This window comes from Barbus barbus (genome assembly GCF_936440315.1).
Source record: "Barbus barbus genome assembly, chromosome: 50".
In the NCBI taxonomy this organism is placed as follows: domain Eukaryota; kingdom Metazoa; phylum Chordata; class Actinopteri; order Cypriniformes; family Cyprinidae; genus Barbus; species Barbus barbus.
Window position 1 is genome coordinate 4964674 of NC_136728.1, and position 288358 is coordinate 5253031.

Here is a 288358-nt window from a genome sequence, read left to right on the forward strand (position 1 = left end):
ATGCCTTACCTACTATATAGCAGGCGAAAAATTGGTACGTGAGAGGAGTAGTACGTCCGAAACCACAGTAAGCGAGAGAGCCCCGGATGACCTACAGCGTCCCGCACAGACTCCGAAGTGCCGATCGAGAGATACTTTTCAATCCCAGAAGCCCACGCGAGAGGATACGTCTTCATCGAACGTGATGGAGAACAGCGACGCGAGTATTTTCAAATGAGAGTATTACAAAAATGTGTTTAAATTGCGTTTGTTAAGCTACTGATGAGTAAACCGTTACCTTGTCGAGCGAGTAAGACGCTAGACAGTAACATAACAGTAGCTATATTTCTGTAAAAATGTTTTTTTTATTATGTATAGCGAACGGGCGCGCCAGTAAAAACTGGTATATCTGCAAAGTGAATTTACATGAACCATTTACATATTAAAGACTATTACTAAATGTCTATTTAATATGTGACAGGAAAATGTTGAAAAAGAATTGCATATGAGCACATTACAACGTGAACCGATCTGAGTGAGAGATGTATGTGTGCTGTTATGTAGAATTCACTGTTGTCAACACTGCTTTATGAATGTAAGTAATGTAAATAAACACATACATAAAGTAACTAAACTAAGTTATCCGTTTTATTTGTCCATTAGTATTGTTGATAAATTGAGGAGCATTTGTGTTAGATAAATTAACATATCAGCAAATATCTGTGTTTATCCAGTAAAGAGTGACTGATGAATGAATGCTGCCATCAAAGGCTTTGAATGAGTACACTACAGAAATGAATAAAACATCTTTTAAATATTACGTTGTAGTTTATTTTAATTACTATCATTTTAAACCGAGTTATTACAGCACTTTTCTGATTCTTGATTTCTGTACATTTGCTGCAGAGCTTTGTGGTGGAGCAGGTGACATTTGTGGGGAAAAAAAGAAAAACCTGAAACAAAAATATAAAGTAAGATGATTTTGTTACTTCTAATACAGAAATCAAATGATATTGTGTTGTTAAAATGACTGCTTGTGTATTATATTTGTGCATTTTTGCAGGATCTGAAATGTCTGCAGACTGGTCCACAGCAGCATCCTGGAAATGGTCCAGTGCCATAGATGAGATGCTCCATCACTGCGCCTGACCTTACTGCCTCATCAGGACCGGATGTTGCTATGGTCCCTTCATCCTCAGTGACCCCAGAGCCAGCGAGAGCATCTAGAAAAAGACCAAAAGGTCTATGCATCCCTGCCTCTGCTGAATTATTTAAATGATTTGTGAAACGTCCTGTTCTGAATCAAATGATTTGCGATACACAATCCGATTGGAGCGCTTTGAAACAGTGAATCATTGGTTGGTTCATCAATGGTTTAACTGACTCAGAGTTTCAAAAAGCTCCATTGATAATGTTCTTTGTTCGCTTTCTCTATATAACTTATTCGTTGTTTGAATCACTGGGAAAATGAAATCATTACAATTAATAGGCCTAACTTACAATGTTTTTATTAAATTGTGATCACGTTAATTTCCGTCGTATTAAAAACATTTCATGACGTGACACATTTACTTGCCTAAAAAGACCCTGGAGAGAAAAAAGTTTTCAAAAGCACCCCCCCCCCCCCTCTACTTTTTTCACAAATCACACCATATATATATATATATATATATATATATATACACACACATACACTCATATAATTTGTGTTAATAGCTATTATTAACTTAACTATGAAAGTTACAATAAAGTTGTAGCCTATCGCTTTCTATACAAAACACAACGGATATTCAACTCTCAGACAAAAGAGTCTTATTTGTAGACATAATAGTAGGATAGTGCATTATTAGTGCATAGAGAACATGTAGCCTACTATTATTACAGTTACTCAATAAAGAACAAACAGACAACGAAAGATAAATGAAAGAATTTACCAGAAGAGTGTAGACGGGTGGGGCAGGTTTGTGCACAATGTCAACATTACATAATCTGTCAAGACAAACTTTATGTCATCCTGTACTGGAGGAGTGCAATTGTGCTCTCAGTAAAGCCTTGGGTGGAGGTTAATGAAAAAAAGAAGAAAAAAAAAAACTAAAATAATGACTCACAACACTTATGGCCATAACTTATAGCAAATGACTTTATATTATCTTTAAACATTATATTCAAAACGTCTTTCTGAATATGTCAGCTGCCAATCAAACAAACAGATTCTTAGTTTCTGTAAATATAAGTATAATTTATATATATAAAAAACATATATATATACACACACACATATTTAGAGATTTACAGTTTAACGTTATGGTACATTGTATATATATATATATATATATATATATATATATATATATATATATATATATATATATATATATATATATATATATATATATATATATATATATATATATAATTTATTTTTTTTCACACAAAAGACCCACTGATGGTAGTAAGGTAGAAAATGTCCTTTGATAAATAAATAAATACAGTTTGTATTTTATTTTTTAAATTATGCTTACAATCATATTAAACACATACAAACACAAAATATACAAACATTAAATATTTACAAATACTCCATTAAACATGATTATACTACACAAATGCTTTAAGCCGTTTGGCCCCAACTGCTTGTCTTTGATTTTGTTTGCCATACGCTCCTTTTTTGTGTAGGTGACCACCGGCCCACATCTGCAGGGTCCTGCTGAGGAAACAGACGTAATGATTTAATAATTTAATGAGTGATTCTTATAGAAAATCTAAAGACATATTGCTTCTACCATTTAAATATGGGAGGGGGTTATGAACTGAAAAGGTGTCCCAGATTAACTTACATTTTGAAATATAATACACACAGTTTTAAATAGAGTATACAGGAAACAGTAGATTTAGTGTTTTTAAATAAGTCTAAGCAAAACTGAGAGACAGAAGGGACTAAGCATCTTCTGTGTGAGCTGAGACCTGGGCTGAAGCCCCAACTAGAGTCCTCTAGTTCAGGTGTGAAGTGTTTATCTGAGGGGCTTGATGGTTCTGCCTCCACAGTTAGAGCTTCAGCTGCACCCTGTTGATTATTGTGTGGCGGTGGCCACACCCAGTATTTTTTCTGTGGAGGCAGGTCACACACATCTTGTCCTGTTGAAGTAACAGACATACTGTAATCATGTAATGCTGGGCAGGTTTAAGGAATCCTTCTTATCTAAAGATATATTTTTCTATCATTTTAAAATATAATGTAATAGGATTTTGGATGGACGACCTAGACAACATAGTAGCTTAGGTGAAGGTAGTGTCTTATGTTTAGTGTAAATCTGAAAATAAGTAAAAACAACAGATGGAAGGGACTTAATGATGCTTTCTTCCACCTCTGCTGTCTCTGATGCTGTCTCCACTGCTCCATCCGCTTCTGCCTCTGCTGCTCTGTGAATCTGGGATTTGCTCCCTGTTGTGGGGAACTTTTGGTCACATGTAGGGTCCCAGAATGCACAGGCACTACTGTTGAGGTCATAAAGGGCATGGGTGACCCCTGGGTGGCACTACAGGCATGCTCTGATGTTCAGTGAGCCTCCGTTTTCTTGTGTTCTTGTGGGAGCCATGGGTGGACACTGTACAGGAGAGGCTCGAGGAGATGCTGCTATTTTAAGTCTTTGCCTCTCTGGGGTCTTGTTGTGCACCTTGATGAGGACTGCACTGCACTCTCAGGAAAACTGGTCGGGATTGTTGACATACTCAGGTTGATGTTCGATGTGATTGTAAAAGATAATCCAAATAAGTGAACAATGCACAATACTGACTTTGTCTTTCTAGTCAAGTCAAGTCTGCTTTATTGTCAATTCTTCCACATGTACAGCACATACATACAGAGAATTGAAATTGCGTTACTCTCAGACCCTTGGTGCATACAGTTAACATTTAAGACACTGACAGACATTCAAATACAGATAAATACAGTTTAAACATATGTACATACAACTATACAGATATACAAATGAGGACATTGTAGAAAAATAAAGAAAGAGATAAATAAAGTGGCATAAGGCACATGGCAGAATAGATAGAGTGCAAATCAGTTAAACAAAACTGTGCAGATATATGTGTAGTGCAAGAAGAGCTTATCAGTCTGTTAAAGTGACAAAAGAATAGTCTTTTTATCAGACTATCCGAATAGGTAGTTTGCAGTCAATGCTGGATGAGGTGTGATCAGTCCAATGCTGCACAAGTGACAGGTGCTGGTCACAGTTTTTAAGTGGGTGGGGGTAGTGGAAGGTCCTGGGGATGTGGGGAGCTGGGGGGGGGGGGGGGGGGGGGGGGGGGGGTCGGGGGGGGGTTGTAGTATCAAAGTTCAGTGTTGCATGGGGTAAAAGAGGGGTGGGTGGGATCACCTGCAATGCGGTGGTCTTTGCGGGTGAGACGGGTGCTGTAGATGTCCTGGAGGGAGGGGAGAGAGACACCAACAATCTTCTCAGCTGCTCTCACTATGCGTTGAAGTGACTTGCGGCAGGATGCGTTGCATGCGCCATACCACACAGTGATGCAGCTAGTTAGGATGCTCTCGATGGTGCCTCTGTAGAAGGTGCACATGATGGGGGTCGGGGCTCTGGCTCTTCTAAGTTTGCGGAGGAAGTAGAGACGCTGCTGTGCTTTCTTGGCCAGTACAGTGTTGTTAGTCCAGGAGAGGTCCTCTGTGATGTGCACACTCAGGAACTTGGTGCTGCTCACTCTCTCCACAGTCGCACTGTTGATGGTCAGAGGGGCATGCTGAGTGTGTACTCTCCTGAAGTCAACAACAATCTCCTTCATCTTCTCCACATTCAGAGAGAGATTGTTGTCACTGCACCACCCGGCCAGGCGGCTCACCTCGCTCCTGTAGTTTGTCTCATCTCTGTTGCTAATGAGACCCACCACAGTCGTGTCATCCGCAAACTTAATGAAAAGGTTGGAGTTGTGTGACGGTGTGCAGTCGTGGGTCAGCAGAGTGAAGAGGAGGGGGCTCAGCACACATCCTTGGGGGGCCCCCAGTGTTCAGTGTGATGGTGCTGGATGTGTTAATGCCGACCCGTACTGCCTGAGTTCTCCCGGTCAGGAAGTCCAACAGCCAGTTGCACAGAGAGGTGTTGAGGTGTTCTATCTGTAAACACTGTGACAGAAACAGAAGGAGAAACAGTTGAGTTCAGTAAACATAAGAGCCTTGAAGTTTTTTGTTTTTTTTTACAGTGTATGCTGAGTGGAGGTCCATCAGCTGAGTTTTTTTTATTAATTTACCAACTAATGTGCATAACTCAGATGCTTACAATGTAAAAGTACAATATATACCATCTTCTACTAGGGGTGTCACAATATACCGGTATTGCCGATAATCGTGATATTCAAAGCATTGTTAATTTAGGGTATGACAATATACAGGTATTTGCGATCACCACAATATGAATAGGACTCTTATGATAACATGACACATAAATACTCCAGCGCCAGTTGCTGGTTGACCTCCCAGTTGTCAGTATTGCACCTTAACACTGACACACAAGAAGATGCAGCGCACGCAGCTACTCCGGCCCTGTCCCGAATCACACTTGTTAATGTTTCTTGGAAAAACAAATCTTTCTGTGCGATCATTACTTGTGTTGTGGATTTTGCTGAATTATTAAAATGTAGATATGGCCTAGTTATCGGCAGTATTATCGGTAATAATATCAGTATTATTAGTGTGAGCCACCAATAAAAAGATAGAATCATGCTATAGATCAGTGTGAACGAGCATTAGTCTTTTGTATTACTTAAAGGAGATTCACAATATTGAGATTGTCTGCACTGCTAAGAACTAGAGAATTAAGACCTACAGTAAGAATATACACCAATACTTGACCCGTAATCTCATATGCTGAATCATTACCTAAGGCCTATTTTTGGATCTATGAATCAGTTTGACTGTTCACATTGACTCATGTTCAGTCTTGTGTCGTGATTTAAAGTGTACTTAAGCTAAAAGAAGACTTTGCAGTAATATATATATATATATATATATATGAGCAGTGGATTTGCTATGACTTTTAAAGTGCAGCTTTCACTAGCTATGTTTCCATCACCCTGCTTTTATGCACATTTTGAAGTATCGAGTAACGAGTGATGGAAACGCTGAATTTCTTCAATTACTTGGACTCCCTCTAGTGTTTGAAAGCTGTAATGCAAAATTTTTAAAATACTTACGTTAAAATTTGGAAGCCGCAGAATTTTATCCAAAATGACGTAAATTGCACAGAATATGTAGTTCACCTATGACCTCATTGTTAAAGTGATGCTATGCCTGTTGAGCTAATAATAATAATAATAATAATAATAAATAAATCTAGTTTCTAAGGTCAAAAAGTGTAATAAAACAAACATGCTCGAGGTGCTTCAACTTTCAACTTTATTTTTCAGAAAAATGAACCCAAAAATGTTAAAATAAATTGCAAACATTCAGAAAAATTTCTACACAACAATTTCACAGAAATTACCTTGCAATGCAGATCCCTGTATTAGGCGTAATGTATTTGTGTCCTGTCTACGTTTTGTTTTAAATAGGCAGCCAGAAAGTACATCGAACCAGGAGAAGGAATAGAAGAAAGAAACATTTCAGTTTAGGCTACTCTTTTAAAAAGGTGAAGTTGTACGCATAAGTTGGACTTTATAACTCTCTGTATTTCTGATATGAAATAAAAGCACGTCAAAATTTTATGCCAGCTTGTAAACACGGTTGTTTGTATTTTATGGATGCTTGTAAGTTACAGTGACATAATGATACATAATTTCATACACTCCAGCTGCCCGTGTCAGTGTAAAACATTGTTTTCATCAAATATATGTAGTCAAACAAAATGCTGTCAAATATCACCAAAAATCATTTCGACTCCTCTAGTTTGTAAAAATCGCATTTACAGTAACGCACTTACAATGGAAGTATATGGATCAAGATATACCAGACTATGTTATATTTTGTTTTTAAACAATTTTCAAAGAAAAATAGGTGTTATTTTAGCTGTAAAGCTATCTAAACAACACTTTATCTATGGGGCTACAGTTTAAGGCCGATGAATACCAACAAAGGTGGATTTTCACGAATAGTTACATCACGTTCGTTTCCGGTATCTTTTGCGTAACTTGCCATCTTTACCGTCTTAATGTGGTTCGTACAGCACTTGAAATAATTTATTCTACCACATTTGTCTCATGTTAACATCTAGAATGTTATATTTAGTGCCCCATACACTTCTGTTTTATATCCTTTACTGTAAACACAACTTTTGTTCGTCTGAACAAACTGGGAAAGGAGTCAAACTTATTTTCTGTGGTAAAACATCTTTCAAGAGAGAAAAGAACCTGGAACATTTCTTTAAAAATGGAACAAACAATAGTGAAAACTTTGGACAAGTCCAAAATTCGATTAAGAAACATTTATTTTCTTTCTAAACATGTTCTACTATTCATTCATCTCCATAAAACAATGCTATTTAGGGACTTACAGAACTCAGCTAAACATCAGGACTCTTTCTTAACCCTGTATGGACTGCCATGTTAAATTACATCAAAGAAAGGCACACAGCTTCTGGAGAACATCTTTATCCCACGGTTAAACTCTGTAGAAATGAATACTGCATCAATGGGACAGAAATGACGTCTAGCCTAAAACCCAGACTAAAACAGCAGCCTGAAAGGTTTTTATGCATCTGTGAAACTAGCCAGTAAAGACTAAACCTCTTCTGAAATCAACCGGAAACGAGGAAAGGATGCAGCTCAGACACACAGACAAATGCAAAGATGAATAATTTTAACTTCATAGCTCAGCAGGTTGTTCTTGGTCCAGTCATGTCCAGAAGTTCAGCAGGACTTTAGAAAGGAGTCGCCACATATCAGATCATTTCTACAGTTCAAGTGTAAGAAGGCGTCACGTCTGAACAGGAAGTGACATTTACAGCTATATAAAAGCAGACGTCTAAGTACCAGCGCACATCTAAACCTTTAGACAATCATTTCAGCAGGTAATATCTTAAGTGCAAACCATATTTATGTGACCCAAAGTGCCTGAGCTGCTAGCTTGGAGTAAAATTGAAACAATTTCCATTTCCTTTAAATCTTCAGTAATCACTCAAGTTTCACTTCTGACCTAACAGACAGAGATACATACAAATACACACTCGGCGAATGAGTCTCTGTCTCTTTCGAGTGTCGAGTTTGGACAGCAGCTTGGCAGTGTCACGGGTCCTCCTATAAGGGTCCCAGAGACGCAACGGTTTGGTCCTTTAAGGTCCCGTTCTCGTGCCGAGTTAGTTTGAAGTCTCTCAGCGAGGTTCTGTTTATCCTTTAGGAGTTTTACTGGACTGCGAGTTCCACATGCCTCTTTTAGAGTGATAGTAGTGAAAGAAGTTTCTCAGTCTTAAACGCTCAACCTCCAGACCGTTTTGCAAAACTCTGAAAAAGAGAGAGATATTAATTTAATAATTAATGAATTTTTTTTTATATTTTTATTATTATTTATTAATTATTTTAATATCTAATTTCAATGATAATGCCAATGATACTAATAATATATTCAATTATTATTATTCAATATCAGAATTTAACTATGATTTATAATAACTTGTATTATTATTAATGCTAACAACATGTATTATTATTATTATTATCAGCAAAACTAATGTCAAAATTTCTTAATTCAATATAAGAATTTTATATAGTTAACAAAATCTTTTAATATTTTTATTTTAATTTTTTTTTACATTTATTAAAAATATTGGTATTAATAGTAAAAAATGACAACACCATCACTGTCAAAATCTCGTTCACTTCAATATAATTTTAATAATAATATTAATTAAAAACATATTTATGTAATATATAATAATAATGCCACTGTCAAAATCTCACAATTCACTATCATAATTTTAACAGTATTAATACAATTATATCGTGTATTATTATCATCAACAACAATAATATTGTCACAGTCCGAATATCTCGATTCAATATCATAATTGTTTTAGTAATATTAAGAATAAAATATGTATTTAATATGACTTATGATGATGATTATGATTACTATAATAATAACATCACTGTGAAAATCTCTTAATTCAGTATCATAATTGTAATAATAATATGCATATAATTATAGTAATCTAACACATTCCAACAACATTAATAATATTAATTATTATTAACAACAACAAAATAATTTTAATAATATTATTAATAACATGATATTTAAAATGTATTAATAATAGTAACACTAACAATAATCACTGTCAAAATCTGTTATCATAAATAATAGATAATAATAATTGTTATTATTAACAACAAAATATTTCAATATCATAATTTTAATAATGATATTAATAACATGATATTTAACATATTATTATTAGTAGTATTACTATTAATAATAACAAAAACGTAAAGTCTATAAATAATCATAGATAACTAATACCATTATAATAATAATTCCCAGTAATAATAATAACGTCTTAAATTGTGTTGCAAAAATAAATGAATACTATAAAATAAGCTTGTTTCCTGTAAAGCGCTTCTACCTGTCTAGTAATTCCCAGTCTTCTCCTCCCCAGCGGTCCTTAAACTCCTCCGTGTTCATCCCACCAATCTTGTCAAAATCTGATTTGTAGATCCCAAACAGGCCGAAGCCGTTCACCTCCCAGTAACCTACAGACACAGAGCCGTGGGTTTGATGAAGTCCAGTGTGACAGCGGCTGTGTTTGAGCGTGTGTGAGATGTGTCATACCGTCAGGCTCCCGCGGTGAGCTGCCGCAGCCCAGTCTCATGACTATCGGAGCGAAGGCCAGTTTGCCCTCCACACAGTGTTTCCTGATGTTCTCCAGGATGTTCAGAGGGAAATGAATGTGCAGGTCACACAGAAACACGATACTGTGACTGTCCTGCAAACACACATCGGTAAAAATCAGCCCACACTCCTGCAGTACTGAACTACACGACTGATTAAACACATCCTGCTCGTCATCTTTGTTTTCTAAGTTACATTATAGCAACAGCTGTGAATCACCAGCTACATTAATACACTCATTAACACGAGGAGAATTCCTAGAAACCGTTGTCTCTGCAAACAGTGAATCACTGATCATTTTTTTTAATCGCTGTATGGGAAACTGTGACAATGCTGCGTCGTGCGGGAATTACCGCAAGTGTGAGTCAACAACTTATTAAAAAAAATAAAAAAAATACATGCTTTTCTACGGAAGCGTATTGCATTCACTTGAGGAAAAAAAATCTACTCTGTTTTTCTGAATTAACGACTTAATTATCTCAGAATTACGAGATAATTAAGTCATTAATTCAGAAAAACAGAGCAAAAACTTGTTTTTTCATTAAAAATTATCTCGTAATTCTGAGATAATTAAGTCGTTAATTCAGAAAAACAGAGTAGATTTTTTTTCCTCAAGTGAATGCAATACGCTTCCGTACTTTTCAGACTCATTTTTGATTTTATGAGAGATGCATCTTTTGCCAATTGACTGTAAATTTAAGTTAAAAAACCAACAAAAAAAAATCATTTCACACTTTATCCAAAGCATTTTACATCAGTACATATGATTTCTGGGAATCGAACCCATGACCTTGGCATTCCTAGATCCAGCAGTTGAGCAGCAGGAACAATTTGTGTGAAGTTATGCACTTTACCACAGATATGAAACGTTACTGAGAATGTCTGAACATCTGCAATTATAATAAATCTGATTTGAAATCTTAAAGCTGTGAGTGTATGATTACCTCTATGGTGTCCACACCGATCTGTAACCCGGCAGAACGTTCAAAGTTTCCTTCCCTCCTCAGATACTCATATCTGTCCGGAAAAATTAAAATACAATAGTAATATGCCTCTGTTTATATGCTAAATACACAAATAGTATATAATTAGCTCTATTAACTATAAATCGTCTATTAACATATATTAAATATTTAAAAAAATATATTCAATTAATATATTTTTACTAATCAATATAAAATATAATCTTAATTAAATAATTTACATTTCTAAATATATAAATAAACACACACACACACACACACACACACTCACACACACTCACACACACACACACACACACACATTTGTTTCTGTGAATTGTGGGGACTTTCCATTCTTCTATTACCTTTATATTGACAAAACGATATTTTCTATCTCCCAACCCTAAACCTACCCCTTACAGAAAACCCATTTGCATTGTTACACTTTCAGATAAACATAATTTACTATTTTTAATACTTTTTTCACCCTCGTGGGGACCACAGGCCCCCACAATGTCAAAAATGTCAGGTTTTACTATCCTTGTGGGGACATTTGGTCACACACTCACACATGCATATATATATATATATATATATATATATATATATATATATATATATATATATATATATATATATATATATATGTTTTTTTTTTTTTTTTTTAAACATTTACATAATATTACGGTAAATTATATTAGTAAATTACTTTAACGTAAATTATAACGTAATAGATTAATATACATTGCCATATTAGATCACAGAATATCTAATATATAAATGTATATTAATTTAACATTTAAATGTTTATGCTGAATATGTATGTTTATATGTAGGGGAAGTTGGCATAATGTAATTAAGTTTTTTCCTGTTTTTAACAACAAAAAAAAAAAGGTATCTTGGGTTGAGAACATTTTAAAGCACCTCAACACTAGTTAATTTAAATACCACTCCAATGAGTCATATAATTTTATTTATTTATATATATATATATTGCAGTTTTTGAAGAAATTTAGCACGTCAGAATGCAAGATATCAACTACCTACATTTGCAAGTTTCTATATAATGAATATAATAACAAAGTGGCATGTAAACGTGTGTTGGCGTACCGTGGAACGGAGCTTTCTCTGAGAGCCTGTTCCACGTTCATGTCTTCACTCTGGAAGTCCACGATGATGATGTTGAAATTGTTGTCCTTGGTCTCACGGTGCAGGAGCTCCATGTCTGAAATGAACTGCTGAACCCAACGCGCCTGATTCTTCACTGTAGGAAACAAATCAAAAAATACATCACTTGGGCATAACTTGAAAAAAACTTGCAACTTGAATTTGTATTTATATTATTTGTGACCCTGGAGCACAAAACCAGTCTTAAGTCGCTGGGGTATATTTGTAGCAATAGCCAAAAATACATTGTATGGGTCAAAATTATCAATTTTTCTTTTATGCCAAAAAAATAAAAAATTGGATATTAAGTAAAGATCATGTTCCATGAAGATATTTTGTAAATTTCCTACCCTAAATAAATTAAAACTTCATTTTTGATTAGTAATATGCATTGCTAAGAACTTAATTTGATCAACTTTAAAGGCGATTTTCTCAGTATTTAGATTTTTTAGCACCCTCAGATTACAGATTTTCAAATAGTTGTATCTCGGCCAAACAATGGACAAACCAATACATCAATGGAAAGCTTATTTACTCAGCTTTCATGTGATATATATAAATCTCAATTTTGAAAAATTGACACTTATGGCATTTATTCAGGATTACCAGGTTTTGTGGTCCAGGGTCACATATAGTCTTTTTTATACTTTAGACAATGCTAAAATATATGATTCTGCTGTTATATAAATGTAATTTATTTTAAACATTTCATTTATAGTTCCATGGTATTGAGAGCTTCATTTCAGTTTATGAACATTATTACATCTGTGAACTTTTCCCAGTTGGCCTATTAAGCCAAATGTATTTTCTTTTTATAGAATTGTGTTAATGACATGAGAAACTTGTGTAAATTATAGTTATTGTGATGTATTTATCAGCTGCTTGGACTCTCATTCTGACGGCACCCATTCACATCCATTGGTGAGCAAGTCATGTAATGCTACATTTCTCCAAATCTGATGAAGAAACAAACTAATCTACATCTTGGATGGCCTGAGGGTGAGGACATTTAAATTTAAATTTTTGCGTGAACTATTCCTTTAATACAGTTCTATTAAACCAACCTTCTTTTTTTTTCTTCTACGAGTGAGTGTTATGTAAACTGGTTGCCTGTAGTTTGAGTTTCTGCTAAACAAATCCAAACTGTAATGTATTGTACTGCTAAGGCTAGTTGTGACAGATTCCACATACACGAATGGAATTTCTGATCAGGCAAGGGACACTTTTTCATCACATATCTGCCAATCAAAAGTAACGCACCATGCAAAACCTTTCAAATTCATTGCTACATAAAAAATAAATTGAAAACAGTGAGAAACAACCATAAAAAATAAACCAGCTCCCCAATTTGATTTGAATTTCAAAATATAGTGGCCCCAAGAGGTATTTAGACACTTAAGTTGCCCTTTAAAATTTATGAATGTCAATGTGTTACATAAAAAAAAAAACTCAAACAAGATGGCATTTAAACAAAGACAGCACAAGCACAGGATTTTTGGCAATATATTTAAGTTACATCAGGGATTCTCAACTCTGACCCACGAGGTCCACTTTCTTGCAGAGTTTAGCTGCAAACCTAATTAAACACACCTGAACAAACTAATTAAATTATTCAGGATTACCAGTAATTTCTAGTAAAGTTACAAGCAGGTGAATTTGAACAAGGTTAGAGCCAGGGTTGCCAGGTTTTCACAACAAAACCTGCCTAATTGCTACTCAAAAATTAGCCCAGTCGCATTTCAATGGGGGTCCCCCGGTAAAAATCGTGTTCCAGCTTGTAAAATGTATGTTTTTTGGCAGGGTTCCCCTGATGAAATTTGCATTTTTAGGGGCTAAATGTCACGTTATCGGGGTCGCTTCAACCCACGGACATGAAAAACAACCCGCGGCAACAGTGTTAAAGTAGCCTAATTTCACGGGAAAACCACAGACTTGGCAACACTGGTTAGAGCTAAACTGTGCAGGAAAGTGGACCATCTGGGTACATAGTTTCACAAAAATAGATAGATATTTATTACTTACCTGGTACCACAAAATGCACCATGACATTCTTTTTCCACTGCAGCATCACTGGCTGGCACAGCAGGGGTTTGGCATACACTGTACCCCACTGCGGGGTGCCGTGGGCCCCGCGGGTAGGTGTGCGTGAGGGTGGAGCAGGTGGGCTGGCGACAGGGGAAGAGGGGGATGATGCTGTGACCCCTTCCATATTCTCCAGACTGTCTTCTACCCGGCCTCGGTGCAACAGCATGTAGATGTACTCAGATAGACGGACCACTTTACGGCCTCTCTCCATTAGCTCCAGCTCTATTAGGTAGCGGTTACCGCGTGCAGAGTCACGCCGCTTTTCTACATTTATAATACGGAGGAGAGTGTAAATCCTGAGAAAGAGGGAGAAAAAAAAATATTACATGGTAACCAGTGCAATTTTAAATGTATATGAATGGTATGGTGCCCACTTACAACAATAATTACAGTAATTCTCGTTATTGCTAAATAGCTGTGCAGTTGGAGAGAGGAAAAAGAAACTGAAAACAAATATTTTACACATATTTTTCATATTTAAATTATTTGACATTTTTTCAGAAATTATTTTCAGCAGAACAACAACAAAAAAGAAACCTTGAGTACAAACTGGACACCGATATTTTACCAATATATTTAAAGTGAAATGTGTATGAATTTAGTTAATTATAATTTTTTGTCTTGCCAAATAGTTGTTCAGTAAGGAAAAAGACAGTATAAAGAGTTGTAACAATAAATGAAAAACAAAAATTTAATATAAATACACACTGTTGTGACTACTGGCATTTTACTTATATTTTCCAATTAAATGTGTATAAAAAATACATAAAATGTAAGGTGTCCACTTTCCAGTAATTATAGTAATTCTCTGTATCGCTAACTAGACAGAGAGGAAAAAGAAACCTCAAAGGAATGTAACAATGAATTTTTAAAAAAGATGCCAAATCACAAACAATGCTTGAAAACCGATATTTACCGATATATTGTGAATTAAATGTGTAAGTCTCTGTATCGCCAAATGGCTGTAGAGTTACACAGCAGAAAAGTTTTATTTTATATATATATTAGGGGTGTAACGGTACACAAATATGACGGTTCGGTACGTACCGCAGTTTAAACGTCACGGTTCATTATGATTTCTGTGCGATTTCTGCAGCGAGCGATAGCGGGCATTGGAGACCGGATGGGGCGTGTCCAGAGACGTGACAAAGTTCATAATCCTTCAACTTTGTGCAAATTAAGAGCGAATTTTGGAAGCGACAGCCAACAGGAAAAAAGACGGTAGAGCTCATATGATTGTTCTCCTCTCAGCCGTAGATAAACATACGCAATGGAAGAAAGTAGGCTCTGTTTCTCATTCATTTTTGTTTGTATGTCCAGATTTAATTTAGATTTAGATTACATTTAGTATTTTGCCTCCAAAATGTTTGTACTTAGAGGCAAGAAACCTGATTCGCTGTCAAGGCAACCAGTAGTGGGAACGCCCACTAGGGACCTCATCACCAGCCCCTGACGACATATCTGAACGGGGGCTTAATAAGTTAACCCAAACTTAAATTTAATTACTATTTATTTTTAGATAGACGATCAACACTCAACTTAAAAAATTGTATGGAAACATGTAAATTGCACATAATGCAGTTTTTAAATTAACTTATAAATAATAAAATTTCTAGGCTATTTTGTTAAAATATATTCAATTACACACTGGCTGTCAGAGCATGTTTCATAACAGATTAACTTAAACATATATTAAATAATTAAGACTAACAGGTGTAGTACAATATAATGAGTATATGGTGTAATATTTCGCAAAATGCTCCTCTTTAGACTTAATTTCTTTAGCGACCTAACGAGCTGTGGACACACTGATGACTTGCTGAGGTAAATTAAATGCTATGTGACATTTTATTTCCATGCTGTTTTGTTGATGTCTTTCCACGAGTGAAACACTGATTGAGCAATTACATGAGGCATGAGATGTTCAGTCATGTTTATTTGCGTTAAAACTAGTAGTACAGAGGAAGGAATGATTGCATTCTCTCTCGCTCCGCTCTGCATAAGTCTGCGGCACGTCACGAATCAAACACAGGAACCGGAGTAAATCGCGGCCGCGCGAGTCAATGCTTGTGTTGGGTTTACACCAGCATGTTTCTGAACCGTCCCAGAAGAAGCTCTCCAAGGCGTTTATACAGCGATCTCTCATGCCACATCAAAGACTGCCAAAACGCCATTTATTATTTGAATTTCCTGAAGAATTTTTTTACTGTATTCGTTCTGTACACATGCATACCAAACTGAAAGACCCGTACCGAAATGGTTCGGTACAAATAAGTGTACCGTTACACTCCTAATAAATACAGATATAAATACAAATATATAAAGGATAAATACTGATTTTATCAATATATTGGAAAGTAAAATATTGGTTTCTATATCAGCCTCACCCTCCATTGCGTTCATTGAGTTTCTCCATGTACTGCGCAAGAACGTCCACCACTTCGCTCTCAGATAGCTGCAGGTTTCCAGATATGTTGCACCGAAGATCATTCCAATCAGAGCGCAATGTCTCAAAGTCCATGCTATTAACGGAAAACGTCCTCTGCCAATTAATAGCCTCCTCCACCCACCCAGGACGAGGCTCCACATCCTCATAGCTATACTCCGAAAGGCCTCCTTCCTCCTCCAGTTCAGGGTCCTTGTCCGGGCGCTGCTGTTGGGACTCGGTAATCTCAGAGGTGTGCAAGTAGGAAGTGACACGGAGAGGCTTGGTCGGAAGCACGTTCTCAGAGGAGTTAGCGGACTGAGGGGTGGGCGCAGGAGGGGGTCGAGAGGTTGTGATGGGCCTCAAGGGATGCTGGTGTTTTTCCCAGACGCCTCGTATCCTTCTCTCATAGCGGCTTGGGATTACTGCTCTGTTTGGAGGCATGGGATTTTCAGCTGGCTTGCTGAAGTTGGGGCTCGCTGGAAAGACCTTGTTCTCTTGCAGAGGAGACCGTGCAAGTAACTGGGATGCACGCAAAGCTCCTTTGCTGAGTTTTGGTTTGGCACTGAGGTTCACCAGCTTTGTAGTTTTGCCATTCTGGTACAGGAAAACTCCAGGGAAGACCTCTCTGGGTTGGTGTGAAATGAGACTTTGCTTCTCCTTAGCAGGGCGAGGTCTTGTGACGTAGATTTTGTTGTCCTCCTTCTTGCGTTCCTTGTTGATGTGGCTGGTTCCAGGATTGTGGCTGTTGTCATGAGCGTGGTTGTTACCTGGGGAAGGAACGGTGTGGGCAGGACTGCTGAGGATTTGCTTGGCTCGACTGTTGAGGGCCACCAATGAGGATTTTGGCGGGAAAAGCAAAGCTGATCTGCTTATTTTCGGTGAACGATCTTCTGACCAACCCTCTCTGAGGTCTCGGCGGTCTCTTTGAACCCAAGTTAGAGAACGACCTCGCACCACACTCTCACTTTTTGGTAACCCTACCTCAGCCTGATGGTCCAGAGTGTCTTGGTCCATCTCTTGATGTTGAGACCCAACCACCTGGCTTGCTCTCGTAAAAAATCGTCTTTGCTCTCTGCTAAAAGCTGGCTTGTCTGGCTGTACCGCTTTTTTCTCCAGCATTGTGAAATCTGGTTTATCAGAAGGGCTTGAGGTGTGACTTGATTGGCTAGGTTGGACAGTCTTCTTTGCTGACTGGGTGCCAACAACTTGTGCATCATCCTCTGGATCCGCCCCCTCTTCTTCTTCAAGAAAATCTAAAGCAAAACACCAAAAACAAACACTATGTGAGTTACTCCACCACTTGAGGCCAAGCTCACAAAGACACTTTGAAAAATAATTTTCGGCAATTTGCAACTTATAGGCCTATTCATACCAAGACTAGCTGTAGTATGAAACTTCTACAAGTGGTACCTAGTGCAATTGCAATATGTTTGAGAGACCCTGCAATTGATGTTGTGAAATATATCACGACTGCACACTTGTTGCCTTTTGGCAAAACACACCATTCTGACAGGCCATTTACGTGATTTGTACAAATCTGAGGAGTTTATGTGGGTATATGAATGTATATCTTAAAGGAACCGACTGTCTTCTGAAATAAGTTTTTATGGCATTTTCTTTTCATTTTAACTCTGGTTTACATTTGTGTTTATAAGTGGAATGCTGCTTTTTGTACAAGGTAACTACAGTTGCTGCTGTATTTCTGCTTTACATAAGCGCCACCTACTGGAGAGTGAATTTGTATTTTTATTCAGCCAGTCTTCCATTCTTGTTCAGACTTGTTGTTTTTATCAAAATTGGCACTATTTGAACTGTAAAGTTGTTTAAATAATAGTTTTTACAGTTATTTTATAGTTTAGGATGTTACCAGGATTTTTGCGAGTTCGAGTCTCATGTCCGGCAGGGATTGTAGGTGGGGGGAGTGAATCTACAGCACTACAGCACTCTCTTCTACCTTCAATACCACGACTCTGAGGTGAGACCCTTGAGCAAGGCACCGAACCCCCAGCTGCTCCCCGAGCGCCGCAGCATAAATAGCCGCCCACTGCTCCGGGTGTGTGTTCACGGTGTGTGTGTTCACTGCTGTGTGTGTGCACTTAGAATGGGTTAAATGCAGAGCACAAATTCCTAGTATGGGTAACCATACTTGGTCATGTCACGTCACTTTCACTTTAGAATGTTGATACCAAAACAACGTGAATTTCGTCTTATCAAAACACCTTTCGTCAGCAATTTTCATGTTGTTGTCGATGTAACCAGCCCTTAACCCTTTGAAAATAAACAAAACTCCAGCAATTCATTTCTTTTATGGCTCAATCCCAAGGCCATTATCTCCTGATGAATATATCTGCCATGTTCTAATAAAGCAGCTTGTGACGGAACGATGCACTAATGAAGTGTTATTCCTCTTCTGGATCACTGATCACACACATGAAAACTCACCATCAGGATTAGGGAAGAAGAATGGCCTGTCATCTTCCTCCTCATCCATCTTCATGTATTTATAGAAGCCAAACCTGTTATAGAAAGAGATGGAGAGAAAAAGATCAAGTCCATGAAAGACAGAAATACAGAGTTTTAGAGAACTGTATTTAATCATCTCTGTTTCAGTGATCATAATGATTCAGAGTTCCAATTCATTTCAAGAAATCTTGAAGAAAAAAAAATACTTTCTTGATAAATGTCCCCAGTCTTACTGTACACATTATATTTCATAATATATTTCAATATATTTATTGCCATTACAATCTATATACAAGCTTACTTCTCCAAATAGATGGGTGACTCTCTATAGAAGCACTTGTTTTCTCTTTCCATGTGGGTGAGGCGGGTAAAGTCATTGGGATAGACAAAAGAAAGATAGACCTGCAGACAAAATACCAGATATGACAACCCAGATAATTAACTTGAAATGTCATTAGTTCAATACTGATCAGTAGAATATGTCTGTGAATACTGGATAAAAGCCTGTTGTCTAGCATATACTGTATTGCATGCTGGCTACAAATCTTTTGAAAATAACATGAAAGTATGCAACAATAAACATTTAAATATTTATTGCTTTTTATTTAGGCAAGTGGTATAGAGTTTTCTTCTCAGGAAACTGACTTTGTGCATAATATCTTTACCTTTAGTATTCAAATGACATATAATGAGTAAAAAAAATATATTTCTTCAAGGTAATGTCAAGCACATTGCATTGTAGGATATAGAAAAAAAATTGTGCTCTCTCTAAAATGTAGCATTGTGAAGTCTGATTTGTCAAAACAAATGTTTCTCTCTTCATTTGATGCAGAAAATTGAATGTTATTTTCAGCGATAAACAAAATACAAAATCTATAATGATGATAACTGATAATATTTTGTGTAAATTTACCTGTTTATTATTGCTCTCACCTGTTTTTGTGCTTTTGATCGGCTTTTATTGCATGCACAAAATTACTTTTGTAATCCAAAAGGGGGCAGTAATCACACAGGAAGTTTTAGTGCACTGCAGCAGCAAGTCAATACGGCAACAGGTGCAAGTGCATTGTAACTCAAAAGGCTGTTGTTCTATTTGGCAAAATGTGTGCAGAAATATATGTTTGTTAGACTCACGAACTGTAGGCCTTGATAGCGAGCGATAGGGAAGTCTTTGACCACATATGTTGGCGAGTAGAGACAAGCGGGCAACACATTTTCAAGATGAGAGGGGTCAATCATGGGAACTATGGAGAGTATTGTGAGAAAGACAGTTTAATATTACCAGAGGCAGATTATCAAATTCTCCTTTCAAACGTTATTTGTCAATCCGGAACACAAAATGAGGAAAAACTATTTCAGTGGATCCAATAGCAACAGAGAGATAGAAGAATCAAATAAAAAGTGACTAGAAAGTGGACCTGAACAGACAGATAGAGGCTTACTGTTGAAGAAGGTGTCGCGGGGGTCCGGTTGCAGCATATCGGCGCCGTGTTGGCTGCGGGTGTGGGTCTCTGTTGGGACAGGCCCATGGCTGGCCAGTGTCTGAGGAATGTGATCCACATGGTTCATCTTCAAACTGCTCTCATCTTTCACAAAGAAAGAAGGGAGAGTTATTCATGGAGATGGCAAGCCATTGTTTATGAACAGGCATTACATAGTAGGACTTTAAAAGGCAACATGAAGCAGAAACACAATTCATTTCTAATGAAACTGAAGTAGGGGACCAAGTTATATCTAGAAATCAGAATATTATAAAGAATCAGGGGAGGGCTTTTTGACTTGGGCCAGTAAACAATTCCCAAGAACACCCTGGCAACTGTTTAGCAACTCCCAGAAAACTCCCTATTGACTTCCGAACAATGCTTTAGCAACCACCCAAAACACCTTAGAAACCCCTCATAACTAGTGTTGTCAAAAGTACTGACTTCAATACCAGTCGGTAATGAAATTTTAGCATTTGAGCCAATTCTTAAACACTGCTGATTGGCCAATGTGTTCACGCGCTCAAAAGATTTGACAGCGGATATGTTTCTGTGCAGATATATTAGGGATACACTGATAGACGCGGCATTCAAACACACCCATGTGCTTCTGTGTCTAAAATTATATTCAAACATTTCGTACATGTTATTAGATAAACTGCTGTCAGTCATATTGTCATTTAAAATCCAGACAATGTTATTGGTAATGTTATTATTTTAGTGTTTATGCAAACAAAAAGTCATTTTATTTGTTGTTTGTAGATTTTAAATATCAAACTTGGTGAAACAATTTATGTGTCAGTAGTTTTTGAACATTCCCAGCACATTTGAACAATGCCGTGATAATTTTGGTCAATATAACCGTGATATGAAATTCAGAGTGTCTATTTACACTAAGTGCAAATAGCCCGCCTTGTTGGCAGATGCTATTTACACTAACGGTGCTGAGGAGATCGGGCAGCAGGAAGTAGCGGAGACCGCCGGTGGCTGCCCGAGGAAGCGGTGGTGCTGGAGCGATGGAAGAAGGAACCGGCAAACATTTAAAGATTTTAATAAATAAAATAAACAAACACCAAAGTTCAAACCTGCCTTTTTTTCCTCCCTTTTCAAATCTCATATCACATCAGAAAGGCATTTATTTTCAATAAAAATTAAGAAAATAATCAAAAAGCTGAAAATAAAGTATCGAGTAGGGTTAGGGTAGGTCTAGGGAGGGCTTTATTGTTCCAATTAGGTGGCATATCCATATAATAATTTGAATTAGAATTTATACTCAATATGTTATTATTGCATACTGTTTTATAATGTACAACAATACTGAGGTGCAGATAATTGCCACTATTTGCAATAAGTAGTATAAATAGCACTTAGTATAAATAGCATATTGTTAAAAATACTGATATTTTCACTTTTCAGTTTTCACTAAGTGTAAATAGCATCTATCGCTAAGAAAATATGCTATTTGCACTTAGTGTAAATAGCCGCTGCCTAAGGACTTTTCACTCCGTTACATCTCTACTAGCAGCCACCCAGAACACCTGAACAATCACTTAGTAATTTCCACGCAAAAACCCATAACACTCTAGCAACAACTTACCACCACCCTAGCAACTGCCTAACCATGCTCTAGTAAGAACCCAGAAACCCCTTGCAACTGCTTATCAACATCCTAGCGCCCTTGGAGAACACCCTAAAAATCACCTTGGCAACCATTCAGGACTCCTTTGACAGATTTGCCTATGCCTATGTGCAGGCTGTCTATCTGTTTAAGCTCGATGTCAATGTCTTGCTAAGATATGGGTCACTCCACATCAGATACACCAGAATGTCTGGGTGACAAATGAAGGTGCCACCCTTCAAACGACGAGGACCACCAGAGCCCCTCCACGCAGATGAGACAGGCTTTGATGTGTGCTTGAAACCCAAGAGAGAACAGAGGTGGCTGTTGTCACATACTCAGCATTTAATGTGTGTGAGACGAACACTGTGAAGTGCTCAAGCTCTGTGTTATGTTCAAAGGGAGTTCACAAGAAGGTCAAAGATACCAGCAGCTCAGCTCAAACAAGAACCAAAACGAAAGGGAACACACTAAAGTATTTAATATTACAATACCACTAACGTACTAAACAAGAAATTTCCATTCAGGCCCTGGGCTATTTTAGCACACCACAGCAGAAAAAGGTGTTCAAAATATAAATTTCTCACACATGCAAATGTGGCACTGACAATAACCAGTGGTGGCATGCTGTATTTTGCGGGTTGATTTAATTGTTCTTTTTCATGCATCAAAACGTCTCCTGGGTCTTACACCTACAACCCTTTGGTTATCACCCCCAGTCTACCCCCTAATCATATCAAACCCTGCTGTCATTGCAAACTATATGAATGGGGTTCTTCATTATGTTGCATATAATAAGCCTTGTCCACTGTACAATACAATCACAATTCTGAAGGGAATTCATTTCATAGTATTTGACACTTGATGCAAAAAAGCCCTTGTCAGAACTCAATTTTTCACACAAGGCATTCAAGCATAACTCTGACTCTTTTAGGAGGACTGATGGCTTTTACCAGACGTGTTGCCTAGAGACACATTCACCACAGCCCTTTGCTTCCAAAAGCGGTGTCTCTGAAGAACTAAATGTGTAAAAAGAAAAGAAACTGTTGCATTAATAGTTTATAGGAAGTTTTAACATTGAAGATAAAATGTTATTGCTCAGATGGTGCCTTTTATAGCTCACAAGCTTTCTTTTAAGCATCCTTCCTTTCTTGTAAAATTCCAAACCATAAACAAAAAGTGACACTAATGAGACAATTGTGTTTTAAGTTTAGAGTGCTGTGGCTAGCATAGCTCAGATAACTTAATTTTATGATAAACTAGTTCATATTGAACTGGCCAACCATCCGTTTCCATTCTTTTGGCCTGAGATGCTGGAATAGGCTCCAGCTTGACCTTACAATGGAGATCAAAATTAGAGTACAATATTGTTAATCTTCATCGCTCAAAATTGTAAGTAATATAGCTCTAGGTATACCACTGTTCTACTAACATGTTTGACAAAATAACCAAGCCATTTTAACAAAAACCTGTATTTTGAGGAAAACACAGGGATCAAAATTAGAGAACAGTAACCACTGTAGCACAAAAGAAGATTACAACTAAAATTTTGGAGAGTTACACCTGTCAGAAATTAGTAGGAACTGCTTTGAATAAATTCAGCACAACTGCGGCCACAGGACATCTCTTGTCTCTGTGCTGGTGTGATCTTGCTCCACTCTTCTTCCAGTCTCTTCCATAGTTTATTAGCTGTAATGGGTTTCTTAGGCATAACTTTGTTGCCAAGGATTTTCCAGAGATTTCCAGATCAGGTTTAGATCAGGACACTCATTGAGTGACTCAACATTATCCTGTCTTCTCGTGCATTTGTTTTACATGGACAGCCAGATATTTTGGGGGACTTGAATGAATTAGTGTCACTGTAAAACCTGCAATATTCGAGAAATCACAGATTTGGAATGACCGACTTCTCTTGCAATGGCTGAAAGGGTCATCCCTTTGGCTATCATCTGGACAACCTCCTGTCGAAGAGTTTCAGTCACCTCAGAGCAGCCATCTAGTGAAAATTGGAAGAATGCTTCCAGTTAAATAGGGTTTGTCATATAATTAATCAAATTAGCAGCAGGTGCCAGATTAACACCAATAATTTATATCTGTATGTGTTCTCTAATTTGGAAGTTTTTTATGCTGTGCTTCAGAATACAATACATTTTTGCTTCTACTCCTGTTAGGATAACTTCAAATAAGACTAAGCAGTAACCTTGAACTTTAGGAAACGATAGGTTGTTCTCTAATTTTGATTACCACCGTACATGGGACAAATGATTTGGAGCAGTTGTTCCCAACCACTTTCCTGGAGTTCCCCCCAGCACTGCACATTTTGCATGTCTCCTTCCTGATTCAACTCATCAGCTCATTAGCAGAAACTCCAAGACCTGAAATGGGTGCGTCAGATAAACAAGACATGCAAAATATGCAGAGTTAGGGTTCTCCAGGAAAGTGGTTGGGAACCACTGGTTTGGAGAATAGATGTATATTTCATATCGAGTTCTCTGACTTTTGATTGCAGACATTGGCAAAGTTTGAGACATTGGGGAGATATCTTAGCAAATGTGAGATTATTCAGGTCTTTTTTCTCAGGAGAACACTTAAAAGTAAGATACTTCTAGTTTGCTGTCTAGTTAATATCATTGCTTTCTAGAAGAAACAATTTCAATTTTATGGAGATTTAATTTGTAATTCTTGAATGTAAACTCTATGAGGCCAGAGTGTGTGTGCTGTGAAATGCTTGAAAACAGATAAGCGCCATCGTGTTACAAGATGGCATTTGTACAGAAGACACTTCCAAAAGGCTATCCGTGAAGGTCAGCATCATCACTAAGGCAACAGCTACGGATGTTAGCGCTCCATGCTTGATCCCCCTTTGAGAGTCTTTATAACCTTGTTCTTTTTCCTGTGTCCTTTCTCTCTTTATGTTACAACAGCTCTAAGCACATTTTCAGTTTTGTTTCACCTCAGGTCACTGGCACCAAAAAGTGTTGAAAGCAAATTATGTCCACTGAACTCATCAATTTTATAGCGAACTCTGTAGGACGCTATTAACAGTCTTTGCGCATATAACTTTAGGGCATGGAAAACAACTTTAAAGTGTAATGCGACTAATACATCTAGTCTTTTCAAGCCCAATGGGATACACTTTACCCTGCACAAAGACCAGCGATTGGAAACAGCCTCCGGCAGAAGGTGTCACTGTCATCAATCTCAATGATCCTGAAAAAGCCACTTTCTTCCTTCTTGGCAACTCTCGGAGGCAAGGTCTGTTTCATAAACAGTTCACACCGAAACCTCTCAAGCACCTCGGAGAATAACATCAAAAACTAAAGTTCAAACTGCCACGTCATCAAGCCACTCAAACCATGATGGCTAGTCAGTGCTGTTAGTTTTGAAACTGGTAGGGTTTGTAAGAGAGGACGGGTTACCTGTGTACAAGGAGATGTAGGCGGAATCAATGACCTCATATTTGAGTCCTGGCAGGAAAGGGCGCCACTGTAATAGAGACAAAGAGAGACATTTAGAGAGAAGCTAGTCTCAAGCCTCATACGGTATGGCCACGGTTGGCCAACAGACCATCCTTAGACTGCATGAAGCATATTGCACAGAAACCGGCACTATCCGGCTGAAATCGACAGTTCTAACAATTTCTGGGAATCGGGGCACATAGGTTTTCATCAGTCCACCAGTATAGTGTTGTGTTTGGGTACCAACTGAACTATGATTAGGTTTGAAGAGATGAAATGGCTTGTCGATTTATCACATTAATCCTATTTAGGACATGTTGAAAAGTTTTTTTTTTTTAGGAAAATATGAACCAAAAAGGCCCCCATGGAATCCTAGATTCCTGTATTGATTGTCGAGAAAATTTTTATTGATGACCAATGAATGGAACTACAGGAGATGGAGGGATATTCTGCATTGCTATATATTTGTGTACCTTTCAAGCAAGGTCACCCTCACTAAATAGATTCACCCATCCAATCACAACCCACCATGCAGCAGGAAATGAGAGACACATTCACATCAACGGTAGCTTCTTCAGCAGCACACTTACAAACCATCAGACAAGCTACAATTCTTTTAATGACGTTGTGCAATTACCATGTCACTTCTGCTTATGCTCGCTGTAATGAGGGGAGACAGGCCATTTTCCACAGCCACACACACACACACACACGTAGACACAACATTATTGAGGAACAACCAGTTCGAAGATATGTTATGTTTCACTTGAAGTGTGAAAGTATGATTTTTGTGTAAAGCAAGCATATGCAGGTATATTTCATGTCATATTTCCCTCCAATTTTTATTTATTCATTTATTTTTAAGAGGAATGGGGTGGGTGGGTGGGTCGGGTGGGATTAAGCTCATTTTACCCTAAAACTTTACCCTCAAATTCTCATTATTCTGATTTTCATTATTTTTCATTTTTAAGTCACCATTCAATTAAATGATCAAATTAAAAGCAGCTCAATAATAGTACGCCATTATATATGAATATATAATGACTACATTTAAATTTAATAAAAGAAAATTAATTAAATTAAAATATAGCAAAACATTTTGATCCTAAATGATAATAACAATAATATATAATTCTTCTTATGATTATTATTAATTTATAATAATAATAATAATAATAATAACAACAATTATTATTATTAATGTATTGTCTTAAATAAATAAAATATATTTTTTAAGAGATAATTTCTTTCTTCTCTTGACCCAGAAAAGACCTGGACATGTTCTCGGCTGATTTTGTGAGATTCACACATACATAAATTCAGAAACTAGGTCTAGAATTCAGAATGAAGATTAGAGGCACTCAAAGAGAGATTGAAACAGCACTCACTAATATCGCATGAAAGTATAATAAAACCCATTGGCAGTTATAAGCCTTTTCTTTGTGATAAATGTAGGTGCCTGGGTTTGTGGACACTATAATCATTCCAGCTTTTAGAAGAGACAGAAAGACAGAGTGCATGAGAAAAATATGTGTTGTGGCAGAGAAAAACAACAAAAGGCTTTGTACTTGTGTATGTGTCAGGTTTTGACCAAATGCCCTTAACAATGAAAGTAAAACCTGAAATTATCTACAACGTGAGAACCTCTCAATGGTTCCCAGGAGGATTGCAACTTAATGAAATGGATAAATGACGTGGTTATTAAAATATAAAAATGCCAAATGGTAAACAACAGCCATTCAAATAAAGTGAACTATACTTTTTTTAACAATAGGGGGAAGGAGTAGTGTATAGTGATCCATAAGGAGCATATTTTTAATGTCCTAACATTAAAGGAACAGTTCACCCAGGTGTAGATGAGTTTGTTTCTTCATCAGAACAGATTTGGAGAAATTTAGCACTTTATCACTTGCACACCAATGGATCCTCTGCCATCAGAATGAAAATAAACATCTTTTCACTTCACAAGATGTTAATTGATGGACTGTAGTCTGGATTACTTGTGATGTTTTTATCAGCTGTTTGGACTCTCATTCTGACGGCACCCATTCACTGCAGAGGTGAGCAAGTGATGCAATGCTACATTTCTCCAAATCTGATGAAGAAACAAACTCATCTACATCTTGGATGGACTGAGGGTGAGCACATTTTCAGTAAATTTTAATAACAGCTCTATTTTTTTTATTCAATGCATGTCTTCCAGCGACAACTGCTGGATGATATTACATTTACCTGCTATTAGAATAAATTCACAAAATGTTTTATTTTTCCATTTACAATATTTACCAAATAAATATTAGAATATTAAAAATATCAAGTACCACAGCCATGACCTTAATTGACATTAAGGGAGCACAGTGGAATGCATCTTCCCCAATAAATATGCTTTCATTGTCAGATTATTTATCAAATCAAAATATGTCTTACATTATATTATATTAATCAAAATATGTCTTACAGAATGTCTAAAAAAAATATATGAAAAAAACGTTAGTATGCTTCAGATTTACTTTGGCTTGCAACACAATACACATTGCAAAATTATCAATAATCGTTTTTCTTTTTCTTTTTGTCCCTGTTACGTTGTTTAAGCCTACTGCATTGCACCAAATTAATTATAAACAGTTTTGTGCTGCTGAGAACTATTTTTTTTATGGAAATATTTTTACAATGCTATTATGTTTGTTAAAAATGTATCACCGTTATTTTTTCCTCATAAACTCATAGAGCGGCTCAACTCAAGATGTTGTCGTGAGATCTTTTCTCAGAATCACCTCAGTCCAGAGCAGACGGTCAAAGTCAGGAAATACATTCTGAAAATTTCATTTGGAGGCCCTGTATTTGCTCAATGCTTTTAGTGAAATGAGGAGCAGCCAGCTGCAGCTAAATCAAACCTAAAGTAGTTTGAAGCACTCTCTGCATCTCCCTCTCTCCCGCAGAGCGTGTGCTACGGACTGATGCTTGCTGATGGCTTCACAAAAGGGGGCTGTAATTGTTATTTTTGGCATTTGTGATGATAATGTGATGACGTTCATTTAATTTACCATGTTTGTTCTGCTTCTTTCTAAAACAACAGAAGCACATCTTTTTTTATTAACTATTTATGTTCCACCTCACATACTTACAGCATTGTTTATATAATTAGTGGGGATAAATAGCTTTTTTTCCTTTTTGGTGCTCACTAATAACAGTATGCTGTAGCAGACGGTTTGTGTATTCATTGACAGGGTTTGTTTTTTGATTCATAAAACATAAAGGCGGTTATATATTGTCATGAACACCTATTTATATTGTTGGTCTCCCCTATGCAGTTGTAACAGATTCCACTATTCTGGGAAGACTTGCACGATATTTTGCAGTGGAATTTTTGCCCATTCATCCAGTACAGCATTTGAGAGGTCAGGCACTGATGTTGGATGAGAGGGCCTGACGTGTAGTCTTTGTTTCAGTTTATCCCAAAGGTGTTGGATGGGCTTGAGCTCAGGACTCTGTGCGAGCAAGTCAAGTTCTTCCACACCAAACTCATCCAACCATGTCACAGTCATGCTGGAATAGAAAAGGCCCTTCCACAAACTTTTCCCACAAAGTTGAAAGCATGGCATCGTCCAAAATGTCTCGGTGTGCTGAAGCATTAAGATGTCCCTTCACTGGAAGTAAGGGGCCCAGATAAACCCCTGAAAAACAACGCCATACCGTTATCCATGGCCTGATTTCCGCAATGCAGAAAGCATGGATGAAATCACAGAATTTTCTGTATAATGCCGAATGTCACGGAATTTGCCAAATTGTGGATGAATAAATCAGAAGTAGGTAAGTACACTTAAATTAAAACAATATGTAGACTAGTGTCTGTGAATATTAAGCCACAAAAATATTATTTAAATATGAATCCTGTATGTTCTGCGCATCTCTGAATGGGAATCTCTGATGTGCGCATCTGTGAATGAATGGTGCAGACGCGCAATTTTCGTTTACCACACACATACTGAATCATACATAAACACAAACAATATCTAGAACTGCTCTTTCCACTTCAAGAGCATTTCACCGTTTGAGTAAAACTATCATCATATCATATACAAACAGAAACATAAAGGTCTTCACAGCAACCCGTTAAAATAAAAGTTCAGTTTAACTTGAACAAACTGTGACAGAAATATAACTTATATAACTATAATATAACTACCAGGAATAATAATACACTGATAATTAAACCATTATTTTTTTTAAAGGAATGTTTACCAGAAAAAAAAAAAAAAAAAAAAATTATATATAGCACTAAGGGGCCTAAAGTGTGCCAAGAAAACATCCCCCACACATTACACCACCACCACCAGCCTGCACAGTGGTAACAAGGCATGATGGATCCATGTTCTCATTCTGTTTACGCCAAATTCTGACTCTACCATCTGAATGTCTCAACAGAAATCGAGACTCATCAGACCAGGCAACATTTTTCCAGTCTTCAACCGTCCAATTTTGGTGAGCCCGTGCAAATCGTAGCCTCTTTTTCCTATTTGTAGTGGAGATGAGTAGTATCCGGTAGGGTCTTCTGCTGTTGTAGCCCATCCGCCTCAAGGTTGTGCGTGTTGTGGCTTCACAAATGCGTTGCTGCATACCTCGGTTGTAACGAGTGGTTATTTCAGTCAAAGTTGCTCTTCTATCAGCTTGAATCAGTCGGCCCATTCTCCTCTGACCTCTAGCATCAACAAGGCATTTTCGCCCACAGGACTGCCGCATACTGGATGTTTTTCCCTTTTCACGCCATTCTTTGTAAACCCTAGAAATGGTTGTGCGTGAAAATCCCAGTAACTGAGCAGATTGTGAAATACTCAGACCGGCCCGTCTGGCACCAACAACCATGCCACGCTCAAAATTGCTTAAATCACCTTTCTTTCCCATTCTGACATTCAGTTTGGAGTTCAGGAGATTGTCTTGACCAGGACCACACCCCTAAATGCATTGAAGCAACTGCCATGTGATTGGTTGATTAGATAATTGCATTAATGAGAAATTGAACAGGTGTTCCTAATAATCCTTTAGGTGAGTGTATATATATATATATATATATATATATATATATATATATATTTACCAGAGTTTATTTAGCAGAAAGTAAAACGTATTTCATATGGCTTTAAAAATTTAATTTTTGTTAAACTTTTAATAAATTGTTTCTTTACAATACGATACGATACAATACACTTTATTGTCAGACGGAGTCTGAAATCTGTCTTGCGTTACAGCAGGTTTACTCAGAATTACAATACTTTATCACATAAACAAAGTAGACTAACAGATATTTCTCACACATAACAAAAAAAAAAAATTATTGATTCTCTGGAACAGTTTTGCTTTTTTATTAGGGCCGGGACTTTAACGCGTTAATTTAGATTAATTAATTACACAAAATTAACGCGTTAAATTTTTTTTAACGCATTTTAATCGCACTTATTTTTGCACCGCGGAACGTTTCTCACTGGATGAGTTTCGGCAGACCGATTATACTGGAGCACCAACTAGCGTTCAGACAAAGGACGGACTTGCGTTCTCGTGGAGACCGGTCTTGCCAAGCTTCCTTGGAAGAACGAACTCGGAAGGACGCGAGAACACAGAACGCACACTTATGAGAACTGAGATGTACTGCGTTCTTGCTTAACTGACCGCATAGTCTCAGCATAAGAAACGGCCAATGAACAATAAATATTACAAAATGTCATAACTTATTAAAACATTTCATACTATTATAGATATTACTTTCATATAATTGTATTGTTTTATTTTACAGCGTTATATGTTTTACTGTTAAGATTCATTTTAATATGCCAATAAAAATGCAGACTTTCTCCGGGTCTTATAACTTTATTAAAATTAACCAAAACAAAACGATAAATGTTTACTTTCAACTTGAAGAGCCGTTAAGTATTTGTGAGAGCGAGTTTAAAGCTTACAGGCTTCCGTACACCGGCCACCCACAGCGTTTTCTGGGATTTTTAACGGCTCGATTCTCTCAAGTCTGCACTCGATGCATCCTCAGTTTCAAGAACATATCCGGGCACTTTCATGCATCCTCTATACTTGCGTTCTTGAGAATTGGAATTGAACTTCGACGGTTAATGATGACGTAGAACGAGAACGCAAGGACGCAAGATCGCTGAAGAACGCATATTGAGAAACAGCCAAAAACAAACCACAGTGAACATGGACAAAGAAGCTGATGAGACCGCTTTGGTTGGCCCTGTGGATGGGAAATTTAAAAATCCATATAAAAAAAACTTACTTCTCACTGTTCTCAGGTCAAATATTTATATGCGATTAAAATGCGATTAATTTCGATTAATTAATTACAAAGCCTCTAATTAATTAGATTAATTTTTTTAATCGAGTCCCGGCCCTACTTTTTATATGAGTTGTTCAACACTAATACAGCTTGATGCACAAATTAATTCTTTAACTTAATTTGACTGTATCTTGGGACCTTATACCGTCGATTAGATGGCAACAGTACAAATTCATTATACAACACATGATTAGGTTCAGAAACAATATTGTTTGCTAGTCTCACAAGATTATTATGGTAGGATAGTTCATATGGTTTTTGAAGTGGCTGACCCACTATTTTGGAGCACATTTTTAGTAAGTTCATTAGCTTTGTTTTTAGACTAACAGATAAACTCATATACCAAACTGAATTACAGTACTGCAAGACACTCATGATTACAGATATAAAAAATAATAAAATAATCTGCCTTCTTGTTCCAAATGACCTCAATCTGTAGAGAAAGTACATTCTTTGCATTGATGTTTTACAGATACTATCTATATGATTTCTCCATGATAATGTTTTGTCTATCCATACTCCTAAATACCTATAAGCTTCTACTTGTTTGATGTTCTCCTCATGTATAACAACAGGTGTTGTATGAATGTCAACAACAGGCCCAAATACTATCTCCTCTGTTGTTTTTTTTATGCTAATACTGAGGGCATTATAGTCACACCACCAATTTATTTACCCCCTGTTGATGCTGTTCTAAACACTCCTGGTTGTTCAATAATGATATTAACACCGTATCATCAAAGTACTTTAAAATATATTCGTCGGTCCTGTTTGATCGACAATCATCTGTATACAGAGTAAATAACATAGCAGAGCTTACATAACCCTGAGGTACACCAACATTTGTTTTTACTTCTGTTGAGAGGACATTGTTCACTTTAACTCTTTGGGTTCTATTGGTAAGAAAAGAGAGGTACCATTTAATTAAGTATGGGTTCACGTCTAACTTCATTAGTTTAGACACAAGGGTGTTAACTTGAATTGTATCAAATGCAGATGAGAAGTCAAGAAATAATGCTGTAACATAAGAGTTGCATTGTTTAGTAATGATGTGCACTAAGGCAGCCACTGCATCCTTGGTACTGCTACCTTGTTTATATGCAAACTGATACTGATCAAGTTTCCCTTTGACATTATTAACCACATGTTTAAGTAGTATTCGTTCTAAACATTTGCCAATTACTGAAGTGAGGGCTATGGGTTTGTAGTCTTTGCATTCCTTTGGACAGAGTATTTTTGGTATCGGTTTTATGATTGAGGTTTTCCATATTGTCAGAATCATTTGTAAATCAATGGAAGCCTGAATGATTGGTTGCCACACTGGAGCTAGTTCACAGGCAAATCTTTTAAGGAGGCTAGGAGCACACCCATCTGGACCAACAGCTTTTCTGATATTAATAGAGTTCTGCAACATCGATAACTAGTTCATTGTTACTTGTGGGTTCAAATCTTGTAAAAAATGTGTTTAGTTAATTGGCAAAACTGGCTTCATCGTCTGTTATAATACATTTGTTGGGAGAGGATAAACCTGTCATCTTTTTCATGGTATCCCAGACTTTTTTAATTATTTTTGGCCCTGGAGGCTTCTTCTAGGTGCTGTCTATGAGCTTCTTTTGCTTTCCTCATTTTACTTTTTAATTCTTTTTCAGTCACTTTCAGTTCTTTAGGATCTTTATTTCTAAATGCTACATTCCTTCTATTTATAATTTCTTTAATATCCTTGGTAACATAAAATGTATTATTTGGATTTTAATTTTAATATCCTTTGTAGGTATTGCCAGATGCACACAAAAGTTAGTCATTAATTACTTCAGTTCTTTCATCTAATGTTCCATCATGGAAAATATCCCAGTTTGTACAATCAAAACAAACTCTTAAGTTCTCTCTACTTTCATTTTACCATACTCTGATTACTTTCCTTTCCAATTTTCCCCGTTTTAACTTTGTATACTGGAATCATGTACATCACGTTGTGATCAGAATTCAGTATTGGTGGGCTACATTTAGACACATTGGCATTCTTTACATTCACAAAGCACTTGTCCAAAATGTATTTTCTTGTTCCTAGCTTATCATGTTGTTCAAATCCTGGAAGCGCTTGTTCCAAGTTACACCAATTCAAATCTCCAAGCACTATGATGGGGGCTTCAGGGTAGCAGAGTTCCAGTTCATGTATCTTGTCTGCTATCAGCCTGGCAGCTTGTGATGGTTTGCCGCTGATTGGGACATGTACCAAAAATAGTAGAACACATCCGAATTCTCTTGGTAAGTAAAAAGGTCTTAAAGTCATGCCAAAGATTTCTACATTGTGATCACAGATCTTAAATTTGAATGAGTGTGCATGGCACCACATGTCATTTATGCACACACATGTCCCCCCTCCTCTACTTTTCCCAGAGTCTTTGTCCCTGTCTGCCCATACTAAGGTGGAGCCAGGAAGTTTAACATACAGTGTCAGGCATTGTAGGTTGTTGCCAACTTTCCGTAAAACATAGTAGAGATGCCTCGTGGTATTCATTACAATACTTTTTGTAAAATTTTAAGGTGTCCACTTCGTTGCTCAATGAACGCAGATTGTGGAAGATGATGGAGGGTAGCGGCGGCCGGTTAAATCTCCGACGAAGACGAGTCTGTATGCCACCACTCCTCCCACGTTTCTTGCGTTTTGGTCGGGTGTGCCTCATATGTCTTTAAAAGTGAAGCTGTGGGTTCTTTGATCGCCCCCTGGTGGCTGGCTGCAGTACAGGTCATAAACCCCACCCTCTCCATGTAAACGAATGGGACTTGAGTCAAAATTAAAAAATAAATTACACTTCCAATAAAATTTTCCAGAAATATGGTTTTGGTCATTTAAGGTAGTTGTTATCACGCTGATATATGTTCAACTGTTCAGTTTTGTGATAAATTTTAGCTAGTAATTTGATGCTATACAAATGGGGCGTATCGCTATGGTTGATTGGGTCTGTGGGAGTTTGGGCGGGAGTTTGATTCCGCGGCTCCACCTCACGACTTAACTGCGCAGACTCGGGCTCCAAATAACGTCATTTACTCACAAAACTTTTCTTCTGCTTTTACCGGAGTCAAAAATATACTTGTTACTTTACCACACAAGAGACATACTACGAAAAACAAACATAGCATATGAATTCTGAGACACAGTGCGCAGCTGAGCAGCACACCAGAAGTTGATAATTCAACAAGTTGATAATCCCTCCTCCACCAAACTTTTCAATCAGTACAATCTAGTTAGGCAGGCAACGTTCTCCAGCAAACCCACCAACTCATCAAACCCAGACTCGTGCATCAAACTGCTGAACATAGAAGTGAGATTCATCACTCCACAGAATAGGTTTCCACTGCTCCAGAGTCCAGTAACTGCTCCCACCACAGTTTTTGTGCTGATATTAATGCCAGTGAAAGTCTGGAGCTCTTCAGGTACTTTAAAGAGTTTCTGCTGTTTGTAAACGCTTCCACTTTCCAATAATACCATTTACAGTTGACCAAGTAATATCTAGCATCCTATCACAGTACCACGATTGAATTCATTGAGGTAGGAGGAGACATCTGGTCAAAAATAAATCTACAACGTGACGTCCTACATCCGCTGGAATGGCTTCCGTGTACGACAGACAGCGGAAGTGAGAGAAAAGTGTTTATTACGTTTGAAATATGGATATTTTTCTTACAAAAACGCATGGATTTGCTACAGGAGGCCTTTATTCACCCCCCGGAGCCATGTCAGGCACATTTTACTATGGATGCACGTGCTTTATTTGACATGTTTTGGACTGTGGAGCAGAAATACCCACCCACTGCAATGATAACGCTTAGAAGTGCAAGAACAATTTTTAATATAACTCCGATTGGATTCGTCTGAAAGAAGAAAGTCATATACACCTAGGATGGCTTGAGGGTGAGTAAATAACAGGATAATTTTCATTTTTGGGTGAACCATTTAAAAACCCAATCGCGAGGCTTTCAGAGGTTTTCGGCTCTCTCAGGCCGATTGAATGGACTGTTATCAAAGCTGTGAGTAAAAGCAGATATGACCATTCAGTTTCTTTAGCCTCTTTTCTCAATCGTCAGAATAGCCCGTGGACTGAAAGGACTGCTATAATAGCGCTTATCAAAATGGACAATAACAGCTGTTTTGGCGCTGCAGATAATCGATAGCAAAGGATTGGTGATTGTGCATGTTTAGATGGGATCAACAGAAGCAGAATTGGGACGCGCTGTGTGGTCTGAAGCACATTAAGAGTCATTATCGAATCTCTGAGCTTGAGATGAGCTGATTCAAACTCACCCCGACTTCCACGTGATCCGAGCCTTTGTCATCCTGCTTGTGGAGAATCTCGAAGTAGTATCGTCTGGAGGCCATGAGACTGGAGAAGACAGAACAGACATGAAATCTTAATGCCTTTCATTTGTAAGTCCTGTATTTTTATTACTGCATTATCATATCATATTGTATCTCATCATTCCCTATATTGTAACATCGTATCATATCTTATTAAAGCAATAAAGTGGATTATTACTTTCAGAAAATTGCAATAACAGCAATACGATAAAAAGGAAGAATGCTCAATAAAGTTACATTTATTAATACTAATAATTGGAAAATAGTTATTTTGCCAAGTGATATGTGTCTAACTGTGAACTGTTTATAATTGCCAAGCAACAAAAAAACTATTAAATAAGTGTAATATTTTGCATTGTTTTGTATATACAGTACATGTATATACATATTTGGTTGTTTGAAATGTTGTGCGATATGTTGTTGTTGTTGTTTTCTTTATAATAAATATTTGATCACATACACACATATATATATATATATATATATAGTTAGTATATGTTATGTCATAATGTATGATATGTCCGGTTCAGAAGGATATTGGAGTTTGAAGGCACTTGTTTTGGTGGTGTATGAGTGAATGTTTGCTCTCTGCAGTGACACTCATCTCCTCAAATGGGCCACATCTGCTGTTAGAGCAGCACAATTACAGCCCTGCTTGATTTCACACCTTATTACATCTCCAAATGTGACACATCACAGACATCACTCACTAATCGTGTCATTCACTCACAACTCCACAGTATTTAACACAGCACAGATCTTCAGGGTGATGCGCCACCTTATATCTACATGCACTTATTATTTGATATTTGTTTTTGTTCTTTTGGTGCCTGGTAATTTAAGAGATGATATTTGCAACATGAGGTTCCCGATGAGTATATTTTCTCATGCATATTCATGAGCGCTGCTAATGCATGAGACATAATTCAGCTCGATGCTCACACAAATGTCTTGTTTGCTCCAGTGGGCCAATGAAATACTGAGAGCAAATAGAAAGAGCCAACCTACACCAACATTATAATTCAAGAGAACATTATATTACTTCAATATAATATAAACACCTAAAACCCTCAGCTAGTTATATAAATATATGTTCAAAAAACTATTATTTATAATAAATAAATATGAAAAGTTAGCAAACTGTAGAGAGAACCCACTATATTGTTTAATAATATATACTATGTTTCTGGACTTGGGAACAGTACAGTTGCGTTGCTGTCTATGCAGGGTCAGAGATCTCTCTGATTTCATCAAAAATATCTAAATTTGTGTTCCGATAATGAATGAAGGTCTTACGGGTTTGGAACGACATGAGGGTGAGTAATTAATGACAGAATTTTCATTTTGGGCTCAACTAACACTTTGATATTTATCAAATAAATAAATAATAAATATAAAAACAAATACATGTACACAAACCTTACAACAACTTCACCTGATAACACACTGCAATGGCTCTCTGATTTGTGGTTGGTATGTTATGATGTTATGACCGCACTAGGGGGTCTCGTCCCCTCATACATCAACCACTGCAGTAATGTACCATCGTTTAAAACTTAGACAAAACAAAGAAACCGATAAAACGTGAGAGTGAGTGAAAGAGGCAAAACAGGAAGTGTGAGAGAGACTGCAGTAAAGGCCCGAGGCTCTCAGCAGAAGAGTGTGAGTGGGCCGAGAGCTCTCCGATTGAGAATTATGCTCAGAGAAGGGTGTCGGTGACAGTGCAATTTCCTTGACTTCACACCGACTGATTCGCTCTGCCCGTCTCGTATGCCACACTACAATCAATCACAGCAGGTGTGCGGGCATCCTGCCAAAACAACCAGGACCTTCAGAAGATCTGTGGACTTCTGCTCTCTTCTCATAGCAAGCTACACTGTAAAAAAAAAATAGTTGTTTCAACTTAAAATAATTTGTTACCCCGCTGACTTAAAATTTTAGTTTAGGCAACTTGAAATTTTAAGTTACTCAATGTTAATTTAAGGGACATTTGGAATATTTTAGTTGACTAAACAAAAAATGTTAAGGTAGCAGGGTAACTATTTTTTTTTTTTTTTTTTTACAGTGTACCCACCTAGGCTAATAAATACCTGATCATCCTCCATAACGCTGTTGCTATATAAATCTCAAACTGGATGTAAACATTTGTGTTACCAAGGCAAAAACATTCTGGATCTGCACAGAATGGAACGGTTAAGTAATAATAATGTTCTGATGTTGCAAAAGCAGCGTAATAGTGGTTGATTGAAATGCAAGCTTGGAGTTGAGTGTATGAAAGTGGTGATGCACTCTAAAAAAAATGGAGCTATGTAGCACTAAAAGTGGTTCTTGGCTCGTAATCATAGGGGAACCACTTTTGGTGCTATATAGCACCATATCTTTAAAGGTGCTATACAGCTCCTTTGTCAAATGGTGCTATGTAGAACCATAAGAGGTGCCATATTGCATTGTATTTCTTCAACAAAATTCGTGCTAAATAGCACCAACAGTGGTTCTTTGGTTCGTAAAGAACCTTTAAAGGGGCTTAACAGGTTCTTTGTATGGCAGTGGTGCTATATAGCACCTTAATCACCCCAAAGAACCACTGAAGAACTGCTGAAGAACCATACAGGAGCTTAACATGTTCTGTACATGGTAGCGGTGCTATATAGCCCCTCAGTCATGCCAAAGAACCGGTGAAGCACCAAGATTTGGACACCAAGATTCTTGACACTAGACACTCATACAGGTTTGGAATGAGAGAATGAACATGAGGATGAGTAAATGATGAGAGAATTGTCATTTTTAGGGGAATTATGCTATGTGAAATATGTTCTAAAAAGTGCAAATATTAGTATTAGTGCAAGTGTTTTTACCGCCATTTTTATCTGATTACGTCATTCACAATTCTTCATAGGATGGCAGTTCATTGGCTTATAAAAGAAAAGGGTTGTAGTTTTCTCTGAATCAGCGTGCAGGTCTGTCTCTCTCTCTGTGTGTGTGTGTGTGTGTGTGTGTTTGCTCATTCACACGTCCAGAGATGATGAATAGAACCACAGTCAGACTGAGAGCGAGCGATAGAGAGGACAAGCTCCTAATTGTCTGACTAATTGCAAACTCTGACTCAGTCTCTCAGTAACTGTCGAGTCGAGCCCAGACATGAAGATGAATGCGAGGAAGAATCTAACAACCTCATTACCGTCACACTCTGTGCCAACAAGATCTGTCACAAGCCATTTTACTTTATTTTGTCCAACAAAACATTTCAGCACAGAAACAAACAGCACAATGCTTATCTGGTTCCACAACAGCAGAAGCAATAGTGTCAAAAATTGAAAATATACGATACGGCACTTGAGCAAAACACTCAAACATCAGATTCTTCACAAATAGAGCGGGCCAGTGCCTTTGTCAATAATTCAGATGGTCTGATGGGCGCATCGCCTCCCTTTGCAGCATATAAAAAAAATGTGACAGCAGAGTCAGATGGAAATGCTTTACACTGAAGTCTGACTTCATCAGAGTAGACAGTGTTTTTAATTTAAAGTCAACCTAAAATAAAAAACATTTTACTTCTATAATACATTGCATGTAATACAATTTTAGAAAAGGTAGTATCATCACAACTATGTTCCTTCTTAGAGAAAAATGGTATCAGTGAGGATTTCCAGTTAGGATTTAGACCGTATCATAGTACCGAGACTGCTCTCATTAGAATTACAAACGACCTGCTCTTATCATTCGATCATGGTTATATCTATTTATTAGTGCTACTGGATCTTAGTCGACCACAACACACACACACGGCCAAAAGTATCGGCACCCTTGCAATTCTGTCAGAAAATGCAACCCTTCTCTCAGAAAATTGTTGCAGTTGCAAATGTTTTGGTACTCACGTTTATTTTATTTTTTTTTGCATTGGAACAACACAAAAAAACAGAGAAGAAAAATCAAATCTGATCCAATTCCACACAGAACCCAAAAAATGCACTGGACAAAATTATTGGCACCCTTAACTTAATATTTGGTGGACCCCCTTTGGAAAAAATAACTCAAAATCAATCGCTTCCTGTGTTTCTTACACCTCTCCACTGGAAATTTGGACCACTCTTCTTTTGCAAACTGCTCCAGGTCATTCAGATTTGAAGGATGCCTTCTCCCAACTGCTGTTTTGAGATCTCTCCACAGGTGTTCTATGGGATTCAGATCTGGACTCATTGCTGGCCATTTCAGAGCTCTCCAGCGCTTTGTTTGTAACCATTTCTGAGTGCTTTTTGAAGTGTGTTTCGGGACATTGTCCTGCTGGAAGACCCATGACCTCTGGTGGAGACGCAGCTTTCTGACACTGACCACTACGTTACGCCCCAAAATTCTTTGGTAATCATCAGATTTCATGATATCGTTCACATAGTCAAGGCATCCAGTGCCAGAAGCAGCAAAGCAACCCCAAAACATCTTTGAACCTCCACCATGTTTGACTGTAGGGAATGTGTTCTTTTCTTTGAAGGCCTCGTTTCTTTTTCTGTAAACAGTGCCATGATGTCCTTTACTAAAAAGCTATACTTTTGTCTCATCTGTCCACAGTACGTTCTCCCAGAAGGATTGTGGTTTTGTTACATAATTTTTGGCAAACTCCAGTCTTGCTTTTTTATGCCTTTGTGTCAGCAGTGATGTCCTCCTGGGTCTCCCTTTTCATTCAGATGGCGACGGATAGCGCGAGCTGACACTGTTGTACCCTGTGTCTGCTGATCAGCTTGAATTTGTTTAGAAGTTAATCAGGGTTCTTTATCCACCATTCGAACAATCCTTCATTGTAATTTTTCATTCATTTTGCTCTTCCGTCCACATCCAGGGAGGTTAGCTACAGTGCCATGGGCTGTAAACCTCTTGATGATATTGTACACAATGGACACAGGAACATTAAGATCTCTGGAGATGGACTTGTAGCCTTGAGATTGTCCATGTTTTTCCTCAGTTTTTTCTCTCAAATCCACAGACAGCTCTTTATACTTCTTTCCTTTCTCCATGCTCAGTGTGACACACAACACAAAGGTTGGGTCAACTTTTCTCCATTTTAACTGGTTGCAAGTTTGATTACTTTATTGCCCACAGCTGTTACTTGCCACAGGTGTGTCTAAATACAAATTACAGGAGCATCACATGCTGGTAAGGTGCCAATTATTTTGTTCAGTCCATTTTTGAGTTGTGTGTGAAATCACAGAAAAGTTTTACTTTTCTTCAGTTTTTTGTGTTGTTGCAGTGGAAACAAAAACAATACGCATGTGAATACCAAAACATTTGCAATTGGAACAATTTTCTGAGAGCAGTGTTGCATTTTCTGACAGAATTGCAAGGGTTCCGATATTTTTGGCCATGACTGTATGTATATATATATATATATATATATATATATGCACACACACACACACACACACGTTGGTTTTTGTGGTTTATGGGGACTCTCCATAGGCGTAATGGTTTTTCTACTGAACAAACTGTGTGTGCTATTGCCCTACACCAACCCTACACCTAAACTTAGCCCTCACAGGAGACTTTGTGCATTTTTAGATTTTCAAAAAAAACACCATTTAGTATGTTTTTTAAGCCTTTTGAATTACGGGGACATAGGCAGTGTCCTCATAAACCACATTCATATTGTAATACCTTTGTCATACCCATGGCATTATACAAATTTGTGTCCTCATAAACCACATAAACATGCACACACACACACACACACTAAAAATGTAATTTTAGTCAGTTTATTCTTTAAATTATGCATTTTGATCACCACTTAAATAAATCAGTTTTTTTGGTATGCAGTGAGAAAAATAATTAATACATTTCATTAGGTTTTTTATTTGAAGAGTCACAGCACATTGCACTTTAAAAAGTTTACTTTGCCTTAAAAAATGCTCAAATTATATCTGTCACACTTTACCAGGAGCACGGATTAAGGAACGTGGAGATGAGGAATTTAGCAAATCTAGAGTCTTTAATAGTCCAACGGGGAACATAGAGCACAGGGAAGACATTCAAGAACCGACAAAACCGGACTGAACGGACTGGGGCTTTTAAACACAGGGTAATCAGGGAGGAATACGAGACACACCTGGAATCAAATTAACACTCAACATGAGGGAGAAACTGCGTCACAGGGAACACATGGGGAGCAAAACACACACAAAACAGTCCACAATCCTGACAGTATCATATTTTGAGATTTTTTTTTCTGCATGTTGGTTGTATCACATGATTTTGACTTTGATTTTGCAGACAAACTGGAAGCATTGCTACGCAGTGGTTCATTTTATTATTATTATCATTTTTAAGAAATAATAATGAAAATTATGCCAAACTATATTGTATGTTTTTTTTTTTCAAGAATTTATTTATTTTAATTAAACTTTTTTTTCCCCCACAATATAATATCAGGACAATTGTATCATCCTCACATTTCTGGCTGTATGCCCTCTAAAAAATTTAAAATATATAATAATAATAATAATAATAATACATTTAATTTCAGATTTTTTTTCCCATAAATTAATAGATACAGACTGGTGACATCAGATCAAAGAAAGATTTTGACAAAAAAAAATGGGGAAATATTTACTTTTTTCAAAAAACAACGCATGTCAATGAATTAACATCACAAATAAATGGAATCCATTTTTATTTCACATTGACTTCAAAGAGAATGATAGTGAGGACATACTGAGTGGCAGCTTAATATTGGCTAAATTTGAGGCCCTGTTATTTGAAACAGCATTCCAAAAATGGTCAGTTTTTGATTCGTAAAGTGATCTGGCAGACCTGTACGACTACATTGTAGACCTATGTATGCTTCATCTGAAGATGGTCTGAAGATGAAGGAAAGATGAAGATGAAGGAAAATCGAACTTGAGTTGAATCCAGGCAATTTCATAGACTGACTTGCTTAGACTTGTAAACATGCGTCACTGCTGCAGTGTTGACACCCTTGACTTTGACTTCATCGCACTAATGAACTCAACAAACTCTCGGGCAGCGGTGGTATCATTAAGATTCACACAGTTTCAGCTCTGTGTGTTTGTAGCGTAGAGTATTAGTGTGAATTCCGAGGTTTCTGGCATCTCAGCCACTTCATAGCAGATGCCAGATGGATGTCTCCAGAGAGAGTATGAGTTTAGAATCCAACGAGCATCAGCTACTATCAATTAACTGCATTACTGTTTAATCTTAAAGAGAGATATGTGAAAGTTTAGGCTCTGTGATATTCTGGACTCTAGATATGGCTCAGATCCCTCTTTCATTGTAAGTCCATGGGTTTGTGTCTGTTTTATCATCCATATAAAGTATTAGGTCTCAGTAAAATTATCACATTTCGCAATTCATAGTTTTTTTATTTTATTTTAAGTGAATCAGAAACATACAGTTGGACCAGTGTAATCATCCTGTTTCACTAACAAATGACTCTTATGAAACGGCTCTTTTTAGTGAATCAGAACAAACAGTTGGTCTAGTGTAGTTCTGATTCACTAACAAATGACTCTTATGAAACGGCTCTTTTTAGTGAATCAGAACAAACAGTTGGTCTAGTGTAGTCCTGATTCACTAACAAATGATTCTTATGAAATGGTTCTTTTTAGTGAATCAGAACAAACATTTGGACTAGCGCAGTCCTGATTCACTAACAAATGACTCTTATGAAACGGCTCTTTTTAGTGAATCAGAACAAACAGTTGGTCTAGTGTAGTTCTGATTCACTAACAAATGACTCTTATGAAACGGTTCTTTTTAGTGAATCAGAACAAACAGTTGGTCTAGTTCAAGTTCAAGTTCAAGTTCAAGTTGAGCTTTATTGTCATTCCGCTACATGTGGGGACATGCAGTGGAACGAAATGTCGTGTCTCGCAGGACCACGGTGCTACATAAATACAGACATTGCAACAATGAAGTAAAAAAACACTATAAACCTATACACTACTAACAGATTTAACTATAAGTATACTATATATAAGTATTTACCCTATACAAACTAAAAGGATAAAAAATACAACTATACGAATGCTTCACATAAATATTACCCTATACAAACTAAAAAATAGAAGATAAAGAATACAAACTATACGAATGCTTCACAAATACTGTACATATGCAAAGAGAGACATTTGAGTCAGCAGCTGGTTGGGGAACAGTGCAGGATGATTTGTAGTGCATGAGCATGTAAACATACATATATTGCTGAGTTTTTTGTGAGATTGTGCACACGCAGCAGTGTGTGTAAGTGTCCATAGTGCACATAGTGTAAAGTGTAAGTGTCCATAGTGCACATAGTGTAGAGTGTGAGTGTCCATAGTGTAAAGTGTCCATAGTGCACATAGAGGAGAGTGTCCATAGTGTAAAGAAAAATAAGAATAAAATAAATAAAAAAAAATAAAAGATAATTAAAGTTCCATACAGTTTTTCTTTGGTGTGGTAAGGTTTGGGGTGGGGGGTGGTCCATGTTCAGGAGGTAGGCGTTTGCATGGGGTTTCAGAGGGGGCGGGGTGGTTTGAGTTCAGGGCTCTCACAGCCTGGGGGAAAAAGCTGTTGAGCAGTCTGGCGGAGCGGGCTCTGATGCTCCGGTACCGTCTTCCTGATGGTAGGAGCTGGAAGAGACTGTGGGAGGGATGGGTGGAGTCCTTCACGATGCTGTTGGTTTTGCTGGAGCATCGTGTAAGGAAGATGTCCAGGATGGAGGGGAGAGGGGCACCGATGATCTTTGCAGCTGTGTTCACTGTCCGCTGGAGGGTCTTGCGGTCAGCAGCACTGCAGTTCCCGTACCAGACAGTGATGCAGCTGGTCAGCACACTCTCAATGGTGCCTCTGTAGAATGTGGTGAGGATGGGTGGAGGGAGACTTGCTCTTTTCAGCCGGCGGAGAAAGTGTAGGCGCTGTTGTGCCTTTTTGGAGAGTGACATGGTGTTGGTGGTCCAGGTGAGATCCTCTGTGATGTGCACCCCCAGGAATTTAGTGCTGCTGACTCTCTCCACAGTCGAGCTGTCGATGGTCAGTGGGGGGTGGTCAACCGAGTTTCTCCTGAAGTCCATCACAACCTCCTTTGTCTTCTCCACATTGAGGGACAGATTGTTTGTGCCACACCATTCAGCCAGCTGTGCCACTTCCTCTCTGTAGTGCGTTTCATCGTTGTTGCTGATGAGACCTACCACTGTTGTGTCATCAGCAAACTTGATGATGTGGTTGGAGCTGAACTTGGCAGTGCAGTCGTGGGTCAGCAGTGTGAAGAGCAGCGGGCTGAGCACACAGCCTTGTGGGGCACCTGTGCTCAGTGTTGTAGTGCTCGAGGTGTTGTTGCCGACACGGACTGACTGAGGTCTTCCAGTTAGAAAGTCCAGGATCCAGTTACAGAGGGAATTGTTAAGGCCCAAAAGGTTTAGCTTATTTATGAGCTGTTGTGGGATTATTGTGTTGAATGCCGAGCTGAAGTCAATGAACAGCATTCTAACATAGGAGTCTTTATTTTCTAGGTGGGTAAGAGCCAGGTGGAGGGTGGAGGAAATTGCATCGTCCGTAGAGCGGTTTGGACGGTATGCAAACTGGAGCGGGTCGAGTGTGTTGGGGAGGCTGGTTTTGATGTTATGCATGACTAGCCTCTCAAAGCACTTCATCATGATTGGAGTCAGTGCTATGGGACGGTAGTCATTGAGACAGGACACAGGTGATTTCTTTGGTACCGGTATGATTGTTGTGGATTTGAAACACGTGGGGACGACTGCCTGACTCAGCGAGGTGTTGAAGATATCTGTTAGGACATCTGTCAGCTGTGCAGCACAGTCTCTCAGAACACGGCCAGGTATGTTGTCAGGACCCGCAGCCTTGCGTGGGTTAATCCTAGATAGGGTCTTCCTTACGTCGGCTGGAGACAGACAGAGCGCCCGGTCGTTGGGAGGTGTGGGCAGTTTTTGTGCAGGTGTGTCATTCTGCATTTCAAACCGTGAATAAAAGTGGTTGAGTGCATCGGGGAGGGATGTGTCCTCATCAAAGGCCTGTGGCGGGGGCTTGTAGTCAGTTATGGTCTGAATGGCTTGCCACAGGCTCCGTGTGTCTCTGCTGTCTGTGAAGTGGTTGTTGATTTTTTGGGCATATGACCGTTTTGCTTTTTTGATGCCACAGGACAGATTGGCTCTTGCTGTTTTGAGGGCTGCTTTATCTCCTGATCTGAATGCTTCATCTCTGGTCTTTAGCAGCCCACGAACCTCTGCTGTCATCCATGGCTTCTGGTTTGCACGTGTGGTGATGGTCTTGGTGACTGTCACATCATCAGTGCAATTTTTGATGTAAGCAGTCACAGTTTCAGTGTACTCATTCAGGTCTGTGTGGTTGTTGTAGGTGGCTGCCTCTTTAAACATATTCCAGTCTGTGTCCTGGAAGCAGTCCTGCAGTGCTGAGGTGGCATTGTCTGGCCATACTGTGATCTGCTTTTCAACCGGTTTGGTGAGTTTGAGAAGTGGTCTATATGCTGGGATTAGCATAACAGTGATGTGGTCGGAGTACCCGAGGTGGGGGCGGGGTTCAGCCTTGTAAGAGTTCTTAACTGTTGTGTAAACAAAGTCCAGTGTGTTGTTTTCCCTTGTTGCAAAGTTCACATGTTGGTAGAACTTTGGCAAAACTGTCTTTAAGTTTGCGTGGTTGAAGTCACCGGCTATGATGAAAAAGGCGTCGGGGTTTTTTGTTTGTTGTTCACTGATGGCGCTATACAGTTCATGAAGCGCGTCCTTAGCGTTTGCACACGGGGGGATGTAAACCGCAACGATAACAATGGCCGTGAACTCCCGCGGCAGATAGAACGGTCGACACTTCACAACCATAAACTCCACCAGCGATGAACAGTGTTTTGATAATACCGCAGCATTGTTACACCAGTCTTTGTTGATATAAACACACAAGCCACCTCCGCGTGTCTTACCAGACAGTGATGAATCTCTGTCCGCTCGGAAGTGGGATAGCCCGTGCAGTTGAATGGCGGAGTCCGGGATGTTGTCGTTAAGCCATGTTTCGGTGAAAACAAACACGCAACAGTCCCTTGCCTCATGCTGTGTAGATCGACTGAGTTGAATTAAGTCCAGTTTGTTTTCCAGAGAGCGGACGTTTGAGAGCATGAGTGTTGGAAGAGCCGGTCTTGAGGGGTTAGCTCTTAGCCTAGCTCGTATACCTCCGCGCTTACCGCGCTTCCGTCCTCTCTCACACCGCTTGCGACGCTGCCTTGTGCGGGTAGCGTCAGTAGGCGAGGCCGCGGTCTCGAGGTCCGGCTCCAGCAGTAAACAAAGGCCTCGTAGCTTCTCAGTAGCCGCCGGCGAGAGTTGGTGTACGTAAGCGTTGCTGATATCCAAAAGACTTTGGCGATCATAGCTGAATTCTGGGGTGATTTCCTTAAGAGTTAGCGGTAAACTGACACTATTTGGAGACGAACAGACGACATTAAACGACATAAAAGCACCGTCTTTGGGACCCGGAGCAGCCGCAGCGATCGATCGCGCCGCCATCTTCCTTCCATCTTCCTAGTCTAGTGTAGTCCTGATTCAATAACAAATGACTCTTATGAAACGGTTCTTTTTAGTGAATCAGAGACATACAGTTGGACCAGTGTAGTCCTGATTCACAAATATATGACTCTTGTGAAATGGTTCTTTATAGTAAATCAGAAACAAATAGAACAAACAGTGGGACTAGTGTAGTCCTGATTCACTACCAAATGACTCTTATGAAACAGTTCTTTTTAGTGAATCAGAAACAAACAGTTGGACCAGTGTAGTCCCGATTCACAAATAAATGACTCTTGTGAAATGGTTCTTTTTAGAAACAAACAGAAGAAACAATGGGACTAGCGTAGTCCTGATTCACTAACAAATGACTCTTAAGAAACAGTTATTTTTAGTGAATCAGAGACATACAGTGGGACTAGTGTAGTACTGATTAAAAAAAAAATGTTTTACTCTTATGAAACAGTTCTTTTTAATGAATTAGAAACATACGATGGGACTAGTGTAGTCCTGAATCACTAAGAAATGACTCTTAAGAAACTGTTCTTTTTAGTGAATCAGGAATATACAGTTGGACCAGTGTAGTCCTGATTCACAAATAAATGACTCTTGTGAAATGTTTCTTTATAGTAAATCAGAAACAAACAGTGGGACTAGTGTAGCCCTGATACACTGGCAAATGACTCTTGTGAAATGGTTCTTTTTAGAAACAAACAGAAGAAACAATGACTCTTATGAAACGGTTCTTTTTAGTGAATCAGAGACATACAGTTGGACCAGTGTAGTCCTGATTCACACAAATAATAATCATAATAATAATAATGATTCAGATACATAAACTGCAATCAGTGTAGCCTGGATTCACTAACAAATGACTCTTATGGGCCGGTCTTTTTTAGTGAATCCGAAATATACAGTTGGGACCATCAATTTCGCAATTCATATATATATATATATATATATATATATATATATATATATATAAACATACAATTGGACCACTGTAATCCTGATTCACTAACAAATAACTCTTAACGGTTGATTTTAGTGAACCAGAACCAAACAATTGGGACCAGTGTAGTCCTGATTCACTAATAAATCAGTCTTATAGTTTTTTTTTGTGAATCAGAAACATGCAGCATGACCAGTGTAGTCCTGATTCACTAACAAATTACTTGGTTCTTTTTAGTGAATCAAAAACATGCAGCATAGCCAGAGAAGTGTGATTCACGTAAAAACGACTCTTGTATGTCAGTTCTTTAGTGAATTTATTTTAAAAATACAGTGGAAGCAGTGTAGACTGATTCCTGAATGATTCTCATTAGCCGGTTCTTCAAAAAAATAGTTTAAAAATAACCAAAATACTGTATACAGTGCATAACTCAATGACCATTTTACTCAATGATCATTTTAATCTAACTGAGATCTTATGAATCAGATTCAAATTAAATCTGAAAGTCTGTATTGATACACATCACTACAAGTCATAATCTGAAGCGGCAGGATTTCCAGGTGCAAATGACACAGCACTTTTGTGGAAATGCCAGAAGCTGCATTAAAATCCCCTGGATATGCCGAGCTCTCTATCTCTCTGCTGTTAAAGGGCAGAAACAGATCTGTTGTATCAAGGGGTGAGTCACATCCAGTGGAATCCATCTCTATATCCTCCCTCCGGTCTTTGCCTTTCCACAGACATTAGGGCCACCTCGTCTTCCCACATACCATTTGTCCTCCAATCACATCATTATCCAATCACATAAGTAGCACTAATCTAATGCAAAGCCCATCAGAGACTTCATGATTCAGATCTCATGTTCGTCAGCCATTTGATGAAAGTGTATACATTTCCCACAAAAGTACTTTGAGAGCTGATCCACTTTCTAAAAAGATGAGGACACAGAGGAAAAAATGAGTTCTTCTCTGTGAGAAAAAAAAGGTTGCCAGGTATTCTATACATATACTGTGTATATTAGTGCTATCACTCGATTAAAAAAATTAACTAATTAATCACATTTTATTTCTGAAATTAATTGCAATTAATCCCACCTAACATTACAGCTTCTTAAAGCTGCAGTTCGTACATTTTGCCTCTTTGTCGCCATCAGTTTGAAAACCTGCAATTGCAGTTATTTGCGCAATTATCTTTATTACGTGGGATGAAACATAGCTTCAGCGCGGATGAATCTAATGTTTTGAGGAGTATGTGTGGCTGTCAGTCACCACACCGGTGTGGATACTGTACTTAGGAATAACAGATTCTAGCCTACTTGGAAGTATGACCCAAATAAGAATTTTTACCTGATATTTTCATCTGAACAAGTAAGTAACAAGTCTGCCACGTTTGTTCTGACCAACTGAGGAAAAAGCATTACAATAAATCACGCTACCAATGGTGATTAAATCTAACAATCGGTTAGCTCATATAACATCAAACCGTGCAAATTATTATTATTGTTATATTTTGTTCTCAAATTGTTAACGTTAACAACATCAGCATTGCGTGACTATGTGTATATAGTGTGTATTAGCATTTGAATTTCAATTTCTGTATAGTCTAATCTCTAACTGTCATAACATTTGAATTTCATAAAAAATTATTTTGACCCAAAAATAACTGTTTTTCTTTAAAATACAAATCTTGTGTAATCCCAGGCTATCTGTAATCAGATGCACATTTAAAACTGGAATATAATTTAATTTCAGTCACATGTTTCATAAACTCATAATCCTTTCTAGATTACAATCGCCATCAAAATGATAAATTTAATTATTCTGGCTGCTGTGAGAAAAGGCTATAAACATGCCACCACCTGTAGGATTCTCACAAGCGATATAGCCTACTAGCCGGGACAACGTCTTTGTTTACAGACGTGACATAATGACTTGAATTTCCCGCAAATTTCTACCAGTAAGTACCACTTCAATTAGAAAACAATATTGTAAGCTTACCGTTGTGAATCCGGCTAAAGTAACGCAGTACTTTTTGAACACTGGCTGGTTATGTACTTGCTCAAATATTGATTTCGGATCATTTTTAACCAAAAAAAGTTACAGATTGCAGCTTTAAAGCGATTTTCACATAAACCCATTATCATAACTGCCATATTTACTTGTGCCCTTTAGCATGTAGGACATATACAGAAATTGACTAAAGTTATCAAACACTAACTTCTAAATTAAAAACAGAAGAATCTTTAAAGCTACAAAAGTTATTGAGTTTCTATTTTTTTCTTTTGTTCTTTGATTAACAGACATCACAGCAGCTGGGTTATAAGCTGTTTTTTTTTTGGCTGCTATTATTTTAAGAGCTGCTGCTGCTGAACATGAAACGGATCAGACTTGCATCCTATTTCCTCACTCTTTACCTTTTCTGACCCACTTCAGGTATTTAAGTCTCTACTAATGAGCTGACGAGTTGAATCAGGTATGTTAGATGAGGGAGACAGTGCTGGGCTGCTCCAGGACAGTTCTGAAAACCACTGCATTTAAGAGACATGTTCTTATTTTTGACTCATATATAACAAATACTTTTTTAGGCAGTTTTAAGGCAGCTTTATTGGGCTTCATAACTTAACTGATGATATAACTATGACATTGCATGCTCGTAGTTTCTTTTCGCATTTATATGAAATGATATACAGCTCGCCGGCACATTCATGCAGCCTATCTCCGCCACTGAGTTAACTGCATTAAATATTTTTAATGCCGTTAAACTGGAAAAAATTATCGACTGCGTTAACGTTAATTTTGAAAGCACTTCAGTTTCAGATTTGCAAAAAATTACATTTAACTGTTTTATAAAATTATAAAACAGAAACAAATGACTTTATGAACAAAGGATTCTTGTTGACATTTTTTAATCAAAAACATACAGTACAGCATACAGCATGTAGTTTGATTCACTAAATTACTTTTATGAACTGGTTCTTTTTAGTGAATCAGAAACATACAGTGGAACTAGTGTAGTCTTAAATAACTAAGAATTCTTATGAAATACTTTTTTATTGATTTAGAAACAAATTACTTTTATGAGCTTGTTCTATCTGTGAATAAAAAACATACATCATGATCATACAGACAAATGACTCGAATGAACCTGTTCTTTTGGTGAATTAAAACAAAATCAGCATTTTGCTGATTTTGTTTTGATTCAAAAACAAATGACTCTTATGAACCTGCTCTTTTAATGAATCAAAAACGCACAAAACAACCATTGTAGCCTGAGTCTCAAATGACTCCTATGACATTTTTAGACTTTCTTTGAGACAGTTCAAAGATGAGTCACCGTTTAAATGTACGTTTCTCCATGTTGTAATAACCAAATTTGTAGTACGAACACAGACTAAGTAAATAGATTTTTCTCATCAAATAAACATGTTTCAGTAAACGCGTCTTGATTCACATGCAGGTTGGAGCTCTTCAGCATAAAAGCAGGTCCTCAGCTCAACTCAATATAAGCAGGCGAGTGCACTCTGAATGGGTGACAGCGGAGAAGTCTGTCTTTTCTTGTGTCGGCTAGATGTGCTCTTAGATAAGATACCTTATCTAATCAATGCTTTGTAAGGGTGGAAAAAACTCATGCCTGCTTCTACAGGATGAACTACGCTGCTTAAAAGCAAAGTGCTTAACCTCCGAACAATACCCATCATTCCCTTACTCTTTCTCTATTCCTCAAACTCAATAACGGGATTGATTTATGATCACGGTAATCATGATAAACGGCATTGCGAAAAGTCTTAACTATGCCTACACATTTGTCTTTTGTTACTGACGTTGCTTGATTCAATCTCTGCGCTTTAGGACAGGATTGTGTTATTGAAATACTGGCTGTGTTACAAAAAACGACTGAGATTTTGTGTCTCGATAAGACATGAAGGTTTGCCTAAAGAGTGTACTTATAGTGACCTGAGAAACCTTCTTCTCTCTAAGTTTTAAGGCAGTATTGCATGGATCATTTACAGAAAATGCAGTCCCAGAATGCACTGCGCTGAGCTCGGTAGAAAAGTCTATTGAAAATTAATACATTTTATTCAAATGCTGTTGAAAAAATAATGACTTATTTTTTATCAGTATTTGTGTACCATGTATTTTTGTTTATAGAGTGTCACGTTATTAGCTCAGCAAAATGCTAAAGACAAGCTCAACTGGATTTAATTGTGCTTCAAGTTTATTTCGCTAGCAAAATACTTTTGTGAATGCGAGTATGTGGTTGTTAGCTTAGCAATGCTAAAAATAAACTCAAGTGGAATCAATCGTGGTTTGGATTTACCATGAACTTCACAAACGAAACACCTCCCAGATAGCACACGTACGTCTGCAAGATGTCTGTTAAAGATCTCTTGATCTGGAAAGCATCTTCTGTCTACAAACGTCTGACAGACGTCTTTCAGATGTCAGTTCTACATACATTCTAAATCATAAACATCTTAAAGACATCTAATAGATGTCTATTTGACATCTAAAAGGAAATGTCCTACCCTGATAGCACACGTACATCTCTGAGACGTCTATTTGATGTCTGCATTTACAATGAAAGACATATTTTTTAGGGTGTTTGCTCATCTGCAATCCGTCTATAGGACGTTCCCTCTCTCCTGCACCCCCTCTGCCCGCCTCGGGGAACCAGACACTCGGTCAGAGGGGGCCCTCTCTCCTGCACCCCCTCTGCCCACCTCGGGGAACCAGACCATCGGTCAGAGGGGGCCCTCTCTCCTGCACCCCCTCTGCCCACCTCGGGGAACCAGACCATCGGTCAGAGGGGGCCCTCTCTCCTGCACCCCCTCTGCCCGCCTCGGGGAACCAGACCCTCGGTCAGAGGGGGCCCTCTCTCCTGCACCCCCTCTGCCCGCCTCAGGGAACCAGACGCTGGGCCAGAGGGGGCCCTCTCTCCAGCACCCCCACTGCCCGCCTCACACAGATATACAAGTGCATATACGCCACTTGTAACCCTTTACAAGCTCAAGTGTTAGCTTAGCAACATGCTAACGGCAAACTCTATTGGAATTCATTGTAGGTCTAGACTAGGGTGAGGAGTAATTTCAGTTGCTCCCTAATATGTTAATATTTTAAATCAATCACTATTAAGGCTTCATTCCATTTAGGATGCTGTCTTCGATATAGGCTGCCTATGCAGGCAGTAGACAGCATGGCAGCTCACTATAAAGCTTTTGAACTTCAGAAAAGTTTTATCTTCGTGCGACTTCACCTAAACGGTTTCATTCATTTTAGGGCGAAACATGCTAAAATGAGTCATTGCCAGAAGTGGGAAGTAGTTTTGAATGCTTGTTTTTATATCAATGGATGGTAAATGGCTGTTCAACAGCATTGAAGAAGCAGTTCCTCAAGACATTCTGAATGAAGATGAAACTATAAGAAAACAACAGCATTTTTCTTTGATATTGTTGTGAACCTTTGTGGATGGCAGTGAAAATATGGACAAAGCAATGCAGTTAATATTATTATACTGGCTGATATTCATCATATAAAGTGGCTTGTTCTTGGATATCTAATCTAAGGCTAATTATGGATCTCCTTGATTAAAAAATAAAGTAATTAAGACATTATTAGCATCCACCAGTAATGGATAAGCCTTCTAATTCATAGCACATCACAAGAGATGAACAAAGAATCCCTGGACTTATGGCAAACATTAGCAGCGAGTTTATTATAATAAAAGCTTTCATGTTGGCAAATTTGCTTTTAATCATCTCAAAATGGGTTTAGTGCTTTGGTCTGTTTTCTTGTCCTCTCTGTAGACTTTCCTAAACATCTCCATTCAGTGGTTTTTATAAAAAAAAAAAAAAAAAAAAAACATCAGATGGTGTAGAAGGAGGGTTAAATGCTGTTTCTATTCAGGTCTGGGATCATAGTGTCATTCCCGAGGGGCCATTTCCTCCATCCAGCCCCACGTCAAGGGCAGTAATAGGTGAAACACTTGCATGCAGTACACTGGATGAATAATGCAGACAAATCAAATGGTCTTTAGTGACTCACAGCCAACAGTCAAGAGCAGGTGAGTGTGCTGTGTGTCAGAAAATGGCGTTCTAATTTTGTTCTGTTTTTAATTTTGTAAACCCATAATACAGATACAGATCTACTACTTTTCTGTTGTGTCACCTTGACAAATGTGGGATGAAATTAATTATTTAAGATTTATTTGTGCTCATTTATATCTGATTAATTAATTTCTTAGAATGCACATTCAAAATTGATTATAATAGCTCTATTGAGTTATGCAGATATTGTGTTTTTTTTATCAAATATGATCAAGTGTAGCTTAAGTGTCAAAATACCTTACATATAATTAAAAAATAATAATTTGCATATATCTAATTTTCATAAAAAATACTGATAACATATTTAAGTAATATTTAAATACAGTACTGTTCAAAATTTGTGGTCAGTACAATTTTTTTTTATACTTTTGAAATCATTTTCACCACGACTGCATTTACGAGATCAAAAATACTCAGTAATCAGTAATATTGGAAAAATATGTTTACAATTCAAAATAACATCTTTATATTTAAATATATTTTAAAATGTAATTTATTCCAGTGATGCAAAGCTTCAGCATCATTACTCCAGTTTTCAGTGTCACATGATCCTTCAGAAAACATTCTAATCTGCTGATCAAGAAACATTTCTGATTATTATCAATGCTGAAAACAATTGCGCTGCTTAATATTTTTTGGAAATTATGCATTTTTTAAACATTTATTTATTTTAGTGCTGTCATAGCGATTAATCGCGATTAATCTTATCCAAAATAAAAATATTTCTTTGCATAATATATGAGTGTGTACTGTGTATATTTATTAAGTATATATAAATACAAGCACATGCATGCATAGATTTAAGAAAAATATGCTATGTTTATATATTAAATATATATAATATAATAATATAAATGTATATACATGTAAATATTTTCAAAGTATATACTGTATGTGCGTGTATTTATATATACATAATAAATAAACACACTACACATACATATATTATGTAAACAAAAACTTTTATTTTGGATGCGATTGATTTTGGATGTGATGAATCATTTGACATCACTAATTTATTTATTTAACTTTTTTCAGGATTATTTGACAAGTTGTATGTTTTAAAAAAACTGCATTTATTTCAAATAAATATTTATAGTATATTTTATAATATATATCTTTACTATCAATTTTGATCAATTTAACACATCCTTGCTGAATAAAATGATTCAAAAATCTTATTAACCCCAAACTTTTGAATACTAGTGTACATTTATAAGCTTCATATATGAGAATATGAGACATTTACATTATCCATATAATCACAGAATCATAAAATAAGTACCAACAAGGAAGATTGTCCAATTACACACAGCCTCAATCTGGCACCCCAGATGCCTACAATCCTGTACTTTTACAAATGGAAATGGAATTCCTAAATATAAAGGCTTAAATCATCTAGGCAGCGCATTGAGTACAAATCTAAAAAGGTGCCTCGGTGGTTACTATCTATACACTCAGGTTCATGAAATGAGGTCGGATTAGTTTATGCATTATTAAATACACTCAAGATAAAGGCCAGGCTATGGATCACTTTACAGCCACACATATGGAAACAAACCCACTGCTAATTCCAGCAGATCCATTTGAAGCCATTATTAATGGAGAATTAGTGCAGAGTGCTGAATTAAAAAGGGTTGCTGGCTGAAACAGGCTTTTTATGGAAAGACTAGAAATACGATATGCTAATTGACTGTTCGTATGCTGCTTTTTTGAAGCGGAAAAGGTGTTACTATCTTTGACGTGACACTGCTCTTTCTTCGATGTGATATTTAAATCACAGCAGTCGTACGGCTGTAAATGATGCAAGCGCTTTGTGCCGAGGGGAGAAAGGCGATCATTAAATGCCCGATCAGATAAAGGCCAGCAATTTCCTCCAATTACCAACCCAATCAACACCATCAGGGGTAAAATAACTGCATCAATAGACATAAGTGTGGGCGGTTTGTTTACAAAGGAGGAATTGAGGCCCTTGATTGGACAATACAAGAGGAAATGATGCACACAAACATACACAGCATGCACATTTCTGTATTAATGATCTCAATCTGCACAATACAATTTCCCACAGCGCGATAAATTCGCTCAAGGCATCCTAAGATGTGATCGTGTGTATACAGTATGTACTTACTGCACAGACTTGGACACCTGAGACCTGAACTTGGTAAATTCTCCCGGTGCGGTCCATTCAGATCCCAGCTGAAACACAGAACAAACCAAAGGATTCAATGATGTAGTAATGTAATCAATGTGTAATTTGGTTTACATAAAATGATCTGCTAAATGAGACTTCACTTACTTAAAGGAATAGTTAAGGAATCTGCTGTAAATCTACTAACCCTCAGGCCATCCAAGATTTTAAAGAACAGTTTGTTTGTTCACGGGAATAGATTTGGAGAAATGTAGCATTGCATCACGTGTTCACCCAAGGATGCTCTGCAGTGAATGGGTGCCATCAGAATGAGAGTCACAATAATCCACAAGTAATCCACACCACTCCAGTCCATCAATTAACATCTTTTGAAACAAGAAGCTGTGTGTTAGCAAAAAACAAATCCATCATTAAAGCATTTTAAATTTAAACCATTGCCTCCAGATAAAATATGAGTCCTTCAATTCCTATTGATTAGTGAAAAAAATCATCTCATCCGAATTAGGAGGGAATATGTGGGTGGATTTTGATGTGAGAGACAAAAGGGGATGAAGTTTTTCACTGGAGGGAAGCGTTATTATGGACTCATACTTTGGCTGGAATTAATGGTTTAAAGTTAAAACGTCTTGATGGATTCGATTCTTACAAACACAGCTTTTCATTTAGCAAGATGTTAATTGATAGACTGGAGACATGTGCATTACTTGTGGATTATTGTGATGTTTTATCAACTGTTTGGACTCTCATTCTGACGGCACCCATTCACTGCAGAGGATGTAATGCTACACTCAATCTACATCTTGGAATTTCAGCTAATTTTCATTTTTGGGTAACTATTCCTTTCATATTATCCTTTTTTTCTTTACTCGTAATAATTGTTCTTGTATTTTTATTTTTTATTTCTCATTATCTGACCATGACTGTACAGGTGAGGCTTCTGAACAACAAATAGTTGTGTACATGTGGGTGGTATATAAATCTGGGTCAATGGCAAAAGAGTCTGTTTTTCAAACAGCCCTGGTCAAAATTGATTGGTACCCTTGATACATATGATCAAAGAAAGCTGTGAAAATAAATCTGCATTGTTAATCAATTTGATCTTTCACATTATGAATTAAATGATTTTCTCTAATAATGGCCACAATTACTGGTACCCCTAGAAAATCTTATGAGTAAAGCATCTCTAAAGTACAGGTCCTTTTCAAAAAATTAGCATATTGTGATAAAGTTCATTATTTTCTGTAATGTACTGATAAACATTAGACTTTCATATATTTTAGATGCATTACAACACAACTGAAGTAGTTCAAGCCTTTTATTGTTTTAATATTGATGATTTTGGCATACAGCTCATGAAAACCCAAAATTCCTATCTCAAAAAATTTGCATATCATGAAAAGGTTCTCTAAACGAGCTATTAACCTAATCATCTGAATCAACTAATTAACTCTAAACACCTGCAAAAGATTCCTGAGGCTTTTAAAAACTCCCAGCCTGGTTCATTACTCAAAACCGCAATCATGGGTAAGACTGCCGACCTGACTGCTGTCCAGAAGGCCATCATTGACACCCTCAAGCAAGAGGGTAAGACACAGAAAGAAATTTCTGAACGAATAGGCTGTTCCCAGAGTGCTGTATCAAGGCACCTCAGTGGGAAGTCTGTGGGAAGGAAAAAGTGTGGCAGAAAACGCAGCACAACGAGAAGAGGTGACCGGACCCTGAGGAAGATTGTGGAGAAGGACCGATTCCAGACCTTGGGGGACCTGCGGAAGCAGTGGACTGAGTCTGGAGTAGAAACATCCAGAGCCACCGTGTATAGGCGTGTGCAGGAAATGGGCTACAGGTGCCGCATTCCCCAGGTCAAGCCACTTTTGAACCAGAAACAGCGGCAGAAGCGCCTGACCTGGGCTACAGAGAAGCAGCACTGGACTGTTGCTCAGTGGTCCAAAGTACTTTTTTCGGATGAAAGCAAATTTTGCATGTCATTCGGAAATCAAGGTGCCAGAGTCTGGAGGAAGACTGGGGAGAGGGAAATGCCAAAATGCCTGAAGTCCAGTGTCAAGTACCCACAGTCAGTGATGCTGGTGTTGGTCCACTGTGTTTTATCAAGGGCAGGGTCAATGCAGCTAGCTATCAGGAGATTTTGGAGCACTTGCTTCCATCTGCTGAAAAGCTTTATGGAGATGAAGATTTCATTTTTCAGCACGACCTGGCACCTGCTCACAGTGCCAAAACCACTGGTAAATGGTTTACTGACCATGGTATTACTGTGCTCAATTGGCCTGCCAACTCTCCTGACCTGAACCCCATAGAAAATCTGTGGGATATTGTGAAGAGAAAGTTGAGAGACGCAAGACCCAACACTCTGGATGAGTTTAAGGCCGCTATCGAAGCATCCTGGGCCTCCATAACACCTCAGCAGTGCCACAGGCTGATTGCCTCCATGCCACGCCGCATTGAAGCAGTCATTTCTGCAAAAGGATTCCCGACCAAGTATTGAGTGCATAACTGAACATAATTATTTGAAGGTTGACTTTTTTTTGTATTAAAAACACTTTTCTTTTATTGGTCGGATGAAATATGCTAATTTTTTGAGATAGGAATTTTGGGTTTTCATCAGCTGTATGCCAAAATCATCAATATTAAAACAATAAAAGGCTTGAACTACTTCAGTTGTGTTGTAATGAATCTAAAATATATGAAAGTCTAATGTTTATCAGTACATTACAGAAAATAATGAACTTTATCACAATATGCTAATTTTTTGAAAAGGACCTGTATATTAACATTCATGTTTACAATTTTCAGCACACCAGAGTGACTGCAAACATGAAGTTATGCAGCCATGCCTTTCTGTTTCACAGGACTATAAATATGATAAACACAGAGGCCAAATTCCCTTAATCCTCCATCACAAGTAGTAAATCCAAAGAATATATTTCTGATGTGCAGCAAATGATTATTCAGCTTCACAAATTAGTGAAGTGGCTGTAAGAAAATATCTAAAGCATTGAAAATGACCATTTCCACTATCGGGGAAATAATTGAAAAGTTCCTATCAACAAAAATGTTACAAATATGCCTGGAAGCGGAAAAATATTTTCATATTTAGAAAAAAAATATATATATATTTATATACAGTATATATATACACACACACACACACAAATATATATATAGTGGAGTGGAGGTACACATCATTCTTTCAATAAATGCTCTCTCTTGTGGAAGAAGTTTTGCACTCAGTTTTTTTAGTACAATGAAGCCCTGTAAGGGCAAACTGACTTCTCATGATGTGCCCCTTTAAAACATTCAGAAAGGTTTTGTTCCCTCCAATAAACCTTAATAATAACACTTCTTACAATCAAATCTTTTTATATATATACAATCCAAAACATCCCGTCCTTGACCCGTAGGGCGAGCACAACGATTTCTCCAACAAACCTCGGTAACTAGCGCGTGCTTTTGAAGCAGTGATCCAGAATGAAATCTCCAGTGCTCATCCCTGCATGCCTCTCTTTAATTGTCATGTGTGGCATCTCTCTCGCTCTCAATGCTTCTCTTCACATCACACATCGATGTATTGAATCATAATGCCTCCTGGATCATCCACGATCCCCGCTGCCCTCAAAGACTCCTTTCATTCATCTCCCTCACACACACACAGAGACCAACAAAGTCCCGCAGAACTCCAGATTCCCCACACTTGCCCCTCTTTTCACAAAAAGGAGCGTGTTTACTGTCACACACACCTTCAGCATCAACACACGTGTGACTCGGCCAATGCTAATCACCTCCGCTGCCAAACACAACTTGCCTCTCGCAGGAATTAGAGGACAAAGATGTGTTGTGTGTGTGTGTGTGTGTGTGCGTGTTTGCGCATCTGCCTCTAGAGGCCAAAGCTACAGTATATTTCCACTTGAACGTGACTACAGGAAAATGTAAGGGTAAGAGAAAACATTAGGTGGAAACTTCTTGCTAGAGCACTTGTTAGAGTCAATGTGTTTAAGTTCAATACAGCTTTCATTGTGAAGAAGGCAATTTAGGGTACTTTTAAAAGAGTAGGGTACAACGGGGCTAAAGGCACACCCTAAGAAAAAATGTGCTTTTCACTGCGCCCAAAGTGAATGATTGCAGAAAAAAAAAAAAAAATGTTTGTACTGAACATTTATGGAGCAACAGATTTTTGTGAAAATAAATCAAACAAGTCGTTTATTTCTTAAATCTTATAAATGTATGAGGCTTTTTACCCAACAAACGTTTGTTTTTAAATATGTTGGTTTCATTCTAAACATGGTGATTACAGTGGGGTGAATTATTTATTTTTTTTGATCCCCTGCTGATTTTGTATGTTTATCCACTGACAAATAAATTATCAGTCTATAATTTTAATGGTAGGTTTATCTGAACAGTGAAATAACAACAACAAAAAATCCAGAAAAACACATTTCAAAAAAAGTTCTAAATTGATTTGCATTTTAATACATACGTAAACAACAGTGAACTATCCCTTTAGCATGTCAAAATAGTTATACTTTTTTCAAGTACAACAAAAATGATTAAAACATGATTTAAAATGTTCTTTACAGTAAAATGTTTAATTTGACTATTACAACATGCTCTTTTTCAAAATCTACTCAAGTGGGTTAAGAAACTGTTAAAAAAATTAACTATAAGTACACTTACATGGCCTTTTTCATTAAAAAGTAGTAGTTTCTTGAAAACAGACTTTTAGGATCTGAAGTACACTACAAGTGCACATTCAATACAATTTAGCACACTTCTTTTCACAAATGTTTTGCAAATGAAAAGATGCATCAAAGGAGACATAAGAACATTAAAAATGAGATGGACACATGATTATTCCACTCTAGTACCGTTTCCCTCCAAAATAGTGGGAGGGATACCCATAATGCTTTACAGCTAGAAGATTTCTATTTACACAGATGACTAATTTTTCTGCATGAGTTCCACAGAACATCCTCCCGCTAAAGGAAAAATTTGAATGGTGCTTATGGAAATTTTTTGGCTACAGGGTGTTGTTGTGTAGTTTATAAGCGGATATTCAGGGTGTTTTTATGTGTTTGCTTGCTGGTCTGAGTCAAAAGAGTCCACTCATAGTCTCCAGACATGGAAGGAGTCATACTTTGTGTATGGGAGACAAGTAACTTATCATGAAATGTTCGTAAAGATTAGTAGTTTTACACCGTATCCTAACCGATGTGATACGATGCGATGCAACTCTGGTGACTATCAATATGTCTCTTCACACCAGAGGCAACAGGTACAAAACACAACAAAATCAATCACAAATCACAGCCAAATCACGGTACATAATACCGAATTAATTGTTCCAAACATCGAATCAACTGTTTCTTGTTGCGTTTCGTCATCACGGCTAATCCGTATATAACATGCAATGAACGTACCTTTTTCATGTTAATCCATGTTTTCTATGCTAAAAGGACAAATACTTGTTAAAATGTTTATATATTCAAATATGGCACATCAAGCAACACTCAATCACAAGACAGAGGAGAACCAATGCTGTTGTTGTCGTTGACTTGCCATTAGTGTTGGGTGTAATGCATTACAAGTAACGTAATCAGATTACTTTTTTTCAAGTAACTAGTAAAGTAACTCATTACTTTAAAATTTACATCAAAATATCTAAATGACTTTTTCAAACGAGTAACTATTAGTTACTAACGCAAAACAATTACTTTTTTATGGAGTAATGCAATATTGTAATGCATCACTTTTAAAAGTAACTTCCCCCAACACTGCTTGCCGTGGTGCATTATATTCAATTGTTTGCAAAGATGTAGAGTTTTATCATGTTTCCTAACCAGACACAATGTAATATGACTCTAGAAAAGCAATTAGTCTGTTCCAAAAAGAGTCAACTGTTGCTTTTTGCGCTTTCGTCATCGCGGCTGGTTCGAAAAATCTTCCCCACGCTAAGACGTGCCCTAACAAGACATGTCGCGACACACAATAAACATATCTTTTCCATGTTAAGAGGACAAAACTTGTGGAAAACATACCATTTATTACCATTTATTGTATGTTGCGGCGTGACATGGCCTTAGCGAGTAACTAATTATTCAACCGTCAGTCTCTTTTTCACACAAAACTTTTGTTCACTTTTAGAAGACTTGGAATATATTGAATAGTGGCACTTTTGGAGCCGTTTTTGACATTTCTGGAGATTGACAGCGCCCCTCTGTATCGTTTTCATTGTAAGATATTTATCATCTAGACACGGTATATTTTTTGTACCGTTGAAAGAAATGAATGTCATACAGGATTGGAACAACAAAGTGTAAATGATGGCAAAATTTCATTTTTGAGTGAACTATCCCTTGAACTACTTTGTAACACAACTTGTCAGGACAATGGAAGTGCAGTGGATAACCTGGCAGCTGTATTTTTCATCTTTCAGAGGCATCTGAGGTATTTCTGTTGCCGTTACCCCACTCTCTCCTTTATGCTATTCTGTCTATTTTTGAGACGTGAACTTTCCTCAAACACAGAATTACATTGAAGAAACTCATTTAGTCTATCTGCGACCCTGGAGTCTTGAATAAATGGAAAGGGGACAAAGAGAAAACACGAGAGCAATAGAGTCACACCTCTATTATACTAAAGCGAGATATTGCTCGTTCTTCTTCATGTCTTTCTTCCCTCTCAGCTCTTTTGTTTCCACTTCATTCTCTATTTGTCAAGTCGTCGCCTCAAAATTGAAATGAATCTTCGCTATATGAACCTTCAGATGAATCTCGAAACATTTGAGCGTCTATATTTACGCCCACAGATACAATGAGTTTCTCGGTCTCTCCAGCTTGGATGGATTTCCCCATCTATAGGTGACTGGAAAAGGTCTGTCGCTTCCTTAAGGAGTTGCTCGGAATTCCGGACAGGCTGCGATTCTTTTCTTAGACAAAGAGACGCCTCCGAGCCTCGGCGTTTCAATCGATCACACGTCTCTGTGACAGGGTATCGAGTCCTTGGCTGGTGAGCGTGAGTGCCAAGCTCCATCTGAGCCAGACGTAATCGATACACCAGTATACCGCACTTTCCCTGTACACTCACACAGGCTTCTGGCTGCGGCGCTAATTGTGTTTTACAAAGCCAATGCTCCCTCACATCATACAAATCTACACTTCTAAGTACTGAGACCTCTGGGGAATAAATCTAAATGAAATCCACCATGCAGTAACAGCAAGGTCCTCCGTTTGAGGAAATAACCGCCACTGCCCACATTGACTCTGGAATCTGTTATTCAGTGACTAATGAAAGGAGTGCTGAATGACATTTATTCTTTAAAACCTATAGAATTTAATACAGGTTCATGGGTAACATAAACTACATACTATTCAAAATATATTTGGGTATTTTACTTTATATATACAGTATATATATATATATATATATATATATATATATATATATATATATATATATATATATATATATATATATAGTATTGATGTTACATGAATAATTCATTACTTATTTTGTATATTTTATTATTGTTATTTGCTACACTTTATATTAATGTTTATTAGTTATTATATTTAAAAATGTACATATACATATATACTAATATAAAAAAGGTTTTATATATATATATATATATATATATATACATACACATATTTATATGTATATAATGTATAGTGAAATCTAGGGTTATTAAGATGGTCTTTTAACTATATTAGTATATTTGTCCGTCTTTTAACTATACTTGTATTAACTATATTAATGGATATATAGCAGGGTTTGCAAAATAGCTAGTCCGATATCCCGGGGCTATTGTGTTTTCCAGTCGGGCTACCAAAATGTATCACCGCTCTGCCCGATGGGCTGTCTTAAAATACAGGGCTCCCGCAGGTCCTTAAAAACTCCACAATTTAGTTCATTCTAGTATCTAGTATTCTTAGTATCAAATCTAAGGCCGTAAGGAACCTGTGCATTAAACGGTAAACGGCATAACTACCAGCCTTATACATAACTACCTTTATATATATATATATAAGTAAATTTGATTCATTGTATTAATTTTGTTAACTAATATAATGATAATATTAAATCACTTACCTTTCCCACGTAAGCCAGAAGACGAGCGTTGAGAGGACTGTCATCTGAACTCAACCAGAACTCTGAGTTATCATCGGAAGAAACCGCAAACTGAAAATCACCTGCATATAGAATACACTTTCTTATTCTTGGATAACATGTATGTATGTGATTGTGAGGGTATACCCCATTTGCACCTTAATATAAGCAAGCATTTACCATCTTTGTAAGGTAAAATGTATCCAAATATTCTCAGGCCATAGTTCTTCCATTTTGGAGCCACAGCCAACTTCTTCACAGCAGTTCTCGTCTGGAAAGATAAAATGCATGATTATGAAATTAGTTATGTGGTGGGATGAGCAAAGACAGACATGGTAGGTGTGCTAAAATAAAGTACTTTTTTTTTTTTTAAACATCTCTGGAATAAAATGTCCGTCTCGTCTAGCCTTGCTAAAGCTCATTTCAAAGCTTATATTTTGTGTTCTTTCACACACATTTAGCATAATTTGACAAAATCACAGCTTGGTTGGAAGTGACACAAAATATTTTGTTTGGAAATGATATTTACTTTATTTTCTTCACACATCACATATTTTCAGATTTAATATTTTATCACAAGCTCTTTGCTGACACTGTTGCCACCTTATTAAACATGTTCATTAACATTTAAAAAATCATTAATAGGCATAAAATTGTTGGTTGTGTTGGAGATTATGCCAGAGAGACAATTATAATGTGTAAAATAAAAATAATAATTTCACACACGCACACACACACGCACAATAAATAAATTAATTCATTAAAAATATTACATTTATTTATGTATATCCCACTGGATGCTTAAATTTTCACAATTTTAGAATAAAAAAACAACTATGAATAATGACGACAAAAAGTTTTCAAGTCAGTTTTAATGTGATTGTCATTAAAACTGAGTTAAATTGTTCATAAAATTGCTATAAAAGTCTTATATGTGTCATAAAAATCAATCACTGAGACATAATGGGGCTCATTTTATTTCAAATAAAACACCTCTGTGAGTTCTGAAGCTGTTCCCGCTCTGTCTGTCCAGTCTCACCATGCCATAAATGCTAAATAGACACACATAACAATGTGTGTGAGACCAGAATCTCAGATATCTGTCATCTGTTTACAACAATCACAGAGACAGACAGACGGAGATAAAGAAGCGTAGGAACAGAGAGAAGGATCTGGAGTATTTTCACAGTATTGGCTGTACGTGCTTTTAATAATCAAGATGTCTGTCAGTCGTCTGATCTATAAAAACAGGCCTGCCAAAAAAGAAACAAAAATGAAATATATAAATAAATGACAAAGTAAAGTTGAGAAGGTGGGAGGACTGTGTAGGTGGTCTGAACTAAACAGAATTCACAAAGACGGATCAGGAGACGCCAACTGTATAATTCCACCCATTACAACCTGTAGGGGCTTTCAATTCAATTCAACCACCCACAGAAGGAGAGAACGCTGGGGGTTTGCAGACACACCTTCCAAAACCCTGTAATAATCGACAAAAACTGCAGTTTGCCATAAATCAAAGGAATACTTCACCGAAAAATGACAACAGAATTGTGCTATTTCTACTTAAAGACCATAGGAAATGGTTCAACAAGTACAATTTCATTTCTTTCCCCCCTTTGTTTATTTATTTTTTTATTTACTAGGTTTCATTTTTACTTCTTATGAAACAGGAAGTGTTGGGTTGAGCATATTGAAGGGCTCATTCCATTTTTAATAACAGCCACCAGACTTCCATCGCATCCCAGCCATGTAACCTGATTTACAACTTGCTAATGCTAGTAAAAAGTAGTCGGTATAAGGAGGAGGGGTGTTATTTTTTTAGAGAGAATGGGACTGGATCAAATTTGGACACGCCGGTGCAGGATGAAATGCTGGATTTAAAATGTTCATTTTAAGCACATATATGCACAATAAAATATTTGCATCAGATGATGTTTTAGACTGAATTCCATGAAACAAAATCTAAAAACACTGAAGTTCTTCTTCCACGATAGAGAAATGGATTTTCTAAAGAGCAACCCAGCCAACATGTCCATGTGGGCCCCACATGGGATTTATCTGGGCTATATGGGTGTCAACTGGGCATGGGCTCAGAGTGGGCACTTTGATGGGCTGAATGTGGGCCCCAGTTAGGTTGTCCATTATTGTTTATTTGTGGGTCCCATACGGGCCACATTTTGGCTATATTAGGCTATATTTATAGTTACAAAACTTTAGTTTGCAGTTGATTTATTTTTATGCAATTATGGGTAACTATGTTACCCTAACAATCGAATAAATTGATTCAATTTGAAGTATTTCATGTGTTTATATCATAGGATTATATCTTAATGTACTGTATATAGGCTACAACAATCCAAGACCATTTACTTTAGGAGTAATTTCTTTTTATTTCTTTTTATGACCTGTGTGTCAATGGATAAACTCTAGGCCTAATCTATCAAGGCAATCAAGGACACGTCTGGCGGAGCGGCGGTGCCGGGGAGACTCGTCGTGAAGGCGAAAGTCCTAAGAGTTTGTTAAATGGGTAGGTATACATTAAAATGCATGTATACACTTTTCTTCATTGTCTTGTATGTATTATTTTAATGTAACTTGCTCACTTTCCCAGTAAAGCTGTGATAACTAGTATTTTTCTCCCGCAGCGGTGCTGGCAGAGCGGCCGGACCACCGGGAGACAGGTGGCCATAAAGAAGACCGGTTTAAACATTTTGAGATGGTATGTGTCCTCTGTTTATTGTTGTATACTCTTACTAATTAAGTACTTTAACTCTTCAAACTTGTATTTTTATATTTAATACAGTCATTTTCCACTGACAAAATGTGTTGTTAACTGTGATTTTACTTTTAGGCTATACACTACCAGTCAAAAGTTTTTAAAGAATTATCTTCTGCTCACCAAGCCTGCATTTATTTGATCCAAAATACAGCAAAAGCAGTAATATTGTGATTTTTTTTGTCTTTTACTATTTAAAATAACTGCTTTATATTTGAACGTATTTTTAAATCTAATTTATTCCTGTGATTTCAAAGCTGTATTTTCAGCAGCCAATCACTCCAGTCTTCAGTGTCACATGATCCTTCAGAAATCATTCTAATATGCTGATTTGCTGCTCAAAAATCGCAATATTACTGATTTTGCTGTATTTTGGATCAAATGAGCAGAAGATAATTCTTAAAAAAAAATAGAAATCTTACTGTTCAAAAACTTTTGACTGGTATGTTCACGGATGAAATATGGTTAATATGCTGGTAATTCTGTGTGATTGAAGTTCAGCTATGAAATATAAAAGATGAATCATGAATAAAGCTGTTGGTGTGAAGCAATAACTTGTGTTATTGAATATATAACAAAATAAAATTAAATAATTAATAGTATAACTCTGTACTTAATTTTATAGTCTGCTTAAAACTACTGTACTTAGTTTTACACCAATTTTACAGTGGTATGAAATACAGCAACTACTGGATAATGGTTGCCAGTAAGTTACTTTTAATTTGACAAACATTTTACGGTTATACACTCTTTTGAAATCAAACTGTCTTGCATTATCATGTAGGCTATTTTACAACAAAAATAGCTTCTAGCACATAATTACATTTCTTAACTGAATAGTGTCACCTTTAACTTGATCCTATTACCTTTAGTAATAACTATCCCTTTAAGTGACAGTTTTGTCACTAAAGGCTAGTTCACACTACAGGATTTTAAGCCCGATTTAAGCCCGATTTGCAAGTTAACGAGCTCGCCGACAGGTCGGGCTGTAATCGGGGGAATTGGCGCTTCGCGATCTTTATGTGTGAACTACACAACGATGCATCAAAGACGCTCGCTGACACGTCGCCGACACCTCGCCGACGCCAAACAAATATCTAGCATGCCAAATATCTGGACTGGTCGGTCGACTCAACATCACGTGGTGTCAGGTGTGGTGACGAGCTACAGCCAATGAGAGAGCAAGGCATGGGTTGAGGTCACCAGAAGAAAAACAGCAGCAACTTCGCTGAAAGAAAATGCTTATATTTTTGCACATAAGCATCTTTCACAGGCTATTGGCTGCTATATTTTTTTATTAACCACCAATAGTTACTGTTGCCATAGTTGAGTGTTGCCAAACACTCACACTGCACTCTATCTCACGCAGTGAAAAACACATCGCAGAGCAAAGAGGAAACTGACCACACACCGACAGAGAAGACAGAGCAGGTTACTGCTGATATGAAACAAGGTCTCAGGACTCTCAGCTTTTAAATCGAGTCATTTTTAAAGAAATTCAAACAATAAATACCTTTTTGTGGCTCTTCAATGTGTCGTGACAGATCACTGTATTGCCTCAGTTCAAACACGTGAACCGATCGTCTTTTCATATTTACTTAATGCACGAAATGAACATGAATAAACATCAGAAGGTGGCTGGATGAATTCTGAAGTGTTTCGGGCAATATTATCTGCTCATATTCAGCCAAATGCTTCAGAACTCACTGGACGGCGCTTCACAGTGCAGATGGACAATGACCCAAAGCATACTGCAAAAGCAACCAAAGAGTTTTTGAAGGGAAAGAAGTGGACTGTTATGCAATGGCCAAGTCAATCACCTGACCTGAATCCGATTGAGCATGCATTTCACTTGCTGAAGACAAAACTGAAGGGAAAATGCCCCAAGAACAAGCAGGAACTGAAGACGGTTGCAGTAGAGGCCTGGCAGAGCATCACCAGGGATGAAACCCAGCGTCTGGTGATGTCTATGCGTTCCAGACTTCAGGCTGTAATTGACTGCAAAGGATTTGCAACCAAGTATTAAAAAGTGAAAGTTTGATTTATGATTATTATTCTGTCCCATTACTTTTGGTCCCTTAACAAGTGGGAGGCACATATGCAAACTGTTGTAATTCCTACACCGTTCACCTGATTTGGATGTGAACACCCTCAAATTAAAGCTGACAGTCTGTCGTTAAAGCACATCTTGTTCGTTTCATTTGAAATCCATTGTGGTGGTGTATAGAGCCAAAAATGTTAGAATTGTGTCGATGTCCCAATATTTATGGACCTGACTGTATATGGGCCATTTGTGGGTTCAGTGTGGTCACCCATTTGAGCCTCATAAGGGTTCTGTATGTGTCCCACCTTGGCCTCAATTATTAGAGCCCATTTGGGACCCATGTGGGCGCATATAATGAAAATCTACATGGGCCCCACCTAGAGCCCACTATAGACCCATCATGTGCCCCTATGGGCTAATACACATGGGGCACCATGTGGAGCCGATGGACAAAATTGTATGGGTCCGATTTGGGTTGCCCATGCAGGGCCCAAGTGACAGCCCATCAAAAACCCACATGGGGCCCACATGGAAATGTTGGCTGGGAAATTCCTCCCAACGATCACATAGCTGCGTGTTTACTCGGCTTTCTGCTAATATTTACTTTCCACCGTTTCAGTTATGCTTCACTAGGCTCCCCATGCAGATTTACGGCCGCTGTAGTGAAAGACGTAGGCTTGTGTTTTAAAATCAAACACATCCCTGTCACATTACTCTAAAACTCAATTATGTTTTTCTCATATCAGTACGACAGCTGCCATCAAACCAAAACATCACGCTCAAATATCCCTACTAAAGTTTACCGTACAAATAACTCTGTGTATCACATCTATATTTTACACTGTACATTTTCTCCTTTTTTATAAGATTATAATAATTATAATTCCAGATTTCACTATTTCTCTTTTTATTTAGCTCAACTCCATCATAACAGTATCCTCCATCTCATAATCGTACAAGCTAAACAGATATTCACTAATTGATGTGTTGATATTAATAATTAACTCGCTAATCTAAAAACAAATTGTCCTCTTTAAAGCTTCCTGCAGTAAAAACCGGCCACAGGGCCAATCAAAAAGAGTACAAACTGTTTCAAGATTTGAATAAAAAGATTCATTTTTAATATCTCATTGCACTGCACATCAGTAAAACCACGCCAGTTTTGCTATTAATTATCTCAAAAAACTATTATCTCAATTTTCAGTATATAAGCAGGGCATCATCTTCCACTATTTTTCCCTACAAACTCCTGATGTTTATGTGAGCAGAGCACACACACACACGTCTCTCGAGACGGGAATCTGAGTTATAGCCGCTCCAGGACAATAGACAAACCAATTTCATCTCTACATCACCCGAGAATACATGAACGTGAGATCTGGTCTGTGGGAGTTTTGAAGTATGAAAGACACAGAAAAGCACAGACATGCACAAACTCTCAAGAAAATAACAAACAGACACATCCAACTGACCAAACATCTGAGACCTTCATGCAAACCTGGATGTTTAGGGTTTTCTACCATTAAAGCACGTGATGTTCTTCGGATCATTTCTGGAGAACGTGATCATGAGGTTTTGTTCATGTCAACTTGAGTGCTGCTGTCAGCAAACCAAATCCTAACCAAATTCAATCAAATTGTTAAGCTAATGATATGATATGCCACTAAAAACGCTAAATAGAAGTAGTCTCAGATTTTTGAGCAGAAGGTGATTGTGTTTCTGTTAATACTCACATGGGGGTAGAGAGGAAAATGTAGGTTCTTCCTGAGCTGAGCAACTGAGGAGCCACACCAGTCCTCAAAGACGTGGAGATTCGCTTGACCTTTAAACTGTGAAGAAGAAACATGGAAGACCTGAAGGTTACTCTCTGACACACGGCTGAAGTGTATAAAAATTTGAATAAAAAACTGAATTTAATGTTTTGCCACAATTTTATTTAATTTTTTAATTGAAGAATTGCGGTTTTAAATAAAAATATTACCAAATGTTAAAATTAAACATTGACATTATGCTAAAAAGAACAGTTAAGAGAAAGCATACGCGATCAACCGTTCACATGAGAGCGCGCTTTATGAAGGACTGTAACGTTTTTCGATGACAAAGATGGCAGTGGAATGGGAAAAATACACAAGATTGTGAGACATCAGTTGGACTTCTTTTAACTTGAGCGCCGTTTCAAGCATGAGATGATGCGTAAGATGCAAGACTCAAATGCACACACATTTATAGAAAACAATGGAAAATTAGCGCGATAGATAGATAGATAGATAGATAGATAGATAGATAGATAGATAGATAGATAGATAGATAGATAGATAGATAGATAGATAGATAGATAGATAGATAGATAGAATGACAGAACGATAGACAGACAGACAGACAGACAGACAGATAGACAGATAGATAGATAGATAGATAGATAGATAGATAGATAGATAGATAGATAGATAGATAGATAGATAGATAGATAGATAGATAGAATGACAGAACGATAGACAGACAGACAGACAGACAGACAGACAGACAGACAGACAGACAGACAGACAGATAGATAGATAGATAGATAGATAGATAGATAGATAGATAGATAGATAGATAGATAGAATGACAGAACGATAGACAGACAGACAGACAGACAGACAGACAGATAGATAGATAGATAGATAGATAGATAGATAGATAGATAGATAGATAGATAGATAGATAGATAGATAGATAGATAGATAGATAGATAGATAGATAGAATGACAGAACGATAGACAGACAGACAGACAGACAGACAGACAATGATAGATAGATAGATAGATAGATAGATAGATAGATAGATAGATAGATAGATAGATAGATAGATAGATAGATAGATAGATAGATAGATAGATAGATAGAATGACAGAACGACAGACAGACAGACAGACAGACAGACAGACAGACAGACAGACAGACAGACAGATAGATAGATAGATAGATAGATAGATAGACAGACAGACAGACAGACAGACAGACAGACAGACAGATAGACAGACAGACAGACAGACAGACAGACAGACAGACAGACAATCAGACAGACAGACAGACAGATAGTAGACAGACAGACAGACAGACAGACAGACAATCAGACAGACAGACAATCAGACAGACAGACAGACAGACAGATAGTAGACAGACAGACAGACAGACAGACATATAGACAGATAGACAGATAGACAGATAGATAGATAGATAGATAGATAGATAGATAGATAGATAGATAGATAGATAGATAGATAGATAGATAGATAGATAGATAGATAGATTGTAGAGCTTGGCTGTAGTGTAACATTATGAGAAGCTTGTGGTTTGGAAAGTTAAAGTTTCAAAGTAGCTTCCCAAACACTGGCAGAAGCCCATGCTGAGACCAGCATCCAAAACCCAACATGCTGGTCACCAGCTGTGCTCGTCTCTTCAGCAGGGAGCCAGTGTGTTCCTGGACGAATATACAATATCCACAGTCTTTAAAAAACACCAGCTTCTGTAGTATTATGAGATTTACAGCAGAACCACACAAGGGATTGAGTCACCAAACCACTGAAGATCTGTCAGAGCATCTAATCCTCTCCTGACCGCTGCCGTGTGACCTCAGCTGGACCGACCCGCCACAATCTGATCCACGGGGAGTTGAATATTAATAAAAGACGACAGCAGTTTAGATGACTGGCGTTCTGGCACATTGTTCCACACAGTGTCCACAGGCTCCCCAAAAACCACAACAACACAATGCAGAACATCAGAGGTGTTACAGCCTGCAGCGAAAACCAGAACATTTTCCAACCCAGTAGAAAAATCTAATCGTTTCAGAACGCGCTCGCGGCACTCGCTTCTGATGGGCCGCGTCACAAACCATTAGCATCAGTTAGCACGCTAAAGCACGGATGACCACGCACAATACTGAAAATGCCGGCTCTCGCCGATGTCAGTTAAAGCTCTTTAAGCCCGACAAATAGAACCGACATATTCACATTAGACAGCCGGCTACACTTTCAACCCAGTATATTTTATTCCCGGTATTTGGTGTCTGTCAGAAGACATTAGACTGGAGCAGACAGAAGAGAACTGGGAGTTATTGTTTATTCCTTGCTGTTGGCGCGAAATTGATTCCTTTCTCTCCCTCGGCGAATTCTCTAAACGCAATCAATACGAGAAAATCAGAAGCACAATTCTGTTACACAGCACATTTGCACACACCGCACAGACTAAAGGAATAAAGGAACCTTGCAGTTGAAGTACTGGAGGGAAATTCATTCACTTTCATGAAGTGGAGAAACTTTGGTTGCATCAGTCTGCAATGAATCTTTCATGAACAAATGTTTCTGACCATCACAGCTGAGGTGAACTCGGTCAGCCCATCAGTTCTGTAGTTTATCTAATAGTTGTTTCGGGACCTGACCTCATGTTCGAGAGGAATGGTTGGCATCTTGCTGAGAAAGCGCAAAGTGGTTGGTGATGCAATTTCAAGGCCTTTCCTACAGGAGTCATATCATGCAAAAACGTAATTTTTTTTTTGTAGATATACACCAACATTCAAAAGCTAAACAAAGCTGCAAAAGTAGCTCATCTTCAATCTTCAAGGTCATGAAAATGGACAGCTCCAAAAAAAAGAAGAAACATTTTGGATCCAAATTACTTTTTTAGTTTTATGTTTACTTCCCATAACTATATTTATATAATAATAAATGTATCATAAAAATGTTATAGCATAAATGTTCCTAAATATATCTCATATATGTATCAAAAATCTCACAAAAATTAATGCGTAAATTAATTTATTTATAATAATATTACATAAATGTAGATGTATGCATATGTTGATGCATATTTAGATTTTTTTTTTTTTTTTTTTTATGGAGTGCTTTGGGATGAGAAAAATGCAATAAAAAATCCTTTGGATGTCAGAATTAGCTCAAGCAGAAGAACATTCTGTCATCATTTACTAACCTTCACGTTGTTCCACACCTGTATGATCTGTATGAATATATTATGAGAAAGAACACTATCCAAACACTGAGACATTTTTTAACATATCTTCTTTTGTGTTCCAAAAGAAAAGTTGCATAAATGGGCTTATAATGTTCAGGAAAACCATAAAATGATTAAAAAGTTAATGATATGGCCACATTAACACCAGGATTAGAAAGCAGTGACCATATAGTGTTCTTAGACCAAATTTATTCCTCTCCTTAAGTCACACCCGCTCTGAATTTCTGTTTAGGGAAATTAAAGTTGCCGACGTACAGAAATAGTCTGAAAATAGTTTCTGTTTCTACACATACATACAAACACACTGAATGATATAAACATCAATAACAGGCACTTTGAGTCGATTCTCGCAGCTGTTTTATTGCATACCCTGTTGAATTCAGCGAGTCAGTCTCTCATTTGTGCTGTGAGCTTTTATCCTCGGTACCAGCCCACAAACTAGGCCACAGAGATTAACCCTGCGATTCCATGGCTATAAATAAACACCATCAAGCAGAACATACTGTATTTTCATGAATGCCATTCTTGTTTAAACCACAGGGATTTTTATGGGGAGGTTTTGATTAAACTCAATCTCCTTCATGGGTAAATATGTCAGCTGTCTTCAACGTTTATATAATCCTTATGTAATATCTCCAGCGCTTGATTCATAGCTATAAAAGTGCAATGATTGCTAACAAAATCAAATCTTGTGAAGTCATATAATAGCTTTGTATGATTTAACGATATTCAATGACAATCCACTCTCCAGTCAGCGATTAAAGGGATAGTTCAACCAAAAATGAAAATTTGATGTTTATCTGCTTAGCCCAAGGGTAGGTGACTTTGTTTCTTGACACTCCTAATTGAGATTGTAGATAGAGTGTCAATAGTCCATTTAATGCACTTATAAGTCTGCGATCCGCCGTAAAGCATAAAGAAGAATAAGACACGTCACACGCCGGCTGTTGTGAACATGCTCAGGATAGTTGGCTATCGCGGTGCATCAAAGGTAGAAAACTATATAAATACTGTTCAGTTTCTTGCACAGACCGATCATTTCGTGTCTTTAGACCTTACTGTATCGTCACAAGCCGCAAGATTTAATTTGGTTTTGTCTGTGTATGTTTTTTTTCTCTCTCAAAGTCGTGGGTCCCATTGACTGCCATTATATGACTGACAGACTGCAATGGTTTGAGTTAAAAATCTTTGTTTGTGTTCTACTGAAGAAACAAAGTCACCTACATCTTGGATGTCCTTGGGGTTGTTTATTGTTTATTGCAGATAAACATCAAATTGTCATTTTTGGGTGAACTTTCCCTTTGCTACCAGATCAGTGAATCATTGAGTTGAATGAATCGCTCTTTGGAAACTATTCTTCTCAGTGATCCGGTTCGCAAATCAGACTGAATATTTTGTGAATTAAATGGACTGATTCAATAATGAATTAGAATTCAACTCAATGGTCCCTCAAAAGTTCACATTTGGGTGTTTTTATGAAATTTAATGTGGCTATACAAGATATCAGTGACCATATAGAGATTCACATTAGCTCTTTCAGTAATGTTTATCCCAAAACACGACTTTCTTACAAAAGAGAAAGGCCATGGCTCTGAATCTGATTTAAGAACCTACTTATCCATTTCTAAAAGAGCTCCATGACATGACTTGGAGAGGCAGGACTGACCTTCTGAACATGCAAGTTCCTGTCTTCCTCTGGTTCACGCAGAGGCCTTTATTTATTTGGACGATTAAGCCACACTTACATATATATATACTTGAAGGTCAATGCTTTGGATACATTATATCAAACCAAGCGTAATTGCTAACAAATGCTGTTGGAGCTTTTTTAATTTTTTAAATAAAATAAAATAAAAAAATATTCTACAAGACAGATACTTTACAAATAAAGATACACAACAGGTCAGTGTCCTCAGGACTTCATTGTCTTATGTCAATTTGCACTTTGAGTTTCATTGCATGAAACAAGTAAACGCCAGAACAAAGTCATTCAATATACTCAAGATTTGAATCTACTCCATCATGAATAGTGAGAAATGTCATACATCAGCTGGATTAGTTGTTGTATGTGGTGCTGTTTTATGTATCCATTGATTGATCTCTCAAGCGATCACTCATCTGTGTCTTTTATGATATCACATGCCCTCATATTGATTGATGATAGTAATCAAACGCTCTCATTAATGCATTAATGGAAACCCTCCTGCTTCCCAGAACTGCTGCTAATGACCTGTATTTGGGAAGACGGAGAGACAGAGACCCGCTCCTCAGATTAATGTTACACAGCCTATAGGGGCACAATGACATCAGCCTGTCACATCATTGTTGAGTTTTTGCTATAAATACTAACCTATGCTAAAAAATGAATGTCTTAACTGGTTGGAGATATTCATTTTATTTTTATAGAAAATTAATGTATTTATTTTCTAAAAAAGAATTGTATATTATTATTATTATTAATTTAATTTGATCATCTATTATTATTTTTAATATAAATCAAAGCATTTTTATTGTTGTCATAATTTCTTGTTTAATTAATTTATTATTATTACTATTTATTTATTTTTTACAGGCTATACAAGATATCAGTTAAATAAAATGTTAAAAAATAAATGTTTTTAAAATGTTAAAAACATTTGATGTTTTTTCTTGAATAAAGGTGCAGTTACATCATCTACCAGTAGGGGTTAACTGCTAATGTTAACCCGATCTCTCATTTTATTTATTTTTTATGGAAAATTAACTTTGTTTAGATGTGTAGTAACATCATCTGCCAGTGGGGGCTAAAAGCTAATGCAAACCAGGGGTGCGTTTCCCAAAAACACCATTATTTAACTATGCTCGCAAGTTCTATTTTACACTATTGTTAACAACAGAACTTGCGACCATAGTTGCTTTTGGGAAATGCAGCCCAGATCTCCATGTCTTATCTAGGTGGAATTATTAATTAGTTGTTTGAAAGTGAATGTATGTTTATAATTAATAAAAATATTTAAATGAATTTGATCATTTATATAAATGAGGATACTTCATGCTTAAAGGCAGGGTAAGCGATTTTTCAAAAAAAGGCTGAGTACCAAAACAAACTTATAGCCAATCAGCAGTAAGGGGCGTGTCTCATCATATTATCAGCTGATCAGAGCAGATCGGCATGCAGAATCAACGTGGAAATCGCGCGGCGGGACGTGCTTTTACATCAATGAGGGGTGGTTTACAGATGTAACTGTGTTAAAGAAGATGTGCTGTTCAGATCTAGAAACGCTCTTCATTAACTGCAAGCCGTTCTACTCGTCGCGGGAGTTCTGCTCGTTCATTCTCGTGAGTGTCTACATTCCACCGCAAGCGCACAGCTTTACAGAAACTCACTGATCTGATCACAGACACAGAACAACAACACCCAGACTCTGTTTTAATCATTCTCGGGGACTTTAATAAAGCAAATCTCTCCCGCGAACTGCCAAAATACAGACAGCACATCACATGTCCCACCAGAGACAGTAATATATTGGATCACTGTTACGCAACAATAAAGGACGCATATCACTCGGTTCCACAAGCAGCTTTTTTAGGACTCTCTGATCATTGTTTGGTTCATCTTATACCGTCCTACAGGCAGAAACTTAAATCTGCAAAGCCTGTATTAAGATCTGTTAAAAGATGGGCTAACGAAACAGAGCGGGATCTACAAGCCTATTTCGACCTCACCGATTGGACTGTTTTTGAAGTCGCTGCCACCGATCTGGACGAGCTCACAGAGACTGTAACATCTTATATCAGTTTCTGTGAGGATATGTGCATTCCTAACAGGACTCATCTAATCTACAACAATGACAAACCAACCACTGCAAAACTCAGACAGCTCCGTCAGGCCAAAGAAGATGCTTACAGAAAGGGGGATAAAGTCTTGTACAAACAGGCCAAATACACACTGGAAAAGGAGATCAGAGTGGCAAAGATTAATTATTCTGACAAGCTCAGGAAAAATTTATCTTCCAGTGATCCTGCTTCAGTGTGGATAGGAATGAAGGATATCACCAGTTACAAGTCACCATCCCCCAGCACTCTGGAGAATCAACACCTGGCAGACGACCTGAACGAGTTCTATTGTCGTTTTGAAAAATCACCCCACACCCGCCCTGAACACCTCTCCACACAACCATTCACACCTCCAGCAACCCCTCTCTCCCCCACACCTACGATTCAAATCAGCGAAGAAGATGTGTGCCAGGTCTTCAGAAAGAACAAAAGAAGGAAAGCACCAGGCCCAGACAGTGTGTCACCAGCCTGCCTAAAAACCTGTGCTGATCAGCTGGCACCCATCTTCACACAGATCTTCAACCGATCACTGGAGCTGTGTGAAGTCCCCTAATGCTTCAAACGCTCCACCATCGTCCCTGTCCCAAAGAAACCCAACATTACTGGACTTAATGACTACAGACCTGTGGCCCTAACGTCTGTAGCCATGAAATCATTTGAAAGACTGGTTTTGGCTTATCTGAAGGACATCACTGGACCCCCTGCAGTTTTTCTACAGAGCAAACAGGTCTGTGGATGATGCAGTCAACATGGGACTGCACTTCATCCTGCAGCATCTGGAAAGACCAGGGACTTATGTGAGGATCCTGTTTGTGGACTTCAGCTCCGCTTTTAACACCATCATCACGGAAACCCTTCAAAATAAACTAACCCAGCTCTCCGTCTCCACCTCCGTCTGCCAGTGGATCAACAGCTTCCTGACAGACAGACAGCAGCTAGTAAAGCTTGGTAAATTCACATCCAGCACTCGTACCATCAGCACTGGAGCTCCTTAGGGCTGCGCTCTCTCCCCACTGCTCTTCTCCCTCTACACCAATGACTACACCTCTAAAGACCCCTCTGTCAAGCTCCTGAAGTTTGCAGACGACACCACACTGATCGGCCTTGTATGTGTAAATTCCTTGTATGTGTAAACATACTTGGCCAATAAAGCTCATTCTGATTCTGAATGGAACCATCCAGATCTTCTTCAGAAGCTTCACAGGACTCTCGCTCTCGTTGCAAGTATCGTTCCTTGCACCACACAGAGGTTTGTTGTAAGCTATTAGCTATTAGAGACTGATGGTTCTTTCAGATGGTCAACTCCGCTTCATTTCCCCTGTTTCTGTCCAGTTTCATTCATCCAGTCTCACTTACCCTTCCCATGTACCATGTATGTGTGATGTGTCTGTGTGTGCGTATATATGTGTGTGTTTGTTTAGTCTAGTTATGTGTTTGTGATTTAGTTAATAAAACTTTACGCACAGTACATATGAGTATATTTTATATGAGCAAAAATTCATATCTCTGTATTTTTTGGCTGATTTGCGGTACATGGTATATCTCTGTATTTTGTATTAGGATTAAACAAATAAGTGAATGTAAGCATGTATTATGTGCAAAAAAGGGTTAAAATCACATTTCATTCTAACACTGTAACATTGCAATCTAAAAACAAAAATAATCATTTTAAAGCAGAAGTTAAATTTACTAAATGAAAATAATAATAAAAAAGCACAGACTAATTGAATAAAAAGGCTATTTTGATTATCCCATACTTTACAGTTAGTGCTATCATACACATTAGGGATGTGCATCTCCATAACTGAGGCCGATGCGATACGCATCTCGATGCATAGCCAACGATGCGATACATTAAAGATACATATAGGCAGCTACCGATGCGATGCGATACGATTCACTGCTATTACGATGCGGTGTGATACGATTTCGATTCGATTCAACACGATGTGATTCAGTGTAATACGATGCAATGGAGAAAAATAATATGCTGTGCAATTCAATATGTAGATATTTAATTTTTATTTATGCTGCTCAGGGATAAACAATAAAGAAATGTTCTGTAACTTCAAGTGTGTTGTTAAATTAGTCGTAGCCTACTGCCTGTATATTTTATAGCAGCGCGACATATTTTACAAATTGCATGGATTTTGTCAAGATTTCCATCTCGCTTATAAAACCAAAAGTATTTCCAAATACTGGATTTAAAATGACTTGGTGGAAGAAAGAGTTCCGAGTCTGCCATGTTAATCCGTTCTAGGTGGTAACTCTCAGGAGGACACCTCTCGGTCTACGTAGTGTTGTTGTGATACGTCATAATCACGTAGCAGCTGCAGTGGTGATGAGAGAACGCGCTTCCGCAACAGTTCAGAAAGGAGAAATCAATCTAAAAGTTACATAACAAAATATTGGTCGCTTTATAAATATTAAAAGAATAGCGCATCTAATAATAGCCTAATTATATATGAATAAATCGGTTTTAACCGATGCAGATATCTTAGAAACGATGCATCGCGATACAAATGCCAATTGTATCCGATGCACGCTTATTTAAATCGATGCATCGCATCGTAAGCTTTTATGTCGATGCACCGATGCAAATCGGTGAATCTTACCATCCCTAATACACATACACTTACTTGTAGGTTTAAAATTATACATATGTCACATTGTCTAGCTACAAATATGTCAGCAAAATGTATATTTTAGATATATATATTTCAGAGTTATTGCGCTCCTATTTCATTGCGCTCTGTCTGTTTGGAACGCATACGCGCTGCGGCACTCTTCTAAATTAAGTCGGTGAAGTTTAGTGGAGAATTGCAAAGCAAAAAGTTCATGCGCTTCTGACAGCAAAATGGAAATATTTCCATGGCTTTCTAACATTTACAAATGGAGAATATACCTGTGAAATGTAAGTTATGCATTAAGAAAAACAGCACATCCCAAACACATTAAACAGCGCGAATAGCATCTCTTTCAGCGGCACACACAGCCTTTCTGTCAGAGCATCTGACGGGGTGAGCGTCGAGCCACTTCAAACTGAAACTATAAACTATAGGCTACTATATCTTACGCCCTTCATATAAAGCTTGTCACATGTTTAGAACAAATTGTATTATGCACTTTCTCCGCAGCAGTTCAGTCTGTGTCCTCCCTAAATATTTTTTCAGATGTGCTCGTAACTGTATATCGATATTAACGGTATTGCTTCATACCATATCGCTTATAAAGAATATATCGGTATATCGTACAAACTCGATATACCGCCCAGCCCTAATTTCAGATATCAACATTGGCTTCCAGAAATTGCTTACAGCATCTACCAGTGGCTAATGCTAAATGCTAATGCTAACCAGAGCTCCAACTCTCACTAAAATTGAATTGCTTGTGGTCGCTTTGTCACCGCAAACACTGTGAATGCCCCATGAGAGTTGTGTTTGAGAATCTTTTGGTAGGGTTCACATACTACAAAACAACTGTTAGAATCACTCACCGGTCAGAAAATCACACCGTACAAACTTTGCACAGCCAGAAAAGATGACTCTGTTCCAGCACAAAGAATAACCACATTAATATTTTTCCCAGGAGCCTATTGTATTTCTTAGAGCAAACCTCATATCCCACGAGTATGTCTAAAAAAACATGACCTTCACTTTTCTCAGTCAGTCCGATGGAGGCCCATTGATCTGAATCCTCTCAATACCAGACAGACCTGCTTCACTCCAAACTCTCCTCCTGTCTCATGCACAACAGCAACCCACGGAGGAATCACGTCCCACGACAGCAGGTTTGTGCGTGACCTAGACAAACAATCAGCCACCGCTCATAATGACAAGCAATGGCACCATTTATCACCCATAATGCCTCTGGGATCGGGCATCAGAGACATGATGTGTGCCACAATCATGCATCTGTGGGCATCTAATGCAGGATTGCTCTCTCGAGTCGGTCCAGACCGTATGCTACACTGCTGGCGTGGAATGAGCCAAAATGGTTGGCTAGTCCAACAACAAGCAACAAGCTGATTGGTGATGTTCCAAGCCACCTGAGAGCCCAAAGCATTTCCATAGTGCATTTTTTTTCAGCAGCTTTGGTTCCGGATGTGTTTTTCCATTCATTTTCCCATAGGGATTTTTTCTTTTAAAGTCTTCATTAAAGAGTTATAAGCCATGAACCAAACCAACCAGCTATGAGGAGAACTACTATATTACATGAAGCAAAAAATGTATTTTAAAATCAGACAAAAAGACAAAGGTACAGGACATTATTCAATGGCTTTAGTGAGGAAAATGACTACAATCCCATGAAGCAATGTTAATGACATCATTGAATTAAAAACAATGGAGAAAAATACGGTTGAGAAAAAAAAAAAACTATTGACTACATTACGTTACTCGCATTACTTCATGAAAGTGGGGAGGGCACTAGAGTTAATTTGGAGTGATTTATAAGCTTATGTTCTCTGATTGGTGGATATTTCTTTACAGAATAAGACCTGTAAAGTTAAATTCACTTTAAGACCTAATAGACCTAATGCATGGATCCAATATACTGTTGCATATCCCAATGCTTTCTGTTCATGTTCACTTCATGTAAGACATAACTGACTGTGTTTATGAGAATACTTGCTGAGATGGCTATTTTGAGATAATTTGAGTATAGTCATCCATTCAAACACAAGGAGATGTGAAAGACAGCTGTGTTTTCTGTGTTTCACAGTACAATGGTTTAAAATTTCTTGAAAATTTAAATAATAGATTTCTTGTCTTTATGTATTTTAATTAGATTAGATTTTGCAAACTAATTGTTTAACGTACTGGTTTAGCATACAGTTAGTGGATTAGCCTGTTAGCTTGGGCTACAGTATTACCCTGTGTAAAAATAAAAAAATTGTAATCTGTTGGCCTTTGCAATAGAATACAGAATAATCGTCTAAAGTTAACAAAATTTCAATAGGTCCATTGTCTATTGTAAATAGTGTAGCTATGTATAAAGTACAGCTCACTTTTTAAATTTTGTGTTGGTCAACGTGGCAAATTTGTGTGAAATCTGGTTGGGGAATATTTCGCCCTCACATAAAATTCCTAATCGTGTGGAGTAATAAAGAAATAATAATAAAAATTTGCTACACTGTAAGTGTGACCGCATTTTAACGTTATTCTAAGCTACTATGTTTTACTACGATGTAGTTTGATGAGACATTACAAACGGCAGACTGAACTCAGTGGATGCTGTGCTTTAGTGACGATGTGTCAAGTTCAAAACAATCAGAGTGCAATAGTCTTTCTTCTGTTGTGCTCCATCTAGCTGTTAAACTGGGTTCATGCTAAGTTGCTTAAAGGGATAGTTCACCTAAAAATGAAAATTCTGTCATTAATTACTCACCCTCATGTTATTCCAAACCCGTAAGACCTTCGTTCATCTTCAGAACACAAATTAAGATATTTTTGATGAATTCTGAGAGCTTTCTGACCCTCCATAGACAGCATTGCAACTGACACGTTGAAGACCCAGAAAGGTAGTAAGGACATTGTTAAAATAGTCCGTGTGACATCAGTGGTTCAACCGTAATTTGAATTAAGCTATGAGTGGTTAACCGTAATTAAGCTATGAGAATACTTCTTGTGCAGAAAACAAAAAATAATGACTTTATTCAACAATTTCTCTTCTGTGTCAGTCTTCATCTTTATCATAAAATTAATGTTCAACAGATGTCACATGAACTATTTTAACAAAGTCCTTACTACACTGTTAGACATTTCTGTAATTTCTGCAGTTATTTACCGTATATCACCCAGCATAATACTGCAAATTCCCTTTACAGTAAATAACTGTAATACCCTTTGCATCATGGGAATTTTCTGTGATGTCAGACCCCACATACAGAGACTTACTGTATTTTTTTAATTATTGTATACTACTGTATTTGCTGTAACAGTCTCTTTGGCACCATTCTATTGAGGTTGCTTTATTTTCCTCATTTCTTACATTTGGATTGACACCATTTGCCCTGTACCATGTCCACAATGCCACAACAGCTTGGGACTGACTACACTGGATGTGTTACATCGCTTGTAATGATAGGAAAATCCGTTTATCCTTCGTGTCAGAAACTGCGTACTGTCCGCATCCAAAAGAATTTGATATTTTGTCATTATTGTGTCTGTTTTAATTGAATGCCAGTAATATCCATGTAGAGTAAAAAATACAATTAATTATATATCAAAATAATCAAATCTAATGAAATATATATTAAAATGAATAAATTACAGTAATATACTGATGAATTGGATTTTTACAGTAATTTACTGTAAAACAGTACAGTGTGCAACTGTAAATCAAATGTAGTTTGCTACTGTAAATCTTAAATAAAAACCCTTTGAAATGTCTAAGAGTGTAGCTTTCTGGGTCTTGAACGTGTCAGTTGCATTGCTGTCTATGCAGGGTCAGAAAGCTCTCTGTTTTCATCAAAAATATCTTAATTTGTGTTCTGAAGATGAACAAATGTCTTATGGGTTTGGAGGGTGAGTAATTAATGACAGAATTTTCACTTTTGCGTGAACTATCCCTTTAAGCATTCACCACTTCCTCAAGACCAAATAGTCAACTAGCCTTTAAGGCAACCCACTGACTAGCCAATTTTGAGAACATATAGTTTTGCTGCTACAGAAGACGTTTGTGTTTGAGATGTCACAGATTGAATACAGATATCCTACCCGCTCTGGTCTTCGTGACTGTACTGTAATAACCCGATGGGAAGTCGCTGATGCTCACAATTTTCTCAACTCTCTAATGACACATAATGGCTTCGGATAACTGCTGCCAGCACTGTCATTTAGTGGCAACTGGGAGACTAAAGAGAGTTCCTCAAAGAGGGAAACGGATAGCATCCTCAGAGGAGGGAAAAAGCAATGATGCTCTTATCACAGAGGCGACAAAAGTGGAAATGAAATTGAGCATCGAAAGGCCAGAGGTCAAAGTCTTCTATATGGAACTGATGTATCACGCGGCCCACTGGCATTACAGTAAATCTATAAAGTGCCATAAATTCAAGACCCCGTCAACGTTCTGTAGTCCTGCTAATGGTCTGGGTGCCCATTACCGTCAATCCTCCATCAAAGCGTTCCCCTTAGCCTCGCACCTACATCTCTCCACATGAAGGGTTCAAGGTCTGTCTGACTTTTTCATTGTTGTACCTCATCAGAACGGCCAGATCTCACAAAACCGCGAACCATACCTCTCATGCCCAGACTCAGACAAAAAAATTGCTCAAAATTCAAGCGATACCAGCCTGTGTTTGCTTTGCTAAGCTGTGAACATCTGCCTGATCTCAGGGCTGTTATTCGGCCGGATATCACCTGAGCTCACTCCTATAAATAACACGGCCTCTGAGAGCAGTCAGGGACCGGCCATCCATTCCCCAGAAGCAACTGTGGCCGACGCTCAACACAACATTTAGCAGTCAACACACGTGAGAAAAGCAAAAACAGACAACAGGAAGAACCGTGCAAAGGATAAAGCACAGAAAATTTTGAGATCGATTATAGGACAATATTACAGATTATTTTGTTTATCAGTAACATTCCATTTTATATACTATATATATTATTTATTTATATATTTTAAATATCCATTTAATATATTGTATACATTTTAGACAATATTTAATTGCACATGCTTATTTATTTATTTTTTACGTATATTATGTAAAAAAATTATATTTTGGATGTGATTAATCGCAATTAATTGTTTGACAGCACTAATAAAAATATATCTAATAAAAATGACAAAAGCACAACAAAATCTACAGCATTTAAAAATGATAATAATAATATCGGTGCATCCCTATGAAACTAGGTTGAAAATATGATCAGAACAAATACTTTAACATCAAGTAACCTCAGTGTACACTTGAAATGATCCAGGTTAAATCATATTTAATGATGGTTTCTTTCCAGATGAGCCCGACTCAAAAAAAAAGTTGAGAGTGGATCAGGTCTGGGCTTTGTGAAGGTCAGTTGAATTTTTCCACAGACTCAGTAATGCGTTTCTGTATGCACCTCGCTTCACTCACAGGGGTATTGTCATGCTGGAACCGCCACAGCGGCTTGAATCCATCTACAACCAGAGGCACCGAGGCAGCACGTCATCTCTGTATGTTCACTTACACGGACAATCAGCCGCTGCGCTCGATACTAGACTTCAGCAACGGTAAGACGGGAAAATAACTCGCTATCCTACTTTATTTACTGTGCCAAGAGCTGTATAGCTGCCTGGCTAGTGAGTCTGCAAGCCCTGTATTTCCCAGACCTGAGAGAGTCAACAAACTGCTACCATTCACCTGCAGAATATTCCCACCTCGCCATTATTATTTTAAAACGGTGCATCCACTTCTCCTGCATTCATAGTGATTTCTGCAGCGGCTCTGGCTGATTATACTGCACGTGCTGGTTTGGTTGATTGGCCTCATGGGCTGAAGTGCCCACCGTTCTGAACACTGCGTTAAATCCTGTGCTTTCACAAATAAGCAGTTTAGGAGAAAACGCTTTTTACTTTATCTAACAGGAATAATTATGACAATAATGTCACTTTAATGGAGGCGGATAAACCATACAATTTAATACATCATCATCATCATCATCATCATCATCATCCAACTGTTTGGTATGGAAGTTTGTTTCCACTATGGAATTAAAAGAAAAAAATAATTGCTTTGCATCTCTTAATTCTGACTTTTACATCTTTTTTTTTTTTTGCTCAGAATTCTGAGTTTAAATAATATATCTCTCAATATATATATATTTTTTGCTTGGAATTCTGATATTTTTTTCTGCCACACACACACAAAAAGGTAATTGCGACTTTTTATCTCAATTCAGACTATTATTCTCACAATTTCAAGTTTATATCTCACAATTCTGAAAATTATTTCTCGGAACTTTTTGAGATTTTGCAATTTGGCAATTGTTCTTGGAATTCTGACCTTACATCTCACAATTCTGATTCTTCTTTGTTTTTATTCTAAATGTACATATTTCAATTCTTTTTGTGTGTTTGTTTCTGCTGCAAAAATAAACAAACAAATAAAATAAATAAAAAATAAAAAAATTTTGTGTTTGTATATTTGTTTTGTTATTAATGTAATTATATTTGGGGACTTGTTTCGCTTTGTTGTTTGAAATGGTTTTTGTAAAAAAAAAAAATAATAATAATAATAATAATAATAATAAAATTGTATGTGTTTTGCTTAACTGATTTACAATTCTTATTTGTTAGCAAATTAGAGGGAGTTTTCTTTTCCAGAGTTTTCATTTCATAATTCTGGATTTTTTTCTGAGTTTTTATCTCATGATTTTAATTAAAAAAGAAAAGGTAATTGCATTTTTTATCTCACAATTCTAACTTTTTCACAATTTTTCTCACAATTACGTGTTTATATGACAGTTCAGAGTTTTCTTCTCAAAATAGTGAGTTTATATCTTACAGTTCTTACTTACAATATTCAGAAGTCTAAAATGTGAGATATAAATTCAGAATTGCAAGAAAAAAAAGTCCTTACCTTTTTTATTTTTTATACCATGGTGTGAAAAAAGCTTCTACAGCTTTTTTCTAATATTGGGACAGAAAAAAAAGGCAGAATTAAGATGCAATTTTCCAAATGCACTTCTTTTTTTTTCATCCAGCAGCAGATCAATCCAGTTATTTCAGTAAAACCACAAGATCACACTGCGACTTTGAATACTAATGAGCACTTTTAACTCGAGCCCTGAAATCGTGGGCTAAATCTCATCAGATATTACAGCTGATATTAAAATCTGACAGTAATACAGTTTGTTCATTACACAAAATTGCATGTTACAGAAAATGTTCCAGGCCAGCATGTGCTTATTAAGAGCTTCAGTGAAAGTTTGAGAACTTCTCATTAAGAACTTACACCGCTGACGACAAACAAAAGAGAGCGATAATGAGTCACTGTCCAATGTAAAATGACAAAAATAAAACGACAAACATGATATTCATACCTCTGGTTTCCATGGCAACTTTTTGTACTTCTGTGCAATGAACTTGCGTATTTCAGCTTGATCTTTGTCATGAACGGTGCCAGCGTTGGGCTCATCTTCCTGCTAGAGAGAAACAGAGAGACGGCCATGTCAACGCATTTCCATAAATAATGATGTTATTAAATGAATAAATCATGTTATTTTCTAATATATTCTAAAATATTCACGTGTGTATGTATATACACACACAAACACACAATTATTGGATTTACTTTTTTATTTATTTGATATTTTTGTGCATGTATGTGTGTATGTGTGTGTATGTTTGTGTGTTTTTATGTTCCAAAAAAAAAGGTCTGACATTTTTATGTATATACAAATATTATATATATTTTGGGGTATATATTTTAAATAAATTTTCTTTAATTTTCTTTATGTTTTTACTTTATTTTTATTTATTTTATTATTATTATTTATTGTTGTTGTTGTTACTTTTAAAGATGAGAAAGGGTGACAGGTGGGTCACATTATCTCCAAAAATATTTATAAAAAATATAAATATAAGTAAATAATTAAAAAGAAAGAAAGAAATATTTGAATATTGATATAATATTGAAATAACAATATAATATTGATATATATAAAAAAAAGTGATTTAAAATAATTTGTATATTATCTTTGTTGCTACTTTTAAGCTATACTTATATATATATATATATATGTGTATATATACATGTGTGTGTATATATTTACACATATATATATATATATATATATATATATATATATATATATATAAAATGTGCATAAAATGTCATGAAAATAATATCAGAATACAATAAATCATAATGATTCTAAACTAGGCTTAATTTCCTAATGCAAAATATAATTATGTATGTTTTTTTCTTTATATCTTGGGGTGAAATGTTATGACAGGTTTCATCCATTTAAGATTTTCCTGACTCCAATAACACTGATCTTTCAGAAACAGTATTTCCATTAGAAAGCAGCTCAGTTATTCATTTGGTCCGTCGATGGTCTGTCGTGCTCACTGGCGTCAGACATGCAGCAGCTTTTCTTTCGTGAGCTCATCGACAGAGAAACAGACCGCTCTTCTCTTCTCTTCAGCTCTCAGTTCGTTTCTCTCCATATTAATCTCCTGCTTCAGTCATGTGTCACATGTCAATGTTCAGCGCTAATTGAAAACTGCACCGAAGCGTCACAAAACCCGATTAGGAGTGGCTTAAAGTCAATACTGTCGAAGAGAAGTGGCAGTAATAAAGGCCTTTATATATTGTGTTAGCTATTATGCGTCTCATTTGACAGCTGGAATGACTGGTTATGATCACAAACCCACTACCATACTTAATATTTCACAAGTGTATAAGTATGCATACTGTGAATGCATATTTTCTCTATGCAAACAAGACCTGGATGACCTGAGCATATTATGCTTGGAATTCTATCCCATAATGCTGGGTGGTGGCGCAGTGGATAAGACACATGCCTTTGGTGTGAGAGACCCGGGTTCGAATCCACTGTGAGACACCAATGTGTCCCTGAGCAAGACACTTAACCCCTAGTTGCTCCAGAGGCGTGCGACCTCTGACATATATAGCAATTGTAAGTCGCTTTGGATAAAAGCGTCAGCTAAATGAATAAATGTAAATGAATAAATGTAATGCAATGCACTCATATTGACCATGTATTTCCTCATGCTATCCATAATCACTCCACTGTTTCATTATTTATCAGGAACTGCAAGAGTTATACGTTACAAAATAAAAATTTTTCTTTCTAAAATGAAAACTGGATGCAAATGTTTGAATTAAGCAAGCAATGAGGTCATGTGACAACAAAATAGCACAATAATGATTAAAAGATGTATTTCTTTATTGCGATTAATCGCATCCAAAATAAAAGTTTTTGTTTACATAATATATGTCTGTGTATTGTGTATATGTATTATGTATATATAAATGCACACACATACAGTATATATTTTGAAAATATTTACATGTATTTACATGCATACATTTATATTATATATAAATATATTTAACATATAAATATTTTTTTTTCTTAAATGTATACATGCATGTGTGTGTATTCATATATACATAATAAATATACACAGTACACACACATATATTTTGTAAACACAAACTTTTATTTTGGATGCGATCACACAGCACTGATTTATTTTCATAAGTGTCCATGATAAAGGAGCTGATTCTACTTTTTTAATCACTTTTTGATACCATTTAATGAAATTGTAATGTAATATCTGTAAAAACATCATGTAATGTAAACAAGTAAAACGCAACAATATTTCCATCACACTTTGAATACATGTGAGTTTAGACAATCATATGTTTTTTTGTTGTTGTTGTTCTTGTATGTTTCTGCAAATTGGTCACACCACATGACTTTGAATTGGTGGAAAAACATTAAAATAATAATAATAATAATAATAATATGTTTGCCTTTATACACCCCAAATTTATTCAGAAATTAAAAACATGTATTCAAACCACTCTACAGTAGCACATAAATGTTTAGGGTCAGTATGAAAAAAAAAAAAGAAAAATAAATTAATGCTTAAAAATTGTGTAAAATTGACAGTAAAAAAGTAAAAATTGTTTAAAAGTAACATTTAAAATGCTAAAAACGTTGGCTTTTTAAAAAAATATATTGTTGCTCTTTCAAACCTTCTATTCATAAAAGAATGTTGAAAAAAATAGTTCATGGTTTTCACAAAAATATTAAACACAACAGTATTAAGTATTGATCATAAGAATAAATGTTTGTCAAGCATCACATCAGTATATTAGAAGGATTTCTGAAGGATCACATGACACCGAAGACGAGTAATTATGCTGAAAATTCACATTCTTTGATCACAGGAATACATTATATTTTAAAATATATTCAAATAGAAAACACTTATTTTAAATGGTAATATTATTTTTAAATATTACAGTTTTTTATGTATTTTTGATCAAGTAAATGTAGCCTTGGCAAGCAGAAGAGATTTGTTTCAAAAGCGATAAACAATATCTGACCGACTCCAAATGTTTGTACTGTATATAGTGTATGTGTAAACTTTTGGAGGTAGTGTATACATGAAATTCATTTTTTATTTATGAATAATCAATATATCCAAACCACTGACCGATAATGCACTTCACATACTATTATTTTAAAAGTAATGGATAGTATCCAGTATTTATGCAGTAGTATTCGATTATAAACATCGTCATTATCTTTCTGCTTGTTACAGCCAAATATTAAGAACCAAGACAGAAAGAAAACAACGAAAGGCAAACCCTCCAGGCCAAAACATGAGAAATTTTCAAAATACATTGAGTTCCAGGTGAGTTGTGCACAACTGCACTCATTATAACAAGAGCGTTCATCAAACTAAACCTTCTGGCACTCAAGTGCTGATCCGTAACCAGCTTCCTTCTTCAAAACTACAGCCTCATCTAATATTACAATCACAGCACAACTGATCTGAAGTCAGATCTCCTCTCAAGACAAAGGGACAAACACGACAGGGTGGGTTTGCAAGTACGAGGCCAGAATATAAAGGAGGTTAATTAATTCTCCTCGTTCAGGGGTAAACAGGCTCGCTCTAGGAGCAGGAGACTGGGGCACGTTTTTCACATCCGGTTATCCAGTAGAACGACAAAACACAGCCCCTTCCACAAATCAAATTTTAATTTTCTCTGCCCTGTAACGTGGAGGATAATGACCCGAACGATCGGTTTCATCAGTCATCCTCATCTCTGCTCTGATAAACTACAAACACTAGCTGGAGTGAAAAAAAGGAAAGGAGTTGAGATGATACACACAAGGTTAATGCATTCGTCCGACGAACAACAGCATGCTACATGTTTGCGAAAACACGATTGCTCATGATTTGTCTTCATGCAATGCATTGAACAACAAGTATGGATAAAAAACTTTGGCTACATTTACCTCACTTTCAAGTTCACCGATTCTGTTATTAGATCAGTGACTGGTGAAGTGAGTCTGGCAGATTTGTCAATATATTAGACTTCAAAATGGAACAGTAGAAACTCAATAGCTGTTAACTGGCAGACTGGTAAATTCTTAACCAGTGACGGCTATTGGGAAATCCCCAACTCTTCTTATGTAAACACTAGAACGACACACAATGGAAGTCAGTGCTAATGGGTTACTGCTGAAAGCCATATTTATAATACTTGGCAGCTGCTGCAAATTGTTTTGTGATAATTGATTTAACTGGTAATTAATAAAGTAAACAGGAGAAGATCTAACAAATATGAGAGATTCAAATTATAGGGATTCACAAGCTGTCAGCTGGGAGTGTTCAACTTCTATAGAAGGGACAGAAGGATGGTTTAATCAAAGAATGGATGGAGAGATGGGCAGTTTGATGACTGGAATGTATCGAGGGAAGGGTGAAAGAATGGATGGATAGAAACATGAATTAATGGATGGATGGGTGGAAGGAGGGATGGAGACATGAATTAATCAATGGATGGATGGATGGAGATATTAATGGATGGATGGGAGAAAGGAGGGATGGAGACATGTATTAATCAATGGATGGATGGATGGAGATATTAATGGATGGATGGGTGAAAGGAAGGATGGAAACATGAATTAATCAATGGATATATGGAGACATGAATTAATCAATAGATGGATGGAGATATTAATTGATGGATGGGTGAAAGGAGGGATGGAGACATGAATTAATCAATGGATGGATGGAGATATTAATGGATGATGGTAGAAAGGAGGGATGGAGACATGAATTAATCAATAGCTGGATGGATGCAGATATTAATAGATGGATGGGTGAAAGGAAGGATGGAGACTAATTAATCAATGGATACATGGATGGATGGATGGCGATATTAAACGATGGATGGGTGAAAGGAGGGATGGAGACATGAATTAATCAATAGATGGATGGATGGAGACATAAATTAATCAATAGATGGATGGATGGAGACATAAATTAATCAATAGATGGATGGATGGAGATATTAACTGATGGATGGGTGAATGGAGGGATGGAGACATGAATTAATCAATAGATGGATGGATGGAGACATAAATTAATCAATAGATGGATGGATGGAGACATAAATTAATCAATAGATGGATGGATGGAGATATTAACTGATGGATGGGTGAAAGGAGGGATGGAGACATGAATTAATCAATGAATGGATGGAGACATGAATTAATCAATAGATGGATGGATGGGTGAAAGGAAGGATGGAGACACAAATTAATCAATGGGTGTATGGAGACATAAATTAATCAATAGATGGATAGATGGAGACATAAATTAATCAATAGATGGATGGATGGAGATATTAACTGATGGATGGGTGAAAGGAAGGATGGAGACATGAATTAATCAATGGATGGATGGAGAGATTAATTAATCAAGAGATGGATGGATGGCTATATTAATAGATGGATGAGTGAAAGGAAGGATGGAGACATGAATTAATCAATAGAGGGGTGGATGGATGAATGGATAATGGATGGATGGAGATATTAATCGGTGGATGGGTGAAAGGAAGGATGGAGACATTAATTCATCAATGGATGGATGGATACATACACGATTTAATCAATGGATGGATAGGTGGATGGCTTTATTAATGTATGGATGGGTGAAAGGACGGTTGGAGACATGAATTAATCAATGGATGGATGGATAGATGATATATGAATTAATCAGTGGATGGATAGATTGATGGAGATATTAAAGGATGGATGGGTGAAAGGAGGGATGGAGACATGAATTAATCAATTGATGGATGGATGGATAAGGGATGGATGGAGATATTAATAGATGGATGGGCGAAAGGAGGAAAGGAGACATTAATTAATCAACTGATAGATGGAGATATTAAAAGATGGATGGGTGAAAGGAGGGATGGAGACAAATTAATCAATGGATGGTGAATGAAAAAGAGGGAGAGGGATGAATTGACAGACGGATGAATGGGGCTATAAATTAGTCAATGGATGGATGTAGTGAGGGCTGAATAAAAGAAAGAATGAATAGATGGATGATAAGGACAAATGATTAAAATTTAAATGATTAAATGGATGGATAGAGGCGCAGTTTGATGAAAGGAAGAAAGTAGCAAAGGAGGATGAATGAATTAATGGATTAATGGATGGATGATAATGTAAGAAGGGATGGATGAATGATGGAGACATTAACTAATGAATGTATGGTTAAAAGTGTAGTTTGATGAAAGAATGAATGTAGCAAGGGATGGAAGAATGAAAGAATGGATGGACGGGTGAAAGGAGGGATGTAGACATGGATGGATGGATGGATGGATAGATGGAGACATGAATTAATGGATGAATGGATGGATGAAGGGAGCGATGGAAACAAATGAATTCATGGATGGATGATGAATGAAAAAGTGAGAGATGGATGAGAGATGGATGCCAATGAATGAATGGATAGATGGCTATAAATTAATGAGTGTAACAAAGAATGGCTGGAAGAATAGATGGAACGAGACATGAATGATTTAATTCATGGACAGAAGGGCAGTTTAATGAAAGGATGGATGCATGCATAGATGGAGGAATGAAAGAAGGGACTGATTGATGGATGAATGATATTAATGGATGGATGGATGGATGAAAGGAGGGATGGAGAGATGAATGGGTGGAGACATGAACTAATTAATAGGTGAATTTAAGGAGGGAGGGATGAATTGATGAAAGTAAGAATAGCTGGACAATGGGATAATATTGCAGGCCATTATAGGACAACATGGACTTGAAGCCACAGTTTAAACGTTTGTGATTTTTCAGCTTTTAGATGTTTAGCCGGTTTAGCTGGTATCCCATAGTAACAGTCCCAGTGACCCTCAACACGTCCATCACAAAGCTGCCACTCTGGACACCAAAGATCCTGGACAAGAGGGCTGGAAAAATGACATGACGTTCTGGGAAAACAGCGGAAAAATGACTGTCAAGCGTGAGCTCCTAACGGTTCTTACCCGCCACACCAGGATCTCCACCCACAGCAGCGACAAAGACTTCATTTATGTTTGGAAGTTTCCATCTTGCGTAAGTGTTTTGATATTTTCAGAATTTAACATCTGCTGGAATATGTACAGTAATGCAGCGATGCTGAGAACACGCTGTTCTGTTAGTGCTGCCATGAAGGACTTGAATCAATAGAGCTTATCAGAGTCAATCTCAGGAAAACTCAAAATAAATATCCAAACCATATTTCACAACAAAACTAATAGAAATGCGTAAAGAAAATCAAGCCTATATTAGGACTATTAGAACATTTTTCTCCCAAAGACAAAAGAAAAAGAAAGAAAGAAAAGAAAAGGAGCAAAATTCCATAAGGAAAATTAAGCCTATTTGTTTTTTCATTGTGACATCATTTTCATAGTAATTAAGCACTTTTCATTTCAAACTCTTGCCACCATAATGTACACAAATCTCAGTATCATAACATAATTAAAATTCAAATCAGTACAACTGAAACACAGTACAACAATTTTTGACAAAATTTTGTCATGCCAGAATCATTTAATTTATATGGAATAAATAAATTCAAATGGATTTTAATAAATTAATACATTCATTTATTTGTTTACTTGTTTGTGGATAACACATTTATTTACCGGATTTTTTGTTATTTATTGTAATGCCAGAAATATTAAATTTCTATGCAAAAATAAACAAGCATATTTTATGTATTTATTTATCCATTTATTCATTCATTCATTTATTTATTGTGTTACAATAATAAGAATGACTTCTATGTATTGTGGTACGTTAAAGGAAATTGTTAAATAAAGTACATAAATACAAATAATAAATACATAAATAGTTAGAATCTTAATTATGAAGTATTTTGTAAAGTAAAATTTTAAGTATAATGTATAATAGTTCAAATTAATTTATGCTGATTTAAAATGAAATTATGTAACAATAAAGTTTTTTTTTTTATATATATATATATATATATATAGTGAAGATATGCATAATTTTCTTTATAGAAAATACGATTTCTCTTTTTTTTCTTTTGATTTTGTGCTTAAAATGTTACCTGGAAAATTCTCCATGAGATTTACAGACGAACATATAAATAGTTAAAGATTAAATAGAAAAAATGTCTTGGAAAGATTGCAAGAATCAAATATACAGGAAGTTCACTAGCACAGCAGTCATATGTTCCAATGTTTGAAGATGTCTGAAAGTCCTTGCTATTAATATGCGCAGCCTTGGAATACTTGTTTCTTGGGAATGTTTTCTGTTTCCAGACTAAATTAAATGGGACCTACACTGAATTGAGCGTGGTTTTTTCTGTAAATCATTTAAAATAATGACTGCTTCCTATATAAATTCTCAACATAAACTTACACTTCTCATGTCAGATTTGTTCTGTGAAGACGGTAACGCTGCGCTACCAGCAGGTGCAAATCTCACACCAGCACTTTACTCCTCCCGCTGCTGATCTGGTATCAGTCAGGGGCGCTCGGCGGCGAGGAGAGTGACAGGCCAGCGGGACGGAGGAGACAGGGGACAGCAGGGGTGACGGAGCTGCCATACACGCTCATATGAGACAGGTCTGATCCAGCCCAGGCTGTCAGACAACCACCGTCACATCACAGCTGCCACTAATAATCAGAGCAGCTTCACAAACACACCGGCTTCTGCTGTATGTACTGCTGATCAAACCTGAAACGCTCCACTGAGTGAAAAAGGCCAAACGAACAGATGCTAATGTTCTTTTCGCAAGTGCGTACATTTACAAGTCTGAATCTAAATTTAAATGCAACGTGTTATGTTGGTCCAAATCAGGCTACATTTGAAAAATGTCTTTCATTAAAGGAATAGTTCAAGCAGAAATTCTAATTTGCGGAAAATTTACTCACGCTCAGGCCAAACAAGATGTAGATGAGTTTCTTCATCTGAACAGATTTGGAAAATTGTGCATTTCATCACTTGCTCACCAATGGATCCTCTGCAGTGAATGGGTGCCATCAGAATGAGAGTTCAAACAGCTGCTAAACTTACATTTTGGACTCATATTTTGGCCAGAAGAAACAGTTTATAGATAAAAACTTCTTAAAGATGGATTTGTTTCTTACAAACATGCAGCTTTTCACTACACAAGACATTAATTGATGGACTGGAGTGGTGTGAATTACTTGTGGATTATTGTGAAGTTTTTATCAGCTGTTTGGACTCTCATTCTGACGGCACCCATTCACTGCAAAGGATCCATTGGTGAGCAAGTGATGCAATTCTACATTTCTCCAAATCTGTTCACATGAACAAACAAACTTATCAATTTTAAGTAAAATTATTTTTTGAGTGAACGACTTTGTTCATTACTGATGTGTAAAGAAAACGTGTAAACAATAGCCGTTCGCCTCAATATTGTGTTGAAGGTGGTTCTTGGAATGATGTTTGGAAGAAATCTAAAAAATAATATTTCTCAAATTAAAAGATCCCAAATTTGTGGTTATTCGAACCCAGAGCTGAACCAGAACTTCTCGCATGAAAGTAACATGAAATTGAGAACTTATATTAAATATGGTATTTAAATTTTAAACAGCATAAATCATTTTTAATGTTTAAAATGTCTGAGGTAAATACATATGATCTAAAATGTTTCCTGTGGATAAAATCAAGTCTTGTCTTGCATTTTGTTTCTCAGTGATTCTCACAGAAATATGTCAGGTTACAGAAGTAAATTATGTTGCAAATGCCATTTTATGTTAACTTTATGATTTTTATCCTGATTTAACCAATTCAAGAGCTCAAACAGAACAGCTGAACTTTATTATTTAAGAAAAATTAATGAATGAATGAATGAACCAATCAATCAAATGGAATAAATAATATTTTTTGAAAGAAAATATTTTTTGAAAGAAGTATCTTATTCTCAGCCTAAAATTTATATTAAAATTCATAGCACCGAACGTTTTATTTTAATTTTTCAGCCTACATTTCCAGTGAATCACTAATGGATGTGCTTCATTTTGCTTACTAGCTAAAAAATACATACAAACAAACATATGTATGTTTATACGTATGCATGTATGTATGTATTTATAATGGATGAAATTTGAGTCTCTGGTCAATGTTTTTCTCATTCACTCCATCGATATGGATGCAGCCAAACTGGAAACTCAATGGCCATAATCTGCTCAGGGCTCATAAAGTCAGGCTCAACAGCGGCTCCTGGCACAGCTATGGACCTGATTTATTAACTCTCTAATAGGCTTATGGCCTCAACCCCATCACTGCCTGTGACATTTGTGCTGAGCTGCGAACTTCTGCCTCCATGTGCTTGTGTTTGTGTCTCCTGACTCTAACACCTCACCCTCCCTCCAGACAAACCCCACTCATCTTTAATTTCATGCCATTCACTTCTTATTGCAATTCTTTACCACAAGCTAGAATCGGTTTTGGACACTACTGTTATTTATGACATTTCTGTTTTGTGGGTGGGAAAAAAAAAAAAAAAACTATTTAAAATCACGCCGAGGTTACATTTCACCCCAAATTCATAAGTAGAATTAAGTTATATACACCTCTTTTTAGACCACATGGCATTCTTTGGGCAACTTAGTGCAGTTCTATTTTCCTTTGATGTATTTCCTGTTGAAACAGCAGGGCATATTGAATTGATTATTTTAAAATAGGCTGTAGTTATGCCACAAACAGAATAATTTGTTTATTATAGCATTTTAAGCTAAAATATAGTCATATAGAACAGGCCTCAGTTCTATCACAAGTTGGCTAGCTACTTGTTAGTCTAATTAAGTAAAACAAAAATAAATAAAATAGATACATTTTTTTAAATATAGCTGCCAGCAGCAATTATTGAGGTTCAAGCGCCATAAGACCTTTGTACAGTTATAGACATTTTAAGATTATTTTACCCAAAAAGGCTTTAAAATAAAATACACTAAATCAGTAGAAATATAATTTAATATTTTAACACTTTGACCAATAGGTGGCACAATATATATTTCTACCACAAGGTGATGCTGCCCCAAAACTTTTGGAGTACCTTCAGGACATGGGACGAAGGAAACATACCGAGTTTTGTAATGATATGTTAATACGTTTGTAAAATCTAGCATTTGTAGGTACAATTCTAAATAGCAGACACCCAAAATGGCAAACATGGGAAAAATGGAAAACATTCAACTTTGTATGCTGGTCCAATTCTAAAGAGACCAGTTTTGTGATTTTTGGCCAAACTGTTCGGAAGTTATAAGCAAAAAGGATAATTTTTACTATCTCCTGACCACCAGGTGGCACTGTGCTGAAGCTGTGCAGGTAAACTCAGGACATGTTTGTCATAAGAAACTCCAAGTTTGGTCTGAATATGATAAAGCGTTGAGGCGATATAGCCTCAGGTCCACTTTGGCAGACTCTTCGTCAAATTCATTTGTATGTTATTCAAGAACGGTTGGGTCTATCAAAATGCTTTTGATGACCATCTGAAGATAGTCTGTATCAATATTGGTGAAAATCCATCTAGGAAATGTAAACATTAGAAAATTTAGGTTATTTACATAATATCAAATATTTAACAAAAGGTTTGCTTGATAGCAGTAGCTCTTGAGGCAAGTTTTTCAAAATATGGAAATCTAACATACCCGGGGTCCAGTTTCTTTCAAATTTCTCACAGACCTCTAGGTCCATGAGTCAAACAGGCACACCAAATTTTGTTCCGATTGGCCTTCGTTAACTTTGTCTAATGGGTGCTCGAAATTCATTGGCCGATGGCGACCATGTTTTACAAAATACAATATATTATCATAAGTGTTACTTTGTTGTACTACCTGAAATTTATACCAATTTAAACAAAAATTGTCTCAGTTATTTTTTTTTTTTCCTGAAAAACAGTAATAGCTAATGGGCTTTAGTCATGTCACAGCCATAAACAACGATTTCCAAATGTTTGTCTAATGTAAAATAAAATAAACTACCCAAAAATCTGATATTAGGGAGAAATACGACAAATATTGGAAATGTTTCCATTAAACTGTGTTACACAATTAAACAAATACATAAAATTTAATAACAGTAAAGGTGTGTGCATGCAGTGTTATTTTTAAGTGCTTTCAAAAACACCCCTTTCTGCTTTATTGATTTCCTTTGTGCCATATGTGTACAGCTTCAAATGTGCCTGCTCTCAAATCTATGTGTATTTTATGAAAGGCCCTCAAAATAAAAACCCATTTAGCCTTGGCTCTGTCCTTCTCACCATGTGGTTTGGGCAATTATTGTCCCATCTTTTCCCACTCTGTTCATTTGGTCACTCAGTTGCAGGATGAATGCCATGTACCGCGAGCCACGCATGATGAGTCTCATCATTGCACCAATAGCTGAGGATGGCAATCTGATGAAGGTGAGATGTGACTCAGAGTTTGGCGGTAACACGCGGCACGGCGATGACCAGTAAACAAATACGACACTTTCAGGTCACATAACATGTTTGTGTGATGAGACTGGGTACACATGGAAAGGCGTTCTACATTTTTTCAGTATGCAGTGTGCGTGCTGTGCACAGTATGTGAATATCCTGTATGCATATGCAAAATACCCAACTGACAAAAGACATTTCCCAAAATATGCAGTATGCAAACACAGCAGACTGCAGGACACAGTATCCCACAATCCAATCTGCCCGACTAGAATTTCCATTTCCATTGTCAAATGAACTGTTCTATTTGTTTTGTTTATTTGTTTTAGTTGTATTGTTTGTTTGTTTTTCATGATTCAGTCAATAATTTTTTATGTGATATTCTTTAAATAGGCAAATCATTTTAGTCAACTACAACAAAAACATTTTAGTTCACAAGTATGTGCAAAATTAATAATGTGCAATTAGTTGACATGTAGTTGACATATAGTTACAAAGTTACTTACAGTTAGTAGAATGTCTAAAGTGGACTATCGCAATAAAGTGTAACCTAATTTGCTTCTCAAGAAACATTTCGGATTATTACCAATGTTTAAAACAGTTTGCAGCTTACCATGTTTCCCAGAATTATTTGAATCTTTTGCAACATAATAAATATCTTTATTGTCAATTTTGATCAATGTAATGCATCCTTGCTGAATAAAGGAACTACAAAAAACTGACCTCAAACTTTTAAAACGTATTCTAAATCTTTTTAAATAATTCCACTAACGCTATTAGCGTTTTTCTTTTATTGTCTTTTATAGCGTTTGTTTTAATGTTGCATATGTTCAAACATTAAGTTTAGTTATCTTTGACACTGACAAATGTACTTGCCTTAATTCACTAAAAATCAAGACAATTTTACAAAAAAAATTATAAAACATATATAAAAAAATAACTGTATTTATGCAATGTACTGAAACATTAAAATGTTTATTTTTGCATTCTACATCTACCAAAATAATAGTACCTTATATATTCGGATTTCTAAATCAATTACAAAATGCAATTGTTTTCTTTAATAAATGAGCCAATTTATTTTGCTATACTTTCCACTTGTAATAATACTGTAAGATTGCATTTTCTTATTTGCATAAATTTAATCATACCAGCTGAGAGATACTGAGCGAGAAAGAGATCAATTTGAGGAGTGCTATCTATTAAAAAACAGTAAAGAGAAATCACCATTTTCCATAAGGACTCTTTAAACGTTTAGTGATTCCTCACAGACACCAAAATGCACCTGATCACTGGATCAATGGTAAACACACCCGGTTATCTCTCTTCACAACCTCAGGTCATTTCTGAGCACTGCTGAGCACAGGCCATTTAAATATACCAAACACAACTCCTACTTTTAGCTTCAAGTCTTTTGAACATATTAAATGGGTATGTGAATCATTTTTGCCATTGTATCTTTGTAAGTTTAGCACAAAGATCGCAGAATTGGGTTTTAATCTCACTTTCAATCATACACTTACACTCAACAGGACGACAAATAGTCATTCTAAAAAAAGAGCTGCTACTGGACTTGTTAGAGCACAGGAGAAAATGTAGAAATCCAAAGGCAAAAAATTAGCATCCCAAAGCTAGCTATTATGTCATTAACTCCTGCACCTGGGCTGCTCTTAAGACAGCGAACATAAGGACAATTTACGCTCCCGTAAAGACAATTGCAAACGTCCGAGCTGTGAGTTGGAGTCCATAAATGGAAAATTAAGAAGACAAATCACACTTAAATAAGTCCTCTTACTGAAAGCTACCAAACTAAAGCACTAAGTACATTTCAACAAAACAATAGAAAACCATGCATATAATTCATGAGCATAATGTTGGCAGTGGAACAGCCGGGTTCAATTACGCCGGCCTTGATCTCTGGAGAAACAGCAAGCTGAATGAAGCTTTTGGCTCCGAGCAGGAACAGAAGTCTACAGCCGAAGCCTGTTCTGTTGTTAATATTCAAAGCTGCAATTTCATGGCATTTCCCAACCCCAGTGGTGATAACACACTTAAAAGCCCTGCGTGTTTAAGTAGTTATGATCATTTGAAGTTAAGGCTGTGCAAAAGAAAAAGCAGGTAAGTTCAGACCTTTAAAGTATATTCATAGAACTCTGAAAGATTAATGCAGTTTTGCTTGTTGGTACAATGTGTTTCCACTTATTCCCAATGCTGTTCTTTTATTAATTAATACATTTTATTATTTATCTATTTATTTATTATATTTAGTTACTTTTGAAAGCATGCATGGATACAGACCTATTAGCAAAAATGCAAATTTGCTTATCATAGAGCCATCTTGTGGTAAATTCTTGCAAAACTTGGTACACAGACTCGTTTTGAGACTACATATGAACATGTTAAAATAACACTCCACTTTTTTGAAAATAGGCAATTTTTTTCCAATTCCCCAAGAGTTAAACAGTTGAGTTGTACTGTTTTCGAATCCATTCAGCCGATCACCGGGTCTGGCGGTAGCACTTTTAGTGTAGCTTAACATAGATCATTGAATCTGATTAGACTGTTAGCATCTCGCTCAAAAATTACCAAAGAGTTTCGATATTTCGTAGTACAGCGTCTACTAAGACTGACGGAAAATGAAAAGTTTTTCTAGGAACTATACTCTCATTCCAGCATAATAATCAAGGAACTTTGCTGCTGTACCATGGGTGCAGCAGACGCAATGACATTACGCAGCGCCTGAAAATACTTCCTAGAATAGTCCCCACACCGTTATGAGAGTATAGTTCCTAGCCATATCTCCCTGGAAAATCACAACTTTTATTTTCCGTCAGTCTTAGTACACGATATAACTACAGAAGAATCAAGTTTTAAATAGGAAAAATATCGAAACTCTTCTGTCACTTTTGAACGAGATGCTAACGGTCTAATCAGATTCAATGATCTATGCTAAGCTACGCTAAAAGTGCTACCGCCAGACCCGGAGATCGGCTGAATGGATTCAAAAACAGTAAAACTCAACTGTTTAACTCTTGGGGAGTTGGAAAATGAGCCTAAATGAGCCTAAAAAGTGGAGGCTTTCCTTTAACTTTCATAACAGTCAGCCAGTTTGATTCAACCTTAAATGCTGTTGAAATTTGATTGGCTGTTGTTGGCCATGTTTTTTTCATTTGTCTAATGCTGTGTGCCCACCAAAAGTGAAGTGAATATTCGCATTGCGTTATCACTCTAGATTACATGTGGGATGTGTTTAGTGTCACTCGTGCGAATAAAAACATTGCGTAATTCTGATACAACCAGACGTGTCAAAACACTCTTCACTGATCGGCTTGCATGACAATGCGTCATGCAAAATTTCCGTTCGAGTTGAAATTTTTCAATTTGGACTGAAGTCATGATTGAAGTGTGTATCGCACATTCGCGACAAGCGCGTTGCCCAATTTGAGTCATTCGCTTCACCCACATATTTAAATAATATGTTAGATGTGTATGAAAGATGACGCATACCAATTTTCCACTTTATACAGTAGTTCAAATGTTTGCTGGGTTATAGTGGGCTTTCGACAGTAGCACCCCGTATGGCTGGGATCAGTCAAAACGTATATATAAATATTATAAACTGGCAGCTTATGCCTGCAACAATATTTTAAACTGTGGTATGCTATGGTTTTCTTTAGAATATATATATTTTATATAACACAAGAATCATTTAGAAACGTTGTATTACCATATGAAAACATCACTGTCATTTTACATCACAGTATGTTTTTGTAAGACTAAGAAGAAAAATTAAAGCAAAAAAGAAAGTGCAGTAAGGCTAACATTGGCCATCAAAGAGACTGTCGAAAATATGAGACTTTAAAGACAAGAGTGTAAATTAAGAATGCCAATATCAACTGGGGCCACGTTCGCAGCAGGATGAAAGTAGCATGAAGGACACAGTCTAACCCTCTTGAGTGTTTCCCAGGATGCATTGATCATTAAACTAATCACGATAGACTTTCACCATCTGAAGTGAGAAAAAAACATGAGTTCTCAAAGGATTGTTCATTAAGAAAATCTGTAATAAACAAATACACAAATTAAACAAAACAATGATTCATTGCCATTTTTATAGGTCAATAATGAATTTATGACAATTTTCCATGACCCTTGAGTTGGGTTTTTAGTCTATTGCTGATAGACTAAATAATGTATATTTGTTGGCCAACTCATAAATTCCATCTACAAAATCCCAAAGAGATTTTTGTCACATTTTATTTTAAGGTCCGATTCTTGCCATTAACAAAACATTAACTATGACTTTTGCCTCAATAAACCCCTAATTTGCAGCTTATTAATAGTAAGTAAGGTAGTTTAGGTATTGAGTAGGATTAGGGGTGTAGAAAATGGTCATGCGGAATATGTGCTTTATAAGTACTAATAAACAGCCAATATGTTAATAATAGGCATGTTAATAAGCAACTAGTTAATAGTGAGAATTGGTCCCTATACTAAAGTGTTAGATTTTCTATTGGCTCTTGGGTAATTGCAGAAAATAAGCTCTGTGACCAACAAAAGTTCATGAGTCTTGCATGATTTGTTCATCATGATAATCTTCACAAATGAACACAACTTTCATCAATCTTGAAGCCTAAATTCAATTGCCAAAACTAAAAATCTAAGCATAGTCTTTAAATGAATGTCACCAACTTAAGCTTTCGACAACTCTTTCAGTCTTTAAAAAATATACATATATATTTTCTCTGAATTAAGATTTTTTACAATTAAAAAACTGCAAGAGTTATAAACACAAGAAAGCTGTTAAAGTACAGTAGACTTGTTTTGTGTATTGATATTTGTTCCTCACAACCTCTGTAGTCCAATTTAACCACTTGTTAACAACTGCTTTTTTCAAGACAAGTGAAAGATTTTTTTTTAAATCACAGGGGGTTATTACTATTGTATTTTGTCATGAAACATGGAAATTTCTTGAGATTGTGTCAAACACACACCTTATTTCAGGCATTTAAACAAGAACCCATTAGAGAACTACTGAGAACCGGAAGTGCTAAAATGCTAACTCAGTGCCAGGTTATAACCTACACAGATACGCCATCCCTGCAACACTCTGTTTGCATACACTAAAACTATGTACTCTTTTGTAAAGAAAAGACACATTCTTCTGAGTGTGTAGCAGAGGAGTAGACAATTTTGGGGATATACAGTACTACAACATCCACAACCACAACCTGTTTTTTTCCCTCCTAATACCACTTGCCTCTGACTAGCAATAGCTATTTTTAATCTTTAGCTGTTGTTCCATGACAAATTGTTGAAGAGTAATTACAGACATTTAAAGTGCCCCTATTATGGATTTTTGAAAATTACTTTAAGTGAATGAAAACATCCTGAAAAGTTTTAAATCTAAAACGAATCCCAAGCCGTTTCACGTTGACGTCAACATGAAACATTAGCATATTACCTGGCTACTTGTTGCTTGCTCAGACCTGGGAAAACATGATTTTCACATTGGTCTGAACAAAAATGCAAATTCATTCTTTGCCACTGATGCTTTTGGAGCATTAAAAATAGCTGTTTCCCCGGTAACAGCTGTACACAAAGCAGCACTGCACTCACAAATGCTGCTTTAAAAGAAATCGACCAATCTGACCAATCACCGCAGATTAGCGTCATGCAAAGGAGGAAAAATTAGCGAATCGTTTGGGAGTCGTTGAGCAAATAAGGTAAAAATAAATACATATTATGAGAAAATGAAAGTGTTTTTGACCTTGCATGTAGGGCTGCACGATTAATCGAAAGAAAATCACGATCTCGATTCATACGTAAATGCGATCTCATTTGAGATATGATCTCAATATGAACCTTTCTTAACCCATAATACGGCACTTTAATCAAAAACCCATTCATAAAAACAACCCACTGACTGCAAGATGTTTGAACCGGAAGTGCTAAAATGCAAAAATTATAACATTTCTGGTTTTCGGCCTACAAAAATCTTCCCTGTAGCACTCTATATGATTACACTAAAATTATGTACTTCTTTTGTGAAGAGAAAAACACATTATTTTCAGTGTGTAGCAGAAAAGTAAGCAAGTTTTGAGACACACAGTACTAAAATTGCATCTTAAAAACCACAACCTCCTTTTTCCATCTTAATACTTGTCTTTGACTAGCAATAACTATTTCTTTACTTTGTGTTCCACCACAAATTCCTTTACAATAGGACAGACATCAACTCAAAAAAGAAAACAATGCTCATCAAACCACGTCATGGGGTCTGTGAAGGACTGTTGTCATTGGGCTCAAGGTATTCCGAGTTCCTTAATATCAAACACACATACATACACGCACACACAATCTGTCCACTGCCATGGCATATGTTGACTATTAGTCATCAACTGCAACTCTGAAGGCTTCCCATCTCTGACGACACAGCTCCTACCTTGCCAAGCCAGCAGGTACAAAAAACAAATTAACAGTCATAAACAGAACAACAGTACTGTGCAACTCGCAGCGGACAGCTGGTGGTGCTGTCATTTATTGGGAGGCTCGGACCGCTTTTTCCATTTATAACAATAGAAAAGTGTCTGCGGTCCATTTGTAGTCTCGGACAAAGGGGCTAAGAGGGTGAGCAGGGGAAATCGATGCTTTTGCAGGGGAGATCAATCATGGGGCCGGCAGGCTGATAAAAATCAATGTGAAGTGAGGGCCATGGGTTGTTTTTCAATAGGAGACAGTGCATTATGAACTGCAAACACAGAGACAGTAAGCTGGTTGGACTAGCGTGCTTCTCAGGAGAGAGCCTGCAATGACTTCTGAATCTGGGGTGTAAGCCAGAGATGGTTTTGGCCTCAGATGGCACCCTTACAGACCACCTACAGTCCGTTTGCTGACTGTCTGATCCATATGGCCAAACAAAAATGGCTGAATAGTTAGCAACTAGCATACACAACCATACAAATGAGTATGTTCTTATGTGTTATGTCTACAATCATTTGAAAAAAAGATGATACCACAATAATAGATGATCGTTGTTTAAATTAATAGGACAGCAGTTCCTATTAATTTAAACAACGATCGTCTATTATTGCGGTATCATCTTTTTTTGCCTGTAAAAGTGAACAGAGGTTAGTCACTTTATTTTAATCAGATGTTTCTGAGGCGCTTAGACTACATACATTTACACTCTACGGTTATTTTAAGCAAGTTAGTCCATTCAGCGGCCATTTTGTTTATGCCCAAAGACTTTGCAAAGCTGATTAGGAATTTGACCAAAATATTTTATTAAAGTAGTCTGTACAATTAAGATGCCTAGCTTTTGGAAATGCCTTCACAATGGGCGAGTGCCTATAGTGCGTTAAAATGCTGCCTCCGTAGGCAACTCACTAGGTCTTGGAAGAGACAAACTGTTTCGACTCACCTTGAGCTCTAAAAAGTTTCATGGTTCAGGCCCTGAAAAAGAGCCAGTGGTTAACCAAGGGCCATCTCCTGAGACGGTTCAGAGATCAAGAGCTCAAGAAGTTAGTTGTACACTGCAGAGAATTACGATATTCAAACTTGAGTCTGTTGAAAGTCTGAAAAGTCAAGAATATAAGGTAGACTGAAACTGAGAAGTCAGTAACCAGGGATGACAACTTGAACCAGAGGTGAATAAAGATCCAGAAATGTGGTTAAGAGCAAGAAATGGAGGTGGACACTGATTATGCCATGACTCTGTGTGGGTGGACAAGAAATCCAAGCAGCCAGTGTCATTTCCCAGACACATATTGCATGATTCAAGATGTTATTCATGCAGGAGAAAAAAATTGTGGTATGAGTTTACAGTTTATTTTTATGTATAAAAAGACATATACAAATGATATTTAATTTAAAATGTCATAAAAATATTAAATTTATGTGAAGTTACACATTTCATTAATGTAGGTCACCACTGAGCTATAACTCTATATACACTATAAAAACATTTAATGAGAGTGGCTAAAAGAGTATCAAACCACAAATGTTCTTCAGTAGCGAGACACAACAAAAAAAGAAAAAAACGTAACAATAGGAAACATGCTGTGTTTGAAATATACGGTGAACGCATGAAAGCATGTAGCTGTCCCACAGGAATGAAAGACAATGCAGACCTTAAAAACATGCATGCTACGGCAGAGCAAAGGCACGAGAGAAAATATAAATGCTTAAAATGAGATTTTCACATCAATTATTCATCATGCTGAAGGCCTCCGTGCTGCAAGGCTGCCAAATCTCATGTCAACGTTTCTTTGCCTGATACTTCAAACAAGTGAGACAAATCCTTCACTATTTTAGTTGTTTTTTATCTTTCACCATCTATATCTGACTTCTGCCTTAGAAAAAAACATTACTGGTGTGCATCTTGAGACAAAACAGAGGCGCTGATATATTTTAAGATCAGTCAGTGCAAGTTTCTTTCAGTTGAAACAGCTCAGACTTACACTTTAGTCTGGGACTAGGCTTAAGCCTTGTCTGTGAAACCGGGGGTATGACTTTTTAAGGACCCACAGGGACCCTGTACTATAATATAAACATATGTCTACACATGCAGCCATAATATACACTATTACTCAGAAGTCAGTAAACATTGTTTCATTCAGTAAACATTTTTTGAAAGAAATCAGTGCTGTTCTTTTTAACTTTCTATTAATCGAATCCTTAAGCAAATAATCCTATCATGGTTTCCACAAAAATATTAAACAGCACAACAGCTCAAATGTTTCTTGAGCAGCAAATCAGCATATTATGTTGATTTCTGAAGGATAATGCGACACTGAAAACTGGAGTAATGATCTGATTTGATCACAGGAATAAATTACATTTTAATATATATTACAATAGAAAACAGTTATTTAAAATTGTAACAATATTTCACAATGATGCTGTTTTTACTGTATTTTTAACCAATAAATGAAAATTATAAGAGATTTATTTCAAAAACTTTTAAAACATCTTCCCAACTCCATGCTTTTGAACAGTAGGATTCTTTTGCAGCACATAAAATACTTGGGAAGACAGCGTAACTATCCTGACTATTTTAGTTATGGCACATTAACTAAAAACAAGCTCTTATAAAGCTCTTCACATCTCTGACAGAGTCATCACTAGAGTTTTAGCCTTAATCACCGACCTTGTCCTCTGGCTGAGCCCTAGAACCTCTTCAGAGAAGGCAAACCCCATGAGGATACACCCACCACGGCCCTAAAGTAAATTGGTTTCAGCACCTCAATCCCATCCTCATTCTGTTCATGATTTAGAGGAGGAGCAGGGCTCTCTGGGGTGCCTGCAAGCCACAGAGCTTTCATACAGAACACAGTCTGACACCAGAGCCGCCCGCTCTGTCCCCCAGGAACCTCCTGGAAGACCTGTGCTGTCGTTCCCTTGGTTTAGCCCATTAGCTGCAGGGTTTATGGAGCATGGAGTGAAGCAGGAGTCTGAATCATGAGGAGATGATCAGTCCCGGGGCCCAATGCCTGCTATGACCTTTGAAATAACCCCCAGTAAGGGGCCAATCAGAGCCAGAGACATCTTCCAATTCTTCAATCTTCAGTAGAAACGGGTGGGATAAAGGGGTATAGGGCACCTAAGAAGCAGAAATATTTTCAGAGCAAAAAAACAATGAAATAGAGGGGGTCATTGGTTTACTGTCACTGGTTTAAGCACTCCAATCTTCACAAGTCATTTCTCTAGAATGAATCAATTATTCCTAGATCTACTAGTGCCCAGTGGCATGCGGGTTTGTGTATAAACAAGATTGCATTGAGTGCAAAAATAGATTTGTCACTATAGCGCTTTTGTGTGAACCAGGATGGGCGAAATCCCTAACAGTTCCCGAGTATTTCAAGAAAACAGTCCTCTCTGTCAACACATTCAAGAAATACTTGCACAATCTTGTAATTCATTTTGACCTCTGATATGTTTAATAAAAGCCCTCACGTTATGAAATGGAAAAACTGAGGTGATGTTGAAAATGTAGACCCTCTCTGGTCTACCTCAAAGATTCAGTAACATGAAGTGAGTTCTTTCTGAAGGTTTTCATTCATTCAAATGTCAGGGCTTCATCTGATTTAAAAGATGGAACACTGAAATGTGAAAAATTCCATTATCAATGCTGTAATATGGAAAAAAGGACATCGTTATGATGTGTCCCAATCCTCAAGATATCTGCAGGTATCAGCACATCTTTAGTACTTTTTAATACATTGTTCAAAGATTTTTTTCAAATTTTTTAAAACCTGCACATCACTTTAAATCTCTATCCACAAAAACACTAATGAAAAACAAAGTGAATGTTTGTGTAAGGGTTAGTTAAGTTTAGGGCAACTGAGATAAACTTGCACCCTCAGTGTTTTACAGTGTGGTACAGTATGTATATGTTTGCTTTGTGGTGGCGTAATCTCACTATTTAAACAAAGCCTATTGAACCCCCATGACCTAATGATTGCCTTTCCCACAGCACAGCTATTAAAAATACCATTTAGGCAATTAGCAAGATCTATTGGTATATATGTAAAGCTCATTAAGAGGTGTCTCCTGGCCCCATATGAGCCTTATCGACTTCACAGCAGACAGGCTCAGATATTGATTTAATATGTCATCTATGTTAGCCAAAACCATATTGACTGCCTGCTCGCCTTTACCCACCATTGACGATGATTGACTAACTACTTTTTCAGCCGTGTGCTTGAGGAACTCTGCAAAGGGCAACCTAAAAGCATAAGTTTATTTATTGGGCGGGCTGGAGCTGGAAACTTCGGTCACTGCCAGAGTGACAGATGGTGTGACAGGCCACCCCACTGCCCGTAAAGTATAAGCAAGGCTGAAAGAGCTTTATTTTTACAGCAATAAGTTTTAACAGTCATTGTTCAATGCAAAAAAGCTTTGAGTGTGTGAAAAGACACCAAAGTAATTAAAATCTGGTGAGCCCTGAAAATCAGCTTCCATGTCAAGCAAATACCTTATTTAAAGTCTTAACAGAATATATGATTTATCCAAGTCCAAATGCACACAGCAGACACTTTTAATTGGGAAACAACCATGGACATATTGAATAATTGGAATAAAAAAACGTGATTCTGATTTGTTCTGGTGGTGTTTTGTGTGGAGTGGCACAAAATATCTGGACAAGCAACCCAACTATTTCAGGCTTAAATCCCAGAGAAAAAGAATCATCAAGCTTCTCCCTTGTGCCCTTGAGGAAGGTGCTTCACTCTGATTTGGTCCAGGTGGTCAGTCCCCAAGGAGGTCTATAATACCTGGGGAAAGCAATCTGTCAGTATAGTTGTTCAGTTGCAGTGAAAGACTCAAAAAGTACCATTTGAAATCTCCCATCATTGCTGATGAAAACTGAGTTATGGACAGACACATATTTGAGCCAATCACCTAAACTGTAAATGCCATGTGACTAAACACACCACAGCCATCGTTATGACATTGATGTTGACTGGCCCATGGCACCACAAGACAGCAAAACAACATATAACATTTTATAGTAGTATATCTATGTACTGATTAAATCTAGATCACACAAGGACAAAGTATAACTCTTTATAACTCTTATAACAAAGAATCACTCTTGAAAAGAACATAATTGGAGTCCTTGTAATCTTGACCTGCCTTATATCTATAACTTCTATATTTTACAAGTGTATTTTAAATTTTAGTATAACTGTGAAGGATGCTAACATGGTTGTAGGGTTATGTCCCAAGTATTAGTTAACCCAGAATCTGAACGTTTACTCCAGGAGTGATCAATCCTGCTCCTGGAGTTGAGCTACAAACTTTAATAAAACATTCCTGCACCAGGTAACCAAGGTATTTATAAGTGCTAGAAACTTCCAGGCAGGTGTGTTGGAGCAGGCTGTAGCTAAACTGCAGGATAGATTCAGGATTGGGCGCCCGTGGTTTAGTCCATCACCACTGTGTCGTAACCAAGTTATTCAGGGAACCCAAGTTGCTTGAGGAGTAGTACTCCATCAATTGGTGTACCATACACTTTGGAGGATAATTAGAAATTCCACCGAAAATTGCTTCAATTGAGTCTTTGATGAATGTTTCTTCCTTTAATCTCTGCCTTAAGATAAATATATGTCCACATTGAATGCCTACACCTTGCCTTAAGGACAAATCATTACCTCACGTTTCTTAATGGCTTCTCGGTCTCTCTGGGCCTGTCACTTCATGCATTTCCTCTGTTTGGATAGCTATCCGATCGAGAAAAGACCAGGTGCAAATGCCTTCCGAAATGCTTTCGAGGTGGATTTAAATCCAATTGCACAAACCACTTCTGAAGGTGGTCTAGGACACATTCCAGATGAAACTGGACAAGTGTAAATTCATCTGGTTGTTGAAACTACATGTCAATTGTATTCCTCCCAAAATGTTAAAATAACAAATATGTGGGAGCGTGTTATAGGCTATATGATATGTCATAACCAGATAAGACAGAGGTAATGCTACATGCATCACCGTGGATGAGTAGCTGAGTATCTCTTTAGCTTCAGACTGACGGAAGACGGTATGGGAACCTTGGCCACTTTGAATGGCCAAGGACCACCCAAGAGGTCATAGACAGGTAATGCAACCAATCACATTTCGTTTTGTGCTGCGTCATGTTTAGGGGTGTGAAAATGTCACCACAATAACAGACTGGTGTGTAAAACTCTTGGATGTTTTTCAAAGAGTCTATGCTGCGAACTTTACATATTTCACATACTTTTGAAAATCCAGCGTTTTGAAACTGAAGTCGCAGATGCTCAACATACAATCATCTTCATTAAAAGTAGTGAGACTAACTTAACAAGTGCTGAGTTCAAGTGCTGATGCCGTCTTTGAACTTGAAATTAGCTGATGATGAATAAAATACAGTGCATATCTATTGCTTGCGTTGATGTGAACTCCGTTAATTTTTCATATAGCACAGGAATTTAAGATTGGATTTATATTCATTTTGCTAAGACACATTTATGTGGCCACGTGTAAATAGAACTGTTTTAACAATTCAGATAAGCTATCCGATCAGAGAAAATGCATAAAGTGACCAGGTGTAAACAGGCCCTCTTTCTCAAGTAAATCCTGACTCCCTGCATCTCAAAAGGCTCTGCAGCAATAAATCTTGTAGGAATTGCTTGTGAACCCTGAGACCCCCCCTTTTCCACAAAGTCTGGTAGCGGTAGACATTTAAACAATCAAGTGGGCCTAACTTAAGTGGGGCCATTACTATTTCTATGGCCCAGAAATGGCATTATCAACCATTAACAGTTGCATGGATTCCCAGGCAATTATGAGAAGAGGCTGGCTACAGACTGAGTGGATTTATTGTCTGTTTGCCTGGAGACACCAAACCTCTTGCAAATGTCAAGAGTTCTGTTGTTCTGTTGGGGTTTAGAAGGTGTATCCAGTGCTCAACAAGATGAGGAGCCCTTCAGAATATCTGATGGCCGTTCCTTTGCCTTAAAGGTGTGAATGCTGAACTCAGGTGCAAGGTCTCACCTTAAAGAAGTCCTGAGAGTCATTCATATGGATGACACCCACAACACTCCGACCTCCAATTCCGCACCATACAGTGCTGCCAAATCAACCCTTGGAGTAACATTCATAGGCAACATGAAGGTGAAAAGAGTAACTGATTTTAATGAACAGTTCATCCAGAACGGAATAGATTTGCATTATTTACTAACCCTCATCCTTCCAAACTAGCATGACTTTCTTTCATCAGTGAAACCCAAGAGGAGAAACCTTAAAGAATGCTTGCTGTTCTGTTCCTTATAATGGAAACATACAGTATATCGGGGTGTCCAAATTCAGTCCTGGAGGGCCGCTGTCCTGCAGAGTTTAGCTCCAATTAGCTTCAACATACCTGCCTGGAAGTTTCTAGTAAGACCTTGATTAGCTGGTTCAGGTGTATTTAATTGGGGTTGGAGCTAAACCCTGCAGGTCAGTGGCCCTCCAGGAACAGGATTAGACACCCTTGTCATGAGGTGTCAACCTCCAAAGAGGAAAGGAAGTCTCTTCCTCACATAATGCTGATATGTAGCTTCAGAAGACCCAGAATATAGCACAGATAGTTATATACACTACATTCATGACACATCTAAGGTCCTTATTTTAATTTTTTTGAAGGTTGACAGGCTGTGGTCACTGTAAAACTCTTCAAAAGTGGTCCCTTTTTGTCACACTGAAGAAATGAAGTGATATGGGAAGAACATTAGGGTGGGATATTGAGATAATTTTCATTTTTGGGTGAACTATTACTTTAAATATGTGTTATAACAGATTTGTGAGCTATTCAAAGTCCTCCAAAGTTAGAGAATACATTTTTTGTTCTGAAAATGGGACTAAATGTAGTATAGGCAAGCATAGTCAAAGCTATTAATTAGCTCTCAGGCTAGCCTGTAAAGCACTACTTCCTTAAATTACCATAAAGAGTTCAGTTTCCCTCTATTTCAGTCTCGAGAGCTCTGGAATGGAGTCTAGATAGATAGATAGATAGATAGATAGATAGATAGATAGACAGACAGACAGACAGACAGACAGACAGATAGATAGATAGATAGATAGATAGATAGATAGATAGATAGATAGATAGATAGATAGATAGATAGATAGATAGATAGATAGATAGATAGATAGATTCAACTTTATTGTCACTGTGCAGAGTACAAGTACAGAGCCAATGAAATGCAGTTAGCATCTAACCAGAAGTGCAAATAACAAAGTATATAAATAAATATAAAAAGGTGTATATATTAAGTTTTATGACATATAGTGCAAGTTATGAGGTGGAGGGAGAGAGACTAGCTCAGTGCAAATGACTGTACATACAACTTAGGTTGCAAGGAAGTATAAACAGAAGGTGCATTATAAAGTGAGGTATGCAAGTATACATATGTTTATATATGGCCAATGACCTTAACGGCATCCGGAGGTAGAAATGTGCAAATGTCTTTGATATTTTCCACTTATCTGTCATTTTAGATATCACAGACTTTCTGATGCCCTGTCAGCGCATAACTGGTATGGCCTGAAGAATGTTGCTGGTTTATATGCATGTGGGTAGTGTACGTACAGAAGCTGGGCTCTTCCACACATATGAAAACAAGGAAATGATAAATGGATTGTCTAATATTATATGAGAGAGATCCAACATCCAACAGGGTCCAGTACATCCCTGAGGCTCGTGTCACATGTACCCATGCACACACACACAAACACTGTTCTCCCCACCCCGAGTCTATGTTATTGGTGTAAGGCTGGAAATAATCCCACAGGAGTGTACTGAGTATTCAGTGTTACCATGGAGACCAGTATCTGACAATACAATGCTATATAGCCCACAGTGCATTGCCAAAAGACCTTTAACCACTTATAATTGTAATGAATTACAAAACTATTACAGCATTAATTTAACGTGACATTGGTTTGAGTCATATTTTCAAATATGTGCACTGTAATTATAACTGACTATCATTCACTTAAATTCGCAATGAAGGAGATCTAGTAGACGGTTGTTATTAAAATACTTCTGTGACATGAATATGCAATAGATTCAGCTGTTTTGTTTTTTAACATTTTACTCACTCTCTTTATCTAATTTTAAATGACCATGAATATTTGTAATTTTAAAAATACACATCACAATGCAGGATTATTTAAAAATAGGTGATTAAAAATGGTAATGACAACCTTAAATATCACTTTTCTCTAGTACATTCATTTAATATATATGGAAGCCCGTTCCCGCCACCTTAAGCAAAAATATAATTCTGTAAGTCATAATAATGATATACTTTCTCATAATAATGACTTAGTTTTTCGTAATAATGAGAAAATTTCTCATAATAATGAGAAAATTTCTCGTAATAATGAGAAACATTCTTGTAATAATGACTTATTTTCTCAAAATAATTACTTACTCGTGGCTTGAAGTACAAAGACAGATTGAACCAAATTCAGTACATAACTTAATGATCATGCCTACTGTATATACAGGCATTCAGGTGGACCCAAAATATGAATGCAACGCAAAACAGCAACTCTTATGCAGCATTTTCTATAACTGTTTTCTATAGGAAAACGCTTAACATGCAACTTTGGGTGTTGTGTTCAAATTCTGGGTTCTTATGCTTGCCTGTATGCATGATCAATAATACTGTATCCTGAAATAGTCATTGTACTTTAAGCCACATTAAGCATTTTTCACGTTCACATGTCCTGCAAGAAGCGGTGTGGGATGCTGAAGACCAAGCGGTTGCCAGGGTAACGAACAACTACGCTTTGTGCTCGCGAGAGTTGATTGAGCTACTGTATAAACATTGTGGGCTTATGCATGTGATGCATGAAAGTGACAGCTAATAAAAACTAACAAATCATCGAAATTAACATCTATTCGTTAAGTTTATACGTGTAATGGCTTTCATTTCTTCATAAAATGCGTGTGATTTTTGTTGGAATATATTCCTCTATATCTGAAGCCATGAACTTCATTGTCTGGCAGAGTAACAAAAGACTACATGCAGATAATTTATCTGAAATCGTTATTTAATGATAGATTATACAGTTTTAGATTACAGAACAAATGTTTGAGGTGTTCCTGCATGACTTTGACCAGCAGATGTCGCTAGCGTGCTACCACTCATGCATTGCGCATGCGCGGAGAAAGTCATTTATTTATTTATTTATTTTATTTTTTTAGGAGTAAGTCATTATTACGAGAAAGTTTCTTGTTATTTCGAGAAAATAAGTCATTATTTCGAGAAAAAAAGTAATTATTACGAGAAGGTTTCTTGTTATTTCAAGAACATAAGTCATTATTATGAGAAACTAAGTCATTATTATGAGAAAGTATCTCATTATTACGAGAAAGTTTCTCGTTATTTCGAGAAAATAAGTAATTATTTTGAGAAAATAAGTCCTTATTTCGAGAAAAAAGTCATTATTACGAGAAAGTTTCTGTCACGGATCGCTGAGAGGGGAGCCGCGAAAAGACGAGGTCAGGGTCCAAATGCAGGTGAGGTGCTTTAATATAAGAAAATAACAAAACCGCCAACACAGCACACTAAACAGATAAAAAACATGAACACTAGCAGTACACGGAAACACAATGTCAGAACATGAACAGACTAGAGCAGAATGCAAATAATGCGACCAGGCCGAGTGGTGGGAGAGGGAAAACTATATAGTCCGTGAAGATAGGGAACAGCTGTGAGTGCAATGAGTGTGACAGGTGTGCGCAATGAGACGAGTGTGTGTAATCAGCTGAGTGGAGTCCGGGAGGAAGGGAGATGGCGACCTCTGGTGGAGAAGAGAAAACCTGCAGCCCGGCCTCATGACAGTACCCCACCTCTAAGGAACGGCTTCCAGACGTTCCACTAACCCCAGCAGTCCGGAGGGAGGTGGAACGGTGAAACAGGGGGAGGGATGGCGGGCCAGGCCCGTGTAGAGGCAGAGGACCTGGAGACAGAGGCCGAGCAGGATGCCAGGGTGGATCCGGCAGGGCACGGAGCTTGGGTGGAGCCGGCAGGGCACAGAGCTTGGGTGGAGCCGGCAGGGCACGGAGCTTGGGAGGATCATGAGCGAGCACCGTCGCCCCGGAAGAACCGTGAGTGGGCACCGCCGCCTCGGAGGAACCGTGAGCGGGCACCGCCGCCTCGGGAGGGTCGTGAGCGGGCACCGCCGCCTCGGGAAGGGTCGTGAGCGGGCACCGCCGCCTCGGAAGCCTTGTGAGCGGGCACTGCCGCCTCGGAAGCCTTGTGAGCGGGCACCGCCGCCTCGGGAGGGTCGTGAGCGGGCACCGCCGCCTCGGGAGGGTCGTGAGCGGGCACCGCCGCTTCTGAAGCCTTGTGAGCGGGCACCGCCACCTCGGGAGGGTCGTGAGTGGGCACCGCCACCTCAAGGGGGTTGTGAGCGGGCACCGCCGCCTCAAGGGGGTCGTGAGCGGGCACCGCCGCCTCGGGAGGGTCGTGAGCGGGCACCGCCGCCTCGGGAGCCTTGTGAGCGTGCACCGCCGCCTCGGGAGCCTTGTGAGCGGGCCCCGCAGCTAACTCCACCCTGAAGGTTGAGCCGCTCATCCACAGAACCAGGTTGATATACGCCTCCAGCGACTCCTCAGGATCCCAGAATGGCGCCAGGGACTTGAAGGGCTCGGCTAGACCACCCCTGAAAAAGACCATGAGACAGGTCTTCTCTGTCTCCGATCGCCGAGCCAATTCAATAAACTCCCTGGCGTATTCCTCCGTGCTCCGGACTCCCTGGCGAATGTTGAGCAACCTCCCTGCTGGACCCATAATGGCTGGTCGCATTCTGTCACGGATCGCTGAGAGGGGAGCCGCGAAAAGATGAGGTCAGGGTCCAAATGCAGGTGAGGTGCTTTAATATAAGAAAATAACAAAACCGCCAACACAGCACACTAAACAGATACAAAACATGAACACTAGCAGTACACGGAAACACAAAGTCAGAACATGAACAGACTAGAGCAGAATGCAAATAATGCGACCAGGCCGAGTGGTGGGAGAGGGAAAACTATATAGTCCGTGAAGATAGGGAACAGCTGTGAGTGCAATGAGTGTGACAGGTGTGCGCAATGAGACGAGTGTGTGTAATCAGCTGAGTGGAGTCCGGGAGGAAGGGAGATGGCGACCTCTGGTGGAGAAGAGAAAACCTGCAGCCCGGCCTCATGACAGTTTCTTGTTATTACGAGAAACTAAGTCATTATTCAAGATTCAAGATTTTTATTCGTCACATACACAATTACACAGAGTTAGTTTTTATTAGTGACAGCTAATAAAAACTAACAAATCATCGAAATTAACATCTATTCGTTAAGTTTATACGTGTAATGGCTTTCATTTCTTCATAAAATGCGTGTGATTTTTGTTGGAATATATTCCTCTATATCTGAAGCCATGAACTTCATTGTCTGGCAGAGTAACAAAAGACTACATGCAGATAATTTATCTGAAATCGTTATTTAATGATAGATTATACAGCTTTAGATTACAGAACAAATGTTTGAGGTGTTCCTGCATGACTTTGACCAGCAGATGTCGCTAGCGTGCTACCACTCATGCATTGCGCATGCGCGGAGAAAGTCATTTATTTATTTATTTATTTTATTTTTTTAGGAGTAAGTCATTATTACGAGAAAGTTTCTTGTTATTTCGAGAAAATAAGTCATTATTTCGAGAAAAAAAGTAATTATTACGAGAAGGTTTCTTGTTATTTCAAGAACATAAGTCATTATTATGAGAAACTAAGTCATTATTATGAGAAAGTATCTCATTATTACGAGAAAGTTTCTCGTTATTTCGAGAAAATAAGTAATTATTTTGAGAAAATAAGTCCTTATTTCGAGAAAAAAGTCATTATTACGAGAAAGTTTCTGTCACGGATCGCTGAGAGGGGAGCCGCGAAAAGACGAGGTCAGGGTCCAAATGCAGGTGAGGTGCTTTAATATAAGAAAATAACAAAACCGCCAACACAGCACACTAAACAGATACAAAACATGAACACTAGCAGTACATGGAAACACAATGTCAGAACATGAACAGACTAGAGCAGAATGCAAATAATGCGACCAGGCCGAGTGGTGGGAGAGGGAAAACTATATAGTCCGTGAAGATAGGGAACAGCTGTGAGTGCAATGAGTGTGACAGGTGTGCGCAATGAGACGAGTGTGTGTAATCAGCTGAGTGGAGTCCGGGAGGAAGGGAGATGGCGACCTCTGGTGGAGAAGAGAAAACCTGCAGCCCGGCCTCATGACAGTTTCTTGTTATTACGAGAAACTAAGTCATTATTCAAGATTCAAGATTTTTATTCGTCACATACACAATTACACAGAGTATAACCAGCAGTGAAATGTAAGTCAGGTCCGCTCCAATGACAGTGCAATTGTATAGACAAATATTAAGAAAAAGAAAAGTAGAAAAAAAAAAAAAAGATAAAAAAATATAAATATAAATGTGCAGGTCAGTATGTTGTTGACATAAATAGTAATATATCAGGAATGTGCAAAAGAATGTGCACAAAAGTTGTACAGGGTATTTAAATAGCAGCATATGAGGTAGAAAAAATTCTGAATAGCTTATTCATATGGTGATATTAACATGGAGTCATGTGATGTTATGACACAGAGTTAGAGTTTAGGAGCCTGATGGCCTGGAGGAAGAAGCTCCTCCTAAGTCTCTCAGTTTTTGCCATCAGGCTACGGAAGCGCTTTGATGGAAGCAAAGTGAATAATCAGTTACCAGGGTGATTAGAGTCCTTGATGATTTTAACAGCTCTATTTTTGCAGCGTTTGAGGTAGATGTCCTGCAGAGAGGGGAGAGCAGACCCTGAGATGCGCTCAGCTAAGCGCACAACTCTCTGTAGTGCTTTGCGGTCCTGATTGGAGCTGTTTCCATTCCACACTGAGATGCACTGAGTCAATACACTTTCTATGGTCCCTGAATAGAAAGATTTCAGGATTGCTGGTGAGACCCTGAATTTCCTCAGCTGTCGCAGATGGTACAGTCTTTGCCTGGTTTTCTTGACCTGTGTTTGGATGTGTGTAGTCCAAGTCAGTTTCTCTGAGATGTTTACACCGAGGTACTTGAAGTTACTCACCCTCTCCACAGGGGTCCCACTGATCATAAGAGGAGTGTATGGCTGCTGCTGTCTCTTCCTAAAGTCCATGATCAGTTTCTCATTATTACGAGAAATTTTCTCATTATTACGAGAAACTAAGTCATTATTATGAGAAAGTATCTCATTATTACGAGACATTTTCTCATTATTACGAGAAACTAAGTCATTATTATGAGAAAGTATCTCATTATTACGAGACATTTTCTCATTATTACGAGAAACTAAGTCATTATTATGAGAAAGTATCTCATTATTACGAGACATTTTCTCATTATTACGAGAAACTAAATCATTATTACGAGAAATTTTCTCATTATTACGAGAAACTAAATCATTATTACGAGAAATTTTCTCATTATTACGAGAAACTAAGTCATTATTACGAGAAATTTTCTCATTATTACGAGAAACTAAATCATTATTATGAGAAAGTATCTCATTATTACGAGAAAGTATCTCATTATTACGAGAAAGTATCTCATTATTATGAGAAACTAAATCATTATTACGAGAAAGTATCTCATTATTACGAGAAACTAAATCATTATTATGAGAAAGTATCTCATTATTACGAGAAAGTATCTCAATATTACGAGAAACTAAATCATTATTATGAGAAAGTATCTCATTATTACGAGAAAGTATCTCATTATTACGAGAAACTATCTCATTATTATGAGAAAGTATCTCATTATTACGAGAAACTAAATCATTATTACGAGAAAGTATCTCATTATTATGAGAAAGTATCTCATTATTACGAGAAACTAAATCATTATTACGAGAAAGTATCTCATTATTACGAAAGTATCTCATTATTACGAGAAACTAAATCATTATTATGAGAAAGTATCTCATTATTATGAGAAAGTATCTCATTATTACGAGAAACTAAATCATTATTACGAGAAAGTATCTCATTATTACGAGAAACTAAATCATTATTACGAGAAAGTATCTCATTATTACGAGAAACTAAATCATTATTACGAGAAAGTATCTCATTATTACGAGAAAGTATCTCATTATTACGAGAAACTAAATCATTATTATGAGAAAGTATCTCATTATTACGAGAAAGTATCTCATTATTACGAGAAAGTATCTCATTATTATGAGAAAGTATCTCATTATTACGAGAAACTAAATCATTATTACGAGACAGTATCTCATTATTATGAGAAAGTATCTCATTATTACGAGAAAGTATCTCATTATTATGAGAAAGTATCTCATTATTACGAGAAACTAAATCATTATTACGAGAAAGTATCTCATTATTACGAGCAAGTATCTCATTATTATGAGAAAGTATCTCATTATTACGAGAAACTAAGTCATTATTACGAGAAAGTTTCTCAATATAACGAGATATATCTCATTATTATGACTTACATAATTATATTTTTTCTTAAGGTGGCAGGAATGGGCTTTCATAAGTATAACATAACATCTTAATGAAAAATAAAAAAACATAAAAAAACGCATTATGCTTCAACTTAACAAATATTAACCTAAAAGTGCAATAGAGCTAAATGTTTTAAATATTTTAAGTGCAATTACTGTATTGACTATTACACATTCACTATGCTATTTTACTGGTAGAATAAAATGTGCCAATAATTATATTCAATTATATAATATTAAATGGTTATGTTAATCATACCATATATTTGTTTTGAATATTTTTAGAAGAAATTTAAAACATATATACATAAACATGGTACTACACTTACTTAAAAAAAAAAAACCTCTGTACACCTATTTTCACTTACAAATTATTTATAATAAATTAACTGTTAAGTACTGCAGATTAATAGTCAATAGCTTGAAGGTGATGACTGTATGCAGATGATTGTGTGGGTATTAACTAATTAACTGTTTCTAAACAACGTCTTTGCAAATAATTCTACATTTGCAATAATTCTACATAATTCCTGAACTTCTGACTGAAAGAAAACTGCTTAGGGACAAACTTTCCGTGTAGAGCCTGTGTGTGACATTGAAATTATGAAGCAGAACTAAACAGCAGTAATGTATTCACAGCACAGCACAGGAAATGATAGATTTATCTCCACACACATAAATCACTCCACCAGCACAGCATCTGTCACAGACTCTCTGTTTGTCCACATCATCTTCTGCAATCTCCATTCCATTATGACTTGATAAATCCTTCCCTCGCAGCTTTAACGCCATAGAATTAAAAATCCCATGCTATGGTTTGACGAACGCAATTTGTTGACATATTTCCTATCGTAACAAGATTCATAAATCTGCTTAAAGTTAATTCTGTCAGCTTGTACACTTCAAAGCTAGCAGATATGGACTATAAGTGAAAAACTCTCTTTTTGTGCAAGATCCTGCAGTAAAAATATTTATACCAGTGCTTAATAATAAGTGAGGTTGTTCGCTTGTATCCACATATGGCAATGCAACTGATTTTATTTGACGCTGAGGTTTTATTGGTCCTGTGAGTGATGCGGAGAGCATTTGGGCTAGCTTGTGTGTGACACTGATAGTACGCAGTGTGCTGTGCTTGAAATGAAAGGTGCTAAAAGCCGGGCCCCTCTGTGCCATGGGAGGGACGGAAATGCAGCGAAGGCTCTTTTGAGAAACATCTTGGACGAGCGCAAAGGCCATCAATCATTTAAGCCAGTATGAACCATATCTTATTCCCAACTGTATGTCCTCATCTTCCAGAGGTTGAATTGGCCTGGTATGTCCTCAGTAAGTGAAATAAAGTCAACTTTTAGGAATTGATATATGGACTAAAAGAACTTCTTGCAAAAAGTGGAGTGTGTTTCTGATTTTCTCAGACAGAAACAGTTTGACATCAGCCTCGTCATGGTTATGTTTTAAGATCCATTTCCAGCCTCTAATCTACTATTATTTATAAGAGTGAGGAGCTAATTAAAGCATAAACAGAATAAGAAAAAGAACAAGACAAATTATAATTTAAACAAAAAGAAAGATTTTTTTTTTTAAATAAATGTTTCATTATTTTGTTTAAAAATCTAATATAAATAAAAAAAATTACATGAATATAAATATATTAATGTATAATTAATATTAATATAAATTGATACTAAATTTAATCAGTTTAACTTCAGAGTGTGTTTTTTTTTAACTCGGAATTAACATGTTCTTAATATATCTTAATATATCTTTATATGTAATTTATTAATTACTCTTATGGTAGCACTTTATTTTACAGTCCTGTTCCTCGTGTACATACTATGTACTTATTAAAGTAATTACTATAACTAGGTAATAACTAGGTACTAACCCTGAACCTATCCCTAAACCTAACCCTACCCCACGTAGTTAGCTTACTGTATATTACCAGTACTCTCTTAGGTAAGTACATGTAAGTATACGTACTGTAAAATAAAGTGCAACCACTTTTATTGTATTTGAAATATGGCACTTATGATAAAACAAAATATATTTTAATGTAATTTCTATTGAAACTTGTGTATTTAAATGTATTTGTAATTACACATTTGTAATGATAAAGTTGCAATATACAATTTATACATTAACTTTAAATTAAATACCAAGTGACACACATTTTTAAAACTATAACCAAGTACTTTATTTGTGCTTCAGTATTTTAGTCAGACATCAAAATAATAAAACATACTAAAAATAATAATAAAGTGTACTTTAAAGCGTGACAAAACAATGATTTAAAATATTCTTTAAAGCTTTAAATTTGACATATTACAAAATAAACTTTTTTGTTTATGAACAGGTATGAAAGTGTCACTGAAAGTTTTTAAAAAATATACTTTTAAGATTTAAAGAGCACATTCAGTACAATTGAGTGCATATCTTTGTAAGCCCTGTATATTGTTTTCTTTAAAAATTCATAATTTCAAAACAAACAAACATCTTACTGCATTTTCCTCCTCCTGGCTGTTGCTGGCGTCTTCGCTTTTGCGGTACTTGTCTGATGAACGCGAGTCTCTCTTCCGGCTGGTATCAGTTCCCTCCATCGGCCTCTCGCCATCTGTAAATGAAACAATGACCGCATACATACACTTTATATTTCATCAGCAGTATTATTGGTTCTCTATCATTACCATTTAAATTGCATACAGCACTCAGAAATGATGAGCAGCCATTATAGCGACTCTTCTTAGCAGTTTAAATCATTCTCAGAGAAAGACAGCAAGAGAACACAGGGAAATGGCTACAGCTGGGGTGCAAAATTAACACTTGCCAAGTGCCAAATGCAAATAAAATTGCCTTTGGCAAAAAAAAAGAATAAATAAACACCTCTCGTACACCTGGACGCCAGCAGCTGTGTAGGCAAGTTTTATGAAAAATGCCTGAAGATGGTCTTTGACCAAAATGTTGTTTATCAAAAATATTTGCAAACTACAACACTAGGATTGCTTATTATATTATTTTCACTACTTTGGGGAGGAATACTACCTTCCAGTTAGCTGATGGCCTTACAGAGCTAAACTTTGACTATAAGCACAAGGTCTGGTCTAAATCGCTGCTTATTCAAGCTGAGAACAGCCCACTTAGACAGGAAGAGACTGACTGATATAATACAGAAATCAAACAGTTTTTAGCCTAACTTTTAAAGGAACTGCAACATAAGATATGTATAAACCACAACGTGCATTCCAACTTCCCAATTCTCATTCCAAAAATCTCACAACTCTCGCTACCATGCCATTCACATACTCTAGTCCAGAATACCACAATGACATACAAGTTGTGTATTACAAACTGTAAAGACTCCCAGGACTATTATAGTAGACACCCAACCCAGGCTCACTGGACAAATGTGCATATGACAACATTTTTGCAAAATGCTATTATGTTGCTTCTTGCAACACTTTTAAAGTAAACTGTCCAGTAAGTCGCACTAAAAGTGTGTTCAGTTTTATCTGAAACAATCTAGTAACATTTTACTACGTTGAGTGTTGTATGTATCATGGCAGTTCAGAAATTAAATAACTAAAAGATTAACACTCTATTGTGTGTAAAAATAATACACCACCTACATTAAACCCTACCTTAAACCTAACCAGCTGCTGAAGCATCCATGTCAGTAGCTTGCTTTTCCAAATGTTTTAAACATTTTTGTCTTAACTCCTTTTTTTGGAACTTATACCTGAGATCTTCACATCACAAGTGTTGCTGTACCAGGGGAGCTACTGAGCACGTTTACTATGTCCAAAAAGTCATACATACAGAGCTGGTTCTATAATGCAAATGTGAAAATGTATTAGATTACAAGTCATGCACTATGCTAAAAGTGATTTGAGGACAGTACATAGTACTGTGCAAGGAATCACACAAAAACAAATCTTTATTAACTGATAATCTACCCCTGTAATCACTTTTGGAAAGCCATTCGGCCAACAAAATGCGAGGACCAGAACTAACTGTTGCAAAAAAAAAAAAAAAAAGGAAAAAAAATGTTTGCCCACCATTTTCACCATCATTTGTCAGTTGTCACAGTAAGTTAATTTTGGACTAGCTACAGCCCAGAAACCAGTGCCACTAGGTCAGTGACACACTTTGGATGGATTATGGGATTGTCCTCCATTGACTGCCATTAGGAAATGAGGATCACTCAGGTAGCATGGCGAAAAGCTAGAAGGATATACTTGGAGCATCGACAGATGGATAAAATATATTTTCAGCACCTTGGCAGAAGCTCCTTATAAAAGGAAACCGTGTGTCAAGAGAATAAAATATCATTGCATCAGTGTTATTGCCTGTGGGGTGATTATGACTTTACCTCGTTACAAACACAGTCACACATACAAGGAGCTAAAACAGTTTAAGAAATGAAGTTAACCAGAGGGAATAAAGCTATAAAATACAAGGAATGCTTCTCCTGTAATAAAATACTCTGTTGAAATCTTCTGACTATAGAGGAAAGGGCAGTTTATGGTCACAGCCTGGAGGTCTAGGAGACAATAAGTATGCAGTTGCATGTGCATAGTGTGTGTGTGTGTGTCACTGCAAGTAATATAAGAGAAGGCCTAAAAATGAACACATATTGTAAACTGAGCTTCAGAAACTCATAGGCCAATGTATTTTGTTGCACCCACTGAATGGCTGTAAGTTTTTGGTACCATTTATTTTAATTGCAGTAAGTTATTATTAAAGGTGAAAGTAATTTTAAGTCATGTTTCGATCTCCAATATGACAGTATACTTAAACTTTATACTGACACCTAGTGGTGTGGATGCAACATTTAACAAAAACAGATGTTTTTGGTTAAGACTATATAAGTACAATGATAATTGCAATTGTCAGTCAAGATTCATTCGTTGCAAAGATTGAGTTTGTGGAAACACATTTAATGCCCGTTATGCAAACAGTATTTGTCTGGTCATGTGATTTCAACATGGCCGCCACCATAAGGGGGACCCCCTTTGCACAGAATGAAGTGGCGACCAATATGACTGAAGTCATCATCTCATTTGAGTTTACTGTACGTCTGTCAAAAATACAATCCATTTAGATGTAACATTTTTAGTGTCAAAACATGACTTTAAGACAACGAGTGTAAGCTACTACACTCCTCCTCAAAAAGATAAAATAACAAAAACAAAGCTATCGCAGGTATACAAACTGCAATCTTGAGTTGCCAGGAAACTGTCAGGGCCACCTCAGAAATTCACTTAGTGGATTAAAAACAGGAGGATGAGCTCCAGCCACAGCATGAGTATCCGTATCCCACTAGGTCTTTGTTGTTGCAGTACCTTGACCAAAATAAGGGACATGTTAATAGTGGCTTTGTCACTTCATTACAAACCCCCTTATTTCAACATCCTTGAATTTGTGATTTTCATAGGAATCGCCACCAAAAAAAAGAAAAAAGAAAAATCACTTCACCGCTGACGAAATTTAAGTAGTTATAAATTAATTCCAAATGGAGAGCCTTCAGTAAATATCATACTCTCCATTAAGGTATATTAGCATCAGGGAAACTAGCAGAAATGACATTTTAATATAAATAAAATCAACAGAGACAGGTGCTGTGCCCCCAAGGCACTGCCTTTTATGCAAATGCCCATGCTTAAATATGCATGAGTTGCAAAGCAAAAATTAATGGAATATGCTGCCCTGCATGCAGTATGGATTTTGGACTGTTTTACTTTTTTGCCCACTTTGAGTCCATGAGGTCCAGAATTTTTGTATCAGCTATGAATTTCAATACATTACTACCAAATACAAAATTGCTGCAATTAAATTACTTTTGTATCGATGTTTCATCTGTGGTCATTAAATTTAGACACTTGAGTAACTTGAAAGATTCAATCCATCACAATTATGCCACACCTAAGTACACGTTGCTTAAAGTGCCCTGTAAGTTGCTCTAGATAAAAGCATTTGCTAAATGACTATACTTACTGAACCTAAATTGAGTGCATTCAGAACATTGTTATTTGTGCAAAGACATAGTAACAAAAAGCACTGGTCTGTATTTTCAGTGCTCTCAAACTGGTCTTCACATTATCAAATGCATGAACTGAACTGACAAACTGGCAGCAGATGTTATTCTATGAAAGGATTAGCGTCTGGGAAATTCATATCCTAACAATGCAATACATTTGGCGTTATAAACATCTGCCCTTTAAGCCAGTCTTTGTAAATGCAATTCCAATAGCATTAAGTCCAGAAAAAAAAAAGCTTAATTAGAAGCCAAGCATATTAAAAAGCTTCAAAGATGTGTTTAATAAATCACATACTGTAACAGGTCTCACAGATAGGCAGATGAGTCTTGAGAGCTACTTTTGCAAGTAATTCTTTAGTATTCTGGCAATTCTAGCACTTGGCCACAAGCTTTATTGCTGGAATGGAGGTGTGGAATGAAAGGAGGAGGGAACCGTAAACAGAGAATTCCTCTACCGAATACTGTGAGGATTGAAAGAGGCTTCTGGATTATCCGAGATGGTGCCAATGTGGGAAGTAGTAAGAGCGGCGTGCATATCACATTTGGCCTTCACGCTTACAGCATAATATAGATGATGCTTGGACCCCTAAATATCTTATTCAGATTCCCAACAGACATGCTAATTAACAATAAGCTATGTTTATTTCATCGTCACTGTACTAAACTTGTTAACACAGTGTTCAGTAGGAGATAAAAAGGTCGTAAACAAATGAAAGTGGCGTTAATATCACAGCAGACTCAAAGCATGTTTTAATTGCACACATCAGTGGAGCTCTAATTAGTCCATTAACTTTACAGTGAATTGTGACAGTGGAATACGACCGAGGAGGTCAATCATAAGTGTGTATCAGGAAACAATAATGGAGAAGTAAAGGTGAGAAATTCAATTTCAAGTTGTTTCTGAAGTGATTTCTTTTTATACAGTGCAGTAGTTTTCCAATAGCCATGTTTTTCGTACCCATAGCCTAGCTGTAGCACATACGCTAGCTAACAGGTTGGCCAACCAGGGAGGTTTATAATATCTTAAAGTTAAAGGGAAAAAAAGAAAAGGACGTGACGTGTGGGCAAGTATGGTGTCCCATACTTGGAATTTGTGCTCTGCATTTAACCCATCCAAGTGCACACACACAGCAGTAAGAAGTGAACAAACAAACACACACACACACACACACGGAGCAGTGGGCAGCCAATTCGGTGCCTTGCTCAAGGGTCACACCTCAGTCGTGGTATTGAAGGTGGAAGAGAGCGTTGTACATTCACTATTCCCACCATCCCATCAAAATTCCCACCATGAATTTTGATTTGTGTTGTAATGTTGTAATGAACATTTCTTACAATCCCTGCCAGACCTGAGACTTTAACCCACAACCTTTGGGTTACAAGGCTGACTCTCTAACCATCAGGCCACGACTGCCCCTTTACTGTTATATCCAGTAGCATCCCCACCATGAATTTTGTATTGTATTGTTAAACGTTATGTTAATTTAGCCTAGTAGCACACATTGCTAGTCTTGATGTGAACAATTAATCAATGCAAGTTAATCCACTGAAAAAGTACTTTGTTTTGGAAATCTTTAATCACAATCTGAACATTTACTTCTTCTCTGGAATGGCATTCCTTCTCTGGTGACGTCAGTTTGATGGCTTGGGCAGAACATCCTTAACCATTCTCCTTCAAACATTGATTTGCTATGAGCAAGAGATGGAGAGGAGGTGTGCTAAAATAAAACTCCACCCTCTGTTTAATATTCCATTTCAGTTTGAAATATGTTACAATACTGTATTAAAGTCAGCTACAACTTCTGGTTCATGCAGACTTTAACTTAGTGTAATAGCTTAGCATAGTGCTAACCAGTTAAAAGCTCTCAACTAGTTGAAACAAGATAGCATGACAATTATCTACTTTGACTTAGATCTTAAATCTTCCATATCTCTGGAGTTACAGTTAAGTTGTTTGAACTATTCAGCTGAGCTGTAAATGTCACATTTCTAATCACTATAGATCATTGGTCTCAAACTCAATTCCTTGAGGGCCACAGCTCTGCACAGTTTAGCTCCAACTCTAATCAAACACACCTGATCCAGCTAATCAGGGTCTTCAGGATTACTAGAAACTTCCAAGCAGGTGTGATCTGAAACTGGTTGGAGCTAAACTCTGCAGAGCTGTGGCCCTCCAGGAATTGAGTTTGAGACCAATGCTGTAGATCCATGACATCTCGCAACGCTGATGGCAAAACAAGAACATGCCCAAACCATTTAGGGATGGGATATAGGATATTGCAAGTGATTGCACAGAATGAATAACTGACTATTTTTAATTCAAAACATAATTTTCATGATTAGTTATGATTTCATATTAGGCAGAACCTTGTGAACCAACTTGAATAAGCAACTGCACATAGTTTTTATTCTGAAACAGCACTCAATGTTCTGTTTGGAGAGGATATAGCCTACACCCAGGACACGATCTTGTGTTCAAAAACAGCACAACTGATAGAACATAATGAAACAGAACACAGGGGATACATAGTTAGCTGGACTACATTTATTTTTAACTTGACAAGCCATCTTAAAAACTCATCTGACATATGTGTGCTTTGACCAACACTTAAAAATAGCACAGGCGGAACTCACTCCATCAAACATTTTCTCCAGAGAAAGAGAGGTTGTACTCGGTGGTAGTGCATCTCTTTGCCAAGTCCACCGCCCCGTCCTGCTGCTTCTATTTGTAGGAGCAGATTCTGATAATGCAGCGCAGCAGGCCAGAAGAGTGAGCTCCTAAAATCTCCTTAATTTCCTGTAATCTGGGTCATAGGCAATGGGCCAGGAGTCCTACATCCCCCAGGGCAGTACACATACCTCGCTACACACACTCGCACAGCTTAACAGGCTGCAACGCACACCCACATAACACATGCTTGACTGTGCCCATTCACATCTCGGCAGCCCTCTGAGACGCAGTAAAGAGGGTCAGTTTGCTGGAGTGCAGATATGTCACTCTCAGCATGCAGTTTCGCCATGGCTCTTTGGATAGAGTGGATTAAATTAATTGAATATAAGCAGATCAAGCCAGTAAGCTTGATTAAATAATGATTAGTAGCTTGAAAACACTTTCGCAGCTGATGGTGGAATGGAAAAGCGAATGGGTTGCTTTCAGAGACAAGCAGAGCAGATGGCCGATTTGTGGGTTTATGCTGTTTGTTTGGTCTTGTCGGTGATAAAATTAAGGCTGATATGCTCTTTGGGGTAAAGGAGAACAAGGATTCTGCACTACTCTTATTCTCTCAAGTCATGCCTCGGCATCTTTTCTCATCTCCTCTCCTCATCCCCATTCCTTGTCTCCTTCCTTTGCATATCCTTTTATCTCGTCTTTTATCTCATCCTCATGTTTCGACTCCTCTCCTTGTATCTCACCTCCTTTCTTTTGGTCTACCATCCATCCCACCTCCTCATCCCTCTCAGTTCCTTATCTCACTATTCAACTCCTCAACTTGTCCCTCATCTCACCTTCTTTTAACTTTCTCATTTCCTTTACTTCCATATCTATATTTTAGCAACTTTTGGTCATCTCTTGCCTCTCGTCTATTTTATTTTGACTTCTCCCATAATTTCTTCTCTCCTTTCCCCCTTTTTCTTCACATCGTCTCACCTCCTCTACTCATATATTGACTCCTCTCACCCTTCTTTTCATATCTTCTCATAATTTGACTCATCTCCTCATATCTCATCTCACCTCCTTTCTTTTGGTCTTCTATCCATTCCACCTCCTCATCTCTCTCAAGTCCTTGTTTCACTTGGTCACTATTCAACTCCTAAACTCATCCCTCATCTCACCTTCTCTTAAATCTCTCCTTTCCTTTCCTCACATCTCCTCATATTTCAGCTCCTCTACTTTTGGTCTACTCTTAACTCCCCATATTTTGACTTCTATCATCTCTTACTCTGTTGTCTCATCACTGTTCCTAATCTCTTGCTTCTCATTTATTATATTTTGACTTCTCCCTTCATTTCTCATATCCTCTCCCCCTTTTTCTTCAAATGATCTCACCCCTTCTACTCTTTTGACTTCTCTAACCCTTCTTTTCATATCTTCTCATAATTCTCAATACTCCTCTCCTCATTTCTCACCTCACCTCCTTTCTTTTGGTCGTCTATCCATCTCACCTCCTCACCTCTCTCAGTACGTGTCTCTATTCATCATTGTAAACTCCTCATCTCTTCTTCTCATCTTTCATTTAAATTTTAGGACTTCTCTTTTTTTTGGAACTCTTGTCTTTCCTTTTCTCACAACTCCTCTACTTTTGATCAACTCTTAATTCCTCATCTTCTGACTTCTCTCATCTCCCATTCTGTTGTCTTTACACATGTTGACTTCTCCCATAATTTCTATTCTCATATTTCCTCTCCCTTTTGTTCATATGTTCTCCTCATAATTTGGCTCTAATCCTCTCTGATCTTTATATTGGTTCACCTCCTCAACTTTCAATGATTCTCCTCCTTTCTCCTCATATTGTCTCACATCCTCTCCTCCTATTTCAACTCAACTTTTCTTTCCTCATCTTTCCATTCATCTTCTTCACTAACAGAATCCTCTCAACTCCTCATCTCCTAATCATTTGACTCCTAATCATACTCATCTTGTTTTTCTTTCTGTCCACAACCTATCTCTCCTTTGCTCTTTCATCTTGTATCCACATGTAACCCATCTCTGCTGCTCATTTCTTTATCCTTCACCTACTCTAATCATAGTTCAATGCTTACTGTACACTCGTGAAATCACTCACTCTCTAAAAGCTCGCTTTGCTCCTCATCTAATCACATTTGACTACTTTTGAACTCCTCTCCTCATCTTTAGTCTTTTTTCAATCTTGATTGCCCTCCACTCCTCATTTTTTGACTTCTCTCTCCTCATCTCGTCTTGCCTCTTGTCTTTGCTCTTTATACCTGTTTCCCTCTCCTTATTTTTCATCTGCTATCACTCTTCACCTCATCTGGTCTCTCCGCTCCTCTCTTGCCTCTTCTCCTTTACTCCAAGTTCAACATCTCTCTTCTCCTCCAATTTTCATGGCTTTTCTTTCCATCCATCATCTAGGAAGTTATGTTTCTGATCATTCAAATGGATCGGCCTAGTTTGCTCTTCTTGCTAAAAGGGCCCAACATTTTGGCAACCCATTGCCCAGCAACCCAGGCTTGGGAAGCAAAACATTTCCATCAAATTAAATTAAACCTGAAGGACTTCCTAACACACAAACTAGTCCTCTCACAGAAGAGAGGAAGTCTCATCAGAATGAGGTATGTGCAGCACAGACGCCCTTACATACAAACACACATAAACACAGTTACAGCCAAACCAGTACTTGGCGCTCAGATGAGTGTTAGGTTTGTTAAGGCACAGGACGGAAGGCTGGACTCCAAACCCAGTGAATAAAGTCCCACCTCTCATCGCCACACACAAAGAGAACCATTTATCTCCAGCCCACTGCTGATACAGATGACAGGGATTTTAACTCTCTCTCTCACACACACAGCTACATTTACGGTCCAGTATTGGACAGGGAGAAATGTGTGTGTCTCACACTTTGAAGTGAAGGTAAGTGAAGAGAAAGAAACAGATCACAAAACAATTTAAATTGTGTTAGTGAAAATATTTATGAGAGGGTTAAAGAGAAGTGTATATTTTTCCAAATGTCTCCTTTTCTATTCCAAAATCAATTGTCAAATATGTCTAACACATACTTACATAGAAAAACAATTGAAAAGCAGTGCAATGAAACATAAAAATGCATTCTGTGTCACACCATGTCTCCATCAACTTTGTCTATACTGGACGTGTCAATTCAAACATTCAAAATCCATTTGTCCTGTTGTCAGAAGTTGCAGCAATGCGTCAAGTATGTCAGAAATAAAACAAGCCATTGTTTAATTCCAGCAACAATGTGCAAATATAGACAGTATTTCTGATTGTACTGGAGTCTGAATGATTTTGATAATAAAGTGAATCTAAGAAAGGTGTTTAAATGTAAGTGTGTATAAGAAATACAGATTGCAGAAAGAGAAAGACAGTCCAGATATAGTGTATCCAGGCATGTGGTAGCACTGAGCTCTTCTGTGAAGGTTAATCATGCCCTCACTCAAATCAAGCAGACACAAGGAGATGCCTATTTAACCAGAGAAAAAGAATGTTTAAAAAAATAAAGTTGAGCCCCTCTTTCATCTGTAAGGCAACAGAGCAAGTGTCATTGAGGGGTGAAACTTAAAGCAGCCTTTCAATATCATATAAAACTCCAACAAAAGGAACAGCTCTGTACAGGCATTTCAATTAAACATTAATTGAAATTCAACCAATAAAGTATCAACACATGGCTAGCCAAATAGCTATTTAGGCATTGTTGTAGCAAACTGATATGGAATGCCCACAATTCGATCACCCTTATTTTTCAACGGAATGATCAATGAAAGCATCACATTCTGCAATTTCTAGTCAATTTTTGCATATATTGCAATGTCATGCTGGTTGTGTTGCAGTAGAAATCAAAATCGAACTCGTGAAGCATGATGTTTCTGAGTATGGAGAGATGATTCACAATTGTAGAGATGTTTGTCGTCCCCTTTGTGATTACTGGATCTGCCACCAGCAATTAGCATTTAATTGCGGAATTGCTTGGAAAACGCCATTGTCTCTCTCTCGCTGTTTACAGTGATTTCAAAGTCACAATGATGTTCGTCATCATTTTATATCGAGTGTGAGGAGAGATTGCCAGCGTTTTGGACCAGCAGAACTCTTTAAGTTCTCTCGGTGCAAAAGACGGAAACTGGGAAGCAAATATAGTGCTATTATTGTAAGCAGGGAGGAACGTTTCCATGGTTTGAAATCCACAACCCAAAGTGAAGTGAACGCTTAACTCTGTGCCAGATGACACGGCTGATCCACAGAAAATACACTAGATTTATCGATGTCCAAATCAGGAAGTTTAACAATCACAATAATCATTACAACAGTGATTCTGTCCAGTCCTATTCATTCAGGGTTTCATGACACTAAAATACAAAATAGCTTCTGTTTTCTGACATTGATTTATCAGAAGACATGATGATATTAAGCAACAGAAGATAAAATCTCTTTTTATTCTTAGTGGTTGTCCAATTAAACAAGGCAGCAACAAGCTCAGGATTGACCTTATTGAATATGCATTTGTAGGAGTTTCCCTTTCAGACGCAAAATTTATGGGAGGAGAGAGCTGTTTTGCAATTGCACTCTCGTGCTAATTTGCCATGTTTAATAAAACTGGCCCTTAGTGTCTAAATTTGTGATTTATATTAGTAGAGAGTGTTGGGGGTAATGCATTACAAGTTACAGTATGCGATCAGATTACATTTTCAAGTAACTAGAAAAGTAATGCATTACTTTTAAATTTACAACTAAATATCTGAGTTACTTTTTCAAATACGTAATGCAAGTTACTTTTTTCCCCATTTATTTACTGACAGCTCTCCTGTCCCCATGTTGAGAGAAATTAGGAGTGGCGTGCAGAGGAAGAGCCATTTCCTTTAGCCAGAGGATTATTAATTTCACTTTTGGCGAAACAAAGTAATACAAAAGCAACATAATGCATTACTTTCCGTAAAAAGTAACTAAATAACACAATTAATTACTTTTTTGGAGTAACGTAGTTTATTACTTTTCAAAGTAACCCCAACACTTAGTGGAGTAGTGAATGAGGGTATAGGGAGCCATTTCAAATATAGCCTAGTAATCCTGGAGACCTTAATTAGCTGTTTCAGGTGTGTTTAATTAGGGATGGAGCAGGGCAGTGGCCTTCCAGGAGCAGGACTGGATACCCCTGCGTTAAACTCAGACTATAAGTAAACAACAGTTTCATTTGTTTCTATTGTTGTCTCCCAAGGTCTCCTAAGGAATTTTTTGGAGAAACATCTGGGACAATGTTGGGAACTGAAACATAAAATGTAAATACCACTAAGTGTCCTGGGTTATGAAAGAGCAACCTCAGGGCAATACAATCTACCTGTGTATAGTATATTACTATACACTAATATATTCATACACTATACACTATATACTAATATATTCATACACAAGCATAATAACACACACATACATGGAGATTTATGGCTGTTGTGGCAGGTGTTTATTCCACTGTCTGCCTCTTCTTTCTCTAACGGTCTCTCTCCAGAGATTCTCTTGAGCACCTGTAGACAGCAGCTGTCATGGCAGTCTCACACATCACATTATTAACGAGGCCCTGTCCTTCTACACACCCTACTGTCACTGGACCCATACACAATCGCACAACCGTGCTCTCACTTGTTCGGGTACAATATGAACACCAGACAAACGGAAAATCTTGCTCTTCCTCCATTACTTCCAAAACATATACTTCCTCTAGGCCTCACCGGAAGAGTCACATTCTGGAAGCCAATTAAAGCCCAATGTCATCAAAAACGTAGGGTGTTGCAATTCAGTTTTCAATGGTTTCTGAGTGGTTGCTAGCGTGTTGCTATGTTCTGAGTGGTTTATAAGATGTTACAATGCAGCTGCTTTGCTATTGTGAGTTGTTGCTCCATTGCTACATGGTTGTAAAGGTGTTGTGAACAGTTTCATGTGTAGCTATGCTATTGTTGTGGTATTTACAAGAGTAGTGGTTGCAAGGGTGTTACTATGAAGTTGTGAAGGTAATAATTGGTGTTGCTATGTCAAAGGTATTGTGAGTGATGTAGCAAGTGGTTGCTAGGTCACTGTTATTGTTGATAAGGTGTTCTGAATAATTTCATGTGTATCTATGCAATTGTTATGGTATTGTGTGTGGTTGCCAAGGTGTGGTTGCAGTTGTTAGGGTGTTGTGAGTCATTCCCAGGACACTGTTATACAGTTGCAAGGGTGTTTAGGGTGGTTGCATGAGCATGGCAATTATATTCTGGGTGTTTAACTGTTTATTGCTGTGTGGTCGCTACAGTGTTATGGGTGGTTCCCAAGGCATTGCTTTGTGGTTGCTAAGGTGTTTTGGCTGGTTGCCAGATGCATAGGTGTTCCAGATGGTTATTAGTGTGTTGTTAAGTAGTTGCTAAGTGTTTTTAGTAGTTTATAATATGTTGCTATGTGTCTGCTTTGATGTTGAGGGTGTTTGCCAGGGCATTGCTACATGGTTGATAAGGTGTTCTGAATAGTTTAGTGTGCAGCTATGCAGGTATGGGGTTACCAGGGTGCGGTTACAAGAGCATTTTGAGTGGTTGCTAGGGTGTTACTATGCAGTTGTGAAGGTGTCTTAATTGTTGCATGTTGGGGTGTTGTGAGTGGTTCCCAGGACACTGTTATACAGTTGTGTTTTGGTTGCTATATGGTCATGATGTGTTCTAAATAGTTTAGTGTGTAGTTTTCCAGTTTCTAGGGTATTGTAAGTGGTTGACAGGACATTTGTATACAGTTGCTAGGTTATTTTTGGTGGTTATTAGAGCATTGTGAAGATGTTTTTTAGCATTTTACAATGTGGTTGCAACAGTATTGTTGGTGGTTGCCGAGGCATTGCTACAGTAATTGTTACAAGGGCAGTTTGGGTGGTTTCTAGGGTGTTTCTATGAAGGTGCTATACAGTTTTGAGTGGTTATAGTATTATACACATGTTTGTTAGGGTGTTCTGAGTGGTTGCTATGGCGTTGCTTCATCAAACACAATTAATTCAGTGAACTGAGAATGAGGCGAGTTTGAGGTATGCGTAGCGAGGAATGAGCAAGGCATTTACATAAAAAATACCAATTCTCACTATTAACTAGTTGCTTATTTGCATGAAAATTACTAGTATACTGGCTGTTTTTTTAGTACTCTTATTAATGTCTTATTTTGCATGACCATATTTTGCATCACTTTATCCAACCCAATACCTAAACTTAACAATTACCCTACTAACTATTAATAAGAAGCAAATTAGGAGTTTACTGAGGCAAAAGTTGTAGTTAAACAGTTAGTTAATAGTGAGAATTGGTCCCCAAACTAAAGTGTGACCAAAAATAATTTGTAAAAAAATTAACATCCTAACCCAAACAGACATTCAGCTTTTGAGCAGGTGCAAAATCAATAATTCAATCTGTTACCATCAGCTACAACTCCTCCAGTGTGTTCCCTGTAACTCAACTGGAAACAGATCAGCAAATCCCAAGGGAACTGTTTACTTCATACAAACACTTCATCTCTCTCTCTCTCTCTCTAATGGACTGAAGCCCAGTACAACCTGTCCTTCCCCTTTGCATTCATCAGTTCTCACCCTCACTACCACACCAAACTGGCACTGCCATGACTGCTGAACTCTCTCCACCTCACATTTAATTTTAGTGGTGTTTACAAGGCAAGCATCTCTATTAATATTGCTCATACTCAAGGTTAGTGATTTCGACAAACTACTCACCCTAAGTATTAACCTTCATCATGTAACTCCAACTTGTGCTACAGACATGAATGATATCTCAAATTGTGCAGCTTGTTGGGGACAGATGCGTTATTGCCTTTCTAAGCGATTTGACTCTTGCTTGGTGGACAAAAAAGGATTAAGTTATATTGAAGGAGGAACCTGAGCCATATCTACAGACTAGATTTACAGAGACTTAGGCCAGTAAGCAACCAACCAGGCAATCATGCAGAAAACCCTATAGCAACCTCATTGCATCACACTACAAATCACTCAGAACCTATCAACCACATAGCAATGCTTCGACAATGACCCAGAACAACCTGACTGCACATAATCAGCTGTTTACTAGATCATTAAATTGGAGCAAATAATTATTTCACAGGTTTTTCTACCATAGGCCTCAGCACTGTAATTCTCCTTTGTTGAGGCTGGCCTGCATTCTTAAGGAAGTATTTAAAGGGTTAGTTCACCCAAAAATGAAAATTGTGTATTTACTCACCCTCAAAGCATCCTAGGTGTATATGACTTTGTTCTTTCAGATGAATCCAGTCAGATTTATATAAAAAATTGTCCTGGCCCCTCCAAGCCTTACAATGGGGGTAAGCGGATGCTTTTTTGAAGTGAAGTGACATACTGCCAAGTATGGTGACCCATACTCGGAATTCGTGCTCTGCATTTAACCCAGTGCACACACACAGCAGTGAACACACACACACACACACCGTGAACACACACCCGGAGCAGTGGGCAGCCATTTATGCTGCAGCGCCCGGGGAGCAGTTGGGGGTTCGGTGCCTTGCTCAAGGGCACCTCAGTCGTGGTATTGAGGGTGGAGAGAGCGCTGGACATTCACTCCCCCCACCTACAATCCCTGCCAGCCCGAGACTCGAACCCGCAACCTTTGGATTACGAGTCCAACTCTCTAACCATTAGGCCATGACTTCACGACTTTTTGTCAACAGACGTGAAATAAAGTGTGTGCATCTGTAATAAAACGTGCCTCACACAGCTCCGGGAGGTGAATAAAGACCTCCTGTAGCAAATCCATGCCTTTTTATAAGAAAAATATCCATATTTCGAATGTAATAAACACTTTTTTCTCACTTCCGCTGACTGTTGTATGCGGAAGGCATTCTGGCGGAGAACAGTGGATCAAAGGTAATGTTATGAAGCTACAAGAATACTTTTTGTGCACAAATAAAACAAAAATAGCTACTTCATTCAACAATTTCTTCTCTTCCATGTTTCCTTTGCGCATATAAAGTATATTGCTTAGAATTATTTTGAACTGTTTTTGCTTATAAAGTTGTGCGGTTGATCTGTGCATATTTCTCTCCTGATTCAGACAAGATGACTATTTCACTGAAGAAAGCAATATTAAGCTAAAAATGTTTAACAACATGCAGCTGTTCGCTTAACAGGATGTTAATTGATGGACTGGAGTGGTGTGGATTACCTGTGGATGTTTTTATCAGATTTGGAGAAATACAGCATTGCATCACTTGCTCATCCTCTGCAGTGAATGGGTGCCGTCAGAATGAGCGCCCAAACAGCTGATAAAAATATCACAATAATCCACAAGTAATCCACACAACTCCAGTACTCCAGTAAGAAACAAACCCATCAAGATGTTTTTATCAGCTGTTTGGACTCTCATTCTGACGGCACCCATTCACTGCAGAGGATCCATGGCTGAGCAAGTGATGTAATGCTAAATTTCTTCAAACCTGTAAATTCACAGCAATTTTCCATTTTTGGGTGAACTATTCCTTTCATGTAGGCTGACCCAAAGTCTTATGGGTTTGGAACGAGTAAATGATGACAGAATTTTCATTTTTGAGTAAACTGTCCCATTTACCCTAAAATCTGTTATGTCGTTAGAATTGCATTTAGTTGTTTAAATGGCAGTCACATTTTAGTTATTAGGCTGTATGGGGCATTCCAAATATTGGAAAAAACTGTGCTACCCTAACCGAACCACGCAGTGCCACCCACTGGAGAGCGGATCTGTTTATTTGAGGCCAAGAAGTGCACTGGACCGTTCATGCAGGCAGACGTATCACCGCATGCTCTCTCGACAGAGGGTTCAAATGCAAATGCCTACCAATTCTGTACAAATACTGGTGCTTTTTATCTTATTTATTGAATATTGACTTGTTTGGAATAGTATGTTTGACATGACCAGTACAATATTTGCCAACATGAGCCAAAAAAAAAAAAAAAAGGATTTTAACATACTGGCAGTTTAATTGGTCAACAACTAATGATCATGCTGTCAGGATTACATCTTATTTTTTTAGAAATGGGTTCATTTCAAAATATTAGATTTTGCTGACTATTAGTTCATAAGTCAGGCTTACAGAGTTAAACCACAGCGCCACTGTCTCTGAAATTCACATGACAAAGAAGGATTTCTATTGCCGCTGTCTCCCTGTGGCTGAAATGGCTCATTTGAGAGAGAGAGAGGGGAGAGGACGGGGTGGGAGGTGAGCTAATTGATGTCCCTTCATTCCCCACAGAGCAGCTCTGGCCTGTCTATCAAGCTGTCAGCCTGAATGCATCCTGGAGAAAAGACTAGATAAGAAAAATAGAGGTCCTTTCCTTCAGCCTCGGCAGTCTGTAACAACCCCTAACAGCGGGATGGGCCATCCAGACAGGCAATTCTGCTGTTAGACTCTATACAGCAGTCACCCAATTATTCTCCACCGAATACTCATCCTGAAGGACTCGACTCGAGGCTCCGCACGCAACACACGCACACAAAAAAAGATCACATTGCAGGGTCAACTGACTGAGAGGGTTTCGTATGGAGCTGTTGGCCTATTCACATCAAGTCCAAGTGGTTCACATGAAAAATGTCATGCAAGACAAGATCGCAGAACAGAACGACGAGTCTCTATGAACTGCTGTAGAACTGCTTTTCCCTAGATTCGTTATTATTATTCAGATGATGAACAGCATCTGTACATGGCACCTCATTGCTCATTAATAAACACAAAAGTAAAAAACCTAAAATTATAATAATAATTGGTGCACTGTAACTGTAACTGGTTTTTAAGTTCTGTACACTTTTCATAATGTGCACTTTCAACAATGCGGAGAGCATGATCATCATATATAAATTATTTACATAATATAAATTTAAACAAAAAATATTGAATATATATAAATGTACAGACCAGTGTTATTTTGGCATTATGGATGTACTATTATAGTTTTTGTTAATATTTTGAATTAGATTAGATTTTAAGTTTACTATTTTAACTTAATATCAGTTAAAGTTTTGTTCAGTTTTTTTATTTTTATGTGTCTATAAAGTTAAAATTTTTATACTATACAGCTTCATCTAAATTAAAATAAGAAATGTTGCCTTGGCTACTAGCTAAATTTAAATTAAATTAAAGTTATTTTAGCATCCTTGATATTCTAATATAACGTTTGTAAATATTTTTAATTCAATTAGATTTTTATATTTTCACCAGTTTTCAGTTTTAATTAAAGTTGTATTTATTTTGTTGTGTTTTGTCATTTTTACTTTGTTACTTTTAAAAAAAAAATATGTCTGTAGTGAGGTTTTCTTTAAGTTTTAGAATTAGTTTATAGTTATAGTTATTTTATAGTTATTTAGTTATAATAGTATAAAACTATTTTAGTTAAAATAGTTATTTTATACGGAAGCGTATTGCATTCACTTGAGGAAAAAAAAATCTACTCTGTTTTTCTGAATTAACGAGTTAATTATCTCAGAATTACGAGATAATTTGTAATGAAAAAAAAAGTTTTTGCTCTGTTTTTCTGAATTAACGACTTAATTATCTCAGAATTACGAGATAATTTTTCATTAAAAAAAGTTTTTGCTCTGTTTTTCTGAATTAACGAGTTAATTATCTCAGAATTACGAGATAATTTTTCATGAAAAAAGTTTTTGCTCCGTTTTTCTGAATTAACGAGTTAATTATCTCAGAATTACGAGATCATTTTTCATGAAAAAAGTTTTTGCTCCGTTTTTCTGAATTAACGAGTTAATTATCTCAGAATTACGAGATAATTAAGTCATTAATTCAGAAAAACAGAGCAAAAACTTTTTTTTAATGAAAAATTATCTCGTAATTCTGAGATAATTAACTCGTTAATTCAGAAAAACAGAGTAGATTTTTTTTCCTCAAGTGAATGCAATACGCTTCCGTAATTTTAGAATTTAAACTCAAACTAAATTAAACTGAGCTAAATTTAGCTATTTGCCTTATTATTATTATTTCTGTTCATATAGTATATTTAATTGATGAAAGTGTTTTATTATAGTTTTAGTTTTAGTTAACAAGAATAACCTATCAATACATACACATACATGAATTAAAATGTTAAATATAAATTTTTTTGTTAAATAACTTGTTGCAATGTTGACAAATTAAGCGATTTGAGTATTTTATTTTTTTATTTTATTTGACTTAAAGGGGCAGTTCAGCCAAAAATTCAAATTCTGTCATCATTTACTCACATCGCATGTCATTCCAAATCTGTATGCATTTCTTTCTTCTGTGCAATACAATGAAAGATATTTAGAAAAATGTCTCCATGTTTTTTGGTCCATACAGGTGCTATTTGGGACCTCATTGACTTTCATTTTATTGACAAAAACAGTTGAAACGCTCTTCAAAATATCTTCTTTTTTGTTCCGAAGATGAAAGTATGTTTAGCAGACATTCTGACGAAATGTATGTACTTACTGGCTTTACCGATATGTCAAGAATTTCCTTTTAGAAATCAGGTATATAGCATCATTAATACTGAAGTCAGACATGTTTATCAAACATAAAGGCGGCATGATTTGATTCATAAGGCATTTATGAAGGCTTTACTATCGAAATATATGATTCCAATTAACTTTCCATAACATCTACAACTGATGTTAGCTGTTGTACAAAAGGGCTCTATAAAGGTGAAGTATAACTGTCACGAATCTGGTCCATGCTCTCCCGATTAACCACCACTAGAGGTCACCCGTTCACCACTATGACTTTTTCACTCACAACACATTGGACTCAATTTCCCATAATCCTTTGCACTGACGACATTCACAGCTGTTCACTATTTCGCCCACACCTGATCACCATTTTCCAATCACCACCACACACCATATAAGCCTGGGACTTGCTCTTGCTCAGGGCCGAGTATTGTTGCATTTATCACTCACCTAGCGATAGCACTTTACAGAGCCACTGTCTTAGCCTTAGTCTTGCCTTGTTTTCCTGCCGTGTTTGACCCTGCTCTTGTTTCCTGGATTTATCCTTTGCCTCTGCCGTTTGGACTCTGTTCGCTCCCTGTTTGGATTATTGCTCTCGTCTCTGGATTATCTCTCTGCCTTGCCCCTTTGGATACTGTTCGCCGATCGTTGACCCACGCTTGCTCCACGGATTGCTCTGTCTTGCCCTTGCCATACCTGTTTGCCACTGTCTGACCCTGCCTGTTTTCTGACCATGTTTTTTAATAAAGCTTTGCACATGGATCCGCACGTCTCACGTCTCGTCAGCCCCGTAACAGAATACCCGGCCACACAAGGATCCAGCGGCTTTTCTAGTGGACATTGGCCAGGTATGGACACTGCACGACTGTTGTTAACCCTCGAGCAGGGTTTGAGACCGCTCGAGGAGTATATACAAGAGTATTTAGACCTCGCCCATTTTTCTGATCTTCCGGACTATGCACTTATTGACTTCTTTTGTGAGGGCATTAACCAACCACTCAAACGACAGTTAATCCGTGAGGGTCCCCGTGCGTCACTCAGTCAATTTATGGACTATGCTTTGCTGTGTGTGTGGGCTCTTCATTCACTGTGGGTGTCGCGGAGGAACGCGACACTGCACTCACTCACAAAATGGCGGCAGCAACAGCACCCCTTCAAGTCGTCGCTGTCAAGCCAGAGTCTGCTCACGTCGTCGCTGTCAAGCCAGAGTCTGCTCATGTCGTCGCTGTCAAGCCAGAGTCTGCTCACGTCGTCGCTGTCAAGCCAGAGTCTGCTCACGTCGTCGCTGTCAAGCCAGAGTCTGCTCACGTCTCCGCTGTCAAGCCAGAGTCACACCACGTCTCCGCTGTCAAGCCAGAGTCATACCACGTCACAGTGCTCCAGCCAGAGTCTGTCACACCCAAGGATTTAAGGTCAGTCCTTCAAGTTCCCTGTCTGATATCCAGTGTGATGGACCCACCACTGATGTCAGTGCGAGTAGCTGGCATTCCCAGGGCCTCAACCCTGTCTGTTACAGAGACTGTTCCCCTGACCTCAGTACTTCCCGTTATGGCGGTTGCCATTTTGAGTGTGTGGGCTGCACACTGTGCTCCTGAGGCCTCTCCTGTCCAGGAGTCTGCTCCAGTGCCTCCAGAGGTGGCGGCTTCCGCTGCAGAACCTCCCGAAGTGGTGGCACCCGTCCCTGAACTCGCTGTCTGCCCTGTCACGGCCACGGAGGCCGTTCCTGACCTCACTGTCTGCCCTGTCACGGCCACGGAGGCCGTTCCTGACCTCACTGTCTGCCCTGTCACGGCCACGGAGGCCGTTCCTGACCTCACGGTCTGCCCTGTCACGGCCACGGAGGCCGTTCCTGAACTCACTGTCTGCCCTGTCACGGCCACGGAGGCTGTTCCTGAACTCACGGTCTGCCCTGTCATGGCCATGGAGGCCGTTCCTGAACTTACGGTCTGCCCTGTCACGGCCACGGAGGCCGTTCTTGAACTCACTGTCTGTCCTGTCACGGCCACGGAGGCTGTTCCTGAGCTCACGCCCTGTCCTGTCACGGCTAAAGAGGTCGTCTGTGAGCTCACGCCCTGTCCTGTCACGGCTAAAGAGGCCGTCTGTGAGCTCTCGCCCTGTCCTGTCACGGCTAAAGAGGCCGTCTGTGAGCTCTCGCCCTGTCCTGTCACGGCTAAAGAGGCCGTCTGTGAGCTCTCGCCCTGTCCTGTCACGGCTAAAGAGGCCGTCTGTGAGCTCTCGCCCTGTCCTGTCACGGCTAAAGAGGCCGTCTGTGAGCTCTCGCCCTGTCCTGCCACAGCCATAGAGACCGTCCATGAACTCTCGACCTGCTCGGTCACGGCTCCTGTGACCATGGGGACTCTCTCTGTGGTGTCTGTCTCTGTTCTCCCCAGATCCCTGATCCTGTCATGGCTTCCTGACCAGTCCGCTCTGCCGTGGAGATACTCTGCCCTGTCTACGCCACACTGGTGGGCTCCGGCTCCGTCTACTCCGCCGTGGTGGTCAGTTGTCTGGCTCTGGGGGTCTCCTGCTCCGCCCAGGTGGGCTCTGGTCCCGTCCTGCCCTGCAACGAAGACTCTCCCAGTGTTGTCTGTCTCTGCTCTCTCTGTGTTGTCTGTCCTTGTTCTCCCCAGATCCCAGTCTCTGTCATGGGTTCCTGCCCTGTCTGCCTCCCTGTGGTGGTCTTCTGCTCGGGTCTGGTGGTCGTCTGCTCCGCCATGGGGGTCTTCTGCCCGGGTCTGGTGGTCGTCTGCCCCACCGTGGTGGTCTTCTGCTCGGGTCTCGTGGTCGTCTGCTCCGCCCTAGTGGGCTCTTGCTCTGTCCTGGTCTCCGGTTCCGGCTGGATGTCCTGCTCTGCCCCGATCCCCGGTCTTCCCACTTCCTCACGGACCTGGCCCTCCGTTCCCTCCCCCTGTTCCGCCTCCGCTCCACCGCCCTCCTGGACTATATAGGAGCGTCTGGAAGCCGCTCCTTGGGGGGGGGCTATGTCACGAATCTGGTCCATGCTCTCCCGATTAACCACCACTAGAGGTCACCCGTTCACCACTATGACTTTTTCACTCACAACACATTGGACTCAATTTCCCATAATCCTTTGCACTGACGACATTCACAGCTGTTCACTATTTCGCCCACACCTGATCACCATTTTCCAATCACCACCACACACCATATAAGCCTGGGACTTGCTCTTGCTCAGGGCCGAGTATTGTTGCATTTATCACTCACCTAGCGATAGCACTTTACAGAGCCACTGTCTTAGCCTTAGTCTTGCCTTGTTTTCCTGCCGTGTTTGACCCTGCTCTTGTTTCCTGGATTTACCCTTTGCCTCTGCCGTTTGGACTCTGTTCGCTCCCTGTTTGGATTATTGCTCTCGTCTCTGGATTATCTCTCTGCCTTGCCCCTTTGGATACTGTTCGCCGATCGTTGACCCACGCTTGCTCCACGGATTGCTCTGTCTTGCCCTTGCCATACCTGTTTGCCACTGTCTGACCCTGCCTGTTTTCTGACCATGTTTTTTAATAAAGCTTTGCACATGGATCCGCACGTCTCACGTCTCGTCAGCCCCGTAACAATAACCTACCCATCAAATCGCTTCATATCTGTTTAAAAGGACAAGAGGACACAGGCAAGTTTGAATGCATTCAACTACAGCAAATGTTGCAATGCTCAGTGTGCAAATGCAAATTTCGTGTGGGATGTGAGCAGGTGGTGAGACCGAGCTGTGCATCTGAGGAAGAGGGAAAATAACAAATGCTTGCTAAGGTCAGGCACCAAAATAAGTGTTACTGCTCAGAACTGTGGTTTAGCCGCAGGGGACAAAAACACTTTGTATTCAAACCGGCACCCGGATCACGCTAACAACAACAAAACTACAACCTGAGCCAAACAACGCCGCCTGAAGATGTTTATAAAAGACAACATGATGAGGAGATGTATGCAGCGTTTCAGTGCATTTTACATCATGAGCTTAAAGCTCTATAGATTGCTGATTCAGGACCCAGATTTGACATTGGACCTCATTTGGATGTTTTCGATGATGGGTGCATGTCACACAGACTGTCCATGCTGGCATCTGCCAAATTTGGCTTCTAGCAATGAATTCGCACCATAATAAAAGGGAAGCTTTTCTTCTCACTTTAAAAATCTGATAAGCCTATGTTACTATTCTAACTGGGTCAATGACAAGCAAGAGTGATCATGAAAAAGAAAAGGAATACTTCACCCAACAATGAGATTTGGAGAAATACAGCTTTGCATCACTTGCTCACCAATGAATCCTCTGCAGTGAATGGGTGCCGTCAGAATGAGAGTCTAAACAGCAGATAAAAATATCACAATAATCCACAAGTAATCCATACAACTCCAGCACATCTTAAAAAGTGAAAAGTTGCGTATTTGTAAGAAACAAACACATCAAGATGTTTTTATCAGCTGCTTGGACTCTCATTCTGACGGCACCCATTCACTGCAGAGGATCCATTGGTGAGCAAGTGATGTAATGCTACATTTCTCCAAATCTGTTTTGACACAAACTCACATCTTGGATGGCCTGAGGGAGAGTAAACTTTCAACAAATGTTCATTTTTGGAAAAACTTTTACTTTAGTAACATTTAAAGAAAAATCATATAATTGATGTAGTAATGTAATAACGCAATATCCTGTTGTGTAATCAACAAAAAAAGGTTTATACACACAAAACAGTTTGTTTTTCAAATACAATGAATTATTAATTCATAACTATTATGTGGAGTCGCACCACATGACATTTTAACTAACGTTGCCTTGTCATGAAAAAGTTTGCATGGGTTATTGTCATGATTTATTTATTATTTATAGCCACTGGAATTGCACATAAAAAAAATACTTTGGTTCTTCTGACTAAACAAAAACTCCATCTATATTCATATATATTGAGTGTAATCAAAAGGCTCTTTTCATATGCTGGTGCAATGTCACACACTTACTGTGCTTTATGATCAATCATTGCTGTCACCTCCAAAAACTCGAGGCACTTGAGCGCATCTCCAGGTAGAACATATTCACCATTATTGTGTTCTCCATTTCCTCACCTCATTCGCCTCTACTCTACCATTTAATTGAATCTTTTAGAATGCATTCCCGATGAAAACCTCATTTCTTTTTCTCCCGTCGCCAAACATTGATTTCATCTCAGCAAATAAGCCCAATATCAACCATCATATCCACCCAAATTCATTTGAGCACTGTTATTATTGCCATCTATTTGTGCTGTGTCCCGGTGAAATGAAATCTAAAGCTATAAGCCATTAAATCATTTTCAATAGGCATCCCATTTCACCAATGTAAACAAAAGCTAAAATCGGTGAACTTCTAGAACAAAGCCCAAGGGCAGTAAAACAGAAAATCCCATTCAGAGATATAAAAGCCTGTTTTTTAGCATCAAGCCTGGGCTCAAAATGGACGTGAGCTGATGAAAGACAGCGAGTGCTTATGAATGGATGATGCTTGTATTGTCCACCAAAGAAGGTCACTGTGTATCTCAAGGGCATGTCAATGAATTTAATTGGACACACTCTTAAAGTAAGGGTTCCAAAAGGGGGTTTCACAGTGTACCATTTTTAAGAACTGTGAACAGTTCTTAAAATAAACATTTTAATAATCTAAAGACTCTGGAATGGAAAGTTCAATGGCTGTTAAAGGAACCAGAGGAACCTTTATTTTTAAAGGGATAGTTCACCCCAAAATGTAAATGTGCTGTTAATTTACTCACCCTCAGGGCCATCCAAGATGTAGATGCTTTTTATTTTGAGTAGGACAGTAAAGAAGATGTTTACCTGAAATCATGGCCCTTGGTGATTCATGTAATGCATGTCAATTCTACCGTCACTTTAAGAGTAAAAAAATAACTACATGCTATGCGACAAGATTCCAACGATAAGCAATTTGGGTGTCCACACCAAACGCGATGCAACAACATGACATGACAATCAATCAAATATCACAGCCAATCAAATCTCTCCGGAAGCGCACTGCACTCTCAACGAAATGGAAAGTTTATGAAATGAGTTATTACTAATACATAAATATCACAGCTTTTAACATGATTAAATGTACATACTGAGTGACTGAAACCATCTTTGTTATGGAATACACTTGTTGGTTTGCATTGAGTTCACAGTTTTAACATATATCTTTGCTTTAATTTATTTTCAAGATCTAAGGTAAACTATTGCTTTCAGTATAGCTATAAGGTCTCACAAAACGATATTTAAACTCATATTAGACACATTTAACTTTGAATAAAGCATATAATCACCTCAGATTGTCAGGTGTTCATTTCAATGAATTGATTTAGTTCACAAGTTTGTTTACATAATGATTTAATGTATACACAATTATATTATTAAAGCACCCAGATATGAAACATGGATGTTTTACATGTCTAAAGCATACAAAGTGAATAAACTATTCTTCATCAGCTCACCTTTTTACATAAAAAATGAGAAACCATAAAATTTTGCCCCTTCATTCAAGTTCAGTTTACTCAGTTCAGTGACTGTTGGAGGAAACGGAGCACTGAATCAGTTCATTCATCATAGGATCAGATGCACCTATATTTTGGCTCATTTCGAATTGGAGTGCTTGCCGGATGTCTAAAAGTGAGTTTTGATGGAGTAACTTGTAGATCTGTGCTGCTTGAGCCGAGACCTGTTTCAGAAGCTTCAGTCCGATTTGGTGAACATTTTCAAAAAAGAATGATTTGTCCGTGAACCGAACATCACTCCAGATCACAGGTAATAATGTTTTAAATAACGTTCAGTTTCTTGCACAGACCGATCGATTTGCTTCATAAGACCTCAGTAGACCTATATCAAGAGTCATAGGTATTAATATGTAGTTTGGCCTGTTTTTTGTTTTGTTTTTGACTCTCAAAGTGACGGTAGCAGCTGACCTGTATTTTATGAATCGACCAAGAATTACGGACCATCTACTGAAGACAAAAAAAGTCACCTACATCTTGGATGGCCTGAGGGCAAGTAAATTAACAGCAAATTGTCAGTTTTGGGTGAACTATTCCTTTAAAGGTTTTTCATGGAACTATAGATGTAAGGAACCTTCACTCTTAAAAATAAAGGTGCTTCACGATGATAGAAGAACCTTTTTGTTTAAATCGTTCCATAAAGAACCTTTAACATCTGAAGAACCTTTCTGTTTAACAAAAGGTTATTTGTGGTGAAAGAAGGTTCTTCAGATTATAAAAAGGTAAGAAGAGAACCTTTGACTGAATGGTTCTTTGTGGAACCAAAAATGGTTCTCCTATGGCATCGCTTGAAGAACCTTTTGAAGCAGCTTTATTTTTATGAGTGTTTATGGTTTAGAGTGTAGAATTGTAGAAATTAGAGGTTGAAAGTTGCAGTATCTCAGATTAGTTGTGTGGTTTGTTTAAGAGTAGTGCTTTCATGCTATACTAAACACCAGAAAATCCATTCTGCAAACCCCAAAGCCCCAAGTTCAGATCATCAAGTAATCATCCGCCTCAGGGTTGTAGTCGAGACTGCTCAACCTCTTCACCCGCTCATCTCACTGGAGTTTGAACTGAAGAATCCTTCCTCAGGCTATATGACCCTACCCCCCCCCCAATCGATAAAATAAACAGTCCCTTTTCCGGGACATACTGTAACGAATTTAATGCTACAGCACCTTTCAGATTCAGTGAGAGAACGTGAGGGATCCTTCTAATAAGACGAGCTTTCTGTGGCTGGGAGTCTGTGACTCCCCTGTTGAGAGACATTCAATTATTAGCAGCCAAAACTAATTACTTTTAACTGCGGCCATCCACCAAGATTACAACAGACAGGGGACAAAAATGCTGAGTGTTAGTTAATGGGTGCCGTTAATCTCGGGTGAGAAAAGAGAGTCGGATCTTCAAGGAAGGAGAGCATTTATCTGCCTTAAATTTTTGCTGTTGATATTTTATTATTTACTTGTCTTTCATTCTTTCTTCTTATATTTTATTAGAGGAGTTCACATGTATGTTGGACACTTGGTGGTTACGTCTTCTTTGGTATATGGTCCAACACATTTACTGAAAATAAATAAATAAATAAAACGCTTATTTCAAATATTCACTCGCCCTCAGGTCATCTAATATGTTGATGAGTTTGTTTGATCATCAGAACAGATTTTAAGTAATTTAGAATTATTTCAGTTGCTCACCAACGGATCCTCTGCAGTGAATGGGTGCCGTCAGAATGAAAGTCCAAACAGCTCCTAAAAACATCCCAATATTCCACAAGTAATTCACACCACTCGTCCATCAGTTAACATCTTGTGAAATGAAAAGATGTGTGTATGTGTAAGAAACAAATCTGCCATTAAGATGTTCTCAAGTTTTAAATAAAGCCCTTTATCCAAAATATTGCTTTCTCCAGAGAAAAAGTCGTCTCGTCTGAATTAGGGGAGAAATATGCATAGATCAAGCAATGGTGAAAACAGATCTAAAACAGCTCTAAACAAATATGCAGGTGGATTTTGATGTGAGAGGACAACAGGAGATCAACATTTCACTGGAGGAAGCATTATTATGGATAATGAACTTGTATTTTGGCCAAAAATGATGGTTTAAAGTTGCATCTTACAAATGCAGCTTTTCACTTCGCAAGACATTAACTGATGGACTGGAGTGGTGTGGATTACTTGTTATTGTCTTGTGATATTTTTATCAGCCGTTTGAACTCTCATTCTCACGGCACCCATTCACTGCAGAGCATCCATTGGTGAGCAAGTAATGCAATTAAGGCATTCTAATTATTATTGAAATTTGAAAAAAAATGTTTCTCAGTATTTTGTTTTCCAATGTACACTGAACAAAGAAAGAGTGTTTTACAGTAGCACTGTATATTCTTTTCCCATTAACGTGTCAGTTTATTTTTACAGCATTACATATCTGAACTGCAAGCTGTAAAGGTCAGAGTCAAGTTCTTTTAAGAAAAAGCATAACTTCGCAGTCTCTCTCAAACCTTCAATCACACGGTAAGTCACTCTGAAAAGCCACTCGTTCTCCTCTTTGAGACGCGATGCAAACTGATATTTTTCAGCAGTGGATGCCAAGGAGGAAGATTATATGTAATATCCTCCCTCAGTGCTTTTGGGTAGAACTGGTGCACTGAGACTTTGGTCACCGTTTGAAGAGCATTTCCTGTTGCTTCTGTTCAACTTGGAGATGATCAAATCAGATCTGTTGGTTTTCAGATGTTACTGTTTGTTTCTCAGCATTTTGGTGGGAATGGCTTGCCAAATCAGAGCTGTAATCTCTGGTTTTGTATGACAAGACATCAAAACTTTAGTTGGTTGAGGTTCTGACTCTGGGTTTTTGGATTCTGTGAATTTGTTGTCATCATTAACAAGTAATGAGTGTTTAGATGCTGGTTTCTGTCTGATTCCATCAAGCAGCGTCAGTATATGCTAACGCAACAGGATGTTCAAATTGATTTGATTCATATTGGTGTGGACCAATTTTTTTTATTATTATTATTTTCAATACCTATCTCATTCTCATATGTGCAACAGGAATCAAAGCAGATATACTGCTTAAACAGTAAAGTATACATTAGGAGTTTAAAGGAAAAGTTCAATCAAAGATGAAAATTTGTTGAAAATGAGTTTGTTTCTTCATCAGAACAGATTTGGAGAAATTTAGCATTTTCTTGTAAAACATTCCAATAATCGTTGTTTTGCTTACAACTTTGGGAAAAAATAAATAATTGACTGTACATTGAAAAAATAAATGGTGTAGAAATAGATAGGGCTAATGGAAATTTGAGGAATAAAGACTGAAACATTATTTTCTTTAAAAACGTGCTCCAATAATCCGCTTTTAACTTTGAAAAATATATTTAGTTGACTATACACTGAAGATCATTTGTTTAGTTTACAATTTAGCCTAAAAAATAGCCTAATTTTTAGCTGGCTTGTGTATAATGTATATGGTGAAAAATAAAATGTAATCAGACAAATATTACAAAATTAAGCAATTTATGACAATTATTAACTACATAATATGGGGGAAATTATGTTACATAAGACACTACATCTGCATGAAAATACTGGTGCAATTATTTTTTATTTTTCCTGTCAAAAAAATAACTATTTTCTTGTAAAAAAAAAAAAAAAAGTAATAACAATAAGTATAATAAACATATCAATGTATGCTACTATTACTATTATTACTACTCTATACTACTACTACTTTTCTATTTCAAGTACAAAAAAAAAAAAAAAATCTTTTTATAAAGTTCTCCGTGTTGGCAAGGCTGTGAAAACTGCTGTCAGGAGAGCTCTAGATAACATATACCCTGCCTGATTTATCACCAAACCACTTCCTGTAGTCATCTGGGAGATCTAAGCTGACTCACAATGTGGGCTTTCCAGGAAAATCAGCTCCAGACCAGTTTGCATAGCTCTACAGAAATATTAATATGAAATATATTTCAGCACCTATGACACATAAGCAATCCCAGACGTCAAAAAGCAGAGCTCAAATAAAGGAAGAGAGCACCGTTTTCTCCGTTCTGGTGGTAAAGTGGCATAATAAAAAGTGAATCCCGTATAATTTATGCAGACAGTTTGTATCTACAGTGTGTTTGCTATGAAACGCCTGTCTGACAAGCAAGATGAAAATGAAATACCACAGGAAAGATGAATCTAGCATTTCATACTGACAGTTTCTAATTGCCTAATTAGTCAACGGAATGAAATTAGGCTGTTAGTATCAAACAAATATACTTTTCACTCAGGGCATATTTTGCAGATACCGACAGAGTCAAATAACAAAGTCTTCAAAAACCAAATCTGCTGCTTAATAAAGCAATAAAGCCACACTGGGAGCAGGTTGTTCTTAATTTGATTGCAAACAAGTAGCATGACAACACAAGTCCCACTTTACATAATTCAATAGTGAAAACAAGTTACAAAAGCTGCTGCCAAAGCACTTCATATCATTTGTGACATAGAAAAACATATATAACTTGGTAAATAACAAATACAATTTTTTTTTTTTTTACCAAAATCTAATAAATAATATATCAAATTTTAAAAAATTGCATTGTGACAATTTCTCTGAAAATTAAGTGCAATTAAAAATTTTCTCCTGATTTACAACTGCATAAATGCACAAAAAATGTATTATGTATAATAATAAATTAATAATTTAATAGACAGATTTTTTACATTTTATTTAAATTTGTATTAGTTTTAGTAATTTTGTTTTTGTCATTATTGATTTTTGCAATGTCTAGTTAATGCTATTTCTAGTAAATTTAGAAATTATGGCGGAATAACTGAATAATAGATTTTAATACATTTTTATTTCAGATTCAGTTTCACTTATTTCAGTACTTCAAGTTAAATTAAATAGAAATAACAAAAAATAAATCAGTAAATACATACATGTGTATGCATTAAAAAATATAATTTATTTAGTGCTGTCAAAACGATTAATCGCATCCAAAATAAAAGTTTTTGTTTACATGATATATACGAGTTTACTGTTTATATTTATTACGTATTTATATATATATATATATATATGCATGTAAGTAAAAAAGTGTTATGTCTATATTTTAAAAATATTTATACGTATATAATATAAATTATATGAATATAAATATATACATGTAAATATTTTCAAAAATATATACTGTATGTGTGTGTATTTATTATATATACATAATAAATATAAACAATACACACACATATATTATGTAAACAAAAACTTTTATTTTGGACACTATTAATCGCGAATAATCATTTGACAGCACTAAATTTATAAAAACAAATTCAGTGTTACTTGCTGTTTCTTTGCAATTTCTGACTGAAAACTGTTTTTACACCAATTATTTTCCATGGCAACTAGCTGAAATAAAAAAAAAAAAGTTTACTTTGAATATTTCTTTTATTGTATTGTACTGTATAGTAACCAAAATGTTTTTAAGGTTTTGGTTTTAGATTTAGTTAACCATAATAACCCTGCCTGGATATGAGATTCATCAATAATCTACACAATAAGACACGATGCACAATCAGAACAGAACAAAAAGCCACAGTGTTTTGATCATATCAAATCAACTCTGTGCTTTCCCAATCAGAATGCAGGAGGTGATTCTGCTATCTCAGATCTGAGATGGCTGTTATAAGTGCTGGTCGACAGGCTCCTCCGGAGACTCAGGGTGAAAGTCACCTTTACATGCTGATCTTCATCCAGCCTCCCCTATAATCAAACCCTAACAAGAGGACTTCACAGGGAACTGAGCTGAAAGACAAGAGATCTAAAACACTTTCTAACAGGCTAGATGTGAAAACTGGAAAATATTACCGCGGCAGACGCAAATTTGACACAAGCGAGTCAGATGAAAAACATGTAAAAGAACATGATCACAGATTGATCAAATCACCAAATAATCAGGCCTAAGTTTTCTATTTGAATATATCATCAAATGTAATTTATTGCTGTCATCAAAGCTGAATTGTCAGCATCATTACTCCAGTCTTCAGTGTCACATGATTACATGTATGTTTATATTAATATAATTTATATTATATATAAATATATTTATTAATATATAAACATATTTTTCTTAAATATATACTTGTATGTGTGTGTATTTATATATACATAATAAATATACACAGTATATATTATGTACACAAAAACCTTTATTTTGGATGCAATTAATCGCGATTAATTGTTGCCCAGCACTAATAACAATACAAATGTTATTATGCATTCTAATATTTACCAACAAACGCACTCCAAATGGCTCGCTGACTTTACCAAATGACAAAAAAAAAAAAAAAAAAAACGCTGTCAAATGAAAAACGAGTGTGGATTTGTAACCATGAAGCAGGTGGACAAAAAGCAGCCTTTGCTTCTAAAGCGAATCCCTAAACACTTTTCAAAGCACGTGGCACCTCTGGAGACGTGTGTGTGTAAATCATCATTCCCTGAGGCTTCGTATGCTGTAGATTAACCGCTTCTGACTGTGATTTCAACCGGCTAACGTATTCTGAGCCACTCCTGATATACCTGCGGTTGGCAAAACATTAACCAGTCATTTCAAGTGTCCTTTTATGACTGTATCCCTTATTGTGCTTCCAAGTGTAAGTTTCAGACCAGGATGGCGTCGGTTTGCCCCCGGCAGAGATGAAAACATTTGTTCTGTAAGCCTGAGGGCACTTGTTCTCAACCGGGCAGAATAAAAAAACCAATGAAAGTACCTGGAGTGCTGGTCTACAAAACACACTGCTCGCCAGAGGCATGTAGACCTTCGACTGACAGAGGTTAATGAGTAAAGACTTGGGAAGAAGGCTGGAGTTTCTTTTCAGATGGTCTTTATCATAGACTGTAAAAAAAAGATGGACAACGTGTCTCCAATTCCTACCACTATAGAAAAGTGAAGCCAAAGCATCTCAGTATGGCCATTGCTATCTTGAATAAATGACGTCATTTGGAGCCAGAGTCTGCTCAGTAGAGATTCGTTTGGAGCCAGAGTCTGCGCAGTAGAGATTCATTTGGAGCCAGAGTCTGTGCAGTAGAGATTCGTTTGGAGCCAGAATCTGTGCCGTACAGATTCGTTTGGAGCCAGTGTCTGCGCTGTACAGATTTGTTTGGAGCCAAAGTCTGTGCAGTAGAGATTCGTTTGGAGCCAGAGTCTGCGCCGTAGAGATTTGTTTGGAGCCAGAGTCTGTGCAGTAGAGATTTGTTTGGAGCTAGTGTCTGTGCAGTGGAGATTCATTTGGAGCCAGAGTCTGCACCGTAGAGATTTGTTTGGAGCTAGTGCCTGCGCAGTAGAGATTTGTTTGGAGCCAGAGTCTGCGCAGTAGAGATTTGTTTGGAGCCAGAGTCTGCGCCGTAGAGATTTGTTTGAAGCTAGTGTCTGCGCAGTAGAGATTTGTTTGGAGCCAGAGTCTGCGCAGTAGAGATTCGTTTGGAGCCAGAGTCTGCACCATAGAGATTTGTTTGGAGCTAGTGCCTGCGCAGTAGAGATTTGTTTAGAGCTAGTGCCTGCGCAGTAGAGATTTGTTTGGAGCCAGAGTCTGCGCCATAGAGATTTGTTTGAAGCTAGTGTCTGCGCAGTACAGATTTGTTTGGAGCTAGTGTCTGCGCAGTAGAGACTCATTTGGAGCCAGAGTCTGCGCAGTAGAGATTCGTTTGGAGCCAGAGTTGCGCATAAGAGATTTGTTTGGAGCTAGTGTCTGCGCAGTAGAGATTCGTTTGGAGCCAGAGTCTGCGCAGTAGAGATTCGTTTGGAGCCAGAGTCTGCACCGTAGAGATTTGTTTGGAGCTAGTGCCTGCGCAGTAGAGATTTGTTTAGAGCTAGTGCCTGCGCAGTAGAGATTTGTTTGGAGCCAGAGTCTGCGCCATAGAGATTTGTTTGAAGCTAGTGTCTGCGCAGTACAGATTTGTTTGGAGCTAGTGTCTGCACAGTAGAGACTCATTTGGAGCCAGAGTCTGCGCAGTAGAGATTCGTTTGGAGCCAGAGCTGCGCATAAGAGATTTGTTTGGAGCTAGTGTCTGCACAGTAGAGATTTGTTTGGAGCTAGTGCCTGCACAGTAGAGATTTGTTTGGAGCTAGTGTCTGCGCAGTAGAGATTCGTTTGGAGCCAGAGTTTGCGCCGTAGAGGTTTGTTTGGAGCTAGTGTCTGCGCAGTACAGATTTGTTTGGAGCTAGTGTCTGCAAGGTAGAGATTCGTTTGGAGCCAGAGTCTGCGCAGTAGAGATTCGTTTGGAGCCAGAGTCTGCGCAGTAGAGATTCGTTTGGAGCCAGAGTCTGCGCAGTAGAGACTCATTTGGAGCCAGAGTCTGCACCGTAGAGATTAATTTGGAGCCAGAGTCTGCGCAGTAGAGATTCGTTTGGAGCCAGAGTCTGCGCAGTAGAGATTCGTTTGGAGCCAGAGTCTGCGCAGTAGAGACTCATTTGGAGCCAGAGTCTGCACCGTAGAGATTAATTTGGAGCCAGAGTCTGCACCGTAGATATTCGTTTGGAGCCAGAGTCTGCGCAGTAGAGATTCTTTAGGAGCCAGAGTCTGCGCCGTAGAGGTTTGTTTGGAGCTAGTGCCTGCACAGTAGAGATTTGTTTGGAGCTAGTGTCTGCGCAGTAGAGATTCGTTTGGAGCCAGAGTCTGCGCCGTAGAGGTTTGTTTGGAGCTAGTGCCTGCACAGTAGAGATTTGTTTGGAGCTAGTGTCTGCGCAGTAGAGATTCGTTTGGAGCCAGAGTTTGCGCCGTAGAGGTTTGTTTGGAGCTAGTGTCTGCGCAGTACAGATTTGTTTGGAGCTAGTGTCTGCAAGGTAGAGATTCGTTTGGAGCCAGAGTCTGCGCAGTAGAGATTCGTTTGGAGCCAGAGTCTGCGCAGTAGAGATTCGTTTGGAGCCAGAGTCTGCGCAGTAGAGACTCATTTGGAGCCAGAGTCTGCACCGTAGAGATTAATTTGGAGCCAGAGTCTGCACCGTAGATATTCGTTTGGAGCCAGAGTCTGCGCCGTAGAGATTCTTTTGGAGCCAGAGTCTGCGCAGTAGAGATTCTTTAGGAGCCAGAGTCTGCACAGTAGAGATTAATTTGGAGCCAGAGTCTGCACCGTAGATATTCGTTTGGAGCCAGAGTCTGCGCAGTAGAGATTTGTTTGGAGCCAGACTCTGCACCGTAGAGATTAATTTGGAGCCAGAGTCTGCACCGTAGATATTCGTTTGGAGCCAGAGTCTGCGCCGTAGAGATTCTTTTGGAGCCAGAGTCTGCGCAGTAGAGATTCTTTTGGAGCCAGAGTCTGCGCAGTAGAGATTCTTTTGGAGCCAGAGTCTGCGCAGTAGTGTCGTGAGGTGGAGCTGCGGAATCAAACTCCCGCAAACCCAATCAACCATAACGACACGCCCCGTTTTATAGCATCAAATAGAGTGGGGGAACTATGATGTCACTTTGTAGGCGAAAACCCGGAAGCGAGTTAGCATTTTAGCACTTCCGGTTCCATCATCCCAGAGTCAATGGGTTTTTTTGAATGGGATTTTGGTTAAATCCCTTAAATAAGGTCCGTGGTTTACACAGATACTTTCACGTTTTATTCTACGACATAAAACACACCAGTTACACCCCACTCGTCTAGCCACCAGGGGGCGATCAAAGAGCCTGTAGCTTCACTTTTCAGGACATGTGAGGCACACCCGGTCTTTTACACAGGGAGATGTTCTGTCAAAAATGAAAATTCTTCCTTTATTTGTCCTCATGCCATTCCTAACCTGTATAACTTTGTGTCTTCCATATAACACAGAAAGGAGAAATTCGGAAGATGTACTTTGTGCTTTCTTCCATGCGAATGCAATAATGGAGCATTTTAAGTAGGTATGTGCAATAAAAACATAGACTATGATAATATCAGAATTGTTGTTTAAACAATGTAGAAGCTGACATTATCCAGTTTGTAACTTACTTTGCAAAAAACAAGCCTTCAGAGTCCAGATTTGCGTGATGCATCAATGCGTGATGTGGTCTAGTTGAATGACCCCAAAATTCAATATACTTGAGCAAAAATGTATGAGTTTTTGTTGTCTTTTATTTCTATATGATATAGTTAAGCAATATTACATACAGTAAACAAGCACACTATTTTTTCTCAAATATCAGCACGATTGCAAATCTGATTTTACACAACAGTTCAATAAGCTAGAAGTTATTGTGAGTTTTATTTTAGGCACACTATTGTCCATATTTTGGCAATGAGAATAGTTTCAAATCAATGGCAGAACTGTTGTGCATCTCTGAGAAACACACCGTGGTGTGTAGTTTATAAATGAATCAGCATTTTGAACGAATCAATGATTCATTGATCCATTCATATAGATAGTCACTTGCTTTACATCTAATAAGGTTAGAAAAAAAATAAAGGAGAGAGAGTCTGAATGCCTGGTTCAGGAAAACATGAGAGAAAGGTTTGAACGGCTGATTTAAATAAATATCACTCCTTAATGAAAAAGTTCATTGTCACTGCCATGAACTGACCACCGCACAGAATATGAAGAATATGGAAAAACTCTTGGACTCTGTGCGTGACAGGCCTAAACCAGTCAGGATACCAGAACAAAAACACAAAAATATTGTCAAATCATTGCTAGTGACAAAATCCAAGAAACTAACTGAGATATCTTATCTTTTTTGGACAATAACACACACACCTACATTGTAAGAAGACAGAAAAAAAATAAAAGTATCTTAAAAGTGGTCCACATGACCCATGCACTATATTCCACATAGTAAAACAGAACAAAATTAAAATTTCAAACATTTATTTTAACCACTGATTTAACAATAGCATCATTCAGATGGCTGTGCAAAGCAGTAGGTGCTACACACACTCAAAAACAGACAGAACTCACAACATTTATCTATCTTTAGTTAGTCTGGTGTTTAGGAACAAAAGTATCTGTTATACTTCTTCATTACCTCTCCACAATTGACTGGGCCACGTTTCTGAACACACAAAGTAGCATTAATGTGTTCAAATGTATTCACCTGTATGTCAGAAATGTGTGGAAGTTCAGAACTGTGTTATTATCACTTAGTAATTTTTTTGTGTGTTTTATCATTATTTATTTATTTATTAGTAGTACTGTCAAACGATTAATCGCAATTAATTGTATCCAAAATAAAAGGTTTTGTTTACACAACATATGTGTGTCTTCTGTATATATTTATTTTGTATATATAAAGACACACACATACAGTATATATTTTGAAAATATTTACATGTTTATATTTATATTCATATAATTTATATTATATAAAAATATATTTAATATATATATTTTTTTCTTAAATATACAGATGCATGTGTTTGCATTTATATATACATAATAAATATACACAGTACACACACATATAATATATAAACAAAAACTTTTATTTTGGATGCGATTAATCGCGATTAATCGTTTGACGGCACTATTTATTAGTATTATTTTTAGGCCTATTTTTTATATATGTTTTAGTTTTAGCTATAGTATATCAAGGTAACCTACATGAAGAATGAGAAATGCTTTGTTGGCAAAAAAAATTATTTCAGTTCCGGTTTATTTTATTTCAACAGAAATTGTTATTTATGGTTTTAGTTTTAATCAGCTATAATAACCCTGGAATGCTCTTTTTAGATTTTAGAGGAAGTTTTCAGCGCTGAAAGTTACGGTATGATCAATCAACTCCACTGTGGAAGATGAATGAAAATCAGATGCCTCCTAAACAAGTCTGATCTGATTCAAATGTTCATTTTCAGGTTAGTAGTGCCTCACAAATCATGGATTTGTCAGCCAATCACATTTTCTGATATGTATGACAAGACTGCCATTTGGAAACCACTTGTATCTAAAACACAAACACACTAATCTGGTGCCTTGGACCTCCAGGCAATGGAAGTAGTAGTGATGAGTCATTTTTAATTTCCACTGGTTTTCCAGTGGATTTTTCGACATCCAGCTGGATTTCTGCCCACAGCTGGAATGCTTTGTGCCCACAATATCTGTTGGCTATGATACACTGGAAAGAATCCCACCTGCTACAGGCACATTAAAATGATGATGTCCCATTGTTTGCTCTGCAGAGTCACATTAAAACCAAGGCAAATGAGTCCAATTTAAAGTACCAAGAATAACCACCAAATGAAATATTCTCATGTTTTCCCAATCAGCAAATCTACAAACACATCACTGCACTTCACGCATCAAAGAGGTGCAGTCTTTTTGCAACATCCCACTACAAACAGTTGAGAATTAGCTTGACTGCGTTCAAAGAGGGACTGAAACTCTGAAGATAAAGGCTGGCCCTGTAGACCTCAGACCAAACCGCATATTTCATTTAAGGCGAATGAAAACAAGGCCGTGAGAAATGGAAGTGTTATATGTTCAATACATATGATTTTGTACCAAGGTTTCAACTATGGATTGTAAAAATTAGACATTTTTTTTAGGAGCCTAACAGAGTATGACAGACTGAACAGACCGTATTTGTCATTTCTTCGCTTCTTTAAATTTAAATCTGGGTCAATGACAAATAAAAGTTACAAGATGAACAAAAGCAAAAATCTTGCATTCTTTGTAATGGTGTGGTTGTGAGAAATTTCAGTAACACTTTACAGTAAAATTCCATTTGTTAACATTAGTTAACTGCATTAGGTAACAAACTAACGACAAAAATTCTTCTAAAAATGTATGAATCTTAGCTAATGTTGATTCCAACATTTACTAACACATTATTAAAATCTAAAGTTGTTTCTATTAATGTTATCAATGAACAGTTGTATTTTTATTAAGTAACATTAACAAATGTATTGCTCATTGTTAAAGTTAGTTAATGCATTAAATACAGCTGACAAATGGAACCTTGTTGTAAAGATTTGTTTTTTAATTTCAACAAGTTTCAATTTAAAAACTTAAATGTAATTTTATTTTACTAATTTAATTTAATTGTACTTACTATTGTACTATTTACCAATTTAAACTGAAATAACCTTGTAATGTCATAAAAAGGTCAAATTATCTGATATTTTAAGAAATGTATTGATATTTTAAGAAATGTATTTATTTATTTTTAAATTTTAATAAATTACAAAAACATTACGCCAAATTACTATTGTACTTACTAAAAGAAAATGTCTTTCTTGAATTTTCTTTAAAAAAATCTAACTTTTTTGTCGTTTTTTTTCTTTATAGTCCACTTGAAAATAATGGTGTAGGATTTTCTCAGAAAGTGCTATTAAATTTCACAAATAATTACAAAGAAACAACAAGCTGGCATCATATTAAGTGGAAAGAACTTAGTATAAATGTTTTCAATTCTACAAAAATTATCCTTCTTTTATACAGTGTAGCATAGTTGCACCCTCAAAAAATATCAAAATGACATTTAATTGAGAAATTACAAACATATCACATTTCATATAAGAGATGCATTCAAATCACAGTCATTCACATTGATGTATTGCATTTTTAAATACATTTTTAGACCACAAGACCAAGTACGGCATTTGGGACAAGGGCCGACTTTTCAGTTCCACTTGTACAGTGAATGCATGTTCCTGCTCAGTTCATAACCAAATCTTTGCTTGATACTGCTATGACAAAGCACATACTGGAACAGCTCACCGCAGAGTGTGATTAATTGCTCGCATCACTTCCTTTTCTTGTCATCGCTTGCCAACGTGGGTGCAAAGAGCAAACTGTTAAGGTGACTTTTGCACACACAACCACAATAAAAGCCCACTCAAGCAGCCTCAGGCCTTTGATGATCGATTGTAATCCAGGTTTACCAGATGGATCACTTACAGTAAAGTAACACCAACTTCAATGTGAAGCATCTCTCAGCCAGGACACTGAAATACGATACACTATGAGATCGAGAGAGGAAGAATGCACATGTGTCACTGATAAAGCCGAGCAAGCCTTTTGCTTTAATGCATTGTGACAAAATATCTTCAAAATAGGATATTTTGGAGAATGTTTTGTCTATAACATGAAAGTCAATGAGGTTCAAATATCTTTGAGCTGACGAGTCTTGAATAAGCTATCAACCAGTCTTGATGTCTTCTGTCTCCACACATGCGACAGTCTTGGGACGAAATACATTTCTATTTTCAGTAGTCATACTATTTTCAAACTATGAATTGTAATTGTAATCAGTTACATTAATTAAGTAATCAAAACGGTTACGCTATTACATAAAGCAAGGTAACTTGTAATCTGTAGCCTATTACATTTCCAAAGTAACCTTCCCAACACAACATACTCATACAGACTAGAGACTGACATTTTTTCGGGAATCCCGCGGTATGGGAAACAAAATCGCTACGAATCACGTGAATAGCGCGCTTGCTGCAGGACAGATGGACGGTGCGCTCACTTGCTCTTAAAATCTCCGTATAATTTTTGTTCATACAGATAAAAGTAGCCTAATACATCTTTCGAATCTGTAAAGACTCTACGTTTATTTGTGTGCACTCAGAATAACAACGAAACGTTGCACTTTAAAGCAAACAGGATGCGCTTTAGGTCTCTATGAACTTGAGCGAGAAACTTCGAAACTCTGTCTTTGAAAAATATATCTATAGAGAGTAAAATGTCTACTTTCAAAAAAATTCCAAATAGAAAACGTGTGTGTTAGCACGCATGATTTACATGAAATGTAATGTGCAACACTGTGCATGAGCTGGCTTTCAGGGCAATATAATAACAAAAAACTACGTTTTGGGTTTTTATTCAACTAAGGTGGGCACGCTGTGGTCTGTACTATATTTTTACTGTAACCGACATATTTCGGCCAAAAACAAAACAAAACACGGGAGGTGGAGTCATTCTCCTGGGAGTGGAACGGGACGGGATTTTCCCCCAGTTTTTTCGTGGGATTGGCACGGGACGAGTTTTTTTTTTGTGGGAGTGGGACGGGAGAGGTTTGAAAATCCACATTGAATACTGAACTTTTCAAATAAACAAGCATGTTTAATAGAATATTTATGAAAGCCGTTTCTGCCACAGAATTTGAAAAAAAAAGTAATTGCGACTTTTTAATTTCAATTATGAATTTTTTCGTCATTTCGAGGGACAAAACACAAATTGTGAGATATAAACTCGCAACTGCAAGAAAAAAGGCAGAACTGAAAAATAAAAATAAAAAAATGGAATTTTGAGAAATAAACTAAGATTTATGGGGGAAAAATTCAGAATGAGTTTATATCTCGCAATCCTGAATTTTTAGTAGTAACAAAGTGCGAGTTATGGTATATAAACTCAAAATTGATTGTCCAAGTATACATGTAGAAATTAAATGATTATTTATTCTGTGGCAGAAACAGGCTTCCGTAGTTTTAAAAAATGTGTTTATAAAACGGATATTTCCGGTCCTTGATTCTCATTGGTTGAGCTGCGTTCGAAGCTGTTGTAAATTACTCTACAAACATACACCTTTGTTTCCATCTGTGTGTTGCTCAGAAAACACTTTGTTCCAACCGCAACCGTTTAAAATTTGGTATAAACAATCATGATACTTCACTGTCAAAAAGTAAAGTTTGTTGCAAGTTTTTCAAATGTAGATTAATAAAACAAAACATGATGACAGCAGCAAGACGTCTTACATCTCATACTGTACATGGTGTCCATTCTAAGCGGAAGATGAATTTCTAACATTTATAGCACACAAAATGCAGGTAACTCACTATACACTTTCATCACACTTGTAACCAAGATTTAAACAAAGAAAAATGTATTAGTAGTTTCTGCGTCATTGATTAACAAAGGCAAACAGGCATCGCCACAGGTGAAGTAATTCTTGCTCAGTTTCTCTATTAACAAAAGAAAACGGTAATATAAAGGAAATTACAGCAAAACCATACTGTGAATCTGCGCAGGAATGCAGTTTGAATCCATTAATGTCATTAACCATAATAAAAATAGGCGTGTAACTTATAATATATTCACTGCCGTTAAATAGTCATTCATTAATATAATGTTACTGTAGATTTTCCTGTTAAGCTTTACAAAGTGCTGCATGCAAGACGTGTTTTCATAGTAACAAAAGACCTTCAGGGTACCTTTTCAGTGAATGTAAAGTAACACTTCAATTATACATAAACGTAATTAACTCTGATTTTATGACCTTAACAGCCGTCATGCTTTAGTACGGCCAGATTATGGTGGGAAATGGCTGCTTTCCATTCACAGACACACACAGCCGTATCATATGACCTTTCCCAAAAGCCCTTTCTGCCTCTGTAACCAAGCTGCCAATCTCAACCCACTCCTTCTCAGTTCACTTGTGTGTATTTCTCACACCCTTTCATTCTGCATTCACAGGGGTCCCGGTTAGAGGTTGAACACCGATGCCAGTGGGATCAGCTCCCTTGGATTTCTAAACATAGCAACCTAAAGCAAAAAAAAACTCATTTTAAAAAGGCTTCCTTTGTATTAACAAACACTGTACTTTGGCCATTTCCACTACCATTAAAGCTACAGTATGTTTTATATTAAAACACTTTAATATACAGACTAAGACACCTTCATTTCCTTAAATAGCATTAACACTGTGGTGCTATCAAAACATTGCTGTGTTTGTTTGAAATTCCTGAGCGGCCTGACTCAGCACCACTGAATCAACCAATGGCAAGGTTGTTGTTTTTTTCGACCAATGGCAGATGGGAGTGTGTTCTGGTATCTTTAGTTAGGCAAAAATTACAACTATTAATTTAAAATAGGAGTGAATTTAAGTTTATTTTAGTTTCAGGGGTTTGCCCATGTGTCACAGGGCTTCTAAAAATGCAGTTTATTGTGAAATACCGGTTTCTTCATTTTTGTCGTCCTCTGATTGAAATATTTAAAACGTGTTTTCTCAGAAATATTGTTTTAATTGGTCATCAAATGTCCTTTGTAATATCCCTTTAAGTTAAACACAGTTTCTTTAATGGCATCATCACCCAGGAAGTGACATCATTTTTGGCGGGAAAACAGCAGCACATAATTTTTTTTGGTTTTGCAGTTTTTTGGTTGCCCTGTATCCAGACAATTTTGGTCTCACCTAGATTCTGCCAATATTATATTATTTATTGATTGATTGACAGTTTTGTTTTGTTTGTTTTTTTTCATTTTAAATAGTTATCCACTTTGTATTACTGAATTAAATCTCTTTACCTTTTGAAGAATTAAAAACCCCTGAGATTCCTTAAATATTTTAGAGAAATAAAATTAATACATTTAGATGCTTTCCTAATGTACCAATGTCTTGATTATTGTATGAATTCAATTATAGTATCTGTGTCACTGTAAAGTCGTTTGCAATTATTTTAAGATGACGTTTTTTGTACAATTTTTCGATTCTTTTGGCTTTTATCTCATCTTCATACCATATTTTTTTTTTCTAACTATTCTCAATTTGTTGTGTGTGTATGTGTGTGTGTGAGTGTTAATTATGTAGAACTGATCTACTGTTGGTTGTTATTTGTACATAATCCCTTTGAAATGTTGTTTTTGTAATTGCTTTTTGAGCATTAATACATAAAAAATAGAAATGTGAAAATATAATTTAGCTTAATTTAAAAAAAATATATAATGTTAGATGCAACAACAGAAATGTGTGTTATAAAAGATGCTTAAAAATATATTGTAATTAACTTCCTGACCTCATGCAAGCTAACTCAAAATCCCACACTGAGCAATGGCTAACTTTAGCGTTTTATTTCCTTTCAGTTAATTTCCTAGCCATCATGTAACTAGGTTATAATTAATGACGTTTAAGTGCTTGAGCTTGACCAGAAGCAAGTCTAATATATGCTTTGATAGCAATACCTCTACAAATTACAACCCAAGCACATTAATTTTTAAAAACTTACACAGTTCAAAAGGTACTGCATAACAGGAATGACCCGCCTGCTACTTCGACACATTCCTTCACACTTGGTTGCTTAAAAAGACCCTTGTTCACAGCAACCTATCACAGCTGGTGCATGGCTACATCTTGACCCAGTCCTACGGAGCCTGTAATTGGGAATAAGGTGACCATTGTGAGTCCTCGGGCGAAAATAAATCAGCCTATTTGTGCAAACACACACAGCCAACATCTATGATTAAACTGTCAGTAACGTCACTCGGCGAGCCCCACAGACTTTTTAATTTCACCGTAGATGGCTTGGTGCGGTGCCACGTTATTTTCCCGACATCTTCTTTGTGCTAATGCAGGATTTGCACGGCCTTTTCACACTTGAGTGATTCCAGTGCTCTTCTCCTTCGTGAGAGGAGTGATTTGGCGGCCTACTCAAAGACTGGAACGGCCAGACAGAGGCTGGAGTTCCAGGGTTACGATTGAGGTCAGTTTGGGGCAGCAAGGGAGATATGCCAAACCACACAGAGCTTTTAGCAGCTGTTAATGAGAAAGGAGATCCTCTTCTAGAGTGTCCGACACAAAAAAGTTGTTGTCAGATGGGCTCTAGGGGTCGGATACTGTGTTAGCACACAAGTGCTTTTAATATAAGCTTTAAGGTGCTGTCAACTTACTAAAATTTCACTGAAAAAGCCTACTGTATATTGTCAATAGTGTAGCCATGTCTAAAGCACAACTCACACAGAAGTCAAACCAAGAAGTTGTCTGTTGGTCAACACACCAAATGAATGTGAACAACTGCAAATTTAGCTAAATTTGCTTGGGGAAATGTTTCACTCTCAAGCAAAATTACCATCACATGGATTCCTATTAAAATGACTGAAATTTGGCTGCAGCAAATACAGTGAACAATGGTAAATGTACCATACGTTTAGGCCTATTCTTTAATATATAGACCTGTAGCTGATGTCATTTTTAAATGTAAAATTTTGGTAAATTTGGAAGCTTTGGTGAAAACTTGAAGACTTTCAAACCAAGCAGCTTTTGATTGGTCAACATGGCAAATTAACAAGACCAACTGAACCCGATGCGAAATCTGTGTGGGAAAATCTTTCAAAAACATGCAAAATGTACAGGATATCTAATCTAAATTACTAAGACTTGGCTGTGCAAATTTGGCAAACAATGGTAAAAGTGACTTCATCGTTATTCTTAATATACAGACATTCTTTCTCTGGCCAATAACTAATGGATAATAAAAAGAGAAATAAAATGTAATTTTATTGGCAACTGGCAACCACCCAACAATTACCCAGAACACCCTAGAAACTGCATAGCAACACACTAAAAAGCAGAACTCTAGCATTGTAGCTGCAACAACATTATAATTGTCAATTTACATACTACATTCTCAGAACACATGTTAAAAAAGGTGCTAACATGCCTTTAGTGTTAAATAAGGCACATGTACAGCTTTTGTACTTTTGTAAATACACTCACCTAAAGGATTATTAGGAACACCATACTAATACTGTGTTTGACCCCCTTTCGCCTTCAGAACTGCCTTAATTCTACGTGGCATTGATTCAACAAGGTGCTGAAAGCATTCTTTAGAAATGTTGGCCCATATTGATAGGATAGCATCTTGCAGTTGATGGAGATTTGTGGGATGCACATCCAGGGCACGAAGCTCCCGTTCCACCACATCCCAAAGATGCTCTATTGGGTTGAGATCTGGTGACTGTGGGGGCCATTTTAGTACAGTGAACTCATTGTCATGTTCAAGAAACCAATTTGAAATGATTCGAGCTTTGTGACATGGTACATTATCCTGCTGGAAGTAGCCATCAGAGGATGGGTACATGGTGGTCATAAAGGGATGGACATGGTCAGAAACAATGCTCAGGTAGGCCGTGGCATTTAAACGATGCCCAATTGGCACTAAGGGGCCTAAAGTGTGCCAAGAAAACATCCCCCACACCATTACACCACCACCACCAGCCTGCACAGTGGTAACAAGGCATGATGGATCCATGTTCTCATTCTGTTTACGCCAAATTCTGACTCTACCATCTGAATGTCTCAACAGAAATCGAGACTCATCAGACCAGGCAACATTTTTGGTGAGCTTGTGCAAATTGTAGCCTCTTTTTCCTATTTGTAGTGGAGATGAGTGGTACCCGGTGGGGTCTTCTGCTGTTGTAGCCCATCCGCCTCAAGGTTGTGCGTGTTGTGGCTTCACAAATGCTTTGCTGCATACCTCGGTTGTAACGAGTGGTTATTTCAGTCAAAGTTGCTCTTCTATCAGCTTGAATCACTCCTCTGACCTCTAGCATCAACAAGGCATTTTCACCCACAGGACTGCCGCATACTGGATGTTTTTCCCTTTTCACACCATTCTTTGTAAACCCTAGAAATGGTTGTGCGTGAAAATCCCAGTAACTGAGCAGATTGTGAAATACTCAGACCGGCCCGTCTGGCACCAACAACCATGCCACGCTCAAAATTGCTTAAATCACCTTTCTTTCCCATTCTGACATTCAGTTTGGAGTTCAGGAGATTGTCTTGACCAGGACCACACCCCTAAATGCATTGAAGCAACTGCCATGTGATTGGTTGATTAGATAATTGCATTAATGAGAAATTGAACAGGTGTTCCTAATAATCCTTTAGGTGAGTGTAGAGTGACACTATTCACTTAAACTATGCTCTATGTAATCTAGTTTATGACATTTACACAGCTATTTTGTCATCTAGCATCAGATTTAAAGCTGCAGGAAGTATCAAACCAATCCATTCTTTGCTTTCTTAGTTAAATAAGTGCATCATTCTGTATTTCAAGCGCAATTATTTTTGTTGGAATTTCCAGTGTGAGCCCACCACAATCATATAATTTATACTAAAACACTGCATAACAGTACATTAGTATACTGAATGATGATGAATAAATTTCAACTTGAAATTTCCAATTTCAACTTGAAATATTCCCAAAATTCCCCAGCTTAACTTCCCATGTAAAGTTTCTGGAAATTTACCAGAATATTTCAGCCCCTTTGCAACCCTACGAACAATTTTCTTCAGAAAATGAAAAAGTCTCTTTTTGTGAAATGCTGATAGTAACACAGAAATTACACACTTCACATAAATAAAGGAACACCACCTGTGTGTATGTCTGTCTGTGTGTGTGTGTGTGTGGGGGGGGGTTGATTGATGATGCACATTTCATTAAACAAATCATGTTTTTTAATACAAGTCAAAAGTTTTCCGGGGTTTTTTTCTTTCAATTGTTTGCCCACTTTGTTACAAAAATAAATTCAAGTTCTTGCCACACAGCTACCAATATAATATCACAATGAGTTCTTTTCATGACTGTGTGTGTGTGTGTGTTTGAATCTGTTTTGTAGAGGTTAAGGAGATTCTCACAAGCACATGGCTTCTGCAAACACACTTCTGCTTAATCATAAAGCCAAGAATCATCATATAGCAGACTAAGCTCTAATACTGCTCATCTGAACATGTCTGCTTATGTTGTCCATATTTGCATAATTTTAGCACCTTCTAATGAAACCAATATTATGTCAACTTGATTTAATTCCAAATACAATATTTCAGCTTTCTGCGCAAAATGACAATGCATTCAACAAGCTGATAATACTAATGTTACACTCCTAAAATGCCAATTTTCATCTGCCAACTATTAAAATGTGCTGGACGCTGATGTTGAAACTCAGTATCAGCACTGGTGCCCTAGTTAATTAAAGTTAATAGTGAAATTGATAATTCAGCAGTTCCTATTCAACTTGCTTTCATTCTGAACCTCAGCTTCATTTCTCCTCATCGCTCAAAAATTACACCAGAAAAAAAAAAAAACTCCTTACACATCCTAAATTATTATTTTCATATAATCTAAAATACAAGCACAGCTTACCTTTTCCATAGTTGAAGTGAAGTTTAATGGATTTGCCCTGGTTGATGTGCAGGTACGTAAACCACACGGCAAAAGTTAGCAGCACCAGCAGCAGCAGAAGTTTGAACTGCTTTCGTATTTTCTTCACAGGGAATCGCAGCATTTTCGCAGCTGCAGCATCATCAGCAGCAGCAGCAGCAAAAAAGAGAGTGTCAGCCGCTCCTCAGTCTGGCGCTTCAGAGAACCAGTCCTGATGTCACAATGTCATATTTGCAGCAGCATCAGGTTTGGTTTTCCACAACTAAACTCCTGGTATCACAATCTCATCTTCGCAACAGCAGCAGAATGAAAGTGTCAGCTGCTTCTCAGTTCGCCACGCTTAAATTTGTAGCGTCACAATGTCATATTTCTCCAGATGGCAGCAGAATCAGTCTTGTTTTGATATAAGTTAGGACTCCTTATGTCACAAAGTCATATTTACAATATGTCAGCTGCTTCTCGGTTTGGCACGGTTCACAAAAAGATGTCGCAATGTCACATTACAGCAGCAGAAAAAAATCAGATGCTTCTTTCTTTAAAGACAATGTCATTTCCTCAATGGGTTTCTTACAATTCCAACTCTATAGAAAGATCATGATTTACAAGCCAAGTTTGTGACTTCAAATGAACTTCATTTAAGTCCCATTTAGCACAAACAAGTTTTAAAAACAGGCAGAGATAGATAATAGTCCCGTAAACGGTTTGATTGTAGGCAACAGGCAAAGAAAAGAGCAGCGGGCTGTTAATCTTTTGAAAGCCGCTCTGACAGCAGTCCAGCCACTCCAGAGAGGATCATCCTCTGGATTTAAAGCTTTCTAACTTTTTGACATTGCGGTTTCGCACTTAATTAACAATAAACAACGCAATCTAACTGTAGAACCTCAATTGTGAAGCTGCTCCTTTTTGGGATGAGTGCTTTTTTAGATTTGTTGATATTTTAAAAAGCCATGTTAGCAATAAAACCACTCAAAATTAACAAATGCAATATTTAGCATGAAACCACATCATACAATAACATGTCCATATTATGCATTGTAAATCTGTTTTCATTAATTCAACTTACATTTCTACTCGTTTTCTTTGAGTAGCTAATTCGCTTTGAAGTGCATGGTCAAAAAATGTGCAATGAACTTAATCACTGCAGGTTATGAATGACTTTGGCACCACTTTGAATTTAATTCAAAATTGAAGGCAGCTAGCGAGTTGATTTTTTACAGCATATCTAGAATCAAACAGTAGTAAAGTACAAGAAAAAAAAAATCTAAATAAGACACTTTAGATTTAATTAAATATGCATTCGAGTGGTTGCATTGATTCAGTATGCAACAGTAAATTTGGACATCACGCGACTGGTACCTTATCGCATTGCAATGGAGAGAGAGAAAAAAAAGCAATGCAATCAAATAAATGCCGATCTTATTAAAACACTAATATGCAACGTGAATAAGCGCGAGTGAAGAATCACATTGCTCTTGCGGTTCATAGGTGATGCGATCATGCACCTGCTATCCATCCAAGTCCACGCGCAACTTACTCGCTCTTTCTAAAATTCCAAATCAAGCGCGTGAACCTAAACGCCGCGTCCAGCGTAAACAGAAAACCGGCCAGCATAAAAACAATAGCAATGCTCTATTGGCGTCCGTGAGCTCCGATACCGTTAGCTGCATCTGACATTTTGATTCCACTAGTGCTCTCTGCGAAACAAACGCTTTGTGATGTGATGCGATGCGCCAGTCTCTGCGCGCGGATCCAGTGTCACGCCTTTAGTCAGATCAACTATTTAGCAACGAGTCTCATAAATCCCACAAGCTCCGCTTCCAGTCCTACGATGCGATCGACTCTCGATCCCCGCGTTTAACTGAGCATCCATGACTCGTTACGAATCTTACTATGGTACCGGCTGAGCTCGTGAATTATTAAATAGGTCATGTTGAGCATCCGTGCGCTCCTTTCATTAATATTCATGAGGCAGGAATTATCAATAGAAAACCGGTCAGGCTTACTGGCCGAACGTCCCCGTTACGTAATTAATATTCATAAGCTCCTCTGTTACCGTAGTATGAACCGGAGAGTCGCTGCTGGGCAACCGAACTTGGGTGGAGCCGTTATGGGCAGGAACGGTGTCCAACCACCGGCGGAGCTCCAGCGCAATGGATTATTACTGGAAGCGCTCCCGTGACGAAACGCATGCATTAACCTTTAATCGTTTGCAACCTAATTGTTGATTTGATGTTTGCATCATTTGACATGAGGATATCAACACTAAAATACCCATGTTTATGATTAATATCTCATGCATGGCATTAAGTGCTTTCTGGAAAGGTTATTTATAAATGAATAGTAAAAGTTTCTATTTAGTTCATTTAGGAAAGTGCATTTTTACAATTAACAATAAATGCATAGTTTTTTAAATAATTAGTCTATTTGACATTTATTCATTATGTTTGTCTGAAACGTGCATTTTTAAATTAATTAGCTAATAATACATTCAAATTTAATGTAAAATAACTAAATATTTTAAATGAAATTGTAATATTTGATTTAAAGAAATTCTTTGTGCATGATTTTTTTTACACATTTAAATAACTTAAAATGTTATGAAAGCAACATTTAGAAATACATATGTGTGCATGTTTTAATTCATAATAAATGTATAATTTATAGATTACTGTTTGGCTTTTGATTACTTTTAAATGTATTTTGATTTTTTTAATCAAGCAAATGAATAACGTTTTATTGTATTTCATATATATTTTATTGTATTATATAGGCTAAGTGTTTTAAATAAAAAATAGTAAATTAAAGTCATTTAAAAATGTAGTATGGAAATAAACAGAATAATAGAACAGAATAACATATATTTTTTTAAAAAGTATTAATTAATTGATTATTTATTGTACATTGTTTTTCTTTTAAAAAAAATGCAAGAATCTGTCTACAAGATTAGAACAGGCTCTGCTAGAAACACTACACAATTCAGTTGCATTCAATATAAAATACATATTACATGTTATACAACAGTTCTTTCTGGTCCTCAAATCTGATTGGCTGATAAGAGTGGGATATTCTAGTGATAACAGAACTCCAACCATATTTCTCACAGCAAGTGCCACTAGAATTAAAAAAATTAATACTTTTTTTTGTGTCACGGAATAAGACTTTTTTTGTTGTTTTGGGGTTTTTTTTAGATGAGAATGTACCTGTTTAGACTTCAAATATGCGGTTTGTTAATAAAGATAAAGTTTCCCTGCAGATGAACAGCTGGATTTGTCATGTTACGGGGCAATTTAAAGCCCACAGCCTTTCTAAACTCCTATTTCACATTTTAAGCAATCTGCACATTGCCTGACTTTGACCATTCACAGAATAAGCACAACTCATCAAATCTTTGAATAATTAAGCCCTGTTTCTAATATGCATGAAGCTATAAGCCCTTGCAGAGTTTATATGGTGAGATATTAGTGGTTCTTCATGACAGATCACTGTGGCACAACCACATTGCAGTAATTTCTCTCCCAATGTCTTATTCATCCCATTTCCCTGAGAGACACGGTCATGAGAGGTGAGTTTGAGCATAATTTATAGGGATCGGGTAGGATGACGGGTTAATTAAACATGTATAGCTATCATCATAGCTGTGATTATCGTGATACAACTCACAGATGAAAGAGAGAAAGACTAAGCACAACGCTTCCAAAGCCATGAGATGTTCTATACATAGAATGGCCTTTTCCCTTCCTGTTTGTCTTCCTCGTAGCTTACCGCCGTGACATTACAATAAGATGGCCACCCTCAACTGAAATGTCAAGAGGATTAAAAGGAAGACCTTCTCATAATGTTGATCTAAATCTGACACCACTGTTCCTGCAGTAACAAGTGTAAATACTCTCCATACTTTGCAGGAGCGAATAATTTCCACTTCCAAGACACACACAAGCTGATGAAATCTCATTGACATGTTGAAGGAACAGTTCACCCCAAAATAAATATGTGCTCACCCTCAGGCCATGTAGATGAGTTTATTTCTTCAGCAGATTTGGAGAAATTGAGCATTTCATAATTTGCAATGGATCCTCTGCAGTGAATGGGTGCCGTCAGAATGAGAGTCTCAATAATCCACATAGCAATGCACATGTACATTTCCTTATTATAGTGCCACCTAGTGCCAAACGGATGTGTGTCTGAATAGTGGCGCACCTTTGGCACCATCCAGCCAAGTTTAGGGTCTCTGTGATTTATGGTCTCTGATGCCCAGACACTTTTAGGGCAGGAAAGAAGAAACAAGGGTGCTTGGGGCCCTAGAAAAGGAAATGGTTCAAATGGTGGAGTTCAGAGCAAAGATGTGTTCAGGTTCAGTGATTTTTTTAGAAACAAGATAAAAAAAAATAGTGCTGTCAAACGATTAATCGCATACAAAATAAACGTTTTTGTTTGCATAATATAAGTGTGTATTATGTGTATATTTATTATGTAAATATAAATACACACAGATTCATGTATATATTTTTAAAATATTTACATGTATTTACACGTTTATATTTATATTCATAAAATGTATATTATAAATAAATATATTTAACATAAACATAACATATGTTTCTGAAATATATACTTGCATGTGTGTGTATTTATATATACATAATAAATATAAACAGCATACATATATTATGTAAACAAAAACTTTTTTTGGATGCGATTAGTTGCGATTAATTGTTTGACAGCACTAAAAAAATAATAAATAAATAAAAATAGCTTCTTGTTGTTGCCCTCAATTGAATAAAACATATAGAATGGCTTTTGCATTGTTTTAAACACATGATATTCCTGTCCAAAAGCACAAATAAGCATTTTGAACCACACAAGAAAATAAAACAGGTGAAAAAGTGACCAAAATTTTTACAAATATTTTTCATGTGGTTAAAAAAAATACAAAAATGCCCGGATATAACCTAAATGTATCATCAAAATATTTTAGTTATACATTTTCCCAGATATATGTTTGCATTTATTTCACAATATGAATAATTTTATCTCACAAACCCAGGCAAAATTTGTGGAATTGGCAAATTTGTGTAGATTGGTTTATGCTTAAGCCGTTTATGATCTTGCTCCAATACAGAAAAACGGGTTGACATGTTTTTATGACCTCATGCATAGTCGGCTTACCAAGCATAATTGGCTTAAGAATGTTTTTTTCTGCTCTATATCAGCCATCCTGCTCCCAAAGATATTTAAAAAAAACATATTGGTTGACCGGCATTTTTAAAAAGACTTTCTTTTTCAATTAAGATATCAAGAGAGTTCTATACTCCTGAAAATTTTGCTACTAAAAAACATAAAATAGCATAAATATCAATGAACCTTTTCAAATATGTGACCATGGAACACAAAACCAGTCTTACGTGTCAATTTTTCGAAATTGAGATTTATACGTCATATGGAAGCTGAATAAATAAGCTTTCCATGGTTTGTTAGGATCGGACAATATTTGGCCCGAGATGCAACTATTTGAAAATCTGGAATTTGAGGGTGCAAAAAAAATCCAAATAGTTTGAGAAAATCGCCTTTAAAGTCCTTAGCAATGCATATTACTAATCAAAAATGAAGTTTTTATATATTTACGGTAAGAAATTTACAAAATATCTTCATGGAACATGAGCTTTACTTAATATCCTAATGATTTTTGGCTTAAAAGAAAAATGGATCATTTTGACCCAAACAATGTATTTTTGGCTATTGCTACAAATACACCCCAGTGACTTAAGACTGCTTTTATGCTCCAGGGTCACATATAATAATCACGTCTAGTATTGTGTTGGGTCACTGTTTGATGTCCAATGTAAATCTAGGTCCTGAGTAAATGCATTTGACAGCCATCGTATATATTTTGTGTTTCTTTGGTTTCTGTAGCCAATTCAAGTGCTTACTGTGTTGTAGGTTTAAGTCTCTGTGAATAATACTTCTGCCTTTGCTCTACAGTTTCTTTGTCAGAGCTTATAAATCTTTCACTGGCTGCTGTAGTTTGAGGCATTGAGCACAGATTGTGATATTGTGTGTGGATGCGTCACAAAGTCCTAACTAGTACAACCTCACTTATAATATTAATAAAAAGACACGTTTTAGTTAATTCCGTGTTAATAGTCAATGTGATAAAGCACACCTTGTGTGAACCTGCGAGGAAAAGTTGGATCACTGTATTAAAGAGTAAAACATTTTCAGTTAATCTCCTCAAGAAATACAAACACATTAATATGACCCCTACCTTTGATGCCAAGAAGAGCAGCATGAAGACATGAAAACAATGTTGCTCTTTCTTTCCACAGCTCTGTGATCAATAAGAAAACTGCTGGTCTTGTGAGGAATCTCAGACAAGAACGCGTTGATCTCACAACGTGTGACCAGTAATTGCCTTTCCAAATAAACAGCTTCGTTCCTGTTTTCCTGTTAGAAATGATGGTATTATCCCAGTCAAAACCATTGGAGAACATGATTATCTTATCAAAAACACTCATTATAGACCCGCACAGAAACCCATAGGAAGCTACACCGATCTCAAACGCTCATTAAAGCTTTCAGCCACCAATGGTGCTAAACACTTGCGCTAAATTTCATTGGTTGAGTAAAAAAAATAAAAGTACTGTAAGTGGAAATATTGTATCTAAAATGTAGGTTGAAGTCAACTTCTTGTTTATTTAACAGTAACAATCTACAAGATAGGCCTACCCTTAATATATTTATTGAAGTGTATTAGTATAGGCTACTTCTTTTAAACTAAAAATAGGAAAGTGTACTTTTTATGTACTTCTCAGAAATGTACTTAAATGACATTTACGTATACTTGATTTATACTTAAAAAAAGTCTAAATGTATTTGAGCTATGCTTGTGCTTCACTTGTACTTTACAAAAAACACAAGTGAAGAAGAAACCGAAACAACAGATACTCCCACATGTAATCCAACACGATCATCTGATATAAAACAGCATCAAAACTGTATAACGTTATGGAATAAAATGTCCAATGAAGGGGTAATAATGACTATCAAGCTTTGTGGTGTTGATCGACTCCATCTACTTTTTAATTATCATTCTGAATCCAATTCATAGTCTTTTTTCAGCTTTTGGTTCAAAATGTTGTTTATTTCTTTATTTTTATTTATGAAACACCCACATTCAAGTGTTTAAGAAAAAGAATGCATGAAGCTAGAATAAAATGTTTTCGTTTACAATCAGATACCATTCTTTCTTTAGATGTTTTGTATGTTCAGATATTCATATTACACAATATATACAAATTAATACCTATATAAGGACATAGTTTACTTAAAGTATGATGTAAAGTTCACTTAAAGAAACCTTATGCGTATACTTGCAGTATAAAACTACTAAACTAGTAGTTTACTGAGACTATACTTCAAAGTGTACTAAAATGCTACTACAAGTATTTAATTAGTAAACTATCAGTATACCTATAAGTTCGCTTGTAGTATAGTTTCAGTACAAGCTAAAAACCACTGATGTAAACTAGTTGTGTACTCAAAGTTTACTACTGGTATACTTAAAGTATACTTTTATATACTAAAAAGTGGGCCAATTTAGTCCGAAGGAGTATTGAAATAGTACACTTACAAGTATTCTACTAGTACACTGATATGTGTATATTTACAACATAAAGTATACTTAAAAATATACTTGAACTTTACCTCCCTGATAGCACACGTACATCTCCGAGACGTCTATTTGATGTCTGCATTTACAATGCAAGATGTATTTTTTAGGGTGTTTGCTCATCTGCAATACGTCTATAGGACATTTCCTTTTAGATGTCAAATAGACGTCTATTAGATGTCTTTAAGATGTTTATGATTTAGAATGTATGTAGAACTGACATCTGAAAGACGTCTGCCAGACGTTTGTAGACAGCAGATGCTTTCCAGATCAAGAGATCTTTAACAGACATCTTGCAGATGTACGTGTGCTATCTGAGAAGTATACTTAATAAAATAAACTTTAAGTATTGTGACACGTGTCCCGGGCACCTATCAGCGTCGCCCTGGCAACAGAGGAGATCCACCTGCTCATAATCACCGCGGGCTGATCGTTCCCAGCTGAAGCGGATTAAGAAAGGGCTACAAAAGCCGCAACCGAACACACTCTGGTGAGCTACGTCTTCAGAAGGCAGCCGTCTAATGCATTGTCTGTTATTCTTCCAGAAAGCAGTTGACCGACCAGCCCGCCACCCGAGCACAGGACACCACGCACCCTGCACTCAGCCGGCCGGCGAACAGGACCACGAAGCCCGGAAGACGCACCACAGACGCACTGGCAACTTCACCCCTTTCTTTTCATTTAATAAATGCACCCTCCGGGGTCTTTTTTGCACCACAACCTGTCGTGTAACTCCTCAGCCCGCTACAGTATGCTACTTTTTGGTAAGGGTACCTACAGGAGCAATGGTGTACACCAAAAAATGAATTAATTTAATAGCATACATTTTGAGAATGTCCAAAATGGAGGGAGACATAATACATCCTTAAGCATATTTTTTAAAAATATTTTCTTGTACAAAGTACTGTATTTCTGTTATGCATAAAGACTAGATAAATAATTGATGTTTTTTGACGATCAGCAAGAAAACATTCAAATGTAAATGGATACAACAGGAGAGAGATGAGCAAATGTGATCACAGAGTGATATAAGATCACATTTCTGCAGAAAGACTTAAGAAATAAGGAAGAAAGAAAGAAAAATGAGCGTTCTATCCCTCAATACCAATGCAGCCTTTTGTTTTCAAAATATATTTTAAATGCTAAATATAGTTAAGTTGCAAACAATGAAGATCAATGAAATATATTTTATAAATAGAATATACCAAATATATTTCAAAATGTATTTGTGAGGCAAGAAAATACATTTCCAATCTTACAGTAGCCTACATTTAGGCCAAATGCAAATATGGATTAAGTAGCCTAGACTAGATTTAGATCCAAACTAAAATTATGTTCGAAATCTAGATTTACATAATTTTTTGAACACTGCAAAGTATGTTCCTTGCTCATTTTTATTTAAATGTCTAATATGTTTATGCACGTTAAAGACAGCAGTTAATCTTGGATTGGGGCAAAATATATTTTGAAATGCTTTTAAAATATATTTTTTAAGGTAATTTTGTAAAATGGCTTGAATATATTGGTAGATAATATAATTATGCAAATATATACTTTTTGTGATATTTATATATTTAGAAATATATTTAATTATATTTGAAAATATATATATTTTTCTGTATGGGTATAGTTCTCTCAAACAATGATAATATGAATAAAATACACTAGACTTAAAATACACTAACATATTAAAAACACTAATAAAATATGCTAGACTTTTTTCAAACATAAAACTGTTGGGATGTTTTTGCAACTCCAAAATGTGATTAATAAAATAACACGGTAGGATTTTAATTTGCATGTTAATCACTTTGCTTAATGACCTACTTAATAATCAAGGGCGTTTGCATGCAGTGTTCATCTCCTTTTTGAGGTTTGTGAATATATAAGTGACTGACAATCCTGTCAGCCGTCAGTTATGAGATCAGGTAGAGCCGTAATAATCAGCTCCATTCACACACAAGCTGGTGTACTCCTGTCAGATCTCAGAGAAGGAGAGTGGCTTGCTTGCAAATGCAATAAACCGAGATTTAGCTGGATTCAAAGCACGGATGAGACTGTCAGACACAAATGTGTATTTGTTCATGCAACGCAGCGCCGCTGGAGCTTTTCATTCATAGCAAGTGAGAAACAGAGCAGGTCGATGGAGGATAGACGTCACGTTCACCTGGACCGCACAAACGTCTCTCACAGCTGTCAATGCAGCACCTGCCTCGCTTTTTCTCTTCCTCGTTCCTTTTGATGTTAGAAAAGAAGACCTCATTTGAACACTGGTTACAAGTGATCAAAAGATTAGGAACAGAATAGAAAAAGAGACTAAAAAAAACTTTTCATTGAGGATTTTTGTGCAAGGGCCTGTTCTCTCTACGCTTTTAAAAACAAACTTTACCATTAGAACAGGGGTCACCATCTTTTTTAGACCACATTTTCATAACCTACAAATGTGCTTTATGTTGTAATATCTTAAAGGGGACCTATTATGCAAAAATCACTTTTGAGCACAGTTGTGTGGCTGCAGTGTGTGAAAACAACCAGCCTATAATGGTAAAAATACACCAACTCATTTTTTTTATAAAACCAATAAATCATGAACAGTCTCTGCAAAAGAGCTGTTTCAGATTCTCCCTCTGTTCACGTCACCGAGGGGGAAAAGTCCCACCCATTTGTGAGCATAAACACAGCCCTGAGTGAGAAGATGCGGCCCGCTGTTACTGGAGATATATACAATGTCAGCGCCAAAGAGGCTTTACAAGAATTGTGTTTTGGGATGCACTAATGAACATAGGAGTCGCCATAATCTCCCCCCATCTGAGCCGAGGACACTGTGGTTAAATTTCATTTTCGAAGGAGATATCCCAGAAAAAAATCGATAACGTCCCCTAAATGTTTATGAATCAATACCAACACTTTGTGTGGAAAGGTCAGCTCCAGACAAAGTAGCGTTATTTAACATCACAATCACATCAGCTTGCTCTGAAATCTGATCTCCTCAGTATTCTGCTCATGTAATATTCCTGCAGCTTTCCCCATAAATAAGATTGTTGCTCAGCTTGTTTTTACATGCATGATCAGACATGGCAGATGTTCAGACAGCAATGACAGAAATGATGAATTTTATAGATAATGATAAACAAATGAAATGCACAACTGAATGCAACACTAATAATAATAATAATAATAAATGTACTGAACTCTAAATGTGTTAGTAACTAGCTCCACTAACTTTTTAAGTAATAATAATAACAAATACATAATCATAATAATAAAATAATTCTAAATAGCATTTATTTATTTACCACGCCTGACCTAAAATAGAGGTTTTCATACTTTTTGATCCTATAGACCCAAAAATATGATGTTCCCCGAGTGGGGACCAACTTTCGAAAATATATAAGCAGATATGTATTTTCATTTATTTGTTGCCTGGATAAATCTACCTATACAATGAAAAATAAAATACAAATATAATGAAAATTGTGTAAAATATGATCTAGAAATGTTCTTTTTATTAAAGTCTTTTTTCTGGTCATCATTAGATTACTTTTAGATGAATAAACCTAAACATACTACAGCTACCTACTTACAAAATGACTATATTTCAAATGACATGCTCTTCTTTCGAACTTTATATTCATCAAAGGACATTGAAAAAAAGAGAGTATCATGGTTTCCTATTAAAAAAAATAGAAAGCTGTTTTCAACATCAATAGTGTTTTTGAGCAGCATATTTCTGAAGGATCATGTGACACTGAAGACTGGAGTAATGATACTGAAAATACAGCTTTGCATCCATTGCATTCAGATGTTAATAGATTGTAAAAGTATTTCACCATATTACGTTTTTTACTGTATTTTCATCAAATAAATGTAGCCTTGGTGAGCAGAAGGGACTTGTTTCAAAAAAACATTAAAATCTCTTACAGACACCAAACGTGTAAATAGTTTATAAATAACTATGAATTCTTTCCTGTTTGACACTGTAAAGCTGCTTTGACACAATCTGTATTGTATAAAGCGCTATATAAATTAAGGTGACTTGACTTACCTAACTTGTTATTAAAATGGTAAATAATATAGATAATAAAAAAATCACACATCCAGTCATGTGTCGAGCTGCTCAGTCTGTTTTAATGTCTGAACACCACTGACCTCTGCTGGTCATCTGTGTTTATGCACTGCTGAAAGATCCAGCTATCATAGGCTAGAATGAACAGTCAACACTGTGTTATTGCTTAATAATGATAATAATAATCGAAAAATAGAACAGAAAACAGAACAATTTAGATCCTGTGTCAGATCTCAAGAAGAAACTGAGGAACCAGTCACTGTGTACTAAACAATGCAATCCTGTTTCATATATAGCATGTGTGATCTCTGTAAAAAGGTCCTGAGAGAAACCTCTCTGACCTCCATAACCGTTTGAGAGAAGAGAGAGGACAGGAGGTGTTTGACGGAGGAGGAGGAGATGAGAAAGATACGAGCACATCTGTGCTGAACAAGACTCCTCAAGGAAATCAAGAAGACGGCAGATGTTTGATTCATGCATATGGCTTTTTACTGTCATGCATAATGCAAAACTACTAGATTTTTCCATTTCTTGATGAAACTGTGAGTGTGAAACACTTGAAACATGAAAATGTGCTGTTAATTTACTCACTCAAGATGACATTTTATCTTCAGTGGAACAGTAAAGAAGATTTTTAGATGAAACCGTGTTCCTTGGCAATTCATGAAATGCAAATCAACGGCTACCGTCACTTTGAGAGTCAAAAAAAAGCATATCAAGGAACAGAATTAATACCCGTGGCTCCTGATGATATATATTGAGGTCTTATGAAGTGAATCGATCGGTCTGTGCAAGAAACTGAACATTATTTACAACAGTATTACCGTAATTCAGAGCCTCAGACAAACGGTCCACTGTGATGTCCAGTTCGTGAATGAATCATTCTTTTGAACTGGTTCTTTTTAGTGAACTGGAGGAATAAGTAGCCTAAATGATGGCAGACTTTGCCTTCAACATCAATCACATACACTGACAGAACAATTTGTTTCATTGATGCTGGAAGAAAATTGCTGGTCTGGATAATTGATGACTGGTGAGTATAAAGAATGATTGAGGTTCTGTGGGTCTGAATCTGATCATAAGACTATATTTCTACAGTGGCTTCAACTGCACGGTTTTGGGTCACTGAACTTGTTCTGTTTGCTCAGATCGTCCTAAACCATGCACCCCAGGGTAAAGTCAAGTTTGAGAATGGAGAGAAATGCATCAGAATGGCATGGAAAGCACCACATGACAATGGAGGCGTGAAGGTGACCAACTTCATAGCTGAGAAACACCTGACCAGCAAGATGTCCTGCATGATGGTTAAGGAGGTGAACAGTGATACAATTACAATCAAAATCTGTCTTGCTATATGTTTAAAACACAATATGACAGGTCCACTGAAACAGTAGCTATTGCTACCTTTAAATTTTCCTTTCAGAAACACTCTTCTGAAAATCTAAACACACACACACACATGCATGTACAACAACTCCCCAGCACAGGTAACAACAGTACAAAAAGAAATTAAACATAGCTTGTCAAAGAGTTCATAATGTCATAACCTCAAGGCCTATGTTCTTATATAATTTTGAATATTGTATGGTGGGCAAAAATTATCTCATTATAATCTGTTTACATGCAAATCTATAAACCATAAATGAAAGAAAAACATGTTCAAAGCAAAAAAAAGTGAGTTTACATGGCAAGCGAAATTGTGGAAGTTATGGTCGACGCTCCAACATATCACGTGGCTGCAATTTGGGTCACCAGAGTTCGAGTCCTGGCTCGTACTTTCTCTCTATGGAGGCTTGTTTCCATCATAGGATATGAAAAATGATAAAAAGGTGGTTAGAACTTTAATCTCACAATTTTGACTTTTTTCTTGCCATTCTGGGTTTGTACCTCACAATTCAGACTTCAGAAGAAGACATTTTCGCAATTAGGAGAAATATATCAGAATTGTGAGATAAAAAGTCACAGTTACCTTTTTTAATATTTCTGTCCCATGGCAGAAGACGGGCTTCCATAATTTCCCTACTGTCCTTAAGGTTAAAAATAAATCATGTAAATAAAATAAAATCAATGCAACATTATATATATGTTATATATATATTTATATATATATAGAGGGGTGTGAAAAAGTGTTGGTCCCCTTCCTGATTTATTTTTTTTTTTGCATGTTTGTCACACTTTAATGTTTCAGATCATCAAACTAATTTAAATATCAATCAAAGATAACACAAGTAAACACAGCATGCAGTTTTTGAATGAAGTTTTTTATTATGAAGGGAAAACAAAATCCAAACCCACATGGCCCTGTGTGAAAAAGTGCTTGCCCCCTAAACCTAATAACTGGTTGGGCCCCCCCTTAGCAGCAACAACTGCAATCAAGCGTTTGCCATAACTTGCAATGAGTCTGTTACAGCGCTGTGGAGGAGTTTTGGCCCACTCATCTTGGCAGAATTGTTGTAATTCTGTCACATTGGAGGGTTTTCGAGCATGAACTGCCTTTTTAAGGTCATGCCACAGCATCTCAATAGGATTCAGGTCAGGACTTTGACTAGGCCACTCCAAAGTCTTCATTTTGTTTTTCTTCAGCCATTCAGAGGTGGATTTGCTGGTGTGTTTTAGATCATTGTCCTGCTGCAGAACCCAAGTTCGCTTCAGCTTGAGGTCACGAACAGATGGCTGGACATTGTCCTTCAGGATTTTTTGGTAGACAGCTGAATTCATGGTTCCATTTATCACAGCAAGTCTTCCAGGTCCTGAAGCAGCAAAACAGCCCCAGACCATCACACTACCACCACCATATTTTACTGTTGGTATGATGTTCTTTTTCTGAAATGCTGTGTTACTTTTACGCCAGATGTAATGGGACACACACCTTCCAAAAAGTTAAACTTTTGTCTTGCCAGTCCACAGAGTATTTTCCCAAAAGTCTAGGGGATCATCAAGATGTGTTCTGGCAAAACTGAGACGAGCCTTTGTTCTTTTTGCTCAGCAGCAGTTTTCGTCTTGGAACTCTGCCATGCAGGCCATTTTTGCCCAGTCTCTTTCTTATGGTGGAGTCATGAACACTGACATTAACTGAGGCAAGTGAGGCCTGCAGATCTTTAGATGTTGTTTTGGGGTCTTTTGTGACCTCTTGGATGAGTCGTCGCTGCGCTCTTGGGGTAATTTTGGTCAGCCGGCCACTCCTGGGAAGGTTCACCACTGTTCCATGTTTTCTCCATTTGTGGATAATGGCTCTCACTGTGGTTCACTGGAGTCCCAAAGCTTTAGAAATTGTTTTATAACCTTTTCCAGACTGATAGATCTCAATAACTTTCTTTCTCATTTGTTCCTGAATTTCTTTGGATCTCAACATGATGTGTAGCTTTTGAATATCTTTTGGTCTACTTCACTTCTTCTTCTTCTTCTTTTAGTTTAATGGCGGATTGCAAACCAGCATTTATGTGTGCATACCGCCACCTACTCTACAGGAGTGTGTAACATCAGAGTTTTATATACTTTAGTTAAAAAAAAAAAAAAAAAACTATATATTCTTAATTTATTTTCTTTCTTTTCCCTTTCTCCTTTCTTTTCCCTTTCTCCTTTCTTTTCCCCCTCTTCTTTCCCTTTCCCCTATCTTCCCCTTTTCCTCCCCTTCCTTCTCCCTTTCCTTTTCCCTCTTTCTTTTCTTCCTCTTTATTTCCTTTCCTTTTGAATTATAACCTATCTATATTTTCTGATCTAATCCTGTATTTCTTAGAAAAAGAAATAAAGCCTTACAGCAATCCCTCATTTTCTCATTCCTTCCTAAAATCCCTTCCAAATTCCATTCACGTTTTAATCCATATATCTTGTCACATAAAATTATCCTCTCTGCACTATATTTATTACACCACAAAATGACATGCTCAACATTTTCTGGTATTACAACCGTCACATTTATCAGAAACACATTTTGTCATTAAATACAACGTTGACTTTAATCTTGTGTGTCCAAGTCTTAACCTTGCAAGAATCACTTCCTCTTTTCTACACTTCCCTTTAAATGTTTCCACTGCGATCGATTTTTGTATGTTATAATAGTGTCTCCCTTTATTATCTGTGTCCCACTTCTTCTACCATAAATCCCTCACTGACTTTTTGATTAATGATTTGGCCTCACCTTTTCCAAATGGAATTTTCATAATTTCATTCTCATTTAATTTCACCGCTCTCTTTGCAATCTCATCTGCATTCTCATTACCCTCTACACCAACATGAGCAGGAACCCAACAAAACTGTACATCAGTTCCAGCTCTTTGTATTCTTAACATTATTGTAAATATTTCCAGTTTTTAGATCCGTCAGTAAAAATTGTCGTAATTATAATAATTCATTTTCACATAATTATTAACCAAATATCCAATATTATCCTCATTCCTTTCAGCCCATACTCTCTTCTGTTCTATAAGATGAAAGTTTACCTTGGGCTCTGGGAGTATCTATGGAGGAACATTACCCCATACAGTGTTTGGTCCATATCCTACCGTTTAGTCCATATTCCTCAGCTACATTTTGAATATTCCAACCAAATCCTTTACATTTTCTTTGTTGTGCATACTCCCAACAATCATTTAACACCTTTCTAGCAGGTTGTTTCTCTCCAGATCCTTTTAACTTTACTCAATATACAAAAGATAGCTTTGACCGTCTTATATATAATAGTAACTCGTTAGCTTCCACCAACAACGCATTGGTAGGCATTGTTTTAACTGCACCAATACTGATTCTTAATGCTCTGAACTGAATTTTGTCAAGTTTTTCCAAAATACTTTTGGCTGCTGCTCCATATACCATACACCCATAATCTAGACACAACCGTATTAAGGCCCTATATATATCCATTAGTGATAATGTATCTGCTCCCCATTCATACCCAGTAACTGACCTCATTAGGTTTATTACCTTTTTACATTTTGTTTCAATCTGATTAATATGATTTCTCCATATACATTTCTCGTCAAACCATAGTCCTAAGTATTTTAACTTTGTTACCCTTTCCATGCTTTGAACATATAATTTAAGCTGTACTTTATCTGTGCTTTTCTTTCTAGTAAAAAGCATGTAGCATGACTTTTCTATTGACATTTTAAATCCCCATTCATATGACCATCTTTCAATATTCAATATAGCACTCTGTATACTATTAGTCACGTTTAATATTTTTCCCCCTTTTCCATATAGCCCCATCATCTGCGTAAAGTGATGATCCAATGTCTTTACCAACATTCATAAAAATATAATTTATCATAATATTAAACAGGATCGGGCTGATAACACTACCTTGAGGAATACCATTTATAATATTAAAAACTTCTGAAAAAGCATCTCCAATTTTAACATGGAATATCCGATTATTTAAGAAATCTAAAACCCAATTGTAAAGTCTTCCGCCAATACCCATTCTCTGCATTTTAATTATTAAACCTTCTCTCCACATAGAATCATGCGCTTTCTCAATATCAAAGAATACTATATTCATAACCTCTTTCATGCTGATTGCTTTTTCTGCTTCATTGCTAACTTTCACTAGTGCATCTGTCGTAGATCTTCCTTTACGAAATCCACTTTGGCATGGGCTTAACAATTCTCTTTGTTCTAGATAATATGTCAATCTACGAACAATAATCCTGTCCATCCATTTACATAGATGAGAAGTTAGCGCAATTGGTCTGTAGTTTCCTGCATTGGTTGGGTCTTTACCAGGCTTACCAAAAGGTAATATCAGAGCACTTTTCCAGCTATCAGGTATTACTCCTTTTCTCCATATCTTTTAAACAGATGTAACATGCTTTCCAATGTTTCGTAGTTGTCTAAACATCACATAACATAATTGGCCCTCTCCTGGGGTTGAGTATCCACTTCCCTCTAACGCCAATTTCATCTCATGTAATGTTAATTCCATGTCAAGAGCCGAACCATCATTCTTTTTTCTTTGTTAAATCAAAATTCTCTCTTAACATTTCATCTTTTCGCTGTTTGTGCATTTCATCCAAATGACTTCCACTATGTACACTTGCAAACTTCTTGCCTAGTAGATTATTGTAATTGCCATATACTCTCCATCTCTCAGTACTGGGATATTAATCGATTTCCTTTTCCCATTCATCTTTTTAATCATTGACCAGATGTCTCCTAGTTGTACTTCACTGCCAATGGAGGAGCAGAACTGTCTCTATGCACTCTTTTTGGATATCTTAATTATTTTCCTTGCCCTTGCTTTCTTCCTTTGATAATCAATCAAGTTATCTTGACTCAAATGTTGTCTTAGAATTCTGAACGCATGATTTCTTTCTTTAATAGCATTTTTACATTCTTCTTTCCACCACGGAACCATTTTCTTTTTCCCTTTTTTTGTGCTACTCTTAGGAATGCATGTTGATGCAGCTCTGATAATCATAGATGCAATTGCTTCTGTAGATTTACTTACATCACCCTCCATTGATAATCTTTCAGGTTACACTTTTTCACACCATGTGGGTTTGGATTTTGTTTTCCCTTCATAAAAAAAAAAACCCTTCATTTAAAAACTGCATGTTGTGTTTACTTGTGATATCTTTGATTAATATTTAAATTTGCTTGATGATCTGAAACATTAAAGTGTGACAAACATGCAATAAAATAACAAATCAGGAAGGGGGCCAACACTTTTTCACACCCCTATATATATATACATATAAATATATTAATTATAATTTATATAATTGCTAATTATAACATCATTTATATATTTATTTACAGATAAATAAGAATATAATTAATGTCTTCTGGAGATTCTTTCAAAGCATTTGAGGAAAAGAAACAAAATAAAAGCAAAGCAAAGTTAAAGCTGGGATCAGAATCCTTCTGTGACCCTCTGAAAACAAATGACTGAGACCAGAGTGATATTTCACAGATTTCATTAATGATTAAGTGAAAAGCTGCCATTGAGAACTGGAGGTTACATCTATGAACTCCTAGTAACACCAGAAAATGTGTCTTTTACCACATGACATTTATTTTCCTTGCTTCAGGGGATTTTTAAGAAAGGTTAAACGGCCTCATAGCAACATTTATTAATTGTCAATAAATGTTTTGTTCACATGATTGAACAATTATTATTGCCACAAGAAAACCAGTGCCTTACTTACCGTAACTGCAGCCAAGAAAGAACTTTAAAGGAACCTGAGGCACTGAGGTAACTGTTGAGAACGTGTTCTGAAAAGCATTTACATGCAGCGAAGCAATTTTGCAATAAATCAACAAGGTTACAGGGTGTTAGCAAGAGATCTGTACTATCGGGAATTAACAGAACAAAGTAAAAACAAGGCTGTAATGATTACATAATATTGTCGAATAATGAACTATACCAGTCTTTTTGACCACTGGGGGTCTTACATTTAGGTCACCATTGCTCTTGTTGAAATTCATATTCCAGAACCGTCAGGCACAGCACAGGATGTCTTATCAGAATGCAGCTCACTTGCTGCGGCCTGGGCAAGTCTTCCCAAATGTGAGTCTTGTCTTTAGAGCAGTGTTTCCACGCAGGAAATCCAAATCTTGAGCTGTACACACTAGTCAGACATTGTAATGGAGAGGACAAACTGTCCTTAGTTGGAAAGTCTATCAATGTCTTACCTTTCCATTCAAGTATTCTGAACAGTAAACTATAAGGCCTAACATGATGAAGATATAGTTTAAATAATGATAAAAGGACAGAATGTTTATCTGGATATAACCTGCACAGAGTCCTCAGTTTGGGTTTCCCAACATTTAAAGTGTGTGTAATTGAATATGTACACTATGATATCCGGTTGACTGCTTTGTCTGGTCACTGCACTGCATTATTCTCCCATCCACCCTTCTCTATTCACTCATCTGCCTAAACGTGAAAATTTGTTGAAAATGTACATAAGACTATCCAAAATGTAGATGAGTTCTCGTAACAGATTAGGAGAAATTTGTTTACCAATGGGTCCTCTGCAGGGAATGGGTGCCGTCAGAACTTTTTCATTGGAGAAAGCAATGGTATGGATATAGGACTCATATTTTAGCAGGAAGCAACAGTTTGGAGTTAAAAACATTTTAATGATGCCGTTGTTTCTTACAAACATCCAGCTTTTCACTTCATAAAATGTTAATTGATGGACTGGAGTGGTGTGGATTACTTGTGAATGTAATGCTACATTTCTGAACAAACAAACTCATCTTCATCATCTTCGTCTTGGATGGCCTGAGGGTGAGTAAATTTTTTGAAAATTTTATTTTTTTGGTGAACTATTCCTTTAAAGGAATACATATTTCCCACAATTATGATGTATTCTTTTTATTCAACCTCATATAGTTCCAAACCTTTCTTTCCTCTGAGAAATACAAAAGGAGATGTTTAGCAGTGTGTTCAAGCTGCTCCTTTGCATACAATGGAAGTGGATGGGGACTGGGAATGTCAAAGTCCCAAAAGGACCCCAAAAATCACTAAATAAAATGAAAATGTTTTGCACAAAAGAAAAACTCATACAGGTTTGTAACTTCTTAAAATGACAATTTTCATTTTTGGGTCAACTGTCTCTAAGGATTCATCATCTTCTGCAAGTTGCAATTGACAATAACGAGACAAACACACTTGTAGCACATTTTCAGTTGCATTGCAGTTGCATTTATTTCTCACTTGGACTAAATCACATTCATAGCAGTATCACTATAGTAAAGGAGGACTACAGTCCTTTAACAACAATAACGAAAGGAATTAAACTACTGGACATTATAACAATAAGGAAAAATATTGAATCGACCTCACATTTGCTCAGCAAAAAAATAACAGCATTCGTTCACTACATAATAATAACTTCACAATGTTAAAGGTCAACTGTAAAAAATATATAGATATATAGCAAGAGAAAGAGAGAGGTACTCCAAAATTTTCCCTTATTTTAGTAATACTGTTCACAGACTTCAGACCATTAAACCACTTCTTTTTTCCTCTATTTTTAAAGATTGTAATCATAACTGCACAGCTTTTACTACTCAAAGTATTGCCTTACTTTTTACATACAGCATAGTCATAACATGTTACATATATTTGATTCCTAAGAACTCTATAATAATATCGGTCCATCTTATATACTTTTCTGAAACTAGTGTTAAAATGTGATTTACCAACATATGAATACACTTGCAATATTTGCTTATTAGTACTGGACAGCAGTTAGAGTCACCTACGGCTAATATTAATGTTAATATGTTGGTATCATATAAGACTTTCTCATAAGATGGAACCGACCCAGATTATACTATATCTGATGCTAGTAACAGCAACTACCCTTTGATTTACTTTTAAAGGCAGAGGTGACACAGAACAATATAAAACAAACTTGGTAAAGTTGTGATTGTGCGCAATGTTCGCAGCAAACGTTAGAAAGCAAAAACAATCACAAATAGAAAAAAAGAAATAGAGGATAGGTTAAGAATCCACAGGGTACGAAACTGTATTGCACACCACTGGAAGGCCAGAAATGTACTGTACATGAGTACAGGGCCATTCATACAAGAGACGATAATGATAAAGTTTAAAAAATCGTTTGAATTCTATGACATAGAACATTTTCCATATGATGCATGATACAAACATTGACAACTAATCAGAATCCATTTGACTTTAAAGAGCTTGAGTATTTAAAGTGGCAGGCAACAAAACTAGTGTGTTTATAAAAAAAAAGAAAAACAAATTATCGGAAAGTTATCATCCATTGGTGTGGATGCTAATATAGTCATTGTTACAGCTATCTTTTTAGTTCTTATTCTTGTTGTGAAAAAAGTAAAAAAAAAAAAAAAAAAATCTAATTCTATGACAATAAAATCCACATCACAGCTATAATGTCAACGTCACAGAGGAGCAATATTGTAGGAATCACATTCAAAATTATTATTTTTTCAGCATTTGAAGTGGCAGGTGACAAAACTGCAGTGTGCATAATACACAATATTACCATCCGTTGATATGAATGCTAATATAGTTATCACTACATTTATAGTTATTGTTACAGTTATCCTTTTAGTAGTGCTGGGCAACAGTGATTTATCGCACCCAAAATAAAAGTTTTTGTGGACATAATATGTGTGTGTACTGTGTGTATTAAATATATATGTCCACACGCATCTTATGTACTTTTTGTATGCAAAGAAATCAAAAATAATGACTTTATTCAACAGTCTCATCTGCGTTAGCATTGTGCCATTTTGGAAAGTATCCGCTGGACGCAAATAGCTGTTCGGTGTCAGCTGGGTCACACGGATGCACCATTTTCATTCAAATCAAAGCGTAAACGACGTAAACAGTGCATCTGTGTGGTGCGGTTGACACAGAACAGCGTACGCATACTTACGTAACTTTATGAATTGTAACCTGACATTTGGGAAAGCGCAGTTATGCACAAAATTGGCCTTTGGGAATTGCGTCAAGCATTTGCGTAAGTACATTTCAGGCCTCAGTCTCAAATACAGAATTTCAGGAAGGTAATAAAGAGATAAAATGGAAAAGTGCAGATATTTACATCACTCAGTGGTGTGCTTTGAACCAAGTGGTTTATTCCTCATTATCTTCAACAACAGGATCGCTATACCTAAACACTGTCATCAATACTGAACCCACTGAACTCCCAGCATTCTGTTTCATCCCCCTCGACTCGACACAAAAGCATCAAACACACAAGCGCTGACAGAGGGGGTAAAACGATCACGCTCACTGCCATTTGAATAAGGTCGCGAACTAAAGCAAAGCCAGATGGAAAGGAAATATTTCCCTGTCTCCACACTTCTCAACAGACAGCATTTCAGTGATGGTAACAGAAGGCACCTGTTCTCCTCTATGGAGTTCGCATTAACACAATAGAGAAGGATGCGACCAGGCGAGGTCGAATTCTAACCATCTGGGAGGTGACAGCAGGTTGTAAACAAGGAAGAAAAGAAATGCTAAGCAGGAATATTGCCATCAAACAATGGTTACATAACATTTACTATAAGAAGTGACTCGGAATCACTAAAAAGTCACTAAAATGTGATTCAGGGGAACGCTCTGGGGTCTTTCCAACAATTATAACTTCACTCAAAATGTTGTTCCACCGCAGACCTTCACAACACATCACCGATTTGCAGCTTGACACGCAATGGCTCTGAAGAGACATGCTGTTTGATGACCTTGCAAATCACGTACGGTTTTACGACTAAGCTGAAATGTTTTGCTGACAATGTGAACCCTGAACAGGGAACCTATGAAACTTGGCATAAAGCAAATGTGTCAAAATAGCCTCGCTGTTTCTCGAGAGCTCAGTGGTTGAGCTAAGTGTGTGCGTGTTGATAACGACAGTAGCATTTATGTGCGTAACAATGCAACGCAATGGCCAACAGGGCTGGGCAGACACCTTATTTAATTTGAAGTGCATGAAAACAAGTCTTTGAATGAAAACTGTAAGTTACTGTTAGTCTACTGCCAGTCCACCACTGGATATTGCTGTCCCGCGCATCACGACCAGGTTAAAGATGTCGTATCACTTCAAAATGGACCATTGTTGAGTGATCTGCTGTGTTTGCATTCAAAGCTCATTTACACTCACACCTGAGGGTACAACAGCTGAGTACATCTCAGCCCAAGCTATATTTTCCATCATGGCTGATGGTTCCCTCATTTAGTATCAGTGAAGGATCAGATGATGATTCCTTATAGAGATTTATATATAAAAACAACAATCAGTTCAAATCAACTGATCATAGATACAGTACATGTGGTGTTTGTGTTAAATCTTACAAAGCCTGTCAAGAAAATGTCCTAGTCATATTTCACTCCAAAGAAAATAATATTTATAGTTGAATATTTTGCATAAATAAAATGAAGCCTAGTTTAGTACCACTTTTATTGACTGATATTGATATTTCTTATGTCAATTAAGTTCTTATTAATTATATGAATTCATTTTTGTATTTGTTGTACCATAAAGAGGGAAAAAAAAAACTGTTTGTGAATTACACATTATTGAAAATCGATGGAGAATCATTACGGAGAACAATGACAATTGCAAACAAAAGCAACACACCTATAAATTAATGCAAAAAAAACCTAAAAAACTTGATGATCCTAAAAGACATTTTCTTTATGCAAAATATATACTTTCATTTTGTAGTGAAATATGTTAAAACATGTTGTGATTCACCCGAGTATGTGACTGAGCTAAAAAAAAGCACAGTACCACACACAATAAAAAAAAGAGAACACTGTACTGTGAAATATTCACACGCTGTGAAATTTTCACATATTTTCAGGTGGAGGATTGGTTGTGAATGAGTTGAGAAAAGAGTGAGAATTGAAAAAAATACTGGCTTAAAAATAAAATCCCAGCTAATCTAAAGCTGATGACACAAATGTCTCTTCGCCCACCACAGGGCTTCCCACTTTCCCTTGAGTAAAACTCTTCCTACTGGCAATGAAGGAAAGTGGTTGGAAGCTTGATACATGTGTATCATCTGACATCACGCCCTCTTTACAAACATTATCTGATACTATACAGACAAAATAAATAGTTCAACTTGTACTTATTTGCTGTTTCCTTGTGGTAGAGGTACTGAGCAATACTGCTGACTTGGCAGAAACCTAAGACAAAGATAACAGACACTGTCACCGAATCCCCTCCAAGAAAGAGACCGACATCCATTTTTATGAGAGTTTTGTGTTTTCCTATTGGTATTGGTCATGTCTCAGAACTTAGTGTGGGATACGGCCTCTACTCCAGAGACAACGCTAGCACTGGTAGCAGTCAATTGGGCTTGACAAGACAACTTCTCCAGCACATATCAAGTCAAGTCAAGTCTGCTGCACATATGCTGCACTTGATATGTGCTCTCCAGCACATATCAAGTCAAGTCATATGCATGCAGGTTTGTGTACTAACTCTAAACTAAGTTATGAAACAAAATTACTTTGCAACATGTCAATGACACAGGATAAGGTATTCCTCACAATGCTATGACAAGGACTTGTGCATTGAATTTCAGTACAGCAGCACTATGCTAACATATCTGCTTTAGAATGTGACATGGTTTTCATGCTGCTCTCTAATTAGATTTGGGAAATCTACAGACGGGGAAACCAGCCCCCTAATTAGAATCTGATCTACTTTGTATTGTTTGCTAGTCCATTCTACAGACAAACACTGGTCACTCAAGACTCACTCTGTTCACAATATAAGCCATGAGGGACTCTCTAAAGTGGACAAGATATTGGAGACATTGAGAATACAATGGGATAGTCTCAGTCGAAATGGACACAACACTTAATGGGAAAGCAAGTGGGGTACTGTAAGTTGAGAAAAATTGAATATCTGAAACTAGTAACCAGAAGGCCAAAACGCATCCATCTTTCCCTTCTCAATACTCATAAAAAAATGGTACTTCTACAAAAAGCAAATGCAGTATTGTAAGTATGGAAAGAGACCTGACTTAGTCAAGAGTCAACCTGATTAAAACTCCAAAACTATCTAACCTTGTAAATTAATCCAGCATGGAATACTCCCATTGGTTTGGTCTCACATGATCCTAAACGGGCAATTCCTCAACTATAACCAATATATCCTGCTCATGGTCAGACCGGGGAACTGTGGATGGACCAGGGGTTACAGAAAGTGGAACCTGTGTAGCTGCTAATGATGTCGAGTCATTAGGGGAAGGTTGGTTAATGTGTGATTCCTCAGGCTCTTTTCCGAGCCGCATCGGCATCTTGACATTCCACAGCCGACAGTGCGATCAACATCTGGGCAGCATAGTAGGTGGCCATTATGATGACTCGGGAGTGGGGAACTGGGAAGCAGAACTTGTTGACGGCAATGGTGAGGTCGGACACTATGAAGAGGACGGCTCCAAGGCAGGCCGAGAGTTTTGTCCAGGTCCAGAGGTCATTGGCGAGCTGGACTCCAGCGATGGCCCTCCAGCCCATGAAGCCGATGAGAGCAATGTAAACAGCCACCAGGTAGGTGAAGGGACCAGAGAGGTAGGGGTACAGAAGAGTGTAGCTGAGGCCTGAGATGACAGCGATGACCAGACCTGCTCTCAAGTTGAGGGGCTTCATCCCAAATGCCGAAGAGTAGAGAATGTGGGTGATGGCGAACATTAGCAGACCTGATAAGGCAAATACAATTGAATTGAGAATATGTCTTAGTGAAAGCAGGGGGTGTCCAATCCTGCTCCTGGAGGGCCACTTTCCTTCAGAGTTTAGCTGCAACACACCTGGCTAGAACTTTCGAGTAATCCTGAAGACCCAGAAAAGCTGGTTCAGATGTGATTAATTAGGGCTAAAGCTGAACTCTGCAGCAAGGTCTCCAGAAGCAGGAATGGACACCCCTGAATGAAAGCATATAACATATAGCAGTGTTTCTCAATTCCAGTCCTCACATACCACTGCTCTGTATATTATGTATGTATCACTTATCACAGACTTTTGTTATATTCAACCGTAAGTGCCCTGTGAAGTGGACATCACAGGATATTCCGCATGATTCCAGTTCGAAGGAACCGTATATGTTCCATTCAAAGGGCATTAAAGTGTGAGAGACGTGAATTTAAATTGTATTTATTTACAGAGGTATATTATGTCACACTTCTCTAGTAAGTTTCGTCTGTGTGTGAACTTAAAACGATGTAGGACGTGGCATAGTGCAAATCCATAAATGAATGTTCCAAAGTGAAGTAAACTTCAACGTTTTAACTTCAAGCATTTCCCATGCTCCAGGAGTAGGGAGCAATGAACACTGTTTAGGGACCTTGTCAATGGGAACACAGTTAGTTATATGAATCAGGTGTGTTAAATAAGAGCGACATGCAAAATATGCAGAGTGAGGACTGGAACTAAGAACCACTGATATATAGTATACATTGTCTTTATACACTGCCCGTCCCAAAAAAAAGTCACACACTCTAATATTTTGTTGGACCGCCTTTAGCTTTGATTACGGCACCAATTCGCCGTGGCATCAATTTAAATAAGCTTCTGCAATGTCACAACATTTATAGAGTTGCATTCATTTTTCGCCAAGATCTTGTATTGATGATGGGAGAGTCAGACCGCTGCACAAAGTCTTCTCCAGCACATCCCAACGATTCTCAATGGGGTTAAGGTCTGACTCTGGACTCTGTGGTGGCCAATCCATGTGTGCAAATGATGTCTCATGCTCCCTGAACCACTCTTTCACAATTTGAGCCCGATGAATCCTGGCATTGTCATCTTGGAATACGCCCGTGCCATCAGGGAAGAAAAAAATTAATTGATGTTATTGATGAATAACCTGGTCATTCAGTATATTCAGGTAGTCAGCTGACCTCATTCTTTGGGCACATAACATAATCATCCATGCAGTAATTATCTAATTGGAGGATCATACCTATTTGCTTAGTTAAATCCAGGCGGTGACTTTTTTTTTTGGGACGGGCAGTGTATTACTTAGCAGGAAACATGTTATTCTTGGTCTCATAACACTCTTGTTTGTTCCAAAGGAAAACTTTGCTTGAGTAACTCGGTGGTCCCCAAGGGTATCTTCGGGCAGATTGGTTTGTTCCAACCCTCAACCCTGACCTGAAAAAACCTCATTCAACCACTACGCTACTTTCTCCATGCAAGAGCTGCTGAATCAGGCATGACAGTTCAGGGTTAGAACATAAAATGTCTTGCTTGAGAGTAGAGTGTTGCAAAAACCCACAGACATCTGCTTTCAGATCATTTGCATAAACTCATTGAACCACCATTTGGAAAGGCAATAAAAGCTAAATGCAATATTACATTGATTCAAAGCTTCTTATAAACAGAATTATTTGTTTTCTACAGATGGCATATCTTTCCCTTCCCATCAACCCACATAACAAATAACTCTTAATCCTTTTTTAATCAAATCAGAGCAACACAAATGAATTAACTCACCATGACTAAAGTAGCCTTGTTCTTGCCAGATGAGAAATGCGTCACCCAAAGCTGAAAAAATAAGTCCTGCCAGGATTTTCCTGGCACTGGAGTGGGCACCTAAAAAGCTGATGCCATGGGCGAGCAGAAAAACCCAAAGACAGAAGATGGGCAGGCATTTGATGAGGGCACTGAACCAGGAGGGGCTTGAGGTGGGCAGCCACAGAACAAAGTAGACGCAAGTGGATTTGAAGAACGGAACAAGCTTTGGACCCTCGCTCTTGACCTGCATGACAAAAGAGAGACTGAAGTTGCATTCATGGGAAGTGAAACACACCATCATGTGAGTCAGAAAGACTGACACAGAGCCGTTCTTGTATTTAAAAACTGGAGGAGAGAAAAACACTTACTGTAATGTGAGATACCATGAATAACAACTATGACAATTACTAAGTCTCAGAAATATAACAAACCCAAGAAAAATGTCAAAGATTACTGTCCCTTGAAAACTAGTTTAGAATTGGGCCTTTTGCTTTAACTAAACTCACAACAGATGATGTGGATAGTCACCGCCAAACCCTGAAGGAGGAAGTAATGACTTATGTCCCAAACATATTTGTTCTTTGGTGACCCATATGAGTCTGATTGCACAACTTGATGATTCTGGAAAACTTCAATAGGTGATTCTAGACTTTACATCACATCAAGCAGCTGTCATATAGTTGCAACATGTCTAATCTTGAAAAAAGTATTCTTACATATAATTATGTGTAACTAGTACTTATAGAAGTAGATTTTATCATACTCCGAAGGAAATTATTTCCAGGGTATTGCTATGGCGGTCTAGGAGGCTTGCTAGTCCAGTATTGCTGGAGCGTTTCTAGAGTGTTCTGGGTTGGTTGCAATGGTATTGCTAAGTGGTTGCTGGGGTGTTGTTGGTGGTTGCTAGGTTGCTATGCTTAGGTCAAAAGAGCCCACCCTCAGATCTCTATGATATTATGGTCTTTAGATATGACTTGGGTTCCACCTTCACTGTAAGCCTATTGTACTGTTTTTTTTTTGGACTTTTGGCAGGAAACTTGCTAAAATTGTAGGTCACTTTCTTTAGAAAAGTAAGAACAAATCACTAACAGTAAATACAAACAATAATAACACTTGCCTTTTATACGTGTAATCTCTGTACTTATATATCGGAAGACGTAGATTCAGTGGCACGGTACACAACATACTACTTATGTAACAGGGAGCACTACTACAATGACCCATATTAATGAAACTATTTAACTTTTCTTGTCCTAATCCTCTTCTTAGTCCATGACCGTTGCTTAGTCTTGGAATTTGAGTCTTTGCCCGTGGGGGAAGTGGAAAAAAGCTATTGTTAGCAAGTGTATATTTTAAATCAGATTCTGGTGTACCCGCAGTCTGAGAAAGGTCACACTGAAATACGGAGACACTGTGAAATAAGTGCTTCTGATTTCTAGCCAGTTAATGTAAGGATATAGTCTGCACACAGCATGATTTCTTTTTAATGTAAACATATGGTGTTGATCTTTAAAATGAGGGGTGGTAAAGCTTTGTGCTTATAGATCTTAGCTGGTAAATGAAAGGTTGTGTGACAACCCCACAAGGGATGATCCACTACCCATAACCACTGTGCTGGTGGGACTGTTTACTGTATGTTAAATCACTTTGGAGAAGTGCGTCCCCTGAAAGATTATTTTCTAAAATTGAGTTTAAGAATCATACAAACATAACATAGAAATTTAGCATTATATCACTTGTTCACTAATGGATCCTCTGCAGTGAATGGGTGCCGTCAGAATGAGAGTCCAAACATCTGATAAAACATCACAATAATCCACACCACTCCAGTCCATCTGTTAACATGAGCTGAAAAGTGTGTTTGTAGAACAAAAGGCATTTTGACTTTTACTTGTAAATAGTGCTTGATATGTGCAGATTTATTTCTTGATTCAGACAAGATTACTTATGTGCAATATATGGGATATCATATTTTACATGGAAGCAATGTTTTGAAAAAGTAAGGATTACTATGATTTTTTTTTCTGTATTTTAATCACAGTTACTTCTGATGTAATTACATTAAATACCGCATAGACTATACAACAATTCTATAAAACAATAGTGTATTTAAAGGAACACTCCACTTTTTTTGGAAATAGGCTCATTTTACAACTCCCCTAGAGTTAAATAGTTGAGTTTTACGGTTTTTTTGAATCCATTCAGCCGCTCTCCGGGTCTGGTGGTAGCACTTTTAGCTTAACTTAGCATAGATCGGATTAGACCGTTAGCATCACTCTCAAAAATGACCAAAGAGTTTAGATAATTTTCCTATCGAAGACATTCGTCAGTCTTAGTACACAATGTAACTATAGAAGAGTCAAGTTTTAAATAGGAAAATTATAGAAACTCTTTGGTCATTTTTGATGACCAAATGCTAATGGTCTAATCCGATTCAATGATCTATGCTAAGCTAAGCTAAAAGTGCTACCGCCAGACACAGAGATCAGCTGAACGGATTCAAAAACGGTAAAACTCAACTATTAAACTCTAGGAAAGTTATAAAATGGGCCTATTTCCAAAAAAAGTGGAGTGTTCCTTTAACATCAAAATTTAGCATCTAATGTAAATGTATGTATGTTTTTAATGTAGACTCCCTTTAAATACTTATAAAGTTTAAGAATAATTTATGAAATGAAATCTTATTTATTTGAAGGAATTAAAAAGCAGATTCATGTTTATCATTGTATTGTTCGCCACAAGGTTGATATGGGATTTAGAAAGTAATTAGTAACTACTTGGACTCTTATTGGGACAGAATTTATTAACTGCAAAGGATCCATTTCTCCAAATCTGTTCCAATGAAGACAAACACGTTTACATCTCGGATGGCCTGAGGGTGTGTACATTTTAATTTTGTGGGTCAAATATTTCTTTAATTAATACATTGTATAAAATTACACAGTTAAAACATGTGACAACATGCTTTAAACCAAACAAACTGTTCAACTGTATATGTATAGAGGTGTTAAGGACAGAGGGCATTAAAATACTTTGCTGAAACAGTGCAATCTTGATTATGTCAGCAAAACTGAAGTCAAGAGAAACTGCATGAGCTGGGGTGCTTCTCTTTGCCAGTTACCTGTGTCTGTTTGAAAGAGGAATAAAGGTTGTCACGAGAGTTTCCATAGAATAAAGCCCTTTGAAAGCACATGAAAGCAGACAAAAATAGGGAAATACAGAGAATGGAAAAAAAAAATGCACAGTGCTTATTCAATTATAGATCAATTGAATCTCTGCATAAATAAACCAGCACTATTCATGATAGCATAGCACATGGTTTGTAGAGGTAAAGTAAACATGAGCATGCTGGCCATAATCACGTGCTCATTGTTATTCCCAAGATAACAAGGATGCATGGACAAAAATATACATTTAAAACAAACAATGATGTCATATCCTTAACTACAGATCACTATATAAGCATCATTTTAAAAATAATAATTATGCATACAGAACATAAAGAAAGGAAGTGGTTGTCAGAGCCGAGCAATAATGAAAATGGTCATACATTTGTGAATCCATATGCAATGCCAGTTTAACTGATATCATGTTTTGATAAAGTGATCATGTCGATGATACAGGGATGTTTTGATGAAAAGAGGTAGCAGACTCACCACAGTGACAGGAGAAACCATCTTTGTCCGCGGTTAAACAGCCGTCGCTAACAGTGCACGCGCTAGTCTTTACGTCCCTTTGTATGTGAAATGTGTTTTTGTCTTGTGTTCGGGACAGAAGAGAAATCAACTGTACTGTGGGCGGAGCTTGCGGGTAAAAACAAGCCCTGGCCAATCAGAGTGCAGGAAGGTGTTGACATCACGGCGAGCCTGCGACGTTTACATACAATCAGTGCGCGTTTATTCCCTTTATCCCGTTTTTAATACGTTTTAATGTCAACATCTGTTTCTGATTTATAATGCGAGTTCGATATAAATCGTAAAGGTTAATAAAAGCGATCCTGAGATGAGTAAATGGTATCTGAACCGTTTCTTGAATCTGTATCGACATCTTGTGGTAGCATTAAGTAAATAATATTGCGTCACTACTCACTATTTTCCTAAAACGTCATTAATATTACCTTAAAGTAGGCCTACAATCTGATGTATTTGTGTATAATAAATATTTAAAATGCAAAAGAAAAATACGTGCGATTATTGAGGGTAATATAGGTGTGCTGGCCTTAATTTATCGATGTATGTTTGTTTTTCCTGCTAAAATAAAAAAAACAATAGAAACCATAACAGAAATCCCAATGTTTCCATTAAAATACCAGTATAAACCATTAGCTTTTTTTTCCAGTAAAACCATTGCAAAATTCCTTTCTGTAGTGTGTTTTGGGCATTTTTCCAATAGAATCCATCACATACCAGTAGACACCATTATATTAAAACCAATACAATTCCCATTAAATCCATTACATTTTCTATTGTGCTTTGGGCAGGGTTCGTTTTTTTCAGCATTTTATTTAGCAACGTCTATTATATATAAACACTGATGTGCATTTAAATATATATATATATATATATATATATATATATATATATATATATATATATTCATTTCTATTGATATGCATTTTTATTTATATATATATATATATATATATATATATATATATATATATATATATATATATATATATATATATATAAATAAAAATGCATATAAATAGAAATTAATATATATATATATATATATATATATATATATATATATATATATATATATATATATATATATATATATGTATATATATATATATATATATATATATATATATATATTTAATTATAGGCCTACTTCGCTTTGCGTATTTTCCTAGTATTTATTTATTTATTTATTTCATTTCAAAATCCCATCTCCTGAAAGAAAAGAAAGAAAAAGAAAATTAAATTAAAAAGCACTCGTCTTAACTGAGAAAGACTAGTTCTAGCTATCTGTGTTTTTATGTTTAGCAAGCTATCTACGATTTTTGGTCTAATGTAGTTGATAAACGCGCAACATTGAAAGTTATTAAAGAACATAACGCGTGTCTTCAATAACCGGAAGTGACGTGGTTGTCGCTTCTCAAGAGGATTTTCCACATTCGCGTTGTTTTACTACCTTTCCGTTTCGTGTCGTTTAATGACAATTTAGGGAAACTGGTCCGGTGTCACTGAAGGAATACATAACGAAACTTTTTTTTTATTATTAGTAATCTGGGAAGCTCTGCGTTGTTTAAGGGTTTAAATGTAACTTACAACAGCTGGTCAGATATGGCGAACAGAAGCTGATTTCATCGAGGGTTTCCTCTTAGTTTGCTTCTCCTTCCTCTAATACTCGGTTGGTTTTAACAGCAGGCTGATTTCGGCTCATTTACGGGCTCAAAGGCTGCCTGAGGTTAGTGTTTGTCGATTGGTAAGTGGTTAGCTAGTTAGGGATCATGGATTTCGACAGCGTGCTGTCTATCGCCACCCAAAAACAAGGCCTCAGCAGCATACCGGTATGTATGAGAAAAACACATACAACATCATTTATCGTCTTTATAGTATATGTAAATGTGCAATCGATGACTTTGGAAGATCCAACTACATGTAGTTTGTTTAATTCAAACGTTTTATTGTTGTAATGTGCCAGTCGATCATGTTTTAGGGTAATATTATATCATTGGATGTAATTTGATATGCAAATGTTTGTCGTTTTCAATGGTGTCTGTCTTTTATAGAAGAGATATAGCCTGAAAACCGGTCCACCCAAGAAAGATGACAAAGTCAAGGGAGTAAATTCAACTGCGGTACAGGCCTTCTTGAAAAAACAGGCCGTAGAGCAAAAGAAAAAAGGTGCTTTTTTCTCTTTAAACCTTGTTTAGCTTTACATAATATCTCCTAAATGCATAGTCCTTCCATGTCATTGCAAACCTGTAAGACTTAGACCATATGACTTATATTTGGACATGTCACATCCACATCAGGGTTGACCGCAACCACATAAAATGTCACATTTAGTTAAAAAGTAACGCATTTTTAAACCAGAAAGTCATTTTGACTGTGTTCCAGTTCCTAGTTATTTTGACCCAGACATCGCATTGGAGTAAAACCTACCGACTTTGCTTACACAGGGTACAGCAACTTCCCAAAACAACTGGATAATCTTTGTACTTTGTAGGACCTTGTTGCGCTTGGTGTCCCTGTCAAAAATAACAGGGCTCCAAGAATTGCTTGTAAATCTCTCATTATGCTCAAAAACCTTTTGAGTTCTTGAATGATCTAAATTAACCTAAATTACGTAAAGGATTTTCTGTACAGCACACAGGTTCAATTATAAATGATAATAAGAACCCAAAACCACAAATGTGTCACAAAACAAACATTTAATCATCTGAAGATAGTAACGTGTTACTCTTTATTATTCTATATGGGGGTCTGTTTAACAGCCAGCAACTAATATTTTATCAAAATGTATATTTCAGTCAAAATCAATTAGTTGGTTTTCTCTGCTTTGGGTGGACGCACTCTTCTAATATTTGCAGATAAAATTCAACCTAACGCAAAACATAAGTTAACACTTCTCAATGCATTAAACACACTTGCCAGGAAGTTCCTAGCAATCCTGCAGACCTTGATTAGCTGGTTCAGGTGTGTTTAACTCTCTAAAGCTTGACATAAGTAATAGTGATCTGAAAAAATATTTTCTTTTTCTTTTTTTTTAATGGAATGCAAGCATGTTTTTATTGAGGATGTTATAGTATTTGATAAATCGGGCTTAGATGGGAATGTTATACTTGAGGAAAAACACAAACTAAGTGAAAATATGCAATTTGGTGTAGTTGCGGATATTTATTTAGATGTAATTTTAACAGCTTGTAATGGAAATCAGTGAGATCTCTATAACAGTATAGCAATCTACTTAAAACTATTCAGTGCGTATAAATATCAGTTGTTACTCAATATTCTCCAGTAATGTGTTTTCGTAAGATGATATTTGATTAGTGTTATGATCAAAGCTCTGTAGTTTTTATAGTCGGGGCTAAACATATAACGCAATGCAAGATGTTTGAGAGATGAACAAATAAACATTTAACAAAAGCCTGATGGATCATTAAAACTCATCAACTTTTTTTTTTCCTTCCTAAAAATGATGTATGAATAATCAAGTAAACATAAGTTCAGTCCATTAAATGTTCATCTTGAAATAATACTAACAATGTAAAAGGTTATTCTTATGTTTACAAAAATCAGTTCACAGCATAAAGACATTTGAAGCATGACCTAAAGAGGGATGTTTTTGCAGTTGTACTAAAAGGCCTTTTACTTACCATCTATCAGACACAGAAAGCATGTAGTAGATTCTGTACGAAGTTTTTCAGCAAAGCTTTGATCATTTAGAGGCCTTAATGTATGCATTAAAAATGACACAATAGTGTTAATTGGAACTAAACTCTGCAGGATAGTGGCCTTGCAGGAGCAGGATAAGACATCCCTGTCATTAGGGTCAGACTGATTTTGCAAATTCTAGGTATGGGGCCCCAACACAATAACTGTGCTCTTTTACGCCTAACCCTTATTTTGCTTGCTCGCTCTCATAGTTATTGTTTATTTATCCCTTCACAACCAGTAATTAGTCAACCTGATGCTGTTCTAAAGCCATATTAGGCTAACTTATTTTTTTAGATCACAAAAGAAGACTTTATTAAAACAAATAAATACATTTTTGCACTTGTCCATTTAATACATTGTAAACGTTTTTTATTTTTTACAAACATAAAATTATCCCATGCAACTCAGCCCATATTCCAAGTGTTCTGAAGGCATACGGTAGGGTTTGCCGAGAAACAAATAAAAAATGTAATCTATTATAAAGTGAAAATCTCCAGTAATCGCATTTGTGCATTTATAGAAGTGCACAGCTGTCGCACCGGCATGCCTAGGAAAAGCAGACGAGTCATTTTGAAACATCAAGATTTTAAAATTATGCCTTGAAACACGACTTTCTTTACTGAGGTGAATATCTCTGTTCTGAGACAGTATTCATTGGTACAACATCATTGGTACAACCCTCCCCACTCTCCATGAACTGTACTCATTCAGAGTGCGCAAAAGGGCTGGTAAAATCACTCTGGACCCCTCACATCCAGCACACTCCCTCTTTGAACTGTTACTGTGCGTTCACACCGCCGCCGGCGAGAGCGTCAAAATTCGCTCTAGCCGCCCTGCCAGCGACGCTGTAGAAAGATTTGTTGACGCTCTGACGATCGAGCACGTGGTCTTGTATTTAAAGGAGCCGCAAAGATAACAAGCAGGTTGATCTTGTGTAGATTGACCACAAGCAGGGTATAAGTTAACCTCATGAAATATTTGAAAGTAAGAGATTGATCGATGGAAAGAACTTAATTATAGTTACATGTTTGCTAACGAAATAAACCAATAAAGCCATTTGTGTGGTGTTTTTGTGTTCATGGTTTACTAGCCTAGGTCTTTAATTAATATTAACATTAATTTGTGCGCAGCCTACAAACCAAACTGTCCTGGCTGAAGTGTAGCCTAAATGCAATTGGTCAAATCGGTGTTGTTTTGAGCAAATTAATTTCATTTCCGCTGAAAAACAAGCGTTCTAGCGTGAAAATGCTTGGGAACTAATGTGGTCGGAACCAAAGTTTACAGGACTGCGTTCTCCCTCTCAAGCGGAGGACTTCTACGTTCCGATTGGTTGCCGCCCAACCGCGTCATAGCTCATTACCATAAAGTTGACCTGACTTCAACTCTCCTCGACACTCTCACCGCCCAAGCCGCGCCGCTCTCGCCGGAGCTCGCCGCCGGCTCACATTGAAAATGAATGACTTCCGGCCACTTTGACGCTCTCGCCGGCGGCGGTGTGAACGCACAGTTAACGTCTGTTTGAGGCTACAGAGCTGTGTGCACCAGAACGACCAGACACAGGAACAGTTTCTTCCCTTAGGCAATCCATCTCATGAACACTCAACAATAAACGTGGAACACACAACTATAATACACTATCCATTCACCACACTCACTAATTTTATTTTTATTTTCTCATTTCTAATTTGCACATACTTGACCTGTACGTACATAGATGTCTATATTATATATTGTGTTTTTGCTGCTTTGTACATTGCCTATTTGGTTATTTGTTGTTATTCTTTTATCTGTGTCCTGTGCTGTTGCTGTTTTTCTGTTGCACTGTGGAGCTTCTGTCACTAAAACAAATTCCTCGTATGTGTAAACATACTTGGCCAATAAAGCTCATTCTGATTCTGATTTTACAGCATAAGAATGCACGCAAAGAGCGCTCCCTCATGTAATCTGTAAAAGCTATCACTCCAGTTCATTGCAGTCTCACAATGTTCCGTTAATAAGCTCTCTACACTGCACAATGAATCTCTTATTTATATCGTATACTAGGGCTGCTCGATTATGGAAAAAATCATAATCACGATTATTTTGGTCATGATTGAAATCACGATTATTTTACACGATTACTCGTTGACTTTGGAAATATGTTGCATTTATTGAACAGAACAGTGAATTCTCCTTAAAACAGATTAAGACAGATAAAACAGATAAAGGCAAACAAGATCAACAATGTAGTGCACTTCCACAATCTTTTGAAAACAAGTAATAAATAAAATATAAATAGTAAATAAAATAATAAATAAATTAGTCCAAAATAAATTTGCTCACGTATGTGCCTTAACAAACTGAAAAATGCAAAAACATTTTACAACATTCTACATTTTAAAAATAATTAACAATAAAATTCCGGTCAGTAACTCAGTCCAAGAATATTTTAAGGCTGGCACACTATCGCTCAGAACTAACAGCAAATATGTTTAACTTCAACTTTAGCCTATGTAAACATGTTTCAACATGGCCAAAATGTTGATAGGGTTACAGATCTAAACCTTAAAGGTTTTTAGCCAGAAACACCAGCCTATTCACATGATCTGGTTTCAGTGATGAACGCAAGCAGGAGACAATATTTCCCCTAGTGCTAAAGACTCGCTCTGATGAAGAACTTGTGGCTGGAATACAAAGATATTTCCTTGCCAGGTTGGAAAGACGTGGGAAGATTCTCTGAGATTCCTTCCACCACTTCAGTGGGTCTTCCTCAGCATCCAGTGTCTCTGTCTGCTCTTTTTCTGCCATCTTCACTCGCGCTGATTTTTAAATGCGATCAGATACCACATACGCAACTTCTTCGCTAACAGTATAGAGTGAGAGAGTTCGGGCTTCTGGAAGGGCGAAAGTGCGGATGGGCGCGCGCGCGTCAGAACGCAGGTCAAAATAACTTAAAAGAAAAAAAAGTGAATAATGTTTTTTTTTTCGATTACACCATTTTTGTGATCGTTGAGACCCGAAATCGAAATTCGATTAATTGCACAGCCCTAATACACTTTATTATAATGAGAGGATTCACAAGGTTGCAGAACTCTGCACTTGACAAAAACTCTGCATTTTGAGTGGTCAATTCTAACTTAAACACTTCTAGTCATTGCGTTCAAGAAATCAGCCGATATGTCTGTGATTGGCTACATTGCTCAACGCTGTAAATATGTTTTGCCAATATCAGATGGGCCCCCTCTGATTCCCCAGGGCCCTTAGCGGCCGCTTACCTTGCTTAAATGTTAAGTCCGCCACCTGCCTGCCATAGGGATTTGCAAAGACATGAGTGTAAGAACATAACCATGGCATTTCTCAAATAATGCATATTTTGATGTTCCCCCCATTCTCTTTCTTAGAACTACAGAGTAAGAAAGCAAAAGAGGAGCTGCTGGCCAAAAGAGTGGAGCTGAAATCGGATAGAAAGGCAAGAGCAATGGCTTCCCGAACTAAGGACAATTTCAGAGGTTACAATGGCATCCCTGTCATAGACCAGCCCAAAAAGAGTCGGTCGAAGGGGGAGAGATCAGAAGAGCATCAGACATCGAACACGTATGATGATGATGATGATGATAATGATGATGGTGATAATTATGACTATGAGGGAACAGATTCTGAATCTGAAGAACAAAGCTTACCTGTCAAGCCTCCGTCTCGGACTGAGTCCTACAACAAAGTCGACAGCAAACCGAAAAAACCCAGTGCTTCAGCAAGGCCTCCTCCTCCATCATCAATGAACTTTGCTGACCTCTTGAAACTTGCTGAAAAGAAGCAGTTTGAACCTGTTGAAATGAAAGTAGTGAAGAAGACCGAAGAGAGGCTTAGAACAGCTGAGGAGATTCGAGAACTCGAAATAGAGCGCAAAGTCAAGAATCAGGATAGAGGGAAAGATGCCAAACCAGACAAGAATTCAGGACACAAAGACAGCCGATCCCAATCCAGGGATCCAGGCTCAAATTCACAAAAGAAGAATGTAGACCGAGATGGCAAAATTGGGAAATTGCCCAAGCCATCAGGGGAAAAGTACCTGTCAAGTAGTACCAGCAAAAAGCCAAAACTTCAATCTTCCAGTGAAAGAATTCCAAGTTCTGCCAAACTACATGGAGACAGAAACTCAGGCTCCTCAGGTGCCTTAAATAGTAAAGCTGCCATGAAGAATGGTGCTCCGTTTCAATTGAAACAAACAGCACCATCTAGACCCTTACAAGGCCAAAGGCCCACAACCTCAAGTGACCTTACCCCAAAGAAGGGGAATACCTCAGTACCTCAAGGGAAATCAAGTATGTTAGGAAGTCGTACTGGAGTTGCTCCTGGTGCAGCTAGACCAAGTCAAGGACCACACAAAAATTCTGGGCAAGTTAGACCTAGTAACTCTGAAAGAGGTGGGCAACCTCAGAAACCAGCTAAACCAGGACACTTATCACGGCCTGGGAGCAATGGGCTTGTACGACCCTCTTCTGGTGACCCCTCAAAGCAATCAAGACCAGGTGGTAGTTTGCAAGGTCAGCAGGTTCCTGGAAGCTCCAAGGCCTCCATAAATGGACCAAACAGGATGGGAGGTAGTGTTTCTGGGAGACCGGTAAATGGCATGGGCTCTGGCCCTGTAAGACCACAGTGCACTGTTTTTTCAGAGACTATTTCATCAAAGAACTTTGCACAGAGACCTGGGATGGTTCCAAGACCTGGGATGGTTCCAAGACCTCCGGGACCTCAAGGCTCTAGGACAGTGATTGCCCCCTCAGGCCACAGAATCCTGGTTAGATCTCCTGGTAAGAGTTGCAATAAGAACCTCTTAATGGCCAAGTGTTTCATGATTAGTTTAATATATTATCAAGTGAACTGCTGTTTCGGCAGATGCCAGTCCCAAGATTTAATGTAACGTAATGAACGTTGCAACTGAAGTTAATGGGGCAATGCATTACACCATATTAAACATTATACACAAACATTTAGAAAAATACACTTAGAACTCTATATGCAATTAAATCCTGATGGACAAAATCAAGTCCTTTCTTTAGTTTTTTTGTCTTGTGCTGGAGCTGTTTCACTTGGATACAAGTCATAGTAGAAGAGGAAAAAATACAGTTTCATACTTTTCATGTACTTTTTTGTTTTTACAAACCAAGACGACAAGTTGAAATTATTTAAGGTGGTAATCAACAGCCCGTTGAAGATATTATTAAACCAGTTAATGTGAAAGATTCCTTTTGCTTTGCAAAAGTTGATTTGAATATTCCAACAGTTGATTTGGTGATTCATCTACAAAACTAGGAATCCAGCTTCTTGTTTGTTAGGCATATTAGGTATGTTTACATGCACAAATGTCATCATTTGTAACGAACTCATTACGACTTCAGGTTCTGAAAGTTCATTACATGTACATTACATGTATTCCGAACAAAACTTCAACGGAATCGTAGTCGCCATGTCCGAAAGTCACTGTGAGAATAATTGAAACCAAACATAGGCACGTTTGTATAATGTTAAAGCTATGTAAATATGTGCATAAAGGTATTTTAGAATATGATTGAGAATATCTTCTGATTCATGAGCTTATATGTTCTCATTGTTTTCCCATTGAATATTTTTAGGTCTGTGCCCCCCCCCCCCCCCCCCCCCCCCCCCATCCATTCTGATTAAAATTTAATTTGGATTAAGCTCAGTTGATTGAGTTTGACGTGAAAGTTTTCTGATTGAACTGTTAATCTGATTACTAACTGATTATTTGGATGCATGTAAACGTAATAACTTAGCAATTTATGGAACAAGCAGAATTCATAAGTGTGAATCGATTCTTGTTGTTTATTTCTCCAAGTACTTGTATTGATTTTGCGTTAGAATGAGCTCGATTTGCACATGTTTGTTCATGTTCTATAAACAAGGACATTTGTTTTTCATTTGTAATTAGTAGCAATTTTGAATGCCTTATGTGTAATATTAAATGTTTTTAAAGTTGTATCTCGCTATTTTTGAAGGACCAGCCTTGCCCCCCATAACATCCAGTCATAAACGAAAGTACGAGGATGAGGAAGAGTATGATTCTGAGATGGACGACTTCATCGACGATGAAGGAGAAGAACAAGATGAAATTTCAAAACACATCAGGGAAATCTTTGGCTATGACAGGACCAAGTGAGTTTTTGCCCAGTTTAAGGTTACTATAAAATATCCTTGGTCTTGAAAAGATCTTGCTAGTTATAGATGACGTTTACTCGTAGATGTTTGTGTACTTGCGTAGATGGTTCTAGCCTTAAAATACAAGGATTGTTTGCCTACTTTGTGTTAAAATTGGCTTTTGTTTCAACAGATATAAAGATGAAAGTGACTATGCACTGAAGTTTATGGAGAGCAGCTGGAAAGACCAGCAGAAAGAGGAAGTGAGGAGGTAAGAAGTCAGCTGAAAACTATGAGTGGGTCAATAGTAGTTATGACAAACTGCTTTGGTTCATCATTTTCACCAAATCATCACAGTATTGCCTTCTTTCCTGTGTTTTTTTTTTTTTTTTTTTTTTCTTTGTGTGTTTTGCTTTGCCCCTGATTGTTTGATTAGCCTGCGATTGGCAGTGCTGGAGGACCAGGAGGAGGAAAGACGAGAACTTGAGGAGATGCAGAGGAAGAATGCCAAGAGGAGAAAATGATTGTTTCAGATGAAATAAAACGCTTCTCTCCCTTTACACAGAGGACCGGCATAAATGGCGTTCCTTAATGACACCTGTTTTTGTTTCTGCCTCAGCTTACGCCTGGGCATCAAGGAGGATGAAGAGGACATGCGCATGGAGGAGGAGGAGATGAAAAGAAAACTAGCGATGAAAGCAAAGCAGAAAAAGATTTAGTTTACCTTCCTTGACTTTGATATGGTCTTATTTGGTTGGGAGGAACCAAGTGGATGCCTTCCATGTTCCGCTGACGTTGTTACACTATTTATTTGAATGCCCAAGCCATGGGAGCAGGTTTGCACTATCAAGAGCCCATCTGACATTGCTGAGCTTCGGAGAAAATAATATATGAAATTAATATCTGAGAATCACGATTGCATTTTTTGTATCTGTTGAAACTATGAAAGTATATCTATGTGGATGCCTTACTCAAGCACTAACTTCCAGATTGGTCCTGATTTGGGGAGAGTTATTTTATAACTTGTACTATTTAATTGGTTAAAAAGACAGAAGACTGCCAATTTTCCAAAGTATTTTTTGTTAAAGTGATTTGACCGATTCTGTTGTCCTGTCATTTGTTAATTCTGTGCTGTCGCTGTAATGGTGGATCTGGTTTCAGAAACCTGGAAGTGAAAATGAGTCGCCCTTAGCTGGCATGAAACTCAAATATTAACTTTGTGCTGTGGAACACATTGGTCACGTTGCACAACGCAATTAAATAATTAATATTTTAACATCTAGACAACTAGTCAACATTTAACATGGCAAAACCATGGTATTCTGTGAAAAATCTTGAAGTACCTATGGTAACAAAAATGCATCAAATGGACGCAGTAGATTTAGTAAAAGTTACTGATCCAGACAACCAGTGTAAAGTTGACAACCAAAGATGTTAGTAGGTGTAATTTTTAATGTCTAGAAAGACAAATTGGTAGAAAAGTCATTAGGCTAACCTTTCCTATAGCACATATACGTCTGATATCTGTTAAAGAGCACTTCATCTGGAAAGCATCTGCTGTGTACAAACATCTGACAGACGTCTTTAAAATGTCAGTTTTACATACATTCTAAATAAACATATAGTTGACATAATTACTGCTCCACTTGCTCTCGCTGGTTTAGTCACTGGACCAGAGTAAATGGCTGCAAGAGTATCACCATCATCTCTTTATTATCTGCTTCAAAGCAAGGCACAGACAGGGCTTCGACTACGCCACGATTAGGCCATAGTTCAATTAGGACATTTAAGTTATTTTTATAAATGTGCTTCGGAAAAAAACATTACTGGTGTGGATCTTGAGAGAAACCAAAGGCACTGATATATTTTCAGATCAGTCAGTGCAAGTTTCTTTCAGTTGAAACAGCTCATACTTACATTTTAGTCTAGGACTAGGCTTAAGCATTGTCTGTGAAACCGGGGGATAATATTTCTCAGCGTTTGACCCACACGGAAATAACCTATATAAACATGTTTTGATATATGTTTTTAATATATGTGACATATATAAAATTGGCCGTTTTCCTATAATATATGTACATATATGCATGTATATATGTGTGCATATATGCATGTATATATGTGTGCATATATGCACCTATATGTTTACTTATATATTAGTAAAATTATTAAAATCCATAGCTGCTAGACAACATAAATAAAAGCCCAAAATGTCGAAATTTACATGTACATATAGGACTTATATGTGGATATAAAGAAGCAATACAGGAGACCTATATGGCCTTTATATGCACATATATGCACCTCAATTTTGCCTATATGTGGCATATATATACGCATATATGCAGCATATATGTTATCATATATGTGCATATATACTGCATATAGGTTTCATATATGCGCATATATCCTCATATAGGTTCTTTCCATGTGGGAAGCATGGTACCGAGCCATTTCTTCACGCAACTTACCTATTACCCAACACGCCGAAAGAAACCGGCTCTATGTGGAGTTATAAAAAGGTTGTAAAACCTAGCAAAGGTATTAGGGTGTCACCCAGCCTGCAGCTCTGCAAATGTCTGTCAGAAAGGCGCTGTGCAGTCCAGCAGGAGGCAACACTCTGGGTGGAGTCAGGACTGGACTGGGACAAAAAATCAGCCCTGGCATTTTTGGTCCAGGCGGCCCACCACTACAGAATAGATAGATAGATAGATAGATAGATAGATAGATAGATAGATGCTTAAGGTCAAGTATCATTTCAAATAATTTAGTAAAATGTATAAATTATATTCAACTCTGTACAACATTTACAGGAAATCTTGCCAGTCGTCTCCACGCCAGTGGACAGCAAAGTGGAAAAAACAATCTGTGTTCTACATTTTGATCTAAAAAATTACAGTTAGATATTGTTTGGGCGCAGTGCATTACCAAACATTTTCCACTAGATGACACCTAGGCTCCATTTATGACCATTTATGCATCATTATCAAATGATAATTACCGAGGAGAAGTGACTCACAACAAATTTGCAACGCTGACAAAATAATAGCTAGTTAATAATATGTTATATTTGTCAGTCAAAGTTATGACTGCTTTAGGAAATAACCAGTAGTTTAGGCTTAAATATTAGGAGAGGTAACCTCTCTCTTCCCTCCATTATATTGAAGCTACTTCTTACCGATTCAACTACCCTCTTCTTCTTGCCACTACTGCTCACTGTCCCTGCGTGATGGTCCTTGGCAAAAAAGAAAAACATTCTGTCGGAAACATTCTTAAGTGTGTTGGCCCACTGGGAAAATGCCTGGTATGCCCGATTACTAATCCAGCCCTGGGTGGAGTGAGCCCTCAGCCCCAGGGGGCATGGCTCGCCTTAGGAAAGGTACGCCAAGACAATTGCATCCACTATCCAGTTGGTCAACCTTTGCTTGGAGACAGCCTTCCTCTTCTGCTGATCTCTATAGCAGACAAGGAGCTGCTCAGAGCTGCACAGGGTAAATACAGGACACCACAACGCTAAGGCTGGATCTGCCTCCTCCGGGGGCAGTGCTTGCAGGTCCACCACTTGATCCTGGAAGACAGTAGTGGGAACCTTGGGCACGAATGTAGTCCAGGGTCTCAGGACAACGTGAGAGGAGGCCGGCCTGAACACAAGGCACTCTTCACTCATCGAAAAGGCTTACAGGTCCCCGACCCTCTTGTGGGTCACCATTGTGGTGGAGAGTAGAGCCTGTGCTTCAGTCAATGATGAGCCCCAAACACTGATATTCTGCTGCTTTATTTAAAGACAGTAACACTGCAGTTGCTTAAGCAGCGATTATATTTTTGTTAAATACTCCAGAACATGCATGTGTGCTATAGCTGATGATCAACTGAAACGATTTGAGTTACAGACATGTTTTTAGTCATTTAAAGTGTTTGCAGTTTTAAACTAAGAAATATTTTTTTTTTCTCAGTGGACTGAAATTATATAAGTTCACATTACTAACGCCATATTAATACTAATATTTTAAACTCAAACTGTTTGAAGCAATTGGGGCAGAGTTAATTTCCATGGCTGTATAACAGTAACATGCTGTAAAAATGTAGAGCTGTAAATTAACGGTAGGGGGCTGTAAATTAACAGAACATTACTGGCAACTCTGCCGCCAGTAGATGATTGTTATTTAACGGCACATTTTTTTACAGTGAATATGCAAAAAGAAAAAAAATACGTTTTTTAAATTGTACATCTAAATATCCCAGCAGCCCCTGCCAATACAAGCTCCCCTTCAACTAAGTCTCAAACATCAGCTCCTACAAGTGAGTATTTTTATTCATGGATAATTAAGTAAATGTGTTAATAGGAAAATTATATCTATTTTATTCATATTTATCGTTAATGTGTTATATTGTAATAATAACTCATTATTTCATGTCAAATTCTAAGTATCAAACTAGCGTCTACCAGTTAAAATTTGACATTGGGAAATAGGAAGTACACAGTAAGACAAAACTGTACTTGTATAGTTTAAAGCAATTCCATGCATCTTAGTAACAAGTCTTGCAATATAAAATTGTGTTATATATATTTGTTTGTTGTTTTGTTTCTTTATACATCTGAATGTCCTTGCAGCTCCTGCCACTACAAGCTCTCCTTCAACTAAGTCTCAAACATCAGCTCCTACAAGTGAGTATTTTTATTCATGGATAATTAAGTAAATGTGTTAATAGGAAAATGATGTCTATATTTTGTTCATATTTATTGTTAATGTAGTATTTTATAATAACAGTTGTGATTATTTCATGGCAAATTATAAGTATAAAACATCAGTATGTACAAGTTCAAATTTTACTTTTGATTTTATCAAAAAGGTTTTTGTTGCTTTGTTTCTTTGTACATCTAAATGTCCCAGCAGCTCCTGCCACTACAAGATCTTCTTCAACTAAGTTTTAAAACAACAGCTCCAAGTGAGTATTTTTCTTTATGGACAACTGTGTAAACATGATAAATGGAAAATTAAAATTCAGTTTATTATTAATCTGATATGTTGTACTGATTTAATTTGGATTCAGTTTTGATGTCCTCTCAAGTTTACTTTAAAGGGCACCTATTATGCAAAATCCACATTTACATGATGTTTGGACATAAATGTGTGTTGGCAGTGTGTGAACACAACCACCCTACAATGATAAAAATCCACCCACTCATTTTTTTAATCCCCTTTAAACCAAGTCAGTCTCACTAGGCCTGCCGTTTTGATTCTCATGCAGTGTGACATCACATTGTATAGGGCCGGGCCACAGGGGCTCTGACAATGACAGCTGACATCTGACAGCTCTGCATTATAGTTTCCATCCTCAGCGGTTGTACGTTGTCCTCCATTTTCTCGGAGTACGAGCAGCTGTAATGTCAACAATGTCTCTCAAGCAATCCCGGTGCTCTGTGTTTGGATGTAAGACTGAACATAAGAGTTTTCATTTTCTCCCAACATCTGAGCTGCTGAGGACGCACGCTGTGGATTACTTTAATTTTTCAAGATCTCAAAATCTACCTAAATATGTGTATCACTCCAGACTTCTTTGTGAATGTCATGTCGTTATAGTGCTTAGTGTTTTAATCATATTTGTTTGCGTACATCAAGTCGCGTGCCTCGTCAATCGATCTGCATCGATGACAGGTCAGCGCGGCGCAAGCTCTGTAACATTGCATTTCATCCAACTTTCAGTGCATTTGGCTTTCCATATGTACAGCTAAACACTAGTTCTCTCGCTCTCAGTTATGTTGCTTCTACCGGCTGTTTATTGCTGTAGATATGCAATGCAGAGAGACATATATGCGACGCCCTCATCTGGAGACGATGCGGGAATATGCAGCTCATTTGCTTTTAAAGCAATGCACTCCAAAACAGCACTTTTCTAGAAACACCCCAAAAATGACATTTTCAAGCTGTTACAATAAATGATCTGTTGGGTATTTTGGGCTGAAACTTCACAGACACATTCTGGGGACACCCAAGACCAATATTACATCTTGTAAAAAGGGGCATAATAGGTGCCCTTTAAGCAGAAAACTGCACAGCTGCTTCCATAATCCAGGGGTGCGTTTCCTGATAACGTTATCTCTTAGCACTCCATGAAGACTCTAAATGTGTACGTTAACTAAACGTATACCTTTTGTAGGTATGTATAGCTTTGGGGGTTGATTAAAGGGGAGGTCTAAAGCTATATTATACATTCAACTTATTTACACTGTTAAAGAGTTGGATTATCATGCTAAACATGGCCAAAGTTTAAAAAAATGAGTTTGATGTATGACTGAGTATTTCTGTGCCAAATACACTCCTTCAGGGTTCATATAAGTTTTGGAAAGTTTTTTTTTTTTTTTTTGAGTAAGGCCCTGTATGATGTCATAAACAGTGCAATTATTTGTATGGGCACTTTGCCTGAAAGGGCACGAGCACACATCAACCAGAGCAAGAGAACACCCATCAATGTGCTTCATTCAGTTTGCAGAAGTTGTCGGCAGTGCTGCTTAGAACTTTTTCGAGAAGGATTTGTCATTTTGTTTTTAGACCTTGAAATCAACAATGTCACCAAAAAAGTTTACTTTTTCATTGTGAGGGAAAGATAACCTTATTCAGCTTCCCAAAGAACCCCTCGTTAAAGGCCGAGCTGAAGTCCACAAACAGGATCCTCACATAAGTCCCTGGTCTGTCTAGCTGTTGCAGGATGTAGTGCAGTTAAAAACCATCAATGTAATGACAATTTTATTATTTGCAAGAAAACACTATAATTAGCCTAATTGAACCCTGGTGTATTACAACTTTAGCATTATATTTATACAGACTGAAATGTAAAGAAGCTGTTTGCACAGTGGTGGCCACTGGAGGAGTGAACTGTCAACACTGTTAAAATATAGCTAAGAGTGGTCCAGACCAACCTTACAAATGCATGACTTACAGAAGGTATACTAAACTAAGAATGATTCAGGAAACACGTATTAACACTAAGGTACAGCTTAAGGTGTAACTTAAGAATGACATACAGTAGCGTTAAGAAGGTTTCGGGAAATGACCCCAGATCTCTGGATGTTATATGAATGATGATTTCTACAGCTGTTTCAAGTGCAAGAATCCCAAATCAGTTTCTTATCTGTTGTAAAACAGGACTAAATGTGATCAAGAATCTCACAGTAACTGAAATCTCCACATCATTTGTGCTTCAGAAATGGGATAAACCACTGGAAATGGTGACTTCCTTTAAAGGTCAATGGACTAATGATAAAACAAGTGGAAATTGTGTAGAAACTAGTAACACTTTCTATAACATCACTGGTCTGACTGCTGGAGTCAATTACACATTCTGCATCACTGCTGTGGCAGCAGACAATTCAACAGGAGAAACTTTCTGCATCTCACAATAGAGTGTTTAAACAAACTGACCCACTATTTTTTTTTTTTTCTACTACAACCCGAATTCCGTAAATGTTGGAACGTTTTTTAAATTTGAATAAAATGAAAACTAAAAGAATTTCAAATCAAATGATATTCCAATCACACCGATATTTTATTCATAATAGAACATAGATAACATAAATGTTTAAACTGAGAAATTTTCAGATTTTATGGACAAAATGAGCTCATTTCAAATCTGATGCCTGCTACAGGTCTCAAAATAGTTGGGACGGGGCATGTTTACCATGGTGTAGAATCTCCTCTTCTTTTCAAAACGTCTGGACATCGAGGTTATGAGTTTCTGGAGTTTTCATGTTGGAATTAAGTCCCATTCTTGCCTGATTTAGGTTTCCTGCTGCTGAAGAGTTCGTGGTCATCTTTGACACTTTTTTTTGTTTAACCCTTTAGGCGCCAGGGATTTTTGGAAAAAATGCTGGATTTTCACATCAAGATTTCAAAAGCTCCAAAGGGCTTAAAGATAGAGATCTACTGTAAATTAGAAAAATGTTGGTCATGACCGAAAGTTTATGTGGGGTGTAAATATACTCATCTAATTTGCATATTATGATGTCATCAGGGGGCGGCCCTCTTGAATGTCATAATATTCAGGAAATAGTAGACATTGAATTGTTGTTTGAACTTATTTGCATTTTTTTTATTTTTTTTTTTTATCCTCATTCCAAACGATCAGGAAAGAGGAAACCAACAATAAAACAGGAGAAAGTACTAAATTATTGCTATGTTACTATATTATATAGCAGTGGCAAGCAGTGACTTTTTTTTTTTTTAACCGGGTATGCTGAGTGCTAAGATTAAGATTTTTAATTTATTTATTCATTAATTTTTTTTTATTATTCCCAGTGAATAGGAGTTAAAAATCCCACCAGGCTGACATTACTCCAATAATAGACCATGCAAAATACCAAATAATAATAATTAATAATAACATATTTAAAATATTGCCAAGTAACGTTGCAAACAACAATAAAATCAGAGAAGGACTTTAAGTGTAAGCCACACAAGAAAAACAAAGTTTCCTATTTTTTTTTTCCTGATGTTTGTATAAACCTTTTTTTATTTTTTTATTTACTACTTAGACATGCTAACAATAACATCTTCAACATTGTATATGACCAGATATGTTTTTAGTGGACTTTCAAAATTTGCTTTGCCTGAGAAAGCATGAAAATATAAAGTTTTTTCATATGATTTAGTCGAGTTAGTTTGGCATCAAACACAATGTAATTTCCGGCAGTCGAGATCTGGCAGCAACAGCTAGCGCATTTTTCCGCTTGGACAAGCGCTTGGCGACAGTTTACCTCTCACATGAAATCACGCGCATACCAGCAAATCACTGAGAACACGCTACAATCCTGACCAGTCATAGCAGCAGAGCGGAGGCACCAAAGAATCCGCTCGCCCGGAAGCTTCCGTCACTGACGTAGATTTACTAAAATTTTTACCATTGTTTTCAAATAAATAATTTTACATACTTATTTCCAACACTTTATTAAGCTTTAAGTCACATCTCAAATGACAAGGGATCAATTTATAATCATGTTTATATTATAGCCCGTGAATTCTCTCAGACAGCCTGGGTATGCGGCGCATTCGCAGTTTATATGGACGGAACGCCACTACTGTATAGTAGTAAAACGCATGTGAACAGTAGCCTACTTTTTGGTCAGTTCATCAGTAATATTCAGGAAATAATAGATACTGAATTGATGATTGATCTTTATTGCATGTCTTTTTATCCTCATTCCAAATGATCAGGAAAAGAGGAAATCAACAGTAAAACAGGAGAAAGTATTAAATTATTACTATATTACTGTGCCATAGTAAAATACATGTGCCTATTGTTTTATCAGTTGACCAGCTATCTGCCCAGTCAGGTATCTAGGTGACACAGTTTATAGTTCTTGAGAGTATGGTGGTACTTATTACATGGCACAGCGAACAGACCTACCCCACACCTACTGCATCTGTACTGGAGGCCTTTAGAGCGCGCATGATCAGCACAAACAACTTAATCTGGCCTATCATCAGCACCGTGGAGACAGTGGTGCTCAGAGAGCAACAGCTCTCCTATGGACACTACGACCACGTCCACCCGTGCCACCCCCATCCCCGTTGGGCAAAGGGTCGAAATGATCACTTGTTTGTGCTTCGTGAACACTCTCGCCCTGCACGGCGGCACCATTGTGCTGCAAAGATGTACCGGGAGAAGCGCGATCATTAGACGACCGATCGTCATTTCCAAAAAGCAAATATTCCTCTTCAGAGTCAGAATCGGAGAATAACATTTGCAACACATCCTCACGGTACAACTTTTTATTAGCCATTTGGCAATTTTCTCTCACAAATCTCACAATTTACCCAGACGCCATGGACTGAACTGCTTCCACATCAATGGCACGATAGCTCACTTGCTCTGCTATTTCCTCGAGCAATTTCGAATCGAAGTACTATATGTCTGCCATCTAGTGGTAGGGAATACAAATGAGATATTACACCATATTAAGAACTACAGTCTATTTCATGAAGTATGACGTCTTGTCGCAATTTTGCGACTTTGGCGCTTAGAGGGTTAATGATGCGCAAAATGTTCTCTATAGGTGAAAGATCTGGACTGCAGGCAGGCCAATTCAGCACCCAGACTCTTTTACTACGAAGCCATGCTGTTGTAAGAGCTGCAGTATGTGGTTTTGCATTGTCCTGCTGAAATACACAAAGCCTTCTCTGAAATACTCATCATCTGGAGGGGAGCATATATTGCTCTAAAACCTTTATATAACTTTCAGCATGCATAGTGCCTTCCAAAACATGCAAGCTGCCCATACCGTATGCACTTATGCACCCCCATACCATCAGAGATGCTGGCTTTTGAACTGAACGCTGATAACACGCTGGAAGGTCTCCCTCCTCTTTAGCCTGGAGGACATGACATCAGTGATTTCCTACAAGAATGTCAAATTTGGACTCGTCTGACCATAGAACACTTTTCCACTTTGAAACAGTCCATTTTAAATGAGCCTTAGCCCACAGGACACGATGATGCTTCTGGACCATGTTCACATATGGCTTCCTTTTTGCATGATAGAACTTTAGTTGGCATCTGCAGATGGCATGGCAGATTGTGTTTATCGACAGTGGTTTCTGGAAGTATTCCTGGGCCCATTTAGTAATGTCAATGACAGAATCATGCAGATGAGTGATGCAGTGTCGCCTGAGGGCCCGAAGACCACGGGCATCCAACAAAGGTCTTCGGCCTTGTTCCTTACACACATAGATTTCTCCAGTTTCTCTAAATCTTTTGATGTTATGCACTGTAGATGATAAGATTTGCAAAGCCTTTGCAATTTGACATTGAGGAACGTTGTTTTTAAAGTATTCCATAATCTTTTTATGCACTTTCACAGATTGGAGAGCCTCTGCCCATCTTTACTGAGAGACTCTGTCTCTCTAAGACAAACCTTTTATAGCTAATCATGTTACAGACCTGATGTAAATTAACTAAATTAGTTGCTAGATGTTCTCCCAGCTGAATCATTTCAAAATGTCTTGCTTTTTCAGCCCTTTGTTGCCCCCGTGCCAATTTTTTTGAGACCTGTAAGAGGCATCAAATTTGAAATTAGCTCATTTAGTGGATAAAAGTGTAATATTTCTATGTTTAAACATTCATGTTCACTATGTTCTATTGAGAATAAAATATTGCCTCATGTGATTTGAAAGTCTTTTAGTTTTCATTTTATTCAAATTCAAAAAACATCCCAACATTTCCGGAATTCGGGTTGTAATTTCTAAAAGCACTAAAACTATTCCCATGTCCAAATCTCCATGCAAAGCTCCAAAAGCTACAGAGTAAATATGTGAGTAATGATTTGACTGTCAATGTAACCTATAAATAAAATAGATAATGTGATATTTATGGTAACCAATTTGCATGTCATCTTGTTTCAAGAAGTGCTCTGGTAGTGGCAGTGTTTTCTGTCAGGACATCAACTATTTTAGTTTAGTTTTCTTGTGTAACAGAACTGTTTGTTTAGTTTCCTTTTTGTCCTTATTTGGTTCTTCCTGTTTTAGTTCATGACCTAGTTTTGTTAATTAGTTATATTCATCACCTGTGTTTGATTCAATTACCTTGTTTCCTCGTTTGTTCCACTCCCTTTATAAGTCCTGAGTTCTCCCACTGTTTTTGTCTTGGATTAATGTTGTAAATGGTTAAAAGTGTGTTGAAGCTATTAAACTACTCCTTTGTTACTTCTCGTTGTGCGCCTGCATTTCTACAACCACCAACCGTGACAGAATCCAAGACCTCAACAGAAGATGGGCGAACTGGCGCAATTTTTTGATTTAGCCCACGCCATCCAGGACCCAGTGAGCTTTATATTGGCGTTTGCACCTCTCGCCCTCGCCAGCACTCTGGAGGATGGAACACTCAAGATGATGCTCCGGCTCGGGCTCACCTTTCACCAGCAGCGAGAGCTCCCAGACACCTCTGATCTCGATTGGAGAGAAGCCATCATCCGGTGTCTGGAGAGTCTCCGACCCCGAGCCGGAGCCTTATCCACGGCGAAGGATGTTCCGCCCGCGGCGATGTGGAAACCGCCGCAACAGGCGATGAACGTTGCGCCGTTTACGGCGATGATGGTCCCGTCCAGCCCACCTGAGTTCCCGCTGGTCCCGTCCAGCCCACCTGAGTTCCCGCTGGTCCCGTCCAGCCCACCTGAGTTCCCGCTGGTCCCGTCCAGCCCACCTGAGTTCCCGCTGGTCCCGTCCAGCCCACCTGAGTTCCCGCTGGTCCCGTCCAGCCCACCTGAGTTCCCGCTGGTCCCGTCCAGCCCACCTGAGTTCCCGCTGGTCCCGTCCAGCCCTGCGCCTCCCGTGCGCCCTCAAGTGTCTGCGCTGCAAGAGCGCCCTCAAGTGTCTGCGCTGCAAGAGCGCCCTCAAGTGTCTGCGCTGCAAGAGCGCCCTCAAGTGTCTGCGCTGCAAGAGCGCCCTCCTGCGTCTCCGCTGGTCCCGTCCAGCTCTCCTTCGTCTCCGCTGGTTCTATCCAGCTTCGCGCTTCCAGAGCGCCCCCAAGCGCCCGCTCCTCCAGAGCGCCCCCAAGCGCCCGCTCCTCCAGAGCGCCCCCAAGCGCCCGCTCCTCCAGAGCGCCCCCAAGCGCCCGCTCCTCCAATGTGGCCCCCAGAGGGGAACTTTCCCAAAGAAATTTTGGGGGGGGGCCATATAGTCTCAGTCTGTGTGGCCAGGCCAAGGGCCAAGGCCACGGAGCACCCCGATCCGCCAAGGCCGCCCAAGGATCCCGATCCGCCATGGCCTCCCGGGTCTCCAGTCCTGCCATGGCCTCCCAAGGCTCCAGATCCGCCATGGCCTCCCGAATCTCCAGTCCTGCCATGGCCTCCCAAGGCTCCGGATCCACCATGGACTCCCGAATCTCCAGTCCTGCCATGGCATCCCAAGGCTCCTGATCCGTCCTGGAGGCTTCCCTGTCCCATCCTGGTCCTGCTCCAGCCTCCAGGACGCCCACCCCCCCTCCCCGATGTTACTGTTACGGTGCGGGACGCACCTTCCGGGAGGGGGGCGATATCTGTAACAGAACTGTTTGTTTAGTTTCCTTTTTGTCCTTATTTGGTTCTTCCTGTTTTAGTTCATGACCTAGTTTTAGTTAATTAGTTATATTCATCACCTGTGTTTGATTCAATTACCTTGTTTCCTCGTTTGTTCCACTCCCTTTATAAGTCCTGAGTTCTCCCACTGTTTTTGTCTTGGATTAATGTTGTAAATGGTTAAAAGTGTGTTGAAGCTATTAAACTACTCCTTTGTTACTTCTCGTTGTGCGCCTGCATTTCTACAACCACCAACCGTGACATCTTGTTTTTATGTGAGGATTCTATAATATACAGTACATGTTCGTTCACACTTTTTATTTTAAGAACCAATTTCCACTATTAACAAAGACCTCTATATACTCCTATTTTGCTGTTTATTAATAGTAAGGTAGTTGTTAAGTTTAGGTGTGGGATAGGATTAAAGGATCCAAAATGTGGTCATGCAGAATAAGGCATTAATATGTGCACTAATAAACAACCAATATGCTAGTAATATGCATGGTAATAAGCAACTACTTAATAGTGAGAATCAGCCCCTAAAGTGTTACTGCGTGAACAATGAGCTGTACACATTGAATGTGGTTTTATTGTCATAACCTTCAGCCTTGTCAACGTCTCATTTACATTTTTCGACAGAAAATTATACAGTGTACATTTGATGCTCATATATATACAGGTCCTTTTCAAAAAATTAGCATATTGTGATAAAGTTCATTATTTTCTGTAATGTACTGATAACCATTAGACTTTCATATATTTTAGATTCATTACAACACAACTGAAGTAGTTCAAGCCTTTTATTGTTTTAATATTGATGATTTTGGCATACAGCTCATGAAAACCCAAAATTCCTATCTCAAAAAATTAGCATATTTCATCCGACCAATAAAAGAAGTGTTTTTAATACAAAAAAAAAAAAAGTCAACCTTCAAATAATTATGTTCAGTTATGCACTCAATACTTGGTCGGGAATCCTTTTGCAGAAATGACTGCTTCAATGCGGCGTGGCATGGAGGCAATCAGCCTGTGGCACTGCTGAGGTGTTATGGAGGCCCAGGATGCTTCGATAGCGGCCTTAAGCTCATCCAGAGTGTTGGGTCTTGCGTCTCTCAACTTTCTCTTCACAATATTCCACAGATTCTCTATGGGGTTCAGGTCAGGAGAGTTGGCAGGCCAATTGAGCACAGTAATACCATGGTCAGTAAACCATTTACCAGTGGTTTTGGCACTGTGAGCAGGTGCCAGGTCGTGCTGAAAAATGAAATCTTCATCTCCATAAAGCTTTTCAGCAGATGGAAGCATGAAGTGCTCCAAAATCTCCTGATAGCTAGCTGCATTGACCCTGCCCTTGATAAAACACAGTGGACCAACACCAGCATCACTGACTGTGGGTACTTGACACTGGACTTCAGGCATTTTGGCATCTCCCTCTCCCCAGTCTTCCTCCAGACTCTGGCACCTTGATTTCCGAATGACATGCAAAATTTGCTTTCATCCGAAAAAAGTACTTTGGACCACTGAGCAACAGTCCAGTGCTGCTTCTCTGTAGCCCAGGTCAGGCGCTTCTGCCGCTGTTTCTGGTTCAAAAGTGGCTTGACCTGAATGCGGCACCTGTAGCCCATTTCCTGCACACGCCTGTACACGGTGCCTCTGGATGTTTCTACTCCAGACTTCCGCAGGTCCCCCAAGGTCTGGAATCGGTCCTTCTCCACAATCTTCCTCAGGGTCCGGTCACCTCTTCTCGTTGTGCTGCGTTTTCTGCCACACTTTTTCCTTCCCACAGACTTCCCACTGAGGTGCCTTGATACAGCACTCTGGGAACAGCCTATTCGTTCAGAAATTTCTTCCTGTGTCTTACCCTCTTGCTTGAGGGTGTCAATGATGGCCTTCTGGACAGCAGTCAGGTCGGCAGTCTTACCCATGATTGCGGTTTTGAGTAATGAACCAGGCTGGGAGTTTTTAAAAGCCTCAGGAATCTTTTGCAGGTGTTTAGAGTTAATTAGTTGATTCAGATGATTAGGTTAATAGCTCGTTTAGAGAACCTTTTCATGATATGCTAATTTTTTGAGATAGGAATTTTGGGTTTTCATGAGCTGTATGCCAAAATCATCAATATTAAAACAATAAAAGGCTTGAACTACTTCAGTTGTGTTGTAATGAATCTAAAATATATGAAAGTCTAATGTTTATCAGTACATTACAGAAAATAGTGAACTTTATCACAATATGCTAATTTTTTGAAAAGGACCTGTATATATATATATATAAATATCTCTCTCTACTAACACTTCCTATCACATCACTGATCTGACTGCTGGAGTCAATTACACATTCTGCATCACTGCTGTGGCAGCGGATCAATCAACAGAAGGAGAAACTGTCTGCATCTCACAATATATCAATATATGAACTTATAAAATATCTGTCCTCTTCCTCTTTTTATAAACCTGATCGTAAACCAAAGATTCCACAGTAAATATTAAAATAATGTTGGGACTATCAATGTTACCTCTATTAGAAAATGAAATAACATAGAAAATGTGTTTTTTAGGGCTAACCTATTGCATCTCAGTGTATACTAGCAGGTCATCTTGTTTCATTAAGTGATCTGGTTAATATAATTAACAAGGGTTTTATTCTAATAAAAACTTTAAACACATTACTGCTCTTGTTCATTGGGAACATATTTAATAATATAATGACATTTATTATCATACTTTCATGTAGGTTCCCCTAACACTCCAATGATTGTTGGCATAGTTTTGGGAGTGATCTGTTTTCTCATCATCATGACTCTCATTCTCTTCTTCTTCTCAAGAAGGTTAGTTGCCAGTGTCATCAGAGAAGTAAATACAGGATATATTTCAAGATACAAAAGTCTTTCAGATTCTAATTATTGAATGTTCAACATTTCTTTATTACTCTCTGTTCCAGACAAACCAAAAAACAATATCCAGACATCCTTGTACACACCATTAGGTAACTTTGTTTGTGATGTTCATAGTTAAATATTTATTTGACAAAACTTACAAATTGTTAATACATTGCCCTTTTCTTTTTCCAGTAATAAAATGTAAGTAAATTTTTATTATCAATCTTTTAAATTTTAAGGTTGAAACATGATTCTTTACACTTTATTGCATGTTTTTACGTTAGTTTTTGTTTTATGGTACACAGTAATATTGCTTTGAGAATAGAAGATTATGAAGAGTACTTTAAGCACAAACATAAGGATTCCAACTGTGGTTTTGCTGAAGAATATGAGGTACACAACTTTTTTTCTACTTCGTGATGTTTTATTAACAAATTTCGGGAGGAGCACGCGCAGATAATTAACACGGCCAATTCACCATCAGCAATCACTCAGTCTATCCTATCAGCCGAGAGAGAACTTCTATAAATAGACCAAGCCATCTTACCTTCATTCTCTCTACAGTTTCTAGCATTCGGTTTTGCTCCTTTGCTATCATATCACAGACGCATCTTTTTCTGGAGAATGAAAAACCTGGACCGGAGATTTTCGCATCACATCGCAATCTGCAAGCTCTAGGCTCACTCCCTTTCCGTCAGTCACCACCGCCGAGCACCAGGCTTCATCGCAGCAGGTGCTCTGCTAGACCAGCCACACGCTCTCCACAATGCCGAGGTTTAACCTCGCCTCAACCGACATCCTAGTCTCATTCGGCCATTCCAATATATCCTCTGATCGGAGTCTGTATTTAAGCCTGAAGTAAACGCTGATTTATTCTGACGAATCATTCTCGCAGAGGGCAAACAAAGCGGATACGTGCGATCCGTTCGTTACACTGCAAATCAGCCAACCTCACTCCTAAATCCACTCCAGGCGCAAAGGCGGCCAATAGATCGAGCAAAGCCACGATCTCGCCTCACTCTCCACCATCATCGTCCCGTACAAGACCCGGCTCTCCTAGAACATTGGGTCGTAGTGGCAGGCCTCAAACGAGCAAAACCTCACTCGGCTCTTCTTTTCTCCGCAGTTCTTCCGGCCGCAGTGCCGTATGTAGCCGGACCTCCAGCTCTCGTAGCAGTCAGCGCGAGGCTGCCTCCGGTAGCGGCGCAGGCCATGTTGCAAACAAACTTTCGTGTGAAGGCAAGTCTTTTGTTGCAAAAAAAATCGTCAAAAAATGTGATAACATTATGGACGTGATGTCATTTCAGTAACCATGACGCAACTGCGCAGATCACGTAAGGAAATGATTCATTTTCTGTATTCATTTTTACCAGCATTTTACATGTGTTTTAAACTGCACATTACTCCGATAGACGGATAAGGTGTAAAAGATTGTCTGAACTTAATTCTTAGGAAATCATTGTGCCTAAATGAACAATTACAGGTGCAAACTAACAGCTAAGGTGTATCATAAAGAACCATTCATGCCATTATTGAACAATGCAACCTACCTTGCATGTGTCGTGCATACGACTAGGCACCCCTCTTCAAGTCTCTACCAACCGATGTACGGCTTGCCTGGCCAGCTGCTCCAATACTTTCTTCTTTTCATGTGGTTAAGAGGAAAAACATGTACTTTCATAATTTTAAAACTTTTAAAAAGTTGTTAAAAGCCGCCATATTTTCTCCTGCTACATCTAACCCCTCTTTCTTTTTCTCCAGCTCCCACAGCACACGCTAGCTTGAGTCTGCCTCCGCTAGCTGCGCAGGCTGCACAGGCTCTCCAGCTATTTTTCTCAGAATATCACAAGCCTCCACGGCCTACAGCTGCAGAAGCTGAAACAAGCACAAAGTTGCTCATGCTGGCAACACATGCCCTCACATCTCAGTCCTTTCCTCCCGTTACTCCAAATCCTTTTCCTTTTCAGCGGTCTCCAGCTCCCACAGCACACGCTAGCTTGAGTCTGCCTCCGCTAGCTGCGCAGGCTGCACAGGCTCTCCAGCTATTTTTCTCCGAATATCACAAGCCTCCACGGCCTACAGCTGCAGAAGCTGAAACGAGCACAAAGTTGCTTATGCTGGCAACACATGCCCTCACATCTCAGTCCTTTCCTCCCGTTACTCCAAATCCTTTTCCTTTTCAGCGGTCTCCAGCTCCCACAGCACACGCTAGCTTGAGTCTGCCTCCGCTAGCTGCGCAGGCTGCACAGGCTCTCCAGCTATTTCTCTCAGAATATCACAAGCCTCCACAGCCTACAGCTGCAGAAGCTGAAACGAGCACAAAGTTGCTTATGCTGGCAACACATGCCCTCACATCTCAGTCCTTTCCTCCTGTTACTCCAAATCCTTTTCCTTTTCAGCGGTCTCCAGCTCCCACAGCACACGCTAGCTTGAGTCTGCCTCCACAGGCCGCGCAGGCTTTTCAGGATGTCAAAAAAAAAATAAAAAAAAACCCACTCCCGTGGTTTACAATAGCTGAAGGAAGCGTGAGGCTGCCTCCGCGTGCCCCCACATCTCGGGCTTTTCTAATGACCCCTTTTTCTTTTCAGTCGCCTCCAGCTCCCATGGCAGACACTAGCCCAGAGGCCTATTGAAAAGTAAGGCTGCCTCTGCTGCAGGGTTGCGAAATAAATTAGGATTTTGAATATTTGTCGAGTTCAAAATAAAAATCCTCATTCGAACACAAACGATGCATTCGAATTTTAGGCGTGTCAGGCAGCCTTATCAGTGGCACACAGAATGCATATCTTCCACATTTTCTAGAGTGACCTTACTTTCAGACTCGCATCTCGCACGAGAGAAGCATGTTTAGAAAGACATGTAAATGTCTGATTGTCTCTCGTCTCCTTAAATCAAACCATGCATACATGATACTGCTGGTTCACAATTGTTTAAGCAACTTGATTTAAATTCGGTTCATAAAGATTATGCACCTTTTCACAGTTGTTTTATTGCTTTAATAAACGTGCATTAGTAATATTTTGCTCTATGCACCTTCACGTGGCCTAAGGAGAGAAGCCAAAAGCTTTTCCCCCTAACCGAAATCATGCCTTTCAAATTTGAATAGAACTCGAATATTGATAATATTTAGGTGGGAAATTCAATTTCGCAAATGCCGCTGGTTTAGCTTCCCAAACTCCTATCCTTCGCACTCCCTTCCTTCTATCAACGGCAGGCAGCCCCTGCTACAGAAATCCAAGTAGGGCATCATCAGCCGGCAATGCAAGCTTACTGGCCTTCTCCCTCATTTCCTTCTACCTCTTCCTACATGCTTCCCTAAGCACCAAAGGCTAATCCGTGCGTGAGGCTGCCTCCGCAAACGGTTTCGGCCCCTCCCTATCTTCCTTTTAACCCTTCTCTGCAATCTAAACCCCCGTACACTTCATTTACTCATTGCAGTCCCACTACCTACCCCACTGAATGTTGCAGCTCCAGAACCACCCCGTATGCCAATACCATCAAGTCTCAGATTCTCACAGAAATTCTAAGTGCTGGCTCCGGAGGCGGACCCATCGCCAACTCGCATCCCTATAACACATCCTTCAAACCTCTCCTCGACATGTTACTAAGTTCCTTCCTCCAAGTAGGTTCACCCAGTACCATCCATTCATATCCAACAGCTGATCCAAGCTCTCGGTCAACGGTCATCGGACGCCTTCAAGAGCTATATCAGGACCAATAATTTTCACAAGGAAGCCATCTAACTCTGATCAGTTTAGTGAAATTTGATACTGCCACTGCAGTGCCCTGCCCATTTAATACCACCACTGCGGTGCCCCGCGTAATTCAATACTGCCAGTGCCACCGCAGTGCCCTGCTCATTTGATAATGCTGCTGCAGTGCCCCATTCGATAATGCTGCCACAGTGCCCCGTATAATCTGATCCTGCCGCCGCATAATCTGATCCTGCTGCCGCAGTGTCCCGCTAATTTGATCCTGCCGCCACAGTGCCCTGCTCAATTCGATATCGCTGTTGCAGTGCCCGGATCATTCGATACTGCCGCAGCAGTGCCCGCTTCCGCAGAAGCCACATTCTCTTTTCAGATGCCGCAGCAGCGCCCTGCTCATTCGAGACCGCCACTGCAGTGCCCCGCTCCACTCATTCGATACTGCCGCTGCAGTGCTCTGCTCAATTCGATACTGCTGTTGCAGTGCCCTGCCCATTCGAAACTGCCGCCGCAGTGCCTCACTTAATTCGGTACTACCGCTGCAGTGCCCTGCCCAATATGATACTGGCGTTGCAGTGCCTGGCTCATTTGATACTGCCGCCGCAGTGCCCGCTTCCACAGAAACCACATTCTCTTTTCAGGTGCCGTAGCAGTGCCTGCTTCCGCAGAAACCACATTCTCTTTTCAGACGCCGCAGCAGTGCCTGCTTCCGCAGAAGCCACATTCCCTTTCAGATGCCACAGCAGTGCCTGCTTCCGTAGAAGCCACATTCCCTTTCAGATGAAACGGCAGTGCCCGCTTCCGCAGAAGCCACATTCCTTTCCAGACGCCGCAGCAGTGACCGTTTCTGCAGAAACCACATTCCCTTTCAGATGCCACAGCAGTGCCCGTTTCCGTAGAAGCCACATTCCCTTTCAGATGCCACAGCAGTGCCCGCTTCCGCAGAAGCCACATTCCTTTTCAGACGCCGCAGCAAGGCCCGCTTCCACAGAAGCCACATTCCTTTTCAGATGCCGCAGCAGTGCCTGCTTCCGCAGAAGCCACATTCCCTTTCAGATGCCACAGCAGTGCCCGTTTCCGCAGAAGCCACATTCTCTTTTCAGATGCCGCAGCAGTGCCTGCTTCCGCAGAAGCCACATTCTCTTTCAAATACTACAAGCAGTGCCCTATTCATTCGATACCGCCGCAGCAGTGCCCGTTTCCGCAGAAGCCACATTCTCTTTCAGTTGCATTCTCTTTCCAGATGCGGCAGCAGAGCCGCTTCCACAGAAGCAACATTCTCTTTCAGATGCCACAGCAGTGCCCGCTTCCGCAGAAGCCACATTCTCTTTCAGATGCCACAGCAGTGCTCGCTTCCGCAGAAGCCACATTCTCTTTCAGATGCATTCTCTTTCCAGATGCGGCAGCAGAGCCGCTTCCACAGAAGCCGCATTCTCTTTCAGATGCCACAGCAGTGCCCGCTTCCGCGGAAGCCACATTCTCTTTCAGATGCATTCTCCTTCCAGATACCACCGCAACAATTCCACTCCAAGCGACGTCCAGCGCCTCTCCATCCTGAAGCCTTGCAAATTTCAGGGGGTTATCAACGCCCCACTCCGGCTGCTGTCCCGCGCTAATCGCATCTTTGGGGGGAGCGCTCTGGGTCCGGGCTAAATGCCGAGCTCGGACCCCTCTCCCCGGACAGGGGGAGTGCCCCGGGTTTGGGAGTAATTTACAGAGCTCGGAGCCCTCTCCCCGGACAGCACGCCAAATACGCATAAACCTTGACTCTGTTCATTATACGCAAGGGCGAACTCGTGAAGTGATGTTTTATTAACAAATTTCGGGAGGAGCACGCGCAGATAATTAACACGGCCAATTCACCATCAGCAATCACTCAGTCTATCCTATCAGCCGAGAGAGAACTTCTATAAATAGACCAAGCCATCTTACCTTCATTCTCTCTACAGTTTCTAGCATCCCACCTCCACCCCAACTCCTCACCATCAGCCCGCTCCTACCCCAGCGTGGGGAGGAGCTCGGGGGGAGCGCTCTGGGTCCGGGCTAAATGCCGAGCTCGGACCCCTCTCCCCGGACAGGGGGAGTGCCTCGGGTTTGGGAGTAATTTACAGAGCTCGGAGCCCTCTCCCCGGACAGCACGCCAAATACGCATAAACCTTGACTCTGTTCATTATACGCAAGGGCGAACTCGTGAACTGTGATAACTTTATCAGTTAGTTTACTCCGGACTTGTCACAGAAATTCATTTATAAATTATAATAGTGTCTTCAAAGTCTAGATCTAAAGTAGTGCTGTGTTGTTGCAGGATTTGAACACTGTTGGAACGGCACAGTCCAAAAACACTGCCCTGGCTATTGAAAACAAGCCGAAGAACCGTTACAACAATGTGCTACCTTGTGAGTAGACTGACTGTTGCATGTTGTACTAAAAAGTTTGCATGAGTTTTCCCCAATCACAGGCTTCAATCTGATTAGCTAGTTGATGGAATGTAACTGGACTATTCACACTGAAGTCACATTGCACAAAGTTAGATACAATTTCAGTTAATTTCCTGAGGCACACAGCCAAAGCACAACCAAAACATTGTTCTTCTGCAAGATGAACAGTTGTATTTGTTAACTGCTAGAGGGCCAAAAGTTGCATATTGTAACTTTAAGGAAATTAAGAATAAAAAGTACATTCTATGTAGAAACACGATTATAATGATTATCTAAACTAGACACGGGTGATAACAATCAGAAACATCAGAAATGTGACAAAACATTATAAAAATAAGCATCCTTGGAATATAATAGGACATGACAGGTATGATGCTACAATGTAACTTTACCATTCCCTCCAGGATTTTTTGTGTGATTTTTGCTATCAAAATGACTGATTTTGTGCTGGTAATTTCCATAAATTTGTCACAAATGTGCGGTTTTTATTTTTTATTTTTAAATTATGACCTCTTTGAGAAACTCAATGCCAGGTTGTCCATGCTGCATGTACTTACTCAGCTTTTCATCAGCATAACTGAAAGCTGCTCGCACTTGATTTAACACTTTTGTCTTGAGCTCATGAGGCAACAGAATATGTGAGAAGTACTGACTACACACCTCATCACATAGCTCTTTGTTCGCCACAAAGTTCATCTGTAGATCCTCAAGGTAATCAAATACCTTTGTTGTGACAGGACATCTGCTCTGAAAAAGGTCCAAGATTTGCACTTGTCAGACACTATGTTCAGTTGAACCTGTAGGGTCCCTGCACACTCTGGGTCTTCAAGCATTTTGTTCAGATTTTCCACTGAAGCTGGAGCACTGCGCCCACACACCTGAGAGAGAGAAGCAGGGGAACGGGTCAGGGTTATTTTATTCATACTGTACCCACAACAATAAATAATTAGCTTAAACCGATTTTAGGATTTTAAACCTACCTGCATTTCTGCCTGCAGAAATTCCTTGTAAAAAATGAAATGTTCAGTATGATATTGCGCTGCAGAGAACCAGGAGTTCCAACGAGTATCACATGGAATTGGGGCCATTGTCGGTTTACTGCCATTCAGTTTGCCAGACAAGTAGGACAGGTATCTTCTCTTGCGGCTCCCTGACATGTAAAACATCTGACTGAAGTACATCATAAAGGTGTTCAACTCTGTAAAGGGTTTGCGGAAGGCACCTCCAATCAAAATCATAACGTGTGCCATGCAGGTAATATGGTTGGAATGGGGAAAAAGGGACTTTAGAGCATCTCTGTATGCTTTCAGCATGTACGCCGCATTGTCTGTATCAAAGACAATGACATCTTAATTGGCAATGTCGTACTCTTGGAGAGTTTTGACAACAGCCATTGAAACAGTTAAGTGATTGCAATGTGCCATGAAGACTGTATTCACTAGATGTGCAAGGATTCTTCCAGACTCATCTTTTTTTAGTGGTGCGATCAATATGTTTAATACACATCTTCCCTCCACATCTGGAGTTTCATGAAAGATGACAGCAACTGGCTGCCCTGAAAGTTTTACTTTTAGTCATTCCTTCTCCTGTCTGTACACTTCCTCCAGGTATTTCTCTTGGAGCTAATGGGACTTGGGGATGCTTCCAGCATTTGTGACCTTTTCATTTAAAAACTTTCTCACTAAAGGATGATCAGACTTGGAAAGGGGGATATTGAGCGCGATGCAGAGCCTTACCCAGTCTTCACAAATCTGAAATAATAAAAATAATATATTTTTTATATTATTATTATTATAATAATAATATTTTATATTATTATATATTGTATTTTTTTCTCAGTAATGAAATAAGAACAAAGAAACAAATGACAAAAAGAAACCAAACAGGACAAATAAATACAACATAAAGAAGTGCTTAGGTTTATGTACTTTTTAACATTTTTTCCTGTTGTTTGATTAACAGGAAACTTATATGACACACGTCCCAATCAGTTATTTCCCCCAAAACATTTGTTCACTCAAGATATTGCAGATTGTTTTTCATAAATACTCACTAGATGGCATTCTGAAGTAATTGTGTGTATTTGACAGTTCAGGCGGTAAGCACAGAATTCAAAACTCTCAAGCAGCAAGCACACACCGTGTTTCAGTCTGACTGACAGAACTGAGATCTTTTCCGCGATATACTGGGTTCCGAATAACTCTTTTTAGTACTATCAAGTACATTTTGTTGATTTTGCATTGTATTCAGCGATCGCGGAATCGCGAAAAACTGGAGGGACTGCTTTATATACAAAATCAGATGCATAATTTTTAGTTCATAATTAATAACTACTTTATGATACTAATTGCACCATGTTGGCCTTTATCAGATGATGCTTCAAGAGTGAAGTTATCAATGTGTGGCAGTCGCTTTGATGACTACATCAATGCCAACTACATACCAGTGAGTATATAAACAGAAGTGAAATTTCCTGAAACTTTTTTAGTCATGCCTAAGCATGTTTTTCACTATTTTCTTTTTTTTCTTCTTTTTTTTTTTTTTGATCAGGGCTACAATTCAAGAAAAGAATTTATAGCAGCTCAGGGTCCGCTGCCTGTCACAGTGAATGAATTCTGGAGAATGGTCTGGGAGAAGAATGTCCACACCATAGTGATGCTGACCAAATGCAACGAGATGGGACGAGTAAGTTTTCATTGGGAATATAATTTTTTGGTGATTTGTGCCTTATGCCTTTATTTCGATAGGACAGTAGTTTGACGAGAAGCAAAGTGGGGGAGAGATAGAGGAATGGGACCGGGAAAGGTCTCCAAGCCGGGACCAGAACTTGGGATGCCCGAGGCACAATGGCACTACATGTCGGCACACTGACTACGAGGCTATCGCCGCCAACCATTGTGAAATATTATTAGTCACACTGAAAAGTGGTAATATGTGAAAATGTATATTCAGAGTAAAGATAACCAGCTCTGTCATTTTCTCCAGGTGAAATGTGAGAAGTACTGGCCATCTGGGACTAATCATTATCAAAACATCTCTGTGACAAACACCTCAGAGATAGAACTGGAGAGCTGGACCATAAGAGACTTCAGCATCAAAAATGTAAAGCAACACTTCCTGCACCTGATTATTCCTTCAGTAGCATGCAGGAGTGGAAAATGTTTGTTGTTGTTTTAAATCAGTAATATTTTAGAATAATATGACTGATAATTCTGTAGGTAAATACAGCAGAAACTCGTAACATATGCCAGTTCCACTTCACGGCTTGGCCGGATCATGGAGTTCCACAGACCACTGAAGTCCTCATTAACTTTAGACACCTGGTCAGAGTACACATGGACCAGTACTTATGCCACTCTCCAACTGTGGTGCATTGCAGGTAAATTAGTTACTTATTGACAAGTGTTTATGAATTTATATTACAGTGCAAACATCAAATATCAAATTTGCCATCCGTTAGATTAAACTTTCTCATTATTTGACCCTCACATTTTTTTTAGTGCCGGTGTGGGCAGAACAGGGACCTTCATTGCCATTGATCACCTGATCTTCCAGATTGAAAGAGACAGCATGGTGGACATCTACGGAATTGTTAATGATATGCGCATGCACAGGCCTCTCATGGTGCAGACTGAGGTAAGGGACTGTAGAGTATTTTTCTTGAGGGATCAGTACAAGTTAAGCTTGTACTTTCTTTAAAAATTGTAAAAGTTACTGCTCTATATAAGGAGAGAGGAATTTTACACTCAGATTTAGATACCCTAATCACAGTGTCAGTCATCTGTTGTGTGTGTCATGTGTTCCCGCCTCATGTTTCCATATTTGGTTTGTTTCCTGTCCTTGTTAAATGTGATCATTAGTTGATTCTTGTCCAGCCGTGTTCGTCTCGTTATCTGTGATTAACCTGTGTATTTATAGTCCTGTCTGTTGAGTCTGATTTCGTCTGGTCAAATAATAGTTTACTGGAAGTAAACTATTATTTGAGTTTACTTCCTCGTCTGTGTGTTCCTGTTTCCTCCTCGTGTGTGCACCGTGACGCACAGAGGCAGAGGAGACACTATATTTGAGATCTAGACAGCAAGAATTTGAGTATGGTGAAGAGGCTAGCAAGTTGCTTTCACATCAGTTGAGGCAGACGACTGAAGCTAAATATATAGCGGAAATTCAGATGGCCTGGTGAGGGTTCAGGGATTCTAAGACGCAATGTGATGACCTGGAACAAATGGTTGGAACCCTCAAACCAGTGGTGGCACTCCTTGAATGCTTGCTTAAGTACCTCCCAGTTGCTAATGTCATGCATCTGCATGGGGTAGGATTGGATAGCTAGCACCTTTTTTTTGTAAGTTGTAAGACTGGATATGACCTTACACAGAAAATCAGTAATAAGCTATTTTTATCATGTATTTATGTTAACATGTATGCTAACATGCTTATTGTTTTAGATATTCTACTTAACGATACTACTTAGCCAAACACTGCAGTCTTTTATTTATGTAAAAAAAAAAAGGAGGGACAAGTGAAAATCATGTTTATAGTAATCAACATGGCAAAACAAATATTATCTATTGAGCTTAATTTGTGCTGAACCCACAATATTCCTTTAGGATGACATTTACAAAGAAGTTGGTGCAGACATTTGTTGTACTTATACAAAGAAACTGCCACTTATAATAAAGAAGACTGATAGTTTTACACTTTTTTTCTGTTTTCTACAACAGGAGCAATTTATTTACCTCCACCAGTGTGTGTATAATTCGATCAAGAACGGGAACCAACATGGACTTCATTTACCAGAATGCAGTAGAGAAAAGTATCTATCAGAATGTAATATATCAAAAATTGTAAATGTAGATGGCCTCAAGATGACCCTTGTCCAACAGTCAGAGAAATTTAAGACTGCATAAAGCACATTTTAAGTTTCACATATATGTCCTTCATATATAGCTGGATGTAATTTATTTCTTGTACAATACTCCAAATTTGAGTAATATTTTAATTTTAATGAATACATTTTAAAGGTTACACTGGAAAAATGCAGCCATTTTCTTTGATAATTTAAAATAAATTGTATTTAATTCAGTCAAGAGGTATTTTTAGTGCAAAATGGCCAAAAGAGATATATTTGTATAATTTGACATAATATATTTACTGCACTATCAAAAATCTGTACATTTACTACTGATATGATTATATGTGGGATCATAACTTTTTCAACGTGTATATATTCAAACTTCTGTAGAAGAATATTGTCGCGCACACAAACTGTTTGGACTGTTTGCATTCTTTTTTTTCCATCAGTTGTCATGGGTGTTAATTGATTTGTCATTTAGTTCAGCTGTGTGCACCTTGTTATCAACAGTACTTGTTCTCTGCTTTGTGGATTTTAATTTCTCTTTTGCCTGAAACTTATATTAAAAGACTTTATTGATCCTTTTCTTTGTCATCTTTGTGTTCGTAAAAACCGTGACAGAAGCTAAGATTTTTTTTTTTTTTTGGTTGTTCACTTTTTTTTTTTCTGTTTTCCCATAATCATGGACATCATTGCAGTTTGCCTTTTGTGCCTTAAGCAGGGAAGTCCCTCCCTTGAGGAACACCTGGAGGAATTTCTCAAACTCAACTAACATTTTAAAAATATGAACATTTTCATGAATTTGAAAGTTTACATCAAGTGGTGGCTGAAGCATGTGTAGTAAGTGGACTTGTTTTGTTTTTTTGTTTTTTTTTTAAGTCGTAAAAAGTAAAGTCGTGACGTATTGTCAAGTATGGTGACCCATACTCGAAATTGGTGCTCTGCGTTTAACCCATCCAAGTGCACACACACAGCAGTGAGTAGTGAACAAATGCGCACACACACACACACACACACACCGTGAACACACACCCGGAGCAGTGGGCAGCCATGCTGCAGCGCCCGGGGAGCAGTTGGGGGTTCGGTGCCTTGCTCAAGGGCACCTCAGTCGTGGTATTGAGGGTGGAGAGAGCGCTGGACATTCACTCCCCCCACCTACAATCCCTGCCGGCCGGGGACTCGAACCCGCAACCTTTCGATTACGAGTCCGACTCTCTAACCATTAGGCCACGACTTCCCCAAATCAACAGGGAAGACAACACATCACTTTGTAATACCATTTGTTTCCATTGCACAGGACAGTGAAGAAACCCTCTCAGATGACTGTCCCTTGGACAGAAATTGTGCATCAATAATCTCTGACCTAAATTTGTATGTACTCGTGTGCTTTCTATTCTGATTGTAGTATGAGTTGCAGCAGAGAGGCCTACAGAGAGAAGGCATACAGAGGAGGGCAGTGTTGTATTTTCCTCTTTATTTTTGTTTTACGAGGCATGTATAGAGAGTTCAATGTCTCAACCTGCATTGTAACAGGTTTGAGTTCAGGGGTTCGGGTCAGGGAATGATGTCAAAGTTATGCCAGTAATGCCCGTCTCCAACCAGGATCCCGTAGTAATCACCTGTACAATGGAAAAATGCAGTTCTGTTAGGCCCAGAATAAGTGTATGTAATACAGTGAGACAGACATCTATATTTTCCTTACCACTTTCAAATAATGGACATAAATTTGACTCTAAAAACTCTCGAGTCATGCATGGATCTTGGCCATTTGGCTTCCACATTGGTGATATGGCACATAGTCACACACCATCAAAGATATTTTATTTTATTATACTTATTATAATACATTCCTTTTTATATTTGCCTATATATTCAGGGCTTGACATTAAATCTGCAGTCTGGAATTGTTTTTGGTTAAAAATGATCCCAAATAATTTTTTGAGCAATTACATAACCAGCCATTTTTCAAAACTATCACCGTCCTTACTTTAGCCCGATTCACTACGGTTAGCTCATAATAATGTTTTCTAATTTGAGTGGTACGGGTAGGTTTTCGTGGGAAATTCCAGCATGCTGCTGCATCATTGTCACGTCTGTAAATATAAAGATTGAGTCCTGGCTAATAGGCTATCGCATGTGTGGATGCTGCAGGTGGTGGATCGTTAGCCTTTTCTCACAGCAGCTGGAAATATTACATTTAATCATATTGATGGCGGATTGTAATCCAGAAAGGATTGGGAGTTTATGAAACACATGTGACTAAAATTAAATTATTCCAGATTTAAATGTGCATCTGATTACTTAGCCTAGGATTACACAGGATTTGTATTTTAAAGAGAACCAGTTTGAAGGAAGAATAATTTGCTTTTTGGGTTAAAATAATTTCTTAATATGAAATTCAAATGGTATGACAATTAGAGATGTACAGAAGTTGAACAGAATGACTGTACAGAAATTGAAATCTACATGCTAATATACACTACATACACGTTGTCACGCAATGCTGATGTTGTTAACATTAACAATTTGAGAACAAAGTATAACAATAATAATTTGCATGGTTTGATGTGATAGGAGCTAATCGATCATTAGATTTAATTACCATTGGTAGCGTGATTTATTGTAATGCTTTCTTTCCTCAGTTGCTCAGAACAAACAGACTTGTTACTTACTTCATCTGATGACAATATCCGGTGAAAATTCTTATTTGGGTCATATATTCCAAGATGTAGGCTAACATTTTTGTGATTCCTAAGAACAGTACACCGGTGCGGTGACTGACAGCCACTCATTCACCTCAAAACATTCGATTCATCCACACCGGAGTCGTGCCAAAGCACAATCCATGCAATAAAAATAGTTCCGCAAGTAACTGCAATTGCAGGTTTCAAGCAGATATGGCGACTTTAAATTTTTGCTCACCAGCCACTGTGGCTAGAGGTTTTCCAAAATTACTAGCCACTCAGCATTTTCACTGGCCATCATTTTGTTGCTGGGAAATAAAATTTTATATGATATAAGTTCACGACTGCATACCAAAATTTACTTAAACTGATTTCCAAGTCATTTTAACCTATATAAAAGGCAGTCTATTTTACTAACCTTATTAAATGTATGCATAATTTTTAATATCAAATAGTTATACTTAACTAATAATTACCGTTAATATAATGAGACACTATAGGACTGTTACTAATCAAATGAAATCAGAATCAACAAAAATCTTTCCACTTCAGAATAAAGTGAAGCAGCTGAAGTTTACACAGACAAATGTAATGAAGCTCATGCCATGTATCTCCCTGTGTCTTGTGTTTCCACGTGCTGTCTGTGTTTCCTTATGCCCTTATTTGTTTTTGTTCCTGTCCCCGTTTTGGTTGATTAGTTTATTAGTCTATTAGTCAGCAGCCCTGTGTCATTAATTATCTAGTTAAGTCACCCCTTCATAAGCCCTGTGTTTCCCTGCCTCTGTGTTCGTTCTTATCGTCATTCGATCGTCATTCAGTGTGAATTCAATGTCTCCAGTGATTCCTGAGTTTGTTCATTAAAAGTTTATGTTTGAAAGAAGTTCCTCGCCTCCGCGTTTCCCTGTTCCTGAGTGAGTTGTGACAGAAGACCGGACCGACAGAGAAAATGCAAACGGCAGAAGACAGACTTTGGTGTCTGCGGCAGGATGGTTGGGATTTTGTGAGGTATGTAAAGGAGTTTCTTGAGTTTACCAACCAGGTGAGTTGGATTGACGCCTTGCTAGGTGTCTGTTTTCGGCTGGGGCTGGATGATGACTAGGCTGTATCCAAAATCGCCTATTCCCTTCATTAGTCCAATCATACAGTTCACTTGAAGGAGTGAATGAAAACGAGTGAGTGAATTCGGACACTGAGTGCACCGTAAGGACTGCCGCTTTTGCATAGTTTGCTTGCTGTTAAATAATCATTTGAAACGGGCAGCTCCAATAGTAAGATTGAAGGATATATCTTGATCTCTGTCACGGAAATGATGTATAAACCCTAATAGTCAATTTACAACGAATTTTGTACCTTTGTTGTATTACGCCGTGGACGAGCGCTTCTACAATCAATGAATGGACGCCATCTTCTGGTGAGACGCGGGAATTCACTCGGCACGTGACTCTCACAGTGCATTTTGGAGATTCTCTAGCCGTTGAGTGTACATTGGTTGTACACTCGTCTTTGCGGTGCATTGTGGGATTGAATGAGTGCACTTGAGAACATCCGCTATGGTTTTGAACACCACTTAAAATTGCTGTCCCCTCAAATAGTGCACTAGCCCCAGTTTTTCCCTGATCGAGCTGGTTGATCATGTCCTCCTATGTAAATGGCATAAATCTCAAAGTAGAAGTTAATCAGAACGATCAAAACCACCTGGCCTCACCAGCTCACCCCTCGCCAAGGCCCTCCACATACCCAGCCAATGGTCCCGACCACCCAACTCTTCCCAACAACCCGCCGGTGTCCTCAACCCAGAGCCACCCGTGGCCAACGCAAGACAGCCGTCCGTGGCTCTCCCGAACCCACCGCCATTCGCGGCCAACGCAAGTCTGCCGCCCGTGGCTCTCCCAAGCCTGCCGCCATACGTGGCTATCCCATGCCAGCCACCGTCCGTGGCCAACGCAAGCCCGTTGTTCGCGGGGAAATTCATGCCGCCGTCCGTGGCCAAACCCAGCCCGCCAGCAGAAAGTATGGCAAGCCCGCCTTCAGAGAATATGGCAAGCCATGGCAATATGGTCGTTGCTTTCCCAAGCCCAGTACCTGCTCCTCGCAAGTATCCCCAAGTGTCTGCGCTTCAAGAATACCCCCAAGTACCAGATTGAGCCCCTACTTCCCCCAAGGATTTTTTTTGGGGGGGTAGTAGGGCTCCTACCAAAGAGGCTGGGGCTGCGGTCTCGGAGGCGGACCTGCCCAAGCTCCCTGATCCGCCATGGCCTCCCGAGTCTCCTGTCCCGCCATGGCCTCCCGAGTCTCCTGTCCTGCCATGGCCTCCCGGAACGGGCGCCGCTCTGGAGGCCTCCAGGGGGCTCTTGGTCGTGTCATGCTTAACTAGGCTATACCCCATCATATATCATATGTTATAAATATAAAAACTACATTTTACTGCAGTATGTTTCTTCTGTGTGCAGTTGCGTAAATTTTTTCTTTTATTTTTTTTTTTGGATTTCTTCACAAGATTCTTTCACTCATTGACTACGTTAGCCTCAACTGCACAACCTCGTCACTGTCAGTGCATTATCCACTAAAAATTGCCGTTTGCACAAAATTTAATAAAATCAGTATCATTCTGACTGAAATTTTGGTGATTCCCTAATTAGATGTTTTAATCATGTTTGTTGTCCGGTCGGGCAAGTAAAGTTCTGTCGACAAGCATTAATGTCAAGCTCTGTTACTGTAGCCTATAAAATTGAACCCGCCAAAGTGGCTAGTGGGAGTGACCGTGTTACCCGCCACAGCTGTAATTCACCTGCATTTAGCGGGTTGGCAGGTGTTAATGTCAAGCCTTGAATATACAGGTATTATCAATCTAGAATGTTAATAGTAACTCGCTTGCACATTTATACTGTGAGCCCCCTTTTGATTCACAAAATCCCCCTCATTGGGGGCATGATAAAATGTGTGCAGTCTATGGCACCAGTCACATTAAGGAAGCCTCGGGGTCAATTAAGTCATATTTACTGGCATGGTCCTGATTGCATGATCTTCATTAACAATTATAATGTGCCTACAATAGCAAAAATCTCTGTTTTACAACCAGGGGTCTTAAGTGGCTTGGGAAAAAAGCAAAAACTGTTTGAGGGTAAACTGTGCAAATGGCACGAAAGACAGCACTTTTCACCAAGTTCTCCATGTCTCCAACAATGTACAGGAATGTGCCACTCGCAAAGAATCGCAAGGCAATGCACACAGTTTGCGCTGTTGTTAAAGCTAGACTCCAAGTAAATTACACCCTCACGAGAAAAACTGTATCTCTCCAAAAGTATACTGTAACGCTGTCCTAAAGGATCCTGCCTATCCTGTAACACATTATTAATTCTAAAAGAGAAGCTCTGAGAATTAGCACCTTCTGCTACAGGTTGCTCTCGCAAAAACGGGCAGGACGTGGTTGCGACAGACTTCCCATATCACCTCCACTTATAAAGGCACAATCTTGTTTACATGAAATAAGCCTGCTCCCAAGCAGGTTCAAGCTTACGGACCTGTTGCTATGACAAGCAAGTCTAGAATGAGTTTCGAAGAACCAAAAAATTGAAGATTTTCCAAATCTTCAATTCTGGGTCCAAAGTTGCCCTGACACACCAAGCCGACACTCGACACACGACGGCCAAGTAGCACGTCCGTTCTGAGCTTTTCTCGTGCACTGGTTCAACAGCTGAACAGCCAATCAGAATGATCAGATGACCCAACTGACCGACGAGCTCAGACGCCGATTCAACATGTCAAATCGGCCGAAAAAAAGCCGTCGAGGACCAACTTCAGCCGACGCCACGGAACACACAGAGAAAATTTAGTCGGCCGACGAACAAAAACTGCCCGACGGCCAACCGTCGACTTGGTGTGTACTGGGCTTAAGCCTCCATCTGCCAGCACGAGATTGTACCTTTCGTGGGGGGCATACTGTCACACTCACACAGTTTGGACTGTTTTCATTCTTTGCACCATTTCCCTTAGTTGTCGTGGTTGTGAATTGATTTGTTATTATATTCATAATGTAAATACAAATATAATGTAACTTTATTTAACCATTTAGAGCAGAAATTAAATATTTTTTTTATTTTTCCCATACTAGAAATGCACTCCTAACCTGTCAGTGCACATGATAAAATTTGAAATGGGTGTGCTGTTAGTGATAATTAAAAAAACAAGAAAATATGACTCTTGTGGTTTTTTATTATTATTTTATGTTGTAGATTTTGCAGTGTGCATGAAGTTCAACTTGCTGGGCTGTATATGAACTCATCCACAAAATGGAAGGCCATGTAAAGTCACAGAGCGACTAAAGGTCACGAGTGCTGAGGTCCATGGTGAGTAAACGTACACAACGCTTTGCTTATTCCATACCTGAATAGTTTCAAACTTCCACTGGCTTTAATATCAGCACAAAAACTGTGCGGCTGGAGCTTCATGGAATGGGTTTCCATGCTGAGCAGCTGCATGCAAGTCTCACATCACCAAGTACCACGCCAAGTTTTGGATGGAGCAGTTTAAAGCACGTCACCACTGGACTCTGGAGGAGCTGAAACCTGTTCTGTGGATTGATAAATCTCACTTCTCTGTTTGTCTGATGGGCGAATCTGGATTTGGTGGGTGCCAGGAGAACGTTACCTGTCTGATTGCACTGTGACAGTTGTGAAGTTTGGTGGAGGAGTGATAATGGTATTGGTCTGAGTCCCTTGGAGTGGTGATGGTGAGCCAGGTCTTCTCATTCAACATCAGTGTCTGACCTCACAAATGCTGTCCTGGATGAATTGACATAAATTCCCAAAGAAACACAACAAAATATTGTGGAATCCTTCTCAGAAGAGTAGAAGCTGTTATTGCTGCAAAGGCAAACCCAAACAGACTTGTTTCATGTCATAACATAATACCTTAGTTATGGTATATTCCATTTACTCTTTTATTTACATTAATAATTACAAATCTATCTAAACATGACATTAAAACAGTGATGCTGTTGCATTCTTCATGTGGGAGTTATGCAAATCTTCATAATATAAAACCCACTTTCATCAGTGTTAGGAAACTAGGAAATGTTTAGCAGAATATTAACTAGAATATGGAAAACTTAAAAGGAAGTTAGTGACTTAGTGAAGCGATGAGTTTCGTAATGCTCGATCTGTTCAGCCATGTGAAGCAGAAGCGGAGCATTAACACTGTTCACATTAACGGTAACATTTAACTCTTTAACTGAGCAAGACCTCACACCTCTCACATCAGTGCTCGGTGCAGTTTGACATGGACCAGTTAGTTTAATGAGGTTGTAGAGAAGTTCATTGTTGAGAAAAGTTGGGGAGAAACTAATAAGAATCCATTAAATAACATGGCATGTCTTTGTTTTAAAACTGTGTGTAAAGGAACATCACTTCTGTTCTTTGTCATTGTTCTGGTAAGACAACTTCCTTATTTTGCATAAATTAATTTGTATGACTAGGGTTTAGATAAAATAGTTCACACTTGAGCTCACCTGTTACGCTTGTTTTAAAAGGGCATATTTAAGGTTACCAGAGTTACAAAGCTAAAAGCATAGACTCAACCAAAGTGTAGACATGTTCAAATGCTCATATTTACATGAAATGTCTATATTATGTTAATATGTGACACAAATATGCATGCCAATCTTCGACACATGTAGCACTAATAAATACATTATTGGATGATTGCTAATTGGTTCTTTATGATGTAAACTCAACTGAGTTATATATTAATAGTTTAACTTGCTAGATTGATTATCCATGTGGATAACGTTATCCCAAATCTTGCTAAAATTTAAGGAGAGTGTGCACATGAACATTTATAAAGAGAACTCCATAATGAATAAACCAGTGGTAACCTGCAACATGACTTCAGTAAGTTAAATAAGACTGCAGTTCACTGCAAACATTATTAAATGGCTAATAGTTGAATATTGTACCACTTACTGTTGTCTAATGTCTTTCGATATCCTCTTAATACCCTGCGGCCTCATATTATATTTCAGTGAATTTATCTGAGACTATGCATGCCACAGTTTTAAGTCTGGATGTCCTGTACAGAGCACATTCAGGGCTTTTCAGAGATACCAAATGATTGGATGTTTCACCATGACCACTCCCTCTCCTTGGTCTTCAAAAATGTCTGAAATTAATTTAGTGACACTCTTATGGAAATATGATAATATTTTGTAATTATCATTTTAATCTGTCTAATTTTTTAATTGTGTGTCATAAATCAACATCTCAGGAAAATGTTATGGGGTTTCAAATCAAAATATGACTTTCTGTTACTAAACGGGATGTTGATTTCATACATGTCCTCTTATGAGGACATCGGGACTAAAGCATGTTTATTATGCATTATGGGAGACATAACAAATGAATAGGGAAAGATATTATATTTCAATATTCTATGAAATATTATATATTATTATGAAAATCTGGTTAATTATTACTCCCATTATTACACTTCTTTTTTCATTACATGTTGCCCCTAAAACACATTAATATGCAAATTACATTTATAGATACATTGTATATAATGAGAAAACCCGTTTATGGCCATTTTACACACATTTTGCATAAAAAAGGTATATCTAATCATTCTGTTATAACATAGTTGAGAATCATCTTTATACAAAGTTTGGTAAAAAAAAAATCTTAAACTAAAAATGTATTGGTGATTTAAAAAATCTATTGTTTTTGCCTATGTATGTTCATTCATGTCTTTTTATTTTTTTTAAAGAAATTGAGTCTCGATGTCCTCAACCGAGAACATAGCATAACTTATGAACGAAATATCAGTTTTGAAAATGAAAAAAAAAATTTTTTCTTAAAACTTTTTTCTCGGGTCTTAAGAGGTTAAGTGAAATCGTCTCAGGTTACGCATGTAACCATGGTTCCCCGAAGGGAACGAGACGCTGTGTCGAAACGCCATGGGAACTCCTCCAGCGTGACCGCGGTCTGAATCACATGTGTAATCTGTCCAATGGAAGGGCGAGATGTCACAGGCGGGTGACATAATCGACCAGGAAGCATAAAAGCAAGTGCGGTGGAACTGGTGTCAGCTTCTAGGAATGAAGCAACTGCTCACAGGAATGCCGGAAGTATGGCCCCTAGACGCAGCGTCCATGGTTACATGCGTAACCTGAGACGTTTCCCTTCAGGAACTCGAGCTGTGTCGAAATGCTATGGGAACGAGGTGCCCACGCTGCCAGACTGACAAATCCTTGCCTAGTGTGGATGGAGCACAGCTAGGGCAAGAGAAAAAGGGGCCACGATTGGCTAAGGTGGGCAGGCCAACGTACCGAAGGCCAAATTCTGAGAAGTGAGTCTTGATCCCCAGGAAAGGGGAGAGCAGAGGACTCAAGGTTATGGAATAGCATCCTGATCCACCACATAGCATAAGCTCTCTGACTGGAGGCCTCAGCCTCTGGAGGAAACGTACTAGGGGGTGTCTACCCACTGATTGCCCACCAGGAGAGGTGTGGTAGGCCGAATTGCCGCCACATAAACCTTCAAGGTGGAGTGGGTTAACTCTCTGTAGTGAGAGGAGACCTGACGACTCTCACCAAGACGGCCGAGCTCTTAGAGTGGAGGCCTCAGCATGACGACTCTCTAGAACATGAGGAGACTGGGCATCCTGTGAATAGGCTCACCTACCATTCACACAACTGCCCCAGCGTAGCTCCACTGTGGAGGAAATGTGTAACTAGGGGGTGTCTACCCACTGACTGACCACCGAGTGGGGCGCGGTAGGCCGGAAAAGCCACCACGTGGACCTTCAGGGTGGAGTGGGTTAGCCCTGCAGAGGAACAGGACAGCGAGAACTCCAGAACTGTACCAATCGGGCAGTTCACTGGGTTGAGCCGACAAACTCCGCACCATGAAGTGAAAAGTCTTCACTTCAGGGCATACAGTTTCCTCGTGCTGCAGCAAGCGGAGGTCTCAAAAACTCTCTGTAGCGAGAGGAGGCCTGAATTCGATGTACACCGCTCCTCCCCAGAGGGGGCGACCCTCAGAAGTCCTGGGCCATGGGTAACAGGACTACCTCAGCTGAAGTCTTCTATAGAAACGATGGTCCTCGGACCCACGTCGACTCCTAGGAAGACTAGACTGGTCGAACCAGAGCCTGCACAGGCAGGACCTAATGAGACACGCTTGTCAGGGGCTCCCACACCGCCAGGTGCCTACTAAGGGAACCAGTCTCTCGAAACTGGCCTCTGGTGTGCTAAGAGCTGCTAGCTCGGTGCCCTGAAGCGGAAGACCGGCAGGGAACGACCGCTCTAGCTGCTCTAGGGACCCCAGTAGGGGAAGCGAGCCTCTCAGTTCCACTACATTTCCAGGCGGAATTCACTGAGAGAAATGCTCACTGGAGACTGCTGTGCCTTGGAACACTGGCAGGGTTGGCAGGAGAGACGGGAACCGTGTAATGCGGTGTATGCCCGCTCTTCCCCAGAGGGGCCAGCCCTCAGAAGTACTGGGCTATAGGCAGCAGGACATTTTATCCAGAGAGAATGACAGTCCGCAGATCCGCCTTCAGCTAGAAGCCTTTGGCCCGGGAGCGCCACTCTGACTCCAATATTATGGGGAGTACAACAAGTGACACTCCCTAAATAAGGAGCTGGAACACATTTGATCTGCTGATCACCTCAAACTCCTCAGAGGAAGAGAGGTAAAGCATTGTGCTCTCACTTGAGAAATGTCCCAAGAGGCTCCTATACACACACATGTGTATATATACACACACATCTAACTTCTCCTAGTTAGATGAAATACATAATTTAATTCCTCAAAATTAAATGCAGAAAAACAACCAGACGAGTAAACATGTCTGATATGAAAGGGACTCATAATATGCATGAGAATGACGTAATGCACGCATCGTCTTGGCAACGCGCGCTGCAACAGCGAGCTCTCACTCATTGTCATTCATGATATGCTTGTGCAAACAATGCTTGTGCAAACACTGCAATTTTACAAAGCTCATTGACGTCCTTCACATCCACCTCCTCAGAGGAAGATAGGCGGAGCGTCGAGAAAACGCGGGGCAGGCTTCCGATCCCAGAGAGCGGGCGATGGATCTGATGGGAAAGGAAGAAGATAGGTGAGAAGATAGGTTCCTGAAAGGGAACTCCTAAATAGTGGAGGAAAATCATTCCCTGAGGAAGCCTGTCTTCAGTGCTCTCTTCCTCTTTCCATGCCAATCCTACTGTCAGAAGAGTGCATGTGTAGGATAAATTGTAAATCAGTTGATTTGTGACAAAGACATTGAATTAAACAAGACATTTCGATCTAAGAACGAATGCAATTGTATTTTCTTTAAAATATACTCCAATACCTTGAAATATATTCCAAAATTAAAAAAAAAATAATAATAATTGGGCACCACTGTGGGAAAATGTTTGATGACAATAGATTTTTGTGGTTTTACATATATACCTGTCAAACAATTAATCACGATTTATTGCATCCAAAACAAAAGTTTTTGTTTACGTACTATATGTATGTGTACTGTGTTTGTTTATGTATATAAATACACACACAAACACACGCATGTATATATTTTGAAAATATTTACATGTGTATACAATTTATATATTGTGCTCTTGGAGAAATTCTCCGAGATGGTGCCTCTGATGGCAGCCTCCGTGGCGTCGTCCGTAGTTGTTTTGAAGTTTTTGTTAGTTTGTCCTGTCTTTAGTTATATCCCTCCAATCAGTTTCACCAGAGACGAATTGCTGGACAATCGGCAGTACACACCACCCGAGATTTCACCGGTTTTCAGCTGTTTAGAGCAGATCGCGACGCAGAATCAACAGGGAAATCGCGTGGAGGTGGGACATGCTTTTACCGATGGTGTACAGATGTAACAGTGTTAAAGAAGATGTGCTGTCCCGACCTGGAAGTGCTTTTCATTAACTGTAATCCTTTCTACACGCCGCGGGAGTTTTGCTCGTTCATTCTTGTGAGTGTTTACATTCCACCGCAAGTGCAATTGAGCTCAGCTTTACAGAAACTCCCTGATCAGATAACAGAGACATAACAACAACACCCAGACTCTGTTTTAATCATTCTCAGGGACTTTAACAAAGCAAATCTCTCCCGTGAACTGCGGAAATACAGACAGCATGTTCCATGTCCCACCAGAGACAGTAATATATTGGATCACTGTTACATGCATATCACTCTGTCCCACAGGCAGGTTTAGGACTCTCTGATCACTGTTTGGTTCATATTATACCAACCTACAGGCAGAAACTGAAATCAGCTAAACCTATTTTAAGGACTGTTAAAAGATGGACTAATGAAGCAGAGCAAGATTTAAAAACCTGTTTTGACCTCACTGATTGGAGTGTTTTTGAAGCTGCTGCCAATGATGTGGACGAGCTCAGAGACTGTAACATCTTATATCAGTTTCTGTGAAGATATGTGCATTCCTACCAGGACTCATCTAACTTATGACAATGACAAGCCGTGCTTCACTGCAAAACTCAGACAGCTCTGTCAGGCCAAAGAAGATGCTTACAGGAAGGTGGACAATGTCTTGTATAAACAGGCCAAATACACACTGGAAAAGGAGATCAGAGTGGTAAAGAGGAATTATTCTGAAAAACTAAGGATTCAGTTCTCTTCCAGTGACTCAGCATCAGTGTGGAAAGGTCTGAAAGAGATCCCCAACTACAAGACACCATCCCCCAGCACTGTGGAGAATCAACAACTGGCAGACGATCTGAATGAGTTCTACTGCAGGTTTTAAAAAACACCCCACACCCGCCCTGAACACCTCTCCACACAACCATTAACACCTCCAGCAATCCCCCCTCTCCCCCACACCTACACTTCAGATCAGCGAAGACGATGAGCACCAGGCCTTCCGGAAGCAGAAAAGGAAAAAAGCACCAGGCCCAGATTGTGTTTCACCAGTCTGTCTGAAATCCTGTGCTGACCAGCTGGCCCCCATCTTCACACAGATCTTCAACAGTTCACTGGAGCTGTGTGAAGTCCCTTCATGCTTCAAACGCTCCACCATCATCCCCATCCCAAAGAAATCCAAAATTACAGGACTAAATGACTACCGGCCTGTGGCTCTAATGTCTGTGGTCATTAAGTTAAAAGCTTAAACATACAGTATTTTATTTCTGTTTCTTTCCAACTGTCTGTTCTGGTGCTGGTAGCATGTAAGGCGAGTTGCTTTATGGCACATGTACAGCTATCCACTGTAATTACGACAGTGATATTTGTACAACAGTGAATTCCGCTCACTGAACTGTAGGAGGCTCCAAAGTCACAAAAATACACCAAACTATATACAGTTTCTTTAAATTGACAAAAATGGGCTACTGAGTGCTAAGTTTTATTTTAAACATATACTACTAAGGTGACCATACGTCCTCTTTTTACCAGACATGTCCTCTTTTTGGACATCAAAAAATGCGTCCAGCCGGGATTTCTAAATTGCCCAAGATGTCCGGGATTTGTCTTTCGTTTTCTAAAGTCGCCATTCATTTTATGTCATTTTGCATTAAAGCCCTGCGCGGGACTGTTTTCTTAAGCCCACTCCTGATGAATTTTTGACCTTTACCGCCTGCTCATGCAAACATTCTAATATTGAATATAATTTTCCTACACCAAGGAGCTGTTGAAGTTTCACATGATTTTTTTATTGTCACGACTGAAAAGAAAAAAGAAGTAGGAAGAAAACAGAACTGCAGCGACACCCAATGTCGTCAGTACAACAGTGACACCTATTGGCAAATTACTATATTACAACACTCCCACTTAATTTTCCAATAGCATTAAGCAATGTTATGATAAATTATTTTACTTTTAACAAAAAAAATATATATATTTTTTTTTAACTTTGTTTTTTTACCATGTTAACAGATTTTGTATCATAACATATTTAACACTAAACACAGTCTAGTCTATTTACTGTTATGCTAGACTGAATTAAATGAAGTCCAATCTTACTCCTAAGATACTCAAACTTCTGTCTTACTAATGGCTTGGTCAAGATATCTGCCTTCATGTCATCTGTAGGGCAGTATTGCAGTTGGATTTGTCCATTCTGCACACACTCACGAATGTAATGATACCGAATGTCTATGTGCTTTGTTCGTGAATGGTCAACTGGATTCTTTGCGATTGCAATAGCTCCTTGATTGTCCTCCAGAATCACCACAGGAGTAACATCCATTCCAAGATCACTCAGTAGTCTTCTAAGCCAGGCACATTCATGAGCTGCTTGACTAAGTACTGATTGTCCTCCAGAATCACCACAGGAGTAACATCCATTCCAAGATCACTCAGTAGTCTTCTAAGCCAGGCACATTCCTGAGCTGCTTGACTAAGTGCAACGTACTCAGCCTCCGCTGTCGAAAGAGCAACAGTTGACTGTTTCTTGCTGAGCCAGCTCACTGGTCCTCCACCCAGTAAGAACAAATTGCCAGTTGTCGAGCGACGATCGTCCTGGTCACCAGCCCAGTCAGCGTCTGAGTATCCGATCAAAGTTCCAGAATCTGACTGCTCATACTTAAGAGCAAGATTCAGGGTACCCTTCATGTACCGCAGAATTCTCTTCACCGCCGTCAGATGTGCAGCACTTGGATTTGTGTTGAACTTTGATACAGCATTCACTGCTTGTGCTATGTCAGGTCGTGTGACCATTGCATCATACAGTATGCTTCCTACCATGGACTGGTAAGTACTTGAGTTCACAGGCTTGCTTACACCATCATTCTTTTTTAGCTTCACATTTGCAACAGTTGGAGTTGCAACAGGATTGGCATCATGCATGCCATATTTTTGAAGAATGGCTTCGATGTAATGCTTTTGATGAAGAAACACACAGTTTTTCTCCTTGTCTTGGATAACAGAGATACCCAAGATATAGGACAGATCTCCCATGTCCTTTATCTTGTAGCACTTCTTTAGAGCAAGTTTCAGCTCTTTCATGCTTTCCATCGACTGTGTGATCAGGATCAGATCATCAACATATACAACCAATATCTCCAGCTCCTGCTGAGATCTCAAGAACACACATGGGACTGATGTACTCTGTTTGAAGCCAATGTTCTTCATGAACTCTGTGAAAGTTTTGATCCAGCAGCGACGGGACTGCTTCAGCCCGTATATTGACTTTTTCAGTTTGCATACCAAATGTTCCTCCCCTGGTTTGACAAATCCCTCTGGTTGCTCCATGTAGATTTCTTCATCCAGGTGTCCATTTAGAAATGCAGTTACTATATCCATCTGATGCACATGTAGATTATTCTGGACAGCGAATGACGGCAACATACAAATTTAGCTAAATCTTACCACAGGTGAAAAAGTTTCATCGTAGTCAACACCATACTTCTGTGAGTATCCCTTAGCGACGAGTCTGCACTTGTATCTCCCCACTCGTCCGTCACTCTGATGCTTAACTTTGAACACCCATCTTGATCCTATGGCCTTCCGATCCTTTGGTAGTTCGACTAAATCCCACGTCTCATTTTCCAGGAGTGACTCATATTCCAAGTCAACCGCATCCTGCCATTCCTTTGCATTGGGACTCATCATTGCCTCCTTCATTGTGCCTGGTTCTGCAACACGACAGACACTAGCATAATTATCAACAGTCACTAGGTCGGCAAACTCATCATATCCAAACCTCTTGGGTGGTTTTCTGATTCTGCCGCCGTCTTTAGCAGTTTCATCGACAGTAACATCAACGGATGTTTTCTCATCTGTTTTCATGATAACTTAATTCTCCGAGCAAGAAATGTCCACTTCTTGATTCAAGTCAAAGTCTGACTCATTGAAGATCACATCCCGACGAATTAGAAATTATTCATCAAACAAGCGGTAGCCCTTTGCATTATTGGCATATCCAACGAAACGGAGCTTCACAGCTTTCTTGTCCAGTTTTCTTCTTTCTGCAACTGGAACATGTGCATAAGCTACAAAACCAAACACTTTCATGTGACTCACATTTGGCTGTTTGTCGCACCATTTCTGGTAGGGCGTCTCTTGTTTCAGAACAGACGTGGGCAGCCTGTTCTGTATGTAAACAGCTGTCGCTACAGTCTCCGCCCAGTAAGTCTTTGGCAATTTAGCATGAGAGTGCATGGTTCTTGCTGCTTCAATTAATGTCCTATTCTTTCTTTCTGCAACACCATTTTGCTGAGGTGTGTGAGGTTCAGTTGTCTCATGATGGATACCTTGAGCCTTCAAGTATTCTTGAAATTCTTTGTATATAGAATTTCATATAGGCAAGCTCGCCCCCGCGGGAGTGGGGTCGGGGCGGTAAGAAGGGTGTGCGGTCAAAGACCTCCCAGCCAAGCAGGCAAAGAGGTCTTCGGCCAAGATGCCCTGATGTGAGTGGATCAAGGCTTATGAGGGTAGCCCCGCTGGGGTAGAGCAACGATCATCGCAGCGTACGGTGCTTGTCCTTCCCCAGTGCCCTCAGGAGATCGATCTGCTAGCCCTGCCACATATGGTGTTCCAGGGCGCAGCGGTCTCCAGTGAGCACACATCTCAGTCTCTTCCGCCCGGAACCGTAGCGGAGCTGAGATGCTCGCCACACCTTCGGGGGTCTCTGGAGCAGCTAGTTCGGCTGTTCCCTGCCGGTGTGCCGTTCCAGGGCACCAAACTAGCTGCTCTGATTACCCCAGAGGCCAGTCTCGAGAGAATGGTTCCCTTAGTAGACTATTTCGCAGCGTGGAACTACTGCCAAATGTGTCTCAGTGGGTCCTGCGCACTGTAGAGAGAGGCTACAGAATCCAGTTCGGTTCTCGTCCACCTCAATTCAACGGGGTGAATTCCATGTTAGTGGGCCCCGAGCAGGCTCTGTTAATGGAACAAGAGGTAGATACTCTCTTAAGGTAGGAGGCCATCGAGGTGGTCCTCCTCACGAAAGAGTTCTACAGAAAGAAAGGTTCTACAGCCGGTACTTCATAGTTCCAAGGAGGATGGAGGATTGCGTCCCATTTTAGATCTGCATCAATTGAGCCGCTCAGTCAGCTGACTGAAGTTCAAGATGCTCAGGTAAGTGTCTCGGATCAAGTCCGAGGACTGGTTTGTCACGTAGATCTAAAAGACGCATACTTCCACGTCTCCATCCTTCCCACTCACAGGAAGTTCCTGAGGTTTGCTTTCGGAGGCAAAGCTTACCAATATTGAGTACTTCCCTTCGGCCTAGCACTCTCACCCCGCACTTTTACGAGTGTGTGGGCGCCGTGTTAGCTCCGCTGCGGCTACGGGGCGTTCGCATACTCAATTACATCGACTATTGGTTGATTCTCACTCAATCAGAGCGGAGGGCGGCTCAACATTGAGATGTTGTTCTCGCTCACTTAAAAGTGTTGGGGTTAAGATAAACCCCAAGAAAAGTGTGCTTTCTCCATTATAGAGAACCACTGAAATGGGGGTGGTGTGGGATTCGACCACGGTGCTGGCACGTATGTCTCCTGCTCGGATCGAGTCAATCCTCACGAAAGTCAGGAGGGTGAAAGAAGGCCAGTCACCCACTGTCAAGCAGTTTCAGATACTGCTGGGTCTGGTGGCAGCTGCATCCAACGTGATACCTATTGATCTGCTGTACATGAGACCCCTACAGTGGTGGCTCAAGACCAAGGGGTTCTCCCCGAGGGGAACCCGCTTCACATGATCAAGGTCATGCGGCGATGCCTACGTGCCTTAGTATGTGGAGACAACCTTGACTCTTGTCCCAGGGCCCGGTGCTGGGAGCTCTGTGTCGCCGTGTCCGCTAGCGATGGATGCATCCCTCACCGGTTGGGGAGCGGTCATGAGTGGCCACCCTGCCCATGGTCTGTGGAGGGGTCATTATCTCGCTTGGCGTGCTCAGGCTCGAGATGCTGGCCGTGTTTCAGGCTCTGAAATACTTTCTCCCTGACCTAAGAGGTTGCCATGTCTTAATTCGCTCCGACAACACATCAGTGGTCTCTTATATCAGCCACCACGGAGGTCTGCGGTCGCGCCCCCTGTACAGGCTGGCGCACCAGATCCTTGTGTGGGCTACCTTGAGCATGCCGCTCCCTTCTGAGCGTCTGAGTTAGCATCTCAATGTGGGAGCAGACACCCTGTCGAGACAGGGGCTCTTGCCCAGGGAATGGATGCGTCACACCGAGGTGTTGAAGCAGATCTGGAGAGTGTTTGGCAAGGCTCAGGTGGACCTCTTCGCTACTCAGGAGACAGCCCAATGTCCCCTCTGGTACTCTCTACTTCATCCAGCTCCGTTGGGGCTGGATTCCATGGTACAGACGTGGCCGAGGCTTCGTCTGTACGCCTTTTCCCCGATTGCTCTGCCCCCCCGGAGTTCTGGAGAGAATGCGCCGGGACGAAGTCCGGCTGCTACTAGGAGCCCCGTTCTGGCCAGGCCGAGTATGGTTCTCAGACCTGATTTCCCTCCTCGACGGCTCTCCATGGGAGATTCCAGTCAGGAGGAATCTCCTCTCACAGGCAGGAGGCACCCTTGTGCACCCCCGCCCGGAGTTGTGGAGGCTGTGGGTGTGGCCCCTGGGGGGGGCATGGCTCATAGCTTCCGGTCTCTCAACCGAGGTTGTTGATACCATCCTCCAATCCAGAGCTCCCTCAACGAGGAGACTGTACGCCCTGAAGTGGAGATTCTTCACTTCATGGTGCGGAGATTGCCAGCTCGACCTAGTTAACTGCCCGGTTGGTACAGTGCTGGACTTCCTGCAGGCTCGACTCTCTACAAGGTTAACCCACTCCACTTTGAAGGTTTATGTGGCGGCGATTCGGCCTACCACGCCTCTCTTGGTGGACAGTCAGTGGGCAGACACCCCCTAGTACACGTTTCCTCCATGGTGCACTGAGGCTAAGGCCTCCAGTACGGTCCTGGGTCCCCCCTTGGGACTTGGCTGTGGTATTGATGGCCTCCATTCGAGTCTATTGAGGAGATCTCAGATCGTCCTGAAGACCGTGTTTCTTCTGGCGATTTCATCTCTGAAGAGAGTTGGGGATTTGCGGCCCTGTCAGTGGCTCCTTCTCACTTGGATTTTCCTCCCTTTCGGGAGCCTGACCAGCTAAAGCTTAACCGTATATGTCCAGTGCAAGCACTGGATGCATACGTCCACAGAGCTGCCATGTGGAGAAGGGCGGACCAATTGCTGATTTGCTATGGTCCCCCTAAGAGAGGTCTTCCTGCTTCAAGCAGACCGTCAGCGGTGGATTGTCGATGCCATTCATATGGCCTATGAGTCCTCTGACCTCCCCTCGCCGATGGGAGTCAAGGTTCATTCCACGAGGAGTGTGGCGGCCTCCAAGGCCTTTCTCGCAGGTGTCCCAATCAGGACATCTGCAACGCTGCGGGATGGTCTACGCCTCTGACTTTTGTCAGGTTCTATGGCCTGGACATGCGAGCCACTCCAGGCTCTTCCGTTCTCTCGCCCTAGATGTGCTCCGTACAGATACACACGGGGCAGGGATTGGGAAGTCTGGTGCCGTGGGTATCTCGTTCCCCAAAGCGTCTCTAGACGCAGCTCGAGTTCCTGAAGAGGAACGTCTCAGGTTACGTATGTAACCCTAGTTGCTCGAGGGAACGAGACGCTTCATCGCGAGGCCACACTTCCGGCATCCCTGCCAGCGCTTGCTTCAATTTAGAAGCTGACGCCGGTTTCACCGCACGTGCTTTTATGCCAGCTGGTCATTACATCACCTCGCCCGTGACATCCCGTCATCCATTGGACAGATTTAATTTGTATTCAGAGCCGGTCACGCTGAAGGCGTTCCCCAAAGCGTCTCTAGACGCAGCGTCTCGTTCCCTCGAGGAACTAAGGTTACATACGTAACCTGAGACGTTCCCTTTCAGTCGGTAACTTTCGACGTCATGTCTCGTCAGAGATACCAATCTACTTTAAGTGTAAACTAAGGTCACTTCATGCATTTTCTCTGATTGAATATCTATCTGATTTGTTCAAATGTTTCCATTTTCACTTGGCCACATAAATGTGTCTTCGCAAAACGAAGACATATAAATCCGTTCTTTAATTCCCTCGCTATATGAAAATTTAACAGAGTTCACGTCAATGAAAGCAATAGATATGCACTGCATTTTATTTGTTATCAGATCATTTCAATATCAGAGACCGCAACAAGAGAAAGTGTGGCATCAGCATTGAAAAGATAGGTTAGTCTCACTACTTTTAATGAAGATGATTGTGTGTTGAGGGTCTGTGACTTTCAGTTTCATTCGCAGCAGTTTGCACGTCGGCTTGCTGAAGAGATACTCAGCTACTCATCCGCGGTGATGCTTGTTGCATTGGCGCTGTCATATCTAACTATAGCATACCATATAGCCTATAAAACTGTTTTTTTATATATTTTGGGAGGAGTAAAATTAGCATATGTGGTTTCAACAACCAGATGCATTTACACTTGTCCAGGAATGCGGCTCCAGGGCCGGCGCTAGCCATTTGGGTGCCCTAAGCACAAACGCTTGGCGGTGCCCCCCCCACCACCACCATAATAACTACCATTCAGAATTTCTTAGTTAGGTTCTCTTTACTTCCAAAATAACTGCTGCAAATAAATAATTGGAACAGAACAATGTAAACACAGAAAGTTAAAAGTGCAAAAAAAGTTTAAAGTGCAAATAACAGTATAAGTGTATGAATTTTAAAGTGCACATTTTAAAATGCAAATAACCATACATAACTGCACAGTAGAATTTACTCAACAGAGGGACTACATCTCTATAAAGAGACCATTCTGCTATTCTATAGAACTATATTAAACATTTTCACTACCATCAGTTGTCAGAGGCCCTACAGAGGCACACGCCTACATTTCCTAGCTGCAAAATCAGCTATCAGGTCATCATATGACAGTTTCTGAGCCACGTCCCCATTGATGCTGATGACAGCCAGACCACTTAAACGTTCCTGCCCCATTGATGAACGCAGGTACGTTTTGATGAGTTTGAACTTTGAAAAAAAAAATTTGTATAATTATTTTGTATATATAATTTTGTATAATTATTTTGTATATATAATTTCTATATACAAAATAATTATACACAGTACACGCACATATATCATGTAGACACAAACTTTTATTTTGGATGCGATTAATCGAGATTAATCTTTTCCCAGCCCTAATAATTTGACAACTCTGTGAATATGAAAATATACAAACACTGAGATTGTGGGGGTTTTTTTTCTAATTTCAGTTTCACCAACAGATGTCGCCCTTGGCCGAACCTCTTGAAAATGACCGCATAGAACAACAACGAAAAAACTTTATCTAAGCGGTCTAATTTGGCAAAATCACATCACGTTCAGTTGCAGGGTTTTTCTAAAGTTCACCTTACCAAGAGGCAGATAGGCATTATATTGAAGCGAAGAAATTACAATAGGGAACGTTCTGCACTAATAGCTATATGCACACACATCTGTAACGTATAGCCTACCTAGGGGGAAAATTAGCTTTATTTGTCATTCAAATATGACGATGAGGACCCCAACGATTGGCCTTCCTTTCCTTCTCAAACAAACTGCATCTTTAACAGCCCAAGTTTCAAAATTTCCCGGGGGAGAAACCCCCGGACCCCGTTAAAATAAAAGACTCAACATGCAGGGCTAAAGCCCCGGATCTTTTGCACTACTAGCGACGCGGACGCGCCGACGCCCCTGGACATGCATACTACACGCACAAAACTAACATTTTTATTTAAAACATTGTCTTACCGGCAAGCGACGCGCGAGCATCATCCCGCTGTCTCTTCTTTTTTCCGCCCCCGACTCTTGGTGCCTTTTCGAGGCCATGTCTGAGGTCGGTGTCGGCCAAATTTGAAATTGATTGAAGCATAATTGAACAGACCACTGGGAGGTGGGGAAGGGGGGGCACCAGAGGGAGACTGGCACAGAGATTCACCTTTTTCTCGACTAATTTGGTCTAGGCCTATATTACTTTTGTATTGCTTTTGTATATTAACATGCTAGAAATATTTTATTTGTTATTTATACTAGTAGCCTATATTGTGATGATATTTTCACGACCCAGATTTTTTGGTGCCCCCCCCCCCCCCCCCCCCCAAGCACTTGGTGCCCTACGCGCAGTGCGTGATGTGCGTGATGTGCGTGTGCGGAGCGCCGGCCCTGTGCAGCTCAGACCACCTTCTGAAGTGGTTTGAGCGATCAATTTATATCCATCTCAAATGTGTTTCAGAGGGCATTTACACCTAGTCTTTTTAGGATCGGATAGCTATCCGATCAGAAAAATGCATGAAGTAACCAGGTGTAAACAGCCCCTAAACAAACCAATGGACATTGCCATGTGATAATTGCATCCAGCTGCCGGTCATCACAGCACGAGCATAAATGGGCAGCAGGTGCAACGCATACTCAACTTTTCTCTTAGGAGCCGAGCAGTCGTTTCGTTCTGCTCCCCAACAAGCTTCAGTGCTGAACAAGTCAGACAAGAAAGCCTCTGTGTGCGGGTGTTACGGCGCTGCAGGGAGTGGCCAATCCTTTGTTGACTGCATTTATTAAAACATTTATTATTATTATTATTATGTTGAAGACAGCGGAGTATAATTTGTTTCTCAGGTTTCTTTGATGAATAGAAACTTCAGAAGAAAAGCATTTATCTGAAATATAACATTTGTCTTTATCACCATTTTTGATCAATTTAAAGCATCCTTGCTAAATAAAAGTATTAATTTCTGTAATTTCTCCCACTCCACAAAAAAAATTAAATACTGACTCCAAGCTTTTGAATAGTGTGTAAGTTACAAAAGCTTTTTATTTCAGATAAACACTGATCTTTGGATCTTTCTTTTCATCAAAGAATCCAGAAAAAAAAAATACTCAACTGTTTTAAATATTGAAAATAATAATATGTAAATATGTAAAAATGTCTATTGAACAGCAAATCTGCATATTAGAATAATTTCTGAAGGATCATGTGACGCAGGAGACTGGAGTAATTAATTATGCTGAAAATTCATCTTTGATCACAGGAGTAAATTACATTTTAAAATATATTCAAATAGAAAGCAGTTATTTTATATAGTAAAAAATATTTCACAATATACTGCTTTTGCTGTATTTAGGATAAAATAAACGCAGGATTGGTGAGCAGAAGGGGACTTCTTTTAAAAACATTAAAAATCTTAGGCTACCTTTCAAAAACTCTTGACTGGTAGTGTAGATATGTAGCCTATCATTGAATCTAGTTGTTTTGGATAAGAATAAAACATCAGGGCCTGTATTCCTAAAGATTCTAAGAATCCTTTTAGAGAGCTCCTAATTTATCTATTTAACTAAGATTCTTAGCTTAAACGTGATTCAGGACCAATTTGAGAGCAACTCTGAGCAAGGAAAAGACAAAAACTTTTATCTTAGTGAGGAGACGGGGCTGACCCCGTTGCTAGTTATGACACATTCTTTTGAAGACTGTGATTGGTTGGTTGTCAAGAAGGAAATAAAATAGTGATTTTAAGAGTAGGGTATATTATAAGCCTTCACTTTGAAATTACAGGCGTAATTTTTCCTGGTTTACCGTACTCGCTCTCTCTCTCTTATTCTCTCACACACACACACACACATTATATATGTATATATATATATTCTTTATTTTTTTATTTACCATGCTGCCATACTTACCGTATTTTATAGGAAATTAACAGAGACATAGTAAGTCTAATAAGTGCTGTAACATACCCAAATCATCACTGCTGCATAGTTGCATTTTTCCAGTTGTCAGATATGTTAATGTAGTGATTACGTCCATTTCTGGCGCTATGGCATTTCTGTGCAGTGCCTAAGATGTTAGCATGTCTTTAATAAGATCGGTCACAAACATGATCCCTGCACGATCTAATGTGTAGTGTCTTATTAACTCACTGCCATGCATTGTGTGCAACACATTTCTTCTCCCTTTTCATGTATCGTCCATTTTCTCCACTGCTAAAGAAACTCTTAAACCCCTTAAAAGTCCTCGTCCGTACTCCTAACAATTTTGGACCTTAAGACCTCTTTTAAGGGTTAAGATGCTTTCTGAATTACTTTTTTCTTTACTAGGACCTTTTCTTTAATTTTAAGGTCTTGAGATTTTAGGTCACTCTAGATATTCATCTGATTTTAATTTAGGGTCCCTTTCCGCTAGTGTTCAACCCTATGTAAGAAATCTTGGGGTTACATTTGACTCATTTCTTAAATTTGATAAACAAATTAGTAAAGTGGTAAAGGGGAGCTTTTTCCATCTTAGATCCATTGCTAAATTGAAACAATTGTTGCCTCATAAAGACTTGGAGACTGTAATACATGCTTCCGTGACATCTCGCTTGGACTACCGTAATTCCCTTTATTGGGGACTGCCTCAATCAGCGATTTCTCGCTTACAAACTGTCCAGAATGCTGCAGCGAGGCTTCTTACTGGAACAAGAAAGAGGGATCACATTTCTCCAATCCTAGCATCTTTACATTGGCTCCCTGTAAAGTTCAGAATCGATTTTAAAATAGCTGTTTATGTGTACAAGGCGCTAGCGGGCCTTGCACCAAAATATATCAGTGACCTTCTGATTGCTTATTCTCCTCAAAGAGCTCTTAGGTCCAGTAATCAGTTTCTTTTAACGGTCCCACGTTGTCGCTGTAAAACCAAGGGTGGCCGGGCTTTTTCAGCTGCAGCCCCGAAACTTTGGAATAGTCTGCCTGTAAATGTGAGACTCGCTCCTTCACTAGCTAGTTTTAAGTCTGCTCTTAAATCTTATTTGTTCTCCCTGGCTTTTGAATAATGCCTGCTTAAGGCTCTGTTTTTTTTTTTTTTTTTTTTTTTGGCTTTATTGTATTTGTATTTGTTGTACAGCACTTTGGTGCAACTCTGTTGCTTTTAAACGTGCTATAGAAATAAACTTTGACTTGACTTGACTTAAGAGGCAACACAAAATTCTTAGAAAATTCTTAGAAATGTGGGTTACTAGGAGCAACTCTTAGCACTAAGATTTTTCATGAATACGGGCCCAGGTCTGACAATATTGTGTCTTTAAATTTAAATCTAGATTAATTCACATTGGCCCATGGAAACCTCTATGAACATACTTGAATTGACTTGGCCAAAAAAATCACAGGGGAAGAATTATATTTTATTAAAAAGTGTTTGCATATTCAACACTCATGGCTCGCACACACATTACGATAGGTTAGATGCCTCTCTCCTTTGCGATTCCCTATCAAGCACTTTACCGATTCAACTGCTTTCCTCTCCTCCTCCTCCTGCCTGGCTCTTTGACCAGCATCATTCACCGTAAAGCAAGCCTGTTCTTGATAAAGCTGCTGTGAAAATGTTGGAAAAGCCGACAAGGAAGAAGTTGGGGTGAAGCGATCTTTGTATAGGTGGAGCAAAATACTTCATCGCTCCGTCTATAGCATATTGTGATTGGGTGGTTTACACTGTCAATACAGGAGACAAACCAATGGGTCACTGGCTGCTCGCTGTCCCTACGTGATGGCAAAAAACAAAACAACAAAAAACAAACATTCTGTTGGCCCCTTAAGTGTGTCGGCCCACCAGGAAAATGCCAGATTACCAATCCAGCCCTGGGACCAGACTCCATTACCTCCAGAGGGGTGTAGTTCCATTGCCTTTGCCCAGATCTAGCTCTTTTCCTGACATAAACCAGGGAAGGACTAATTATGGCAGTTGTTCTGGTGGTCTCAGAATGACAGTGAGATTTCCCCTCCAAGGAACCAATTTCCCAGTGACCCTCACCCCACCTGCACCCCGCAAACAGTGGAGATGCCCGAGGAACGTGCTGAACCATCTCTGAGAGTACCAGCCATGTCCGTTGGGGCTCCCCCCAATGATCGGATGTCAATTGCTTCATCGGAGGGCAACCCAGAGCTCTCTGGGCAGGATGATTCAGCTATCTTCTGGGATAGTAGCATTGCCGGAGGCGGACCCTGATGGCTATGCTTGCCCGGGTCGCTGAGAAGGTCGGCTCGAATGGAAACCTCCATGTCCCGAGCCATTGAGGCTGGATGATTGGTTTCTCGGGGAAGCTCGCGCTGGTTCTCAGCATCCCACCCTGACGCCTTTTTTCCTGGATGAAGAGCTTCCAACACATCCTGCCACAGCAGACAGCTGATGCCACCCAGCCGCCGGCCACAGTGCCTCGGTCTGCTCATCGCCGAGGGTGGTATGCTGCGTCCACCCCCACAACGCAGCAGCCTCCTCTTGCAAAGCAGCGTCGGTCACAGGCAGGCTGCCTACCCCGTCCAGGTTCCCGCCAAACATGGCGGCACGGTAAGAGGTCCTGAGATGGGTGACCCAGAGATGAAGGAGCTGCTCTTCGTTAGATGGTGATCTCTCCACTCCCTCCCCTAGAGGAGGGCTTGGTGAACAATATTTTGTTTCGTTTTCCTTACAAAAAACCTCAACAAAAGAGAAGTTTCCTCTATTTCTGGGTCCCAAAACGGCATGGGGAGCAGTGGCTCCTGGGGCATGTGGCAGCAGTTTCACCATTGAGGCTGCGTTTTATGAGGCCACTTCAGCACTGGTTTCATGGCCGTGTCCCGAGATGGGCATGGCAATCACACCAGTGAGACTCTGTGCAAAGTCAGGGAGGCTGAGGAGCAGGTCCTGCTTGTGGCGACTTATTGGCCCAACCGGACCAGGTTCCCAGAACTAATTCTCCTTGCGACAGCCCCTCTCTGGTTGATGAAGGATCTGTCTCAGTTAGATCTCATGTTAGACCAATCACACTCCAAATCGCATTCAGAATGGACCAATCAGATTACAAATGTGGTACATAAGTACTTTAGCATTATTTAATGACATCATGCTGAAGTTAATCTATTACAAGAACAAAGGACTGCAAAACGGTGGTATTTAGACAAAAAAAAAGAAAAGAAAATGTCTGTAAGGCTATTGACTCTCATTGTTTACTGACGTCTGAAGTCAGGAAAGGTGTAAGTCATTTTTGTGACCTAGACTCAAATCTCTTTAAACTATATTAAGTACTTTACTTCTCTTCTCAGGGGTTGAATGCACAGACTGATACAGGTCAGTACCATTTACAGTCACATCATGAGTATCAAACATCACCAGTCACCAGTTAAAATGGTTATATTCTGTAATATAATGTTATTGTTCTATCAATAATATATTGTGGTAGAAAACTTCATTGTATGAAGAGATGCCCTTCTGAGCTTGTTAGCAATGACTATTAGTATATGGGTTTTGATTTCTTCATATGTCCAGATATCACATCGCTCCCTTCATGCATTTCTTCAACTGAATTTGAAACGTCTCCTCAAACGCCTCCCACAAGTGAGTATTATTCATGGAATAACTGTGTAAACACTTATAGATGTATTTTATTCATTTTATTGCTGCTAATGTGGTATTCTAGGCCTAATTATAATTGTGTCAAACATCAGCATCTACCAGATTTTATATACCTACCTGTTATATGCGAAGGCTGAAGGAAACAGGTTGAGTCATGGATCTAAGTGAAGGTGGTTTAATAAAAAGACTAAGTGAACAAAGAACAGGAAACGGAGAACCAAAACACGGGCAGACAACAGCATAAAAACGTACAACAACTAACCAAGCACAAGTGAAACGCAAGGGCTATTTATACACGAGAACAAGCTTAACAAGATAACAAAGGGGCGTGGTAAACGGGAAACACCTGGAGAACCTACTCACAGGGAAACAATACACAAGAACTACAAACTGATTACAAACAAGGCACAGGAAACACTTCAACATAAAAGTCCAGACAGGCACAGAGAACATGTAACATAGCCCCCACCTAAGGAGCGGTTTCCAGATGCTCAAAAAAAAAAAAAAAAAAATACACAAGATAGATAATACGCAACACAAGTTCAGGTGGGTGGTGGAGTGGAGGTGAAACAGGGGGAGGGATGGTGGGCCAGGCCCATGGAGTGGAGAAGCTTGTGGAGACTGAGGTGGAGCGTGTGACCAGAGCGGAGCAGGCAGAGCAGAAGACCAGCAAGGTGGAGCAGGCAGTACTGACGAGCACCAGGGCGGACCAGATAATCACCACAGCAGAGTAGATGGGAGCAGTGATCCCCACGGTGGAGCAGATGACCAGCACAGCAGAGCAGATAGGAGTAGAAATCCCCACAGTGGAACAGATGACCACCGAGACGGATCAGGTTGAACAGGACCAGGGATCACCGAGGCGTTAACAGTGGCCTTTTTGGCCAAAACGGGACAGTCGGAGAGCAGAGACCGGAGGGCTACAGTGCGCAGAGACTGGCGGGTTAGAGTGCGTAGCGGCCGGTGGGCTAGAGTGCGTAGCGGCCGGCGGGCTTGAGAGCGCAGAGACCAGCGTGCTTGAGAGCTAAGTGGCAGGCGGGCTTGAGAGCTAAGTGGCCAGCAGGCTTGAGAGCTAAGTGGCCGGCGAAGGCCTCGGAATGTCGACAGTTGTCAGTGGCAGATCCGCCACACTGGACGCCAATCCTCTTCGCAGTGATTTGAGTCCAGTGGCCGAGCTGGTACTGGTTGCAGGGACAGCCTGCAATGGGCCAAGCTCCGCGGCCAACGGCGCTTTGGAAATATAGCTCCCGCCCAAAAAATATTTAAGCGACGGATCCTCCTCTACTTCCCCCACAGTTAGAGGGGATCCATAGAGATGAAGGGCTAGCTCCACATACTCACAAAATGTCCCCCGAGGACCAGCACAGGAAAGTTGCGATTTGAGTGGTTCATTAAGTCCAGAGCGAAAAAAATACCATCAGCGAACGGTCCGGAAAATGTGCATGGTATGCCAAGTCCAAAAACTCACGGGTGTGGTCCTCGAGGGTACGCTCGCCCTGGCGCAGGAGAAGGAGCTTCGTACCTGCTAGATCCATAGCTGGGGTCAGTTGTACTGTTATATGTGAAGGCGTGGATCTAAGTGCAGGTGATTTAATAAAAACTAAGTGAACAAAGAACAGGGAACACTGGGAAACAAAGAACCAAAACACAGGCAGACAACGGCATAAAAACGTACAACAACTAACCAAGCACAAGTGAAACGCAAGGGCTATTTATACACGAGAACAAGCTTAACAATATAACAAGGGGGTGTGGTAAACGGGAAACACCTGGGGAACCTAATCACAGGGAAGCAATACACAAAAGAACTACAAACTGACTACAAACAGGGCACAGGAAACACTTAAACATAAAAGTCCAGACAGGCACAGAGAACATGTAACACTACCATAATTAATATAGACTGACAATTATGACAATGCAGGGGGATTTTGAATATATGAATTTATGCTGTTTATATTAGTAATTCTTGGAATACAGAATTTCATTGTATGCAAATTCTTTTAAGAATGTCAATAATTATTAGTTAAATTATTTGTATTTTTCTTCATACATCTAAATGTCCCACTACAATCACTTTTTCAACTGTAAATAGGAAAATTAGATCTGTATTTTATTCATGTTTATCATGAATGTGGTATATTGTAATAATAGTTGTGATTATTTAATGTCAAATTCTAAGTTTCAAACATCAGCATTTACCAGTTAAAATTTTGTTGGGAAATAGTAAACAGTAAGACAAAATTGTTTTCATACAATTTACAGCAATTTCATGTATTTTAATATCAAGTTTGCAATAAAATATTTTTGATTTTATCAACAGCAAAACATATTTAATTGTTTGTTGTTTTGTTTCTTTGTACATCTAAATATTCCAGCAGCTTCTGCCACTACAAGCTCTCCTTCAACTGAGTGTGAAACATCAGCTCCTACAAGTGAGTATTTTTATTCTTAGACGACTGAGTAAAAAATAGGAAAATGGTATCTGTATTTAATTCTTTTTTTCTTTTTTTGTTAATGTGGTAATTTGTAAGAATAATTGTCAAATCCTGAATTTTAAACATCAGTGTCTACCAGTTCAAATTTACATAAGAAAGAAATAGTAATAAGACAAAAACATATTCATACAATTTACAGCACTTTCATGTATTTTAATAACAACCCTTGCAATAGAAAATGTGATTTGTATTAAAAAAAAGAAGCTTTTTTTTTTTCCTTCGTACATCTAAATGTCCAGAACCCAGATCTCTGGACTAACTACAAACATTATATGAACCGGAAATTGTATGATTTGTTTCAATCACAAGAATCACTAATCAGTTGCTCCTCTGTTGTAAAACAGGACTGAATGCGATTGAGAATCTCACAGTTACTGAAATCTCCACGTCATTTGTGCTTCTGAAATGGGATAAACAACTCGAAATGGTGACTTCTTTTAAAGTTCAATGGACTGCTGATGAAACATATGGGAATGTAACAATCACAGTCACAAATGTAACGGTTACTGGTCTGACCGCTGGAGTCAATTACACATTTTGCATCACAGTCGTTGTAGCGGAGACAAAAACAGAACCTGTCTGTATCTCAACATGGACCAGTATGTAGACTTTCAAAACATTTGTTTTTTTGCTTATTTTTCTCCCAACTGCTTAACTTGTGACCCACAAACAATTATTATTGTATATTATATACTAAAATAATATTGTAATTTAATGTTACTCTTTTCGTACTGTACAATGCTCCATCTGTTTAATAGTTTGTCACTTGAATGAGCAAATTTCTGATATTTTAGGATTGAAGCCGTCTGATCTTTACTCTATTAGAGAAAACGTGCAATTACATCTGATTAATGTACTTGGACTCAGTGAACTCTCATCTAAACACATATTATAATAATTTATAATAGCATTTTTCCAACATCATTTCATTACCACTAATTATTTACTCTTCTCTCCTCCACACAGAACCGGATGTGATCAGGGATGTCAAAGTGACTGAAATCACAACATCCTCTGTGTTTCTGACATGGGATGAACCAGCCGGAAATAGATATTTCTTTAATATTAACTGGACTGATGATAAAACATACAACCATGTAACAACCAATAACAGATGGTATCACATCACTGATCTGACTGCTGGAGTCAACTACACATTTATCATCACAGTTGTTGCAGCCGATCAATCAACAGAAGGAGAACCAGTGATTACCTCTAAATCTACGAGTAGGTTTTTCACTTAAATGTTTCTTGATTTATTTAGCTGGAAAATTCATATTTATTGACTACTGCCTTTCACACAATTAAATCTTCACTGCAGCTTTCAGGATTTATATTTTAATCCCCAAATGTCTGTCATTTTTGTCAGCAGTTAAATGAAGTGCTACGAGTGATTCCCTCTTTCCTTTTAGGCTATTGATAGATAACATTGAGACGGCCTACTGTAATGCGCGAATCATATAAAGTTACACATCAGATGTTTTTCCCCATCAGTTCCCCAAGTGTTCACTTAAGACAGAACAGATTATGTTTGCGGGAATACTGAAATACTGTAATTCTGTGTATTTATCGGGATCGCGCACTGTCAGAAGCGCCGTTATGCGTGCTCTTCAGATGAGAATCAGCGCGAGAAGCGAGCGGAAAATATACAATTAAAGATACTTTTAGATGTTAATGAACTAATTTTTGTGAAAACCTGAAATTTGACTAAAAGTGACATTTTTCATTATTTTTCTTCTTTTTTGTTTTGCCTGTAGTTCAAAATAGCCTGTGTGCATTTACACTCATTTTGCCAGCATGGGTCCCATATGACGCCATTAACCCGCAGCGAAGAACTAAACTGTCGCAGTTTTAATGACATACAGAACGCAATGCCTCAGAAAATCTGATCTGCCTGTTTTAATGACAGTCGCATTGGCACATATCCGATTTATATCTGATTTATTTCCACATATGAATGAGGCCTGAAACCGATCTTGCTATGTCCAAACAATTTTTTTTTTTTTTCCTGTTTACACTGTCATAGAACAGATCCGATCTGTGTCATATATGAGCAAAAAATCTGAATTGGGTCACATTTAACTGACAACATAAATAGGGTCTTAGAGAGTCCAATCCACTTTGAGTGTAACTAAACGAGCCAATGCACATTGGCATGCGATGATTGCATACAGCTGCCGCTGATCACAGCATGAGTATAAGTAGGCAGCCGGTGCAGCGCATATTCAGATTTTCACTTCGGAGTCGAGCAATCACATCCTTTTGCTCCTGACTACTCTACTGAGAGAAGACTGAACGAGTTCAGCGCGCTCTTTGGAGCTCTTGGTGTTTCAGCGGTGGTGGTTTCCCATGTCGAGTGAGTTGCACACATCAGGCTGCACTACCTTTTTGTGTTTGTGTTGCAGGCGATCATCTCCCCTTTACGCTTCAGCATGCTAAAAGAGCTTTTTCCCTAAAAGATCATTCACGGGTCTTTTTAAAGGCGATGTTGCATCTGGCAAACTCAACGTTACGTCTTTGTAAAAATTATGTGGGTCTTGCTATAGACAACATGTCACCCATGTGTTTCTGGATGCAGTCGTTACCTGGTGCCAGGTGATGGTCACAATTACTGCCTCACGTGCCTGGGCAGTAAGCACGCTGGGGTGGTGTTCGTGGATGAGTCATGTTCTCATTGTGGGAAGATGATCATCTCGGAGTTGTGGGCCAGGCTCCATTACCGAGACAAAGTGACGGAGCTCTGTTGCCTCTGCCTCAATCTGGTTCTTGTCCTGGCAGCAGACAGGCTAGGACTACTTCAGGTGGTAGCATGGGTGGTCTGAGGGTTACAGTGGTGGCAAAACCCTCCACGGAACCAACCCTCAAGGGACCATCGCTCCCCTTGCGGTTGAGCTGCCAATGGAATATGCTGGGCCCTCTACAAGGAGCGTACCAGCATTATCCTTGGTGCTCCTCCCAACGACTGGAGGGTGATCCGGAGAAGAAGATTCGGTTGCGTTGCTGCTCCGGCGGATCCAGAAATGACGGCTATGCTTTCCCGAGCTGCCGAGAGGGTAGGGCTCGAGTGGAGATCTCCACCATGTCCCGAGCTCTCGAGGTTGGTCTACTGGTTTCTCGGGGTAGCTTGCACTGGTTCTCAGCGTCCTGCTCTGGTGCTCTCTTCCCGGAGGTGCATGGGGAGCTTACCAGCTCATGGATTGCACCTTTCACTGCCAGAAACCGACCTGCTAGCTCCTCCTCCCTCACCACCCTCGACAGTGGTGCAGCTTCCACAGCAGCCTCCAGAAGCAGTGCCGTGGAGCTGGGCGTAGGCAGGCTGCCCCGCCCATCCTGGCCCCCGTCAAACCTAGCAGTGAGTGGAAGAGTAAGAGGCCCCGGGACGGGTGGCCCAGAGAGAGAGGAATCTGCTTTCGGGAGATGGTGAATGCACCCCTCCCTCCCCCGAAGGAGGGCCAGGTGGAGAATCTTTTGCTTCTAAAAACAGTTTTCTACTCACTCACCCTCTGCCAAACTATGAAACCAATTAAGTATTGCACCGCACACTCAGACCTTCGGACTCTTCGGTCCGCCCACGGGCCGGGTCCCTGCATTCCACCTTGCTGCCCCACAGCAGGTACGTTGGTTGTCCCGCTTGTAGGGTCTGGGTGCCTGTTAGCTGGCTCCTGTGGACCATCTGACTCGGCTATTCGATTCAGTTCACTCGGCATCCTCCCAAGTTCAGGGGCATCCACCTCATATCAGTGAAGGCAGGTGATGCTCATATCTTGTGTGGGGAGATTGCAGTCCGACTGGCGAAGGATGTGATAGACCCGGTCCCTCCAGCCGATATGAAGACAGGGTTTTACAGCCCTTACTTCATTGTGCCCAAGAAACGCGGTGGGTTATGACCAATCTTGGATCTTAACTTCCTCGACGACTGGCTCATACTAGCTCAGTCTCGGGATCAGTTGTGTGAACACAGGAACTTGGTGGTCTCGCACCTCAGCCAGTTGGGTCTTCGGGTCAACTGGGAAAAGAACAAACACTCCCCCGACGCAGAGGATCCCTTTTCTCTGTATGGAGTTGGATTCGGTCGAACAGACAGCATGCCTCATGCAGGAATGTGCTTAGTCGGTGTTGAACTGCTTGAATACGTTCAAGACCAGGATGGCGGTCCCACTGAAAAAGTTTCAGAGGCTCCTGGGGCATATGGCATATGTTTCATATGAGACTGCTTCAACACTGGCTCCATGGCCGAGTCCCGAGGTGGACATGGCAACGCGGCACTCACCGGGTCCAAGTCACACTGGCCTGCTGCCAAACCTTCATCCTGTGGTCAGACCTTTCGTTTCTCTGGGCAGGAGTGCCCCTGGAACAGGTTTCCAGGCATGCTGTGGTTCTATGGGCTAGCAGTGTCGGGGGTTTGGACAGGCCACTAACGGCACTGGCAAATCAATTGCTGAGAGTTGCTGGCAGTACGCCTGGCCTTGAACTGTCTCAGGATGCATTTACGAGGCAAGCACGTACTGGTCCGCATGGCCAACACTGCGACCGTTGTGTGCATCAACCGACAAGGAGGTCTATGCTCCCGTCGCATGTCGCAACTCCGCTGCCACTTCCTTCTGTGGAGTCAGAAGCATCTGAGGTCGCTTCGTGCCATTCTCATTCCGGGCCTGCACAACCAGGCAGCTGACGAGCAGTCACGAGCTGCGCTCCCCGGAGAATGGAGACTCCATCCCCAGATGGTCCAGCTGATTAGGAGACATTTCTGAGTCGCTCAAATAGACCTGTTTGTGTCTCTAGAAACCTCTCACTGCCAGTTGTTTTACTCCCTGACCTAGGAAACACTTGGCACGGATGCACTGGCACACAGCTGGCCGCGGGCCTTCGCAAGTATGCGTTTCCCCCAGTGAGCCTTCTTGTACAGAAACTGTGCAAGATCAGGAAGGACGAGGAGCAGGTCCTGCTCGTGGCGCCATATTGGCCCACTCGGACTTGGTTCCCGGAACTGATCCTCCTCGTGACAGCCCCTCCTTGGAGGATTCCTCTGAGGAAGAGTCTTCTGACTCCGAGACGGGGCACCCTGTGTCACCCGCGTCCAAACCTCTGGAAACTTCATGTCTGGTCCCTGGACGGGACGTGGAGGTTCTAGGTGACCTACCCTGAGAGGTAGTTGACACCATCACTTCAGCGAGAGCTCCATCTACGAGACACGCTTATGCCTTGAAGTGGAACCTGTTTGTCAAGTAGTGCTCTTCTCATCGAGAAGACCCCCGGAAATGCCCGATCAGAGTCATGCTGTCCTTTCTGCAGCAAGGGTTGGAGCAAAGGCTGTCTCCCTCAACGGTTAAAGTCTATGTGGCTGCGATTGCTGCCAACCATGACCCCGTGGAAGGGAAGTCGGTAGGGAAGCATGATATTGTCATTAGGTCATTAGGAATTGCGTCTCTAAGGAGAGGATGGCCCACTGGATAGTGGATGTCATCACCCTGGCTTATCAGGCACAGGGTGTGCCCTGCCCTTCAGGTTGAGAGCTCACTCTACTAGTGTTATGTCCTCCTGGTTGCTGGCTTGTGGCGCCTCGCTGGCAGATATTTGTTGAGCTGTGGGCTGGGCGACCTCCAGCATGTTCGCTAGATTCTACAGCCTTTGTGTGAAGCCGGTATCCTCCTGTGTTCTCACCTCAAACGGGTAGAAGCACTGAGAGGCCCCAGCTTCTGGGCTTGCTAAAACTGCTCCAGAGATTCTGTACTGTAGACCCTGTCGAGCTCCTCTGTCCCCTCGGCAGCCAGATGTGGCTGAGCGTCTGGCACCAGACCCTCACTAGATGAATACTTGAGAACCAGTAGAGGGCTGTGTTCCATATGTAGATACCCAAATGAATCACATATGTGTAAATTCCATGGTATAGCCTTAGAGCCCATGTTTCCCTGGCAAACCTTCTGCCATTTTTTTCGAGAGGTCACAATACCCTTTAAATTTCCACATGGACCTAAATGGTTGTTCATATGTGTAAGTGTCCAAAACCTCCTTCGGGAAGGGCAAGGCTTCCACAGTGTCCTGGTTCTACCAAAAAGATGGATATTCATTTGAAGGAAGTTTATTCCATAATAAAATGAAGCATATCAGAATTAAACCAGCGAATAGTTCTCTCTAAGTTCCTTGGCATAGGCCCCATCTCTCGCCCAGGTCTTGAGGTTAACTGGCAGGTCGTGCCTGAAGATGTAGGCATGGGCGGAACCTACCCCCAGACAAGTAGTTAGGGACCAACCTGGTGGTGGTGGGGAGGAGGAAGGGGAACTTCGATGAAACACCTGTGAGTACCAGAAAGGAAGGTAAGATGAGTCTTTTATAATTCAAGCCAAGCGGTGATTGGCTAAACTAATTTAATGACATATGATGTGAAATTCGAGTCTTTCCGGTAGAACTTAAGCTTTGCTTTCATTTCTACCAAAAAGTCTCAGTAGACGGATATTAATTTGAAGGAAGTTTATTCCTTAATAAAATTAAGTTCCTTGGCATAGGCCCCATCTCTCGTCCAGGTCTCGAGGTTAACTGGCAGGTCGTGCCTGAAGATGTAGGCATGGGTGGAACCTACCCCCAAAAGAAGATGAAGTTTAACCCGACCATTAGGATACTGATTATTTGAATCCTGAAATTAAAAGTATAGCATTAATCAAATATTGAGGGTACTCTATGCAAGCATTCGGCTATTAACATTAAGCAATATGAGATTTAATGTATTGCCAGTGAATTTGAGGTGCTGTGTTGTTCAAAATGCATGGAAAATTAGAAATAGCAGACTACCATATGACTGTGAGATGCTATAAACTGAGTTCTTAATATTTAAGAAGAGCTTGAAACCACATTATACAGAAATACTGGTAACACTTTACAATAAGGGTACATGAATAATCATGTACTAATGCCTAAATTAATACTTAATTCATCACATACTAATTAATTAAAAATAAAAACCCAAAAGCCACAAAGAACATTTATAGAACAATTCCTAAAGAAATGCTCAAACTGGAAAGAGTTCACTCTCCATCCAGACACAGCCGTGATGATCCTGTACCTCCGCTCTCTGACTTCTTGAAAATCCACACAGCATCTCTTAACCAGGCTGAATACTCACTGTGTTAGTACATGTGTGTTTGATTGAGAGTATAACATAAATCATGAGTTGAGTTCAGTAAGTAGTTAACAGTGAATTCATTATGATTGGGCCCTCTCAAGTAAAGTCATTACAAAATCAACTTTAACAAGCCATTAGTTGATGTTAGTTCATGGGTAGTTAATGAGTTAGTGATGTTGGGCCCTCTCAAGTAAAGTCTAATATATTCAACAAGAAAGTTAAATCCTATAAACATTATGCCTGAGTTTATGGTGACGTATATGACTAAACGAAACCACAATATGCACTGATAAGCTCTTAGAATCAGAATAAATTGTGATTAAAAATAGTAGTAAATAAAACCACCACCAGTAGCTAGCGAAATGCATACCTTGATTGTAGGTCGAAAGAGTTTGCTGGGCGTTCAATAAAGTTCGTAAGTTAGAACTGATGTAAGACTTGTATGCCGTGGAGGACCATCTACCGAGCGTCTTGATGGTGGAGTCTGGGATGCTGCATTTAGCTGTTGTAGCGACAGCACCAATGCGGAAGGAATGGCCAGTATAAAGGTGAGGAGAAAGACTGCAGCGTATTAAGACAGAAGCTAAATGGAACCTAAACCAGTGCTTAGTAATTGGAAGCCCATTAGTTAACATGAGTAGGGAAGAGTTTCGGGGAGTGTGAGGACGCGTTTTAAAGGTGCCATAGAATGCATTGAAACAATTTTAAATTGTTCTCTGATATCTACATAGACGGTATGTAGCTTGGGTAAGGGCAAAAAGTCTCCAGAAATGGTTTTACCTGTGCATTTACAACCCTAGGATTTCTCCCTAGAATGAAATGGTCTGTTATTGGCTTATTTGGAAAGGTAATGAATAATAATGTTGAGCTCTGCTCTGATTGGCTGTTTCACAGTGTGGCTCAATGTTGAGCTCTGCTCTGATTGGCTGTTTCACAGTGCGGCTCATTTCACTAGCTCACACAGCAGGAAGGAAACACAGGGAGGAAAATATATATTTTGATATTTTCTTCTCGCAGTTATATCGTTGGGTAATTATACTATATATAAAATGCGGACAACAGGGAGCCGCTATTAATATGTGGGGCACTGAAACTGCTTTCAAATGCACAATCGCTTTTTACGTTCACTTTTGCTTTCGAGATTCGCGATTGCACCAACTCCGTTTATACTATGGAGCGGCAGTACTTACCACACATTTTACAAGATCAGATGCTTGTCAGTGGTGCTCAGGATCTGTAAATCATTCGCCATTATCCTCAGCTATCTCTCCTTACTCTCCTTGTTTATGTGGTAAGTGAAATCTTATGTACTGCAATATAACAGGCTACCGCTAGCAAGGAGATAACCATGTCCCTTTAGTGGCTCGCGTTATTTGCTTTCCGTGCCTTTCTGAATACAGACACCAACCCATCCCTGCACTTCACATCCCCTGCACAGCCTGAAACATAACATTTACTTCCATGATCTGCCATTGTCGCTGTTGTCCTCGCTTGATTTCGCCGAACAACATGTTTTGATTGCAATCTGGGATCTGCGGTTTTCAGGTATACAGCCACGTCAACGCAGTCGACCATTTGCCGATCAACGGCTGGCGATGGAAGCAGTAGAACAGCCAAATTAATATCCTTACCTAGGATTATGTCCGATCTTAATTTTTAACAAGCAGTGGAAGCAGCAGGAGGAATGAATCGGCTACCGAAATTCTGCGCTGTAACAGCCGTGGAGAGATTGTGAGATGGTGTAGATGCTACCGCGGCAATGTTTTGGAGTGGAGTTTGATTCGCGCATGAAGCGAAGGCCTGAGTGGCAGATGAAGTGGAAAGTACCATAGAGCGATCGACAATGCCGGGAAGAAAGGAAAAGGAGGAAAAATGAGCCTGAAGACTTAGAGGTCGTAGGTAACCCAGCAGCATGTGAAGCAAATGCAGACTCAAACACTTCCAGTCTGCTACCGAATCCTTTTACGGTTTCGGTGAGTCGTTGGACAGTTTTTAAAAGCTGCTCATAGGGGCCTTCTAATCCGTGGTTAGGTGAAGGTGGTAACATTGACGCGGAGGACTTAGACCTTTTAGTTTGAACGGGTGAAGAAGACTTACCAGTCCATTTCCTGCCAGCTGGTTAGCATTGAGATGACGAAGCCGAAATGGTTGAAGGAGTATCCGTAGGTTGAGCAGCTGAGATGTCCAAAGTGTTGGAAGCCAGGAGAATGAGATCGTTATGAGAAAGGTCACTGCTGACCGGAATACCGGCCTCCTCAATGATAGCTACTATTTTCTATGGAGGCCATTGGGACCAGTGAGAATCCCGTGTTTGGATATGAGTACTTCGACGTACAGACTGAGGGCAAGGCAAAACTGGATTATCTTCTGAATCGGATAGATCAAAGTCTACAATCGCTTTTAGCGACATAGTGAGCTGCGTTCGAAATGTGCTTGAAGAGTGGAACTTCAATGAAACACCTGTGAGTATCAGAAAGGAAGGTAAGATGATATATCATCTTATTCTTTTATAATTCAAGCCAAGCGGTGATTGACTCAACTAAATTAATGACGTATGAAGTGAAATTGGAGTCTTTCCGGTAGAACTTACGCTTCGCTTTCATTTCCAAGCAGAACGGGTATACTTTCCCAGTGTTATCCAGAGTGGGTAGTGCTATTTATTTATTTAGTCATTTAGCAAACACTTTAATCCAAAGCGACTTACAAATGAGGACATAAGAAGCATTTAAAACCAACAAAAGCAACAACGTGCAAGTGCTATCATTACAAGTCTTGGTTAGCCTAATGCAGTACAGATACTAATTTATTTATTTTTTTTAAATAAAAAGAGATATAGATAAAATAAAATTAGAATAGAGAGTGCTAGAGTTAGAGGGTCAAGTGAAGTGAAGTGAAGTGACATTCAGCCAAGTATGGTGGCCCATACTCGGAATTTGTGCTCTGCATTTAACCCATCCATAGTGCACACACACAGCAGTGAACACACACACACCGTGAACACACACCCGGAGCAGTGGACAGCCATTTATGCTGCGGCGCCCGGGGAGCAGTTGGGGGTTCGGTGCCTTGCTCAAGGACACCTCAGTCATGGTATTGAGGGTGGAGAGAGCGCTGGACATTCACTCCCCCACCTACAATCCCTGCCGGCCCGAGACTCAAACCCGCAACCTTTGGATTACGAGTCCGACTCTCTAACCATTAGGCCACGACTTCCCCTAAAAGATGGAACAGATGAGTTTTTAGCCGTTTCTTGAAGATGAGTAAGGATTCGGCTGCTCTGATTGAGTTGGGCAGGTCATTCCACCAGATGGGAACAGTTAATGAAAAAGTCTGTGAAAGTGTTTTTGTGTGTCTTTGGGATGGCACAATAATACGTTGTTCACTTGAAGAACGCAAGCTTCTAGAGAGCTCATAAGTCTGAAGTAATGAATTTAGGTAAAGGGGTGCAGAGGCAGTGGTGGTTGTTGCTATAACAACAGTACTGGTCTTCTTGAGGTAAGCCCCGGCCTACGCCAAAAAAGGAGGCACAGGAGGCTTCCACAGGACACTGGAAGGGGCAGTCTCCGTGGCACTTTGGTAGGGATCCCAATTTTGTCTGTCATCATCCGACGTGACATCAAGAGTGACCGACTGAAAGGGAACGTCTCTGTTACGTATGTAACCCTTGTTCCATGAAGGAGGGAACGGAGACGTCGCGTCCCGTCGCGTCGCCACGGCTTCTGTACCACCGCTGAGCGGCCGGGTTACAGGCTCGGCTCCTCAGCGAAAACCTGAATATGCGTTGTATCTGTTGCCTACTTATACTCACGCTGTTATCAGCGACAGCTGGATGCAATCATTGCATGTCAATGTGCATTGGCTCGTTTAGTTAAACTCGAAGTGGATTGGTCTCTCTAAGCGAGATCCCAATTTCATCTGTCATCTTCCGACGTGACGTGTCCGTTCCCTTCTTTAGGGAATGAGGGTTACATACACTCCCCTCCAAAAGTATTGGGACAGTGAGGCCAATTCCATTATTTTTGCTGTAGACTGAAAACATTTGGGTTTGACATCAAAAGATGAATATCAGACAAGAGTCTGCCATCATGTTACATCATCAAAGAAGATTAATGAGCCCGTCCCAGAAGAAGCCATGCAAGCCCAAGTCATGACATTACCTCCACTGTGTTTTACAGTTGAGCTTGTATGTTTGGGATCATGAGCAGATCCTTTCTTTCTTCAAACTTTAGCCTTTCTGTGACTTTGGTAAAGGTTAATCTTTGTCTCATCAGTCCATAAAACTTTGTCCCAGAATTTTTGAGGCTCATCTCTGTACTTTTTGGCAAATTCCAGCCTGGCCTTCCTATTCTTCTTGCTAATGAGTGGTTTGCATCTTCTAGTGTAGCCTCTGTACTTGTAATCATGAAATCTTCTGCTAACACTGCTAACACTTCACGCCCTCTGGAGGTTGTTGCTGATCTCACTTACAGTTGTTTTAGGGTCTTTCCTGACAGCTCTCACAATGTTTCTGTCATCAACTGCAGTTGTTTTCCTTGGTCTACCTGTTTGATATCTGAAAACCCAAATCTGAAACTGAGCTTAGACATTCAGTGCTAATTATTGTTTGAATAATCATTTTGATAGGACACACCTGGGCAAAAAAATAAAGTCATATGTTCCGATACTTTTGCTCACATGAAAAATGTGTGGGTTCAAACTAAAGGTGATATCTTCTAAGTTGTGTATCAGATTCAGATGTAAATACCTGGAAATAAAAGCCGGCACGTAAATCTCTTGTCTGATATTCATCTTTTGATGTCAAACCCAAATGTTTTCAGTTTACAGCAAAAATAAAGGAATTGGCCTCACTGTCCCAATACTTTTGGAGGGTAGTGTACGTAACCGAGACGTTCTCTCCCCACACAGAACCAGATGTGATAAAATCTAACAGTGAACATCACAACCCCCCCCCCCCCCCCCCCCACACACACACACAAATTCCCATCCAAAATGTGTAAATTAGAATAATGATGTCTTGTCTGTGTAGGATTTCTACCTTGTATGATTTTGTACAGAATGACTTTCATTGACTTCTCTCTTTTCTAAACAGGACCTAATGTGGCCAGGAACCTCACAGTGTCTGAAATCACACCATCATCTGTGTTTCTGACATGGAATGAACCAGGTGGAAAAAGAGATTTCTTTAAAATTCAATGGACTGGTGATCAAACAAACAGAAATTCAATAACTACTAACACTTCCTATCACATCACTGGTCTGACTGCTGGAGTCAATTACACATTCTGCATCACTGCTGTGGCAGCAGATCAAGCAACAGAAGGAGAAACTGTCTGCATCTCAAACTATACCAGTATGAGGAATTTTTAAATATCTGTTGCCTTTGTTTTTGTATTCCCATCGGAAAACTCCTGTTACAGTTAAAATTAGTATAATGGTGTGACTATCAACAAAATATTAATTTATTAATAATGATATTATTGACTTGTGAACTGCATTTGTGAAGTGCAGTTATAAATAAGCACTATTAATACTTCAAACTATACTAGTATGTTTTCCACATTTCCTGTTACCTTTAATTGTCCTCTTGAACCTTCACAAGATTTCAGGAGCACCTACAGATTCTACAAATTATTTATGAATTCCCAATTGCATCAAACTCACTTATTTTAACTCCATCTCTCGCCAGCATTATGATTTGCTCTTCTCTCCCCACACAGAGCCAGATGTGATCAGGAATCTCACAGTGTTTGAAATCACAACATCATCTGTGTTTCTGATATGGAATGAACCATTTGGAAATACACTTTTCTTTAAAATTCAATGGACTGGTGATCAAACAAACAGAACTTCAACAACTACTAACACTTTCCATCACATCACTGGTCTGACTGCTGGAGTCAGTTACACATTCTGCATCACTGCTGTGGCAGCAGATCAATCAACAGACGGTGACGCTTTCTGCATATCACAATATACCAGTATGTAAAATTATAAAATATCTGTTCCTTGTTACTATGTTTAAACCAATTGACTTCTGACCAGAGGTGGGTAATAACTACATGTACTCCATTATGTTTACTTGAGTAACTTTTTGGAAACCATGTACTTTGAAGAGTAGAGTTATAGTTCTTTAACTCAACTTGACAAAACTATATTTTCACTTCAATAAACTAGGCAACATTCTTCATGTTACTTGTTTTTTATTGCAATATACAGTATGTAAAAAAAAAAAAATAGCGTTTTCCAAACACACTGTCTCTATTTACTGGGGCATGAGTGATGCTCCATTCATGAATGAATGCAATCAGAGTGTTTGACTATTTGAGTAGTACTCTTACTGAAGATATTGAGTAAAGAGTAAAGATTATTACTGTTAGATCTCCTTGAGTAATTATTTGTGTAAGTACTTGAACCTTTACTTGAGTACATGTAACTCACACGACTCTTTCTTTTTAGTAGAAATCAATTTGGCCCTCCAGATCACATTTCCTCCTATAGATGGTTTCAAAGGCAACATCATAAACAAACGTTACTGCACATGCGCGCTTTTGTGGCCCTAACTTAACTTCCGGTAGACATCCAAATAGAATCAACAACAACAGCTAAGTCCCTCTAGAGTAGATAATTTTTTGATAAGCAAAATATGTTTGCTGCGTAAATCAGACAGACTTATTAAAAATGCAAATTCATTCTGTGCCAGCAGGAGGCTCTTTAAAGCGAAATAACTAGTTTCCCAGATAAAGGCTGTACACACAAACAGCACTGAGCTTACAAACGCTGCTTTATCAGGCATATAACATGCAAAGATGAAATGAAAATGACATCGAACATTTTCTAAAGAGAGTCTTCCTTCAGAAATACAGTGATATAAAAACACCCACGCCTTGTTACGATTTTTAAATGTGCATTACGTGCTCATGTTATTCAACGAAGCCTTTTGGAAAATCGGCCAGTTTTAATATCATGGCGGGTCGCCAAAATAAATAAATATAAATGTATAATAAATAAATGTATGGGAAACAAATCCCACAGCACAACAACCTGAGCACAACTTCATTACTCATCACTTTAACTGCATTTGTAGCCGGCGCCACTAACCAGACCGATAAACAAACAGAAACCGGAAGTTAACTTCGGGCCAAGCGCGTGCGCCCGATGAAACCGTCTATATGAATTCCTACTTTGCTTGTGACCTGTGCAATATTATTTATTTTATTTTTTTCTCCAAATCATCAATTATGATTTGCTTCTCTCTTCAAAACACAGAGCCAGATATGATCAAGAATCTCATAGTGTATGAAATCACAACATCATCTGTGTTTCTGACATGGAATGAACCATTTGGAAATAGATATTTCTTTAAACTTAATTGGACTGAAGAAAAATTTGACTTGAACAGAAATGCAATAGAAACTACTTACACTTCCTATCACATCACTGGTCTGACTGCTGGAGTCAGTTACACATTCTGCATCACTGCTGTGGCAGCAGATCAATCAACAGAAGGAGGAACTGTCTGCATCTCACAGTATACCAGTAAGTAAAATTATAAAATATCAGTTTTGTGCTATATAGTACGGTATCAGAGTTATGCCTTTCACCTTTTTTAGTCTGTTATTAGTTAATTTGCCCCACCAGTTCACATTTCCCCCTATATGTATTTATTTTTCACTTGTGTCCTGTTTGTTGAGAAAAAAAAAAAAAAAAGAGACATTTGTGAATGGCTCTTTTCTTCTGTACACAGAGCCGGATGCGATCAGGAATCTCAACGTGTCTAAAATCACAACCTCATCTGTGTTTCTGACTTGGGTTGAACCAGCTGGAAATAGATCTTTCTTTAAAGTTCAGTGGACTGATAATAAAACAAATTCAACAACTACTAACACTTCCTATAACATCACCGGTCTGACTGCTGGAGTCAGTTACACATTCTGCATCACTGCTGTGGCAGCAGATCAATCAACAGAAGGAGGAACTGTCTGCATCTCACAATATACCAGTATGTAAAATCATTAAATACCTCATCTTTGCTACTGTAAAATGTTAAAATGTGTTTGTTGATATGTACATTAAACACGTTGAAACAAATTGACCCACCAACAATTTTTTTCTAATTTGTAAATAAAATAAAACTATTTAAATATCCAGCAACACTCATTTGCTCCCATTTTTAATTTTAGTACAAGTCTTCATAAAAAGGTTCCATTACAGAGTAAATATTAGACTATTTACTCTGTAAATAATGTTTTTTTTACACTGCAAAATTACTTTCATAACAATCAAAAAAAAAAAAAAACTGTACTATGTCTCTATAATTAGCACACACAGCTAATTTAATTTTGTTATATTTTTATATATTGCATGCTATCATGAAAAATTGAAAATCCTGCAGATAGAGTAGTGGGGGGAGGGGGTGCACAAGGAGAATCTGGGAATTCACAAGGAGAATCATTGCCTCCCCAATACCCGGCCCCTCCCTGGGAGTTGGTGCCCTACTGTCACATGTGTGGTCTGTCCAGGGCCGGCCCAGGTTCTGTTGGTGCCCTAGGCGAGATTTAAACTTTTTTAAACGCAGATTTTTCAAAACTTTATTATAATATAACTGTCACGGCTCTGGAAAAGAGATGAGGTGAGGACTCAAGTGCAGGAGAAAAGTGGGTCTTTTAATAATAAAGAGAAACAAAAAATGAACAAAAACAGGCAGGCAGGAAGAGAATTTCAGTACATGCAAACATGCGCACACACACACAACTTCAAACATCTGACATTAAACAACAGCACATAACTGCAGACACCAGGAGAATAAATGGGGAGACAAAGGAGGAAGACACAGGTGAAGTAACTGAAACAATAATGAGATAACAAGGAGGGCGGGGTCAGACAATAGACAGGAGAGCACATGGCACCAAAAACAAACAACAAACCATGTGCTCAAACAAACACACAGTGACATCTGGTGGCCAAGCAGGGCACACCAGCAGGACCGTGACAATAACACAAGTAGGGATAACTGCAGGCTTGAGCAATGGGTGTGGCGAAAGGTTAGGGCGTGCCAAAAGGTAGGGGCGTGGAGAAAGGTCTTAATGATTGGTTGACAAAGCTGTCTGTCAGGGTGTGGGGGTAGGGTTAGGGGTAGATTTTGTTGTACTGATTCACCTTTCGGAACGCCTCAAACTTTTGCATTCTTCTTTTGTGATGCTTTTCCAGAGTTTCAGTGCAGCCTCTTTCAGTTGTTGTTTGTTTTGAGGGGTTACCCCCTTCAGTCTCCTCTTTAGTAAGTAAAAGGCATGCTCTATGAGGTTTAAGTCTGAAGATTGACTTGGCCAGTCTAAAACCTTCCACTTCTTGCCCCTGGTGAACTCCTTTGTTGTTTTGGCAGTGTGCTTTGGGTCATTATCTTGCTGCATGATGAAGGATCTCCCAATAATTTTGGTTGCATCTTTCTTTAAATTGGCAGACAAAATTTGTATGTAGCCTTCTGAGTTAATTGTTCTGCTGCCATCATGTTACACCATCAAAGAAGATTAATGAGCCCGTCCCAGAAGAAGCCATGCAAGCCCAAGTCATGACATTACCTCCACTGTGTTTTACAGATGAGCTTGTATGTTTGGGATCATGAGCAGATCCTTTCTTTCTTCAAACTTTAGCCTTTCTGTGACTTTGGTAAAGGTTAATCTTTGTCTCATCAGTCCATAAAACTTTGTCCCAGAATTTTTGAGGCTCATCTCTGTAATTTTTGGCAAATTCCAGCCTGGCCTTCCTATTCTTCTTGCTAATGAGTGGTTTGCATCTTCTAGTGTAGCCTTTGTACTTGTAATCATGAAGTCTTCTGCGAACAGTAGATTGTGATACCTTCACTCCTGCCCTCTGGAGGTTGTTGCTGATGTTACTTACAGTGGTTTTAGGGTC

At 38.7% G+C, this 288358-nt stretch overlaps 3 protein-coding genes across 3 annotated transcripts; 1 reads left to right on the forward strand and 2 right to left on the reverse strand.

Annotated features, from left to right (window-relative positions):
• Positions 1-6369: 6369 nt before the first annotated feature.
• Positions 6370-174540, reverse strand: LOC306868488 (N-acetyl-beta-glucosaminyl-glycoprotein 4-beta-N-acetylgalactosaminyltransferase 1-like). The gene is made up of 20 exons (XM_079414679.1): positions 172663-174540; positions 125664-125776; positions 88677-88778; positions 71556-71651; positions 65180-65270; positions 64982-65082; positions 56858-56925; positions 36114-36192; positions 25432-25498; positions 20356-20499; positions 20048-20157; positions 19215-19315; positions 18893-18966; positions 16410-17703; positions 13960-14318; positions 11881-12034; positions 10753-10825; positions 9749-9902; positions 9543-9669; positions 6370-8424 (listed from the first exon to the last, which is right to left on the reverse strand). The coding sequence occupies exons 1-20, from the start codon at positions 172802-172804 to the stop codon at positions 8310-8312; spliced, it is 3564 nt and encodes a 1187-aa protein (XP_079270805.1). The 5' UTR covers positions 172805-174540; the 3' UTR covers positions 6370-8309.
• Positions 174541-193035: 18495 nt separating this feature from the next.
• On the reverse strand, positions 193036-204169 carry LOC306868532 (lysoplasmalogenase TMEM86A-like). Its single transcript, XM_079414744.1, has 3 exons — positions 204036-204169; positions 200359-200623; positions 193036-198566 (listed from the first exon to the last, which is right to left on the reverse strand). The coding sequence occupies exons 1-3, from the start codon at positions 204054-204056 to the stop codon at positions 198139-198141; spliced, it is 714 nt and encodes a 237-aa protein (XP_079270870.1). The 5' UTR covers positions 204057-204169; the 3' UTR covers positions 193036-198138.
• A 1293-nt stretch (positions 204170-205462) lies between these two features.
• Positions 205463-215009, forward strand: LOC306868289 (protein SPT2 homolog). The gene is made up of 6 exons (XM_079414402.1): positions 205463-205900; positions 206123-206237; positions 211154-212563; positions 213770-213926; positions 214102-214179; positions 214528-215009. The coding sequence occupies exons 1-6, from the start codon at positions 205841-205843 to the stop codon at positions 214625-214627; spliced, it is 1920 nt and encodes a 639-aa protein (XP_079270528.1). The 5' UTR covers positions 205463-205840; the 3' UTR covers positions 214628-215009.
• The last annotated feature ends 73349 nt before the right edge of the window (positions 215010-288358 follow it).

Bases quoted from the DNA above. Each gene is read 5' to 3' on its own strand.
- LOC306868488 (XM_079414679.1), bottom strand. From the start codon at position 172,804: ATGCTGCGATTCCCTGTGAAGAAAATACGAAAGCAGTTCAAACTTCTG. The intron at 25,499-36,113 runs GTGAGTTTGAAT...TCTCTATTACAG, and splicing joins CGGATCACGTGGAAGTCGGG to TGGCGCCCTTTCCTGCCAGG. The intron at 20,158-20,355 runs GTAAGCCTCTAT...TACTCTCCATAG, and splicing joins CCGCGACACCTTCTTCAACA to TTCCCATGATTGACCCCTCT.
- LOC306868289 (XM_079414402.1), top strand. From the start codon at position 205,841: ATGGATTTCGACAGCGTGCTGTCTATCGCCACCCAAAAACAAGGCCTC. The intron at 206,238-211,153 runs GTGCTTTTTTCT...TCTCTTTCTTAG, and splicing joins CGTAGAGCAAAAGAAAAAAG to AACTACAGAGTAAGAAAGCA. The intron at 214,180-214,527 runs GTAAGAAGTCAG...TTTCTGCCTCAG, and splicing joins CAGAAAGAGGAAGTGAGGAG to CTTACGCCTGGGCATCAAGG.
- LOC306868532 (XM_079414744.1), bottom strand. From the start codon at position 204,056: ATGGTTTCTCCTGTCACTGTG. The intron at 200,624-204,035 runs GTGAGTCTGCTA...TTTGTCATGCAG, and splicing joins TGGTTTCTCCTGTCACTGTG to GTCAAGAGCGAGGGTCCAAA. The intron at 198,567-200,358 runs GTGAGTTAATTC...TTGCCTTATCAG, and splicing joins ACAAGGCTACTTTAGTCATG to GTCTGCTAATGTTCGCCATC.